At 44.0% G+C, this 258,298-nt stretch overlaps 1 protein-coding gene and 1 pseudogene across 1 annotated transcript; both read left to right on the plus strand.

Annotated features, from left to right (window-relative positions):
* The first annotated feature begins 13,880 nt into the window (after positions 1-13,880).
* COL22A1 (collagen type XXII alpha 1 chain) lies at positions 13,881-208,960 on the plus strand. The gene is made up of 65 exons (XM_077932713.1): positions 13,881-14,384; positions 35,848-36,012; positions 38,367-38,933; positions 72,351-72,425; positions 81,424-81,535; positions 83,073-83,196; positions 85,261-85,536; positions 86,335-86,415; positions 88,158-88,271; positions 89,733-89,777; positions 92,907-92,960; positions 93,559-93,597; positions 106,782-106,835; positions 108,342-108,395; positions 109,399-109,452; positions 112,115-112,168; positions 112,842-112,886; positions 114,667-114,720; positions 120,754-120,807; positions 121,857-121,892; positions 122,400-122,429; positions 124,839-124,892; positions 126,063-126,116; positions 133,180-133,233; positions 140,372-140,425; positions 141,300-141,344; positions 143,117-143,170; positions 144,780-144,833; positions 145,319-145,363; positions 145,682-145,744; positions 146,774-146,827; positions 148,910-148,951; positions 150,136-150,168; positions 152,253-152,306; positions 153,951-154,004; positions 155,895-155,948; positions 157,864-157,917; positions 158,653-158,706; positions 159,160-159,264; positions 160,991-161,035; positions 161,146-161,223; positions 163,623-163,658; positions 166,016-166,069; positions 168,584-168,628; positions 170,238-170,285; positions 170,774-170,887; positions 171,844-171,897; positions 180,945-180,998; positions 182,486-182,539; positions 185,915-185,968; positions 186,781-186,834; positions 191,322-191,375; positions 191,804-191,857; positions 193,076-193,120; positions 193,450-193,503; positions 194,622-194,675; positions 195,835-195,888; positions 197,649-197,720; positions 197,934-197,969; positions 198,480-198,524; positions 199,162-199,341; positions 201,191-201,257; positions 202,707-202,889; positions 203,096-203,173; positions 204,696-208,960. Exons 2-65 carry the CDS (start codon positions 35,922-35,924, stop codon positions 204,881-204,883), a joined length of 4,848 nt encoding a protein of 1,615 aa, XP_077788839.1. The 5' UTR covers positions 13,881-14,384; positions 35,848-35,921; the 3' UTR covers positions 204,884-208,960.
* Positions 208,961-209,050: 90 nt separating this feature from the next.
* LOC114600225 (uncharacterized) lies at positions 209,051-212,322 on the plus strand (annotated as a pseudogene).
* Positions 212,323-258,298: the final 45,976 nt, after the last annotated feature.

The following is a 258,298-nucleotide window of genomic DNA, read 5'->3' on the forward strand; positions in this document are numbered from 1 at the left end:
AGACTTCCTTTGCAGTGAATAAGTCATAGGGTTGCACAGAGAGAGATCCCCCGACAGGTCAAATATCTGAAAGGAGAGTGGTGAGGATTTGTTATTGGAAATGGAAGGGGGAAGGAACTAGAAGGTGAGGAAGAAAGAGAAAAGGAGAGAGTGTTTTTTTTTAAAAAAATAAATAATTTATTGTGAGAATAGTCAACTTCTATGCAGTCTGCAGCAAAGCAGTTCAGGGACATTGTCTGTAACATTTTGACTGCAAAGAGTCTAGCTTCTAAATGTGAAGGATTTAGCTTTGTTACCTTTGCTCTGAGCACATTCTTGGTTGTAGGAAGCAAAGGAGGAACCAGATCTCGGTTTGCATGGAGAAGGTCCCAGGTGTCATTCTTGGCATCTGCAGGTAGGACTGGGGAAATCCCTGCCTGCAACTGTGGACAGGTGCTGCCATCCAGTGCCAACCAGCATCTCCCACCTGGCATTCTCCAGATGATTTGGACTACAATTCTCATCATCCCTGACCATTAGTCATGCTGGCTGTGGATAGTGGGAGTTGGAGTTTGCAGGGTATCAGGTGGGCGAAAAGGTGTGCTAGGCACGGGGAGCCTCCAGCCAGCAGGACAAACGAGACCTCATTTTGCTGGTAAGGCTGTTTCTCCCAAACCTCATCTGCCTGTCACACACATGATATCATATGTGATATCAACTCTGGGCCATGTAAGGAATACATGACTAGAAAGGAACTATCAGGAGCTAGGTTTGGCATGTGGAGCTCACTGTCAGCTGTTTGGTACAGGCAGCGAGCCCCTTTAAAGTTGTCTCTTTGCTGGAAGGATTTGGCTGCAAACTCTGCCTTCAAATGGATGCTCCCCCTCTTTGCACACTTGCCAACCTGTCTGCAAAGAAGAAGAGTTTGGATTTGATATCCCGCTTTATCACTACCCAAAAGAGTCTCAAAGCTGCTAACATTCTCCTTTCCTTTCCTCCCCACACAACAAACACTCTGTGAGGTGAGTGGGGCTGAGAGACTTCAAAGAAGTGTGACTAGCCCAAGGTCACCCAGCAGCTGCATGTGGAGGAGCAGAGACGCAAACCCAGTTCACCAGATTACGAGTCTACTGCTCTTAACCACTACACCACACTGGCTCTCGTAGAATCATAGAATTGTAGAGCTGGAAAGCTCCATCTAGTCCAACCCTCTGCAATGCAAGAATCTTTTGCCCAACGTGGGGCTCAAACCCACGACCCTGAGATCAAGTTCTGTGCTCTGCTCGGTCTAAACAGAAGGGGGAAGAAAGCCTGTTTGCAGCACAGTCTGGATCCAAATCAGTATAATTGTATATGATATAAAGGAGATTCCTGTATCCTAATTTACTAGCTACTTGCAGGAAACCAAATTACTGCTTCAGAAGCTGCAAGTGGCTGCCCCAGAGAAAGTGGAGGCTGTTCTGTTAGGGCAAATGAGGCAATAACACACCAACCTATTTCTGTCTGCCTTTCAACTTCTTTCTCCTTAGTTGACCCTTGTAGAACTCAACAGGGAAGAGGATGGAACAGAAAACCAAAATTTGTTGACTTGGCCTGTCGTTGGTTCCGGCTCCACAAATTATTGGGCTCAATGCCCAGTGGCATGTTGGCCACTCCTGCCCAGAGGTATCCTCTTCTCACTGCATGGATAACAGAACCTAGTATCAGAGATGATCTTGTGGATCTTCTTGCCCTATCTGAATATTGGTTGGCTGGTTGTATTTATATCCCATCCTTTTGTTCTTTCTTTTTATACTGCACTCTCAATGTAAAACACACACACACACACAAGCACACCCCAAACCCCCCCAACTACAGTCACTAGCAAAAACCAAGTGTAAACAATGTAAATTCAGATATAGAAAACGTAAATACAAATAAAGTGACAAGGGATCACTTTTAAGTAAGTTTCGTTTTTTCACCAAGTGTGTGTAATATTTGGGGGGGGGGGGTGATAACCTTGTACAGTAAGTGTTCAATGGATTGAAACTGGCTGTAAGAACATTTCCCATTTATTCCTAAGTATTATTTGAAAGTTTGATCTCAGAGAGATCAGAAGAATTAAAGCAATAGGCAAATGTTTCCATCATATTTTTTTTTTTTAAAATCAATTATAAATATGCCCCATGTTGCTTCCAGTGATACAACAATAAAAGTAACCACATTGCAAAACTTAAATACAATGAGCACAGAGGGGTAAAATAATCACTATTAGAGGAGGTTAAGGGGGGAAACACAGGACTGAGAGCTACCAGGCCAGTTTTAGCCCCACTTGGCTAAGTACATTGATCTTTTTATAGCTGCTTCTGAAATAACATACTGTGCAGGGGAGAGGGAGGGGTGTTGGATGGAGAGAAAGAAGACCCTAGGATCTTGTGTGCTGCCCACTAGGTCCAAGTGGAATGGAAAGTTACATTATGGAGGGTCCAGTAGATGGCAGCATTTGCCTGTTGAAATGGCCCTTGTCACCCACTCCCCCCCCCCCCCCCGCATTTTGGCCAGCTCCTAAGCAGATGCAGGTCACTGAACTTCCCAAGATTTAAGTTTATATGGAACATGATTTTTGAACTTTGAGTCAATGCCTTTCCCATAGGACTATTGGTTCTCTACCCATCCTTTGTGATTGTGTTGCATTTTTTCCTATGACATACTTTTTGCACTTTTTGCACCTTCTACATGATTTAAGTTGCAATCCATTACCCATTTAGGCTGGAGTAAGCACCATTGAACTTAGTGAGACTTATACCTGAGTGGATGTTTGCAGGGCTGCACTGCAATGCCCATTCTATTAGGAAACCTAATTGTGTCAATCAGCTCTGCAGTTCATCTGCTGACATTTTGCTAGATCAATCAATCAGGTTTATTGCAAACCTGAAGGCATAATAAAAAAACAGATAATAAATGCAACAGCAAATCAATGTCAGTGTTCATCATAACAGTTAAGTACATTGTTGGCAGAATATAATCCTATCTTGCCATAGCAATTTACTTTTAATAAAATTTATCCTCAAAGACATTCCTAGCAACTGTTTCTATAGCTGTGGGGAACTTCCTTCTCTTAGACACTAACCAATTCCAATACAGGCCATATTCTGGTACGGCTACAAGGTTTTCCAAATAATGTTATGGCTGGCTAGATTTGAATTGCTGTTGTTGTTTTCCCACCTTTCTCCCAAGTTGGGATTCAAGACAGCTAGCAACTTTTAGAAACACATTATAAAATACAAAGCAGTAAAAACAAACTAGTTAAAAACAATAGTTGAAATACATTAAAAGATTTAAAACCAGCAATTTAGATTCAAGGATGCTTACACGCCTTAGTATGTTGAAGACCAAACCATAGGCAGTTGCTTGAAATCAGCCATATAAAATTAAAAACCAGGAAAGGGATTAGGAGAAAGCACCATAGCTCAGTGAGAGAACAACTGCCTTGCATGCAGAAGGCTCCAGGTTCAATCCTTGGCCTCTGCCTCCATTTGCCATTGACAGATTGCAAGTTCAGCCCTACCATTTGACAGAGTGAGGTGGCAGCTGCAGGTGGTGGGTGCTGGGGAGCGGGGTAGGATGTTTGAAGACAGAGTTGTGTGCATGTCATATGACATGCCTGTGCCCCTTCTGAGATCAGCTGCAGTGGGAGACATCATCCCACCACCAAATTTCTAACACATGGAATGAAAAGTGGATGTCATCTTGTCCTTCGCCTCTGGCAGCAACATCTCTTTGCCCTGCTCTGCCAGACTCTGCTATTTTTCCTGACTGCTTCAGCAACATCATTACGTTTTAAGGAAATTTATTTCCAAATGTTTTTCCAAGGGATGGTTTATACTTGGAAAGTTAATGGGAGTCCTGAATGCATGATTCTGCAGAAGGCTATATCTTGGAAATTAATACCAAGTAGGCTTTATCTTAAAGCTGGACCATAAAGAAGGCTGATCGCCGAAGAATTGATGCTTTTGAATGGTGTTGGAGGAGACTCTTGAGAGTCCCATGGACTGCAAGAAGATCAAACCTATCCATTCTGAAGGAAATCAGCCCTGAGTGCTCACTAGAAGGACAGATCGTGAAGCTGAGGCTCCAATACTTTGGCCACCTCATGAGAAGAGAAGACTCCCTGGAAAAGACCCTGATGTTGGGAAAGATGGAGGGCACAAGGAGAAGGGGACGACAGAGGACGAAATGGTGGGACAGTGTTCTCGAAGCTACCAGCATGAGTTTGACCAAACTGCGGGAGGCAGTGGAAGACAGGAGTGCCTGGCGTGCTCTGGTCCAGGGGGTCACGAAGAGTCCGACATGACTAAACGATTAAACAACAACAAGGCTTTATCTTTGTTTTAACAGGGAGTATAACTGTTCAATTGTGTCTCTGATCCTGCATTTTGGAGCGGCCCTAGTCCAACTCAGATCTGAACCCCCAAATGCCCAGTCATGAAATTGCAGGAAGGGTGGGAGAGGGGAGGAATATCTCCTCCTCTCTCCCATACATATGCTTACTTTGAACTAGCACACCTGTTGGAAGATCTTTGGAGCTCCTCATCATTCCACCAACCCCATTCTTTGATTCCAAGCTGCTATAACATATTTCATAAAGGGTATTCTTTTAATTGGGGAGAAAGGGGATAATCAAAGGACTAAGACAAGCATCATGTTGCTGTTGTCTAGCTGCTACCATCCACCTGTCCCAGGAAACAATGGAAGATTTCACCTTTGTGGGTGAAGTCAAACTGTTGGAGAGTTACAGCGCCTGCTGTGGCTGTAGAGACCAATACAGGAGAGACATGTTTTGTTGCAGTTGGGGCAGATGAAGGTATCCAGTTATGCTGCTGCAGATGTGATTCTTCTCTTTGTGCTCCTCCAAGTGGTCATTCTTCCTCTGGTCACTGCTGTGGATGCACAACCTGGCTATTTGTCTCCAGGCACTGAGGTCATCTGCAGAGAAGATGAAGAAGAAGAAGAAGAAGAAGAAGAAGAAGAAGAAGAAGAAGAAGAAGAAGAAGAAGAAGAAGAAGTAGAGGAGCAGGAGGAGGAGGAGGAGTTTGGATTTGATATCCCGCTTTATCACTACCCAAAGGAGTCTCAAAGAGGCTAACATTCTCCTTTCCCTTCCTCCCCCACAACAAACACTCTGTGAGGTGGGTGGGGCTGAGAGACTTCAGAGAAGTGGGACTAGCCCAAGGTCACCCAGCAGCTGCATGTGGAAGAGCGGAGACGCGAACCCGGTTCCCCAGATTACGAGACTACCGCTCTTAACCACTACACCACACTGGCTCTCACATGGTGGGTTTGACGTTGCCAGCCTTCGTGTCATGTTCAAAGACGAATTCAAACAAATAGCCAGCACGTGTAGACACAAAGTCAGAAAAGCTAAAGCACAAAATGAACTCAGGCTTGCTAGAGAGGTTAAAAGCAACAAAAAAGGCTTTTATGGGTATGTTCGTAGCAAAAGGAAGAACAAAGAAACCGTGGGGTCACTCAGAGGAGAAGATGGTGAAATGCAAACAGGGGACACAGAAAGGGCTGAACTCCTCAATGCCTTCTTTGCCTCAGTCTTCTCCAATAAAGAAAACAATGCCCGACCTGAAGAATTTGGAGCAAATGATTCAGCAGAGGAAACACAGCCCAGAATAACTAAGGAGATAGTACAAGAATACTTGGCTAGTCTAGATGTATTCAAGTCTCCAGGGCCAGATGAACTGCATCCAAGAGTATTAAAAGAACTGGCAGATGTGATTTCAGAACCACTGGCAGTCATCTTTGAGAATTCCTGGAGAACAGGCGAAGTCCCGGCAGACTGGAGGAGGGCAAATGTTGTCCCTATTTTCAAAAAGGGGAAAAGAGAGGACCCAAATAATTACTGCCCAGTCAGTCTGTCATCAATACCAGGGAAGATTCTGGAGAAGATCATTAAGCAAACAGTCTGTGAGCACCTAGAAAGGAATGCTGTGATCACCAATAGTCAGCATGGATTTCTGAAAAATAAGTCATGTCAGACTAACCTGATCTCGTTTTTTGACAGAATTACAAGCCTGGTAGATGAAGGGAACGCAGTGGATGTAGTCTACCTTGATTTCAGCAAGGCATTTGACAAGGTGCCCCATGATATTCTTGTAAAGAAGCTGGTAAAATGCGGTCTTGACTATGCTACCACTCAGTGGATTTGTAACTGGCTGACTGACCGAACCCAAAGGGTGCTCATCAATGGTTCCTCTTCATCCTGGAGAAGAGTGACTAGTGGGGTGCCACAGGGTTCTGTCTTGGGCCCGGTCTTATTCAACATCTTTATCAACGACTTGGATGATGGACTCAAGGGCATCCTGATCAAATTTGCAGATGATACCAAACTGGGAGGGGTGGCTAACACCCCAGAGGACAGGATCACACTTCAAAACGACCTTGACAGATTAGAGAACTGGGCCAAAACAAACAAGATGAATTTTAACAGGGAGAAATGTAAAGTATTGCACTTGGGCAAAAAAAATGAGAGGCACAAATACAAGATGGGTGACACCTGGCTTGAGAGCAGTACATGTGAAAAGGATCTAGGAGTCTTGGTTGACCACAAACTTGACATGAGCCAACAGTGTGACGCGGCAGCTAAAAAAGCCAATGCAATTCTGGGCCTCATCAATAGGAGTATAGCATCTAGATCAAGGGAAGTAATAGTGCCACTGTATTCTGCTCTGGTCAGACCTCACCTGGAGTACTGTGTCCAGTTCTGGGCACCACAGTTCAAGAAGGACACTGACAAACTGGAACGTGTCCAGAGGAGGGCAACCAAAATGGTCAAAGGCCTGGAAATGATGCCTTATGAGGAACGGCTAAGGGAGCTGGGCATGTTTAGCCTGGAGAAGAGGAGGTTAAGGGGTGATATGATAGCCATGTTCAAATATATAAAAGGATGTCACATAGAGGAGGGAGAAAGGCTGTTTTCTGCTGCTCCAGAGAAGCGGACACGGAGCAATGGATCCAAACTACAAGAAAGAAGATTCCACCTAAACATTAGGAAGAACTTCCTGACAGTAAGAGCTGTTCGACAGTGGAATTTGCTGCCAAGGAGTGTGGTGGAGTCTCCTTCTTTGGAGGTCTTTAAGCAGAGGCTTGACAACCATATGTCAGGAGTGCTCTGATGGTGTTTCCTGCTTGGCAGGGGGTTGGACTCGATGGCCCTTGTGGTCTCTTCCAACTCTATGATTCTATGATTCTATGATTCTATGTTTGCAGATATCTTTGGACTGAAGAGTTGGCCTGTCAATGGGCCAGGTGTCTGAAGCTAGCTCCCAATAGAGCACATCATTGGGGATCATGTAATACATTGGGGGGGGGGGTTGTCAAGTGAATGCCTAATAGCTAAAGTTGGGGTTCCCCTAATGCTTTTGAGTAAGGAAGGTGCTATGGAAAAGTCCTTTTTATCTTCACAAGGAAACCAGCAGCCCAGAGCAAAGGATGAGAGTGAAAGGAAAAGTAACTGAATTAAAACTTGGCGATGGGGAAGAGGAAAATGAGGCAAATCGCTGGATTCTCCAGCAGACCCCACAAGGCCAATCACATGGTCACTCACCTTGTTATAGACTTTGGGGGGGGGGGAGCACGTTGGTGGCGCTTTGGTCTAAACCACTGAGCTTCTTGGGTTTGCCAGTCAGAAGGTCAGCGGTTTGAATCCCCGCGACGGGGTGAGCTCCCGTTGCTCTGTCCCAGCTCCTGCCAACCTAGCAGCTCGAAAGCACACCAGTGCAAGTAGATAAATAGGTAGCACTGCAGCAGGAAGGTAAACAGCATTTCCATGCACTCTGGCTTCCGTCACAGTGTTCCGTTGTGGCAGAAGTGGTTTAGTCATGCTGGCCACATGACCTGTGGAGAAATGCCGGCTTCCTTGGCCTGAAAGAGAGATGAGCACCACAACTCCATAGATGCCTTTGACTGGACTTAACAGCCCAGAGGTCCTTTACCTATTTTTTTAACCTTTAGACATTGGGAATCACCAGTAGGTCTGCCATCCTCCCTCTGTATCCCACCAAATCTTACATCTAGGGTTCTTCTTAGGCCACAGGTTGTGGCCTTGGTGCTGAATGGATGGTACCCCATATGGTGGCTACCTCTGGCCTCTTGCTGAGAGGCAGAAGGTGGTTACCAGCAGCATGGAGGTGCCTCCTCCCTTGTTAGGGATGGGGGTGCCCAGTCTCACACCACAACCAACAGAGGGCCGGATCCACATTCAGGGTAAGGGGGCTGCATACTGCTGTTGACACCCCAGGGGGATTTCCTTCCCAAGTCTTGTCACCATTTAATCATGGATATGTCAATTGGTCAGCATTATATTTGAGGAGTACCTCATCCAGCCTTGGCAGCAGGTGATCATTTTTATGCATCATGTTTATGGATATTTTTTTTTTTTTCATTTTCTGTTGCATGAGATTTTTCAACTGTTCTTATATGTTCTTTCAATGCTGAATTCAAATCTGAAATCGATTTTCGTGTACATGCTATGGTTATCTTTCAATTTCTGACTTTTGCCGATATGTCATATTTACACTGGGGATAAGTGGACACTGACACATTGGTCTACCCTAACCACATGGTAATTATTGTTTTGCAAACTTAATTTTTCTTTATTTTTATAGTTTTGTAACCTAAATATTTGTATTTTTCAGATCGGACCATGGCTTCTTCAAGTAGACAAAAATGTGTAATGTGTATACTGTGTATTCCAAGGGAATACTTTTTTTGCTTACCTCCAACTGTACATAGATATACACGTCATTTTCAATGCTATACATGTCATGTTCAATGCTATATAAGTCACTTACATTTATACTCATATTGTACTACTTTGGCTATGTGTTTAATAAAATATTGGATTCTTGCATTGTGAATAACAAAGATTAGGTTGAAAAGTGAAAAACATGAACTACAAAAAAAACACAAAAAAACACTAGAGCTTACAGAACAAAACCAACTTCAGATATGAAATCAGCACATTGAAATTAGGTTAGAACAACTGCAAGTGTCAATGCAACAAAAATTTTGTTCCCCAGTGTTATTTGAGAGCATTCACATCATGGGGATTTTCCTGATTGAAGCTTCCTCTGATTTCTGAGTGCTCCACCCCATGCTTTGTCAAATCCATATATTTAAGGAGATTATGTTCCCTTCAGATCTTGAACCTACCACCTTTTCTTCTCTCTGTATCATTTAATACTGATCATAGGCTGCATGCACACCACACATTCAAAGCACATAATTTCTCTCAAAGAATCCTCCCAACTGTAGTTGTTGGAGGGTGCTGGGAACTGTGGCTCTGTGAGGGATAACTTACAGTTTCCTGAATTGTTTGGGAGAAGGCATGTGCTTGAATTGTGCATTAAATGTATGGTGGGTAGGCATCCCTAGTGGCGAGCTCTTTGGACTTAAAAGCCTTTTGCACAGATGCACACAATTTATAAATTTTACATATACAGTGGTAACTCTGGTTGTGAACGGGATCCGTTCCAGAGGCCCATTCGCAATGGGAAAAGAACAAAACCTGCAGCATCGTGTCTGCGCACGTGTGGGTTGTGATTCGCTGCTTCTGCACATGTGCATGATGTCATTTTGTGTGTCTGTGCATGCGCGAGCAGCGAAACCCGGAAGTAACCCTTTCTGGTACTTCCGGGTCGCCGCGGGACATAACCTGAAAGAACGTAACAGGAAGCGGACGTAACATGAGGTATGATTGTATACAATGTGGAGAGATAAAGAGAGGGCAAGCATGGCCAATGGCCAGGGATGATGAGAATTGTAGTTCAGCACCATATCTTAAGGACTGTCATATGGAAGATAGAGCAAGCTTGCTCTTGCTACAGAGCATAGGACTCGAACCAACGGCTTTAAGTTACCAGAAAGGAAATTCCTACTAAGCATCAGGAATAATTTTTTGATGTTAAGAACTGTTTGACAGTGGGATGGACTGCCTTGGGAGGTTCTGGACTTTCCATCACTAGGTGTTTTAAAGGAGAGGTGTGTGTGTGGGGGGGTATCTCTCATGGATGCTTTAAGCTGAGATGCCTTCATTGGACTAGATGCCTCTAAAAAGGTAAAAGTAAAGAACCCCTGACCGTTAAGTCCAGTTGCAAACGACTCTGGGGTTGCAGTGCTCATCTCACTTTACTGGCCGAGGGAGCCGGCGTTTGTCTGCAGACAGGTTTTCCGGGTCATGTGGCCAGCATGACTAAGCCGCTTCTGGTGAAACCAGAGCAGCGCACGGAAACGCTGTTTACCTTCTCGCCGAAGCGATACCTATTTATCTATTTGCACTTTGACATGCTTTCAAACTGCTAGGTTGGCAGGAACTGGGACCGAGCAACGGGAGCTCACCCCGTCATGGGGATTCAAACTGCTGACCTTCCCATCGGCAAGCCCAAGGCTCAGTGGTTTACATCACAGCACCACCCATGTCCCTTAGATGACTCGGGGGGGGGTGTCTATTGGTCTATGATTCTATGGAGGGTCAAAGGTTCCTCACTCATGTATGAAGGGGTGTATTCAACTAAATTTCAATCAGAGTAGATTTACTAAAATTAATAGACCCTAGTCAGTTGTGACCATTAATTTCAATAGGTCTACTCTGGGTAAAGGTTAATTGACTACTGCTCCAAGTAACCACACACACCAATCTGGATGGCAGATTCTTGATTGAAAGAAGCATGTTGAGAATGAGCATGAATGATTTTGTATCAATTAAAAAATGCATTTTTGTGTGTGCTATAAACAGGTAAGCCAAACTTGCATCAGGGAAAAAACTATTCAGAATCTTCCTTCTGGAAGGCAAAGGGTATTATATAGGGCCATAAAGTATCTTTAATCCTTGTTTTCTGCTTGCAGAAACATATGAGACAAAACTAGGGGGCACCAGCTGATATCTCTCTGCACCTCACAACAGATGCCTCTGATCAAAGCTGCCCCAAAAATAAGAACCTGGGAATTTTCTACAAGGGTGGAGTGGCGGCTCCAGCCATCAAGCCACAGCTGAGCTACCTCCCAAAATATTCCTGCCATGGGCCTTTTAATTTAGACCACAAGCTAGAAAGCAATTTGGTAAGAATCTTCTCATCTCAAAATAACATTCCGCCCCCCCTCCAAATCTGATAAGATGCATAGCCTGCCTCCCCATTGTTTCCCCTCTCTTCAGCTTAAACCTCAGCTCAAAATACCTGAATCTGTATTTTCAAAGGGGGAGGAGGTTTTTTTTTTTACAGACCTAGGGTCATATTTCTATCCATCCAACACCCCTCCTTCTCCCCTGCACAGTAAGTTATTTCAGAAGCAGCTATAAAAAGACCAAAATACTTAGCCAAGTGGGGCTAAAATTGGCTTGGGAGCTCTCAGTCTCGGTTTTTCTCCTTCACCTTCTCTAATAGAGAAACTTGTGCCTTTTATTCCTTCATTTTCCCTTTTCTTTTCATCCGCTTGCTGGTCTCTTCCTTCTCTTTCTAATTTCTTTTGATTCAAACCAACACCAATGAATTCTATCTCTCTCAGTTCTTTCTCACCTGGTTGATAGGTGAGACATCTGCTGGGGAAGGTGATGATCAAAGGTGGTGATCAACTCTGGATTGAGTTATGCTCCTCTTTAAGATCAAGGTTGGACTCAGGGTTCTTGGTGGACTCTTGGGGTCCTCCTAGATAGTTGATGGAGGATTAGGTATTGCAGTGGCTTGGTGGGTCTTCCACCAGTTCAGCTGGGATTCCAGGTATGGACCGCTCTTGGGCACAAGTAGCCTAGCCATTATGATTTATGCTGTAGTTAGACTACTGTTATGCCAGCATGACCAAACCTGGCCCTCCAGCTCTTTTGGGACTACAGTTCCCACCATCCCTGACCACTGGTCCTATTAGCTAGGGATGATGGGAGTTGTAGTCTCAAAACAGCTGGAGGGCCAAGTTTGGCCATGCCTGTGTTATGCATTTAACATAGGGCTATCTTAGAAGACTGGCCATCTTAAAATACAGCTACTAGCCACTGCTTTGTGGGCAGTGGTGAAGCTGCATGCTCCACTACTGAGGGCGGAGAGAAGGTGGGGGTGTGGCTGGCACCCCCGGGGGCGTGGCAGGCATCCCAGGGGCGTGACGCGCCACCTGTGGGGGCGTGGCTCCCGGCGCCCGAGGGGGTGAGTGGCGTGTGTCCGGGAGGGGGGCGCTGTGATGGCAACCTACTAGAATAGTGGTGCCGGGGGTGGTCCGCTCCCTCCGCACTCCCATTCCTCTGCCAGTGTTTGTGGGACCAGTTATTGTGAACATATCTCACCATGGTATAAACAGATTCACTGATCCTTGAGCCATTTCTTAGCACAATCCAAAGTCTTGGTGCTTACCTTCTGAAGCCGGATATAGGCTTGGTGACTGAATGAGCACAAATACTTCCATGTCATCCACCTGTGCACTCAGGTCTACACCAGAGACCTGGGTGTCCTACCATTAATGGTGATACCTGGGGGAAGGAAGGATCTTCTTAGTGGTGGCACCCAATGTATTGAAAGTGCTCTCCAGAGAGGTTCAGAAAGTGGCCCATCTCAGAACTGAGCAAAGAGCATTTTAATTTTTTTCACCCTGAAAATTTGTAGATGTGATTAATTTACCCCTCTGTGCTCATTGTATTTAAGTTTTGCAATGTGCTTGCTTTTATTGTTGTAACCACTGCAAGCAAAATAATAATAATAATAACATATTTGTACTCTGCCCATCTGGCTGGTTTCCCAGCAACTCTGGGCGGGTTCCAACAGAGACTCAAAATACATTAAAATATCAGTCATTAAAAACTTCCCTAAACATGGCACATTACACACACACACACACACAAATATATGAATGTGATGAAAACATTTAACTTTTGCTTTTATTCTACTGTTTCTCTTTTATTTAATGTGGTCCTCAGATCAAATTTTAAAATAATACTTACGACTAATTTGGGAGTGTTCTTACAACTTTAAAGGGGCTTGTTGTCTGTAAGTGAGCTCCACCTGCCAAACCTAGTTCCTGAATGTTCCTTTCTAGTCATGTATTCTTTACATGCCCCACAGTTGATATCACATATGATATCATGTGTGTGACAGGCAGATGATGTTTGGGAGAAACAGCCTTACCACAAAATTAGGTCTCGTTTGACCTGCTGGCTGGAGGCTCCCCATGCCTAGCACACCTTTTCGCCCACCTAATACCCTGCAAACTCCAACTCCCACTCTCCACAGCCAGCATGACTAATGGTCAGGGATGATGAGAATTGTAGTCCAAATCATCTGGAGAATGCCAGGTGGGAGATGCTGGTCTGCACTGACTGGCAGCACCTGTCCACCTTTTCAGGCAGGGATTTTCCCAGTCCTACCTGCAGATACCAAGAATGACACCTGGGACCTTCTCCATGCAAACCGAGAACTGGTTCCTCCTTTTCTTCCTCTAACTAAGAAGGCCCCCAGTGCAAAATGTAAGAAAACTAAATCCTCTACCTTTGGACTCTTGGCAGCCAAAATGTTACAGTTGAGGATATTGTCCCAGAACTGCTTGACTTGGGACCCTGCATAGAAGATAATGATTCCCATCCCCACAATCCAAACTCTCTCCTTTTCTCTTTCTTCCTCAGCTGCTAATTCCCTTCCCGCTCCATTCCCAGAGACAAATCCTTACCGCTTCCCTTTCTGTTCCGCATTCTACCTGTCCCGCGATCTCTCTCAGGGCAAACCTAGGACCTGCAAAGTGCAAATGAAGTCTGCATCCATTAGGCACACTCCCTAGAAAAGGGCGTTTAGGGTTGCCTAGGATTTGAGACAATCCCCGATGTCCCTTCAGGCTCTTTCTTCTCTTAAGGCTTCCTTCCTCACCCGCAAGGTCCCTTCCAGCTTCCCCTCTGCATCGGTTCGCACACACCCTTCATTCCCGCTACAGACCCCTCCCAAAAACACCACCTCCTCACTTCCCTGGCCCCCTCGCCTTCCCATCCTTCCAAACTTAGCCGCACTCTGAGCAACAAGGGCGCAGCGCTCTGTCCCGGGTGCTGCTGCTGCTGCTACTGTGGAAATTCTGGAGTTTTAACTACTACTTCATTTGTTCCCGTCTTTCATTTCTCTCCCTCTCCCTTTCTCTCTTAACTCAGTATCCGTTTTTCAAGACAGCGTCTTCAAGTCTCTGGAAAGTAGGATGGAGAGAGATTTCCCCCCTCCTCCCTTTTCATGTTAAAGTTCCCCCACAACACCCTGCTGGGTTTGGCTTGCCTTGCGTTTATTCCCCAAGCCTCCTTTAGGAGAGCAAGTTTCTGACCAGGCTACAAGTGCATCATCTCTCGGTGCTGGAAGTAACTCAGTTCAACTGGGGCTGGAGGATCTCCGCTGCCTTTTCTCCTGCAGGTAAGAGGAACGATTGTAATTACAGAAGTGAAACTCTCTGGAACAACCAGAAGACGACTGATATCTGGTGCTATCTTTTGTCCTGGGACGAGGTGGTGGTGGTGGAATAAAACAGAACCTCTGACCTTCGTGGATGTGAATGTGTGTCTTGATGATAAGAATAGGAACCACAAATTTTTAGACACTAGAAGGAAGGGGTTTTTTTTGGTTTTTTTAAAGTCTAAGGATGTAATCCAAACCCAATTTACACAGGATTGAGCCCTGTTGAAATCAATACCCCATGAATTCTGAGTAGACATGAGTGGAACCCTAATCCCACTTACTCGGGAGTAAGTTCCATTGAATTAAATAGCACTAACTTCAGAGTAGATGTGGGTGTATACCTGCTAGTCTATGTCTAGCCCTGCTTACACAGGAGTAAGCCCCATTGAATTCAATAGGACTAACTTCTGAGTAGACGTGGTAAGGGTAGCAGCCTAGGAGTGGAAACAGAAGGTAGCCAAGCTAATGTTAATCTGGAAAAGTCTAGTGAGTTTTATTGAACCAATGAGGAGAAACATCCTAGTTTAATTTTTTTTCAACAAAATTGTTTCTGGTATAAGAACACACAGGAGATGCCTAAGGATAGTGTTTTTCAGTGGATGCTTTTTGCATAATACAGATTTCTCTCCCATCCAAACAACTGCTTCTAAGACGCTAACTGATATGTGAGCATTATAACCAATGGAATAAATAAATAAGACTACATTAAGCTATACATGGGTTGCAATTTCCACCTTGGGTAATGACACCGCTTCAGCAAAGTTCCACAGTAAAGCAGGCAAAATATAGATTATTAAAGGTTCAAAAGTGGTTTTCATTTGTACTTATAACTACAATTAATTACAGTGGTACCTAGGGTTACAGATGCTTCAGGTTACAGACTCCGCTAACCCAGAAATAGTATCTCGGGCTAAGAACTTTGCTTCAGGATGAGAACAGAAATTGCGTGGCAGCAGCGGGAGGCCCCATTAGCTAAAGTGGTAGCTCAGGTTAAGAACAGTTTCAGGTTAAGAACAGGCCTCCAGAATGAATTAAGTTCTTAACCCGAGGTGCCACTGTATATGAAGCCTTCTTTGGTTTCAACGTGAATGTAAGAACAGTCTGCCAAATAGGAAAAACTCACCTCTCTGTTAGAGACAGCAAATGTGGGTGCTGTTCCCACTGTCATTGGGACAAGGGTAGCCAACATTGTGCCCTCTAAATATTGTGGACTATAACTCCCATCATCCCTGACCATTGGTCTTGCTGATTGAGGCTGATAGGAATTGTAGTCTGGCAATATCTGGTAAGGGTCACATTGTTCTAGGGATATCTTGCAGTATAGAGTTGGTTCGAATCCCCGCGACGGGGTGAGTTCCCGTTGCTCAGTCGCAGCTCCTGCCAACCTAGCAGTTTGAAAGCTCATCAAAGTGCAAGTAGATAAATAGGTACCACTCCAGCGGGAAGGTAAACAGCGTTTCCGTGCACTGCTCTGGTTTCACCAGAAGCGGCTTAGTCATGCTCACCACATGACCCGGAAAAACTGTCTGTAGACAAATGTCGGCTCCCTTGGCCAATAAAGTGAGATGAGCACCGCAACCCCAGAGTCGTTCGCAACTGGACTCAACTGTCAGGGGTCCTTTATCTTTACCTTTAGAGTTGGAAAACACCTTGAGGCCATCAAATCAAATCCTTCTTAACTTTTCATGCCCAGAACACGACACGGTACCCAGTTGGGGTCTGACCAAGACAGACTAGAGTGGGACTATGACTTCCCTTGAACTGGACACTATACTTCTGTTGACACAGCCTAGAATAGCACTGTTGACTCATGTTAAGCTTGTGGTCTACCAAGACGCCTAGATCCTGTTCACATATACTGCTAGTAAGCCAGGTGTCCCCCATCCTATATTTGTGCATCTGGTTCTTCCTGCATAAGTACAGAACCTATTGGGTGATGTCAACAATGGCAGTGGGCACCACCATGACATGCATAGGAGCATGTATGAGAAAAGGTGTCTGTTCTGCATTATGATTGTCCACTGTCAGAGGCGGTATGCCTTTGTATACTAGTTGATGGGAATTGCAAGAGGAAAGAGAACTGTGTTGCACTCGTTTCTGATTGCAGGATTCCCAAGGCATGTGGTTGGCCTCTGCAAGAACAGAGAACATGGGTCTTTAGCCTTTTCCCAAAGAGCATCTCTGTATGCTCTGAACTGGTAATTTTTGAACTATGTATGTGTATTTTTGTGTATGTGTGGGTTAATAATACTTTATAAGCAAATTCCTTTGTGACTCCTGTTGCTAGTACTGATAGTTTCAGGGCAAACATTTCTGTGCTGCATGTCAGAGCAACATTTGATGTGTGAAAGATGTAGATATTTTGAAGATAACTTGTGGCTTTATGCTGGGAACTCCTCCATAGCTATTTATTGTGGAAAGTTTTGTAGGCAAGTCCCCCTGGAACTTGTTTTTTTTTAAGTCTCATAGTCATATTTTGCCTTGAGCCATATGTTTTAATCACATTTTAAATCACTCTCAGATCTTCCCTCACATGCTTCCCTGCTAAGGAAAACATGTCTGACAGTACCTTTTTTTCAGGATGGGAAAACCCCTTCTTCCATCTCAGAGCTGACAGGGTAAATCAACGTTGTAATTTCCTGCCTCTCTTGTTATCTGCAATATCTCCTCTATCACTCTTTTTAAGCCTCCAAACACAGTGCCCAGAAGGGTCTGTCAAAAGGTTCTGCTCAACATATCAGCCAAATTAGGTATTTGCCTTCGATCCTGACTCTGACTTTACAACCTACGATTGCCTTTTGTCTGTCTATTAAGATTTTATCCTACCTTTCCTTCAATAACAACAACAACAACAATAATAATAATTTATTATTTGTACCCCGCCCATCTGGCTGGGTTTCCCCAGCCACTCTGGGCGGCTTCCAACAAAGATGAAAGATACACTAAAATGTCACATATTAAAAACTTCCCTGAACAGGGCTGCCTTCAGATGTCTTCTGAATGTCAGGTAGATGTTTATCGCTTTGACATCTGATGGGAGGGCGTTCCACAGGGCGGGCGCCACTACCGAGAAGGCCCTCTGCCTGGTTCCCTGTAACTTGGCCTCTCGCAGTGAGGGAACCGCCAGAAGGCCCTCGGAGCTGGACCTCAGTGTCCGGGCAGAACGATGGGGGAGGAGACGCTCCTTCAGATATACTGGACCAAGGCCGTTTAGGGCTTTAAAGGTCAGCACCAACACTTTGAATTGTGCTCGGAAACGTACTGGGAGCCAATGTAGGTCAAAAAAACTGAGGGCAATATACACAGGGACTATTCCATTTTTTAAAAAAATGACAACAGCCCTGTGGAGTAGGCTGATAGGAGTCTAGGGTAACTCGGTGATCATTGTGGCTAGACAGACTCAGGTTTCTGAATCATAATCTCCCTGTTTCAAGGTGGATAATCTTACCAAACCATCTCTCCCCGCGTTGCCCACCAGATGCTAGCCCACCATAATGAGATTTATAGTTCAAAACTTCTGCAAAGCACCAGGGTGGTTAAGGCTGTTCTGACCACTAGACTGGATTGAGTATCACTTTGGGTATGCTCAGGCATCTGAGAGGCAACTCTAAAAAGGCCTGTTCTTGTGATGCTACCCTCTGCACCTCCCTCAGTGAGAGCGTAAGGAGAAGGACCTCAGAAAAGGCCATCTTGTCTATGAGGTGGACTGAGGCATGTGGGAATGTTCAGGGTGGCAGGAGAGGATATATTGTTTATTAATATCCTTCCTAACTTGCACTAGCAAGTTCCTTTACTTAGCAGAGTTTACATTCCCCTTTTTACATGCATAACAGATAGCTGGTTGCAGGCTAGTGTAAGCCTCTCACTATTATACAATTCAGTTTGTTTCAGACTGAATTGTACATTCATGGTAAGTTCCCTTGGATCCCTCTTAAAAGAATAAAGACGCCACAATCTTATTCAAAGTCAATAAAATAAGTTTACTTACATCAGGCAGAACACAGTGTGATCCCTGAAGGCAGACTTAGTTACAAATATGTACATGTGGATCTACACCATATGGAGGAATGATCCTAGCTTCTGCTAGCAGTCCTAGCTAGAAGCTGATCAAATGTAAAATAATGTGAAAAAGAGAGAGGTGTGCTGTGTGACTCATCCTTTTGTTACCTGGACAAGTTAGGTCACACCCACCTTCTATCACCTGCAAAAGGAAGGATGCTCCAGCCAGGAGGAACAAGGAAGTTTCGACTGGCTGGACCAAACATCTCCTTGCATGTCTACTCTAGGAAAACAAAGAATGTTATATTTGACTGCCCCCAGTGGATTACATCCCACAAGGCTGTCACCTTGGGCAGTGGAATCCCAGGGACAGTGCCCTGCCTGGCCCACCCCTGCTGCCCAAGAAAGGAGAAGAAGCAGTTGCAGCTTTCAAGGATATCTCAGCGGCCTCACATGAGACATCACTGGAACCCAGAAGACACCCCGTTAATTAATTCTCAAGGACAGCTGCTCTCTCTCCCTCTCTTTCTCTCTCTGAGAACTTCAGATACAGCTCATTCCACTCTAGCTCAAAGTGTAGGATGCTCCCAGGAGTGTATCAGAGGAAAGCTGATGCAGAAGAACTTGGATAATTTTCCGTATAACTAAACAGACATGCAAAAAGTGACATTCTTGGCTTCGTCTTCTTTGAGGTGAATAATAATTAATTGTCACAGTAAACCGGGCTAATGGCAAAATTCTAGGATGTGTATCTCCATCTGGACAGCCCTTCATTCAGATGGAATGGATTGAAGTCAATGGGGCTTGTTGCATATCAAGACCCCATGACCACCCTGTTCCCTGAGGTGCAAATAACTAGATAATGCACAGCATATTGGTTTGGGGGATCAAATAAGGCCACAACTTTATTGCTTACAGATGTGAGGTTTGGCCATAGGCATTGTGGTAAGCAATGGCACATGTCACTCCCACTTGTGTGCTGGGGGTGATTCTGAGGGTTAGGCTGGCAAAGGGGTGTGTGTGCCTATGTCCTATGTCAAATTGGGGAGTGCCCCAAGAGGTCCCCGTTGGAGGAGTGGCTTGGCCCTAGCCCCATCTGGGCATCGGACAGGAGCCACTCCTTCTGGATGCTTTTAACAGAATACCCTAACCCATGGAGGGGCAGGCAGAGGCTACAACCTTCCCTCCAACCCAGGCTAGGCTTACCTAATGCCTACCCGCCTTACAAAGTTGTGACGATTGCTATGAGATAGGTGGAAACCCAAATGGTGGTGCCAATTAACCAAGTGGGGAAAAATCCTGCCCTGCTCCTGAAAAGTAGGCAACTGACATTGTCCATAACAAGGTCGTACCATCCAGGAAGAAACCCTAATTTGAGGGACTGTGGGTGGGAGAACAGGTGCGGCAAGAGAGTGACCAAAAGGCCCCACAGGCCAGGCATTTAAACTTCCCCTGGGCATGGTGCCAAGGACCTCAATTGGTCATTTGGTCCCGCACTCAGGAGAATGCCCCCTAACTCCTGCCGCTATTGGTCCATTTGACGGCAGGAAGACAATCTGGCCTGTGATAGGCTGATTTACTAGGGAGGCCTGGGGTCTGCCTGCAAAGCAGCTCGCCCAATAAGAGGGCGAACAGTCTTCCCAGAGCAGGGTTGGCCTGTAAGCTTGTACACAGTTATAAGGAAGGCCCATTTTTAATCACTCTTGTTATTGTGTGTGATTTCTCTCCAGCCCACTTTCTGTTCTACAGTGGTACCTCGGGTTACATACGCTTCAGGTTACATACGCTTCAGGTTACAGACTCCGCTAACCCAGAAACAGTGCTTCAGGTTAAGAACTTTGCTTCAGGATGAGAACAGAAATTGTGCTCCGGCGGCGTGGCGGCAGCAGGAGGCCCCATTAGCTAAAGTGGTGCTTCAGGTTAAGAACAGTTTCAGGTTAAGTACAGACCTCCGGAACGAATTAAGTACTTAACCCGAGGTACCACTGTATTTTCGTTTTTATTCACCTTGATGCCCCTTGGTTTTCTATTACCTTATTTTTCATTAGCAAGATTTTCATGTTATTTCCAAATGACTGTCTACAGAAGACTTCCAGGCTTCCTTATTTTAAGATGAAATCATAGCCCATGTCCTATGAGCTGCCGAAGGGAGGAGGCTGGCAGTGGTGGCCACAGAGAGGCCATGGAGAAACAACAGGATTCTCCATCGCAGCCACAGCTGCCGCTCAGGTCAAGCGCCAACTCATCCTCTTCCATGAACGCGGTGGCAGCAGCACAGGTAGAGGAAATAGGGACATTCCAGAATCAAATTGGTAGCCGAGATGGCTTTCATAATTCCAGGACTGTCCCCGGAAAACTGGGACACTTGAAGGGTATGGCCTTCCCCTCACCACTATTTTGCAAGGTTAAACTTGGATAGAGGGGATTCTGGGTAAAATCACTATTTCCCCTTGGTTTTCTGAGAACCTTCTTGCAAAAGGCTCTGAAAGGCTTCTCTGCATTCCAAAGAAGTCAAGAAGAACTCAACCACAACCAAGAAAGAGCCAGCCTGACTGCTATGTAATTCCAAGATCTCTTGTGCTCCCTCAGTTTGCACTATGTTTTTGCTCTGCCTGCTGGTCATCCCCTCTTCTTCCAGTATTACATCTTGGGGGGACTGAATTTTGTCAGTATTCAGCCTGGTGGTAGCAATAGCAATAGCAGTGTACGTGATTCTTCCTTATGGATCATTTTCATGGCTTTGCAAAGATGACGGTTGATTGTCGTTTTGGCCCAGAATTCTATTTCTGAAAGTGGGCAGCACCTGAAGCTCTTAAGCAAGTGTACATCCAGCACAACATAATGACAGAGTTTTGAACTTCCTGCTTTCCCCTCCCAGCTTTGGGCAAACTTAGCAACTGCATTGCAGACCACATAATCACAGAGACCAGACCGCTTAATGGCAGATGTTAGAGAAAAGAACACCATACCAAAATAGACTTATGTGAATTGAATTATTTCTAGGTGAAATGAAATATCTGGGGGTAGCCTCCAAGCTCTGGAGAAAACTCTTCATAGCGTGAGCTATTACAGTCGTACCACTACTTATGTATCCCTCCTGATACATAAACTTCAGGTTGTGAACGCGGCAAACCCAGAAGTGTATACTTCCGGGTTTCACTGCGCATGCATGTGTAGAAGCGGATCCCCTGGATTTGGACTTTTCAGGTTGTGGATGGACACCCTGAACAAATTAAGTTCGTATCAGGAGGGTCCACTGTATTGACCAAATGGCCAGCAGATGTCATGTGTCCCATGAATGCCCTGTTTAAATCTTTTGTCACCCAGGATGGGCAAATCCATTGATGCTAATTGATGTGTTTCTCATTTTCCCATTCTTTGTTTATCCAACCGTAAGTTTAGTCCTCCACATTCTGTGACAGTTCATGAAGTGTGTGGGTTTTTTTTTTTTTAAGTCCTCATGAAAATCCATCAGAATTGTTTTGCAGATTACACAGATTTGTGCAAGCACTTTCCCCAAATATAATCATAGAATTGTAGAGTTGGAAGGGACCCTAAGGATCATCTAGTCCAACCCTCTGCAATGCAGGAATATGTAGCTGTCCCATATGGGGATCAAACCTGCAACCTCATTGTTATTAGCACCACACTCTAACTAACTGAGCCATCCTGCACTGTGCATGTTATTGTCTCTAGTTTGTGATTACTTTTGCACACTTCCCATTAATATGCACATTTAATTTGCAAATATTATGGCTAAGGAACTGCATTGCAAAGTTCAGAGAATTGCAAATTTCAAAGGAAAAATTGTCTTTCAGTTCAAATATTGCTTTGAGATGTGTAAATTAGGGAGGTCTGCATTAAACTGCAAGTCAATCTGAATGTTTCCCCCTGTGTCCCTCACCCTCATTTCTCACCCCTCCTATTCTCTTGCAGTGCAAGAGCTAAACTTGGGACAGTTCCAATGTAAGTTTGAATTGACACCTCTACACAGTTTTGGGGAAACCACATGCAGGTGTGAGGCAGGCTTGCGTAGGATGAAAACTGAGGACTGGTGGTTTGGGGCATGTGGTGGAAATGGCACAACATGTGTTTGAGGGGAAATGCATGGGTGTATACAAGATATATTTAAAACCCTGTTTTAAACAGGGTGTGGTTTACATTTTAATTACACACGGCCACACCACTGTTACTGAACATTTCCTGCAGCCAAATTGGCCCTTCTGCAATTTCATACTGGATTGCACTGTGCTGAGCAACGTGGCTAAAACTGGCAGGATTGCGTCTTTCCCTATTAGAAGAAATCCTTACTGTACAGAGAGCAACCGTGAGGCAAATATAACAAAGAGTCTCTGAAAACCAACAAATTTATCTTGCTGTTTACGGTATTACTGTCTTCAGCCTTCTGTCTGAACTCAGTGTGAGAAGGGAGGTCTAAATATTCTGGGAAAAGATCTCTCAAAGCACCTATTGTAGAAGTTTGAGAACTGATTGAGAGTTTTGGTTTCAAATCTGGTGCCTTTCCCCCCCCCCCAGGGTGGGTGGGGGGAAAGGAGGCAAGATTCCAGGCAGGAATTTTGGGCGTTGCCCCAGTAACCCGACTGCAGCACACGCCAGGAAGAAATGTGTCACCATCAGTTGAATGGGGACGTCAAGCGTATCCCCAGAAGGGGGGATAAATGCCTTTACAAAGATTGTTTGTAGAGATCCTTAAACAAAGCAGGCAGGGTTAAGTTGCTGTGGTGATCAGTGGAGTGTGGTGAGAGATCATTTGCTTACTTCAAAGAAGCACACTTTGCATTAGTTAATAAGTTAGCAGCTTTTCTCAACTGCAGAGCCCTCATTACTTTGTAACTGGAGGCTGGTGAGACAGTATGAGCAAAATGGTAGCAGTGTTCAAAGTCTCCTGGTGGGTGGGATGGCATGAGAGGATACACAACTCCCCCCCCCCCCCATTTTCTCTGATATCTCTGTTTTGCTTAAAAACCGACTTTGGTTGTTTTGGATCATTTACTTACATAGGAGAACAAGTCAGGTTTGCAAGGACAATGTTTTCAGTTATAGATGCAGTTCTATTGGAGTTGAGTAAGTTTTGCTAACCTTCCAGGTTTGGCCTTGACAGCAGCTGTGTTAGGAGGAAACTGCCCTACTCCTGCCCTTTCTCACACATGATACTGTCACGAGATTAAGAAAACAAACCATAAGACTCCATTTACACAGTGGACTGAGATACTTGACAATGATAAAATAATAACTGGTGCTCAGCTGAAAATCTTGTTGGTGGCAAGGAAAGTATAAAATAGAGAAAGGCGAATTCCTGGATGCCAAGTATTCTTGGGAAAAGTTTGGGGTTTGGGGCAAGGACTCTTTGGTGAAAGAACACCATCGGAGATTTAAAGTCATGAAATACACAGCAGAGTAAAACCTGCTCCCTAATCCATGGGTGCAGAGTTCACATGCTCAGAGATGTACATGAAGACAACTTCTATCCCCAAAATTTGTTTTTGCTGCATAATGGCAAATCGGGAGAAGCCGTGGGCTTGCTGTGAAGCTGTCAGAGTTATGAATGGTAAAGCTCAGTCATTATATAAAAATTATCTCTGTTAATCTGTGAAGCTGCAGTAGCAAATTCTGCAGTAAACTCTGAACGTGGGGTGGTTTTGGTGCTCGGAAACTGGTGCTGTTCATCTTCAGTCTTCAGGCATGGGTAGGCAAACTAAAGCCTGGGGTCCTGATCCAGCCCAATCGCCTTCTAAATCTGGCCCGCGGACAGTCCGGGAATCAGTGTTTTTACATGAGTAGAATGTGTCCTTTTATTTGAAATGTATGTCTGAGTTATTTGTGGGGCCTGCCTGGTGTTTTCACATGAGTAGAATGTGTGTTTTTATTTAAAATGCACCTCTGGGTTATTTGGGGGGCATAGGAATCCCCTTCAAAATGTAGTCCAGCCCCCCACAAAGTCTGAGGGACAGTGGATCAGCCCCCTGCTGAAAAACTTTGCTGACCCCTGCTCTAAGGTGAGACAGACTCCAGAATTTCCTGGCTGGTGACAATGCCTTGTAATTTTCCTGCAAGGGAAGTATATCCTAAAAATCCACATTAAGCTTCTCCTCCTCCTCCCGTTGTTTTAATTGACCCTTCTGTTCATCACAAACAGGAACTGTTTAACCATGCCCTGTGTTGCTGAGATGTTTAAAGCCTATTAAAGTGATGCTGTTTCTTCCAAGCTTCGCTTTAAAAACCCTGAAAGCCCATTTCAGATTGCTTAGTTGTTTTAATGTGCCGCCTTCTGCATTGACAAATCAGCAATTCAACATGATCCCAGTTAATGATGATATGTATGTGTTTGTGTGGAGCCAGAGCAACAGAGGCTGTTGATCACATTCTATGGAATTGTAACTTATATTCTAAGAATTCTCCCAGGAAAAACTCTTCTGTAGATTTGGAATTGTTTTACTCAAGGGATGTCTATTCCCATATCACTGAGACAACTGAAAAAAGCAAAAGAAAACTGACTTCAAGGAAGATTAGGAGGAATGTTTAATAATAATAATAATAATAATAATAATAATAATAATAATAATAATATGTTTATTTGTTTTTAAGTGTTTTAACTAGTTGTACAATTTTAATTGTGTGTTTCATTGTATTGGCCTGTGACTGTAATAAATCATTCAATCAGAAGTAAAAGAATGGACAAGAGGAGAGAAGGAGGGAAATAGAAAATGGAACCATATAGCAAGATGGTTAGAATTCCTTCCAGCAAATGTCAGGACTATTGACCGGTCTTTGCGTCAACACCTGCCAGAGACAGGGGGTGGGGGCAAGACGTGGCCAAGAGCCTGTTCAGAGAATGAGTTGTGGTGACCCTCCTTTTGGCTCCTGTGCCAGAGGGGTCAGGCCTCTGCAAAGCTACCAGCATGACAGACTCTTCCATGAATGCTGTTTGTGTAGCAACAAGGGCCTTGAAATCTCAGTGTGGGCTCTTAGAAGAACTTTGTTTTCAGGGAGTCCTTTCCCTGTCTGTAACATGCTTTGCCATAGAAGCTTTCCTTCCTGCTTCCTTCATCTCGTTCTCTCCTCTATCTCCTCTCTAAATTCCAGACTATGAGAGAAACCCACCCATCTCCTGTTTAATCAAGTGAGGTAACCAGAGGAATTCATGGAGATAAACATGGAAGGTTTTTTCTTCTTCTTCCCCAGATTGGTGCCCCATTCTAAAGTATTGTTTCCCCTCTCTTTCTCTTTGCTGCCTGTTACCAGACTTTTTAAAAGACTCTTTTGTCTAACTATTACCCTTTAGAGCTTCTGAGAGCCACGGCACAAGAAACAGTCCGACATATTTGCAATGTACAGAATTATAGAACTCTGTAATTCCACAAAGCTATGAGTTGCCATTGTTATGAGGTATACGTTAATTTAACTGGAAACTTTTTTTGGGGTGGGGTGGGAGTTCTCTTCTTTTGCTTTTGGAGATGTTTTCTCTGATCAAGACCTTCAAAATAGCTTCAGTTTTTGCCAGTGTGGTGTAGTGGTTAAGAGCGATAGACTCGTAATCTGGTGAACCGGGTTCGCTTCCCCGCTCCTCCACATGCAGCTGCTGGGTGACCTTGGGTTTAGTCACACTTCTTTGAAGTCTCTCAGCCCCACTCACCTCACAGAGTGTTTGTTGTGGGGGAGGAAGGGAAAGGAGAATGTTAGCCGCTTTGATACTCCTTCAGGTAGTGATAAAGCGGGATATCAAATCCAAACTACTACTACTACTACTCTTCTTCTTCTTTGCTTTAGGTGAGATTTGGCAGCAATGCTACCTCTCTCCCTGTTTCCATGATATTTATAGTTGCCAGGCCAGTGACATTTTTTTTTGGGGGGGGGGCCTGGAAGCTTGAACAGTTATGGGAGCTCCTTTGGTGCTGACCTTTAAAGCCCTAAATGGCCTCGGCCCACTATACGTGAAGGAGCACCCCTATCGTTCTGCCCGGACACTGAGGTCCAGCTCTGAGGGCCTTCTGGTAGTTCCCTTACTGCAAGAAGTGAGGTTACAGGGAACCATGGAAAGAGGGCCTTCTCGGTAGTGGTGCCTGCCCTGTGGAACGCCCTCCCATCAGATGTCAAAGAAATAAACAACTATCCAACTTTTAGAAAACATCTGAAGGCAGCCCTGTTTAAGTGAAGTTTTTAATGTCTAATGTCCTTCATGATTGTGTTGCATTTTTTTCTATGACATTACTTTTTGTACTTAATTGACACCTTCTACACGATTTAAGATGTGATCCATTACCCATTTAGGTTGGAGTAAGCCCCATTGAACTTAGTGAGACTATCTGACTTTCCATCTGACTATCTGACAACTATCTGACTTTTAGAAGACATCTGAAGGCAGCCCTGCTTAGAGAAGTTTTTAATGTTTGATATTTTATCGTGTTTTTAATATTCTGTTGAGAGCTGCCCAGAGTGGCTGGGAAAACCCAGCCAGATGGGTGGGGTATAAATAATAAATTGTTATTGTTGTTGTTGTCACTATTATTTTATTATTATTATAGAATCCAGGACTGGGTAACGATTGTTATCTTCCTCAGTGGGCTTGGTTACAAAACCTTTACAACACCTATGCTACTAACTCTCAAACTTTGAAATATAGACAACAACAAAAAAGAATCAATTTGAATTGTGTGACACAAATCGGGTATGCTAGACTCTTTAAAAAAAAAAAAAAGGGATGTGGATCAAAGTTGCTTCTGGGACCACTCCAGGGTTAGGGCCCCTGAAGCTTAAGCTTCTTTAGTTTTATAATAGGTTTGTCCCTGACAGTGCAGGGATAATTATCACCACTACTAAGGGCTGCTGCAGCTGTATTATCCAAAGAGCTTGCTGAGCAGAGAAGCAGGTCACATACGATAGAGTCAGATTAGTATATATCTGGTCTGTGTCAATCTCACACATGTTCATTCATAAATCCATTCTGTCCTGATTCCATATTAATCTGCATTTAGAAACAAAGCAAACACTCACACAACTGCATGTAGCACACAATTCAAGAGTTGTGACCCAATTTCATCAGGGTGTAACGCTCAACTTGTGTGACTCTCAGAGGCATTTGCTGGGCACTAGGTGAAGGGTGCTCATCCAGAATTTGCTGTCGTGGTATAGTGTGCGACTACAGTTGATGGAGACACAATTGTTCTTGTTGCTGTTTGCAGTCTGACAGCCACTGAGCCACAAATGTAGCACCTAGGTCAGCGGCCAAGAAGCCAGTGTTGCATCAAGTGATGATTTGAATGAAATATTTTTTATTTATTTTTAAATCTCCATGTCAGGCTTATTTTCACATTCCCATCTTGCTTCTTGATCTTGACAAAAAGCAAGTATCCCCCCCCCCCCATTTCTGCTAAAAATACAAACAGTTGTTGTATATCATATTAGTAGTAGTAGTATACACTCCAGGTTTCCTAAAGCAACCAGCACATAAGCACATAAATATGGCAATATGCTTAACTGTATAAATGTGCTTCATATTTATAAAATTATATGGTAGAAATATAGTATAGCACAAAGCTTGTGCATTTTTATGCATTACACATGTAATACGTGCATTGTATGTATTATATTTGCACATATCACATGTAACTTTAATTAGTTTAAGACCATTTTTAATATGGAATTTTAAATTGTTGCAACATTCCCTGGGGCCTAATGATGAAGGGCGTCTGATAGCTTGAAATAATAATGCTAATGATAATTTTGTCTATAATTTTCGAGCACACTTTATTTATTTAACACATGCATATCACACCTTTTTCCTCCAAAGAGCTCCGGGGGTATACATGGTTCTCTCTCATCCTCATTTAATCCCCACAGCAGCCTTGTGAGGTAGCTTAGGCTGAGAGACGGTGACTGGCCCAAGGTCAAAATCTTCATGGCTGAGTGGGGAATTTGAACCCTGTTGTCCCAGGTCCCAGTGGGGCACTCTATCCACAACACTACACTGGCTTTTATACGAACCAAACCAAAAACCTTTGGTGATGCATAGGTAGCTCTGACCAGGGCCAGCTCAAGACATTTTGCTGCCTGAGGCAAAGGACAAGATGGCCAGATTTAGGTCTGATAAGGCCCTAAACTACTGAAGGTAGAGGGCCCTTCGTATGTCCAGCTGTCCTTTGTCAACAACAAATTGTCGCTGCTTTTTGTGTTGAATATATGTTATGTGGTAATTTATGGACCTAATAGGTATCTAAAGCCATTTGCACATATTGCATGTAACCAGCCCCTGCAGAATGCAGGCACCCTATATATAGAAATGAGCAAAACAGTGATATTTTAGGGAGCAGGTTAGCAGGCGGGGCCCATTACTTACACCATAGCAGCTTACACAACACAAAACACTGTTGCTGTATGTAGGTTTTATTTTATTTGTTTTTTATCTTATATTTTGGAAATGTACATCCAGGTTTTTTCCCCCTTTTAATGTTTTGGGGGCCCCCAAGAGAGTGGGGCCCTAAGCTATAGCTTGTTTAGCTTATACGTAAATCTGGCACTGCCTGAGGCAAAGGACAAGATGGCACCCTTCCCTAAAGCATATGCAGAGAGTCCACTTGTCCCTACAGTATCTGCCGCCTGAGGCAACTGGATAGGGCTGTCACTGGTTGTGACATGAGGGAGCAGCAGTCCACTGTTGGAAAGTTTGTTCAGATCAGAACCACCAAATTCCCTGTAGACAGATTAGATAGATAGATAGATGATATAGATATTAGTCTATTGCCCATAGGTGAGGTGCCCTCAAGCATCTCCTCATATTTTGCCCTTTATAGGGGAAACAGGCAAGTATTTCCACCCCCAAACCAGATTTAGGACTGTTGCTCCATCACTCTTCTTCAATTCCTATAAAAAGGCATGACACACTGGCTCTTTCATTAACACAATCCTGTACTGCGCTAAAAAAGAAAAGGTTAGATTTCATCCATGGAGCCAGAATAACTTCCTTGCCGATATAAAAAGCATGAAGCGATTGGCGTGTGTGAAATCTGTTTCTTTTTAAAAGCCCCTCGCTTAGGAGTTTCAGGATCTACTGAGAGACGGGAACAAAGGCTGGGGAAGCCCCCTCCCCCCGAAGAATTTAGCTTGTTCTTTTGGAAGGGTTTTTTGTTTTTGTTTTTTTGCATCCCTTAACATTCCTGAGATATGTTGCCCAAACTGGACAATATAAAGAAATCAGCTCAAAATTGCCTCTGAATTTCACCTAAAGAAGAACTATGAGGTTGCTAATAATAATAATAATAATAATAATAATAATAATAATAATAATAATAATTTACACCCCACCCATCTGGCTTGGTTTCTGCAGCCACTCTGGGCAGCTCCCAGCAGAACACTAAAAATATGATAAAACTTCAAACATTAAAAACTTTCGTAAACAGGGCTGCCTTCAGATGTCTCCTTAAAGTCTTCTAAAAGTCAGATAGTTGGTACATGACCCCAGTCAAGTTAGCTAAGATATACCATCTGTCTGATAATAAATGTTGGAAATGTAAGGAGGCAGAAGGGACATTCTTTCACCTTTGGTGGACCTGCCCAAAAGTGAAGGCCTACTGGGAAATGATTCACAATGAGTTAAAAAAGGTATTTAGGTATACCTTCCCTAAGAAACCAGAGGCATGGTGGACCAGAGGGTGTTAAAGAAGGACAGAACTTTGTTTATGTACGCTACCACAGCAGCAAGAATTCTTCTTGCAAAGCACTGGAAGACTCAAGATCTACCCACGTTGGAGGAGTGGCAGACGCAGTTGATGGACTATATGCAACTGGCTGAAATGACTGGCAGAATCCGAGATCTGGGAGAGGAAACAATGGAAGAGGACTGGAAAAAATTTAAGGACTATTTGCAAAAACATTATAAGTTGTATGAATGTTAAGAAATATGCACGATTAGGAAATTTTTGCTTTAGCAACTTGATTAGGTAAACTGAAAATTAAGACAAGAAAAAAGAGGTGGTAATATGAATCAACTTTATTATGTTAATTTTAAATGTACAAAGTTTGGGATATGAGATTGTGAAATCGGAAACATAATAACTGAAAGATACAGTAAGTTAAGAAACAAGGTAACAAATTGCTGAAACTTTTATTGCAAAGAACGCAGGGTCTGGAGGATGTGGGGAAGTCCACCTGGAATATTGAAAAAACTATTGAAAGTTGGACAGAAATAACCTTTTTTTGTTTTCTATTACTTCTTTTTGTATTTGTTTCTTGCACTTTCTTATTGTTATTTTGTGTTTATGAACCTAAGAAAAGAAACTCAATAAAAAATATTTAAAAAATAAAAATAAAAGTCAGATAGTTGTTTATTTCCTTGACATCTGATGGGAGGGTATTCCACAGGGCAGGCACCACTACCAAGAAGGCCCTCTTTCCATGGTTCCCTGTAACCTCACGTCTCACAGTGAGGGAAGAGCCAGAAGGCCCTTGGAGCTGGACCTCAATGTCCAGCAGAATGACGGGTGTGGAGACGCTCCTTCGGGTATACTGAAGTTAAGGAAAAATGTGTACTAAAATCCTGGTGAATTTTCAAGAGGGTTTTTTATTCAAAATGTAAATGTGGCAAATATTGGAGAATTTCAGATTGAATTTGAGACCGGAGAAAATGAGAAATGGCAGGAAACTGATTTTGGCACCTTTCCCACCTAAATCAAAATATCACCTTTCTACCTTGTCAATAAATACTACATATAGTGAACAGAACACTGGATAGCTCCCCATATTAAATGGTTTGGAACAACTTTTTTTTTTTAATGGACAGGTGAATGGTGATTCAGGTGTGAACATATTTGAACACTGGTAGTGGTTTGGGAACTGGTTTTGGATGCATGTTGAGGATATACTAGTGCTTTTCTAGCTCCCCAGCCAACTACTGGTGATCACGGAGATGTTAATATATATGGAGAATGAAAAGGTTGAGCTATTTTCTTTCCCTGGGGACACAAAAGCTGGGCTGAGCGCACTCCAGGGCATTTAATGTTTAGCCTTCAGACTCCATGAGTCTGTCTGCTGCAGGCAAAAATACACCTCCAAAGTCTCAGCTGGTCCTTGCTCTGGTATTTCAGGGCTGCTACTCTGTCAGGGGAGCATTTATAGCTTCTCTGAAAGCCACCACATCTACACAAGAGATCAATGTGTGTGAATTGCAACCTGAGCATAGTGCAGGGAGCAAGAGATTGATATAGGTTTTCTGGAAGGGCCAGACTGTGGGATGTGATCCACGGGTAACAGTCAAGTACAACATTCCTTGTAATGTTGGGGTGGACATGCAAGGGAATGTTTGGTCCAGCCAGTCGAAACTTCCTGTTCCTCCTGGCAGCACTTGGAATGTCCCCCATATGGCGTAAATCCACATGTTGCTATTTGTAACTTTAAGTCTTTAAGCCTGCCTTCAGGACTGACAATGTGTACTGCGTGAACGTGAGTCAACTTACTTTTGGTTGACTATGAATAGGATTGTAGTGTCTTTATTCTTTTAAGAGAGATTCAAGGGAACTTACAAGGAACGTACAATTCAGTCTGAGGCAGATTGAATTGCATAATAGTAAGAGGTTCTAATGAGCCTGCAACCAGCTTTCTGCTTTGTGTGAGAAGGGGAATGTAACTCTGCTACATAAGGAACTTGCTAGCGTAAGTTAGGAAGGATAATCAATATATCCTCTTCTGCCATTCTGAACATCCCCCCACCTACATCTACTTACAGATGGGTAGCCGTGTTGGTCTGCCATAGTCAAAACAAAACAAAATTCCTTCCAGTAGCACCTTAAAGACCAACTAAGTTAGTTCTTGGTATGAGCTTTCGTGTGCATGCACACTTCTTCAGATATCTGAAGAATCTGAAGAAGTGTGCATGCACACGAAAGCTCATACCAAGAACTAACTTAGTTGGTCTTTAAGGTGCTACTGGAAGGAATTTTGTTTTGTTTTGACCTACATCTACTGTTCAGTTTGCTACTGGATTCACCTCTCTATGGCACATAGCTGTCAACTTTTCCCTTTTCTTACGAGGAATTCTATATGGAATAAGGGAATTTCCCTTAAAAAAAGGGAAACGTTGACAGCTATGCTATGGCACCAAAACTACCTTGCTCCTTAGTCATACAGCAGCTAGACTGGTGACTGGGAGTGGCCACTGAGACCATATAACACCAGTCCTGAAAGACCTACGTTGGATCTCAGTACGTTTCTGAGCACAATTCAAAGTGTTGGTGCTGACCTTCAAAGCCCTAAACGGCCTCAGCCCAGTATACCTGAAGGAACGTTTCCACCCCCATCTTTCTGCCCGCACACTGAGGTCCAGCGCTGAGGGCCTTCTGGCAATTCCCTCACTGCGAGAAGTGAGGTTACAGGGAGCCAGGCAGAGGGCCTTCTCAGTAGTGCCTGCCCTGTGGAACGCCCTCCCATCAGATGTCAAGGAAATAAAAAACTATCTGGCACGAGGCACCGGGGCGCCAAGTTCTGGAGGGCGTCAGGGAAGAGGCGGAGGCTGGATGCGGCATCTCCCAGCATCAGCTCCCCACCCCACCGCCTCCGCCATGCCGTGCCGAAGCAGCGCCGCACCAGGAGCCTCCGTCTGCGGTGGCCACCGCAGCACAAAGTGTCCAGCTGAGCTGGGAGGCGCCACGTCCAGCCTCTGTGCCGCCTCCAGCCCCGCCAGCAGTGACATCCTCCCTAAAAAACTCGGGGGGGGGGGGGCGGCAGCGAAGGAAGCTTTGCACCACGGTGCCAGATATGGTTAAGACATCTCTATCTCTATCTCTCCCCCCCTTCGTCTATTTGTTTTGCCCCCTCTCCCACTACTTTAATCAAGATAATTCTCATTATTTTACTCCCAAGAGCATCAGAACAAGCTTGACACCGCCCCATCTTACAAAGCCTTCTGAGTTTAAACTCTCATTCTGGTTTCCGTCAGACTTTTCCTGTATCCAGTAGCAGAGGAAATATCCTGTCTGCTATGATGGGTAGTAGATCTTCTCAGTGGCTTTGCTATAAAAACGAGCATGACATGGAAACCAACCTTGTGATGTTTTTATTTGAGCCAGGATTAGGGTTTTCCAGAATATTAAACACCAGGAATTGTTCTCATGGATTATGGTGCTGCAACTCTGTTTCGGTGAGTTAGGCAGTTTACGACTAGAAAAAGAGTTTCAGATCTCATGATGCTGTTCGGACACCTTGTGGAGAATTGCTGGACTACACCCAGTTAGAGTTCCTATCTGCTAACATCCATTTAGAATGCCACTATATCATGACTAAGGACTGGGAACAAAATTGACTCCATTTCCATTTAGAGGTGAACTTACCTAATTTTCACTTTCTGAAACAAAGCCATCTTTCTGAATTGACACTTCTTTGAATTTTGCAGTTCTCAAGTAATGTGTATGAAATGAATATACTAGGGGAAATGTGCATAAAATGAATATATTAGGGGAGTCAGTGACCTTGATAATTTTGGTTTCCATTTTCTGAACCTTTCCAGACTCTACAATATCTTTTTAGATGTGAGGTGATCAGTGAATCTTTCATTCCACTGCCTCTTCTACCACCTCTGTTTTTCTCTGCTACACCCTGGGCCTTCTTGCTTTCCAGACTCTCAGATCACGGCTACACAGTGCACTCATTACAAGGTCTCTGGGCTCTGGTGTCTGGTTTATACACTGAGTAAAATGGGGTAACAGCTTCTAGAAGTACTGGAATGGGTTGCTCAAGTTCAGATGGGGAAATTACATTAAAGCAAACAAACAGTAAACAGATGCAGATAGAAGAGGTAAAGGGCATGTGGAGAAGAGGTCAGCCACTTGTAGCTGGACTACGTCATCTAATTACATGCCCTCCAACATCCTGGGAACAAAATTCGGGATGCTCCTTTTTACAGTTGTAGCTTGGTTTTCGAGCAGCCTAGTTCTCGAACATTTTGGCTCCCGAACGATTGAAACCCAGAAGTGACTGATCTGCTTTTCGAACGTTCTTTTGGAAGCCAAACATCTGGTGGGGTTCTGTGGCTTCTGATTGGCTGCAGAAGCTTCCTGCACCTAATCAGAAGCTGTGCTTTGGTTTTCGAACGCTCTGGAAGTCAAACAGACTTCCGGAATAAGAATAAGATCCACCATTTGACTATTTATTCAAAACCTCAAAATGTATTTTATACAATTGACTTTTTATATCTATTCTTTGTATATTGTATTGTTGTTTCATTGCTATGGCCGATGGCTGACGCAAATAAAGATTCATTCATTTATTCATTCATTCATTCATTTGGGAACAGATTCCGTTTGACTTCCAAGGTACGACTGTATATCCTGAGCTCTCGCACTTGCATGGGAGTGTGAGACCATATTTTTTGGTCTTGCAAGACCAAAGAGTGAGAGGCTTTCATTCCGGTGCAACCCAGTTGACTCATGCCAGAATGATCATCTTTTGGCCTTGTGCTCTGGTTCAAGCTCTGGACCAAAAAACGGGACATTCTGGGATCCAGCCAGAAGCTTATTGGCTTCTGTCATTCCAGGACGTCCTGCTTAAAAATGGGGTGGTTAAGCGGTATGTATTTGTCCACCATGTTCTGCTACACATGTAGACCCAGCATGAACCTTCAAGCCTGACTTTCATATGTCTCCGAATACCAGTTGTTGAGAATCACAAGTTGGACTTACTGCAGCTCCTGCTTGCATCTTGTTGGCCACTGGAAGAACAGGATGCTGAATTATATAGGTCTTTGGCCTAAGTCCTTATTATGTTATTAATCAGCTCCTATTCTGCCTCTTCCACTTCCCTACATCACCTCCTATTTACAGCCATACTTCGCAGAAGAAACTGTTTTTATTTTTATTTTTTATTTTGCAGGAGGCACAAAGATTTACACAGGGAGGGTGCAACTTAGGTTAAACATATACAACAGCAGCCAGGGACACTGCTGTGGGTATAATCTCACAATGTTCAATCAGTTCTGTTCAGAGGGAATGATTGTAAATAAACTTCCCAGGGAGGCACAAGTCTAACATGGAGGGGCCCAGCCCTGGGGATAATTTCCGGTCTGTTGCCTTGAGTGTACTGTCAAAGATGGACTCGTGTCAACCTAAATAATGCGCTAATCTTCTCCCTTCAGATAACTGGGCTTGTGCTTGTAACAAAGACATTTTAAGCTGCTTTTTTGCACACTGGTGAACTCTGCACTGTTGCTTTTGTCTGTGTACAGTTTGCAGCGTCTCGAGGAAAACCAGGAGAGGAAGCAGCTTCCCAATGAAAAGATGTACAGTTGGAAGACCATTTCTTATTTTCTCCTCCTCTGATATTCTTCCTTTCTCCTCCTGCCCTTGCGGGTTGGTGATTCCTTCACATAATAATTACATTTTGCTCTAATTTTTCCTGTGTCTTTTTCTCTCCCCACTCCTAGACATGGATATGTAGAATAACTACCATTGTGGAAGGAAAAAAGGGAATACTATATTGGAGAAGAAGAAGGGAGTCATGTCCTTTGCAGGAAGATACTCGATACCTTCCACCTTGATACTGCTTTTGCTCCTTTGGGGTGGAGAGAACGTTCAGGCACAGAGAGCAGGTAAGCAGGGGCACTCTTTGTAATTGAATTGTAGACAAAGGAATTATTTTGTGCTTTTTTTGTTTGTTTTTTTCACGTGTTGTAGCGTGCAGATCAAAAATCTGAAATGGATGATACATGACTTTTTTTAAAAAAAATACCATTTCTTATATAGAACTTCAGTAATCCAGACAACAACCCTATAAGGAAAGGTAAAGGTTAAGGGACCACTGACCATTAGGTCCAGTCGTGACCGACTCTGGGGTTGCGGCGCTCATCTCGCTTTATTGGTTGAGGGAGCCGGCGTACAGCTTCCGGGTCATGTGGCCAGCATGACTAAGCCGCTTTTGGCGAACCAGAGCAGTGCACGGAAACATCGTTTACCTTCCCGCTGGAGCGGTACCTATTTATCTACTTGCACTTGACGTGCTTTTGAACTGCTAGGTTGGTAGGAGCAGCGACCGAGCAATGGGAGCTCAACGCGTCGCGGGGATTCAAACTGCCGACCTTCTGATTGGCAAGCCCTAGGCTCTGTAGTTTAACCCACAGCACCACCCGCAAGATCACTTGGCTAGTTCTTGGCCAAGGTGACAGGTGAACCAAGGACTTCTCAATTGGTAGGTCAGGTTGCAATCCCACGTACATTTACTTGGAAGTGAGTTCCGTTGAACCCAGTGGGAATTGCCTTTAAAGAAAAATGCATAGCCACTACTCCATTGTAGATCTTGTAGGCAGCATGTAGGACTCTGCTAAACTTCTGGAAGAAAGAGGGGGATGCGCTGTTTTGATTAATTGTCAAATGATCTGATAAACACTTGTGATCTTAGTCATAGATGTAAGATTGAGACAAACTGGCAGTAGGAATGAAATGCATGACAAAAAATGATTTGTGGTTAGGAATGCATGTGTTTGTTGAAAAGGTTGCTTGTTTCTGGTATGGAATCCCTGCATGTTGCAACAGCTTCTGGGGCCTATTCCATACTGCACTGTCAGTTCACACAGAAGACTGTCCTGGCCTCCTAAATCTTCCTGTTGCCCTCATGACTACTGAGATCATATCCTAGAACATGCTTCTCTGGAGCTATGCATTGCAAAAGTGCATTTATTTATTTGCTGATTTATTTAATCAAATATAGCTTAAGATCAGTTAACCATAAAATTAGGAAAGCTTCCTTAAAATACCCAGTTGAAATAATAAAAAGGAAGTCTTCACTGAGGATCAAAAGGGGATTGAATCTGTCTGATCACAGCTGGGAGGAAGTTCACAGAATTGGACTCATAGTGATGAGATCCTGGTGGATATAAGATATGCAGAAGTCCTCAGTGATTGGGTAGGGATTAAAAAAATCAGATGAGCCTTATGGTATCAAGTTGCTAAGGGCCTTGAAAATTAATTCACAAAACTTGAACCTGGCCTAGTAGCATATCAGCAGCCAGTGCAAGTTTAATTAAGTCCAATGAGTCCTTCAAGGACATTATGTTGACTGAGCCTTTCTGAAGAATCTCTGATAAACCTCCGAAGAAGCTCTTTGGAACATAGTTTGAAAGTCATTGGTCTAAAACTGCATTCATTCAGTGCATGAAAGCACTGACTTGGTCAAAGTTAAAAGCTTTATTCAGGGATAATCATGTATGCTTTGAAATATGAGGTCAAGATGCCCTCATGATCTCTCAAAATGGTGTCCTGGATTTGATCCTTGACTCGCTCTTCACTGGCATGTAGCAACACTTCCTTACCAATTGAATTCTTCAGTTGTCAAAAAACTCAATCTCCAGTCCAGTGATTCACCCCCTTGTCAACGCTTAGGTTTTGTTGTTTGTATATATATAACAAACCTTGTAAAACTTCTCACCGCTGTAAAAGAAAGCATTTCTCCAGGCTGACAATAAATAAAATATAATGGTGCTTTTAAATGAGAACATGGAATGCCAACTGTTTGCTATTACTGTCTGTGAAGGCAGGTTTGAAGGCAGGCAACTCTTGATCTGCCAAAAAGTTCTTAAGCATGTTGAGTTAAAGGGGAATGGAAGGAGGGGGAACAGAGAGCAGTCTGTTAAGATTTCAAAAGAAAATAGTTGCCTCATAGACATGCAGACAGAGTAGGCGAAAGCACAGCAGCCACAACAGAGAGAGAAAAGAGAGAAAGTTTGCATAACAAAGCAAAATCTGTTTTCAGATCTTCTTTGGGCCTTACTAAACTCTAAGGACAGACTTGGTAATGGTTCTCCAAGGTGGAACATGTTCTGTGGGAGGCTGACCCGACATTCCCCCAAGCAGAAATTGCTATGATGAGCAGAAATGTCCCCAGATGTTGTGATGTTGGTGGCTGTCTTCTTCTACCATGTCTCAGGAGATACTCATTTTTCCCTTGCAGGTTGCAAGAACGTCCACTATGACCTCGTCTTCATCTTGGACACCTCCTCCAGCGTGGGGAAAGAAGACTTTGAGAAGGTCCGCCAATGGGTGGCTAATCTGGTAGACACGTTTGAGATCGGACCAGACAAAACCCGGGTTGGTGTTGTCCGCTATAGCGACAGACCAACTACTGAATTTGAGCTTGGGAAATATCGGACTCGGGAGGAGATCAAAGAAGCTGCAAGGAATATCAAATACTACGGGGGCAATACAAATACTGGTGATGCCCTACGGTACATCAACACATACAGCTTTTCCACGGAGGCTGGTGGGAGGCCAAGTGACCGCGCCATCAAAAAAGTGGCTATTCTTCTGACGGATGGCAGGAGCCAGGATTATGTCTTGGATCCAGCCACTGCAGCTCATAAAGTGGGCATAAGGATCTTTGCTGTAGGGGTTGGTGAGGCCCTCAAAGAAGAGCTTGATGAAATTGCTTCAGAGCCCAAGTCCGCCCATGTGTTCCATGTCTCAGATTACAATGCTATTGACAAGATACGTGGGAAACTGAGGAGAAGACTTTGTGAAAGTAAGTAAGAAAGCCATTTCTTTGGCACAAAGGTATTCACAGCGAATCTTCTATGGGCTTGGAGAGATATGGCTTCATTAGATGTGGTAAAATGAAGGTACTCTGAAGTCCCACCACATGTCAGGTTTAGATTAAGAATGAATAATTTTATGTAGAATGTTTTAACATGTACTCTTTTTATCTTAGCATTCTACTTGAATTTAAGTCAATGGATGTGGCCTTGGACCCATGCTCTCATGTGGACCTGATGGAATTATAATTAGCAATGTGCATAGCATGTGACTATTTAATATATGATGATGCCATCACACATGAGCTTTTCTTCACTCAATGGTTATGTGACTTGTAAGGTTGAAAGCGAGACGATGTGTTCACTTAAAGGCACCTAGGGGAGTTAAGGGATAGTAGCCTGATATCTAGAGATCTCTGTTGGGCGGAAGGCCTACAGTTTAGTGGTTGAACATCTGCACTGCATGCAGAAGGTCTCAGGTTCAATCTGTGGTATCTCCAGGTAGGACAGGGAAAACCTTTTGCTAGAAGCTCTGGAAAGCTTCTGCCAGTCAGTATTGGTAATACTGAGCTAAATGGACCAATGATCTGACTTGATAAAAAGCAGACTGCACATTATGATAAGGCCATTATGAAGACAGCCTCCAACATATGATTGAAAACAGCTTTTCACATTTAAATTTTATTTTAATTGAAAGGCTTCACACACACACACCCATTAAATAGACTACAAGAATCTCCGAAATGGTTGGATTTTGCATCTGAGGGCTTGTCCCCAGAGCAGTCTTTGGCCTTCCACATATTGTTGGACTCCAATTCCCATCAGCCCCAGCCAACATGGCCAATGGTCAGGGATGATGGGAATTGCAGTCCAGCAATGTCTGGAGGGCTAAATAGTTCCATCCCTGATGTACAGCTGTCTTCTATTGAGTTAGAACATTGGCCCATCAAGTTGAGTATTGTCTACCCTAACTGGCAGTGTCTTTCCAGAGTTTGACATCTCCAGTCCTTCCTTCAGATGCCAACCAGATGCTCTACCACTGAACTACTACCCTTCTCTGTGTGTGAGGTGTCCCTGCTGATTTAGACCTTTTTGTGTGCTCTCTTGGAAGTTTCAGAGATATGCTCCTTGGAGGTCTTCATGCAGACTAATCAGACAAGGTCTTGCTGTAGGATTCAGCAGACTTGCGGTCTTGGACAGTTGTCAGTTCTCAGAGAGCTGACAGGCTAGAAGATGTTTAAGGCAGACATAGGAAACAAACATGGCTGAGGTTCAATTTACACATTGGGCAGAATCTTACCATTCTTTCCTCTGCATTCCTGTACTCTGAGCTGCCTGGGCAGGCTGAGAATCTGACTAGAGGAAGTGTGACAGAGAGAAGTTGTTAATAGCTATTCCCCTTTTAAACCTTCCCAGCAAAATCCCCCTCACTAAGCTGATGGGGAGAAGATACAGGGGCTCCATCTCAACAATGCAGAAATCTCGGTAAACCTTTGGAATGCCGTGCAGCAATGCATTCTAAAATAGCTGGATATCGAAACCTCGTTGTGATTTACATGTGCTTAACACAAAGACGTGGTCATTAAAGTAGCTCAGATCACGCTGGCTGGCTAAGAATATTCCCACTCCTCTTGGTGGTGCAGCACACTGCTTGTTTTGGAACCAGCCGGTTATTTATTCTAGCTGAAATTGCAGGGTTAGTGTCCCAAACTCCCCTGACATCATGAAGTTACACTCAAAAGGCTGGATTTCCTGCTTTCAGCCTACAGTATGATAATCTCCAGGTTTTAATGTTGAAATGTCCTCTGGTGCAGTCGGGTTGATGCATCCAATCAGGGGCATACAATGGGAGGGCACCGCTCACATGGTGTCTGTACGGGTTGCCATGCATGCGCCACCAGGCAGTTCGCTCCGCCCCTCAGCGTCCTGCCCCAGGTGCCGGAGAGCGTTCCTCCACCACTGCATCCAATTGATGGCCGGTTCATCATGGTTCCATGGGCGTCACAAGTTACCGTATTTTTCGCTCTATAAGACGCACCAGACCACAAGACACACCTAGTTTTTGGAGGAGGAAAACAAGAAAAAATATATTCTGAATCTCAGAAGCCAGAACAGCAAGAGGGATTGCTGCTCAGTGAAAGCAACAATCCCTCTTGCTGTTTTGGCTTCTGGGAGAGCTGCGCAGCCTGCGTTCACTCCATAAGACGCACACACATTTCCCCTTACTTTTTAGGAGGGAAAAAGTGAGTCTTATAGAGCAAAAAATAAGGCACTTTTCTTTGATAAAAATTCATTTCGTCACTCCTGGTCTATGCTTGGAAATTCATACCTTGGAAGGAAGAGCTGAGATTTAACTTCTTGAGAATCTTGCCCTGTATGTCAAGAGAAGACCATTTCCTTCCAAACTGATAAGTGCATGGTCACTTGCAAACAAGTTGTTTATTGAGCATTCATCCTGAATTGTTTGCTGGGAGGTAGTATGCCATTGCATCAAGCAAGTATTATCCCACACTTCCCAGGGCATGTTTCTTTCCCTTTCCTTATTGCGAAGTCTGGTTTTTCTGTGTGAGAATATGTTTCTGTGTGAGAGCTGCAAGTCACCTTAAATTGTGAAACCTCAATTTACCTGTATGTGACTGAATACCACTGAAAACAGTGGCAGTTTGGAAGCACACTGTGAACTATAGCGAAAACTATGGCTTTCCACAAAGAATCCTGGGAACTGTAGTTCATTGAGAGGGGTGAGGATTGTTAACAACTATAATTCCCAGCACCCTGAACAAACTACAGTTCCAATGGTGCTTTGGGGGAAGCCATGAATCTTAAAGTGGTATTAGAGTGCTTTAGATGATATAATGCGGATATGAACAAGGAATGATAGTTTATGGCTTAGTGAAACCTTCAGCTCCATTCATTCATGACACCCTTCCAGAGAATGATTTCTCTCTTGGGCTGACTGGCTTCCTTCTCTTTCCATAGCTCCACTCCCAGTTTCAGAGTTCTTGCAATGTCACAAATTGTGATTCTCTCCCCCCCCCCCAGCTCTACATACTTTTCAGCCCCCTCAGTGTCACTCATGAAGCCATAAAATCCCACACAAAACCAGAATGGTCCAAAATCTTTGTCTGTCTCGCGGGTCCCAAAATGGCTTTTCCTTGACCGTATCTCATTTCAACCCTCCAGGAACTTTGCAGTTTTATGAATGCTTTCTCATTTTAGCTGAATTCCTGAGGGCTCGACAGGAATCTGGAGAGTGAATTGAGGCTCTACAGTTTCACTCTCCCAGATGTGCTCATGTACCACAGGCGATGTGGCAGAGCAAAACATGTTCTTTAGTTTGTCCTGTTCAGCTGGAATGGGACTCAGTTCAGCTGACCATGCGACCCAAGTCTCATGTTCATTTCTGGTCATCAAGCCAATGCAGCCTCTGTGATTGTTGGGAACCGATTGATGTGCTGTTCACTGCTTTCAATGGTCCGTTGGCCAAAAGGCAATATATAAATAAGCCATAGCATAATATTCAATGCCAGGATCATAGTAGCAGCGATAGCTAGAAGCAAGCTTTGTGGTGCTCCTACCAGTGGGCCAACAAAATGACAACATTTTATTCTGAGCATGGGGTTGTTCCTAGAATTGTTCCTCTGATGTTAACTTGAAAAGGGAACTAAAATCGCTGATTCTCCCGGTTTTACCTTTACGTGGCATTCTTAAAGTGTGTGCTTACTTGAAAGTACCAAACCAACAGCTGATCCCAGGCTACACCAGGCTCTTGTGAATTTTGTTTGCTCATTGCCAGAGGGCTAGTTTGCTTCCTTTTTTATAGCTCCAATGAGAGGAGGATTTATTTTTGTGTGTGCAAAATGGGATTTGTCCTTCCGCAAAATGCAAACATAACCTAGGAACTGGGGTCACGTTGGTCACCAACCCTGCTATTCATGATGGGTGGGTCAGTGAGCTACTGAGTCAAGAATTTGTCCCCATCTCAGGATGTCTTACTGCAGATGTTCAGCTTTTTTGTTAGGGAAGGGAAACAGAGGACAGCATTTGTTCTTCCCATCTCATGGGAGTGGTACCATCATCTAAGTATGTAGCTTCCAATGGAATTTTGTAGAAGCTGTACTCCAAAATGTAGCTTTCTATTAATGGGCAGAACTGGTCAACTCGTATTTGGGATGTCCTGGACGTGTAGGCTTTTTTGGGGGGGAGGAAACCTAATGCCACCTTGTATTCTGCCTCAGCTCTTTAGGGAGATAAAAACCAAATGAAACAATTATTTTCTGGTTGTAAAGCGTTTTGTTTTTTCCCCCCCATAGGATCATGCAAATGCAGCTCCCCCCCCAAAAAAAAACACACACCAGCTAACACAGCAATTGAAATAGTACAATACTCACTACCTCTGCATCCCCATTTCATTCTGCTGTATCCATAAATACATCCCAACATAGGAGCTGACTCCTGGAGGGTCCAGGTCGCTTTGGTCAAATATAAAATATTTGAGGAGGTCAGCCTCCCTCCAAGGTTTATGGGCATTTCCATTCAATTTTGTGGATGTGCTGCATCATGTGATTGATTGTGTGGGGCTGGGATGGCTTAGCCCACAATATTTTGGTCAAGTTGGCACCCCTGCACTCCAATACCAGTTGAACATCCTCTCAGATCCAACACGGCGGTATGTGGCTACTGGATTGCGTTAAGCTGGGTGAGTCACAAAGTGCAGGAGATATGCAGAAGAATATGATCCAGGTCACATTTAAATGAAAACTTACAGTGGTACCTCAGGTTACATACGCTTCAGGTTACATACGCTTCAGGTTACACACTCCGCTAACCCAGAAATAGTGCTTCAGGTCAAGAACTTTGTTTCAGGTTAAGAACGGACCTCCAGAACGAATTAAGTACTTAACCCGAGGTAGCACTGTACTTAGTTTGCACTTTCCAAAACAAAATGTGAACTGAAACATCACTATCCTTTAGAATTTACACTTCTGAGAATTTTGCAATGCAGTTTCTCAGCCAAATCATGTGTCCAAAAAGCATATACTAGGGTAAAGGGTCCGTATGAAGGAACATAGCAATGTCAATAACATGCAAAAGTGCATTGTATTAGGCAAAATCATTGTGTATATTAGGGAAAATTGCATGCAAAAATGTGTATATTAGGATTCGCCTAAGAAAGCTGATGTATCCTCAGAAGGATTTTTTTAAAAATAGTATTTTTTTATTGAATTTATATACCGCCCTGTACGCCCAGGTCTCAGGGCAGTTCACAGGAGAAAAAGAAAAAGAATTTTGCAAACTGATGTAGAGAACCAAACTTAAGATTTGGGGATGAAAAGTTAAACTGAGAGAAATCCAAATTGACAGATTTGTCTGTCCCTAGTCACAAAGCGGAACATGGCTGGCATCTGTCTGTCTCAGGAGACAATGGAAGACTGCCCCTTTGGAGATGAAAAAATGTTAGCTGATGTCATTCTGCTTTTGATGAAGCCCAGTTCCCCTTTGGACTGCAGCTTTCTAATGGAACTTTCCAATTCTACATTCTCTTTTAACCAAACATCTAACGGATGTCACTTCCCCTGAAATTTTGATTCTCACAGCTGACTTCCCTTCCCACCTTCCAGACTCTTGGTGAGGGGAGGAGGAGTACTGCTCAAGTCTAGACATGTAATTTTGTCTCTTTGATTACTTAAGCAGCTGTAGCGAATTGATGCCTCCCAGGAACAGAGGTTATAGTGGAGTAGGTGGAAGAGTGGGAACCCTAAACCTCCACTGCTGATTAGAAGGCAAGGCATAGGGCCATGGAGATGACTGGCAACAAGCTGAAAACTTTGCTTATGGCTGCAGAGGGGCAATGTAGTTTGAGAATCTGCCAAGTTGTGTTTCGTAGCAATATGTGCAGGTGAAAGCACTGAGACAGAGCAAGGGTTTTGCATATCACTCCTGGCTTCTCCAAGGGCTGAATTCAAAGATGCTCCACTAATGTAAATCCCCTGTGTGTTGTTGTTGTTGTTGTTGTTGTTGTTGTTATTATTATTATTATTATTATTATTATTATTATTATTATTATTTAGATCCTTTCTTTGCAAAGCTCCTTGGGATTTTCAAAGTGTAGTTAGGTATGTTAATGAATGGAATGCCAGCAATAGCAGGAACAATCCTGAGCAGAGAAAACTGAAAGCTGAAATATCTAAAGAACTGTCACATGGGAGGTGTGTAAACTTGTTTTCTGCTGCTCCAGAGGGTAGGACCCAAACCAATGGATTCAAATTGCAAGAAAGGAGATTATGACTAAGCATTAGGAAGGATTTTCTGACAGCAACGGCTGTTTAGCTGTGGAACGAACTCCCTTGGAAGGTCGTGGACTCTTAGGACCCAGGGAAGCTGGCTATGGAGGAAGAAGATGAACATCTTCTGTAGAAGGTCCCCAGTTTAATCCTTGTGATCTCCAGATAGGAGTGGAAGACCTCTGCCTGAAACCCTGGAGAACCATTGCCAGCCACTATATACAGTACTGATTGGACAAATGGTTTGACACAGTATGAGGCAGCTTCCTGTTTTCCTAGTGAAGAGAATCCTAGAGTTGGAGAGAACCTCCTGGAGCAGCTAGTCAAGCCCTCTGATGTAAGCAAAGTTAGAGGTTCCCAAAACTGATGGTTGTCCCCTGGGGTCTAGAGTAGGGAGAACCTACTCTAGGTGAGCATACCCTCCAACATTTCTCCAATGAAAATAGGGATGTCCCATTCCATAATGATAATTTTGCTATTTATACCCCACACATCTTACCTGGTTGCCCCAGCCAGTCTGGGCAGCTTCCAACATATATAAAAACATAATAAAATATTAAACATTAAAAAAATAACACTTCCCTATACAGGATTGCCTTCAGACGGCTCAGGGGTTGGATAACACTATACCCTCCAACATTTCTTCGTTGAAAATAGGGATGTCCCACCATACCCTCCAACATTTCTCCTATGAAAATAGGGACATCCTAAGGAAAAGTGGATCACTGCAGATGGTGACAGCAGCCACAAAATTAAAAGATGCCTGCTTCTTGGGAGAAAAGCAATGACAAACCTAGACAGCATCTTAAAAAGCAGAGACATCACCTTGCCAACAAAGGTCCGTATAGTTAAAGCTATGGTTTTCCCAGTAGTGATGTATAGCAGTGAGAGCTGGACCATAAAGAAGGCTGATCGCCGAAGAATTGATGCTTTTGAATTATGGTGCTGGAGGAGACTCTTGAGAGTCCCATGGACTGCAAGAAGATTAAACCTCTCCATTCTTAAGGAAATCAGCCCTGAGTGCTCACTGGAAGGACAGATCCTGAAGCTGAGGCTCCAAGACTTTGGCCACCTCATGAGAAGAGAAGACTCCCTGGAAAAGACCCTGATGTTGGGAAAGATGGAGGACTCAAGGAGAAGGGGACGACAGAGGACAAGATGGTTGGACAGTGTTCTCGAAGCTACCAGCATGAGTTTGACCAAACTGTGGGAGGAGGAAGAAGACAGGAGTGCCTGGCGTGCTTTGGTTCATGGGGTCACGAAGAGTTGGACACGACTAAATGACTAAACAACAACAAAAGAAAAGTGGGACATTCCAGGATCAAATCAGAAACCAGAACAGCATCTCTAAATCAGGGGCGTCCCTGGAAAATAAGGGCACTTGGAGGGTCTGGGTGAGTAGCTTAGACATCTGATGGGAACTGTTCTGAGACTAGAAGGAAACTAGGTGTGCTGGGATCATGGAATGGACAAAAGTGCCTCCTTCCCACCTAATAATCAGTTTGTTGGCACCTATCCTAGTTGTTGTTGTTGCTTTACATGACCACAATACCTCAAGGACTGCCTCTCTCCATATGAACCAACCTGGACCTTGTGATCATCTCCTGAGGCACTTCTTTGTGTGCCTCCTCCGCTAGAGATCCAGAGGGTGGCAACACAAGGACGGGCCTTATCTGTGGTGGCTCCCTTCTCTGGGAGCACTCTCCCCAGTGATGCTTGCCTGGCGCCTTCATTGCATATATTTCCCTGTCAGGCAAAAACTTTACTCTTGAATCTGGCCTTGGACTGATTAAACCTTCTATGACCTTTGAAATGTGATTATGGGAGGGGGTGGTGGTTATTGGTTTGTATTTGTATTTGTTTATTATGTATTTTTTTGTCCTTGTTTTCTATTTTTATGTTGTGAACTGACCTATGGTTTTCAGGTGAAGGGTGATATGCAAGTTTAATTAATAATAGTAATAATAATTAATGGGTATCTCCTTCCTGTAAAATGTTACCAAACTGATAAGTATCAGGGTACTTTATTCCAGGTCACTAGGGCAGACTGACAGTCTCAACAACCTGGGATACAAATGTGCACAGTTTAGTGTTTGTTTTTTTTAACATGGTTGGTTGTAGGGAATCAGAGATACAGTGGTAACTTGGTTCTCAAACTAAATTCATTCCAGGAGTCCGACTTACAAAATGATTCGAAAGCCAAGGCACAGCTTCCGATTGGCTGCAGGAGCTTACTGCAGCCAATCGGAAGCTGCAGAATCCATGTCGGATGTTCGGCTTCTGAAAAACATTCACAAACCGGAACATTCACTTCCGGGTTTGCGGTGTTCAGGAGCCGATTTGTTCAGGAGCCAAGACGTTCAGGAACCAAGTACCATTGACATGATATTGGTATGCTGTGCCACATGGGTACGTTTTCAAAAGGGTGTCCCATATAGTGAGGCTGGATGGCTTGGAGAGAAATCAAGCAAATAATTCCCATATAATTGAACAGCTGATGTTATGATGGAAAACACCCAGTTCATCAAATGGGTGCTATTCCCCTCACACCCAAGAAAATATGTTTTAACGTATAAGTAGCATGGTTGAAAAGGGACGCGGGTGGCGCTGTGGGTTAAACCACAGAGCCTAGGACTTGCCGATCAGAAGGTCGGCGGTTCGAATCCCCGTGACGGGGTGAGCTCCCGTTGCTCGGTCCCAGCTCCTGCCAACCTAGCAGTTCGAAAGCACGTCAAAGTGCAAGTAGATAAATAGATACTGCTCCAGCAGGAAGGTAAACGGCATTTCCGTGCGCTGCTCTGGTTCGCCAGCTTACTCATGCTGGCCACATGACCCGGAAGCTGTACGCTGGCTCCCTCGGCCAATAAAGCGAGATGAGCATCGCAACCCCAGAGTCGGCCACGACTGGACCTAACGGTCAGGGGTCCCTTTACCTTTACCTTTAGCATGGTTGAAAAGACACTACTTGCCCCTCTTATATTTATTCATTGTTTCTTTCTCTCTCTCTCTCTCTCTCTCTCTCTCTCTCTCTCTCTCTCTCTCTCATGTGAAACAACCCTAAGCAGGGATCTGATACAAATATGAAAGCTGAGAAATTGCATTAGTGAGCTGCAGTGACATCTGCTGGATGTTTTTTTTAAAAAAATAAAAAAATAAATTAGGATTCTTTCCGAGCGAATTCCAGTAAACAACCATGTAATGCTGCACGACAAATCAGAAGGCGTTTTCAATAAATCATCTTGATTACTTTTAATCGAGGAAGTGTATGTGCAGCCCAACTGACTGTAAAAGTCGCTCTTCTGTACCAGAACAGCTGTGCAATACTGGGCTTTGAGGCGCTCAGCCTTTTAAGACGGTAACAGGGTTTGACTGAATTAAAAAAATGAGTTGAAAGCAATTGTGCCACAAATTTGCATGGCTTTCAGCACCCTTTGAACAAGATATACTTTACATTTGGATGTGAAGGACCCAAGAAGATCAGGCCACCTATTCAAAACTGGAACCAGTGAATCAACTACCCTTTAAAAAGGTCATTGTTCCTATCTATTCTCACCACGCTAAAAGCCAAATGGCCAATTTCAGAAAGTAGACTAAAAAATAACAATTTCTACCCAGCTCCAGTGTCTGGCAAGCAGTTCATCTCTTACCATTTGCCAGAACAAAGATCAATGGGTTTAAAGTACCCCAGGGCTCTGCCTGTCCCTTCACAGACTCGCCAGGCTTTCATGGCTGGCCCTATGCCCCATCCCTTCCACCCTGGACTGGGTGCAAAGCCAATCCTAACCCCCAGCCCATCAGCACAGATCAGTCCAAGGGATAGTGCAGTCCCCATCTATCCTGCAGATGATCAGCTGACCAACATTCTCTGCATGATTTTCCAGGCTTGTTTGCAGAAGTGCTTTTATATAGTGGCTGGTTTGGGCCATGATACAGCCAAGGCTCTGCCTTGCCCCTTAAATTTGTTATTTGCCCTTCCTTTTCTGCAGTCAGCCACCGTGCCAGCCAGGCCAGGGCTAAATATCCACATTTTCTTAAGTGCTTTCCAAGGGTATTTATTTCCTTCAAAATATTTACTCAAATCCTTCTGGTGGCATTTGCTTTTTTATGTGGGTAGGGATAAAACACCCTTCCTTAAAAACCATCTGTCTCTGTAGCCTTAACAAAGAGAGAAGAACAATTGATCTTTCATGGGATTTTTGAGCAGAGACCAAGGAAGAGGAGGAGGAGGAGGAAGAGGAGGAGGAGGAAAGAGAGTCTCTACCTAGACAAATGTTGGCATCTGGCAAATGTGACAGAGTTCAGCTCGTTGCCTGGCTGTGATTTACAACCTGAGGCCATAATCGTCCCACGCAGGCGGGAGGCCATTAGGTTTAATCCTGGCATCCTTGTCCGGAGAGAGGCACAATAAAGAAGGTGATGTCTTTTATTGGACAGTTCTCGCTATGCCCACTTTGTCTTTTTCATCCTTCGGGGCCAACGGGTGACTTCAAAGCAACCCTCTTGCTAAATAGTTCTTAACTTTGACAAAGTACGGTGAAGCGTGGCAAGTGTCTGAAACTCTCGTGGATTATTTCTTTAAATGTGGCGTTGGGATAGTAGAAAAGTATGCTCCTGCTATCCTGCACTAGCCTGTTCCAGACCCCAGAACCTAAATTCTGAACTTTAGAATCCAGATCCTGAGGACCAAGAAATTAACTTTCCCCAATCGCTGCATTTCCAGGGCAGGAAAAGTTTGTCCTGCAGATATTGATGTGAGAAGGAGCACAGCTTGGAACACCCTCTTCACATGCATGAAGATTCAGGTGTAACCAGGGATGCTTGAGCTCCATTTTTTTTCAGATTTGCTATGAACTAACCAGAACTGCACTTCTCAAATGAATGTACAGATTGGAATATTTGTTGCCTTAGGATTTTGCACTGTTCTCAGTTTAACAAAGGGTCCAAAATGTATATTTGGGGGAGGAAATTAATTTCAAAATGCATTTTTGGAGAGACATCTATTTGATCCTGACCAACAGACACAGGTTCTGCTTCTTCTTCTTTGGCGATCACTCATAGCCAAGTAAGATTGTCTTCCATGAACACAGTTTTAACAGTGAGTCCATAAGTGACAGTGGAGGCCAATTCTGGATCCACATGTCCTTCCACAATGGGGACATACGTTTCCAGGTGGGAGTTGATTACAGTGAGGGTTTGCCAAATGTGCCTTCCTCTTAGCTTGCTTCTCCTTTCCATCCTGAGTTCAAATGTCTTCCAACCCATGACACCTTTGGTAAAGGCTGTTCTCCAATTGGAGCGCTCGCAGGCCAGTGTTTCCCAGTTGTCGGTGTTTATACTACATTTCTTTTAGATTTGCCTTGAGAGAGTTTTTTCTTGTTGACCACCAGTATTACGCTTTCCATTTTTAAGTTCGGAATAGAGTAGTTGCTTTGGAAGACGATAATCAAGCATCCGCAAAACATGGCCAGTCCAACAAAGTTGGTGTTGGTGTTTTATCATTGCTTTGACACTTGTGATCCTTGCTTCTTCCAGTACACTGGCATTAGTTCGCCTGTCTTCCCAAGTGATGTGTAAAAATTTTCAGAGACAACATTGATGGAATCTTTCAAAAGATTCCAACAGGTTCTGCACAGGGTTGCTGGCATCCATCTGTCTCAAGAGACAATGGATTGTGCTTCTGGGGGGTGAAGTGAAACTGCTGCATTTGCAACACTGAAGTGACCTCTCCAGGGCGCAAGCCTGGGTTGTGTGAATGGAAGTCCTGGGCTCCCAGATGACAAGACCCTCCTCTCAGTCTTGCTGATGTGGTCCAAAGAAAAGCAGAGCAGAACAAGAAGTATAATAATATGATAACATAGTATTATATACAAACAGCAGAATTTATCATTTGATGTAGTAAACCAGAAATGGAAGCTGAGGGAAGTCAACAGGGAGGGGGGAAATTGGCAAACGAATGTTTTGCAATGGTATTGGATATTTGTTATGAGAAAAGAAAATTCAATAAAAACTATTTTAAAAAGAAAAGAAGAAAAGAGAGCAATGTGTTTGGCATCAACTCGGCTACAGGAGTTGCCAGAAGGAAGCATGCAAGGCACCATCCAACTGTCTTAAGGACTCCATTCTGGATTTGTGAAGAGTTGACTCCTTAGCCACATCTTCTCCTGAAGATATCCTGCAAGGCAGCAGAGGTTTAGGGTATGAGTTTTCATTCTCCTAGAGAGACTACCTTTGCAGGTTGATGAGCAGTTGATGAGCAGTATCTGCCCCTCACTTCCCTCTACAGAACTTGCAGAACCTGCCTTCTTGACCACTGGACCTATTATTGATCTCATCTGCTCAATCCAGTGGTGACTGTTGTCACTTGTGGGGGAAACTCTTCTGCTTGTATTACAAGAGTTTCTGTCTGTTGAGAAATCCTCCTAGAATGGACCCTGTGCAATATTGTAAAGTGATGACTACATTGGTGTGGATCCATCTGGGATGAGTGCCTTCAATCTTCACTCTCTGATTTTGCTTCCACAACATTTCCCCCATTCCCATAGAAAGAAAATAAAGGCTGGGTATCGGAAGAAAAAGGCTCCTGAAATAGATGAAATTTTCCCAAAACCTCAAATTGTCCCATAAAACAACAAAAACTTCTTGTAGCCTACTTCTGGTAACCCCCCCCCCCCCCCAATTTCAAAGTTAATTCACAGAGGGCATTGGAAAACTCAACAATCTCTATCTAGGATGTAATTGTGCAAGAAAGCCCAGCTATGCTGATCGAATTTTTTTGATGTATGTTTTTTGGGACCACAAAAGGGGCATTTTGAGGAGCTGCCTTTTCCAGATACATTTTCTGGAATGGAATTCAAAATGTCAGGATCAGCTACACTTCAGGATGCAGAGTTTTGGAATTTTGCAAGTGAAAGGAAGGAGCTCAGGGAGTTTCTTGACACAGCCCAGATAACAGTGTGTTCTGTGACCGAACCCAAAGGGTGCTCACCAATGGTTCCTCTTCATCCTGGAGAAGAGTGACTAGTGGGGTGCCACAGGGTTCTGTCTTGGGCCCGGTCTTATTCAACATCTTTATCAACGACTTGGATGATGGACTCAAGGGCATTCTGATCAAATTTGCAGATGACACCAAACTGGGAGGGGTGGCTAACACCCCAGAGGACAGGATCACACTTCAAAACGACCTTGACAGATTAGAGAACTGGGCCAAAACAAAGAAGATGAACTTTAACAGGGAGAAATGTAAAGTATTGCACTTGGGCAAAAAAAAATGAGAGGCACAAATACAAGATGGGGGACACCTGGCTTGAGAGCAGTACATGTGAAAAGGATCTAGGAGTCTTGGTTGACCACAAACTTGACATGAGCCAACAGTGTGACGCGGCAGCTAAAAAAGCCAATGCAATTCTGGGCTGCATCAATAGGAGTATAGCATCTAGATCAAGGGAAGTAATAGTGCCACTGTATTCTGCTCTGCTCAGACCTCACCTGGAGTACTGTGTCCAGTTCTGGGCACCACAGTTCAAGAAGGACACTGACAAACTGGAACGTGTCCAGAGGAGGGCAACCAAAATGGTCAAAGGCCTGGAAACGATGCCTTATGAGGAACGGCTAAGGGAGCTGGGCATGTTTAGCCTGGAGAAGAGGAGGTTAAGGGGTGATATGATAGCCATGTTCAAATATATAAAAGGATGTCATATAGAGGAGGGAGAAAGGTTGTTTTCTGCTGCTCCAGAGAAGCGGACACGGAGCAATGGATCCAAACTACAAGAAAGAAGATTCCACCTAAACATTAGGAAGAACTTCCTGACAGTAAGAGCTGTTCGACAGTGGAATTTGCTGCCAAGGAGTGTGGTGGAGTCTCCTTCTTTGGAGGTCTTTAAGCAGAGGCTTGACAACCATATGTCAGGAGTGCTCTGATGGTGTTTCCTGCTTGGCAGGGGGTTGGACTTGATGGCCCTTGTGCTCTATTCCAACTCTATGATTCTATGATTCTAACAGCTTTGTCCCTTGATTCTATTGAGCATGTGGCATAGGTCTTGGGCTTTCAGAGGAGTCAGTTAGTGGCGACAGGCTTTCCTCAGCTGGTTGCAAAGAGCGCTGGACTTGTGAGTAGGCCTCCTTCCTTCCAGCATGGAGCCGAAGTGTTAATGTGCTGGGCAGGCTGGCTCCAGAATCCTCCTCTGAGGGCCTTCCCTTGATCATACACTTCCCCCCTCTGTGGACACATCATCGTCAACTTCCCCTCACACCATTGACCTGTCAAGATTCTTGCTGGGCGAACAACGCAGGGTGTTCAATCCGGCCGTGACCCCCAGGGAACTGGCAGCTGCAGAAGTCTGACCTGCTCATAGATCCCTCCGGGGTTGGCGTGCTACTGGGCTTCAGAAAGGCGATTTGTCTTTGTTTCATTTAGGGATCTGACAGAGCTTCACCGACTGCAAGGTTTCGTTGCCAAGCCAGACGAGGTCAAGCTGTGCAGAAGCAGAAGCAGCCTTGGGACTCTATACTTACTAGGGGCAGCTGTGTTCAGGGCCCATATTGGACAGAAACAGCTCTGCTGTGCGTGGTGCTGATTTACTACAGTGTGTTGTGTGACCATCTGACAATTAAACTGCTTAATGTGTGGTTGAATCATACTATGTCATTGTTGTTGTTTCTTTAAAAAATAACATACTTTTTGGTTTTTTGTTCTTCTCTGAGAATTCAGCTAAATTCAGGATATCAGAAAGTAACACCAGAGTTTTATTTAATTCATTGCAGGGGCCAGATTTGAATGTGAAGCTTCTTGGTTATAGTTATCAGTCTTGGCTATTAAGACACTCTTTGAATTGTAGTTCTGTGTGGGGAATAGGGGTCTCCTCACAGCTCTCAGCAACCTTTACAAACTACAGTTCCCAAGATTCTCTGGGGTCAATCATGACTGTTTAATGTGGCATAATACTATACCCTCCAACATTTCTCCGATGAAAATAGGGATGCTCTATTCAATACTACCGTGGTACCTCGGATTAAGTACTTAATTTTTTCCGGAGGTCCGTTCTTAACCTGAAAGTGTTCTTAACCTGAAGCACCACTTTAGCTAATGGGGCCTCCTGCAGCTGCCGCGCCGCAGGAGCACGATTTCTGTTTTCATCCTGAAGCAAGGTTATTAACCTGAAGCACTATTTCTGGGTTAGCGGAGTCTGTAACCTGAAGCATATGTAACCTGAGGTACCACTGTACTACTACTACTACTACTACTATAATAATAAGAATAATAATATTTATACCCCTCCCATCCGACTGTGTTGCCTAGCCACTGTGGATGGCTTCCAAAATATATAAAAACATAAACATTGAAAAAACTTCCCTATGCAGGGCTGCCTTAAGATGCTTTCTAAAGGTCATATAGTTACTGATCTCCTTGCATAACTCCATACCCTCCAACATTTCTCTGATGAACATAGGGATGTCCTAAGAAAAAGTGGGACATTCTGGGATCATAGCAGAAACCGGGACTGCTTCTGTAAATCTGGGACTGTCCCTGGAAAATAGGAACACTTTGGAGTACCTGTGATATTGCATTAAATGTATAGTGCAGTCAGAAGCAGGCTCACACCACACAACCAAATGAGAATGGAAGAAATGCTAACAGAAGCATGCCAAACTCAGAGAGAGGCGTTGCTTGATTATTTGACAATATAATACGCTTCCCTATGATCCACAGCTGTATAGCTATTGACCAAGTTTGTTTAGTGTGGAGGAAGGAGGAGCAATGGGACTGTGCTGGAATATGATATTCCTAATTTCCTTGGCCAGTATTTTCCCCCAAAGGACAACTATGTGTGTATGAAAAGTGTCAGGACATCTGGAAACCTGCTTGGCACTTCCTGGTCCCACTTGTTTGGTTATTTCCCAATAACGGAGCTGTCAGCTGTGCTGCTAAATTTTGCCACCATCAGGGGAAATGTGGGGAGCCTGGGCCAGGAAAGTGAATATAATTTCCATAAGATTGCCAACATTGCTCTCTAAATTGCAGCCTTATTCATCATGGGCATAAGGGTGGGTATTTATATCGCTGTAGCTGTGGTGTAATGGATGGAGCATCAAACAAGGACTAGTGGGATGGAGATACAAATCTGCCCTCTGCCCTGATGCTCACTAGATGATATTAGACCAGTCATTCCTTCTTGTTGTTGTTGTTGTCGTTTAGTCATGTCCGACTCTTCATGACCCCATGGACCAGAGCACGCCAGACACTCCTGTCTTCCACTGCCTCCCACAGTTTTGTCAAACTCACGCTGGTAGCTTCGAGAACACTATCCAACCATCTCGTCCTCTGTCGTCCCCTTCTCCTTGTGCCCTCCATCTTTCCCAACATCAGGGTCTTTTCCAGGGAGTCTTCTCTTCTCATGAGGTGCCAAAGTATTGGAGTCTCAGCTTCAGGATCTGTCCTTCCAGTGAGCACTCAGGGCTGATTTCCTTAAGAATGGAGAGGTTTGATCTTCTTGCAGTCCATGGGACTCTCAAGAGTCTCCTCCAGCACCATAATTCAAAAGCATCAATTCTTCCATTCCTTCTTACTTCCCTTACTTTGCATGGCGGTTGTGAGGATACAATGAAAAGAAGTTAACACATACATCATAGTGGGGAGGTGGAACCTTACCTTCCTACCATCATAGGCCAACTTTGGCAGGTGGGTGGGGCTGCGCACCTGTCAATCACCTGACACCAGTTGATTGGTAGTGCCTGAAGACCCAGCATGAGCTGTGCCTTTACCTGCCCTACACGGGATGTCATATATAATGTTAGTCATTCTGCTGGTGGGAGTGGCTTGCCTGAAATGGCCTGATGGGCCAAATGTGCCTGATTAGATCCTTGGGTTGAAGGTTCCCCACTACTGATGTACACCACCTTATTCTTTCATTGCAGGGGTTGGACTAGACGATCTGTGGGTCCCTTTAAGCTTCACAATTATATGATTCTAGGAGGCGAAAGGGCAGGAGAAGGAAGGAAGGAAGGAAGGAAGGAAGGAAGGAAGGAAGGAAGGAAGGAAGGAATACTTTGGGCTTCCATAGTGGATGTATAATGGTGCTATTGAAATAATAATAATAATAATAATAATAATAATAATAATAATAATAATAATATATTTATACCCCGCCCATCTGGCTGGGTTTCCCCAGCCACTCTGGGCAGCTTCCAACAGAATATTAAAATACTATAACCTATTAAACATTAAAAGCTTCCCTAAACTTGTCATGTGTAATAGACTTTTAATATTTAATAGACGTAGACAGTAGAGGCATGTGGGACTCAAACCACCTCCTGTTTTTTCTCAAAGATGGCAAAAGTTTTGTTCTTTCTTTTGTTCTGCAGAACAGATTTCTGCAAGGCACTTTGGTTGCTAAGGAAAATCAAAGCTAACGTTCAATATTATGCTGCTCATAAATGACAGTTTCCTTGTTGAGAATAAGCAGTCTTGTTTGAAAAACCTTTGTGGCTCTAATTTCCAGCCTAACTAAGTTAACACAGCAGCCCTTCATTTCTTACTGACAGAAGCATTAAAGGAATCTTACTTTTGAAAAGTGGGTTTCTGAATCTGGAGTTTGGAACTAAACAGGAAGGAGACAGTTCTTGAGTGGGTGGACAACGCCTCCCCCATTAGAAGTATGTTTTAAGTCTATAGCTGCTACCAAATTTTAGACATTCTTCCTTAAGCAAAACATCTGAGGAATTTTGAGCGAAGCCAAGAGTTCCAATAACAGCCTAACTCCAAAGCAGCTTAACTCATTAGGGATGTGTCAGAAGTGTTATGGAACTGCTATTAGCACCATCCTTGCATTGAGTCCTACCCCTCTCTGATTTGTAATAAGTTATCCTATGTCCTCACATCATTATACCAAGTCAAGTCTCCACCCTTGCGAGTTACAGCCAATTAATGTGCCCCCCCCCCACATATAGTGTGGTGACATCAAGACACAGGATGAGCTTAATTACTTTTTGCAGAAGGAGAGAACTCAACCCAAGTTTGCTTATTTTTAGGGTGGATCAGTGTGTGTTCTCTGTAAGTTCTGCTGTAAGACTTCTCCCATAGACATCTGGTTGTCCCTTGTGAGAACACAATGCTAGTCCAGGTGGACCTCTGGCCTGATCCAGCACTGCTGTCCTTGGGTTCTATTAATGTAAGGTTTCTCATGTGAGTTCTTTAACAGCTATCCTGTCTATCTGTGTTAGCTAGACTTCCACAACAAATTGATCACTGTAGACTGAATTTGACCATGTTCACATGGGCATTTTTTCCCCAGCCTTTCATTTGTTTCACTTTTCCTGATCAGATAAGCTCCTTGCCAATAGTCGGATCCTACATGTATCCAGTAACATCTGTTGGGAAAAGTGCAAGATTCCATCCCCTACCAAGGTTTGGGGCTGCACATTCCTTCTAGTAAGGAATTTGCTAACATTAGAATAGATTTTTAAAATATCACTGGCTAGAAGTGAGGGAAGTGTCTGTATTCTGGAAATAAGGTCGTTCTGAGTGGGGATGATACTGTAATTCACCAGTGGAGAATTTGTGGCCCTCTAGTTGTTGTTGCAATCCAGTTCCCATCAGCGTCAGCAAGGGAAGAGAAGCTATTTTTTGTTCACATTCTAATGCATAGGAACTGAAACACAGTTATCTTGTTAAAATTACACTTTTGTCAAGTGGTTCTTCAACCAAATGATGTGTACAAAAATGAGCATATATTGGTGAAGATAACATACAGAAATACATTATGTTGGAGGAAGTGCTGGTTTTCCGTGAACTCTTAAAAAGAAAGAAAGAAAAGGAACTGAACTAAAGACTAGACAATGGACAAGCTCCGTGAAACTGAAATTGATAGTTTCCCCCATCCCTAGCCCAAACCAGTGCAGCCAATGGTCAGGATGGTGGGAATCGTACTCCAGAAACTTCAGGAGAACTACAGATTCTCCTCCCCTTCTATGGTTTCCAGCTAAAATTATAGCTCTGATTGTTACTGCAAGTTTGCTTTTTGAGCTGATGCATTATGAATTCCTGTGAAGAGTGTGTGTTTGCAGTAGCGGGGGCGGGGGGGGGGGGCAAATGCCCATTAGCAATGTATCCATTACCCCAAGCTTCTTATATTTCTCTTGTAATCTCCTTTGGTTTATTCTGGTAAAACCTGACAGCTACACATGTCTGACATTCATTGCAGTCCAGTTCCCGAAGGAGGTTTTGGTTTTTTTGACAGATGAAGGCTTACTTACTGTTGAAAGGAAACAAAAAACAAAGCAAATCTGAAAGGAAAGTCCTAGTTAATGCAGGAGAAGGGCACTGGGTTTTGTTTGTTTGTTTTAGTAAAGATTATGGGTTTAGAGATAAAAACATTTCATACTGCCACAGGAGGAGGAAAAATATTCAGACTTTTGCAGATGAAAATAGGGACCTTTGTGTACTGCTAACACCCTAGTTTTTCACATAACTGATTCCTCTATGGGATCATCCATTTCACACTGTGGAATAATATTCTTCATCTGAACAGCTGAACAGTAATTATTTAGGGGTAGACAATGCAGTGCCCCCTAACCATCGTTTCTGACCATTGACCATGATGACTGACACTGATAGCTGAGACTGACTGATAGGAGTTGGCATTCTTTAACAATTTTTGATGGCTTTAGAATAGGATTACAGTGGTACCTCGGGTTACATACGCTTCAGGTTACATATGCTTCAGGTTACAGACTCCGCTAAGAGTCTAAGAATAAGAGCAGAAATCGTGCTCCGGCGCGATGACAGCAGGAGGCCCCATTAGCTAAAGTGGTGCTTCAGGTTAAGAACAGTTTCAGGTTAAGAACAGACCTCCGGAACAAATTAAGTACTTAACCCGAGGTACAACTGTATATAAATTTATAAAGAACAAGGCTTTCAAAGGCTGCATAGTAAAATTACTATCATTATTATAGAATAGGATGTCCCTATTTTCTTTGGAGGAATGTTGGAGGGTATGCAACAGAGTTTGGGGGGGGTGCCCTCTATATTATGGGAGGGGGCAGGTTTTGTGCGGAAAAACAATTACCGTATGTGGTTTGGAAGATACGAAGAGAGAGATGATGTGTTCATAGAATCATAGAATTGCAGAATTGCAGACCCCAAGGCTCATCTAGCAGAAAACTCAGCTAAAGCATCCATGACAGATGGATCCATGTTGATTTAGGGCGATTGAATGGTACAAGGCCTTTCTTTATGGGGGCTTTGATGTGGTAGGGTTAGTGGATTTGCTTATTTGTAGGAATGCCTGCTGTTTCTTGGGGCAGCACTCCCTACACTTGATCTTCTTATGATATCCTCACAATATTTGCCTCATTGACAAACACATAATTAGAGCATAAGCAGAAGAAAGCAACAGATAATAACAATAATGCAGTAGGAGAATTTTGGGGAGTGAAGAAAGATCATATTAATTTCACTCAAGCCTGCAAAACCCATTTGATTTCAGCTGCCAAGTTTGACTGGAGGGACCAGAAAAGGCCTTTAGATGCTCATAATCAGTGGAGCATTCTACTGATCTGGTCTTCTGCTGAAGCACTGCAACATTCTGGGCCTTTTTGTTTTGCTGCTCAGTTTTTGCCTGTGTTCTGTGCCGAAGGCAGAAGCCAAATGACAATAGCAGATGCTGGCCTGCCTTGCCTTTAATTTTGCCTCTGGAAATAGCACTTAGACTGGAGCTCCAGCTGGCACTGATTGATGTGCTGCCCGATTGGCACTCGTTCCGTACAGGCACAAGTGGCTGAGCTGTGAAACTTACAGGCTTAGATTTTATAGGAAGGCACTCAGTCACTGTAATTGTTTGTCTGTTCCCTATAATTTACAGCAGACGAAGCGGTGATAAAACACTAGCTGGTTTTAGGTGAGCATGAGTGGTTTCATACCATCTTCTGATTTCTGTTAACGTGACCTTAGCTATTCAGCTAAAAGTTACTGAAAGTTGCTTTTCTTTTCTTCCTGCTTTTGTGAGTGCAAGTGATGTTTTTTTCTGCAGTAAATAATCAGGTGTATAGTTTACACTCTTGGTGCCATGCAAGACATGCAACAATGTTTGTAAGAACAGGAACATTGCTGCCTGACGACAGCACACTTAAGATCTTGGAACAAGAGGTTTTGCACGTCGAGGTCCCCAAGACACCCCCCAAAGAAAAACACTATTGACACTTAATTTTTGTTTAAGGTTTTTGACATAATTTTGGCCACAACTTTATTCAAATTACAGCAATGTGAATGGTTGCTTAGGCATTGGTAGCACTAACTGCCCCCGCACGGGGACAGCTCTGACATTCGCACCCCCCACGAAGTCAGAAAGGGTAAGTCACCTGGGGAGAGAGACGGGACTGGGAACCATGCCTCACCTCTCCCCAGAATGCTCCCAGGGGCTCTTGCGTGGCCCTAGCCCCTTGCCAGGGGGTTTCAGACAAAAGCATGGGGAGCCCCTGGGTTCCTTTAATGGAAAACCCTTGCAGCAGCAGCATTTTGGAGGGGCAGGCACAGCCAAATCCATACCCCTCCACCAACCAATTCCCAGACCAATGCCTAACCGCAACCTTACAAGTTGTGACAATTTGCTACACAGTAGGCAAAACCAAATGGCACACACTAATCAGCCAAATGGACAAAATTCCTACCGGGCCCCTGCCCCAAAGCAGACGACAGGCATAGCAAGGTCAAGCAAACAGCCTAAAATTAGGGAAGGGCGGGCGGGTGATCCGAAGCACGCAGCGAAAAGAGGAAGTTCATCGCTGTGTGCATTGCATTTAACAAATAGGGCTGTCAATCAATAAATGGCAACATATAAATCTCCCCAGTAACAGCCCGCCCCTGCTTAAAGATGGCCAAACTCTTTTGCCCAGCAACAGTGAGGTGTCTTGTCATCCCCAACCGCAACCCATGCTCTCCATGAGGGAGAACACGCTTTATCAATATTAGCACAGAGTCACCACTTAAATTGGGCAAACCAGGTTCATAGTTCCTTCTGACTGTGGGTGCTGCATTTTTACCCTATATGTTCTAATAATACATATACAAAATGGCATGAAAGGTGAAGGTTGTATCCAACACAGTCAGCACAAGGATTCACATTTGTGCAATGAACCATTCTCTGCTTATTCTAGGGGAATCTCTTCTAGGGGTTCCCTCAACCCTCCAGAGCAAATTTGGGGAGGGTATGAGGGGGAATGAGAAGTCCTGTTGAACAAATAGAAATCCTTGTGCTGATGGGACATGGTAGTTGAATACCACCCTAAATACACAATAAGAATAGTAAAATGTACTGTACCAAAGAACCCCATCATGGTGACAACACAACAACCTGTATAGGTGTAAAATATCAATGCACAGCTGTTTTCAAGGTATTGGACTGTGAGCTTCCAGGGGGCTGCAGTATGGGGAAGAAAGTGGAGGAATCGGACAATGGCAGTGCCAATTCCCTCTTAAACATTTTGTCAAGGAGCCAAAGGTAATTCAAGCATAATGTCACAAAACAAGTCCTGAGAAATCTTCATTAGGCTGGATGTTACTCCTGTAGTGTGTTTTTAGCATGTAGACTACACTGATACCTTGGGTTAAGTACTTAATTTGTTCCGGAGGTCTGTTCTTAACCTGAAACTGTTCTTAACCTGAAGCACCACTTTAGCTAATGGGGCCTCCCGCTGCTGCTGCCGCGCTGCCGAAGCACGATTTCTTTTCTCATCCTAAAGCAAAGTTCTTAACCCAAGATACTATTTCTGGGTTAGTGGAGTCTTTAACCTGAAGCATATGTAACCTGAAGCGTATGTAACCCGAGGTACCACTGTAATGAAGAATTCTGGGAAATTCAAAGCTTGCACACTACTTTGTGGCATCTTGCTTGACCAGGTATTGCCCTAATGCATATTTTATACAGTCGTACCTTGGTTCTGGAATGCCTTGTGACCTGAATGTTTTGGCTCCCGAACACTGCAAACCCAGAAGTGAGTGTTCCAGTTTGCAAACGTTTTTTGGAAGCTGAACATCCTATGCGGCTTCCCTGGCTTCTGATTGAGTGCAGGAAGCTCCTGCAGCCAATTGGAAGCCACACCTTGGTTTTCAAACGTTTTCTGAAGTCAGACTGACTTCCGGAACAGATTCCATTTGAGAACCAACGTATGACCATACTTATACTAATGCCATAACCTTCCAACATTTCTCTGAAGAAAATAGGGGTGTCCCATTCCACAAGGATAATTTTACTATTTATACTCCACACATCTTACTGGGTTGTCCCAGCCACCCTGGTCAGCTTCCAACATATATAAAAACATAATAAAATATGAAACATTAAAAAAAACAACTTCCCTATACAGGATTGCCTTCAAACAGCTTGGGGGTCGGATAACTCCATACCCTCCAACATTTTCCCCATGAAAATAGGGACACCCTAAGGAAAAGTGGGATGTTCCAGGATCAAATCAGAAACTGGGATGGCTTCTCTAAATCAGGGATGTCCCTGGAAAATAGGGACACTTGGAGGATCTGTAATGTTGTCAAAAAGGGCCCCAGGGCATGATTTAGGTTTGATGAGGCCCTAAGCTACTGAAGGTAATGGGGCCCTTTATATGTGATATTTTAGGGAGAAGACTAGCAGGCGATGCCCATTACTTACATAATAGTACACAACACAACACAAAACACTGTTGCTGTATGTAGGTTTTATTTTATTTGTTTTTTATCTTATATTTTGGAAATGTACATCCAGGTTTTTTTTCCTTTACATTTTTTTGGGGGGGCCCAAAAGAGTGGAGCCTTAAGCTATAGCTTGTTATCTTATATGTAAATCCGGCAATGACAGGGCCCCCTTGTTGTGTGTGTGTGTGTGTGTGTGTGTGTGAGAGAGAGAGAGAGAGAGAGAGAGAGAGAGCGAGCGAGCCTTGGTTTGGAGGAGAATCATAGCATTATGTAGAAGAGAATAAAGGTAAAGGGACCCCTGACCATTAGGTCCAGTCATGGCCAACTCTGGGGTTGTGGCGCTCATCTCGCTTTACTGGCAGAGGGAGCCGGAGTACAGCTTCCTGGTCATGTGGCCAGCATGACTAAGCCGCTTCTGGCGAACCAGAGCAGCGCACGGAAACACCATTTACCTTCCCGCCGGAGCATTACCTATTTATCTACTTGCACTTTGTGCTTTCAAACTGCTAGGTTGGCAGGAGCAGGGACCGAGCAACGGGAGCTCACCCCGTCGCAGGGATTCAAACCGCCGACCTTCTGATCAGCAAGTCCTAGGCTCTGTGGTTTAACCCACAGCACCACCCGCGTCCCAAGTAGAAGAGAATACATTGTCTCAAATCTAGCTTGTAAGTCATTTAGGGAAACACATTGCCAGCTTTAAATGGCTGAGCTTCCTGAAGCTGCTTTTTTGTTTCACTCCACAAGAGCATTTTTATTAGAAGAAGTCACCAGTGAGAAACAAAAAGGAAACTGTCACTTTGCGTTGTCACGTTCTCTATAGAAATGGATTGTATGAAGTCAGTAAGTTCAGACACCTGCTAGAGATATCCAGTGACCTGTCAGAGCACAGGGTTGAAATGGCTAGTTCATTGGAAAAGGTATGAACGGATGTAGCTGCCTAATCCTGTGTCAGAACAATGGGCTGCCTAGATCAATACTGTGTATTCTGACTGGTGGTTGCTCTTCAGGGTTCCAGGGAGAAGTAGTTCCTAATACATGATGTCTGAGATTTTTCTTTAAACTGAGATGCTGAAGAATGTGGATGTAGTCTACCACTGATCTACGGCCTCTCCCCCCAAATAGCACCCCTTGCACCCCAGATGCATGACCAAAGCTGGAATCTGGAAGGAAACAATGGACTCATTATTCCTGCCCCTGATCTATGGGGAATACCGGGCAACCCAAAGCACAAAATTCCCCAGTATTGATTGGTCTCACCTAATAACCCAACCGAGCTCACTGTCAATCCTTCCAGTTAATTAAAGGCCACAAGACCTTGAGCTGAATCTTGTAAGCTTCAGTGCGTGCTGCCTCAGAGGCCCATACGTCTCCATAGCAATGACCTCATCTCTGCCTCTATCGGCGTCTGGCCTCCTGTTTCTCGTCACCCTTCATTTCCTCAGATCAATTCCAGTTCCCGCTCCTTCGATGGCCAGCTGGTAGGGACAAGGAACTTAGATCAGCGCTTGTTAGTGAGGGAGGCGGCTTGTTTCTCTTGGCACTGGCTACTTGAGCTTGCGTTGGAGGGGAGGAAACTGTCTCACGTTGAGGTGGAATGTTTGAGAGACTGAATTTTTGTCCCCCATGTCTCAGGTGCAAATGGGGAATGGGTCTGTTTTGGCTTTCTGTTCAATTTGATCCTTTCTGGTCTGAACGTTCCACCCTGAAATATACAGTGGTACCTCAGGTTACAGACGCTTCAAGTTACAGATGCTTCAGGTTACAGATGCTTCAGGTAAACAGACTCTGCTAACCCAGAAATAGTACCTCGGGTTAAGAACTTTGCTTCAGGATGAGAACAGAAATCGCATGGTGGCAGCGCGGCGACAGCAGGAGGCCCCATTAGCTAAAGTGGTACCTCAGGTTAAGAACAGTTTCAGGTTAAGAATGGACCTCCAGAACGAATTAAGTTCTTAACCTGAGGTACCACTGTACAAACTGAAACATATCTATTCTTTGAAACTCACAGTTCTCCAGATTTTATGGTGTGGTTCTCTAACCAGAAGCCATGTCCAAAGATGAGTAGATTAGGGGAAAGTATATATATATTAGTGGAAGTATATATATTAGTGAAATGAACCTACCAACATGACACTGAGGTCCAGCGCCAAGGGCCTTCTGGCGGTTCCCTCACCGTGAGACGTGAGGTTACAGGGAACCAGGCAGAGGGCCTTTTCGGTAGTGGCACCCGCCCTGTGCAACGCCCTCCCATCAGGTGTCAAGGAAATAAACAACTACCTGAATTTTAGAAGACATCTGAAGGCATCCCTGTTTTGGGAAATTTTTAATGTTTGATATTTTATTCTGTTTTTAATCTGTTGGGAGCTGCCCAGAGTGGCTGGGGAAACCCAGCCGGATGGGTGGGGTATAAACAACAACAAGAACAACGGAGGAAATTACTTGCATATATATATATATATATATATATATATATATATATATATATGCGGGCTAGGCAAAATGTTTGTAAGGACTTAAACAAAAAACAACAACAACACTGCAAACTGAAGCAGAAATGCCAAGGACTCAGTTTAACATTGGCAAAATAGAAACTGAACTAGGTTTATCCACCCCAAGTCTCAGGGGGACTGTTTATAGGCATGTCACTGGATGACACATCTGCACACCCATTAAAATGTGGCACAGGAAACCGGAGTTGTCATATAGTCCGTGCTTGTAATGCAGAATGATGGAATCTGCAGAAAGAGCTATTCTTGAACACTTACATGTGGTAAGGGCAGGGATAGAAGGGTCAGGCTGGGGAGGCAGTCTCCACCATTCCTCCTCTGACAGCGTCGAGCTTGGGGGGAAGGTTGTGTAAACGAAGCAAGCAGTCCACCTTCCATCAAATACCCACTGGACTCGTAGGGCTGAAACTTAATCCTCAGTGGGGTAAAAGCCTAGCTTCGTATGGTATATGGGAACACTAATTGCTCAGTGCACCTCTAGTAAAGAAAACTCTTCTTTTTCCAATCTCTTTTTTTAAAAAAGTTTTTTTTATTCAAAGTTAAAACAAGACATATTATCCAAAAACATATCATCCTTGTCCGTCCCCCCATTTTTCCTCCCTCCCCCCACCCTCCCACACAAACCCCACCCACCCCCACCCCCCGACTTCCCTCAGTTCCAGTCTTTGGTTTATCTGAGACTGCTGTTTTCTGCATGTTACAAAGTTGTATAGATCCCCAAACTATTTAGCTGATTATTATCAATAAAAAGTTTGTGAATGTTTATTTAAAACCTGCTAAGGAGTCCAGTTCGCTTTGTTGCATCTTCAGATACTTTGTAAAGGGTTCCCATTCATCCTTAAAGTCACAGTTCTCCTTGTCCCGTAGCTTATATGTCAGTTCTGCCAGTTCTGCATAGTCCGTCAATTTTTCTTGCCATGATTCTTTAGTTGGGGTTTCTTCAGTCTTCCATCCTTGTGCTACCAGAACTCTTGTGGCCGTTGTCACATACATGAAGATGTTTTTCAGCTTTTTGGGCAGGTCTTTCCTTACAATCCCCAACAAAAATGCTTCAGGTTTTTTAACAAATGTTAAATGGAACATTTTCTTCAATTCATTGTATATCATTTCCCAATTTTTTTTAATTACCGTACATTACAATCCCACCACATATGATAAAATGTCCCTTCCTTTTCCATATATTTGAACTAGTTTTGTACATTTTCCCTAACTGCACTGGTGTTGTGTACCATCTAAGAAAACTCTTTTTCAATGAGGAAAAGACTGGAAGGAAAAACTATGCTGGAAATAAGTGTGTTTGTGTGTGGAAAGCCTGTGCTCAGCTGGTGTTCCATTTGGGGTGTTTTATGATGCTTTCTTGCTATTTGCGATTGATATGTCGCCGCCTGTTGCTGTGCCTTCTTCCTGCCCGGGTGAGTCATCAGGCAAGCATGTTGTCTGCTTTGGTGATTGATCCCATTCTTAAGGATTGCCTTGCAGCCAAAGGAGGTCAGTGGACAGGGCTGTAAACAGTCCTATAAAATACATGGAAATTCTGAGGGTGACCTCATCTAGACATCCGAAAGGCACTTGGAAATAAGTGAAGAAGTGACCTGCCACCCTATAGAGGCAGGTCTTTCTCGTCTTATTCCACCATACCCCCTAAGGGAGCTGGGCATGTTTAGCCTGGAGAAGAGGAGGTTAAGGGGTGATATGATAGCCATATTCAAATATATAAAAGGATGTCATATAGAGGAGGGAGAAAGGTTGTTTTCTGCTGCTCCAGAGAAGCGGACACGGAGCAATGGATCCAAACTATAAGAAAGAAGATTCCACCTAAACATTAGGAAGAACTTCCTGACAGTAAGAGCTGTTCGACAGTGGAATTTGCTGCCAAGGAGTGTGGTGGAGTCTCCTTCTTTGGAGGTCTTTAAGCAGAGGCTTGACAACCATATGTCAGGAGTGCTCTGATGGTGTTTCCTGCTTGGCAGGGGGTTGGACTCGATGGCCCTTGTGGTCTCTTCCAACTCTATGATTCTATGATTCTATGATTCTGACTGCTAATGCATATTGATAAAGACTGATAAAGGACTCTTCTTCCTTGGAGGTTTTTGAACAGAGGTTGGATGGCTATCTGTCATGGATTCTTTAGCTGAGATAACTGCATTTCAGGATTAGATGACCCTCAGGGTCCTTTCCAACTCTGATTCCATGATTCTATGACTTCATGAGTTCAGGCATAGAATCATAGAATTGGAGAGTTGGAAGGGACCCTGTGAATCATCATCCAACTCCCTGCAATGCAGGAATATGCAGCTGTTGCATACAGGGATTGAACCTGCAACCTTGTTGTTATCATCACCATGCTGATGTTGGGATATAGTTCCATTCCACCTTTAGAACAGGCATGTGGAATTGTTGTATGTCACATGTCTGTTTACTTCCAGCACAGTCTGCTGGGAACTTCCATTGCATATAGCTTTGCTATGCTGCTGTTTGCTTGGACACAAAGGGAAGCAGACATGGTTTTTCCTTTGTTCCTGATGCTGGATAAACGCCTGTAAATATGCTTACACATGTCTCTGTCCGCCTCTTCCGTTATGAGAAGTTATTCACTCTGCTGATAAGAGTGTGCTCAGCTTCTGAATGTTTTGGAGACTTGAGTCGCTGACTGATGCTGTTCCAGGAACCAGAGTTCTCCCAGCTGCTGGCTGGTGGCTGGAGCCAGCTGGGGGCCTGCCAAATGCCCCCATCTTCCCAGACGCATCCCAACATCTCTATCCGACTGAGCTATCCAGGTCATGTGCAAGACATCACTACTACAGTGGTACCTTGGTTTACGAACTTAATCTGTTCCGGAAGTCCGTTCTTAAACCAAAGCATTCTTAAACCAAGGCGTGCTTTCCCATAGCAGCGGGGGACTCAATTTACAAATGGAACACACTCAACAGGAAGCGAAACTTGTTCTGCGTCCAAGGGAAAGTTCACAAACTAAAACACCTACTTCCGGGTTTGCAGCGTTCTTAATCCAAGTTGTTCATAAACTAAGCTGTTCTTAAACCAAGGCACCACTGTACTCATGCTTCAAGGCAGAACTCAACTCAGGGACAGGCATGGCTGCCAGATACTCAGGTTGCAAGTAACAGGGTTGTGATGTCCTGAGCTTGCCTTCCATCCCCTAGCATTTTCCATACATCCTGAGTGGGTGCAGGCCATTTATTTGTTCGTTTAAAACATCATCTTCTTTTTTTCTAACTCTGCTCTTCAGCCAAAAAAAGGCTCTCAGAGCTGCTTACAGATCACAAAAAAGGAAGACCGCCCAGAGACATACTATCTAAAAAAAAGACATGGCTGAAAAGGGAACTGGATTGGGAGGGAAGAGGTGTTCTGATAGTGACTATCTGGAATGGAAATATTTCCTGGAAAGGAAGAGCCAAATATTTGTGGTCTTCCAAGGCAGCTTGTGGAGAAATTGTGTTAACACCAGCCCTCTTATTTAGCCAATGAACTGAGTGGCTGATGTATCTGAATGTAGTGCTCAGCACTTGAGTTGCCCATTGACTAAAAGCTTGTCCCTTGGCAAACTTTGTGTAAGCTGTACACTTATTTTGAACCCATTTTCTGTCACACCATGACACTCGCTCTCCTGCTCCACCCTCGCTCCATGCCACAGGCACAATACATCATGCTGGACTGGAAACCCATTTGGAACTCTTTCAGAGCGTACAGCCACATTTTCCTTAATGCTCGCCTTGGCTCAGCAGTCCCCATCCTTTTCAACTGTGGCCCCAGCCTGGTGGAATGCTCTCTCACAAGAGACCAGGGCCCTGCAAGATTTGACATCCTTCTGCAGGGCCTGCAAGATGGAGCTATTCCACCAGGCCTTTGGTCAGGGTTCAGTCTGACTCATTTTTTCTTTGCATAAGAACAAGCACGAAGGAAGTTTCCCAGCCCACTCACAGGTCCTTATAATATCAGTGGAAACAGTTGGTCCTGGGGAGTATTAACTGCTTTCAATTTTAACCTGAGGGTTGTCATTTGTCCAGTTTTAACTTTAACTTATTTGAATTAATTTTGGGATGCATTTTAATCGATTGATTGCTTGTTTTATGCATATTGTATTATTTATATAATGTTAGCTGCTCTGAGCCCGGCTCTGGCCGGGGAGGGTGGGGCACAAATAAAAATTTATTATTATTATTGCCTTCTCTGTGTCAACTTTTTGATCATATGTTCCTGAGGGTAGGGGCCTTCCTTCCTTCCTGTCTTTACTCTGTAAAGGGCAATCCACATTCAGGGTATTCCTGAATTCTCCTCGAATTTGAAGATCTACTTGACGGTGTCCTCTATATGATGGCGTCCTTTATTTCAGGAGTGGGGAGCCCTTCTTGTTGCACTGTAAGTCCCATCATCATATCCGACCATAGGAGCCAATTCCTAGGGGCTGCGGGGGCTTCGGCCCCCACAATAAAATATTTGAGGGGGCCAGAGACTCGCCCTCAAAGTTGATGGGCATTCCCAATCAAATTGTGTGTGCATGCTGCATTGTATGATTATTATGTGGGTTAGGGCTTACCTGGGTCCCCACAATATTTTATTCAAGTTGGCACCTGGACCATTAGCCATACCGGTTAGGGTTGATGAGAGCTGGAGTCTCCCCACCCTAAGGTGTTTGAAGGCCAATCCAGTCTATGTTCTGTTGAAAGTACCAGAAGAGTGGAGAAGAGGCCCTTGAGTTTGTCTGTCAATAGCACCTGGACAGCAGATTGATCCAGTGCATGTCACAGTTTTCCCCCTCCACCTATAATGAGATGTCTTATATTTCTATCATATTCATTATTTTTATATTTTTATATTTTCATCTATACATGTAAATCAGCATATTCCTTGCAAATTTTGTCATCATTTTTTTGGGGATGAATTTCCTCTTTTCTCCCAATGTGTAATTGGCCAATCTGCTAATAATAATAATCAAGTGATAACCTTCACCCCATCGGGAAAAGCAGGTGAATGTCAGATCCCACTAAGCAGACGTTCTAATAAATACAGCTCTGTGTTCTGGACATTTCTTGACAATGTGGCAAAAGTGCCATTTCGCCCCTCACATTTGCGGAAATGCGGTTAAGAGCAGCCTGCTGTGCAGCCTCGAGCTGGATTCATCCACCCACGGTAACTTGGTGCAATTGGTTGATGTTTCCCATATGCTAACAAAATGCCTACAGCTGTTGGGATAATAGAAGTGATTTATCAGCAGCAGCTTCCAAAGCATCCGGCTGGCCCATTTAATAATGGCTTTCCTGGTCTAGGAGATACCTGTAGCCAGCAAATCTGTCTTGGTGCCAGGGTTTGGTTTTTTTTTAAAAAAAGTTATTTGGATAACTTTTGTGTTGAGCAAAGGCTCTTTGCAAAGACAGAGAAAAAGGAGAGAGAGAAAGATGGACCCTATTGGCAAAGAGAGCACAGGGATTATGGGAAAATGATGGTGTCACAATGGCAAGACAGGGACAGTCAATTCATAGAATCATCTAACCTGTTCCTTACATGGCTACTCATTAAAGCCTCAGGAAATAAATTGGGATCCCTGGAAATAGATGGTGTTGTTGGTTCACAACTTCCACTGTGGAGGCTGATTTTTTTAGGGAAGCAGTGGGAATGCCACACCGAACACTGTGGTCCACTTTCCTTCCTTCCTTCCTTCCTTCCTTCCTTCCTTCCTTCCTTCCTTCCTTCCTTCCTTCCTCCCTCCCTCCCTCCCTCCCTCCCTCCCTCCCTTCCTTCCTCTTTGCAACCTGTTCAGGAGGTAGCACTGCCTGTCAGCTTCCTGCTTCTTCGTCTCCGTGATTTTCACTGATTTTCCATTGTTCATTAAATAACTCTGCTTGGTCCATTTTCACCGTTATTCAGAAATTAGCCTTTGCTCTAGGGAAAAACAACTTAATGTTTCCATGCGTGCTTAGCTGGGAGGAAACAGAAAGAGTGATCAGGAGACACAATTGCAAAACGTAAAGAAAGTTGCAGCTGTTGAAAGGATATAACAGCATTAAAATCAGATCAGAGTCACTGTTGCACGTTCTCTAGCAATTAGTAACCAAGCAGAATGCACCTAAATTCTCTGACATCCATAGTAGAGGTAAAATTATTTCAAATGTAGATGGTTCCTGGCCACTGCAAACAAGCTAGCTACATGTAGGGTAACATATATAGTATGCTAGTAGTGGCAATGTCATGGACAATGGTATAGATTACTTTTTGGAACCCCATACAGTTCTAACTGCCAGGACTCCGCTATACAGCTGCAAATAAAATGTTTTAAGTGTGTTTTATGGGCAATATACAATGTGGCACTAGATGGCGATGGTGAGCCTTATGGAAAATTCAATGTCTTTTTTACAACGCTTCTTTAAAAAGTTCATTTTCAAAGCAGTTTTTATGTTTCTAGATTCCACCCCAATGAGATTTCATTTTTAAAATGATTTGGGAGAATTTTTCAATTTTAAGTTCTGAACATTTGTGATTCTGGAGCTTGATATGTTTTTATTTATTCTTGGGTTGTCTTGTTTTTATGGCGATTTATATTTTAATATCCCTTTGTTGCAAAATTTTAAATTCTGATTGCAAGAAGATGAATGAGTGTTATCGTGCAGTAATTCAGCTCCCGCAGATGGTATGCTCTGAAAACCTCCAGAATGAACCTTTTTCTCCAGAATGGGCCCCATGATGTGATTACCACTAATCTGCTGCTAATATTAGAGGCAGCAGGTTTATGAATTTCGATTGCTGGGAATCACAAGCAAGCGGAGAGGACTTTTTGGACTCCTGGCCTTGTGAGCTTCCCAAAGGCATCTGATTGGCCACTGTGATAATAGGATGCTTGACTAGATGGGTCAAAGTTTCCATTTAGAGGCCTGAATAATTACTTTATTTTTAATGTAAATCTTTTGTTCCCCCTTTTCTTCTCAGATGTGCTGTGTCCCAGTGTCCACGTAGAAGGAGACAGATTCAAGCACACCAATGGAGAAACTGACGATATTCCAGGTAATGGGGTGCTATCTGCAATATGCTTGGGGTTGGGAATATCAGTTTCCATCTTCAGTTGGCCATTGAGAAGTAACCAAATACACTATAGATCCAGTTAAGGGAGTCCAGATCCTCAGGTGGAACATTTGAAGAATTTCAAGAGAAGCTAAAAGGGTTTCAACAGGAGAAATAGCACAGTGGAAGAAGTAAGTCTGTGAATAACAAGCACACAGAAAATAGAGACTTCTGGGCCACATTACACTTGGGGCACAGGTGGTGCTGTGGTTTAAACCTCTTGGGCTTGCCAATCAGAAGGTCAGTAGTTTGAATCCCTGTGACGGAGTGAGCTCCCATTGCTCTGTCCCAGCTCCTGCCAACCTAGCAGTTTGAAGCACGCCAGTGCAAGTAGATAAATAGGTACCACTGCAGCGGGAAGGTAAATGGTGTTTCCATGAGCTCTGGTTTCTGTCACGGTGTTCTGTTGCACCAGAAGTGGTTTAGTCATGCTGGTCACATGATCTGGAAAGCTGTCTGTGGATAAATGCTGACGCCTTCAGCCTGAAAGTGAGATGAGCGCCGGAACCCCATAGTCATCTTTGACTGGACGTAACCATTCAGGGGTCCTTTACCTTTTTACACTTGGCCATGACTGCATGGTTCTGTCCTTGAGGACAGGGTCTCCCAACCCAAATTACTAACATGGGGCCCTATTTTGGAGCTTTATCCCTTTGTCTCTCAATCTAGATTGGGGACCATGAATTTACATCTGCGTTGTGATTTATTTTTTAATAAATCCACTTGATACCCCTAGGTCCATTTTTGGAATGCAAATTTCAGGTGTAGGCTTCCTATTCCAGAACCTAACTATTGTTGGAACTAATATTTAAAGACCCCTCTCCCCATGCAGTTTGTCAGATGTATGAATCCTTAGTTGTCAGATGATTGAATGCACATAGTTATGCATCAGTTATAACCCGTCTCCAGACTATATTTCCCATCATCCTTGGCAATTGACCAGGAGGCTGATGGGAGTTTGAGTTCAACAACATAAGGAAGGCCATAGGTTCCCTATCTCTGCTGTACAGGGGGGATATATATTTAAAGGCCACAAAACCAAAACAAATACAAACTTACTAATTCAAAAGGATGTCAAGTGAGGGGGTGGAGCTGTAGGGCTGTGCATTTGGCCCCACACCTAATACTATGTGGCTCCCATTGCCTTGACCCTTACTATCAAATAATTAGCCAGGATACATCAAAGACAAGGAACATGATGTGTTAGGGATTGTAGGAAAAGACCTGCCAAGGAAGCTGGAAAATATCTTTATGTATGCGACAACAGCGGCAAGAGTCTTAATAGCACAAGGATGGAAGAATGAGGAAATCCCGACTAAAGAACTATGGCAAGAGAAACTGATGGACCACGCAGAATTGGCAAAATTGACACATAAACTACGAGACAAGACAAGGAGAACTGTGATTTAAAAGATGAATGGGAACCTTTTACGAAGTACTTAAAGAAACAATAAAGTGAATTGGACTCCTTGGCAGGCTTTGAATAAACACTCACAAACTTTTTATTGACAATAACCAGTCAGACAAATTAAGGACCTATACAGTCTTGTAACATGCAGAGAATAGCATTTGCAGATAAACCAGAGATTGGAGCTGAGGGAAGTCAGTGGGGGAGGGGAGTGTGGGTTACTTTATGGGGAGGGGGGAGGGGGGATAAAGGATGACATGTTTTAAGATAAAATGTTTTGTTTAAATTCTTAATAATATTTTTTTTTAAAAAAAAAAAAAGACAAGGAACATGATGCACACAGATGTGCTTGGAACATGGAACTCCCCATCTCTTAGAGTTCCAGGTTCAATGAGCACCTAAATATGTAGGCTTTCTTGCCTCACACACCCATGCCCATGTGTAGATAATGAAGAAGACATTTGTAATCCAGATCAGGGTCAGAGGAATGGTCCCATGCCCTTTTACTATTCTGCATGCATAAGATGTGCAGGGGCTATTTTCTGCCAAGAAATGTTCACAATTCAGGCATAAGGACCATAACTCAGTGATGGAGCAACTACTTTGCATGAGAAGGTCCAAAGTTCACTTCTGCACAGGTAGGGATGGGCAGTGAGCCAGTGTGGACAACACTGAGCTAGGTGGAACAATGGCCTGCTTGGTATAAAATGTCTTCATATATTCCTGCCCTGTGTGTAGGGATTATTTGTGCTAGCCATTCACACAAGCATGCTAGTTTTGCTATGCTAGTGTAGCATCCGTAGTCAGTTTTCTTAGAGGACTTTCTTTTCTGACATAAAGTGTTACCTCAGGTTACAGACACTTCAGGTTACAGACTCCGCTAACCCAGAAATAGTACCTCGGGTTAAGACCTTTGCTTCAGGATGAGAACAGAACTACCCCCAAACTTCACACTGGCTCCTTCAAAGGGGATTGCAATCCCACTCAGAACAGGAAACTTGCCAATTTCCAAAACATGGGGAACCCCTCCCCACCCAAAGAGCCCCCATTGTCCACCAATTCAAACACAGTTGATCAGCCTTCATCCAGACCACAACTGCATCAAGACACTGGTTCACAGTTTTCACAGTCTTTCCCAATTCATATGTTATGGGAAAGGAGAGCTGTGTGTCAACATCATCACAGTGCTGACACCTTGCTCCAAAACTCCTAATGACCGCATCCAATGGCTTCATATAGATATTAAATACAGTGGTACCTCGGGTTAAAGATGCTTCAGGTTACCGACTCCACTAACCCCAAAATAGTACCTCACATTAAGAACTATGCTTCAGGATGAGAACAGAAATTGTGCAGCGGCAGCGGGAGGCCCCATTAGCTAAAGTGGTGCTTCAGGTTAAGAACAGTTTCAGGTTAAGAACGGACCTCTGGAACAAATTAAGTTCTTAACCCGAAGTACCACTCTTTTTGGTAAAAGCATTGATAGATTTTAGCCTACAGTTAAAACTGAGGATTCATTTTGCTCTGGAGAAATTAGAGGGATTTCTCAAGAGAGGTTGCTCTTCTGTACTTCAGAGTATTTTTAAAAAGCAAGAAATGGTGTGTGTGTGTGTTTTGCCAAGAGTCTAGTGGGCAGACAATGATTGGTTTACCAATATTTGGCTTTGGCTTAGTCTCAAAGGGCAGTCCCGTAGAGAGCAGTTGCAATTTTGGGGGTGGTGGTTGCGCAGCAAAGTAAGTAAGTTTGTGATTTTTACTGGAGCAGGAGGTTCTGACCTCTCCTCTCACCGCCTGTGTTTTCTGCAAAGCAGAGGAAGAATAATGAAGTTAAAGTGGAGGCAAATGGAGACACATTGTTCTCTGAAGTTTCTTTTATTAGTATTTTTTATTGCGGGCGCATAACTACAGGAGCCCACAAATAGAGAGAGAGAGAGACACACAAAGAGACAGATAGAGAGAGAGAGAGGAAAACCGGAACAAGGAGTCTGAGTCAGTGCTAATGACAAAGCATTATGCAGCAACCTCCGGGCAAATTTAACATACTCCTCATGTCTCTGATCCGATGCACAGAAACACCACTAAGGATTTAACAAGCATAGTAATAGCGAGTCGTGACTCAGGCTGAAACCCTGGCTGCAAGTCAATGCCGGGACTGGGGGAAATGGGATGGAAAATAGCTCCTGTGCATTGGTGGGTTTTGCTGTTTCGTCTTGTTATTTTCCATGCAGCATTTATTACCGATGCTCATTTTAAGCAGAAACTTCCATAGAATGTCAGAGGCTATAGAGAGAGGAGTGCTTGTGTGTGTGTGGGGGGGGGGGGTTGCATAGGGATTGTCTTTTACCCGAGTTCTGGGGTGACTCACTCAATGGGGTTAGAATTTTTGTTTTATTTTATTTCTTAAATAAAACTTGTTGCCCCCTCTTTCTTCTTCCTCTGATATATCAGAAGCAGGCATGTGCAGAAGCCCTCTGGGAAATCTTACTCTTCTCGATAGCTATTGTTTTGCCTCCCTTGAAATTTGTAAGATAGGGCCAAGGCTGTCTTAAGCATATGCGGTTCTGGGGTGCAAAGATCTGCCTGGTGCCCCCCCCCCCCCCCGGTTGCCCAGTCCCAGGCACGCAGGAGAGCGGAGCTGGCCAGCCGCCTCAGCATCTCACTTTATCAGTCGTCCCTGAACTTGCGGCACAGAGCTGCCCGCTGCAGAAGACCCCTATGTGGAGCAACAACCGACAGGTGGGCTCTTCCCCAGACTCAACTCTCAGGCCCCGAAATCACAGCCTGGCACCCCTGAGAGCCCGGTGCCTGGGTGCCCCGCACCCCTAGCGCCTATGAGTAAGACAGCCCTGGATAGGGCATCTCAGGAGGAACACCCCAATATTTCACTGGTAAGCTGTATACACCCCAGTCATCCACACAGGGATTGCCTGAGGAATGGAGCCTATGAGTGGAATCTAAGAGTTAGTCTATTGATTTCAGTATGGCGTATTCAGGTACCAGCCTATGTTTATAATCAAAACTGCTTAATCCATCTGGGATTTGCTCTCTTAGGTCTCTGTAGGACAAGCCATTCCTCCATACATAGATTGCTGGGGCTAGCAGAGTAGCTGTCAGACATCTATGGGAGGGCCAGTGGGACCTAACAACTGTTGGTTAAACTGGCTTTAAGGTTTGGCATACCCTACAACATTTCTCTAATGAAAATAAGATGCCCTATTCTATTATTATTATTATTATTATTATTATTATTATTATTATTATTATTATTATTCCCCCGCCACTCTAGGCAGCTTGCAACATATATAAAAGCATAATAAAACATCAAATATTAAAAACCTCTCTATACAGGGCTGCCTTCAGATGTCTTCTAAAGTTTGGATCATTACTTATTTTCTTGTCTTGGGGGTCGCATAACTCCATATATTTCTCTGATGAAAATAGGGGTGTCCTAAGGAAAAGCGGGTGGGTAAAAGCCTCAGCGCCTAGGGCTTGCCGATCGAAAGGTCAGCGTTTCGAATCCCCGCGGTGGGGTGCGCTCCCGTCGTTCGGTCCCAGCGCCTGCCAACCTAGCAGTTCGAAAGCATGTCAAAGTGCAAGTAGATAAATAGGGACCGCTTACTAGCGGGAAGGTAAACGGCGTTTCCGTGTGCTGCACTGGCTCACCAGATGCAGCTTTGTCACGCTGGCCACGTGACCCGGAAGTGTCTCCGGACAGCGCTGGCCCCCGGCCTCTTAAGTGAGATGGGCGCACAACCCTAGAGTCTGTCAAGACTGGCCCGTAAGGGCAGGGGTACCTTTACCTTTACCTTAAGGAAAAGCAGGACATTACAGGATCAAATCAGAAACTGGGATGGCTTCTATAAATCTAGGACTGTCCCTGGAAAATAGGGATACTTGGATGGTTTGCCAGTATAGGACGATACAGTGCAGGGCTGGAGATGGATATGGTTTGGGGAGAGAACCAGGCTAGGAAGAATTCCATGGGGCATACAGAAAGGTCCAGAGGGCTGCATTTGTCTCACATTCCTAAGGTCTCCCACCCCTGAGATATGCTGTCCCCAGATCTTCAGCTTAAAGTAGTGTAGGTCTGCTTTGAAGACTGAAGGCTTTCTTTCCCACCCGACAGATGAACAAGAAAACAATCCATCTGCCTGGGCCTCTGTGCTTATTTATAGCTTGTTGTGGGATGGCCAGGGGCCTTGCACCGAATGCTGCAGGGCCAGTGTGTAAAACCTAATAGCCTACAATTATAGCCAGGGATGGCTGCGATTGCTTGTCAGTGCCTCTCTTTCTGCTGGCCTGTGGTCAGCAGAGGAGCAGATTGGATTCCTAAGATGCCAGTGACTCACCAGCTAATTATAACGTTCTCCAAGGGGCTGTATGTGTTTTACGCTGGCAGAGAGGAGCCAGTGGCCCGCTGATCCTCAAAGAAGAGAGGCACATTAAACCAGCCCCGTGCTGCAGCAGACATCAGCTGCCCTGATGGTTGTTCGCCTGCCTCGGAACAACACTAGTTCTGCCCTTCCTTTGCACTCTCTGCACTGGGAAGCCCTCAATATTGAAGTCTCGTTAGCTAATCTCCCTCGCAAGGCTGATAATCTGCTCATGCATAGCTGCAGGCCTTTGGAATGGATCCTAGGCTGCAAAGAACACATGTTCAGGAAGAGATATTTCCTGTGAAGCCGCACACATGAAAAAAAGGATGACATCCCCGGCCGGTTAACCTCTGTGCAAGGCCCTTTGTTAATCGATAGTTTGAGATCCCCTCCAGCCAGCCCAATTATACATTGTTTGATGTGTTCTCTCTCTCTCTCTCTCTCTCTCTCTCTCTCTCTCTCTCTCTCTCTCTCTGTGTGTGTGTGTGTGTGGTTAGAGAGAGGGTCTTAGGGATGCTTGAATAGCTCCCTGACTCAGAACTCAAAATGGCTAGGGTACTTCTCCAGCAGCTTAAATTTGGTACACATAAATACTGCACCCACTGTTTGTTGCATTGCATTTTGGATTGCCTTTATTGCATTCATTTCCTCCTTTCCCCCCAGGGAGCTGAAGGTGCCCTGCATGGTTCTCCTCCATCTCATTTAACCTCTACAGTGACCCTGTGAAGTAGTTTAGGCCATCATGGTGTGGGGGGGTGCTGGGGCAATGGTCCCAGGCACATTTTTCTGGGGGGGTGCTCCTTTGCAAGGCTGGGGTGATCCCATCTTCGCAAAGGTGGCTTGAAGCTGGTTGTGCTGGGCCCGGGGGTTAACCAGAGCAATGTGGTTCAGGTCCGGTCCCGAATCCAAGGATTCCACCAGGCTAGGTCTGGCATAGGGTAACAGGCAGGTTCCAGCAATGTTGTTCCCGCAACCTGGGGTGGGGTCCGGCAGCCTTTTATCTCTGACGGGGTAACGGCCAGTCCTGATCCCCCAGTGACTCACCTCCCTGTCTCACCCAAAGGCGAGCACTCCTCCTGCGAGTACTCAGGTCTCTCCTTCTCTCAGACCTGAGTCTCTGCAGCTCAGGAGATGTCGGTGGGTTACTAGACCCAGAGGCCACCTCAGCCTCTCCTGACCCAACTGGTAGTGGAGCAGCTGCACATGATGGCCCAGCTGAGGGCAACGAGGTCATCCTCACATCTGGAGCCAGGCCAGGCTCAGGCCCCTGACTCAGCTCAGCTGGTGCTTGTTGCAGGGGAACCTGTGCAGACTGTGGATCTTCAGAATCAAGCCCCAGACTCGGTTCAGATGCCGCCTGAGGCAGAAGATCCTGTGCAGACCGAGACTCCTCCAGTTCCAAGTCTGAGCCCAAGTCACAGGCCATCACACTGGTGTCACATAAGCAGCAAGAGCTGGGCTGATGCAACATTCTTGTCTCTGGCCTGGTCAACTTTTTCCTCTGGCCCTGCACACCTTTGGCATGTGGTTCCTGGATGGCTGCCCATACTAGGATGTGGTCCTCAGGATGAAAATGACACACACACACACACACACTTTACCCAATCAGCACTTCTTCTTTTTTTGCAAGCTGAGAAACTTTTGATCCAATCACCCGTTATCATTTTCTCATGAAATGCTCCATCTTGCCTTCTACACCTGGAGGAACGAGAACGCGTAAATACAACCTGTTGATATACGCTCTCATAGAGTTTCTACAGCGAAGCCAAGCTATTATTTTATATTAGGGCCAGTTGGGAGCTCTTAGAGTCAGGGTAAGTAATATATTGGCTGCACTTTATTAGAGCAGTTGGGGGCCAGTGGCAATATGTCAGAGAATTCTCCCATTAAAGTTGTTCCCTGGGTCTTTCAAGGGGTGAAGCTGTAGGGCAAGGGATGGTAATAAATGCCTTATTTCATCTGCTGATTGAAAATGGAGCAAAGAACCAAGAAGGAAAAAAAAAGCTGCCAGAAACAAAGAAAATACCTGCAGGGCAATTACCGTAACCTGTAATATAAATGCAATTACAAGCTTGGCGAACGGCCAGAACGCACCTCCCCACTGTGCCAAACACGGTATTGATTTTGGTTCTCTACAAAGTAGTGGCCTTAGAAGGGAGCTTAAAGTTTAGTATAGGGTGCACCATCTGTGTCAGATATGGACCTGTTTACATGCGCAGTTATCCTAGGATAACAACCTCAGAACTCACTTTGATGGACTCCAACAGCTCAAGGAGAGAAGCAATAGATGAGAAAACAACCCCTGGTGAGATCAGGGGTACTTTGCTCACCTTCATTTTATGCTGCTGTAAGTTATTTTGTAAGGCTGTTGGCTCTGGTGCGGTAAGTTCACTGTTCCTCTGTAGTTCAGTACCATTGAAAGCAAGTGTTCCCCCATCTACAGATATTTTTTTTATCTGCGTCAATAGCATCATTACTGTTATTCTGTGTTTGTGTGTGCACTTAGAAAACAAACAAAAAAACGACTGAATAAGGAAATAAATGGAAATGCTCACAATTGTAAAGTTCTTATTGTTTTTCTCACATAGCCCTCTTATAGAAACAAGACTTAACGTTTTGTGAGGCTCTCCTTCCACAAAGACACACGATGAAATTCAAAATAGTGTTCCCTGTGTATCACCTTTAAAGGTAAAGGTAAAGGGACCCCTGACCATTAGGTCCAGTTGTGGCCAACTCTCGGTTTGTGGCGCTCATCTCGCTTTGTTGGCCAAGGGAGCCGGCGTTTGTCCACAGACAGCTTCCAAGTCATGTGGCCAGCAGGACTAAGCTGCTTCTGGTGAACCAGAGCAGTGCACGGAAACACCGTTTACCTTCCTGCCAGAGCGGTACCTATTTATCTACTTGCACTTTGACGTGCTTTTGAACTGCTAGGTTGGCAGGAGCTGGGACCGAGCAATGGGAGCTCACCCCGTCGCGGGGATTCGAACCACCAACCTTCTGTTCGGCAAGTCCTAGGCTCTGTGGTTTAACCCACAGCGCCACCCACGTCCCTGTGTATCACCTTTAGGAAGTGGGAAAAAAACTATCTGACTTGTTTGTCCTCACCTCAGCTTGTCCCCCACCTGTTTCCCATATTTGTATCTTTCCTTTTTGGCAGGTTTTGACCTGATGGGATTATTCAGTGTGAGGGAGATATTTGGAATGAAGGACAACGGAATCCACAGCTCTTATGTTCGGCTTGGCAGCTTCCCCATTGTCCAGAAAACAGAGTAAGATCTTTTCCTCAGTAAATAGAAGCCTTGACCAAAAGGAGACAATAAGGGATCTTTAAAGCATTTGCTACAAACAGCTGGGCCAACAGTAAATCTATAAGTAAAACCATAAATGAATATATTTGTAGGGAAGGGGGAATCTTGTTTGAAATTTGGATTGAGTACGAGCCCTTTGATTTTGGAAGCCAACAGAAACAGTGGCTCATTCCTTACAGCCAGCTGTGAACAGACTCTCCTTGCCAGAGGTTCTTTGTAGCCACTTTCATTTCCTATTTGCACAAGACACGTCCATTTAAGCTTCACCCTTTCCAGGCCAGGCTGCCAACCACCATTATAAAAGTAAAATGCCAAAACAGGGTGTTTCTGAACACCCGGTCGTTGATCTGTGCCCAGCACCAGAGGAGGTCCCAAGGTTTGGCAGCCAGTGTGGCAGTCTGCAAGCATCCAAGATTTGTGGGACTTCTATCAAGTCCTTCCACATTGTGTAAATTGAGAAGGAGCCTTCATAGACAGGAGTACGGAGAACTGTGTGGTTGTGATGGGTCATATAACCTGGTGCTCCTGGCTGCCAGATAGAATGCTCTTAAATACTGAGTTGAGCCAAAGGTTCTCAGATCAACTTTTGGCTCATTTTTTTTTTGGGGGGGGGTGTATAGATTTACTCCAAAGTGGGAGAAGGCTCAGGAAAATCCCAAGGCATTTAATAGATGAAATTGTGTGTGTGTTTATTTGTGTGGATTTAAAAAATAATAATATTGAATTGTTGTTATTGTTTATGTTTTTATTGTTAAAACACTTCGAGATTTTTTTATGGGAAGCAATGTATAAATGGAATAGACTCAAATAAATAAAACAAGCAAGCAAGCAAAAAAAACCAATCCAGTGTGTAAGTTCAGTTGGCTATGGATGTGGATTGATTCCTTGGAATAAAAATGGGAAATCCTGGATGGAAGGGGGGGCATGTAATGGAATATCCTTGAAGGGATAAGGCCAACTGGCTGGCACCTTGGGCAAAGGAAATAAGTCATGTTTCCTGTCTGGTAAGGAATGACTGGGAAAAACTTTGAAAAGGCACCATTCACACTGATGAATCTTCAACTAATCCAAATTTTGCAATCTGCCAGTTGGTTGGCAAATTGGATAGGATGGGGGAAATACCAGCTACTGCATTCTGCAGCTCTTGTTAAACTCTCTTCATTATTGAAGGTTGTGTATGGGATATTTTTTTCCAGAGGTATAAAGGTGTGATAGAGCTGCTGTTTTCCATTATACGTGCATCCCTTATTAACTGATGTGATCAATTAACTAGTTATTTACTTACTTGCAGTTCTACCATGACTTTCTGTGGTCAGATTGGTAGTGTTCCAAGGCAAGCAGAATCAGAGACCATAAAGGGAAAAGAATGAGTGGAATAAGGAAAAATATTATGATTATATCAGAAACAATGGATTTATTGTGCCACCACAGATCTTCGAACACCTTCTTGCCCAGATGTACACAGCCTAAATGCTTTCTTTCTCTTGCCCTCCCCCAGAGACGTCTTCCCACAAGGCCTTCCTGATGAATATGCCTTTGTCACCACTTTCAAGTTCCGCAAGGCTTCCAGGCGAGAAGACTGGTATATCTGGCAAATTATTGACAAATACGGCATACCTCAGGTAGGAGGTGTAACTCTTTCCAGTTTGTGGAACATGTTTTCTCCATTTACCTCCTGCTGCCCTTTCCATTTTGTTGTTGTTGCTGCTGCTGCTTTTATATTATTACTATTACTACTACTACTACAACTACTACTAATAATAGCAATAATATTTGAAACAAGGGTGTCCTGTCAGGAAGGCAGATCATGACTTACTCTTCCACGAGGCAGTGTGGACAGGTGCTTGGGGAGGGGGCAAACAATGTGTTTGGCATTCTACCTGTGTCCCCTAAGCTAGCCTGCTCTGCACCTCCTTAGCTATCTCAGGTATAGTGGATGGTATTGTCCGATTGCTAGTGTCAAAGCAAGATTCAGCTCCAGTCAAGTTGACTTCTATACATGGAATTGGGGAGGTGGCAAAATGTCTTGGCCCAGCCCTGGATTTTACCGCATTTCAAAACAAGGCATGGCCATTCAACAAGATGGAGCAACCTGTGTCAGATAGCACAGGATATATAAAAGCAGGAATTGGTGCAGCAAGGCTTAACCAAAAGTGGTGGTGGCATTAGGACTCTGTTTCAGGTAGCAAAAAATGATTTGGGTCAGAACATCACAATTTCCTAAAGCCAGCTATATTTCTGACTCCTTCACCACCACATATTGCTCAGGCAGGCCTTGGGCTGATTGACATCTGATGCCCTTTTAAACGCGTTGTGTGTGGGATGGGGTATTGTTTTGTTGTCGTTCTAACTTTATTATGTTTTTTGTATTGTAATTTTATGTTATTAACCACCCTGAGATCTACGGATGAAGGGTGGTATACAAGTTTAATAAATAATGATAATAATAAATAATAACTGATTAGGCCTTGTGGAAGACAGGAGGATGGAGTAGGTGGTGCTCAGGGCAGTCTTTACCTGGGGGTGTGGGGCACCTGGGCACTGAATTCTAGGGGGCTCCAGGCACCCACCACTGAAGCCGCCTAAGAGTATTGTATTGAGCTGCTTTGCGGCAGCGGGGTCAGTGGTACCTTTGACACAACTGATCACTCGTCGTCCACTTGCTAATGCTGCTGCAGGGAGAGCTCTCTGGAAAGTCTCGCTCACCAAAGCTGGGAGGAGGGGGAGTGACAGGAAAGAGGGAGAGACAGACAGAAAGAGAACATGCCTATTTAGCGATGGGAGCGCGCACAGGCTCTGGAAGAAGAACTCGTATATGTGCGCTTGCAACGGCCCTCCCAGCTCCTCTAGAAATAAGGTTGCTCCCACAATGAAAGGCTGCCCAAGATGGCTCTCCCACGCATGCACACAATGCCTGCCCATCTCATCTTTCAGACACGTCCCTACGACCGTAAGCGCATGCGTGGAGTCTTTACTCTGACTCCCAATGTGTTCTTTGTCTTCTTTAGAAAAGCTGGTTTTAAACAAAATGCACACACACACAAACTCCTTTTGGAGCCGCACAGGCGTGAGCACTATTTACCAAATGATAATAGTGACATAAAAAGGTAAAGGGACCCCTGACCATTAGGTCCAGTCATGGCCGACTGTGGGGTTGCGGCGCTCATCTCACTTTATTGGCGAGGGAGCCGGCGTACAGCTTCCGGGTCATGTGGCCAGCATGACTAAGCTGCTTCTGGCAAACCAGAGCAGCACACAGAAATGCTGTTTACCTTCCCGCCAGAGCGGTACCTATTTATCTACTTGCACTTTGACGTGCTTTCGAACTGCTAGGTTGGCAGGTGTGGGACCGAGCAACGGAAGCTCACCCCGTCGCGGGGATTCGAACCGCTGACCTTCTGATCGACAAGTCCTAGGCTCTGTGGTTTAACCCACAGCGCCACCTGTGACATAAGGCATAATAAAAGTTAATTTGGGGGCTAAACTAAATTTGGGGGCTCTGGGTGGATCTTTGCACCCCAGCGGTGCGTATGCTAAAGACGGCCCTGTGGTACTTTTGATCTGATCAAAATCATGGCTCTTTTTATATTCTTACAATGACCCACATCTGCCAGCCTGACATCCGTCCTGCAAACAATCTTGCGTTTTTACCATCGATTTGTGTATTCCTGCCCCCCCCCTCAAAGGTGTCTATCAGACTGGATGGTGAAAACAAAGCCTTGGAGTACAACGCTATCGGACTCACCAAGGACGCTGTGAGAGTGGTCTTTCGACATGGCCGCGTCAGTGACCTCTTTGATCGCAACTGGCATAAGATAGCGCTGAGCATCCAGTCTGACAGCGTCTCCTTGTACATCGACTGCAAGCTGGTCCAGACGCTGCCTATTGAAGACAGGGAAAATATTGACATCCAGGGGAAGACCGTGATTGGCAAGCGCCTCTATGACAGCGTGCCCATTGATGTAGGTACCAAGTATGCGGGTTTTCCAGTTAGGAAAAGGGATTGAGAGGGAACTAAAAGATCTGCCTGCTGAGCCATTCTACTGTGATGTTGTGATGACAAAATCTGTTTCTTCTTTGACATCGCTGATTTCTAGAGATGTCAGTCCATTAAATATATATACCTTGCCATTCGGTAAACAAACCAATTGCTCTTTAAAAGGAAAGGCAGTCCTTTTTATCTTTTCTGTCTGAGAATGTGAAATTTCAAATTTAGAAAGACGATATTCCAGAAAAAGTCAACGCACCAAAACCATAGTGGTTAAAATAATAATAGTCAAGTGGAAGCTTATCAGTATGTTGACATTTATTTGTTCTAAATATTTTGGCATGGATTTCAAAGGAGTCCTGTCACAGAGGGCAGGAATGGCCATTTTGAGATTCTGAGCACTGGATGATGAGAATGCCGGCCTTGCTATATTCTCCAAATTACTTTTGCACAATATACATGCCCATCCCCAGCTTCCACACCCAGTACAGTGTCAACATCCTTCACACTGATTCTAATTATCCACATACCGTCTACAGTCTACCTACATGTGTTGGACTTCCCAGCATATCTGGGCAGCATACTGTAGACATCTGTAGTTCTGTTCCCATGTTCTTTGATTTTGTGGGGATGTTGTATGTGTCCTGTATGAAGTTCTTCTCTGTTGCACATCACCCAGGTGATTGTGTGCCACAAAAACAAACCAAAAGGGAGCAAAGGCTGCTAGCTTGCTTCTTCGAGTGCTGACTTTCATGATTTCCTTTTTCCATAGTTTGACCTTCAGCGGATGGTTATTTACTGTGATTCACGTCATGCTGAACTGGAAACTTGCTGTGACATTCCCTCTGGGCCTGTAAGTTTAGATCCATTACATGTGTCTTGGTGTGTGTGTGTGTGTGTGTGTGTGTGTGTGTGTGTGTGTGTAAAAGAGTGTGCACATTCATTGAAATCTCCTATCCAGAATGAAGCTATATTCTGGAACTGTACATTAAGAACAATAATGAGGAGTAGTTTTTATAGTTTTATGGTTTTAACCTTTAAAGCCCTATACGGCCTAGGACCCTCGTACCTACAGGACCGCCTCTCCTGGTATGTCCCATGGAGGACCTTATGGTCTTCAAATAAAAACATCTTGGAGGTCCCGGGCCACAGGGAGGTTAGGCTGGCCTCAACCAGAGCCAGGGCTTTTTCGGCTGTGGCTCCAATCTGGTGGAACGCTCTGTCACAAGAGACTAGGGCCTTGCAGGACTTGACATCTTTCCACAGGGCCTGCAAGACAGAGCTGTTCCACCAGGCCTTTGGCCAAGGCACAGTCTGACCCCCTCCTTCGGTAATCCTCACAGAACTCTAGCCCAATGGTTGCCATTGATTTGATTTTGATTTGATTTTAGAATGAATTGATTTTAGAATGCATTTCAATTGATTGATTGTGATTTTATGTGAACTGTGTTGTTTTTATTGTTGTTGGCCGCTCTGAGCCCGGCTTCGGCTGGGGAGGGTGGGATATAAATAAATTATTATTATTATTATTATTATTATTATTATTATTATTATTATTATTATTATTGTCTCGTGGGGAAAAAGGAGATGGCAAATAGGTAGGATAATATTATGTTGGGGTCATGTCATTCATTATGCTTCATTATGGTCAATGGTCCTTTCAGAAGAGTTTAGAAGACTGCTGACAAGCCTTCATTTTTTTAATTGGAGGTAAAAGAGTAAGTTCTGCAGGTTGAAGTCTCTCCCCCCTCTCTCTCTCTCACACACACAAATGACTTAGATTGTGTGAAGCTTTTTCTTTAAAAACTAGCACTATCCTGTTGGGTGCCATTGATTCATTGACTTTCTCTGCTTTGCTACCATTCCCCCCCATTCTTTTATGCGTGTGTATACATTGGTCATAGTGGGACGCGGGTGGCGCTGTGGGTAAAACCTCAGCGCCTAGGACTTGCCGATCGCATGGTCGGTGGTTCGAATCCCCGCGGCGGGGTGCGCTCCCGTCGTTCGGTCCCAGCGCCTGCCAACCTAGCAGTTAGAAAGCACCTCCGGGTGCAAGTAGATAAATAGGGACCGCTTACCAGCGGGAAGGTAAACGGCATTCCGTGTGCTGCGCTGGCTCACCAGATGCAGCTTGTCACGCTGGCCACGTGACCCGGAAGTGTCTGCGGACAGCGCTGGCCCCCGGCCTCTTGAGTGAGATGGGCGCACAACCCTAGAGTCTGTCAAGACTGGCCCATACGGGCAGGGGTACCTTTACCTTTACTTTATACATTGGTCATACGGTGATCCCAGCCAATAAGAGAACATGCCGTAAACATGAGGGTGCCCGAAGACACATCATCGACCAGATTTTGCTAATGGTGATGTCATTGGGAAAAGTGAAAACCATTTAAATGGAAGGACAATATAACCTAATAAGTGAACATCTCTGTAATGCATCCTGCGAGAGGGGACAGCAAAAGGGAAGTGTTTATTTTGCGGGGTGGAGATCAAGAAAATGTGGGTAGGTTTCAGCTCAGCTGCAGTTAAACTGCAAATAATTTAACAAGAAACATGTTCCTGATATGTGTTATTCCTGACCTGTTCTGGCTACAGTGCCAAGTGACGGTTGTTACAGATGCTCCTCCGCTTGAAATAGCAACCACTGTTGGAAGCGAGCAGGTTGGCCATATCAAGACAGTCAACTGCTCCTGTCCACCTGGAGAAAAGGTATGCATTTGAATCGGAAGTGGTTTTTTCCCCTCCAAGTAAGGCTTTTATTGTAATAATCGAGATAAATATAATATTATGGCTTTATCAATGCTATTAACTCTGTACATGAGATTCTGTGCAGGTGGATTCTTCTACCAAAGGCCACCTTCCCACACATTGGAGACAGTTTTTAGATATGGGTTGTATATCAACATTGTGCTTTGTGAGGTCTATGCCTTATGACTACTGCCCTAAATATTCTCTCCTGGAAGGAAGTTGGGCATAATAAGGAGAGCAAATTTTCTGAGAATTCAAACAGAAAGAAAGAAAGAAAGAAAGAAAGAAAGAAAGAAAGAAAGAAAGAAAGAAAGAAAGAAAGAATTAGTAGGAAGTAATAGTCTCTATTGTGCAAACTTATCCTAGTCATCCTATATTAATTTATTCTCATGGTACTCATGTTAGGTAGGCAAGTGGTCATATTGAGGGATCTCAGGATGAGGGCTAGTATATTATCTAAGATAATAAAGGGGTAGTCAATCTTTTTTTGTGTGTGTGTTAAAGATTTATTGATTTTCCATCTTCAAAACAAATATCCAACATCAATACTAAACATTGGTTTTTCACACACACCCCATGTTGACTTCCCTCAGCTTCCATTTCTGGTTTATTACATCAAATGATACGTTCTGCTATTTATATACAATACTATGTTATCACAATGTTATATGCCTTGTTTTACGTAAATAAAATTGGAAATGTTTATTTAAATCCTGCCAACGAGTCCATTTTGTTTTAATGTTTCTGCAAATATATTGTAAAAGGTTCCCATTCTTTTTCAAAGTCCCTGTTGTCCTTTTCTCACAGTTTGTCCGTTAACTTTGCTAACTCTGCATAGTTCATCCATTTTTCTTGCCATTTTTCTTTAGATGTTTCATTGTTTCTCCAGTCTTCCAATATTGTGCTATTAGAATTCCTGCTGCTGTTGTAGCAAACATAAATAATGTCCGTTTTTCTTTCAGCAGCTCTTGTCCTAAAATATCTAACAAAAAAGCTTCTGGTTTTTTTTTAAAAAACAAATGTTATTTTAAACATTCTTTTCAATTCATTGTATATCATTTCCCTTTTTTTTTTTTAATATAATCTCGCAATCCCACCACATGTGATAAAATGTACCTTCTGGGGGTAGTCAACCTTTTTATACCTACCCCCCACTAATGCATCTTTCTTGATGGTAAAGGTTCCTTACTGCCCACCAGTGCTCGATGGAAGGAGGATTCAGCTTGTGCCGTAGAACCCCCTACCGCCCACCTAGAATCCCAAAACACCCATGGGGGTGGTAGGAACCAGGTTGACAACCCCTGATCTAAGGCAATGTACTTATGTATTGCATGGTTGCTAACATGAGCAATTAAGGCTATATTAATGTGATGGAAGCAATGAGAAATTATGTTGATAAATAATATTTCTCTCTCATTTCAGGGGGAAAGAGGTCTACCTGGGTTTGAAGGTCTCAGAGGCCAGAAGGTTAGTTTTGCCTGAGGGACCAACAAGACTTCTATTTTATTATTTATTTATTTTAAAAAAACTTGATCAATTCAAGTTAAGTAGCTTCTGAATCCGAAACAGAATATGGGCTCTAATTGGGCTGCAATTTTATTGTGGGAAGGAAACAGATATGTAGCTGCATTGCTGCCATGAGTTCCCGTTTTCACAACAGTTTCCTCTTAGCTTATAAAATGCCATGGCCCTGGAAATTCTCATACATGCACACTTCCATCACACTCACACTGCATGATGGGTTCCATGGGCCATTGGATTTTAAGCATATTGTGCTACCTGTTGCCTGGTTCATTGGCTTCCAGCAGACAACAAACCTCAGTAGCAGAATTCCACAACAATATACTCAAGATAATTTTTGGGCATGTATAATATCCAGGCCCTGGAAGCTTTCAGGCATGTTGTTCTTGGCATCCATTGACTTGAGAGACAATGGAGTGTGCCCCTGGTGGTGCGATAAAACAGCTGCAATCCTGGGCAGTGTGTATGGAAGTCCAAGACTGCCCATACAAGAACACCCTGCTCTCTCAGCCTCGGAGTCCTGTAGTGATTTCATGTTCTTTATTGCAGCTTGTAAAACAGTGATTGAATTGCCCCCCCAAACTTCAGGCTTTTATATACATCAATTACACAATGAGTCCCGTCTGATTGGCTGATTCTGCTTCCCTCCTGGAGCCTGACTGGTCTTTTCCTGCAGGCCAATTATTTGTTGCATTCTACGATCCTACCAGCCTAATAGGCTGATTAACTTCCTCCTGAAGCCTGATTGGTCTTCTTCTGCAAGCCAATCAGTTGTTGCATTCTAGGATCCTATTTGCCTGTTGTTCTAGAATCCAAGCTTAGTACATAACACTGATGTAGTCCAAAGGAAAGCAGAGCAATATGTTTGGCACCAGCTTGGCTGTAGGAATTGCCAGAAGGAGACGTACAAGGCACCATCCAAACCTCTTAGGGACTCCACTCCCGATTTGTGTAGGGTTTACCTTTTAGCCTTTTCTTCTCCTGGAGATATACTGCAATGCAGTGGAGGTTTAGGATCCAAGTTTTCCTTCTCCTAGATGGGCTACCTTCCCAGGTTGCCAAGCCCCATCTATCCTCCACTTCCTTCTATAGCATGTGCAGAAACAGATTTCTTGGCCGTTGGACTAAGTATCGGTGCCGTCCGCTCAGTCTGCCAGAGCCTGTCTTTGCATGCAGTGGAAGTCCCTAACTCACCAAGAACTTGAAATCCATTGGCTTCCCTCACCTTGTTTAGCCGGCCAGTCGAAGAGAGAGCTGAGTACAGGGTGGGGACCAATGGTGGATATAATATCCCAGGAGGAGCATGATGTGTCCCCCACCAGAGGTACTAGAGCCAGTGTGGTGTAGTGGTTAAGAGCGGAAGATTCGTAATCTGGTGAACTGGGTTCGCGTCTCCGCTCCTCCACATGCAGCTGCTGGGTGACCTTGGGCTAGTCACACTTCTCTGAAGTCTCTCAGCCCCACTCACCTCACAGAGTGTTTGTTGTGGGGGAGGAAGGGAAAGGAGAACGTTGGCCGCTTTGAGACTCCTTAAGGGGAGTGATAAAGCTGGATATCAAATCCAAACTCTTCTTCTTCTTCTCTAACACCCCATACGTCTCACTGGATGTCACAGAACGATAGAGAGAAAATGAAGGCTTGCTTTTCTTATAACATGAAATGCTCCAGCTAAAGAGTTAAGCATCCTCTTTTTGCTGGTTGGCAAGAGAAGAGGGAGAATGCACTTTTTAGAAGCAAGGTTATCCATTGGTTTAAAGCGGTATAGAGCTGCAGCTTTGTTTCCACCGTCCCCCATTTCCATTTAAAGCAGCCACAGGACTGGGCCTTGCATCTCTCCGGCTCTATAAATAGAAGCTTCCCATTTTAATCAGTGACAGTTTAACCGATGAGAGTCCCTTTGCACAATGACATGAGAAATTACAGTAAGAGCCGAACCAGGGGCTGGCAGCAATAGAGCAGGGTGCATTTTAAATGGCTGCCATTTCCCCAAGTGTATGGATCCAGTGATGGCCTCTAGAAATGCTAATGTATCAGTTTAATATAAGTGAAATGGAATTCTTTATCGGGGCGCCTGGGATGGAAGCGAGCCTTTCAGAAGCTGATTATATTTAGGATGCCCCATCTCTCCTCTAAAATGGTCCAAGAGATGAGTGCTGATTCCTGCTTAGCACACAGAGTGGATTATCCGCCTACATCTCTGTTTAGCGGCATTGAGTGGTTCCTCTTGACACTCATGTAAAAAGCCTTCTTTTAAAAATTGGAGAAAAAAGAGACCTTCTGACATTACTTTTTCTTTTCTATGAGCAGCCTGGAAAAAAAATTAATAATAATAGAGAGACTTGCTGTGGGTGATCGGCTTTTTTGCAAACAGTTTTGCAGGTTGCAAATGGAACAGGAAACAGAGAAATGCACTTTTATTTTCCTATTGCATCACATGCTTTCTTTGTTACATTGTTAAAGGGCCCACTTTGGAACCAATAATTTTATGCACGTGTGCTCACACTTTTGAGTATTGCACACAACATGTTGAGGAACTGCAGCTCAGTGGTAGAGCACATATTTTCATGCATAAAATCCAGGTTCTCTTCCTGACATCTGCAGTTTCAAAGATTGGATAGTAGCTCTGTGAAATACCACCATTTGAGACTCTAGAAAGCTTCTGCCAGTCAGAGTAGACAGGATTGGGTTGATATACAGACTGATACTGCTCTAAGGCAGCTTCTGTCTGACATCATAAGAACATAAGAAGATGCAAAAAAGCCCAGCCAAAGGCCCACCTGTTCCAGCATCATGTTCTCACAGTGGGGAGGATGAATGTACAAATGATATACTGACAAAAATAATGGCAGCAAATTGCAGACTGAAAAAGGATAGCAGGCAATACAGACCATATTTACCTTTCTGATTTCCATTCCTGTTTGCAGATGGAGACACAAGCTGACACAATTTCTGAGACTTTTCCCCATTCTGATGAAATTCTCAGATGTCCCTACTAATCGGTCTAATAAAAGTCAGGGGTGGGGATTCTTGCATTTTGTACACTTGGCCTAACACTTGTTCTTTTTTTTTGTCAAGGGAGAAATTGGACCAACTGGACTTCCTGGCCCAAAGGGAGAAAGAGGAGAACCAGTAAGAACATTGATCAGAGCTCAGACATTCTGGATTGTTTCCTTCCCTGTTCTAACATTACCACGTGCTAATAACAATAGGCATGTAATACTAAACTAGGGATCACAAATAACACCTGGTTGACGTGTAACTAGATTCTGGATCCAGGACTCAAAGTTTTATCTGTGAATTATCGATGCAGGACTCTGAAGAGCTAACCAACAATAAAAAGGGGGAAAACAAAGTAGACAAGGTTTGAAAATGACTGCATGCACTTGAAATAATTGTTCTGCAGTTCAACCACTGCTATGCAGCAGTAACTTTGCTTTCAAATCTCATCTACTGGATTCTTAATTTATACCTCCAGTGAAAGAAATCCCATGCTGTGACTTCTAGGGTCACTCAGCTATTAAGTCCCATCATGTTCCATCAAGGACTGCTTCTTCTATACCTTCCTTTTCCATTGGGCTACTCGTGTTTGAGATCAACTGACATTATCATTGGTTTTCCCTTAGCTGCTCTCAGAACATCCATTGGTAGTGATAGCTCACTGTGAGATTTGTGAGAATTCTTGTGCTATAGTTATTGTGTTAACTGTAGATTTATTCTCTCCATTTAGGGTGGAGGAGGAGACGGCTGGGCACAGAAAGGAGAAAAGGTATGGTCATACTCAAAGCTGGGTAAACTCTAAAAATATTAACAGTGCAATTATTATTATTATTATTATTATTATTATTATTATTATTATTATTATTATCACCCCCTTTCTCCAAGGAGCATCCATGGTGCTCCTAGTTTCATTTTCTCTCCACAACAATCTTATGAGCACCAGAATTTTTGACAGTAAATATGATTTTATGTTAGATTTCTCCCATGCGTGTATGCAGTTTTACCTAATTCACACATTTTTGCAAATGATTTCCCCTAATGCAATGCATTGTTTTTATTTGTCATTTTCATGAATAGGATTTGTATGCCCATGTTCCCTTAATATATATACTTTTGTCCTTCTCTCTCTCTCTCTCTCTGTGTGTGTGTGTGTGTGTGGTTGGAGAACTGTGTCAAAAAATTCAGAGGAGCATAAATTTTGACTGATAGCTGGCATTCAAGCTTGTGTGTTGCTTACTGGGTAACTTCATTTCAAAAGCAAACAAAATAGAATTTCTACTCCATCCGTAATTGGGTCCCTTCATATTGAAATTAACCTAGATTGAACCCTTGAGGCCTGCCTACCATGGAGCTAGGTGTAAACTGTCTTGTTTTAGAGGAAGCCTGGGTGGTAGTACAAGAGTTTCTTAGGCACCTATTGGGATCAGCTGGGAGGTTTGAAAGTCCTCTGTGTGGGCAGAGTTCCCTTATTTCTCCCGATTAGTTTAAACACACACAGTATTTCAAAACCTGGGCTGTTAAAACTGGCAAAGACTAAGTACTGTATGAGGTTTTGTCTGCTGCATCTGTACAAAATAGCATCAAATGGGCACCAAAGAGGGTGAAGGCAACAATTGATCTGATTTGCGAGCATCCAGATGTGTCGTTTTAGTCCTTTTGCGTCTAGAAAGTTCCTGGGACAGCTCTCCAGCACCCAAGGAGGTACTTCAGAAAATACGCAGCTGCTGGCCACATCTTGCCAACATCTGTCTGGCAGGTTTGGCATCAGCACACATGTGTGCTTGTGCCAAGCACAGCTACTGCTTTCTTTTTGCTTAGAAAAAGAACTGAGCGCCTCTTCAAAATGCAAAAAGGATTTTGGATCTGTGGAGCGTTCAGCTGCAGCTGTATTACAGACTCGCTCTCACGCTCTCTCTGGCTGAATTGCCACCTAATGCTATTGACCTGTTCTTTGGTTCTGACATCAGGTGTGGGTGTTTTTATTTATTTATTGCTTTGGGGGAAAAGGCTTTCTTTGACATTCTAGAGATACACAAAAGGCCCCAAGAAAAGTTGCTGGTGTTGACGGAACACTCTGTTCTTCCCTTGAAATTCCTTTGAAGTTTCTTTGAAGTAGCAGCTAAGGTTGCTGAGAAAATGAACCAGCCCACCAAAACCCTAGCTACCTGATGTAGCAAAAGATGTTTCTTGAGCTTTGGACTCCAGGGATCTGCTGTTTGTTCCCTTCCAAATACAGAGGACAGATAGCTTCTTCCTCTCAAAATCACCCCTTCCTTCACTGTTTGGATTGTGTCTTTTGTCAGCTCTGACAACTGTGGGGAAGAAGGTTCTGGATTATAGGACTTCTTCCTGAACCTAGACCCAAAAGGAGCTGTACCATCCATGGTTCTTCTTAGCCTGACAGCAGCATGAGGATGATCAGAACATTTCAGCCTTTGAAAATAAATGGGAATGCATCTATCAGAATTAGCACCAAAATTTAAAACATAGTTCTTGGCTCATTTTTTTTTAAAAAATAAGAAATGTATCTAAAATGATGTCTTTGGAGGGAAAAAAATGGAAAGGTATCTTTTTAAGAGACAATACATTCAACACTGTGCATTGAAGTATATATTTAAATGAATAGTTGTTGTTATTTAGTCGTTCAGTCATTTCCGACTCTTTGTGACCCCATGGACCAGAGCACACCAGGCACTCCTGTCTTTCACTGTCTCCCACAGTTTGGTTAAACTCATGTTGGTACCTTCGAGAACACTGTCCAACCATCTCGTCCTCTGTCGTCCCCTTCTCCTTGTGCCCTCCGTCTTTCCCAACATCAGGGTCTCTTCCAGGGAGTCTTCTCTTCTCATGAGGTGGCCAAAGTACTGGTGCCTCAGCTTCAGGATCCATCCTTCCAGTGAGCACTCAGGGCTGATTTCCTTCAAAATGGATAGGTTTGATCTTTTTGCAGTCCACGGGACTCTCAAGAGTCTCCTCCAGCACCGTAATTCAAAATAAATGTATATTCCATGTATATATTTACAGAGTCATGTGAACATGCAATGGGATAGGTTTATGAATAATGTCAGGAAGATTTGGGGCATCACGTGGCAGGACAGAGTCTCAAAGAAAGTTGTGCTCTCCCAAGCCGACATTCCCAGCATATTCAAACTGCTGTCTCAGTGACAAGTATGCTGGTTGGTCATGTCCACAGAATGGAAGATGGCAGGAACCCCTATGGGGGGCTGGCTTCAGGCACCAGGCCAATTGGCAGACCAACTCTGTGTTACAAGGTAAAGGTAAAGGGATCCCTGACCATTAGGTCCAGTCGTGGTCGACTCGGGTTGCGGCGCTCATCTCGCTTTACTGGCCGAGGGAGCCGGCGTACAGCTTCTGGGTCATGTGGCCAGCATGACTAAGCCACTTCTGGCGAACCTGAGCAGCGCACAGAAACACTGTTTACCTTCCCACCGGAGCGGTACCTATTTATCTACTTGCACTTTGACGTGCTTTCGAACTGCTAGGTTGGCAGGAGCAAGGACTGAGCAACAGGAGCTCAACCTGTTGCGGGGATTTGAACCGCCGACCTTCTGATCGGCAAGTCCTAGGCTCTGTGGTTTAACCCACAGCACCACCCACGTCATGTCCTCAAATGTGACATAGAGGCTGGCAACATCAACCTCCCCCCATGTGGGAATTGCTTGCAGATGACCACAGTGCTTGGAGACAGGCAGTCAAATCGTGCAGCCACAGCAGTGAGCAAAGAAGGAATGGCTGTGGGGAAGAACACAGAATGAAACAACACGATGTTACATCTTCAGCAGCACAACCAGATGCCTTCATCTGCCCCAGCTGCAACAAAACATGTCTCTCCCATATCAGTCTCTACAGCCACAGCGTATGTTGCAGCCTTCTAAGAGTTCACTCCCAAAAGGCACACTCCTCTATTGTCTCCTGAAACAGATGGATGCCAGCAAATATCTGTTCATTGCTTGGCGCGGCAGCACTTGTAGCATAACAACAGAGAAGGTTCTCACCTTGGAAATAGTTCTGAAAGTAGCATTGCCCTCTGAAACCTTCTTCCACCTTTGGCATTTGGGCAGCTACTACCATCAGCCTGGTAGCAAAGGGGACCCAGGAAGTTGTGATGGCTGATGTTTGAAAAGGAAACGCTTTGCTTCTCTGTCCTCACTGTTTACACTAGGAGTGGAGAACCTGGTAACCTCCAGATGTTGATGGATCCCTGACAATTGACCAACAACATCTGGAGGAGAACCGCTTTGGCTAACCGTGGCTTAAAATGACAGCAGCAATAACATGATTGTTTGAGAAGAGGGGAAGCGAGGTCCCATCTCTCTATGTCATGTTTATGAATGGTTATCATAGGCTTCCCCATGAATATATGACAGCGAATTTCTGGAATTTGTTGAATATTGACTTGTTAGAGACAAATGTGTGGGTGTCCAGATATATCCCCTTCTGCTGCTCCCCTATGCCCTCATCCAGCAAATTAAAACAGTGGGGGCACACGTATTTCAGTTCTGTTCCATTTTATCTGTTTTAGCCATAGGCCATAACAGAGTTCGAGATACAAATTAGGGCCATCAATTTCAAACATGGCAAGAATTAACATGTCAGAAATCACGGAGCTACAACAATAGTAAAACATCAGAAATCCAATTTGCAGTCTACGACGTGCACGTCATAAAATATCTTGGGCTGCCGTAGAAAAATTAGCTACATTATCCCTTATTACTATTGGCAAGTAAGTTGTTATTTCATCTTTGCAATACGCTTTTGCCTAGCATCTTCAGAAATGGGGCAGTGAGATATATAATGAGGATTTTCTTCTATTGTTTCTGTTGTATCCTCTTTTTAGATGCAATGGAGAGAGAGAGAGAGAGAGAGAGAGAGAGAGAGAGAGAGAGAGAGAGAGCATATTGTGATAGCATATATTAAGTTAATGAATCTGTGGTATTCTAAACCAGGTGGAGGCTTTCACTGGAGGAAAAATGTGGAAATAATGGATAAATATGTTTTGAACCCGTGATTAAATTAGGACCAGTCTCCTTTCATTATATTTCTGGGACCTGCCCAAATATAGAGGGCTTTTTGAGGCAATCGTTCTCCTCAACACATCATCAAGGCAAGCAACAGACTTTAGGGCCCTTCAGCTCAGATTGGCTCATGTGACCATGGGAAGAATTCTGCTTGGACAGGCCCAAGGCCCATTTCATCCAGTATCCATATACCATCACAGAGCTGCAGTCCCCAGAGTTCCCTATATTACTCTGGGAATGATAGATCTGCGAGTGGAATTGGGAAGTCTTCTAACAACCCTCAGTGCCCTTAACAAACTACAGCTCCCAGCATTCTTTGAGGGAAGCCATGACAGTTTAAAGTGGTGTCGTAGTACTAATGGATGGTGAGAATGTCACCTAAGGCAGGTGTCACAATGGCCAGGTTGGATGTATCTGCATTTCATCTTTTTTCTGAGCCAATCATGGATCTCTATCTCCCACAGCTTCCATCTTTAGACCAGGGAGTTGTATACAGGTGAATTCCTGTGTCACGACATTGCAATAAGAAAACTCTGCCCTCTCTAGCAAGTCTTCAAGTTTTCAGAAGAACTCACATACTCAGAAGTCACAGTTTCATACTTAGATAAAAGAAATGAGCTTTAGTTGATTATTTAAAAAAAAAAATGCTGTAATTACAGGGTTTTAGTTTTAGTTTTATTCACTGGCTTCTGTGACCCAGAATAATGAGCACATAATTGTTTCAAGACCGCATAATTGTGCATCTCAGCAGCCGAACTCTCAGCACTGCAGGAATCGCAGGGCTTGCTCGCCTGCAGTTTTATTTTGCTTTGCATCACTTTGGAGAACAGTGCAGCTGTCTCTATTTCTGCTTTACTGCTTCGCCGGTAAGGATGAAAATCCTTTCTGGGGCTCCACTGACACCTGCTGGCTGCTTTGGCTCTGTGAAAATCTTTTTCCTATGGACCTTTCAAGCGATTATCTGGGTGGTTTGAAATTTTGTCTAAAGTTCAGGTACATGAATCAATTTGGGAAGAACTTTCTTTTCTTTTAAGGAACTGAACCTAATCTGGAGCGAGGGTCTGACCATGAATCTCCAATATTACTAAAGAGGCGGAATGGTGAGGGTAATAAATTTAGATTCAGCATTGTTCCTCCCCTATCTAGCAGCTGGACAGGGAAGGATGATTTCTAACTCAGAAGCGAGCTTTCTTCTTTTTTCTCTTTTCTGGTCTTCTTCCTTCTATCCTCCAGGGTTTGGTGTGAGGATTTGGAAGGGGAGATAGTAAATACCATCAAGTGAAAAGGGATTCGAAGTGTAAATCTGCAGCAGTTCACAGCTCCTGTTGATGCTCAGGGTCCATTGGGAATCCTAGTTTTTTATACACAGAATTTATAGCACAGAGAAAAAGAGTGCGCTCTGGGAAGCACATAGAAAAAGAAACATATATTCCATGAGGACCTTTTCTTTAAAAAAAAAACACAAACTGAAGTGGAAATGTGGAGAGCTGGACTGAAGACTGGGGAAATAAGAAACTGAGAGAATCAAAAAAGGGAAGATCCTGTTTTATTTCACCCCCAATCACAGTTCCTCAGAGTCCTTGTTGTTCATCAGGACTCATTCCAGAATACCCCCAGGCTTCCAAAGCAGAATCTTGGGCAGCAAAGGGAGTGATCTGGGATGGAAGACAACCCAGGAATATCTAAAAAGCACTGGAAAAGGAATGCAGATAAAAGCTGCCCGAACGGTGAGAAGCTGGAAAATAATTTTGATGACATCAAGCACACAGCTCTTGTTGAGCGAGGAGCACTTTGAGAAGCAATGAGGCAGGCGACAAAGACAGGAGGGCTTATCAGATCTTCAGAAGGCCCCTATCGAAATTGGATGAAGTGGAGAGAGAGGTTTTCTTCCCGTCTTTTCATACTAGAACCCAGAACCCAATAAAGTCAAAGGATGAGAGATTCAGGAGAGACAAAAATAAAGTATTTCTTCATGGAGCACATAGTTAAGCTATGGAATTACAGTGGTACCTCGGGTTACATACGCTTCAGGTTACATACGCTTCAGGTTACATACGCTTCAGGTTACAGACTCCGCTAACCCAGAAACAGTGCTTCAGGTTAAGAACTTTGCTTCAGGATTAGAACAGAAATTGTGCTCCGGCGGCACGGCAGCAGCAGGAGGCCCCATTAGCTAAAGTGGTGCTTCAGGTTAAGAACAGTTTCAGGTTAAGTATGGACCTCCAGAACGAATTAAGTACTTAACCCAAGGTACCACTGTATTGCCTTCAAGATGGCCCGTGCCTTGGGGATATTAATGGAGGATAAAGCTATTGATGACTGCTAGCAATGAATGCCATGTACTGTATTTTAATATTTTGTTGGAAGCTGCCCAGAGTGGCTGGGGAAGCCCAGCCAGATGGGTGGGGTATAAATAATAAATTATTATTATTATTATTATTATTATTATTATTATTATTATTATTATTATTATTACTGTGACAGATCAATGGTCCATCTGACTGACAGTGGCTGTCCAGAGTTTCAGACAGGAGCTTTCCCCTGCCCTACTCAGAGAGGCCCAGGATTAAATTTGGGACCTTTTGCAAACAAAGGAGATGTTTCACTACAGAGCTCCAGCTCTTCAGCTCCAGCTCAGAGGGCTGCCTTCTAGTTCTCCTTTAAAATGTTAAAAAACTGAGCCCCTGCCAGCTGCAGGTGACTCAGTTGCTTAGGTTTTTGAAAACATAACTGAGAATGCCCTTGGGAGAAGGAAGGTGGCTCTTCTCATGAGCCTAAGGGGCAGCCATTTCAGTGCTTCGTGTACAAACACTGGACCACAGAGGGAGAAAATACACGGAAGCACTGGCAGAAGAGAACAAGAAAATGGTAGCTGTGCTATGCATTGGGACCCTGACTGCATATCGATCTGAAAAAAGCACATGCCATCCTAATAGATAACACTTTATTTTTTAGTTGTTGTTGTTTAGTTGTTTAGTCGTGTCCGACTCTTCATGACCCCATGGACCAGAGCACGCCAGGCACTCCTGTCGTCCACTGCCTCCCGCAGTTTGGTCAGACTCATGTTTGTAGATTCGAGAACACTGTCCAACCATCTCGTCCTATGTCATACCCTTCTCCTTGTGCCCTCCATCTTTCCCAACATCAGAGTCTTTTCCAGGGAGTCTTCTCTTCTCATGAGGTGCCCAAAGTATTGGAGCCTCACGATCTGTCCTTCCAGTGAGCACTCAGGGCTGATTTCCTTAAGAATGGATACGTTTGATCTTCTTGCAGTCCATGGGACTCTCAAACTTATTTATTAGTAATGAGCATTAATAGTTTCATTTTGCATTTTTTGTAACATTTATTTTTGTTTTCTGTATTTCCCTTGAGTTTCCTGTATACTGCCTGCTATCTTCTATTCTATGGACATGACTAACCAGCATATTTATATTCAGTGGTGTAGAAATGGCCTAAATAAAAATAAATAGTTGCATTCCCAGTTGCAACAATTTTAAAATGCAACATTGAAAACAGTTTGAAACTTGCAGTAAAAAATGGACCATTGCAAAATCGTTGTTGAGACAGTGGTACACATTATCTAACCAAATCCAATACTCTCCCCTTCTCCAGGTATTAAACTCAAACTCAACATTCATAATCAGTATTTTGAAAATCTGTGTTTCAGCATTCCATAAGTGGGAAAATAGAATTTCAAATCAATTTGATATAATGTTCAGTTACTGCAAGCGAATATATGTTAGAAAAAATGATTAAGAATACATATTTGTTGTTGTTTAGTCGTTTAGTCGTGTCCAACTCTTCGTGACCCCATGGACCAGAGCACGCCAGGCACTCCTGTCTTCCACTGCCTCCTGCAGTTTGGTCAAACTCATGCTGGTAGCTTCGAGAACACTATCCAACCATCTCGTCCTCTGTCGTCCCCTTCTCCTTGTGCCCTCCATGTTTCCCAACATCAGGGTCTTTTCCAGCGAGTCTTCTCTTCTCATGAGGTGGCCAAAGTACTGGAGCCTCAGCTTCACGATCTGTCCTTCCAGTGAGCACTCAGGGCTGATTTCCTTAAGAATGGATGTGTTTGATCTTCTTGCAGTCCATGGGACTCTCAAGAGTCTCCTCCAGCACCATAATTCATAAGAATACATATACACCCTACAATTATTAATGCTCTGTAAACTTGTGTATCAGCATGAATCCCAGGGTCATAAGAATTGTTCTTCTCTTTAACAATCTCTGTTTTCTATTCATCTCATTTTCTTCTACTGATTGGCCTCGCATGGAAGCTTGTATGGCATCAGTATTGCCTAATTGTTTAAATTAGAATGAAGTGCAGTTGGTAAGCTGGACTCTCCTCCTCCCATATTTTTGACAAATGTTCCAAGGCCAACAATTTGTTGTGAAGAATCACTTCACCCCTGGTAGAAAGTCAACTCTCTCTTTGGCGCTGCCTTTGCCAAGATACTAATAGCATTTTAATCTAATTAACCTAATAGGTTTCTGCACCTGGGTTTTCAAGAGGGCAATGATTTGTGCAGCTCCCGTGTAGCAGCTTTGAACATTCATCATAACTGTTTATTGCAGCGGTATCAACAAATTGTTGTTGAGTGCATAGTGCTTTTGCAAACAGGAATGCAATTAATATAGTAGAGAGAGAGAGAGAGAGATGAATTGGCTCTTTCATGAACTTGAAATCTGCAGGAAACTTTGGGATCAGTTATAAGTTAATGACTCTAATGGGTGCCATTGTTTTACTATGAAACGTTTGGCCTAATCCATAAATAGTAACCAATGGACCTGATCTGTATTTACTAGGAGAAGGTGAATAACTTTATGCATACCTTCCAATAATACTCAGATAAAAATAAAGTTGTTTATTAGATGTAATGTTAATGAAATGAATGCTATTAATGTGCAATATTTTTGCGAAGCAGATAGTTTCAGCCTCTAGACCAGACATGGCCAAACTTTGCCCTCTAGCTGTTTTGGGACTACAATTCCCATCATCCCTAGGTAACAGGACCAGTGATCAGGGATGATGGGAACTGTAGTTCCAAAACAGCCGGAGGGCAAAATTTGGCCATGCCTGCTCTAGACCATGGATGATTCCAACCAAAATGACATCTCTGAAGCTGCTACCTGCATTTAAGAATGCAAGAAAACAGCAATTTCTGCTCCAACCTACATCCCTCACAATCAGCACTGTTTCCATTCTGCTGCAGTTTGCTTTCCACCAAATACTACATTATTTGTCTCAGTATCTGCTATATATTGTAGTTAGTGCGGTTTATTTATTTAAATGAAAAGGAGACTTCAAAACAATGTAATCAACCATGTCTTGTTTGGGGAAGTGAAAACATCAACATTGTGAAGGAATAAAGTCTGTTTGGGTTTCCTTGCGACAGCTATTTATATATCCAAAACCTTGTACATTAATTGCATTCTTGCAATTAATATCATGTACAGTTTGGGCCTGTTAAGGATTACTGCCACAGCCCCTTCATACAGTCACACATTATAGAGTGCTCTGGTCCTTACCTGCAATATGCTGTAATTATTCTGCAGCTAAAGGTAAAGGTAAAGGTACCCCTGCCCGTACGGGCCAGTCGTGTCCGACTCTAGGGTTGCGTGCTCATCTCGCTCTAGAGGCCGTGAGCCGGCGCCATCCGAAGACACTTCCGGGTCACGTGGCCAGTGTGACGAAGCTGCAGCTGGTGAACCAGCACCAGCGCAGCACACGGAAACACCGTTTACCTTCCCGCTATAAAGCGGTCCCTATTTATCTACTTGCACTTAAGAGTGCTTTCGAAATGCTAGGTGGGCAGGAGCTGGGACCGAATGATGGGAGCTCACCCCGCCGCGGGGATTCGAACCGCCGACCATATGATCGGCAAGTCCTAGGCACTGAGGTTTTACCCACAGCGCCACCTGCGTCCCTATTCTGCAGCTAGTATGCCAAATTTGGCTTTTGTGGTTCAATATAGCCTAGAAACCTACCATTAACCTCCAGTAGGCTGTTGACACTTCCAAAAAAATCCTCAAGAGCTGTCATGTATGAAATGTGCACAGCCTGGGAGTCATTTTGGACTCACAGCTGTCCATGGAGGCACAGGTCAATTCTGTGTCCAGGGCAGCTGTTTACCAGCTCCATCTAGTATGCAGGCTGAGACCCTACCTGCCCGTGGACTGTCTCGCCAGAGTGGTGCATGTTCTAGTTATCTCTCGCTTGGACTGCTGCAATGCGCTCTATGTGGGGCTACCTCTGAAGGTGACCCGGAAACTACAACTAAGCCAAAATGCAGCAGCTAGACTGGTGACTGGGAGCGGCCTCGAAGACCACACAACACTGGTCTTGAAAGATCTACATTGGCTCCCAGTACGTTTCTGAGCACAATGCAAAGTGTTGGTGCTGACCTTTAAAGCCCTATATGGCCTCGGTCCAGTATACCTGAAGGAGCGTCTCCACCCCCATCGTTCTGCCCGGACACTGAGGTCCAGCGCTGAGGGCCTTCTGGTGGTTCCCTTGCTGCGAGAAGCCAAGTTACAGGGAACCAGGCAGAGGGCCTTCTCGGCAGTGGCACTCACCTTGTGCAACGCTTTCCCACCAGATTCCAGAGAAAAACAACTACCAGACTTTTAGAAGTCATCTGAAGGCAGCCCTGTTTAGGGAAGCTTTTAATGTTTAACAGACCAGTGTATTTTAATATTTTGTTGGAAGCCGCCCAGAGTGGCTGGATGTGCGTGGTATAATAATAATAATAACAATTATTATCATTATTATTAATGACCAACTGTACATAAGCCTGTAAGAAAACCCCTCCTGGATCAGACCCAAATGCCCATCTAGTCCTGTTCTCACAGCGGCCAACTGGATGCCAATGGAAAGCCCATTAACAATGGTGCTACATGGTGACTTATTGTAGGTGTTCATGCATTGACTTTTGAGATGATGCAGTCACGGTCCACTCTGAGATTTAACTTCTAGAGCAGCTGAGCTCTGAATACACATTAATAACATGTTTAAAACAAATTTATTTGATTTTTCAAAAAACAAATACAAACTCAATTGCCATTAAAAATCTTATACGGCAGTACAGCTAATGGTGATTGTTTTATCCATTGTATCTAGACATACACTTAGGTGTTCGACATTCAAACATATTACTTAATGCAACCTCTCCACTGAGACTATTCAGTGGTTGGTATATGGAGGTCTTGGTTTTGGTCATTAACATAGTTAAAGAAGACAAACTTAAGAGGGCAAAAGAGAGAGGGGACAAATAGAGGGGGGAAACGTTTGGGGAAATATTGGAACACAATGCTTTAATAACTTGTGACCCATTGGGTTGAGCACAACCTGCTCCTTGTGTATTGTGACTCCATATTTGTGGCCCCGCACAGCAAAGCAAGAAATTTATCTTGACTCTTGTGACTCTCAGTATATCGAGAGTATATTGGTTGAGCTTGATGGTCCAGAAGTTGTGAACACCTGACATAGGTAAGGTATGGAATTCATTCACATGTGATGCACTGATGGCCGCCAAATTAGAAGGCATTAAAAGAGCATTGGACACATTTATAGAAGGTAAAGCCATCAATGGCTATTAAACACAATGGCTAAGTTCTATCTCCACTGCTGAAGTCAGGATGCCTTTGAATATTGGTTGCTGTAAATCATGTGGGGAGAGTGTTCAGATTCAGCTTGTGGGCTTCCCATTGGCATCTCTTTGGTCACATTGAGAATCGGATGCTGGAATAGCTGGGCCCCTGGTCTGATCAAGCAGAGTTCTACCTATGATTTTAGTATGGCTGGTGTATCGCCACACAGCAGAGACCTATTTCTGCACTGGAATGAACTTTTCTTCCTCGTGTGAACAGGAGGGTAGCTTAGGTCGTCAAGTGATTCTGTGCAGAGGGAAGAATGTGAATGATTCAGGTTAGAGTGCAACATCTTCTGTCCTCCTAGGTCAAACAGATAATTTAGTAGAATGCCTCTTCAAATGCTCTGCCAAGGAAAATGGGGTAGGCTACAATTTTCTTCTCAGCCAGGGGACAAAGTGAAGAGGAACAGAAGCTACTCCAGAAGTGAATGGCTTCAAGCAACAGTTGATGTGGGAGAAAGCTACTGATGTTTTGCAAAAGGATAGGTCTTGCACCTTGATTTCGAGTGGAGAGACAGTATTGAAGGGAGAAGATTAACAGGTGCAATGACTCCTTCTATCATGCTGCTAGGAGCCCCTGCCAAAACTCTCACTTTGGCTCAGCTCTGAAAGGCCCAAGAGACTTTCCCTGATGCTGAAGCTGGCAACCATAAGCGAGAGCAATTACCTTCCTGTAGCCTTTAATGGCCTCAATAACAAAGCTGTGTTATCTGAGACTCCAGGGAGGTCTCCTTTGCCAGAGTGCTCTGTCACTCAGTAACTGACTCTTCCTTCGTTCCCAAGACATCCTGTGCTTTTCATGCTTCTCTTAAAGGATGAAATCACCTATGTGGCCCAAATAATGGGTTTGTTACAGAGTGGCGGACTTGACACTATTTATGTAATTAGCAGTTGTGAGAATGAGTTTCTTTTTAAAGTAAATAGTGTGAGGGTCTTGGTGGAAATTGGGATCCTGGTGGTCGGGGTAGGTTCATCAGAAAGGGATGTAAGAGAAATGCTCTTGGTCTGAATGCTCTTGGTTCACTGTATCCTCTTTGGTTCATAAGTGCAAAATTCGGTATATGCATAAAATTCACCACCCTGAGGTTTGTAGCTTTCCTTCCAGAATGGTATCCCAATTTGTAGATTCCAAGCTTTAAAACAGTCCACTCCAAACACTGCTTGTGGGTTTTGACTAGCTTATCCCTTCAGTGAATTTTAGGATTGTGTTTTATTTTTATTATGAAGCCTTTTTAACCCACTGTGTTTTATCATTCTAGGGTGAAAGAGGAGCCCAAGGATTACCTGGGCTGATGGGCGAAAGAGGAGAAAAGGTAACAATCTATTCAAAATAGGGAGAGAATAAAAAAATCTGCCAGGAATTTCCAGCTACACAAGTGGTGGACTGATACATGTGAACTAATAAAATTTGGACTTTGTGAAGGACTTTTCCTAAAGATCGTCTGCTATTCAGCTTAATGGTCAGCCATACAGTTTTTAGCAGCACAACAATCCCTAAAACACCACAAATAACATGACACAAAGCACAATGCAAAGCAACAACAGTGAATCCTAGCACACATCATCAACTTGGCATCTATCCCTTGAACCTCCAGGAGACCTTTCTAGACTTTCTGCACCTGGGCAATGAATCTTGCCCCTACTAATGTAATGGAACTTAAACCCTGAATCTTATCATTCTTATTCACTCCCCTGACCTAAGTTAACAACTTTCCAAGCAGTTTCTTCCTTGGCAAATTACAGATGGTCCAATGCAGTACACAGTGACAAAAGAACTTAAGTTCCAGCCATGCCCCCATAAATAAGTTGTGCAGTAATTATCCCCTTTTGCATTGCCCTTCTGCAAATTCAGAGGATGTAGTTTGAAGCTTCTAGAACTGAGCATGTCGTAAAGAAAAATGAACTTTCCACTCCACTCAAACATATCTTCCCCAGCCTCATCCAATATTGCAATAACTGGTGGAAGATGATTGTTATTTTTTTGTAATGTGAATTATATGCTATGGCTGCAGCATTTCTAAATACACTTCCTAACTTAAGCAGCTAATATAACCACATAGTCCAAATTGAAAGTTCTTAATGAGGCGTCACATGGACACAGCCAATTATGGTGCATAACACCACTGCCCATGCATCTTAATTTTTCCAAATAGCTGTTTAATAGAACAGCTTTGTTGCCAGAAGTTTCTCTTCTGAGGCTGTAGGCAGAAGGGCTTCAGAAGGGCTTCAGCTCAGCTTTCTTCCAACATGTCCTAAATATCGTAGTTGTTTGCATACTATATTGCTGGTTTATTTCATCTTGCTCATCAGCAAACCTGCAATAAACTAACAATATAGTTTATTGCAAAGCCAGTTAGATGAGAGTAATTTGGAGAGAAGCAATAGCGGTTTGTGGGTCTCATGTCCTCTTGTGCAGGAATGAAGAGTGGTGTTCTCCTACTCCTCTGCAATTCAATTTGCCACCTGGAATCTAGAGTGCAACAGTCCAATATGATGTGGTTTTGTCTAGACTTGGCTGTGGATGAGACAGAAAGGGGAGGGTGTCTCTTGTCTATCCAGGCCACTGGGACAGCACCCCCTTGTCATTCTGGCAGACACTTAGCTGTTAATAAATACAGTGCTTAATACCAGAAATTTGGTTTGGGGGTTGGGGTTGGGCAACGAGTCCCCTCTGAGACCTCACATTAATTTCACTTGTGTTGCAAATGATTAGACCTGCCAATGTACATTATTCATGTGCTTCTGCTTTCAGCTGGTGCTAATTTGATGCTGATGATGCTTGCCCATTAATGCATTTATGTTAATTCTTATTATTTCAGGGCTCCCTCGGCGCACCTGGCATCCCAGGGAGAGATGGTGCCAAAGGAGAGTCTGTAAGCTTTTCTCTTCCTCTCTTGTAATCTCCTTTTCTTTATATCATAAGCCAGATGCTACAAATCAATGTGCATTGAGTGGAGCATGTCTTGGGGATTAGTGTTGCCATTTTGAATGCATCCGAAACAAATGACAGCAGGTTAATAACCTCAGCAGGCCTCTCTTTGAGCCAAGGCAGCAGACAGACGTCATATGGATTAACTGCTCTTGGATGCTCCAAGGAAGAATGTGTGTTGATGTTCATTAGAGGGTTGTTAGAAATACTGGAGACATAACAAAGTGTATTGTGGGAGGTGGGGGAATCAACTATGGAAAGCTCAGGTGTTTATTTCACTCCAGGCACAAGTTTGGCAACCAACAATTTGAGGGACTTAAGCTCAGATGGCATCTACGTACGTTGTAACTGGAGCAACAAATGTGGTTTTTACTTTTGAACAGTAGGCTAGTATCTCTCTCTCTCTCTCTCTCTACACACACACACACACACACTTTATCATCATCCAGGCAAGCAAGCAATAGATCAGTGCTTCTCAAACTTGGATCTCCAGATGTTTTTGGACTACAATTCCCAACACCCCTGACCACTGGTATTGCTAACTAGGAATGATGGAAGTTGTAGTCCAAAAACAGCTAGAGACCCAAGTTTGAGAAAGAGTGCAATAGATCAAGGTCACATTCAAGCTAGGCAAAAAGATTAAAGGAGGGTGTAATGGAAGGGCAGTGGGGGGGATGTAGTCTGGCCATATGAAGGGACTCAGAGGGGTGCATTTGGCTCTATGCTTGAGGTTCCTTATCACTAAGTCAAAGGATCTTGTCACATCAAGGATTGGAAATATATCTCAGATCATTGGAGAGCTTGCAAGTCAGAGGCAGGAGACCTGAGTAGATGAACCACATTCCAGTTTCAGTAAATATTAAATCCTCATGCTTTGCTTTCAGCATTCAACAATTTATAAAATGTGTAGTTTTTTGCAACAAACATGCTATGCTTTCTCTTTTGAGGGAGAACCTGGACTTCCTGGAGCAGTTGGCCTCCCCGGACCACCAGGGCTGAAGGTGAGCAGAGGGATCAAAGAGGATCATGAATGAAATTAAGGGCACCTTTACAAATGATTGATTGAATGATTCGTTATGAGAGCCCACCCTTGTACTTAGGGTGCCTTCCAACTTCTGCAAAAGAACAAGTACCACACTTCCAGTTGGGCTCCTCTCACCCATGCCCAATATTGTCTTTTCCCTTCCTAATTTCCATTATGTATACAGACTTTTAATTAGGGGGGGAGGGAGAGATCTTACCTGCATACAAAACTCAAAGGCAATTCCTCATCTCATCTCATCCTTTTCCTTAACCTAACTTTCTAACCCTCCCCAAGCTCACCTCTTACCGAGCACTCTATGTGTGGGTACATAAAGTGTTGTTCCTGTCCCATCAAGGACTATATAACCTTTAGAGGACATCTGACGGCATCCCTGTATAGGGAAGCTTTTTAAGGTGTACTGTTTTATGTTTTTATATATGTTGGAAGCTACCCAGAGTGTCTGGGGCAACCCAGTCAGATGGTTGGGGTACAAAGAATGTTGTGGTGGTTATTGTTGTTGTTGTTGTTACTGTTTGCTCTTCCTGTTCAGTTTCTGTTTGCACTAGCTTGGTTTCACCTTAAGCATGCCCACATTTCATTGGATGCCAGGAACACTCACCCTCCTGAACAGAGGAGAGGTGCAAAGGGTTTCTCTCCACGAATGAGTGTGGTAGTGATTGATGTTTGTGCCCACCTCATTAATGACAGACATACCCACAATTTTGTGGTTTTCTCTCTTTTTCTTCTCATCTCCCCAATGACAACCATTTTGTGCTATGTCTGTTGATGGGCCTCAACCATAACTCTTGCTACCAGCTGCCAAATCAGTAAATTCCAGGACGAAGAACAGGAACAGAATTTGCTGACAAGTAATTTGATTTTTTTAGTTGTTGTTGTTTAGTCGTGTCCGACTCTTCGTGACCGCATAGACCAGAGCACGCCAGGCACTGTTGTCTTCCACTGCCTCCCACAGTTTGGTCAAACTCATGCTGGTGGCTTCGAGAACACGGTCCAACCATCTCGTCCTCTGTCGTCCCCTTCTCCTTGTGCCCTCCATCTTTCCCAACATCAGGGTCTTCTCCAGGGAGTCTTCTCTTCTCACGAGGTGGCCAAAGTATTGGAGCCTCAGCTTCATGATCTGTCCTTCCAGTGAACACTCAGGGCTGATTTCCTGAAGAATGGATAAGTTTGATCTTCTTGCAGTCCATGGGACTCTCAAGAGTCTCCTCCATTACCAGAATTCAAAAGCATCAATTCTTCGGTGATCAGCCTTCTTTATGGTCCAGCTTTCACTTCCATACATCACTACTGGGAAAACCATAGCTTTTACTATACAGACCTTTGTTGGAAAGGTGATGTCTCTACTTTTTAAGATGCTGTCTAGGTTTGTCATTGCTTTTCTCCCAAGAAGCAGGCGTCTTTTAATTTCATGGCTGCTTTCACCATCTGCAGTGATCATAGAGCCCAAGAAAGTAAAATCTCTCACTGCCTCCATTTCTTCCCCTTCTATTTGCCAGGAGGTGATGGGCCCAGTGGGCACGATCTTCGTTTTTTTGATGTTGAGTTTCAGACCATATTTTGTGCTCTCCTCTTTCACCCTCAATAAAAGGTTCTTTAATTCCTCCTCACTTTTTGCCATCAAGGCTGTGTCATCTGCATATCTGAGGTTGTTGATATTTCTTCCCGCAATCTTAATTCCGGCTAGGGATTCATCCTGCTCAGCCTTTCGCATGATGAATTCTGCATATAAGTTAAATAAGCAGGGAGACAATATACAGCCTTGTCGTACTCCTTTCCCAATTTCTTTTTTTTTTAGTTAGTTAGTTTTATTATGTACAGCAGAGTAAAGCACAGCTTTGTACAGTTACTATATACACAGATGAGATTCAAACTCGTATTCCAAACTCAACACTCTAACAACAAACTGCTGTGTCATACTGCTTATAAGGAAGAATTAACCAATCACCAGCTGTTGCTAGTCTCCAAGCAGACTTTCTCACGTACTCTGTTTAACTTGGCTTGTTGCCAACCCACTAATTGTCTACTCCCAAAGCTGCACGAACTCAAAGTCTCAACAATGGCATGTCCCCATGGCAGGTTATGTCATGTCCCCACAAAATTCATTTTGTGATATCCCCCACAGCAGCCATTTTTTGACTGGCGCCCATGACACATTCTCAGTATGTCTACTGGCCCAGAAGGCTGGCGTACCCTGCTCAGTGTGTAGTCTTACCTGTGTAAATGGCTATTTCAAGCTTAAAATTTGGACATGTGGTTGCCACAACAAAGCATACAGTCACAAGGATAAAGAAGGCAGTACTCCACTATTATGTGAACTGACCCTTACGTGTTAGGTGATGATCCAGAGATGTATTCTGAAGATGTGGGACTCATCAATGTCATTTCCCATCCTTCCTCTCCAGTCTGTTTTAAGATTCAAGCAGTTGTTTTTTACCAGGAACAGCAGAGAGATGCTTTTGCTCACTGGATTATGGAATTCCCCTTCTAATAAGTTTGACTACTGTGATCACAGTCAGAGAAGATGATGCAAATTCATTATTTTCTCCAGTACACAAGTTGCCTTAGGTTTATTCTGCGACAGTCCCGATCTTTGTTTCTTTCTATATATTTCTCGTCAGGGGTCAGATGGTCAGCCAGGCCCCCCAGGACACCAAGGATACGTTGGAGCACCAGTAAGTTGTGATTTTATTATTTAATACTTAACCTGCCCAATGTTCCATAAATAAGCCAACATCCTATGAGTGTTCGGCGTGATTTGTAAAATCCATTCATGTGGTAGATGGTTGCCTGATACTCAAATGTGGCCTTGCCAGCACATAAGGACAGTTGGCAACATTTCTGTACATAGATAGCTCTGCTTCGGCAAGGCTTAGTTATACACTCGGTTATTTTATCTTTAACAATACTTTCCACTAGTTAAAAGTTCACCGTTCACTTGTTGAAACCTTCCCTTGCTTTCCTTCAGCTACAGATGCACATTTCACTGGAGAAGGTCATTCAGTTTTCCCCGTCCTCATTATCTTGGTTATAAAGACTTCACAATCATTCCTTTTAGGTCTCAGAACAGCTCAACAATCCCAATGGATGGCTGATCAGCTCATTGAGTACTCCAAGTCCAAGGCCAATTAGCATATGCAAAGGCGGTTTGTGGGAATAACATTATTGGTATATTATAGACAACTGCTTAGTAGGCAGAGCACTAAATCAGCATTTCCCTGGCACAGGAGCTGCAGCCCGTAATGAGTCACTGGGTACAAATTGCTAGCACATCAGTGACTCATCCAAGTTTCACTCTGGGTAGTGGAGGGAACGTTACAAAATCTTTTTTCTTCCCCATTTTTTCAGGGCCTGCAGGGAGAAAGAGGCGAAAAGGGACCCCGGGGAGACAAGGTATGGATCGTGTGTGTCAGATAACTTGTCAACAATCTGAGTGGAAGTGTTGAACATTCTTCCTCAAAAATGAATGCAAAGAACTGGGAAATCGAGGGTAAATGTATGCACAGTTTAGGGCCTCAGATTATAAGGGGCCTCTAAATACAAAAAAGGTTACTCGTTAGATTGCTAGATCTGAGGGAGCAATCCAGACCTTCCTAGTGTCCCTATCATCTATGGATGTCCCTGATTTAGAGACGCCATCCCAGTTTCCGATTTGATCCTAGAATGCCCCACTTTTCCTTAGGGTGTCCCTATTTTCACTGGAGAAGTGTTGGAGGGCATGGAGTTATCCGAACCCCAAGCCATCTGGAGGCAATTCAGTATAGGGGAGATATATTTTTTTTAAAAAAAATGTGTAATATTTTATTATGTTTTTATACATGTTAGAAGTTGCCCAGAGTGGCTGGGGCAACCCAGTAAGATATGTGGGGTGTAATTGGTAAAATTACTATTATGGAATGGAACGTCCCTATTTTCATTGGATAAATGTTGAAGGGTATCGCAATCCTATGCACAAAAAGAGGGCATAAAGCAAGCCAGTGTAAGGTAAGCCACCGTAAAGTTATACCAGATCAAAACATAATTAAGCAGTAGAAGAAATACTGCTACTTTGTCTAAGCTTGAAAAGGGGAAACCAAGCCTTTCAACTAGTGTTCTACACTGGTTTGCTAGGCCATGTGACCAAGCTGAATTGGCTTGGGTTCCCACCCCTACCATGCCCTCAGAAAAGTGATGGTGAGTCCCCTTTTGCCACCTCCTACACTGCCCCACCCTGTTGCCACCGCTGGAGAAGCACCGCTGGCATTGGTGCTGATTATCGGTGAGATCTCACTGATCTCCAGCTAGATCTCTCATGCTGTGTGAGAGATCTTGCCAGAAATCAGCACCACTTCTCTGCCAGTGGTGAGGTGTTGGGCATCTGGAGGGGCACCACCTCAAGATCTTCACCCCACCTCATGGTTGGGCCAACCCAAGTTATGCCGGTGTATCACTGGCTGAGTATGGGTAGGGGACTTATCATAGACTGGTCCAGGCTGTTTCAGGCATCAGCCAGCAGAATTGGAGATCTGCTGCATCCTAAGCTCTCATCATGACCAGGTTGTGGGGTACACTGAGGTCCAGCTCTGAGGGCCTTCTGGTGGTTCCCTCACTGTGAGAAGTGAGGTTACAGGGAACCAGGCAGAGGGCCTTCTCGGTAGTGGTGCCCACCCTGTGGAAATAAACCTTTAGAAGATATCTGAAGGCAGCCCTGTTTAGGGAAGTTTTTAATGTTTGATGTTTTATCACTTTATTATTATCATTAATAATATTCTGTCGGGAGCTGCCCAAAGTGGCTGGTGAAACCCAGCCAGATGGGTGGGGTATAAATTATTATTATTATTATTATTATTATTATTATTATTATTATTATTACCACCAAGATGGGTAGATGAGAACCAAAGAGGGAGTGATATAGTCAAAGACAGGCCAGAGTTGAGGTGAGGCTGCAGGAATCTGATGTCACTATTCATAAAGGCATGTTGCACAGACTGTGAAATGCAACTTACTAACCAAGCACGTTAGTATTGGTTCCTCAAGCCACATAAACCTGACTGGACTAAAGAGTTGTGGTTCTAGATCTGACGCTGCAGCATAGCCAAGATCCAGGGTGGAAATGCTCTCAGGTTCAGAACTGATGTGATGGCCCAGGATGTATGTCCAACGCTCAAGTCTTCATTCCTATTTCTTTGCTTAGGGAGAACCAGGTCTGGATGGTTTCCCCGGAAAGCCTGGTGTGGATGGGAAGCAGGTATGTGGACAATTCAAAGTGGTACAAAACCATTTTCTAGAATTAGTTGTGAATTTAGAGAAGAACTTGCATCTTGAAATCATCTGCTCACCCCCCAAAATATAGCCCCCCTACTCTATTTTCTGTCTGCATCACAGTGCAATCCTGTAAATGTTTACACTTATCCCAACTAAATAAATAGCAGACCAGATATCTGTTTCTAGATATGTATTTGAAAACCCTCCACCCTTTTTTCTATTTGTGCACATGTTTTTCACGTCTCCAAATATATCCTCTCCCCCCCCCCCAATTTAAGTTTGTTTTATATTTCAGTTCCTCCGTTTGTTAGCTCTTCTTCATTGTAGGCTAGCCTCAATTATACCATGGAGTAGTCCCTTATTTTTACAAAATATTGGAAAGTATATGCTACCATAATTATATGCTCTATCCTTCTGTGTAACCTCTTCGTCACCTTTAGGACTCAGTTGTTGTTGTTGTTGTTTAGTCGTTTAGTCGTGTCCGACTCTTCGTGACCCCATGGACCAGAGCACGCCAGGCACTCCTGTCTTCCACCGCCTCCCGCAGTTTGGTCAGGCTCATGTTGGTAGCTTCGAGAACACTATCCAACCATCTCATCCTCTGTCGTCCCCTTCTCCTTGTGCCCTCCATCTTTCCCAACATCAGGGTCTTTTCCAGGGAGTCTTCTCTTCTCATGAGGTGGCCAAAGTATTGGAGCCTCAACTTCACGATCTGTCCTTCCAGTGAGCACTCAGGTCTGATTTCCTTAAGAATGGATGCGTTTGATCTTCTTGCAGTCCATGGGACTCTCAAGAGTCTCCTCCAGCACCATAATTCAAAAGCATCAATTCTTCGCCGATCAGCCTTCTTTATGGTCCAGCTCTCACTTCCATACATCACTACTGGGAAAACCATGGCTTTAACTATACGGACCTTTGTTGGTAAGGTGATGTCTCTACTTTTTAAGATGTTGTCTAGATTTGCCATCGCCTTTCTCCCAAGGAGCAGGCGTCTTTTAATTTCGTGACTGCTGTCACCATCTGCAGTGATCATGGAGCCCAAGAAAATAAAATCTCTCACTGCCTCCATTTCTTCCCCTTCTATTTGCCAGGAGGTGATGGGACCAGTGGCCATGATCTTCGTTTTTTTGATGTTGAGCTTCAGACCATATTTTGCGCTCTCCTCTTTCACCCTCATTAAAAGGTTCTTTAATTCCTCCTCACTTTCTGCCATCAAGGTTGTGTCATCTGCATATCTGAGGTTGTTGATATTTCTTCCGGCGATCTTAATTCCGGCTTGGGATCCATCCAGCCCAGCCTTTCGCATGATGAATTCTGCATATAAGTTAAATAAGCAGGGGGACAATATACAGCCTTGTCGTACTCCTTTCCCAATTTTGAACCAATCAGTTGTTCCATATCCAGTTCTAACTGTAGCTTCTTGTCCCACATAGAGATTTCTCAGGAGACAGATGAGGTGATCAGGCACTCCCATTTCTTTAAGAACTTGCCATAGTTTGCTGTGGTCAACACAGTCAAAGGCTTTTGCATAGTCAATGAAGCAGAAGTAGATGTCTTTCTGGAACTCTCTAGCTTTCTCCATAATCCAGCGCATGTTTGCAATTTGGTCTCTGGTTCCTCTGCCTCTTCTAAATCCAGCTTGCACTTCTGGGAGTTCTTGGTCCACATACTGCTTAAGCCTGCCTTGTAGAATTTTAAGCATAACCTTGCTAGCGTGTGAAATAAGTGCAATTGTGCGGTAGTTGGAGCATTCTTTGGCACTTCCCTTCTTTGGGATTGGGATGTAGACTGATCTTCTCCAATCTTCTGGCCACTGCTGAGTTTTCCAAATTTGCTGGCATATTGAGTGTAGCACCTTAACAGCATCATCTTTTAAAATTTTAAATAATTCAGCTGGAATATCATCACTTCCACTGGCCTTGTTATTAGCGATGCTTTCTAAGGCCCATTTGACTTCACTTTCCAGGATGTCTGGCTCAAGGTCAGCAACCACACTACCTGGGGTATACGAGACATCAATTTCTTTCTGGTATAGTTCCTCTGTGTATTCTTGCCACCTCTTCTTGATGTCTTCTGCTTCTGTTAGGTCCTTTCCACTTTTGTCTTTTATTATGGAAATCTTTGTACAAAATGTTCCTTTCATATCTCCAATTTTCTTGAACAGATCTCTGGTTCTTCCCATTCTATTGTTTTCCTCTATTTCTTTGCATTGCTCGTTTAAGAAGGCCTTCTTGTCTCTCCTTGCTATTTTTTGGAAATCTGCATTCAATTTCCTGTATCTTTCACTATCTCCCTCGCATTTTGCTTGCCTTCTCTCCCCCGCTATTTGTAAGGCCTCGTTGGACAGCCACTTTGCTTTCTTGCATTTCCTTTTCATTGGGATGGTTTTAGTTGCTGCCTCTTGTATAATGTTACGAGCCTCCATCCATAGTTCTTCAGGCACTCTGTCCACCAAATCTAAATCCTTAAACCTGTTCCTCACTTCCACTGTGTATTCATAAGGGATTTGACTTAGATTGTATCTTACCGGCCCAGTGGTTTTTCCTACTTTCTTCAGTTTAAGCTTGAATTTTGCTATAAGAAGCTGATGATCTGAGCCACAGTCAGCTCCAGGTCTTGTTTTTGCTGACTGTATAGAGCTTCTCCATCTTTGGCTGCAGAGAATATAATCAATCTGATTTCGATGCTGCCCATCTGGTGATGTCCATGTGTAGAGTCGTCTCTTGTGTTGTTGGAAAAGCGTGTTTGTGATGACCAGCTTGTTCTCTTGACAGAACTCTATTAGCCTTTGCCCTGCTTCGTTTTGAACTCCAAGGCCAAACTTGCCAGTGGTTCCTTTTATCTCTTGACTCCCTACTTTAGCATTCCAATCCCCTATTATGAGCAGAACATCCTTCTTTGGTGTCATTTCTATAAGGTCTTGTAAGTCTTCATAGAATTGGTCAATTTCAGTTTCTTCAGCACCAGTAGTTGGTGCATAAACTTGGATTACTGTGATGTTAAAAGGTCTGCCTTGGATTCGTATCGAGATCATTCTATCATTTTTGAGATTGTATCCCAGTACAGCTTTCACCACTCTTTTGTTGACTATGAGGGCCACTCCATTTCTTTTACGGGTTTCTTGTCCACAGTAGTAGATATGATAGTCATCCGAACTGAATTCGCCCATTCCCGTCCATTTTAGTTCACTGATGCCCAAGATGTCAATATTTATTCTTGCCATCTCATTTTTGACCACATCCAACTTACCCAGGTTCATGGTTCTTACATTCCAGGTTCCTATGCAATATTTTTCTTTACAGCATTGGACTTTCCTTTCGCTTCCAGGCATATCCGCAACTGAGCGTCCTTTCGGCTTTGGCCCAGCCGCTTCATCAGCTCTGGATCTACTTGTACTTGTCCTCCGCTCTTCCCCAGTAGCATGTTGGACACCTTCCGACCTGAGGGGCTCATCTTCCAGCGTCATAACTTTTATATGCCTGTTGTCTTTGTCCATGGAGTTTTCTTGGCAGGGATACTGGAGTGGCTTGCCAGTTCCTGCTCCAGGTGGATCACGTTTGGTCAAAACTCTCCACTATGACCTGTCCATCTTGGGTGGCCCTGCACGGCATAGCTCATAGCTTCTCTGAGTTATTCAAGCCCCTTCGCCACGGCAAGGCAGTGATCCATGAAGGAGAGGACTCAGTTATACAGCTGCAAATATAACATTTTAAGTGTGTTTTATGTGCATTATGCAAATGGGACACTAGATGGCGATGGTGAGCTTATGGCAAATTCATTATGTATACCCCCCCCCCCAAAAAAAAAATTATAAACAAAAAACAGGAAAAAAATTACAGCGTTTTTCTATATGTGCCTAGATTCTACATTTGTGTCAGAACTGGATCCTGTCCATTTCTAACCATAACCAATAATTCACTCCAGAAGCAGCTGGCATGGGGGGTCGGTGGCAAAAAGTACCCTCCCAACAGTGGCATTGCTGCCAATTACCTGGATTGTGTGGGGATGGTTGCGTGGCAAGTTCCCAACCCCCCAGGTAGAAATAATGAGACATGACACAATTATTAAAGTTAATGGGCTAAAAAAAGGCCACAACTTTATTGGTTACAGGTGATGAGCGGTATTGGCTTAGGCATTGGTCCTAATTGACTATATCTGACTCCAGCCCATCTGCTTGAAGTCCAGGAAGGGTTAACCACCAGTAGGGGGAGTCTTGCTGATGCACATCAACTAGGAGCTCCCCCAGGGTCACCGATCGGGAACGTGCCTTAGACCCTAACCTTCCTAGGCTTCAGACAGGGCCATGCCCCCCAGAATCCTTTAACGGACTACCCTTCAATGTGGGGGGTAGGTGATGGCGCTACCTCGCCTCTTTCCATCTACAGAACTATTCCAATGCCTAACCGCCAATACCCTGAAAGTTGTGACAATTTGCTACGAGGTAGGTGAAAACCAAGTGACTGGTGGGTGCCAATTTGCCAAGTTGAAAAATTCCTACCAGGCCCCTCAATGGCAACCAACCGAGGTCCATAGCAAGGTCAAGGAACGAAAGCCTTATAGGGCGGGGGGGGGGACCGGAGCAGCTGGCGAGTACACAAAGAGGGAGATCCCCAGCTGTGTCCTGCCTTTAAGGGGCAGGCCACACCCCCGGAACGACCCGATTGGCCGGTCAGGAGGTGACGCAGCCGGGAATCCCCCAATCGTGCAGGGCTGGCTGGCCTCCCACCCCCTGAGCACGTGGAGGGGCCGTGAAGCCCGCAACCCCACCTCGTCCCTAAGGCGGAAGTGGCTTTGCCAGCAAGGTCAGAGCACACTTGGGTGGAGTCCGTCTGACACCTGGCATTGGCACTCCCTTGCAGCACCATCACATTTTCCAGGCAAATGGCCTTTGGAAGGATGGCTCTCTGCCCCTGCTCAACATTCCAGCTCAGGGGTCAGCAAACTTTTTCAGCCCACTGTCCCTCAAACCTTGTGGGGGGCCGGACTATATATTTATTTTATTTTTTTGGTGGGGGGGAGAACGAATTCCTATGCCCCACAAATAACCCAGAGATGCATTTTAAATAAAAGCACACATTCTACTCATGTAAAAATACACTGATTCCTGGACTGTCCGTGGGCCAGATTTAGAAGGCTATTGGGCCGGATCTGGCCCCCGGGCCTTAGTTTGCCTACCCATGTGCCAGCTGCTCCATGATTTCTGTTTATCTTCCTTCTCCTTAAACTCCATTGATGCATCTTTCTCCAGCACTGTATTTCAAGTTCTTTCCTCCTCCTCTTTTTCATATCCTTCATATGTTGCATTCATACAGAGCTATGCTTGCCATGTGTGTGTGTGTGTGTGTGTGTGTGTGTGTGTGTGTGTGTGTGTGTGTTGTAAATTAGGTTCATTTTCCAATGGTAAACTGTCAACTTGTGTTTCATATCCTTTCCCCTCTTAATTTCTGCCTTAGGTCTTTCATGGCACATCGTATTGCTCTCCAAATATTTAAAATGTGTGTATTTACTCCATTTGATCAGTACCTTTATATTACAGGAGAGCTGCTGCCCTATAAATAGTTACCTGGCGCGAAGTTCCATTATGTTTGCTGGGACTTACTTCTGCATGAACATGTGTATTATTGTGGCTGTGTGTTAGCTGAAAGTGATTCATGGTTCAGTGGATCCCAGATTCAATCCCTGGAATCACAAATTCACTAAAAAACCTTGGCTTGGAACACATGCCAGTGTGGTGTAGTGGTTAAGAGCGGTAGAATCGTAATCTGGTGAACGGGGTTTGCTTCCCTGCTCCTCCACATGCAGCTGCTGGGTGACCTTGGGTCAGTCACGTTCCTCTGAAGTCTCTCAGCCTCACTCACCTCACAGAGTGTTTGTTGTGGTAGAGGAAGGGAAAGGAGAATGTTAGCCGCTTTGAGACTCCTTCGGGTAGTGATAAAGTGGGTTATCAAATCCAAACTCTTCTTCTTCTTCTTCATGCATCCGAATACCTTTTGAGTGTTGCCTCATTCGATTTCAGGGCATCCAAGGGAGTCCAGGCCAACCTGGTCTCATGGGACCCAGAGGAGAGAAGGTGAGGTGTTGTCTGTGTAAATCTTGCCTCTGAGATGTGCTTGCTTACATATCACATTCCTGTGACGTAATGTAGGACAAACTCAGAACTCCTGTCCTCAAGATGGATTTCACTATATTCCCCATGTTATAATCCTGATGCAGCCCTGGCCATACCCAATTCCTACTCACTTTCCCTGTCTCATGTAAATCAGTTGGCCAGGTTGTACAAGGCTCTGTTGTTTACATGCCAACTTACGTTATGCTCAAGAAATGTCAGGAACTGGCGTGACAGCCTCACAGGCTGCAGAATGGCACATCAGAATTTAGATGATATATCAGATGCTCCCCCTCCCCATTTCCTATTTCCAAATCTAACAGAAAGAAAGAAGAAAGGAAAAGGTAACAATAATAGTAATCGTAATAATAACAATAATATTTATTGAATTTATATACCTGGGGGTCTCAGGGCAGTTCACAGAATAAAATCAAGATATAAGACCACGAAATAGGGGGCTTCTTATACGTGGGGGCGTCTTATATGGTAAAAAGAAAAATACGGTACAGTGGTGCCTCGCAAGACGAAATTAATTCGTTCCGCGAGTTTTGTCGTCTTGCGATTTTTTTCGTCTTGCGAAGCACGGTGTTGGGAAAGTTTTGGAAAAGCTTCAAAAATCACCAAAGTCTTTAAAAACCTCAAAAAAGGCTACCACACCGCGTGCTATGAGTTGCTCCTCGAAGTCAAGTCGCAACTGTATTAACGGTGTTAAGAAAAAGGAAACAAACTTGCAAGACGTTTCCGTCTTGCGAAGCAAGCCCATAGGGAAAATCGTTTTGCGAAGCAGCTCAAAAAACAAAAAAACCCTTTCGTCTAGCGAGTTTTTTGTTTTGCGAGGCATTCGTCTTGCGAGGTACCACTGCAATTATTGCAGACTAGGAGGATGTGTAAACTGCCCTACAATCAAATCAGAGCAAATGTTCGATGAAGATCAAACAAAGCTTTGCCAGTGTCTTAACTTTGTAAACTTAACTGGATTGTTTCCCCCCCCCCTCATTTGCTTTCTCATCTAGGGTGAAATAGGACCTCCAGGGAAGCCTGGCTCAGTGGTAAGAGCTGCTAACATTTGATCTATGTTTTGTGGCAGTTGACAAAACAAGTTCTCGTGAATGGGTGCTCAGGATCTCGAGAAATGCTAATATATGTTGGGCATTAATGCCTGAGCAGATCTTAGAAATGCTTTCTCATAGAATAGTTGGTGAACGATTTTCCTGAAGTTGAAATGTGAAGGACATGCCATACTGAAGAATTTTGTGGAAAGAGGCATGAAATCCTTGCCCGCTGTGAAATTTTCAGATTGGATGGTGGAAGGAAGTACAGAGGGCCCTTGGGGAGTGAGGTAATTTTTGCAGTACTCTGTTGACTTACATTCCAATGATCTTACTGCAGCAGAGTTTTTATACTTTTTCTTGCCTGCTTGGCTGCATAACTCCAACCAGCTAGATCTCAGGGGGGATGCAGAGCTCAGCTAAGTTTCCCCACCTGTGGGATAGAGAGTAGGGCAGAAACCCAGACTCCTCTCCCTTGTGCTACATATTTATCTTCTTCTGTTTCAGGTGCAGATGGAAGGTCTGAAAGGAGAGCAGGTAAGGTCTTTCTAAATATTTTTGCACTGTCAATAAAATAATAATAACCAGAAATCCCAATTTTCAAGAATGATCGCGCTGACTAAGTCAGTATGATAAAGTCAACCCAAACCGCAGAACCAATAAATCTGGGCTCAGTGGTTCGGAACCCTTTCCACTCTGGATAAACTTTATTTTGAATCAAAGGAGATACCGGCAAGTTGTTTATCTTCCCTCTAATAGCTTTTATCCAAGGGTTGCAGTCATCCAGCCCACACAGTTGTTGCTAGTTCACGAAAACTCCGAAATGAAATTGCTTTGTCTGTTTTCATTACCCGAGGAGAGCAGAGAGTGGAGGAGGAGACACTCTTCAGTGAGGTTTGCTGTCGATGCACTATCTGGAGTTGGTTTCAATTGTTGCTGCAAAGTTTATATTCTTCTGTTCCCTCTTTTTTTGACCTACAGCGGTTCAGAGCTAGCAAAGCAAATAAAGGTGTACTCTGAAAAATAGTATAGTGGGTGAAATCTTTGGCAGGTTTACCTGGAAGTAAGACCTTTCTAAGGGAGGCAGGTGGCGCTGAGCCCCTTGGGCTTTCCGATCAGAAGGTTGGTGGTTCGAATCCCCGCGGCGGGGTGAGCTCCCGTTGCTTGACCCCAGCTCCTACCAACCTAGCAGTTCGAAAGGACGTCAAAGTGCAAGTAGATAAATAGGTACTGCTCTGGCGGGAAGGTAAACGCTGCACTGCTCTGATTTCATCAGAAGCGGCTTAGTCATGCTGGCCACATGACCCAGAAAAACTGTCTGCGGACAAACGTTGGCTCCCTCGGCCAGTAAAGCAAGATGAGCGCCACAACCCCAGAGTCGTTCACAACTGGACTTAACTGACAGGGGTCCTTTACCTTTACCTTTAAGACCCTTCTAGGATCAGATTGTATGTTATGATAACAACAACAACAACAACAACAACAACAACAACAACAACAACAACAATTTATTTATACCCCGCCCATCTCTGGGCAGCTTGAAACAAAATATTAAAATACAGTAAAACATCATACATTAAAAGCTTCCCTAAACACCTTCAAATGTGAGAGAAACAAATGCTGGTCCACCATTCTTTAGCAACTTTTCAGAAACGTGACCAATTTAAATTATGGAGAGTCACCCTTTGTTTAAACAAACAACTACTTTCCAGCATACAAATCTCTTAGTATGGCTTTAGCACAGGGATGAGGAAACTGTGGTCCTCCACTTGTGGTCAGGCTCCAATTCTCATCAGCCCCAGTCATCACAGCCAATGGTCAGGGATGATGGAGCTGCCATTCAGAGGTAGGGGTGAGCCACTATGCTAGCTTCCTGTGGCAAGTGGGTCACTGCTGCTTTCCAGGAGGGAGAGGGAAAGGAGGAGGTGTCTGGAAGGTTGGCATAGGCTAAATGCACCAGCAGCAGTGCCATATAGGCTCTGTCAGTGTGTTTGCACCGCAACAACCTCCCCATCGCTTAGTCCCTCCCCTTCTCCTTCCTGGTAAGCAAATGCCACCTACCTGTCAGGAAGGCAGCACATCAGCTCTGCCCCATCCAGTGAACCAATTATTCCATGCACCATCACAAGCAGCTGAGATGGAAGGAACGGAAAGTCTTCATGTTCGCTCAGCCTCGGGTTTTGGCAAATCTCCAAAGGCAGATAATCTGTTCCTATGGAACAGCCTCCAAAACACTGAAATGCATGTTTGCATCAAGTAGACCTCACATGTAGATTTAAACTCATAAATTGATAAGAGGATTGATAAAGGAAAAGGAGTACAGGAGAGGATGCAAAGCGGGGCGGGGAGATACATCTTGTACATATCTATCTGTATCCAGTGTGGTGTAGTGGTTAAGAGCGGTAGACTAGTAATCTGGTGAACCAGGTTTGATTCCCTGCTCCTCCACATGCAGCTGCTGGGTGACTTTGGGCTAGTCCCACTTCTCTGAAGTCTCTCAGCCCCACTCACCTCACAGAGTGTTTGTTGTGGGGGAGGAAGGGAAAGGAGACTGTTAGCCGCTTCGAGACTCCTTCGGGTAGTGATAAAGTGGGATATCAAATCCAAACTCTTCTTCTCCTCTTCCTCTTCTTCTTCTTCAGGTAGGTAGCCGTGTTCGTCTGACGCAGTTGAAATATATATAAAAATTAAAAAAATAATGTCCAGTAGCACCTTAGAGACAAACTAAGTATGTTCTTGTTATTATTATTGTTTATTTTTTTATAGCTATCTGTAGTTTGGCATCTTTATAACTTTTTGCAATAAGTTTTTAAATGTAGGCAGCTGTCCACAGTTGAGCTTCCTCAATTCCCTTGCTCAGATCAATACGATACACTGCTGAAGGAATTCATTTTAGATGCAACATAAAGTTATTTTTTTAACCTTCTAATTTTGATTTGTTTACAGGGAGCTCCTGGCCCACGAGGTTCAATAGGCCCTCCTGGAACTCCAGGTATCCCAGTAAGTAATTTGCAACCTTCCCACTCTGAGTTGCTCATTTGTTCGTATTTTTAAATGTCTTGTGCAGTGATGGATTATGCAGAGCCCTGAATATGCTCAGGTCTGGTATGTTGGTTTGATTCTCAAACTAGGGTGTGAGAGGTCTTTGGTCCAAACCATGGACAAGCCCTGGATAAGACGGCAATATCGTTAATGTGAGATGTTTGTTGACACTGAAGCATGGTTCTTGCTTCAGATGCAAAGATCAGAAGTTTCAGACAAGCCCATGCAACCGATACAAAGGACTCCAGGAGCATGGAAATTGTACTTAAATTTCAAAGGAAGATATGCTCCTTTGACTTTCAGCCCACTTGGAATGCATGCTTCAGAACTCTAACCTGAGATTCAGTGCAGGGAAAATCTCTGCATCTGCACAGAGGCAGTTTCCCTTGCCTTCAGGGACAGAGGACAACAGACAAAGCTAAATATATGAACTAGAAGAACCAAGCCATGTTCCAAAATTGTGACACCAGTTCCCGAGATACCTTGCAGATCACTAACATAGCAGTAAACACTAACACCAGTAAAAGGAGGTGGAAGGGAATGGAAAACACAAGAAGTCCCAACAGTGGAGGAATGGCAGATGAAGATGATGGTCTTTTGGGAGCTAGCTGACCTGACCGGAAGAGTCCGTGACCAGAAGGAGGAGGAGTACCAGGAAGAATGGATGAAATTTAAAGAATATTTAATTAAATATGTTAAGATAATTTAAACAGAAATACTTGCAAATGCCAGATTGGCTTAGGATTTAGACATGTGGTTTTATATAATAATATGTTTAATGTTTATATGGAAAGTAAGAAAGAAGTTAATTGACTAAGTGAATTTTATGAGAAATTAGTTTTGGAAAACTGTTACAATGATATACAGTGAAATTCAGCCAGGGGGATTTGAGGAAGTCACCTAACAATGTTAATAATAGTGGAATAATTACAGTTAGGATTTATGTGTGTTTGTTTGTTTATAAATTTGGAAAATCAATTAAAAAAAACTGAATAAAAAGGAGGTGGAAGGGAAGCACAATGAGCTGTTGAGCACATGTTGAATGTGGAAACTGGTAATTTGCTGGTGCATTTTTTCCCTCTTCAATTTGATCACTTTGTTTAAATATTTTGTTTTTGTTGTCTGTAGGGCCCTCCGGGACCAGAAGGCAAACCAGGACCTGCCGGCTTACAAGGTCAAAGGGTGGGCAATGCTTCTACTTATGCATGCTCCAACTTGTTAGCACGGGGGAAATGCCTAAATTGTTTGTTAGTGTTTAATAGACTACTGTCAATAATTCTCACTGCCCTCCCTATTTCTATTCGCCCAAAAACGGGGGGGGGGGGAGTGTGGGGGAATCAGTTATACACATGTTGTTATGTAGACTGTTGTAATCAAAAGTCCAATCTTGATGGAGAGCAAAGTCCCATTTTGAGCATTAAAGTCTTTGTTTCTGTCTGTGCAGAGAAGGTGACCAGGATGAACAAGCGTTCCTTATAAGGAACAGCTGAGGGAGTTGAGCCTATATGAAGGGCTCCCAGTGTTATTAAGTTCATGATTCCTGTTTACTTAGCTTTTACTTAGCTTTGATTTTGGAAATGTTTCAGTGGACCTGGATGCAAACTGGCAGGAGCATGGAACATGGGGGAAGAGCCTGAAATGAGTGGGGGGAAGGATCTTGCAAAAGAGAAAGCTTTGCTGATCTAAGATGTGGGCTTGAAAAGGAAATGTCTGCATCCATAAAGAGAATGAGTTTTCCCTTGATTCTCTTCTTTTATTGGCAGCTCTTAGGAAGCAGATCTTACCGCATTCAACAAATGAGCACACAGCCCTGTGATTTAGATGTCATTCCCATTAATGGCAGCTCCTCTCACAAGATTTGCAGCCTTGAGTCATTAAAGGGCAGCATTCCATCAATGGGCCTCTGACATAACAGAATTCACTTGTCTTGAGAGCCCCCTATGACTGATTTTGCCATTAAGTGTAATGTCTTCTGATCTGTGCATTATCCAACACACTGTCAGAAGAGGAGTTTCCATTGAAAGATGAGACATGGGGGAGCCAGCTTCTGTTTTAAATGCCATCAACTGTGAACAATGCTCAGCAATGCTCAGCACTGTTGTAACCAGGTACATCAATGGTACCTGCGTCTAGACCTAGTTGCTTGAGCACATTTATGGCACTGCGACATCGCACACTGGGCTTGCTGCTGGGGACTCATCACAGCCCATCACCGATGCCTATCCTGGGCCCTTACGAAACCAAATGTTTCCCAAACCTCATTCCTATTGGGAAGCTGAGTTTGAGAGGCACCATTTACAACCCCCAGAATGCCCCTGATGTAATGCTGCCCCTGGGCATTGTGGGGAATTTAAATGGTGTTCCACCCAAATGGTCCTTTCACTAAGTCCTATCGCTTTCATTTCCAACTAAGAACCTCACTGAAGCTGCCACTTTAATTGCCCACAGTTCTCAAAGGTGATGCTGCGTCAGGGCATTGTGGGAAGTTTCAATAGTGGATTGTTGCTGCCCACTACTGTTGAGTAATCCCATTAGGAAGGCAGAGTTACCACCACAGAGCTCTTTCCTGATGGCCCCCTCAAACCTACAGCTGGCCTTCCTTGAGTGAGAAGCTGGAAGAGGTGAAAGCTACAATCTGGAGTGCAGCAGGGAGAAAAACATTGCTATATTTACCACCCAAATAGAGAAGACATATGACGTGGGGAGCCACCTGCAATTATGGAAGTCCCCTGTGTACTGGAAAATCTGAGCTTCTACATGGCAGAGACTGTCATGGTTGGAGGCAGCGATTCTTCTAAATACTGGCTGATGGAAATCAAAGGAGGGGAGAGGGATCTTGGGCTCGGGTCCTACTTATGGGTTCCCCACGGGCCATCAGGCCACTTTGAGAACCAGGATGCTGAACTGATCCAACAGGCTCTTCTCACATTCTTATGAATAGAATCATTATCCCCACTTCACACAATTGTCCTCTGACTCATGGAGAGCAAGAATGTCAACAAGGGTAGCAGAGCTGGCAGGCTAATTCCCATCTCCCCAGCGTGATTATTCCAATGCACATCAGAACACCTAATTGGGGCTCTGGAGAATATAGCACATGCACTGATTTTTTTTACATGGAAATTTTCATTTCTTGTAGCAATTATCAGGGCCTGGTATAATGTTGGTTCTTTCCAAAGATCCATTCCTAGTATAATGGAAGTTTGTCAGTGCACTCATCTGTCAGATATTACTGGGAGTCATCTACCTGTTGCATCAACCCTGAGCTCTGCGCTTTGGGAATAAAACTTGGCAGAGCAGTCCATCTGGTCCTGGATGTCAATCTTCAGTATTTTCTTCATGAAGCATTCACTCTCAGAGACCTGGACATTCAAGGATGGCAATTTTCCTATTTAAATAGGAGGAACTGGCCTGTTTACAGAATGGCCCTTTGTTAGGGATCATCAGGTTCAGAATATCCCAGCTCTCCTTGCTCCTTATTCAATCACAATAGCAAAATAGGAAGCTTATCCATTTAGCTCAATATTGTCAACAGCGACCAGCAGCTCTCCAGTTCTTGAGACGGGTCTCTTCCAGTCCTAAATGGAGATGCTGAGGATCAAAGCTGAGAGATTTTGCAGGCAAAGCATATGCTGTGGATCTGATACACAGCCTTCCCCATTATAGTTTGCTAACCTACAGTACTGTGTGGTCAATGGACTAGGCTAAACCCACAAATGTTTCCCCAGGACCTTCCCAAAGCCCGGGAACCTTCTGCCTGACTTAAGGAGGGAGGCACAATGCTCATGCATGACATCAGGACATCAGAAATCATATGCATGATGTCGGACCCCCTCATCAATCACCCTCGCGGGCTGGTGCCTCTGGCCCTAACTGTTCCCCTACAGAAAATTTCACCATGTGTCACTGCTAACGTTCTGCATCTAAAGTAGATGGATTTAGACACACATGCAGACATGGCCTTAGGGCCTAGACGTGTGTCCAAAATCAGCCAGGTACAGTCTTACCCAGAAGCCACTTTTCTCTGTTTTTACAGTGAGGGCACAAGTGAGCACATAGCAAGATGGCGACCCTGATAATGGATGACTTTAGGGGACTTACTCCAGATTCTTAGAACTGTCAAAACACTATCCGATTCAGTCCAAGTTTCTGCCATCTGGTTAAGAGTTTTCCTATGTGGAATTCATCTTTGGGAGAATGCAACAGTTTGGGCCTCCCCTATATTCATAGCGCCACATAATTTATACATACCAAGCTGGACAAAAAATTTTAATTAGTGTTCCTAACTCTCTGGGATCTAAATGTAAATTCACTTTTCTCCTGGCACGATTCCATCCTGCTTTAATAATGGGAATTGTATGAGGTTACCAAGAAGGAAATAATTTAATGAACCCCAAGATAATAAATCCTCATTTAGAAATGAGATGAGACCATCCCTCATAGATTTTGAATCTATACCTGAATGATAAAGTGATTTATTTATTTTATCCCCTTTGCGGCTTCCCTCTTCCAAAGCAAAAGGATAGCAGGTAAAATGGCTTGCGAAGAGAGCGGTGCAAAATTCCTTTTCGGAAGGAATATATAATTATTTCCCAAGTTGACGCCGCTCATTTGGAAAGGTAAGCTGTGCAAAATTGCCTCAGACACAAATCCAGCAAAAGAGCACAGATGGGGACGCTCCATGGGCTTGCCAGAAAGTTATTTTCTGATCATCTAATTCCCCCAAACTGGCAATTAGATTTTGCGATGGCTGAAACATAAATCTTGAGGAATGAGCTGCTGTGAATGCACTCCCTCGGTGGGCTTTCATTAGCTGCCTTGTTCCATTAGCCGCAAGAAAACACAGAAGAACATCTCTTGGACCCAGGACTGGATTAACTGCTAAAGGCAGAAAATTCTGAAGTGCACCGCTGGTTTACTGTATCCAAGGCTCCATGCACGTCATTTTCCTATCACAGCAGGACTTCTGTTTCCTCTCCTTCACCCACATGCTTCGCTATTATTATTATTATTAGTAGTAGTAGTAGTAGTAGTGGTATTAGTATTAACAATAATTTATTTATACCCCACCAATCTGGCTGGGTTTCCCCAGCCACTCTGAGTGGCTTCCAACAAAATATGAGTGGCTTCCAACAATAGTCTATTACACATTAAAAGCTTCCCTAAACAGGGCTGCCTTCAGATGTCTTCTAAAAGTCTGGTAGTTGTTTTTCTCTTTGACATCTGGTGGGAGGGCGTTCCACAGGGCGGGTGCCACCACCGAGAAGGCCCTCTGCCTGGTTCCCTGTAGCTTTGCTTCTCGCAGTGAGGGAACCGCCAGAAGGCCCTCGGCACTGGACCTCAGTGTCCGGGCTGGATGATGGAGGTGGAGACGCTCCTTCAGGTATACTGGACCGAGGCCGTTTAGGGCTTTAAAGGTCAGCACCAACACTTTGAATTGTGCTCAGAAATGTGCTCTGGAAGGTTCCCCATCTTGAGGATGCATGGGGGGGGGGGGCTGGATAAGGCAGGGACAGGAAAAGAAGCTTCCTTGTGCGCCCAGAAGTCCCCACGTATCCTCGTCCCCTTCGTCCTTCCCATGATGCTTACTGACTTTTGGCAGGGGGAAGGGTACTTAAAATATTTCCTAACCTGCCAAGGGTATAAAATTCATTGAACAATTCAACACTCTAATGAGAGAAGCAAGCAAAAACCCTGCAACCAATAAAAGAGAGTAAGCAGCAGCAAAATCGGCAACTAATCGACTTTTGGAAGAACTGTTTTAATTGCCCCATATGAAAGTAAACATAGGTAATTATGGGATGTCTTTGAAAACTTCATGGCAACAGTCGTAAAGGGCCTGTTTATGTTTTTGTGTCATGAATGAGGAAATTTTGTTAGATTCACAATTTGATGTGAGTATTTTGTGAAAGTAGTCTCAGTTGTGATTCTTGAACTGGTCTTTGACCATAATAATAAATTTGTTGTTGTTGTTTAGTTGTTTAGTCATGTCCAGCTCTTTGTGACCCCATGGACCAGAGCACGCCAGGCATTCCTGTCTTCCACTGCCTCCCGCAGTTTGGTCAAACTCATGCTAGTAGCTTTGAGAACACTGTCCAACCATCTCGGCCTCTGTCGTCCCCTTCTCCTTGTGCCCTCCATCTTTCCCAACATCAGGGTCTTTTCCAGGGAGTCTTCTCTTCTCATGAGGTGGCCAAAGTCTTGGAGCCTCAGCTTCAGGATCTGTCCTTCCAGTGAGCACTCAGGGCTGATTTTCTTAAGAATGGATAGGTTTGATCTTCTTGCAGTCCATGGGACTCTCAAGAGTCTCCTCCAGCACCATAATTCAAAAGCATCAATTCTTCAGCGATCAGCCTTCTTTATGGTCCAGCTCTCACTTCCATACATATTATTGATGTGAGCGTACCTGATTCAAACTTCCTGAACTGAATGTACAGAAACAGCTATCCTTCATAATTCAGACGTGTCCAAATTTTGCAATGTAGTTCGGCATCTGGTTGGCCGGTGTGAGAACAGGATGTTGGTCTAGATGGGACATCAGCTCAGTTTCAGCAGGCTCCTTTTGCATTCTGTAAATGTCTGGTTGATGGTCTGAGTTTAACAAAGAGTAAAACTATAATTGCCAGGAAAGGTAAATCGTATTTGTTTCAAAAACAACATATATTTCTGACTGTCAGGTTGCCTCCTGTTTATTTAAAGGCTACATTCGCAGGCTCCGAGTAGCACGACATAATTGCCAGCTTTGTCTATCTTGCTCTCAGGCAGGATGTCATTTTGTACTGTGTTACATCTACAGGTATAATTTTTCCTGGGGAGTCTCTTCAGTTGCATTCTAGAAAGAGATCGTTTATATAATCTTGCAGATCTATGTATCTTTATTATTATTTGTTAAGCTCTCCCCAGGATTGAGATTTGTGATAGAGAGCTATTGTTGCTGCCTGCTTTTTGAGGGCAATCAGATGTTCGTTTCAGGGCATTCTCTTGTTCTTCCCCAAAATGCACAGAAGGTTAAGAAATTAAAAACATAAAAAGAGCCTGCTGAATTAGGTCAATTGGCCCATCTAGCTCAGCATAGAATCATAGAGTTGGAAGGAACATCGAGTTCAACCCCCTGTAATGCAGGAATATGCAGCTGTCCCAAACAAGGAACCGAACTTGCAATTTGGCATTATCAGCACCACGCCCTAACCCAGTGATTCACAACCTGTAGGTCCCCAGATGTTGTTGGACTACAACTCCCATCATCCCTGAGCTCTGGCCTTGCTAGCTAGGGGTGATGGGAGTTGTAGTTCAACAACATCTGGGGACCCACAGGTTGAGAAAGGCTGCCCTAACCAAATGAGCTAGCATCATCCTGTTCTCACACAGCCCAACCACATTCCTTTAGGAAGCTCCCAGGTAGGACATGAGCTCAACAGCCATCTTGCCTGGTGTGATTCCCAGCAACTGGAAGTCCCAGAATACCGGCTCTGACCATGGAAGTAGAACATAGCTATAGTATCTGCTGATAGCCTTGTCCTCCGTGAAAAGAGAAAGGTTCAGCAAGAAGAAGGTGTAGATTGGTGACAATCAAAGTTTGCTCCAGAGGGTCCTCTTAGACTTCTGCTTTGTTTATGGGACAGAAATTCCCTACCCTTTCCCCTGTGTAGCCCACACCATGGAAATTCAAAATATGTTCCAGTGCAGATTGTGAGAGTCCATGAGAAAAGGAAAGGGAAGTCCCATAGCGTTAGCAGGACTCCCCGTTTTAAATGCTTGCAATTTAAAACACAAGTATTTTGTGTGTGGACTTTTGGTGCATTCTTTCCAAAGTCCCACAGAACCTGGACAGAAATGGCATTTGACTGAGCACCAACGAGGCTGAAACAGGATGGAAACAGCTGCTCCGCCTGTCTCTGTGTTATAGATTATGTGTGTGTTCAGTGCCCGATTTTGTAGTCATTTTAACGTTGCCATTTTTGAAGTTGGTGTAATTTTTGTGTGAATCACCTCGGGGACCACCATGGGGGCAAATGGGCTCTGTCAGAGTGGCATACTATCTATGGTATATGTCTGTCTGTCTGTCTGTCCATCTGTCTCATGAACCTCAGGAACACAAGATGTCTTAGTACCATAGAAACTGAAGATGGAACAAGTTCATGCTCCCCCCCCCCCCCCGAGACAGAGTAATCAAACCAAGAACCGGGCTTGTGTGTCATCTCTTGATGTGGTTAGTAACTTTTTAAAAATTCTGTTTCATTTTCAGGGTAAGAAGGGTGATGTTGGTGTTCCAGGAGTTGACGGATTGCCTGGGCCTCCGGTAACTAAATGGCATAAATTATACACTTATTTTCAAAAGACCTGACTTTTCATTTAGTGTTCAAGGAGAGCCAGCAAAACCATGCTCTCAGGAGTTACGTTTATAATATATATCTTATAGCTAGCCTTGCTATGCTAGTTATTGGGGCAGAAAACGCTGATAAAGCATTCAATTTAGCATTCACCCATTCTAGCTTGCAATTTGCTGTTAATTCAGAGTGCACAGAACTCAAAGCCAAGGTATGGTAACTGGAAAGCTCCTTTGTTTTCCCTCCTTCCTGGCCAGCATTGGAGTATGAAAGGTATACTGACCTTTTCCTACCCCATACTTATCCTAGTTTATGCACATCTCCCTTTCCCCAAAACATTCAAAGAAATTTCAATGGAAGCCAGACCATCTAACGTGAAAATGAAATAAATTTGTAGTTGGAAAGGCGTGCATCACTGAGGTCCATTAATAAGCGATTCGACCTGGTGCGGCCTCTCAAAAGAAGATTCCGCCTAAACATTAGGAAGAACTTCCTGACAGTGAGAGCTGTTCGACAGTGGAATTTGCTGCCAAGGAGTGTGGTGGAGTCTCCTTCTTTGGAGGTCTTTAAGCAGAGGCTTGACAACCATATGTCAGGAGTGCTCTGATGGCGTTTGGCAGGGGGTTGGACTCGATGGCCCTTGTGGTCTCTTCCAACTCTATGATTCTATGATTCTATGAAATGTACTTTCCCATTCAAGCTTGCTCCTACCTGCCATGTAATATCATGTAGAAGCACCATAAAGACAAGTTCCCACTTAGTGGGGATGTTAGTGTGTTGCCGTAGCAACAACCAAGCATCCTCTGGCAGCTTAAAGATGAAGGCTGGACTCATAAGAGTACTTACCTGGAAGCAAGGCCCATGAACTGTGATTCCTGCAGGAGGTTGGACCAGAGGAAAATTTGAGTCCCTGTCCAACTCTACAATTCTATGTTTCTACGGTGTTTTGAACTCAGTGGGTCTTACTTCTGATTAGCCTCCCAGAAGATTGTACTTTAGCATGTAGGTGGTGCCATAAGGTTTCATAAGCCAGAGAATATGATGAAGTGAACTTTCTGGACCATAAGAGTTTATGCTGCCATAAAAGCATAATCTTTAAGGTTCCTCAAAAACTCTTTACTGTTTTTCCTATAAGGAGAGTTCATCAAAATAAGAACAAAAAACAAAAGGAGTGGGGGAAGCTTACAATTCGTGATGTAGAAAAATGCTTGAACATTGTCTGTGCATGTTGTTTGTGTTTAAATATGTATATATGATGATGATTTGATTCAGGTCACAGCGCTGGAAAGCAACAAAAATGAAAATAAAAGCTTTTCAGCACGAGGCGAAGAAATCAGAAACTTCTACCCTTCCATTAAGTCACAAATTTAAACAAATGGCTCCTTGCCTTTTTGCCGAAAACTTGCTCTGCTCTCCAGAGGGAACTGCTATGTAGAAATGCAGTCATGTTCCACATACTGATAGCCTCTGGGCACTTCTGGGTACTCTTGTTTTGTTTTTTGTTTAGTAGAGAAAGCTATTTATTTTCCAAAATAATGTTGGCCCACGGCTCATGAGGCCACCTCGCTTAATAATCTGGGACTTGGCTCAGTTGTGGTATTGTGAAGCAAACACTTAAGATGATTAAAAAGGCAAAAGAGTCAGCTGCACTGGGCTGTTGCTGTGTAATGGCCGAGTATTTAGCATTTTGCTGTAATTTTCCAGCTATTATATTAGTGTCCAAGGCCAGTTTTGAGCAGACAATAGCTATTGTGCTTGCCCTGGTTTCTCATTAGCATAAGCATCCAAGGACCTCACAAACTTAGCACTGTTGCTTCAGTTCAAATTCCCTTGTGAGTGTGTGTGTGTGTGTGTGTGTGTGTGTGTGTGTGTGTGTGTGTAAAGGAAGATTTGCATTTTAGGCCAACATGCTTTATGGGGCTTAAAGGGACCTTTAAAAAAAAGAAGTTTGCTGCTGATTTACCCTCTGGTCCTATGCATGTTTACTTAGAAGTAAGCTTCTGACATCTTCAGTTCTTTTTCTTCCTCTCCTCCTCCTCCTCCTCCTCCTCTTCCTCTTCCTATTATTAGTATTAATCCACAAATCTGAGGTCCCACAGCAAGTTGCAACAACTAAAATGCAATATTTCAAAGAGTTTTAAACAACTTCCAATCCCAGAAATGAGGTGTGTCCTAAAAATACACATCTCAAGTGTCAAAAGCGAGAGTCAAGAGGTTAATGGGGGGGAAAGCCCCATCTGAGTGACTAAGACTTTCTTCTGGGTGTGTATGGTTGCGCTGTAAGATTATTTTGGGACCTAATGGGACTTCCTGTCCTGTTTCCTTTTCCTTTCCCCCTATTATTCCTAGTCAAAGGTTTTGTGTAAATGGATGGCTCCTCCATAAGTGTAGCACAAATGCCTTTTGACATTTACAGCGTGCCAACATTCTGCAGGTGCAATTTAACATATTTGCTTGAGCCTCCATGGAATTGTGTGCCATCTGTCCTATATTTTATTATAATTTTCCATCAAGTTGTTCTCTTTGTCCTTTGCCTACCCTTTCCCAATGTATAACCCCATATTCCATCCAGAGTTTCTTTACTGAAGTCAGCAGACTGCTTAATACAACATGTGTTCATTTTATCAACCCTACCTATTTTGGAAACCATTCCTTTCTTTGCCTGTGTTGACAATTCTTAAAATCCAGCTTCTTTCCTTAATCTGTTTCCAGTTAGCAGTCTTTCTATGCAGACCCACAGCTGAAACTATCTTATATGACCAATTTTCTAACCAACTCCTGTCATGAACAAATGCAATTACTTTAGAACCAGGGTTATATCCAGCAGAGTTCTACTCAGAAGAGATGTACTGAAATGAATTGACCTAAGTTCATCATTCCCTTTAATGTCAAGGGCTCTAATTTGAGTACAACTAACACTGCATGCAACCCATTATGAAATATTTGCACTATTCCAAATCACTCCCATTGTTTTCATATATTAATTCCCATTGGCTTTCCTGGCAAAACCCAATACCTAAGGAGGAATTCAATACCACCCTAATTTAGAGTTGTTCAGTGGTGCACTAGTTGCACTGGCGAGATGGTTTGCACAAGGCAAGGCAGCAAAAAGCTAGCATGGTTCTTGTGGCTGGTTGCACACAACATATTTTTGCAGTCCTATTACTTCCTGCTGTACAAGCTGTTTCTCAAGAATTTTCCACTAGCACATCTGTTGCACGGGATCTCATAATTCCATCCTTACACTAGCACAACAGCTGGAGCCAGGGAACATAGGATCTGGGACCTTACATCCTAAGAGGACAGGAATTTCCCCTGTTTGATGCATATTTCTTTCAATAAGGTTTGCTCAGATGAAGAGAATTCAAATATAATGGCTTATTCCAGATTCCCATTATTGCTTATTGTTCTGTAATTTTTTTTGCAAATGTAAGGGTCTTCCCAACAGTTGGCTTAACAAATGCATAATTGCTGCTCTGGTGGCAGTAGGGAACTGGAGAAATCTTGCTAGATTGACTGAAACCAGGAGTATAACATGATGATTTAGGGAATCTCAGCTGATTAATCTAATGAGTGGTGATCAAAAGGATTTGTAGCTCAATGGTACAGCATCCATTTTCCTTGCAGAAGATCTTAGGCTCGATCCTTGGCATCTCCAGGTAGGGCCTGGAGTGGTGTAGTAGTTAAGAGATGTAGACTTGTAATCTGGTGAACCGGGTTCGCTTCCCCGCTCCTCCACATGCAGCTGCTGGGTGACCTTGGGCCAGTCACACTTCTCTGAAGTCTCTCAGCCTCACTCACCTCACAGAGTGTTTATTGTGGGGGAGGAAGGGAAAGGAGATTGTTAGCCGCTTTGAGACTCCTTAGGGTAGTGATAAAATGGGATATCAAATCCAAACTCTTCTTCTTTGAAAGGATCCTGTCTGAAACCTTGGAAAGTCACTGCCAGTCCTCAGAGGAAATAATGAACTAGACTGGACCAATGGTCTGGCTCAGGTTAAGGACTTTCCCCCCTATGTTCTAACAAATTGATTAAATCAGCACAAATTAAATTTGCATAAGACTACTAGCCCCTCCTGCATGAAAGTGAATGTTCCTGCATCTCATATTACTGGCATGCCATCAGCAGTTTTTTTAAAATATGTATATAGATTAAAAAATATTGTTAAAGTATTGCCTGGTTAACTGGAAATGCTAAAGTTTTTAGCTGATTAAAAAAAGATTTACATTTATCACTGCAGCAATGTATTAATCATGCATTGCAGCCCTAATTGAAGCTCTTTTGGCTTCCCTTGAAATTCATTGAATGTTTCTCCTTACACAGGAGCCTCCCAGTTTCGTCTGGTTTTTCTTTTTCTTTCAGTGGGAAGTGTAGTTCTAAGACGCATCAAGTCTTCACCGCCCTCAGATCCCAAACAGGGCATTCGGCTCTAGGGGGAAACAGGTGACACCATCAGTACAGTCAATGAGCAAATAGAATCAGTGCTTCCTACAGCTGCCATGGAAATGTCTAAACCCCAACATCCTGAAACCTTATTAGATAACTAAGTTCTCATTGCTTCCATGCGAGGATCCTCAAAATTCAACTTCAGATTTTAAATTCATCACATTTCACGGCAGTTCTAATGCTGACATCCTATTCCTAGCAAGTGCTTCAGTCTTAAGAATGTGTATTCTTTCTTTGGCGATCACTCGTAGCTGAGTAAGATTGTCTTCCATCAACACGGTTTTAACAATGAGTCGGTAAGTGACTGTGGAGGCCAATTCTAGATCCACATATCCTTCCACAGGATTGGAAGGATGGTTTCCGGATTGGACATTGGTTTCCGGGCGGGAGCTGATCATGGTGTGGATTTGCCAAGCGTGCCTTCCTCTTAGCACATTTCTCCCTTGTGTCCTGAGTTTGAGTGTCTTCAAAGCCCATGACACCTTTGGTAAAGGCTGTTCTCCAATTGGAGCACTCACAGGCAAGTGTTTCCCAATTGTTGGTGTTTATACTACATTTTTTTAACATTTGCCTTGAGACAGTCTTTAAACCTCTTATGTTGACCACCAGCATTATGCTTTCCATTTTTAAGTTTGGAATAGAGTAGTTGCTTTGGAAGATGATCATCAGGCATCCACACAACATGACCAGTCCAACGAAGTTGATGTTGAAGAATCATTGCTTCAACACTGGTGATCTTTACTTCTTCCAGTACACTGACATTAGTTTGCCTGTCTTCCCAAGTGATGTATAAAAGTGTACACTGAGTCAGACAATTGGTCCAATCTAGTTCATTATTATCTACATCATTTCTCATCATCCCTTACCAGTGGTCCTGCTAGCTAGTGATGATGGGAGTTGTAGTCCACAAACAGCTGGCGACCCACGTTTGGGGAACCTTGGTCTACATTGACTGGCTGTGACTTTCCATGGCTTCAGGCAGAAATTTCTACCATCCAGCTCACTATTGTATACAATGATTAGCACTTACTCTCTGGAATGTCAGAAGGCTTTCCCAACCCTACTTGGAGAAGCCAGGAATTGAACCTGGGATCTTGTGCATGCTCTGCCGCTGAGCTACAGCCCTCTTAGGCATATCACATATTTTCAGCACTCAAAACTATCACACTATTTTCATCACTGGATAACTTTCCCTCCTCCGTTATGTGTCTCTCTGTGTGTGCTAGTTACAGCTTTGTTTCCATTCCTGGTCCCTTTGCCCCCTCTAGTGACAAGATGCTCTAAAGCAACATTTGCAGTTTTCAAGTCTGTGTGAATGATACTTTCCCAAAATAGTTTGCACATCTTCTCAGTCTTCACAGTCGGCTCCTACTAATTCATCCTTCCCCTTCCTGTCACCATTTTATTTTATTCTGTCTAATTCAAGGGTAAAGGTAAAGGGACCCCTCACCATTAGGTCCAGTTGTGGCCAACTCTGGGGTTGCGGCGTTCATCTCGCTTTACTGGCCGAGGGAGCCGGCATACAGCTTCTGGGTCATGTGGCCAGCATGACTAAGCTGTTTCTGGCAAACCAGAGCAGCGCACAGAAACGCCATTTACCTTCCCGTTGGAGTGGTACCTATTTATCTACATGCACTTTGACATGCTTTCGAACTGCTAGGTTGGCAGGAGCAGGGACCGAGCAACGGGAGCTCACCCCGTCGTGGGGATTCGAACCGCTGACCTTCTGATCGGCAAGTCCTAGGCTTTGTGGTTTAACCCACGGCGCCACCCGCGTCCCAATTCAAGGGTAGGGTACCTTATGTCGTGAACCCTGGAGGGCCAAATTTGGCAGGTGGCCAAGACCCTCGACACACACATACACAAACCCAACAGGCGATGCTGTACTTTGAAGTTCCAACTATTGGGACTTCAAATCACAGTGCAGCACTCTTCGAAAGTCCTTTTACTGGTGAGTGGAGGTTACAACCTGCTGTTTGGGCTGTGCACACCAGTTCCCTCTCAGCTGATATCAACCCCCTCCATCAGAATACCATCATCTGTCTGCTGGTGGCCATGGTTTCTTCTTCCTCTTCTTAATGACCTCATAAGCCAGATTTGACACACACACCCCTGCGCAAAAATTGTCCTCTGGGGTGGAGAACCTGGGATTTGAGGCACATTCAAACCTTCTTTTTCGGTTAGACCAAGGGTGCAGAACCTCCACCCTTCGTGTAATTTCAAAAGGAGGGGGTTTGAATGTGCCCCAAACCCTGAGCCACTCAGTGCTCAATCATCTGTTAATGTTATGGAAATTATTCATCATGAATAGACTAGGTTTCTAGCGTGCTACTGAAATCATGTTAGAAAACATAAGGTGAAAATGGAATGCAATGGTTTTTAAGGTGTAGGGATATAAAACCAACTGAACAAATATTTATGCCTATATATTTCAAAGTATTATGTTGTGTTTGACTCTTTTGTAATCTAAGCTACCTTGATAGAGTTTGCTCTATGAGGTGGCTATAAGTCCTTTAAACAGGAACCATTCAAGGAAGAAATTTAAGAGTTGGGACTTTTTCTACCAAAGAGCTGTAGTGATGTTGAAAGCAGTATTTCTTGAATGTCCCTCTTGACATATGACTATTTAAGGATTTTGATGTATATTTTTTTTTTCCTCACAGGGTCCTCCAGGATCACCTGGAGTCATTGGTCCTCCTGGGATTGCCGGCCCCCCAGTAAGAAATTTTCATTCATAAAAATTAGATATCGTAAGGGCATCCTTCTGCTGCTTTAGATTCAAAAGCATCCCTCGTATGAGGCTGTCTTGAGTGGCAGATATTGGGTGTGATTATGGGTGTCATGGTAAAGAGGGAGAGATCAGCCCATTTCAATCTTCATTATATGTCCATTTCCTGCAGAGTCCCCCCCCCCCAAAGTACCAAAACTTTGCTTTTAAATTGCATGCTTTCCCCCTAAATATATGCATTTTTGCCCGCACTTTCACATAAAGCACAAATTTTAATGCCCTTCTGCCCTAAAATATGTGCTACCCACATAAGATACCCATGTTAAAATGCACATGTTGGGGGTAGACAGACTTCAGTCCATAGCTGTCAACTTTTCACTTTTCTTGCGAGGAATCCTATTTGGAATAAGGGAATTTCCCTTTAAAAAAGGGAAATGTTGACAGCTATGCTTCAGTCTTGTAGGGCCTTCTTAGTTACCCCCTCCCCCCCCCCCCCCGAGATCCACTCATTAGAACCTGGTGCAAAAGATTTATGGTTGGAATTCAATAATTCTGGATTCAGAAGTAATTTGTGATTACCATATGTGAACAATCCTTCTTTGCAAAAATCTACCCCTGGTTACCCCCAAGCTTTCTTCATTGCCATAATTTTGGTGGCAGAAGGAGTCGTTTTGTTACTGCTATTGTTACAGAGTTGCGAGCCAGAAACTTTTGCCAACCGTTTGCCAGCGCATGCAGATCTACCTTCTTTCCACCCAGCACGACTTACGCTAGCTATTTCTGCAAGGGAGGTTGGTACTGGGTGGCAAAAAGGATTGAACGACAACTAATTGATATCTTTCTTTTTGCTGTGACTGATCTAGGGGCTGCCAGGAGAAATGGGGAGAAATGGACTGCCAGGACCACCTGTAAGTGCTTGTGGGTTGTTGTTTTTCTACAGAATACGTTCTAGAAAACATGCATGCATTCAGAGTTAGATATATTGTAATTCTGGTTCTGGATCCTGTATCTTTTGAGTTTAGGAAAAGAAATGTGTGTGTTTCTGTGTGTGTGTTCAGGGAGGGGTAAAATAACCCCCCACTCACTCCCCCCCCCTTTGCTAATAGCCTTAGAACTCACCTCTGCCGGCAAATTTCATCCAGTTTTGTCAAGGGTACCTATTACCTATTGTCATCGCCTTCAAATTTATTTCCAATAACCAAATAAATAAATAAAACTATTAAGGCACCTAAGAAAGAGAGGGGAAACCCTGCAACTATTTGCCATTTTGGCAGGCTTTGTATACCTAAAAAGGTGTAGCATACCATCAAATTTCATGGAATTTTCTTGCAAGTTTAAAAAACACAAGCAATTTGTTTCCCCTTCAAATCACCAGAGAAAACCTTGGGGTTTTTTTTAATGTGAGGTTCCAAATCAGACCCTAGGTGGAGTAGATAATGCCCCCAACAGCCATTGAATCAGCTAGCTTTTTGAACTGCCAGAGTGAGGTTCAAATAGAATATTTTCTTTGGTGTACTTCCCTAGAACTTAATATAATGCAAACCTTCATGAAAGTTTTGCTTTGTATGTGTGTGTGTGTGTGTCTGTGCTTTGTTTTACTTGTACCTTTGGCATGGCTGACATCTAGTGGCCTTTCCTGCGATTACTCTGTTAAAGCTACATCATTGATGCAAAATGTGACCCTCCTAAACATGTTCAATTGTAGCTCTTTGAAAGGAGTAGGGAGTGCTTTATAATGTATGGCATGAATGTGTGGCCTTAGTCTAATCTATGGTGGTGTTTCCATGTCTTACAAAAAACACCTGCTGTCAGGGGTTCAGGGACAGAGGCACAGGTGAGGGAGGAAACGGAGAGTGAGGGGGAAGAATCCCAGGGCAGTGAGGAAGAGGATGACAATGACTCGAGGGATTCCATGAGTCTTTCAAGTGAATCGGAGGATTCCCAGAAAGGGGCGCCTGTGGTAAGGCCAAGGGTAGTCACAGGGGGGACTCGTCAGGAGCAGGGGAACCCAAAGTGGGAGCTGGGAGTCGGGACCGGCTTCTCCGCCAGAGCGCAGTGAAGGGGGTGGAGATTCCAGTGTGACAGGGGAAGCAGATCCTAAAGCAGAGAGGGAGGGAAGATCGGAGCAAGACATCCTCCCGGAAAGGGAGGGGAGTAGTGCAGGGAGTAGTGTAACTGTCAAGAGGAAGGTTGGAGGTTGCGAACGCGCGCCAAGTTCAAATGTGGAGGCGCGCGGAAGGACAGGGAGCCCGGAGGAGGAGCCAGGTCCCAAAGCACGTAGGAGGGGGGAAGAGCTGTCTGGGGATTCAGCGTCAGGGGAATCCAGGAGGGGCGAAACCCCAGGGGGCAGGAAGACCCTGCGGAAAAGGAAAGAAAGGAAGAGGTGGAGCAGCACAGCCCTCTTAAACTGGTGCAGAGGAGGGACTGACTCAGAGGGGACTTCAGCAGTCTAAGCGTAACAGACGTGGGGCTGCGCGCCTCGGCTGTGGAGCGTACAATGAACTGCAATAAGCATCTTTGTATATAAACTGGACTTGGCGTTGGTCTCTTGTGAGCTGGGACCTGAGGCAGCCCTGACACCTGCATTTCTCCATTTCTTTTATTTTGGATTTGTGGGTTTACTCTTGTTTCTCCTGGCTATGCTGCATTTATCTAAGTTTTGTTCCCTCCCTCTTTTTAGGGTTTACCTGGGAAACCTGGCCTGGATGGCTTACCTGGGCTGCCCGGCTCAAAAGTAAGTGAAGCTGGTGTAAAGTTGCTTTGCCTAACCCTGGCAGAGGGAAAACAAGCCTCTGGTGTGATGGTTAAAGTGTTGGACTATGACCTCGGAGACCAGAGTCCACATCCCCACTCTGCCATGAAGCTCACTGGGGCACGCCACCATCTCTTAGCCTAACCTACCTCAGAGGGTTGATGTGAGGATGAAATGAGGAGGAGGAGAACCATGTAGACCACCTTTAGCTCCTTGGTAGATAGAGGTGGGATATAAATATCATTAAATAAATAAAGAGATAAAATAGCATTCTTTGCTAGATTTCCAGGCTGTGTGACTAAGATGAATGGGCTTAGGATTCAGTTTAAAAGTAAAGGGACCCCTGACCATTAGGGTCCCATCGTGGCCGACTCTGGGGTTGTGGCGCTCATCTCGCTTTATTGGCCGAGGGAGCCAGCGTACAGCTTCCGGGTCATGTGGCCAGCATGACTAAGCCGCTTCTGGCAAACCAGAGCCATTTACCTTCCTGCCAGAGTGGTACCTATTTATCTACTTGCACTTTGACGTGCTTTCAAACGGCTAGGTTGGCAGGAGTAGGGACTGAGCAACGGGAGCTCACCCCATCATGGGGATTCGAATCGCTGACCTTCTGATCAGCAGGTCCTAGGCTCTGTGGTTTAACCCACAGTGCCACCTGTGTCCCAGGATTCGGTTTAGGGGCCCACTTTTTGCTTGCACCTCCAAAACACCCATTTTGGGGACTTACAGTAGCCATAACTGAACCAACTGCCCTCTCTCTGAGCCAGGATAAGCAAATTGCTCTGGTGTGTCCTTGGCTTAACATCATTGAGAATCAGCTGTGAATGAGCCAGCTGAACCGTAGATCTAAAAGGTAAAGGTAAAGGACCCCTGGATGGTTAAGTCCAGTTAAAGGTGACTATGGGGTTGCAGCATTCATCTCGCTTTTTAGACCGAGGGAGCCGGCGTTCGTCCGCAGACAGCTTTCCGGGTCATGTGGCCAGCATGACTAAACTGCTTCTGGTGCAACGGGACTTTGTGATGGAAACCAGAGCGCATGGAAATGCTGTTTCCCTTTCTGCCGCAGTGGTACCTATTTATCTACTTGCATTGGCATGCTTTCGAACTGCTAGGTTGGCAGGAGCTGGGACAGAGCAATGGGAGTGCACCCTGTCACAGGGATTCGAACCACTGACCTTCTGATCGGCAAGCCCAAGAGGCTCAGTGGTTTAGACCACAGTGGCAACCGCATCCCTCATGGTCGCCTTTGACTGGACTTAACCATCCAGGGGTCCTTTACCTTTACTTTTACCTTTTTACCATAGATCTGCTGCATCCTGACCTTCATATTCTTTTGGATCCTTCCATAGGATTACCTCTTTATTCCCCAACACCTTATTTTTTTGTTGGAATGGGTGATGGATGACTCCTCCTGCCCACCCACTCCAATAAACCTTCCCCATTCCCACAAGAAACACCGGGGGGACAGAACTCCCAGTTCTTCCATCAGTCAATAATTTTTATTCCATAGCAATGTTGGTAAGCTCTTACGCTGGATGTTTATTCAAACACATCTGTTTATTTTGCTGACTGTTGCTTGCATGGCCTACAGGGAGAACGTGGAGAAAGGGGAGAAGAAGGATTTCCCGGGAAAATTGGTCTGAAGGTAAACAACAACAACAACAAAACACACAATTTCTTGCAGCTGATGTCAGCTGCATTTATTATCATCTGCTCTGCTCTCATGATCCAGTCATAAGTAACTAACTCCAGGCTTGGGTTGACCGAAACACCTCCCTGTTCGCTGGTCCCACCCCCCAAAGGCATTTTTTTTTGGGGGGGGGGACTTAAATTTGCCTTGGCTCAGCAAGTTGACCTGGGATGAACAACTTATGTTGGCATATAGTTGGCTGAGACATCCCAAATTATTATTATTATTATTATTAGGCCTTAAAATTACTGCAGTATCTTCAACTGGTTGTTGTTGCGGGCTCTTCCGCGACAGAGAATGGAACCAAGAACAACTCATTGTTCTTATCATTCTGCAAGCTTTTGCTTAAAAGTGAAATGGAATTTTAAGAAATGGGAGAAATTGGCTGCCCTGGGTAGTCCACAGTAAACCTGTTTATTTGATTTCACTTTTCCTCTTAGGGTGAAACAGGAGAGCCTGGACGTCCTGGACTAGTGGGAGAGAGGGTAAGTAGAAAAAAATCCCTCCAAACCATGGGAACAACAAAGCCAGATTAGAGCAATTTTGTTCTAAAGCTGCAGCTATTGGAGGCAGGGCCTTCTGGAAAGTTGTTTCTGTTACTGAAGCAAGGACCCCTTCAAGGCATTTTACAGAATCCATTGTGATTTCCACAACATTTTTAACTGGATTCCCCATAGAATTTGTCCAGAAGCTCAGCATGTGGATGTCTGAAAAGAGAGTGAGGTCAGATCCTGCAAGGTGGGGTTTGGCAGAAGCAATCTCTCCATGAGCTGGTTCCAATACTCTTTTCCCCTCCATCATAGGGTGAAGCTGGCCTCCCAGGCTCACCTGGTTTACCAGGACAGAGAGGAGAGAAAGGAGATCAGGTATGTTGTGTGTGTGTGTGTGTGTGTGTGTGTGTGTGTGTGTGTGTGTGATTTTTATTAAATTTTCTCTTTTACAATTTAGAATATTTATTTGAAAAACCTTAAAAGATCAATGACTTCCCTTCTTCTCTTTCCATGGTTCATTTTGCATAACATAAACCCCTTTATATTTTTCATAAACTCAACCATTCAGTATTCCATTATCACATCCATCAAAACTTATTTACACTGTTGAATTTATCTTAATGCTGCCAACGTTTTCAAGTGAACACAATCCCCCCCCCCCCGCAATATTCAATAAACATTTTCCAATCTTCTTTAAAGGTATGTTCTTCTTGTTCTCTTATTCTATAAGTTAAATCTGCCAGCTATGCGTATTCCATCAGTTTAAGTTGCCATTCTTCTTTAGCTGGGACCTCTCTCGTTTTCCATTTGGGGGCTAATGAAACATGGGCTGCATTAGTGGCACAGAAATAGCTTTTCTAGACACCTGGGAATTTTCATCTGAATTATCCCCAACTAAAAGGACTCTGGGATTTATTTATTTTTTTGGAAAAGTGCTTTTCAACATTTTTTTCAATTCATTATGAATTGTTTCCCAATACTCTTTTACCCTTTTGCAGGTCCACCACATATGAAAGAATATTCTTTCATAGCTATGCCATTTGAGGTGTTTAGTCTGGATTGGACCTTGAAAAAAAGGAGAGCTCCATATTAAATTTATTTGGGCTATCCTTACTCTCTCCCACAACCTAGAATGCAGCAGTCGAAGCCAAGAAGATGGTGGCTTTTTAATGTTTGCTGTCTTCCTCTTGATTGACCGTCGGTGCTGCAGTTGAAGAACTTTCCATCTGAATGTTCAATTTACTGCCACCAGTTGGCCATTTATATTGCGGCAGCAAATATGTAGTGACTTTTTGTTTGTTTGTTTACTCTGACAGAAAATGTCTTTGCTACACAACACAATAAAAAATAGCGATAAAAACAACAACAACAGCAACAACTGCACTTTCTTCTGTTCCTTTGCAGGGCGAAAAGGGAAGATCTGGACTCCCTGGTTTCAAAGGTGAAAGAGGTGACAAGGTGAGTTTCAACATTCGAGGGATTTTATGTTTATGAAATATTTGTAATGTGACACTGGCCAACAATAAGGAGAAGGGTAAGATCTTGGATGAAGGAACTTGCTAGGGTATAACTGAGTAAGCTCAGGAGAGGGACAAGGAGGTTCTGGTCTTCAAACCATTGTTTGCATTCTTTGTGTTAATTCTTGTACTATTTAGTTATTTATTTATAAAAGTATTTATGTAAAAAAACCCCAAAACAACAACAACAACGCATCAGTGTGGTGTCCAATACAATAAAAACATTTTAAAGCAAAAACGTTTTAAAATGGCTGGCTACTCAGGGGACATTTTGAACAATTTCATAGACTTGCTGGAGTGTAACATAATGGGAATGTTGCTAAACAGCTCAGCCCCCTTCCATCCATCAGTTTTATCCAAAACACATACCCCAAAGATGGGTCTAATCTTCCATACCCTCCAACATTTCTCAAATGAATAGAAAAAGTGGGACATTGCGGGATCAAATCAGAAACCGGGACAGCTTCTCTAAATCCGGGACGCCCCTGGAAAATAGGGACACTTGGATGGTCTGGTCTGTTGGGAATCTGAATACGTGCAGCTACTCACACAGAGTCAATTAGGGTTTGGCAGACAGCCAAGACAATGTGGAGGAGTAAGTCTGCCTGGTGATACAGAGGCATGGAGACATCTCCATGATTGGTCAAGCTCTCTCATGGGAATAATGATTAATGGCCTACTAACTGGAATGTGTGTTAGTACGAGTTTGAGTGTAGGAGTTGTGAGTCGTGTATGAGAGAGCTAGCTAAAGATCCGTGTTCTGTTCTGTTCCTGTAAGTAGTCCATTATATATAATAAACACCTAACTACAAGTTCCTGGTTCCTGCTTCGTCCATCCTGTCTGCAGCCAAGTTGCCAATTGCTATCGTGAACTATGCGTTTACTCTGCTAGGTCTGGCTAAGGTCCTGCAACTACTCAGAAAGTTGTGAAACACCAATAGGTTTTGCCAATATGGTCTTCAAAGGACATTAACCCAACACCCTCACAAAAAAAGGACTTAAAAGCATTGGGTAAAATTGTAAGATATTAGCTCAGCATTACAAAAACAAAGCTGAGCTCAGGAATAACATAATAAAAGGGCAGAAATAAACATTTACTCCGCCTTCTTAAAGATATTCCATGTTTGGGCCCTGAGATCCTCCTTGGAGCTGGAGAATTCTTTAAGATGAAGGTAGATGAGCTTTCAATCTTGGCCCCACCGTGGTCCTAATCCAAACTGGAAGAGGGACATATTCTTTGCTCCAGGAAAAAACAACAACTTCAGTTTTCACTCCCTATTATTTTTCAAAACTATGCAATGATTTGATTAACACCATGTCCAGTTTGGCCCTAAACTGAACGAATGTCCTTTCTGATGAGCTGGACTGGAATGATTGTATCCCACAGGAATGGATTTTGAGCTGTGTGTCAGTGTGACTGTGCTCATTTGAAAGAAAACTATATGAAAATGATGTATAGATGGTATATAACACCAGTACAGATAGCAAAAATGTACAAAACTGGGTCAAACATATGTTGGAATTGTAAAGAAAAGGAAGGGACCTGTTAGCATATGTGGTGGGAATGTAGAGAAGTTTTTAAAAAAATGGGAAATGATATATAATGAATTGAAGAAAATGTTTTAAATGACATTTTAAAAAAACAAACAAACCAGAAGCATTTCTGTTAGAGATTGTAGGACAAGACCTGCCAAGGAAAACAAAGAATATATTTATGTATGCTACAACAGTGGCAAGATTCTTGATAGCACAAGGATGGAAGAATGAGGAAACCCCGAAAAAGGAACAGTGGCAAGAGAAACTGATGAATTGGCTAAATTGACATACAAACTGCAAGATAAGGACAACTGTGACTTTAAAGAAGAATAGGAACTTTTCACAAATTACTTAGAAAGACAACAAAATGAATTTGACTCCTTGGCAGGCTTTGAAGAAACATACACACATTTATCCGCAGGAATGGATTTTGAGCTGTGTGTCAGTTTCCTACTTTTACACCCTAAATCTCTGCTTACTTTTCTAGGGAGATGTCGGTCCTGCTGGTCCCCCAGGCTTACCAGGGACAGTAAGTAGCATTTTAGTTTTTTTTAAAAGAGCCCAGAAATGGCAATGAAGTGGGCTGTAAAAGGAATTAGTCTAATACCATTTTTGGCAGTTTGGAGAGGGACTGCTACCTTGTAATAGACATGCAGTGGTTTTTTGTGCTGCAGTCTCCGGAAGCGGTGGTGCTGAGGGACTGCCTAAGTGCTTATTATCTCAGCTCAATCACTGAAATAACTGCAGGAGTTGTCGATGGTTGTCCTCCAAGTTGGCGAGGCGCATTTGACATCAAAAAGGAACAAAGCTTCTGATGTAGAATATTCTGCCAGCAGACACCTTCCGGTTTCAACCTTTAAATGCTTGCTGATTTTTTCCCCTATTCCACCAGGTATATGCAGGCAATTTAGAATATATATTTCCATGGTGATTAGTTGGTAATCTGCGATTTTAAAAATGTATGTGTTTTTATTATACAGTGGTACCTCGGTTTACAAACTTAATCCGTTCCGGAAGTCCGTTCTTAAACCGAAACCATTCTTAAGCCGAGGTGAGCTTTCCCTAATGAGGCCTCCTGCCGTCGGTGCCCTTCCACCATTCAGATTCTGTTCTTAGACCGAGGTAAAGTTCGCAAACCGGGACACTACTTCTGGGTTTGCGGCGTTTGTAAACTGAATCATTCTTAAACAGGGCTGTTCTTAAACCAAGGTACCAATGTATATAGGAATTATTGTAATCCACTTTGATAGTTTTAATGATTACAGAATTTTAAATAATAGTACAGTGGTACCTTGGGTTAAGAACTTAATTTGTTCTGGAGATCCATTCTCAATCTGAAATTGTTCTTAACCTGAAGCACCGCTTTAGCTAATGGGGCCTCCCGCTGCCGCTGCGCTGCCGGAGCACAAATTCCGTTCTCATCCTGAAGCAAAGTTCTTAACCCAAGGTACTATTTCTAGGTTAGTGGAGTCTGTAACCTGAAGCGTCTGTAACCTGAAGCGTATGTAACCTGAGGTACCACTGTAATAACAAAGGTGCACGCTGATGCACAAAATCCTTACTTTGTGCTGTTTTCTTGAACCATAGGTTGATTTCCAAAGTTAGCAGAGATCACGAATCATTATCTATTTGTTACCATCAAAATGTAAGCATTGTTACAATTTTTTTTTCTTTTACAGAAATCTCATTTTGTTTTCTTTGTTCTCTTTCTAGACTTCCCTGTTTACTCCGCATCCCAGTCGCCCTGTAAGTGTCACGCCTGATTCTTCTGCCTTGTCGCTCTGATAAATTAAAGCCATTGTGCCGTTAAGGACAGGCTGCTACACAATACATCAAACATGTGGTTTAATACCACTTGCAAATAGCATCTGCTGAAGGGTGGGTGGGTAGTTGGGACCAGGACTGCAGCAAGAAAGGAGGGGTATTTAACTCTTTCCATCCCTGCCACAGTTCTATGTGTGGTCTGACCATTGCAGAATAAAGGTAATGGGGCCCCTGACCATTAGGTCCAGTCGTTGCTGACTCTGGGGTTGTGGTGCTCATCTCGCTTTATTGGCTGAAGGAGCTGGCATACAGCTTCCGGGTCATGTGGCCAGCATGACTAAACTGCTTCTGGTTCGCCAGAAATGCCGTTTACCTTCCCTCCAGAGCGGTACCTATTTATCTACTTGCACTTTGACGTGCTTCGAACTGCTAGGTTGGCAGGAGCAGGGACTGAGCAATGGGAGCTCACTCCGTCACGGGGATTCGAACCGCTGACCTTCTGATTGGCAAGTCCTAGGCTCTGTGGTTTAACCCACAGTGTAGAGTGATACTATCACTTCCATTGATCTGGACACTATACTTCTGTTGTTGCACTCAAACAGCCGGAGGGAACCAGGTTCGCAAAAGTTTCTATGCAGTGTATGGCAGAAAGGTTTGGCTTCGTACTGCACTTGGCATGCCTACTTATTTCCGGTTTTTGGGTCTTTGTTTCTTTTTTAGCAAACTGAAGCTGTGTCTTTTCCGCAGCTCTTTTCAGCCCACCTGAAAACACAGATCAAACTGTGCAATCAAACAACTAAAAGGAGAGAATATCAAACAAGCTTCCGGAGATTAATTGGCAGCCTGCGTTTCCATGGCGACAGTGGCCTGCATTTGCAGTTATTAAATAATATCCTTCCCTTTAATTTAATTAACCCTCAGCGTTGCACTTGGAGCAACTTGGTTGTTTAAGATGGGGTTGCAAGCTTGAAATGACTTTATTAATATTTTCCCAAATGAGCAATTTGAATCAGTAAACTGAAGAGAGAAGTTCATTATCATAGTCGCTTGTACTGCACTGTCATCTTTCTTTCATCCACTAGGAGGCAACAGAGAGTTTTCATGCAGAACTGAAGCTCTCTTCAAATCTAATGCTCATATCTGCCTTAAGCTTCAGTCCTATTTAATCAGCATAGGAATATAGAGAACTGCCCTGTTCTGAGTGAGACCATTGGCCCTCCAGACCACAGACATTCCCTTCCTGCCTATACATACTAGGGATGGAACCGGGGACCTTCTGAATGCGAAGCAGAGATGTGATTACCACTGAGCTGTGGCTAGTGATGGGAGAAAGATACAGTTCAATTGACATTTAAATACAAACTTGCCTAACTTGCAGTTCTGAAACAATACAAGAACCAAAACCATCACTCAAAATTCACACTTAATCTGAATTTTGCAATTTAGTTCTGCGGCCAAGTACCATGTCCAAGAATGGATATATTATGTTAAAAGCTGCATGGGAAAGAAGCAGAAATAAATAAATAACATAAAAATATACTGCAATTGGACACGGGTGACGCTGTGGTTCAAATCCCCATGACGGGGTAAGCTCCCATTGCTCAATCTCTGCTCCTGCCAACCTATCAGTTCAAAAGCATGTCACAGTGCAAGTAGATAAATAGGTACCGCTCCGGCAGGGAGGCAAACAGTGTTTCCGTGCGCTGCTCTTGTTTTTCCCAGAAGCGGCTTAGTTATGCTGGCCACATGACCTGGAAGCTGTCTGTGGACAAATGCTGGCACCCTCGGCCAGTAAAGCGAGATAAACACTGCAATCCCAGAGTCATTTGGGACTGGACTTAACTCTCAGCGGTCCTTTATCTTTACAGTGCAATTGCTTTGCAAAAAGAAAAGATGCTTATTGGGAGAAAATAAATGCATTAAGATGAATTTTCACAAACACTTGCCACACAGAAGTTGCATCGCTGTGCTGCACATGGAAGGTTGACCATTGTGCACAAAGGGATTTGCACCCACCGCTCTCTAAGTGTGGACCTCACAAACATTCTCGTACTTTTTGTTCCCAGGGAGAACAAGGGCTACCAGGTGAAAAAGGTGACCGTGGAGAAAGAGGTGAACCCGTAAGCACATTGTAATCTTCTCGCTTTGCTTGCTATAAGTACATCGAAAGGGTGAAGAGAGCTATTTCTGTTGTGGGGCTTGCTACAAATGTTTGTTCAGCGGAGGGAGAACCTGGGAGTCACCTGAACAGAAGAACTGATGGGATGTGACTTTTGTAGACATCTCCCTCCTTCTGACTCATTATGCAAGATGTCGAGCTGGGCATGTTTAGCCTGGAGAAGAGGAGGTTAAGGGGTGATATGATAGCCATGTTCAAATATATAAAAGGATGTCATATAGAGGAGGGAGAAAGGTTGTTTTCTGCTGCTCCAGAGAAGCGGACATGGAGCAATGGATCCAAACTACAAGAAAGAAGATTCCACCTAAACATTAGGAAGAACTTCCTGACAGTAAGAGCTGTTCGACAGTGGAATTTGCTGCCAAGGAGTGTGGTGGAGTCTCCTTCTTTGGAGGTCTTTAAGCAGAGGCTTGACAACCATATGTCAGGAGTGCTCTGATGGTGTTTCCTGCTTGGCAGGGGGTTGGACTCGATGGCCCTTGTGGTCTATTCCAACTCTATGATTCTATGATTTGACATTATTCCTGTCATTATGGGAGCTGTGTATATGTATGTCTACTAAAAGCTGCAAAATGTATGCAAGCGCATATCGCTTATTTCATCAACTTTAAATTTGTATATGAAGTTTCTAGTCTTCATGAGGTCTGTATACAACATCAGGTAGCTGGGAGAAAGGGACAGCTTCACAGGCAGGTTTTCCATCTCCCATTTTATTATTATTATTATTATTATTATTATTATTATTATTATTATTATTTATTTCCTGCCCCTTTGCTCTCATTGTTCCTTGATAACTAGCCTCTATTACCTCCTTTCCCCCCTATGTTCTTCTTCCCAGTATGAGCTAATAAATGACTGATTAATTCACGCTATGGATGGAGGAGGCATCGGTTTGGTTTGCTTTTTTTGAAGCAAACCTCCAAAACACTCCTGAACATGTGCACAGACAGGAACACGTCCCAGACATATTATGCACTTTTCTGGATTCTGTAATAAAGTTTCTCTGTGCACAAAAATATGTATCTTACATAAAATCTGTGTTCATGGTGCATATTTTGCAGATGAATGCATTAATAATAATAATAATACATTTTATTTATACCCCGCTCTTCCCAGCCAAGACTGGGCTCAGGGCAGCTAACACCAAGTATGAAACAATTGATTAAAATACAACTTAAAAACAAGATTAAAATACAACATTGAAAAACCTTGTGCATATTTTACATAAAAACGGGCTTTTGTGTTTACAAGAATGCATGCAAACTCTTTGCAATTTCCATGTGGACTTTTTGGGCAGACCTACAACCGAGCGCCAGGACAAAATTAGGCTGCTCAGTCCATCCCTGTGTGCAACTCGATATGTTAGAATCCTAATGAATTACTGAGCTTTTAAATGCAATTAGGAAGAATGAGGCCTTTACGTTTTTTCTAACTTGATTTGTGGCATTTAAAAAAGAGGAGGCTACTGCTTGATCTCTGTATGGTTTCCATGGGCCTAACATGATACTTAATTTCCCTTGAGAAAAATCGCATATATAACGAGGAACATTTATGGTTTTTTACCTTTCTCCTTTCCTTCCAACAGGGAGAACGTGGCATTCCTGGTAAAGTGGGGCTTCAGGGACCTGCAGGGCCGCCGGTAAGCCAGAAAAGCTGAATCTCATTAATAAGTAGCAAAGCAGCTCATGTGTGAAAGTCGTAATTCTGCTTCTTTTGATTTCGTTTTGGTTAGAGCAGTGCCGGTTCCAGGCTATTTTGCACTCTCGGCAAGGCTAACTGCTTGTGCCCACCCCCATTTATTTTTTCAATTGCTAATTTCAATTTTCAAAAACAGGTGTCTTCTATATTAAAAAGAAAAAGCACCACACTTGAAACTGTAAGAAAATGCAGGGATAAGTAACACGGCTATTTTTGATAACCTTTCTCAACTACAGCAGAAAACGTTTTAGCACACAAATCATTTTGAATAACCTTGTGAATTTTGATGTTAAAACTTAAGCCTCTTGAAAGTTTTCATTTCAGGCACATCAAAATCTCACTTTGCATGCCATTTTCTTCGCAATTGCCCTCAATTCCTTCAGGTCAAGTGCTGATGCTTGGGCATAATCAGATGATACAGTTGCCAAGCCAACTATGTCTCTTTTACAGGGTTATTGAGCTTATGTAAGTTGTTATAAATTTGAGCTTTGAGAAACTGTGTTCACCTGTTCCCACTGACATTGGAAGTGTGGGGAACATCCTTAGAGCAATAAAAAACATTAGCTACATTATCCGGGAGTTTTTGTTCTAGTATGAAGAGAAGTACTCCTTGTGGCAGTGACACGGGTGGCGCTGTGGGTTAAACCACAGAGCCTAGGACTTGCCAATCAGAAGGTTGGTGGTTCGAATCCCCACGACGGGGTGAGCTCCTGTTTCTCGGTCCCTGCTCCTGCCAACCTAGCAGTTCTAAAGCACATCAAAGTGCAAGTAGATAAATAGGTACCGCTCTGGCAGGAAGGTAAACGGCGTTTCCGTGCGCTGCTCTGGTTTGCCAGAAGCGGCTTAGTCATGCTGGCCACATGACCCGGAAGCTGTATGCCAGCTCCCTCGGCCAATAAAGCGAGATGAGCACCGCAACCCCAGAGTCGGCCACAACTGGACCTAACAGTCAGGGGTCCCTTTACCTTTACTCCTTGTGGCAACACACATTTTGTAAGTCTTTATGCTTTTTCTGTATGTTCACAGCCCAGATCTTCAGCATCAATATCTTTGCTTCCATTGTGCGCCAATGATTTTTTTCTAATTCTTGCAGCCTTAAGCATGTCTTCAGTAGATTTTTGGGTTGATACCGTATATATTACACAGAAAGCCAAATGGGGAATTACTGTATCTTGTTGTAGCTGCTGGAATCTCTCTTTAGCAGATTGTAGGGCTATGTCTAAGACAGTACAGTACTTTGAATTTCTGCTTTGAATCTTGTGGTGGTGCTTCTTGGGCCTGAAAAATCCCATTCCTTTCTCAAAGTTTGGTAGTGTTTCCAGCTCATTTACACTCTCAGTAGCACATATTGAAACTTGTTTTCAACCCTCACCACACCTGCAGCCCACAAGGCAGTTATCAGTCACTTGCAATTGGCTTGCAGCTGATTTTAAATCAGCTATCTTGTTTCGATATGGTGAGCTTCCCCATTCAAGGAGAAAGGAAGAAGGGAGACACGGTTGACACAGAATTGGGTGAGCCAATTCTGTTATTGACAGTCGGTAAAAGCTCCTTGTTGAATCTGGCACCTATAGAGGGGGACCTTGTTTCTCAGGCTCCGATGATGAGGCCTTAATCAGCTGCCTTGTGCAGCTCAGTTAGATGATCAGGGTTTATTATCTTTTCCGTGAATGGAAATGGAAACTATGTCCTTTGTTAGGGGAGCAGGTTCAGCAGCTGTCTTAGCACCTGTTTTCTGAGCCGGCTGCTTTTGTTTTGCCTGGCTCTCCGAACATCCGCAACTTGGTCCCTTCTCCCATCAGACTGAACCCTTGTTTTCTTGTATCTGTAGGGTATGAAGGGGCAGGAAGGGGCACCAGGGGGCCCTGGAGCACCAGGAGAGATTGTAAGTATTTGCTCTGCTTTAGAAACTCTTTTTCCTAGATAGTCAGAAGAGCGTTAGAAATTTATCTGTTACATATGAGCAACTTCCCTTGAGACACTCTGCTGGGGGAGAGGAGGTGTTGAGTCATCCAAACAGTAGGAGTCACCTTGCTCCAAATTCATTAATAATAATAATAATAATAATAATAATAATAATAATAATAATAATTTATTATTTATACCCCACCCATCTGGCTGAGTTTCCCCAGCCACTCTAGGCGGCTCCCAATCGAGTGTTAAAAACAATACAGCATTAAATATTAAAAATTTCCCTAAACAGGGCTGCCTTCAGATGTCTTTTAAAGATAAGATAGCTGGTTATTTCCTTCCTTCCATTTGAAGGAAGGGCGTTTCACAGGGTGGGTGCCACTACCGAGAAGGCCCTCTTTCTGTTTCCCTGTAACCTCACTTCTCACAATGAGGGAACCGCCAGAAGGCCCTCGGCGCTGGATCTCAGTGTCCGGGCTGAATGATGGGGGTGGAGACGCTCCTTCAGGTATACAGGACCGAGGCCATAGGTCTTTCAAGACCGGTGTTATGTTGTCTCGGCAGCCACTCCCAGTCACCAGTCTAGTTGCCACATTTTGGATTAATTGCAGTTTCTGGGTCACCTTCAAAGGTAGCCCCACTCAAATGAAACTCAGTTCTCAGGCAGTTCAAGCAAGTGTTTCCCCCACAGAAAAGTTGATGGGCCCAGTCTAGTGGGGATGTCCTGCCCAAATCCTGACTGAAATAAGCAGGATCTGGGTCCAGCTCCCATTCATTTCAAGAGAGTTTATCCCAGGGAAGTTTATGTTGGATTAGACGATGGGCCAATTCATATCATTTTGACATGGTGAAATCCCATCAAGTCGACTTTCTCCCAGGCTGAAGCAGTGAGCTATTGCGCATTATATCTAAATGGCTTGGGACCTGGGTACCTTAAGGACTTCCTTCTTCCATATATTCCTTCCTTCATGCTCCATTCAATGTCTAAAGCCTTCCTCAGCCTTAATGAAGTGTGGCGGAATACTGCTTGAAGCAGGGCCTCCTATGTGGTAGCCCCTATCCCATGGAATGCTTTGCCTGGTGAGATGCAGCAGGGCCCGACACTGTGGTTGTTGTTGTTGTTAAAACATGCCTGTTCAGAAAGTCATTTGGTTGAATGTTTCTCTGGCCATTGTTTTAACGCTGTTCCCTTTGCAGTTGTGTTTTAAGGTACATTGTTTGACATTTGCTAGGGTGGGGGGCTAAATAGAAATGTGATTATTTTTAGTAGTCACTTTGGAAGTGACTGGTGACTGTTATGTTTTGAACTTGTATGCCATTGTTTCTTTGAATTGTTTCTTTCTATACAGTCGTACCTTAGTTGTCGAACAGATTCCATTCCAGGAGTCCGTTTGACTCCCGAAACAATTCAAAAACCAAGGCGCGGATTGCGATTGGCTGCAGGAACTTCCTGCACTCAATAGGGAAGCTGTGGAAGCCATGCCGGTTGTTCAGCTTCCGGAAAACATTCACAAACCGGAACGCTACCTTCTGGGTTTGTGGCATGCATGAGCCAAAATGTCTGAGTACCAACATGTTCGAGAACCAAGCTACGACTGTAATGGCAAATGTTTCCCTCCATATCCCACTCCCCACCGCCCCACCCCAGACTAGAGCTGATCCAAAAGGTTCTCCCTCATTTAAGATGAACATTTTTAATTTGAAAATCAAAATTTTATTTGAAAATCAAAATTTATCCCAGTCTACATTTTCAGTGTGTTTTCAATGCATTTTCTATCTGTAGAAAATTCATTTCAAATAGCAAGTGCACTTTGTACTGAACCTGGCAATAGGACTCATTTTATACCAAATTTGGATTATAAATATTTTCCCCCCTCTTATTTCAAAAGGGTGCTCCTGGACCTGCAGGCCCCCCAGGGCTACGAGGCTTGCCTGGAAATGTGGTATGTATTGGGCATAACCATCAGCTCTGGGTATATCCTGAATAGCAAGGGGATTTGGATCATGATTAGGGATGAGGGGAAGATTCAGTTCAGGTGGCATTTAAAGGCGAATCTCCCTCATTTGCACTTCATAGAATCATAGAATTGTGGAGTTGGAAAAGACCCCAGGGGTCATGTATTCCAACCCCCTGAAGTGAAGGAAACAATGTGTGAACCGAAACACAGTCATCCTTCAAAATCTGCGCTTCTTCAGATTTTGCAATACTCCAGCCAAGTAATGTGTATAAGAATGTGCATACTCAGTCAAATACAAAAATAAAATAAAATATATTTATATGCTGCCCATCTGACTGGGTTACCCCAACCACTCTGGGCGGCTTCCAACAAATTTAATCACAGTAAGACATAAAACATTAAAAACTTCCCTATATATTACTGAAGATAGCATACAATATGTGGTATATTAGGGGTAATTGCTTTGCAGAAAGATGTGTATTAGGAGAAATTCATATTAAAATAGTAAGGAATTTTATAAGGACTTAAAAAAAATCTAACTTAGGTAGACATGTGGGGAACCAAATTTAAAATGAGAAAAATGCAAGAAATGAGAGAAAGCAAGATTGCATTCACACCATAAAGTTAAAGCAATATCATACTACATGAATTCTCTCAATGATTTCCCGTATATCTTCCTACCACAGAAGGCTAACTGGTTCATGTTATTTTTCTCTACAGGGTGTACCCGGAGATCCTGGCCGACCTGGAAATGATGGCCCCAAAGGAGAAAAGGTACAAAACTGCTTTCTTGAAAACATGCCTGTCCAAAGCGTCTCTCTTTCTCTTGTATAGAAAGAGACCACATGTTTTGGTTTACTTACAAATTCTCCAAATGTCAGGTTCATGTGTTATTCCATACAGCATTCAGAAAATGCTGCACAGACAGTAAAACTTAGTTTCATTCCAAAGTGGTGAAAGTTTCTATATTATTGGTGAAGGAACTCAAGAAAGGCTTGTGAAAGCCATGCAGTCTGAGCTTGGAACAACCAGCTGAGATTTCTTTACATGCTGAGCTTCTCAGGTAGACTGAAAGCAGAACAAAGGCTTGATTACCCAGTCCCTCGCCAAGGTGAGCTAAGCCTGGCAGGACAGCTTACTCTATGATTTTAACCCCTTCATGCATTAATTATACTTAAGCATGCTGGTTATATGAGGCTGGTTATCCCACAGTCATATCTTTTGCAGGGAGATCCTGGAAAAGAAGGGAAGCCAGGAGCACCTGGGCCTACAGGTGAGCCAGGAGGTGTTGGAGAACCTGGATTACCCGGCAAGGGTCGAGATGGCGATAGAGTAAGTCTCACTTGTAAACTGCACACGCAACCAAGTAGTTAACAATTTAGGACTGAGTGCATGTCTCTTGCTCCATTTCTTTTTGTTCTGTCGATCATCATCCTGTTCTTCTGCTTAGTATTCCATGCCTTGTCTTTAGGATGAACTGGGAAAGTTTCAAAAATCAATTTGGAAATAGATACACGTATAGTTTTCTGCAATTTTCAGTTCGCATCTCTCTCTTTTCAAAAGCACGTTATGAAACAGTACCAAAAAAAAAAAATATTGTTGATAAGTATTGTGCAATGGCATCAACATTCCTGTTTGCACAGTGATTTAATCAATGATACTTGTGCACACTGCTAACCTCTGAGGTAGGGGGCTGGGTGTGCAGATGTTGTTGGACAGCAATTCCCCACAGTCCCATTCTGGGTGGTCAGGAATGGTAGGAGCTGTAGTCCAAGATTTTCTTTTTCTTTGGTGTGTGTGATCCCATAAGGAAAGCAGAAATCAGCCCCATGAACTACAGTTTAGCAGAAGTCCAAAATTAATTATGGGGAAATGGCAGATTGCCAACTAAGTACTTTATGCAAAATAAGGTACCGGAAATTCATGATGGAATCCTATGGATGTTGACTCTGCAGTGAGATCAACTGCATTCAATGGGGCTTACTCTCTAGTATGTGTGTATAGGATTGCAGCCTATAAAAACCAGTCTGAAATTTGGAAGGAGGGGATTTATTAAGTGTCTCTAACCTCAGAACTGTGGACCTTTATAGTAGGATAATCAAAGGAAGCAGGAAAAGGCTACATGTTCACAATTGCTAAAAGGAGCCTTGAGCAGTTGAGGGACCAGAAACCTTGGATGTGCAACTCAACAAACTTTCTGCCTCCTTTCCCAAAGAGGTCAGGCAATTCCTTCCTTGGTGCAGTAATATGCACTTGAATAATTCATGGCTTTTACAGGCCATTGCCTGTTGTGTCCTCAAAATAACAAATAAAGTCAAGTGGCACCACAGAAAAGAGTTCATTAGCAAGTCCTGCTTGGTTCCAAACAGTGACTGAGCAAAATGGCCCCTTTTACGTGTATTGCAACCTTCTCCAACTGGGGCCTCGTGATCTCCCATCATCCCTGACCATTGGTCATCCTGTCTGGGTCTGATGGGAAACGCAATTGGAAACATGTGGAGCACCAGGTTGGAAAGTCCAGTATATAGTCTTTGTCAAGCAATTTTGCGTCTTAATCTGCAGCTACCTGCAAGTGACAGAGCTAAAACAATTTCCTGGGTGAAGACCTCCACACCTGAAAATTCTGTTTCTTTTATAATATACCAGCACATCTGATATTCTGAATTGCTTCCCCTAAACAATATCAGGCTTTTTTTTGATACTAATTCTCCATCTTTCTCACCCGCTAGTCCTTTTAAATTTTTGCTCACATATGAATCTTGTGATCCTCACGCACTTGAGTAATAACATTTTAGGGCAATCGTAAGTCTGCTGTTGGAATGTACTTCTGCATCCAGTTTAAATAGTCCCCCCCCCCTACACTTTGGGTTCTGGGTAAAGAATAATTATTATAATCATCATTATATAATCACCAAGGAACATAACTGAGTTTTGCTATCTCTAAGAAGAACAATGTGATAGTTGTAGGCGCCTTTTTCCTTTTCTGAAGACTGGTTTCTTAGACATTTTCATCTTTCTCAGTTGGTGACATTTACTTTATAGTTCCATCTATTTCTAGGGAGAAAGGGGACCACCGGGTTTGCCTGGACCCTTTGGGCAGAAGGTGAGTGCTCTATCTTGTCATTCTGTTGCATTTGATCATTACAATAGTGTTAGATCATCCCAAATGGACATTCTTGAGGAGGCCTAACTCTGATATTTTCTCTCTCATAGGGAGATCGAGGGGCTCCTGGACTTCCAGGTCAGCCAGGAGACAGGGGGGTACCAGGCATCGGACTTTCTGGACCACCAGTAAGTACCAAGCATGCTGCCCTCTGGCCTATGATACAACGCAAGCATTTGTCAATGGCTCCTTGGGCTGTAGGACTTGTATGATCTGAGCCACCTGCCAGAGGTGGTTTTAAGGTGTTGCAGCCATTGTGGCATGGGACGCGGGTGGCGCTGTGGGTAAAAGCCTCAGCGCCTAGGGCTTGCCGATCGAAAGGTCGGCGGTTCGAATCCCCGCGGCGGGGTGCGCTCCTGTTGCTCAGTCCCAGCGCCTGCCAACCTAGCAGTTTGAAAGCACTCCCGGGTGCAAGTAGATAAATAGGGACCGCTTACTAGCGGGAAGGTAAATGGCGTTTCCGTGTGCGGCTCAGGCTTGCCAGAGCATCGATGTCACGCTGGCCACGTGACCCGGAAGTGTCTCCGGACAGCGCTGGCCCCTGGCCTCTTGAGTGAGATGGGCGCACAACCCTAGAGTCTGTCAAGACTGGCCCATACGGCCAGGGGTACCTTTGCCTTTTAGCCATTGTGGCGGGACTGGGCACTGCATTGCAGAGGGTGTGGGAATTTTCAGGGAGGCAGGAGAGGCTATATTGTTTGATGATATCCTTCCTAACTTGCATTAGCAAGTTCTATATATTAACAGAGTTTAAACATTCCCCTTTAAACACACATCGGTTTGATTGTTGCAGGCTCGTGGGAGCCTCCCCATATAAGATTCCTGGTAAGATCCCTTCTTGCCCCTCTTAAAAAGAATAGACACGGCAATCTTATTAAAGTCTATATAAAAGTAATTTACTCACATTTATTCAGTTCACAGTTGGATCCTGAAGGCAGACTTAGGTTACAAAAGTATATATATATAAATGTGGAACTATCCCATAAGGGAGTTAGTCCCAAGTGACTGCCGGCAGTCACTTCTGCTAACACGTAGAAAAACAAAATGGAGAAGAGAGAGCAAAAGAAAGAGGTGTGCTCCTCTACCCAGATTAGGCCACCCCCACATCTAGTCACATGCAGAGGAAGTTTTGTCCCAGCTCAGGGGGAAACAGGAAGTTTTCTCCTGGCTGGTACAAAGCACCCCCTAGCACAGGCAAACTCGGCCCTCCAGATGTTTTGGGACTACAATTTCCATCATCCCTGACCACTGGTCCTGTTAGCTAGGGATCACGGAAGTTAGAGTCCCAAACATCTGGAGGGCCAAGTTTGCCTATGCCTGCCCTAGCATGTCCATTCCAGGAACGTTGTCCTTGACTGCTATGTGTTTCACATCCCACAGAGGGTACCACAACAGTGCTGCAGAATGGAGCAGGAAAGCTGAGGGCACCAAATTTGACTGTCACACAGAGTACCGCTGACATTAGAGAACCCAAAGTCTGCCTCTGCGTCGGCAGTGGGTGCAGAGCTGGCAGCAGCACCTAGTGTTGCTGGACAGCTGTTGGCATCCTGGAAGCTTGGTTCTCCCCATCTCTATTTTGCAATTTGCCAGTGGTACCTCGGGTTACATATGCTTCAGGTTACAGACGCTTCAGGTTACAGACTCCGCTAACCCATAAATAGTACCTCAGGTTAAGAACTTTGCTTCAGGATGAGAACAGAAATCGTGTGGCAGCGGGAGGCCCCATTAGCTAAAGTGGTGCTTCAGGTTAAGAACAGTTTCAGGTTAAGAACGGACCTCCGGAACGAATTAAGTACTTAACCTGAGGTACCACTGTACAACATCCCTGCAAAGTGGATTAGGCTGAGAGTTTGTGACTGGTCCAAATGTCACTCAATCAGTTTCATGACTGAGTGGAGATTTAAACCCTGGCCTTCGAGGTCTTAACCCAACATTGCACTGTCTCCACTGGGAGGGATTAAGTAAAATGGGTTTTCTTAGCGTAAGGATATTATGAAAATAAAAGGAAATGATAGTGGCGGCTTTTGTTTTTAAACCTCAATTTGTTCTTTTAAAAGACTCGAGGAACTATATCAGGAGGTAATCTGGTTATGTGTTTGCAGGTGTGATCTTAAAAGGGAACACCATCTGCTAAATAATAGTGTAGGAAAATCTGGATGGTTAATATTATGTTCAAGTTAACCAAGTTAATTCTGGTTGTTGTTTTTTTTAAATGTTATGCTCATTTTTATCCTATACCTTCAGTGCATTCAGAACCTCAGGATGATTTGCAACAAAACAAGCAAACATAGCCAAGTGCAAGATTAAAGATTAACAGAATAAAATACACTTTTACAGAATAAAAGAGTCAGAATTCACATACGTTGAGTAGGCTGAGATTGGTTAAGATCAGTCCTCCTGTGACTAATTTTCTGAGTGACTGGGAGTGTGTGTGGGGGGGGGGGGGCAAATAGCTCCCTTTATTTGAATGACAACTAATGTGATTAAAACTCACAATGCCTTTCTTTCTTTCTTGTGTTTTTTTCAGGGCCCCACAGGACCACCTGGAGATAAAGGCCCATCGGTACAGTATGTCTTTCTAAGTATGCACAGGTTGTGGTGTTGATAGGAAGGAAAGAAGGTGGTGTCCTAGAATCACAGAACTGTAGAGTTGGAAGGGACCACAAGGGTCATCTAGTCCAACCCCTTGCAATACAGGAATCTCAGCTAAAGCATCCAAGACCGAAAATTAAAATACAATAGTCTATTAAACATTAAATAGCGCGGGTGGCACTGTGGGTAAAAGCCTCAGCGCCTAGGGCTTGCCGATCGAAAGGTCGGCGGTTCGAATCCCCGCGGCGGGGTGCGCTCCCGTTGTTCGGTCCCAGCGCCTGCCAACCTAGCAGTTCGAAAGCATGTCAGAGTGCAAGTAGATAAATAGGTACCGCTTTATAGCGGGAAGGTAAACGGCGTTTCCGTGTGCGGCTCTGGCTCGCCAGAGCAGCGATGTCATGCTGGCCACGTGACCCGGAAGTGTCTCCGGACAGCGCTGGCCCCCGGCCTCTTGAGTGAGATGGGCGCACAACCCCAGAGTCTGGCAAGACTGGCCCGTACGGGCAGGGGTACCTTTACCTTTACCTTTATTAAACATTAAAAGCTTCCTTAAACAGGGCTGCCTTCAGATGTCTTCTAAAAGTCTGGTAGTTGTTATTCTCTTTGACATCTGGTGGGAGGGTGTTCCACAGGGCAGGTGCCACCACCGAAAAGGCCCTCTGCCTGGTTCCCTGTAACTTGACTTCTCGCAGTGAGGGAACCGCCAGAATGCCCTCGGAGCTGGACCTCAGTGTCTGGGCAGAACGATGGGGGTGGAGACGCTCCTTCAGGTATACTGGACCGAGGCCGTTTAGGGCTTTAAAGGTCAACACCAACACTTTGAATTGTGCTTGGAAACATACTGGGAAGAAACGGCATTTGTGCAGGTAGAAGTCTTTGCAGAGGGCTTCCTCTTTTTAGGCGAACCTCCCAATTCCAAGATCAGCAGAAGAGAGAAAATGAATTATATCATGTCAAGCACACACGGAAGATGAAGAGCTAATGTCACTTGAGGACATGGTGCAGATTATAATCAGGAAATTAGCTTGCAGCTGCCATCTTGATCAAATTGCAATAACAAGTCTGAGTTGTCCTGCAGGAACAAAGCAATGGCAACCTCACTCATTCTGAGCCCAGTTATATGATCTATACAGCTTCACAGTGAAGGAATAACTTTTGGCTCAGATTTGGGGAGGAGATAATCTCCAGGCACCCAAGGTGGAGGTGACTTTATGTTCCAGGAATACTTCACACACACAAAATTGTCATTTGACATGACATGGTGAGGTAGTCATTCCCTCTCTTTAAGAAAGAGATGCAAGTGGCGCTGTGGTCTAAACCACTGAGCCTCTTGGGCTTGCTAATCAGAAGGTTGGCGGTTCGAATCCCTGCGATGGGGTGAGCTCCTGTGGCTCTTTCCCAGCTCCTGCCAACCTAGAAGTTCGAAAGCATGTCAGTGCAGGTAGATAAATAGGTACCACACTGGTGGGAAGATCAATGGCATTTCTGTGTGTTCTGGTTTCCGTCATGGTGTCCCATTGCGTCAGAAGTGGTTTAGTCATGCCGGCCACATGACCCAGAAAGCTGTCTGTGGACAAATGCCGGCTCCCTCGGCCTTAAAAGTGCCACACCCTGTAGTCGCCTTTGACTGGACTTAACCATCCAAGGGTCCTTTACCTTTTCTTTTTTTAAAAAAATAATAAATCCTCTTTTCAAATAAGTATTTTTGTGCCCCAACCAGCATATTTCTGGAAATCCTGAAGACAGAACTAATGTCAACCTAGAAAAAAATGGTACCTGCTAGGGGCAGCCACCATCTCCCCAAACTCACACCTTAGAATGCCCTGAAATATTGCTACATCCAGGTCATCCATAGGTGGGATGTTTGTCATCAGCCATAAGCAACCAACAGCAGTTTCAGATCCTAAAATAATAGGGCAGGACTAGGGGAAAGGAATCATTGCACAATTGCAGCCACAAATCCACGTATAGTATGTACTGTCATGCAAGCAGTTCCCCAGCAGTGGAACTAGGCTACAGGCAGGTTAGTCTGTTATTTATGGGCAAATTGGCCATCAGTTATCTTGTGATAACTGTTCCTGAAATTAAATTTGTGACTCACCCTATAAATGTAAGTGGGAAATAAACAATTGGGTGGCAGTGTCTGTCTGTGTGTGTGTGTGTGTGTGTGTGTGTAGGAGATTTTATATTTTTTTAAAAAAGTTTGTTGGTGTGTTTGCATTATTTTGATGCTCTCTTTTGTAAAGCTATTAAAAACTCTTACTCTTCTGGGGAAAAGAATAAAATAGCATATTTGGAATTATTAATTTTACCTCCCTTTTTTTCTAGGGTCCCCGAGGTTTGCCAGGCATCCAAGGTCAACCAGGGCCATCTGGTCAGGATGTAAGTAGACATATCGGTGTTTGGTATGCCTATGAGAAGGGCAGTAGCTCAGTGGTAGATCACATTTGCATGCAGAAGGGCCCCGATCCAATCTCTGGCTGAAAGAGGCTGCCCCCGCCCTGCCTGAAACCCTGGATCTTTGCTGCCAAATCAGTGCACACAGCACTGAGCTGGGTGAAGCAAGGGTCTGATTAATTATAAGGCAGCTCCGTATGCTCCCTTGAAACATCCGCAGGACAAGTTGGAGTAGAGAAGTGGTGGGCAGGAAAGGATTAAGCATTTCCTCCCCTTGCTGCTGCTTTACTTATTCCAAAGGTTGTTTCATTTTGTGTACTCCCATCCTACACACACACACACACAGTGGCGTAGTGTGGGGGGGTGCCAGGGGTGCCGGCCGCACCGGGCGCAACATCTGGGGGGGGCTCCAGTCCAGAGGGAAGGGACAAGTTTCTTCCTCCGCCGGGCTGCCCGCCGCCACCGCCAGCCTTGCGCCCTAGCGCGCGCGCGCCCCCCGCCGCCGCTGCGGCTGCACTCCACTCACTGCTCGCAGGAGGAGCAGCCGCAGCAGCAGCACTGACGCCGCCACCGACGCCTGGCCGGGCACGGGCAGCCTCCACACCCCGCCACTGCCGCCGCCATCCCCTTGGCCCAGTCACAGGCGGCGGCTGCTTCTGCCGACTGGAGGGGAGGAGAGCTCCGAGGGGCCTTGACGCGCCCTGCCCTCCCCAAAACCCTCCGAGAGGAAGCCGGCGGGCGGGCGAGGGTTTCCCAGCGGAAGGGGGCGCCACTGGCTCCGGCTCTCAGCGCAAGTCTCAGCCGCGGGGGGGGGGGGGGGGCGAGGACGGAGCGTGGCTGGAAGCCCCCGGACCCGGCCGGGAGGAGGAGAAGCGCTCGCCAAGCCCGGATCTGGAGCGCCTCGGAGTGCGGGCTCCACCTACAGCCCAAGGAGAGGAGGGGGCGGGGAGGCGCCCGAGGGGAGGGGGCTTCGGCTGCCTCGGCCCGCGGGGGCTCCGCAAATAATAAATTTAATAAATTCCTGCTGAGCCTTTGGGGGGGGTCCTTGGCTCCTTCGCTCGCCCCCAGCCCCAGTGGCGTAGCATGGGGGGTGCAGGGGGGGCCCGGCCGCACCGAGTGCTAAAATTCACGGGTTAGGGGGCGCAAATTACTTGCCTTGCCCCGGGTGCTGACAACCCATGCTACGCCACTGCACACACACACACGTATTTGTGAAGGTGAAGGTCAGGTTATAAATGGTTAAGATTTTAAAAAATACTTAGGATTTTTCCCTCCCCTGTGGACCCCAAGCTGTTTTTCTTTTTAAAAAGTGGAAGAATGGGGCAAGCTGGTCTGTTTCTGATCTGCATCTCTTCCAAATGTTCACCTGTAAATCTGTCCTGCCCCCTTTCTGTAGTAATCTTTGAACCAAAAGAAGCCTGCATATCAGATGTTATGTACTGAGTTGAATAGGATCCAAAAGGCAGCAGTCTGATTGGTCCTAGAACAATAGGATTCAGAAAGCAGCAGTCTGATTGGTACTAGAACAATAGGATTCAGAATGCAGCAGTCTGATTGGTCCTAGAACAATAGGGTCCAGAATGCAGCAGTCTGATTGGTCCACAGGAGCCACCCAATCCAGCTCCAGGTGGAATTGAATCCGCAACCTGATTGGCCTACAGGTGAATCCCGGAATATGCCAATCACGTGGGGCCCATTGTGTAAATAATATATATAAAGCAGACATTCTGGGGGAACATTCCTCCTCACCACTATGAGCTGAATAAAGAGCATGAAATACACTCTCAGCTCCGAGTATATTCCACCAGAAAAAGTGGGGGGCAAGAGGAAACCACAGCTTCCCCCCTTCCTGAAATGGTATTTCTATCAAAACATTAATTTTATACATATTCGGTTGAACGGAAAACTTTGTAGGAAAGTTCAAGAAGTGCGAAAAAGCTAGTGGACGGGTCAGTTCCCATCTGCGCACGAATCCAGGAGATTTGGATCAGGACAATTTGTATCCGAATATGCAGATATTGAATTCATCAAGCATGTTTGCGCGGTGTGCCCCCCATGAAAAATGACCCTCTTCTTTCTCCCCTCTCAAATTGCTTCTGATGAGACTCTGGCTGCTTTGTGCTGCCTGGGAATTGCTCCTTCTTGTTTCAAGAAAGTGTCAAGAACATTTTCAAGGGACATATCTCATCCATACCTCATTTCCTCTGTGCTCTCGATCAGCAGAGTCGCAGCTTTCTGGAAACTCATATGTATTCCCTGGTGAGGCTTCATTATCTGAGTTTTCTGTTGAGAAAGGAGAGGGGACACTAGGGGGGGCACAGCCCATAGCAGGGAAGAATCAATGGTCTTGCCTCTTGCTCCCCACCCAGATCCTCCACTGCTATGGGACTTGGCTATCTTCCAATGTGGTGTGGCTAGAGTAGTTATCTAGCATCATGGCGTGCATTTTGCAGAATAAGAATGTAAGAACCTCACACTCCTTTTGTTCCTCACCTGTAGGGTTTACCAGGAAATCCAGGTGAACGAGGTCCTCCAGGAAAACCGGTATGTCCCCAACCTCTCTAGCCCTCCCTCTTAATATCAATCAATCAATTTCCTTTATTCGACCGATAGTCAGAAATAAAACATTACACAATAATTATAAACTATAACATCATAGGGGTACATAAATAAGGTAGGGCCACAGTACTAGACCTCTCACAGATAACCCACATCAAGAAATTCAGTTATACATTTCCGACACTTGAGTGCCAGGAAAAGGAATTTAGCCACTGACAAAGTTGTTTTCCCAGAAGACTTATTTAGCAGATATGCTGTCTGCTTTCCTCTTTGTCGGGAACTGAGCTGGGGTAAGTATGGAGTTATAAGATACTGTCTTAAATCGTTGTAGAAGGGACAGCTCAGTAAAATGTGCTCTGTGGATTCTACCTCACCCAATGCACAGTGGCATAATCTCTGGTCGTATGGGACTCCTCCATATCTTCCCTTCAGAACCGCCGAGTCAAGAACATTCAGCCTAGCCGCAGTAAATAGTCTGCGGTATTCCACGTAGTGGATATCCGCCAGGTAGCGAGCTGGAGCAGCCCGATACAACTGCTCCCCCAGAAACAACCCATGTTTCACACGGGCTATGTCCTCCTGTCTGGTAATATCCCTTAATCTTTGAGCGATCACCGCCTTTGCGTGGCTATACGTCATGGACTCTATATAAAGGGAGGACAACCCGCACTTCTGCACTTCCTCCACTATCTCCCCTTCCCATGGAGATTTAAAGTTATCCCTCAGAATCAAGGGGGCCAAACCCACCGGTCTGAAACAGAGCTTGAGCCCTCTTAATATTGGCACATTTTCATACCTATTTCGGGCCCAGAATCCTTTTTCTTCCCTGATGATGATGATGATGATGATGATAATGATAATGATAATGATAATGATAATTTATTTATACCCCACCCACACTGGGCGGCTTCCAACAAAATATTGAAATACAGTAATGCATCAAACATTAAAAGCTTCCCTAAACAGGGCTGCCATCAGATGTCTTCTAAAAGACTGGTATTTGTTGTTCTCTTTGACATCTGGTGGGAGGGCGTTCCACAGGGCGGGTGCCACTACTGAGAAGGCCCTCTGCCTGGTTCCCTGTAATTTGGCTTCTTGCAGTGAGGGAACTTCCAGAAGGCCCTCGGAGCTGGACCTCAGTGTCCGGGCAGAACGATGGGGGTGGAGATGCTCCTTCAGGTACACTGGACTGAGGCCGTTTAGGGCTTAAAAGGTCAACACCAACACTTTGAATTGTGCTCGGAAACGTACTGGGAGCCAATGTAGATCTTTCAAGACCAGTGTTATGTGGTCTTGGCGGTAGTTAATATACTAATTGATCAAAGAAATACATCAAAGGCACTGAGCAGACACTTGGACTTCATCTTCTATACAGTCCTTTCTTAGGTTGCATCAGTGCTATTGAAACGACTTTCCCTGTGTGAGAGGTGATTCAGCAATGTTGTCCCTCAAATGATGCGTATAATCAATTGAACTCTTGGCCCTGTGAGGCTAATCTCTTTCAGGAGCCGAGGGATGCTTTGATTTTGGCTTCTCTGAAATGGCTCTTCAAGGATAGCATGAAATGACAGGCGTTCTTTTTCTCTCCCCTCAGGGTGCCTCTCCTCTCCTCTCTCCTGGTGACATCAGTCTCTTAGTTAAGGTAGGGTGTTTTTTGTTTTTTCCCTGGGATGCTCCAGGATCTTGTGTTCGAAGAAAATCTCATCAAACCATTCAAAAAAAATTGTGATTCTTAAAAGTGGATACACAAAACATCTTCATTTTGGATTTTCATTTCCCCCTAGTCATCATTGCTGTCGTCACTATCATTAAATTGATTGGTCAACTTGGAGCAATTCTTTTTAAAAAAAATATACGTGATTAAGAAAGCAGTGGTTTTATTTATGTGGCAAAACATCTCAGCTTCTGTCTTCATCAGTTGCCCTGATCTGCACGCTTGTGCACATCAGAGCACAACTCCAGCATGGAATTCTGGAGAGCTGATGCCAGTCAATGTACTGAGCAACATGGACCAATGTTCTTTCTCTGTATAATAAGGCAGTTTCCAGTGCTGTTAGATACCAGTCAGAAAGAGGCCGTTTGCCACAACACTGAAGTGTTAATTCTCCTTTTTCCTCCCCCTTATTTAAGGATGTTTGCAGTGACTGCCCTCCCGGACCACCTGGACTTCCAGGAATGCCAGGATTCAAGGGTGATCGAGGCCTTCCAGGTCCACTTGGCCACGAAGGCCCAGTTGGGAAAACGGTATGAAAGAGAAGATGGGTAGCTAAACACTGTTACATGTCAATGCACTGATCAACAGTGTGGGAAAAAGATTAGAGCAGGAGTAGCTAAGCTGTGGTCTCCCAGTTGCTGTTGGACTCCCATCCGCCCCAGCCAGAATGGCCAATGGTCATGGTGATGGGGGTTGAGGTCCAGTTACATCTGGAGGGCCAAAGGTTAGTCAACCCAGGATAAACTCCCCTGATCCCAATTGGGGAATGGGGGTGATGGCTATCTTTTAAAAAAAACAAAAACGTAATGAGTGAATTACAACCATGCAATTCATGCTAACTTTCACACCAGCATCCCAACATAGACATGGTATAGGGAAAAAGCAGCTGCTGAAACTGTGCCACTGAAAAGGAAAACTTGGCACTCTGGATCATATATATATGATTCCCCATCCACTGAATATGTGGGATCTTCCTCTAGGGGAGAATGGTTATGTAAGCTTTCAGAATATTTAGAATTAGCCAAATTGACAGATATAATAAGACAAAAAGCCAAAAGTGAAGCGAAAAAGCAATGGGAGTGTCTAAATGAATACCTTAAAACTCAAAGTTTGAGGACAGAAATCTGGCTGAGTCTGGAATAACTTTGTGAAGTGAAAAGATACGAAAGAGGGTTTTATATCTAGATGCTAGGATAGAGATGATAAGGGAAGCAGGAAAACAGGAAGACACAATGAGAGGTAAATGAGGTGTTGTTGGATTGGTGGAAGTCAATGTTTGTTTTTCTTTTTAGTGTTTATATTATTAATGTGTAAGATACAGATTTGTTTTTGTATGTTGGGTTTTGTGTGTTGTTATTTTTCGATATTTTTCTAGTTGTTGTTGTGTGGAAAATACTAATAAAATTTTAAAATAAAAAAGAATATGTGGGGTCTTCTGCTACCTTCCAAAGAGAGGAAGTCCATCTGATCTTTCTTTGTTTTTCAGGGGGAGGCAGGACCCAGAGGTCACCCCGGACCACCAGGTGTAGAAGGTCCCAAGGTCAGTTCTGTCTTCTCTTTTTTTTTTTTAAATTCTTTTTATTGAATTCCTTATTACCACACAAAAAGAAAAAACAAATACATTCATACTAAAAAGAAGAAGTGAAAAAAGAAAAAAAGAAGTAAGAAAAAAGACAAAAAAGACTACAACCAAGAAACATAAAAACCACAACTTCCTTCCCTACTGATTTCGGGTATTTACTTTCAGTAGTTTCATTTTTACCGCTGGTATACAAAATTTTTTTTTTTAGTTTGCACATCGGAGATTTTAAAACAAACCTGCTGTATTTGGTAAGTTTTTAAAATTGCCTTCAAAATAAACCATAAACTTGTTCCAATCCTCTTTTAGCTTTGTATTTCTGTGATTTCTAATTCTTTGTGTCAGCCTTGCCAGTTCAATAAAGTCGTATAGTTTTAATTGCCAATCCCTCACCGTTGGAAGATTTGTGCTTTTCCAATTTTGAGCGATTAGCATCCTGGCCGCTGCTGTTGAATATTGAAATAGAATTTTATCTTTATCCTGAATTTCTTTCCCAACCATCCCTAGTAAAAAGGCCTCTGGGTTTTTGGGGAATGTGTATCTAAATATCTTTTTTAGCTCATTATATATCTGGTCCCAAAACTTTTTGATTTCCTCACATGTCCACCACATATGTATAAAATTACCCTCTTTTGTTTTACATTTCCAGCAAGCCTTGTCTGCAGTCTTGTACATTCTACTCAATTTTTCTGGTGTTAGGTACCATCTATAAATCATCTTTTCCAAATTTTCCCTAATTGCAGCGCTTGCCGTAAATTTTAATCCCTCATTCCACAATTTTGACCATTTTTCGTATTCTATAGTATGCCCCAAATCTATCGCCCACTTAACCATGACTTCTTTGATCTCTTCATCTTTAGTTTCCCATTCCAGTAGTATATTGTACATCTTAGATAATATCTTTGATTTACTTTCAATTACTTCAATCTGAAATTTGGACTTCTTTTCATTCATTCCTATTTTTTTATCTTCTGTCCATTTCGCATTAATTTGATGATACTGTAGCCAGCCCTCCAACTTCTCCTTTAATTCTTCATATGGTCTTAGCTTCCAGCTGTCTTGGGATCTTACTAATAGATCTTCATATGTCAGTTTTCGCTCTTCCATATTCATTCCTTTATTGATAAGATATCTGTTGGGGATAGCCACCAGGGTGTTCTCCATTCCAGCAATTTCTTATTTTTTTCCCAGACTTCATACAGAGGACCTCTAATAATATGGCTCGAGAACCCTTTGTGTACTTTTTCTTTATTTGACCAGAGGTAGGCATGCCAGCTAAATCTATTGTCGGCCCCTTCCAGGTCTAATAAATCCGTGTCTTCTAAGGTTATCCAGTCTTTAACCCAGCAAAGACAAGCCGCTTTGAAATATAATTTTAAATCAGGTACTGCCAGCCCTCCTCTCTCCTTTCGATCTGTTAGTAATTTGAATCTGATCCTTGGCCTTCTTCCCTGCCATATGAATCTTGAAAGGGTCTTCTGCCAGTCCTTAAATACTTTAGTCCCTCTGATAACAGGTATGTTTTGAAATAGGAACAGCATCTTAGGGAGTATGTTCATTTTTATCACTTCCATCCTACCCAACCACGAAAGATTCACTCTATTCCAAACATCCAAGTCCTTTTTCACTTTATTCCATGTTGGCGTGTAGTTGTCTTCAATTAAATTTATATTTTTGGGTGTAAGCCAGATTCCTAAATATTTTAATTTCTTAGCCACTTTGATTCCATATTGTCTCTCTAGTCTTTCCTTCGCATCATTACTCAGGTTCTTCGTCAACATTTTTGTTTTGGTTTTATTCATCTTGAAGCCCGATATTTTGCCGTACTCCTCCATGATCTCCAGTACTTTGCCCATGCTTTCTTGCGGCTCTTCTAGGGATAACATCAGGTCGTCCGCATAAGCTTTTAATTTATACTCTTTAAATCCTATTTTAATCCCTTTTATCTCCGTTTCTGACCTTATTTTATTCGCCAGGACTTCCAGAGCTAAAATGAACAAGAGCGGGGAGAGAGGGCATCCCTGCCTTGTTCCTTTCTCTATTTTAAATCTATTCGTGAGGTTGTTGTTTATTATCAATTTGGCGTGTTGGTTTGAGTATATTGCTTGTATTCCTTTCAAGTATTCACCCTCGATCCCTGCCTTTTCCATCGATTTTAGTAAAAACCTCCAGGAGACGTTGTCAAACGCCTTTTCTGCGTCTATAAAAATCAGGGACGCCGGTATGTTATTGTTAAGCTCCAAATATTCGATTAAATTAATGACGTGCCTCACATTATCTTTCAGGTATCTATTTGGGAGGAAACCCGCTTGGTCTTTGTGGATTAACTTTGTTAAACATTTTTTCAGTCTGTTGGCCATTATATCCGCATATATTTTGTAATCGTTATTTAATAGCGATATTGGCCTGTAGTTCTTCATGTTTGATTTATCCGTGTCTGGTTTGAGGATTACAGTTATAAAGGCTTCCCTCCATGAATCGGGTATTTTCCCTCCTCTTAAGATGCTGTTCATGGTGTCACAGAGTACTTGTACTAATTGACCTCCCAAAACTTTGTAATATTTGGCCGATAACCCGTCCGGACCTGGTGCTTTCCCCAATTTCATTTTTTTTACCGCATTCTCAACCTCCTCGATACTAATGGGACTATTTAATTGTATTCTTTCTTCTTCTGTAACAGTTTTCCCTGTGCAATTCTCTAAATATTTTTCTATTTGAGCTGGGTCTTCTTCTCCTTTCTTATATAACTCCTCATAAAATTTGAGGAAACTTTTTTGTATTTTTTTTGGGTCTGCTATTAATTCTTCTTCTACCATTATTTTATTTATGACATTCTGCTTCTGTCTTTTCCTCAATTGCCAGGCTAGGAGTTTTCCGGTTTTATTCGCCGATTCGAAGTATCTCTGCTTCATTAGCTTGATTTTCCATTCTATTTCTTGGTTCGTTAATATTGAGTATTGTCTTTGTAGTATTTTTATTGATTGTAAACTTTGCTCGTCTTTCGGGTGTTCTAATAATTTCTTCTCATGCTCCCTTAGCTGTTTAAGTATTTCATCTGTCTTTTGCTGCCTTATTTTTTTCTTGTGATTGTTTTGCTGGATGAAGAAACCTCTTAAAACCGCCTTACTGGCGTCCCAGACTGTTTCTATTTTTGTTCCTTTATTGAGGTTCAAATCCCAATACTCTTTTAGTGTGGCTTTAGCTTTTTCAGTGACCTCATCGTTGTCCAACAGAGAGTCATTCAGTCTCCATCTGAAGCCTCCCTTTAGTTCTCCTTTTAGTTCCAAAGTTATTGAATTATGGTCGGAGAAGGTTCTCGGTTGAATTTCACATTTTATCACTCTTAGAGTAATTTCTCTTGAGGCCCAAATTTGATCTATTCTTCCCCAGCTTTTATGTGCTTCTGAGAAGAAGGTGAACTGTTTTTCTGTTGGATGCTTGTGTCTCCATACATCCGTTAGGTCCATGTTCTCCTCCAAATCTTGAAATGATTCCGGTAACTTTCCTTGTTTTCGTTTTCTCTTTTCTGTTTGTCTGTCCATTTCTAATGTCGGCACTGCATTAAAGTCTCCCAATAATATCGTCTTGTTATTTCCTAATTCTAGTAACACTTGTTCCAATTTTTTGTAAAACTCTGACCTATTTGTATTTGGGGCATAGATGTTTACCACGTCGATCTTTTCTCCTTGAAAGCTTATTTGAACCCCCAATATCCTTCCATCTTCATCCTTATAGGTCAGTTTGGGTTCCCATTTTTCATTGACATACGTTACCACTCCCCTTTTTTTCTCTCTCCCGGAGTTTATGAATTCTATTCCCAGGTTCTTATTTACTAATACATGTTTGTGCTTTTTGGCTACATGAGTCTCTTGTATACAAATTACATCCAATTTTTTCTTCTTCAACACATTTGCAATTTTATTCCTTTTTGTTTTTTCATTCAGCCCATTTCCATTCCATGTTAAAATTTTGAGATTCATTATTGCTTTTATCTGTTAACAAGTCAGTAATTTATCGGTTTAGGTTTTAAGTTTTAGCCGATTTAGAATCGAGTGTTTTGATTCTCTACTTCCTCCTGTTCCTCCTCTGTCTCTCCCTCCTTCGCCTCCTCCTCTTTGTCCTCCTCCTCTCCCTCTCCCCCTCCTCCCTCCTCTTCCGACCCTCCCCCCGCTCCCCCCTCCCCCTCCCTCTCACGGCCCCTTCCCCCATATCTCTCCATCATCCCCCCTAGCTCTTTTTCATATCTGCGAAGGAATTTACTGACTTCCTGAATCTCTGTTATCTTGAACCTTTTTCCTTTGTAAAAAAATGAGATCCCTTCAGGGAATTCCCATCTATGCCGTATACCGTTCTTTTTCAAAGTGTTGACTATCTGTTTGTAGCCCTCTCTCTTGCGAAGGAGCCTGATTGGTATTTCCTTAAAGACAATAATTGGTTTCCCATCAATCATTAATTTCCTCTGATAGCTTTCTCTCAAAATTGTGTTTCTCATCTCTATCGATCTGAAAAACACTAGGCAGTCTCCTGGAATCCTTTTCTGTTTGTTTTGCTTCGGTCTTATTTTTATTCTAAAGGCATTTTCTATGGTTTGTGCAACTTCCTCTTCTCTCAATGCTAGCCACCTTGCCAGTTCTTTTATCATTTTTCCTTTTATATCTTCGTCCCTTACTTCCCCTATTCCTCTAAATTTCAAATTTAGCTGCTTTTGCTTCATTTCCATCATGGCTAAATTATCTAAGACTTGGTCTTGGCTTTTATTTAGTTCTTCAAAGTTCTCCTTAATTTTTTCTACTTCTCTTCTCTGATCTTTCATTTCTTTCTGTGTTCTCTTATTTGCGTCCTCTAAGGACTTTGTTCGGCCCGTTAGGTCTTTAATTTTATTTGAAAGTTCCCCTACCACCACCTCTATTTTTTTATCAAAAGATTCCTGCATCTCTTCTAACTTTTTCCCCATATGGTTTTCGTTCTGTCTAAATTCCTCTTTTATTTTCAACCATAAAGCATCCAAATCCCTTATTTCCTCTTGTCTTGACGTTTTCCTCTCTATTGGTGTTCCCACCGACTTTTTCCCGTCTCTCCCTGCCATCTGCCCGGTCTATTCCGTTCCTCTTCCCCAATCCTTAAAGATAAACAAACTTATGTTTCTTATTGCTCACCCCTAGGGGGCGCACAATCTGGAGGGGGATTCCGTTGGCCTGCTCCTTAGACAAGTCAGTACACTATTGTAAAATTCAGTAAAAAAGGAAAAAGAAAAAAGAGAGAAAAATCAGAAGAGGGAAGGGAATAGAGCGGGGAGGGGACTGAAAAAAGAGGGGGGACAAGAAAGGAGTACAGAAAATCCAACAACCATAAGGAAAAAGGAAGGGTTTAAGATTCTTTCTTCAAGTCTGGCTTCAGCCCCTTGTTTGACCTAATCCAAAGTTCGTTCCGACCTTGTATGGATTGATGTCTCCGTGGGGACCGCCAGGACTGCAAGCCAGGGATGGAGGGGGAAAGGGAAGGGGGGGTAGGCGTGGGAGGAGAGAAGGGGGGCAAAGGGTAGGGCGGTGCTGGAAGTCCTATAGGTTTCCGAGTCTTTCTACGAGGTTTAGATAGTCTGCAAAAGAAGGGAAGGTGGCTAGGTTTCACTCCTAGTTTCCAACTGGAGTGAGGCGAAGAGCAAAGCTTCCACCACCCCCAGAAAGAAGGTGTTCTTCAAATTAAACAGAACTGGGCGAAATCACGTCTTTCGTAGTTCTAGTTGAAGTTAAGTCTAAACAATAATTAAGTCCGTCGAAGTCCAGCCAAGTATCAGAGTCGCGCCAGATTTCCAAGCCAGGTTTCACAATATCTGCTTAATTGCAGCCCTAATGGAGATAAAGACTGGCGTACGTGCTCAAGCTCACACAAAGTTTTCCTCCCACATCCGGCAAGTTGCGAGAGCTATGAAAGCCGGCAAAAGCCGAAAAGTATGAAGGGAGAGAAAAACAAAAAAGGGGGGGGGGAGGACGGAGGCTCAAAGTCGGCAAAGGTTGTTTTATTTATCACCGCTGTCAAAGACCAGCGGGGCTGTTGGAGGTATTGAGGAGGGGGGCAGGGCTCGTCTCTTCCGTGTTTCAGGGCTCTTCACCTCTCCCCCTCCTTCCCCCTCCGTCTCCGTCTCCGTCTCTCACTATCGCCTCCTTACAATCTTCTTCTTCTAATACTCCTTTTAGTCTCTCTCCAAACTTGCCTCTAGCGATCTATTTAATACAAAGTCTCTAAGGTCTCCTTTCCAAATAAACTCTATCTGTCTTGGATACTTTGCCCCGTGAAACTCCCAGCGGGGACTTCTCTTCTTTGTTTCTACAGCGGGTAAGTAAGAGTTTCTTTGTTTCACTCTCCCGATTAACGTCCCAGCGCCATCTTAGCTCCGAAATACAGGTCGGGCTCCTTAGTTTAATCAGGTTAAATCCAACACGCCTTGGGCTCCATTCTTCAGATTTTCAATTTTGACATCTGTTTGACTACCCCAAAGGCGGTTATTCTTAAAGTTACGGAGATTTGTCGCCACTTTCAGCTGGGGCTCGAAGCATTACTGCATGGGGTTCGCAGGGCTTACCATAGTGCGTCTCTCGATCCGTCACTCCTGAGTCATCCCAAAATAGAGAAAGCTCAAAAGGGGTTTCGGGTCCCTCCGACGCTGCCGGTTGCGCTTCCCTCAAGGGGGCCCCCCTTGAGGTTTCGGGGGTCGCAGTGCCTTTGCGTTGCCCCCTCAGAACCCCCTATGCAGTTCGGAAAAGCTGTTCAGCAACTTCTCCGCGCACCCATACTGCAGGCGATCCAAACCGGAAGTAGTTCTGTCTTCTCTTTTGTGATGTCAGGGTTTTTGCTGGAAAGATACGGGATAGCAGGATGAAATCTCTGCCATTCTTGGGGGAGAGGGTTTCTTTGGGTTAGGGGGTACAATCACAAATATATAGAGAGATATAGAGAAAACAAACCAGCCTACCAGAATTGCTGAAGTTCTAACCTCAGTAATGTCCTCCCATTTATTAAAACATCTGACTGACTTTTGAAATGTCTTTCAGTCCATTTCTGAGAATATGGACCACATGTCATAAAAAGGCAAGTCCTGAAATTTTGAGCCCATTGACCTTTGCTTGGAGAAACTCAAGGAAATGCCAACGAGGCAAAGAAAAATGAGATTGTGGCTGATTTTTCCCTCCGGACATTTCTATAACTCCTTGGCTGGGACTGAGTGAAAATGTTTTGATCTTATACCCACTGTTGACTTACTGGTCCTAAGAGTGTGTGTGTGTGTGTGGGGGGGGTTATTTAGCTGTCAATATTTATTAATTTATTAAAATCATATCCTGCCCTTCATCTCAAGGGCAGCAAACATATACGTGATAAAACAATACAATGAAAAAATCTCATTAAACCAGATTTAAACCAGTGGCAAGCATCTAAAAAGACTCTAGAAGCTATTACACATCTAGAAACATGTAAATATGTCTTACTTGACTCACTTCGCTTACTTCAAAATGGGGTAAGCTGTCCCCAATGCATTTGGGGCTAATTCTGCTCACACCGGCATCCCCACCTATTGTTGTTGATACTTGTCCATCTCAAGAGACAATGGAGTCTGCCTCAAGGGGTGAGGTCAAACCACTGGAGAATCACAGTGCCTGCTGCAGCTGCAGAGACCAGTAACTTGTAACTGCTGCCTCCTGTGTTGCTTTTGCTGTATTAGCACCTCTCTGGGGTGCAAGCCTGGGCAGTGTGTATGGAGGCCCTTGGCTACCCAGATGTGAAGACCCCCACCTCTTGTCCTCACTAATGTGTGGTCCAAAGGAAAGCAGAGCAATACATTTGATACCAGCTTGACTACAGGAGTTGCTGGGAGGAGGCATACAAGGAGCCTTAGGGACTCCACTCCAGATTTGTGTAGGATTTAAAGGTAAAGGTACCCATGACCATTAAGTCCCGTCGTGGACGACTCTGGGGTTGCGGCGCTCATCTTGCTCTATAGGCCAAGGGAGCCGGTATTTGTCTGCAGACAGCTTCTGGATCATGTGGCCAGCATGACTAAGCCGCTTCTGGCGAAACCAGAACAGCGCACGGAAATGCCATTTACCATCCCGCCGGAGCGGTACCTTTTTATCTACTTGCACTTTGACGTGCTTTTGAACTGCTAGGTGGGCAGGAGCTGGGACTGAGCAACAGAAGCTCACCCTGTTGCGGGGATTTGAACTGCCGACCTTCCAATCGGCAAGCCCTAGGCTCAGTGGTTTAGACCACAGTGCCACCCTTTTACTCCTTAGCTTTTTCTTCTCCTGAAGATGTCCTGCAACACATTGGAGATGGGTTTTTCCTCAGGGTTTACTCCCAAGGCCTTTCTAATGAATGAGTATGGCCACAAAGCAACAGAGGTTTAGGATCAGAGCTTTCCTTCTCCTAGATGGGCTACTTCCCAGGTTGATGAGCCCCATCTGCCACTCATTTCCCTCTGCAGTAACCACCTTCTTGACTGTTGTACCCACTATTGGTCTTGTCTGCTCAATCTACTGGAGACTTGTCTTTTATATGGGGGAAAGTCTCTAACTCACTGAGGTTCTGAGACCCATCAGCTACCCTCCGCTGGACTAGTACCCCAAAGAATTGCTAGGTGGCTGAATTAAGCCACCGTTTAAATTTCCCACAATGCCTTGGAGCAATGCTGCATTTTTGATTGCAAAAAAATCAAAATGGTTGCTAGACCTAGCTGCCTGCAGTCTTCACCAGATAGTCCCACTAGGGTTCATCAATGAACAAGGTGGCCAGGATTACGTCAGACCTGGTCCTGGCCCTGATCAAGGTTTCAGGAATTTCACCCAGCAAACAGTCAGAGGAGGTTAAGCTCCTGCTATTTGAGAAAACTTTTCACTGACAACTGAAACACTGAAATGTATATGCCTCCATGTTTCTCGGGGTGGGGGGGGGAGCCAGTGCACCATGCTTAAAATGTAATTGAGGTTTGTGATTTGAATTCCTCTGTCTTTTGTTAGGGTGCCAAAGGAGACCGTGGGACGCCTGGAGAGGCTGGACTGAAGGGTGAACAGGTAAAATAAAACGAGGCAGAAAGATGCTTCTTGGAACAGTACAGTAAGCAATATGTCTAGATCACCAAATAGGACCTTTGACCTGTTCTTTAGCCACCACATCAGAACACCACTGATTAATATATCACACATGGACCAGTCTGACTTGAGGGAAGACTGTCAGTGGTTACCCTAAACTGCAAAGTGCATAAGGCATGGGTTGCCCAAGAGAGAACAGGCCCATATATAGAATCATGGAATTTGCAACCTAGTCAGATGGGCAGGGTATAAATAACAAAATTATTACTATTAGTGTGGAATCATGGAATTGCATAGTTGGAAGGGACCTTAAGGGCTCACTGGTCCCAACATGCTGTAATACAGGAATCTTTTGCCTAACATGGAGCCTGAACCCACAACCCTGAGATTAAAAACCTCATATTCTGCCAACTGAACTACAGCCATACCTTGGGTTACAGATGCTTTGGGTTGCGCAATTTTGGGTTGTGCACCATGCCGAACCCAGAAGTACCGGAACGAGTTGCTTCCGGGTTTCGACGCTTGTGCATGCACAGAAGTGCTAAATTGCACTTTGCACATGCATAGAAGTGCCAAATTGCGATCCGCGTGTGTGCACAAACGCGGGTTGTGAATGCTACAGGTTGTGAACATTCCTCCCGCACAGATCACGTTCGCAACCCGAGCGTCCACTGTACAGTGAAATATCAAATTTGTACAATTAGTAAAACTTACGGGAGGGAAATTTAGAATTAAATTAATTAATTTAGAATGAAAGGGGAATGAGTTTTCCTTTCAAGGCACAGCAGGTTCTGTATGATTATTCCTTAACACATCCTTTACTAACGGGGTCCATTGGATGCTTCCTGTTTCTGTAACCCTCAAGGGGAGGGTTAAGTACCCCTTCCGCCTTCCTGCTCAAACTTCCCCTCCACCAGCTGTCTTATTTTTAAAAAATCACCAACCACACTGATATTCACTACTGTGTTACATGTGCTTGCCCCAAACATGTGCTTAACCACTGAACCACACATTCAACATGCAAGGGGAATGTTCGTTTATTCAGAAGGGTTGCATCCATTTGTTTGCAGTGATCTGAGGAAATGGCATGCTGAATTATGTTAAATTGATTCTGTTCCCGAAGCAAAGACCTGGCACAGCTGTGGATGGGGGCGGTTGGGGTTTCTTGCTGCACGCACGACAAGTTGTTAGCCTCTTGCACCCAGCCAACCCTGTAATGTTTCCTGACAACTTCTCCGTTCCCAGAAGCTTATGTGTATTAAAAGCAGTTTGTTAAAACATGCAAGTTCACGCTCTGGAAACCTATGCATGGAATTGTGATGCCAAGTTAGCTTATGTTTTGGGCGTCTCGCTCTCCTGGTCGCTTGGTTGCTAGCAAGCTTTTGATGAGATTCCAGAGGTTCTTTGGGGACGTGGTTTGCAAATGAAGATGCTAAGTGAATGTGAAATGCTGTTGTTGTCTTCTGCAGGGACATCCTGGGATACCTGGCTTCATGGGCCCCCCTGGAAATCCAGGTCCACCTGTAAGATGCTATATCTATCTATCTATCTATCTATCTATCTATCTATCTATCATCTATCATCTATCATCTATCTATCTATCTATATATCTATCATCTATCTATCATCTATCTATCATCTATCTATCTATCATCTATCATCTATCATCTATCATCTATCTATCATCTATCTATCATCTATCTATCTATCTATCTATCTATCTATCTATCTATCTATCTATCATCTATATCTATCATCTATCTATCTCTATCAATCATCTATCTATCATCTATATCTATCTATCTATATCTATCTATCTATCTATCTATCTAATCTATCATCTATCATCTATCTATCTATCTATCATCTATCATCATCATCATCTATATATCTATCATCTATCTAATCTATCTATCTAATCTATCTATCTATCTATCATCTATCATCTATCATCTATCATCATCTATCATCTATCTATCTATCTATCATCTATCTATCTATCTATCATCTATCTATCTATCTATCTATCTATCTATCTATCTATCTATCTATCTATATCTATCATCTTACATGCACAATCACACCACCACCCTGCACAAATAAACTCCGTAGCCAAGACTCTCATCTCCAGAACCAAACGCCTGGCTGACAAAGACCACTTGACAACTGAGTTACAGAATCTCTCAAATGTGTTAATTGCCAATGGATACCAGCAAAACAGGGTTACGAAGCTAATCCAAAAAGAAACACCCCCCAAAAACCAAGACACAGAAGAAAACAATGGCATGGCCCTCCTTCCTTATATCAAGGGCACTACAGATAAAATTAGCAAAATCCTCCATAAACACAATATCAAAACAGCCTTTTGCGCCAACCAAAAGATAGCCAATATCCTCAGAAACCCCAAGGATAAAATCCAGTTGGAAAACCAAGGGGTCTATGAAATACCCTGCAAAGTCTGCCCAGCCACGTACATTGGACAAACAAACAGACGAATAAATGCACGTATTGCAGAACACAAGAATGCCGTCAAAAAAGAAGAAAAAACTTCCTCTCCTTTCCAACACATGAAAGAAACAGGACACGAAATTAATTTTGCAGATTCCAAATTGCTCTCTAACATGGAACATCACCACAAGAGAATAATCATGGAAGCCATCGAGATAGAGAAACACCCTCACAACATGAACAAGCGTGACGACACATCCCGCTTGCCAGACATCTGGAAATTAGCCCTCCCCACAAAAACTGACACCAGATCCAGAGGCACACAGAACGCCATCACCAATCAACCACACCAAACCCAAACCCAGACCCTCTCCACAGATAAATTACAGATACCATCCAGTAGCCAAACCATGGTGGCACCTCCGGATGCTGCACCCCCCTGCAATCCCTACACAGATCTGGCTGGCACAGGCCACAAAACCACAGCTCGCCCCTATACACGAAGCCAAGCCAGAGCACAACTAAGTGCAGTACAGCCATCTTCTCAGAAAAACTCTGCACAAAGTTCAAGAGGTCAAGACACAAAGGCTTTAGCAACTAATCCACACCTAATGACCCACCTAAGTGGTACTCAGGATATCACTCAAGAAATCACTCAAGATATCCCTCAAGCAATTAAGGAACAAAAGAAGAAAAGGCACACTAGCCTGGGAACTTCCTCTCTGCCCAGAACATTGGAGGCTATACACCACACCTCCTCAACAGTATTTATAGGAACTCAAACACTGAGATCCTGCTCTGTTCCAGTAACAAGAAGCCGAAAGCACCAGCCTGAAGATGACGAGTGAGACCTCGTCGAAACGTCGCCTAGACACCCCAACTTTTACACGGGAAGACACCCGAGGACACCAAAACCTGCATCTATCATCTATCTATCTATCTACCTATCTATCATCTATCATCTATCATCTATATCTATCGTCTATCTATCTATCTATCTATCTATCTATCTATCTATCTCTATCAATCATCTATCTATCATCTATATCTATCTATCATCTATCTATCTATCATCTATCTATCTATCTATCTATCTATCTATCTATCTATCTATCTATCATCTCTATCTATCTATCTATCTATCTATCTCTATCTATCATCTATCTATCTATCATCTATCTATCTATCATCTATCTATCTATCATCTAATCTATCATCTATCTATCTATCTATCTAATCTATCTATCTATCATCTATCTAATCTAATCTAATCTATCTATCATCTATCTATCATCTATCTATCATCTATCTAATCTATCTATCTATCTATCATCTATCTATCATCTATTATCTATCTATCTATCTATCTATCTATCATCTATCTATCATCTATCTATCTATCTATCTATCTATCTATCTATCTATCTCTATCTATCATCTATCATCATCTATCTCTATCATCTATCATCTATCTATCTATCTATCTATCATCTATCATCTATCTCTATCATCTATCTATCCATCACTTTTTCTTTTGCACTGCACCCATCCATCTGGTTATAGACTCAGAAGCAGCCCACAGCAATTCACTGGCCCTCTCTTGTATGTTAAGGATAGTAGGAGATGATATATTAATTAAATATTATCCTTCCTTCACTCACGTTAGTGGGTCATATAGCAGAACAGATTCCCCTCAATACAGCAGGAAGCTAGTTTGTAGATTCATTTGAATCTCTTTAGTTAAGCAGTCCAATCCGGCTTGCCCAGATGGATTATTCCTGGTGTCCCCTTTTATCCCTCTTAAAAGAAAGATGACACAAGAGTCTTTCCTTAAAAGTTACAAGACGTTTACTCACATTCAGTTCACAGTATGATCCCTGAAGACAGGCTTCAGCTAGTAGTTACATAACAAAGTGTGAGTTTATCCCATATGGGGATTGAGCTTATGTGCTGCTGGCTAAGAGCCAGCAGACAGCAAAATGCATTAAGAAAACATTATCAAGAGAACAAAATGGCCGCAGGAGAGCAGCATGGCATCAAGAGGAAGATGGCTGTGTGACTCTGCTGTGTGAGTCAGCGAGGGTCACATCCATCTGCCTGGTCACATGCAGGGGGAGGATGCTTCAGACCAGTGGGACAGGAAGTTATACTGGCTGGAGAAACATCCCCCTGCCTGTGTCCACTCTAGGGAAACAAGGAATGTTGTATTTGACTGCTTCAATGGATTACATCCCACAGTATGTTGGATTGGGGGGGGGGCATTATGGAATGCTGATCTCGAATGCATAGCAAAGTTTATGGCCCACCAATTTGGGCTGGTTGTCTTCATTTAAAGAAAGTTCAAAGGCTTGTAAGAGTTGCCTCCATGTTGTTTGAGGAGACTATTTCTGATTCAGAAGCAAGCTGCCATTTTTAATGGCCAGAAATGTTATTTTTTTCATTTTATTTAGGGGTCTGAGGGCCCCCCAGGACCTGCAGGACCACTGGGAAACCCTGGAGAAATAGTAAGTCACTATTCAATCTGTCATTATACCCCTGCCGCCTTAAAGGAAGCCATCATTTGCCTAAGTGGTCCTATAGTGGATTCTTGGAAAAATAAGTAGATGTGGAAAACATTCCATGAAACTGTAAGGTTTGAAAGCCACTGAGATACTCAGATGAAGACTAGTGGATTATAAACTCTGAGCCAAATTCTCCATTAATTTAGAAAGATGAATAAATTCAAAATGTGTCATTAGTGTGGTGGAACAGGGGGAGTACAGTCGCAACGCCGGGGGGGGGGGGAATGGCAATGGGACACACAGAGGGGGCAAAGCATATTTCTAGGTGGCAGAGTGGTGTCCCACATGTTAAGATCTCTGAAAGAAAAATAACAAGGTATGTTAATGACAGGAGTCCCGCAAGTGGGAGGTGAGTGCCATATTGAGGTGTGTATATGTGCTTTACCCACTTCCCTCTCTGGCATCGCCTATGAGCCTGACCTCCTGACAGCAGAGTCATTGCTGCTTATCTTGAGGGAGAGTGGGAGGGGCAAAGTGGAAGAGGGGTCAAGAGCCAAATTGGCACTCCTCTTCCTGGTTTATCCGTGCAGTGCTGACCTCCCATCCTCCTTGCCCCTTCCAGTCTCTCTGTGATTTCATTGCCAGGAGGTCAAGTAAGGTCTGCTCCCTGCTACACCCTCTCTCTTCCCGCCCACCAAAGGCCTAAGCAATATGGAGCATAAATTCAGAAGGCCTTGCTAATGGATTGTTCTTCTGGGGATGTCTCTGCCTGGAAAGCTTATGTGAACATCTCCACATCTGTGTCTCTTTGGCAGGGTAAAGAAGGCCCACCAGGACCTCAAGGGACACCAGGATTGCCTGGACGTCTGGTGAGTTATCCCTGCATTTGTAAACATTGACGCATCTCATATGCAGGGGACTGCAGTGTTCTTGAACCCCTGGCATATTTCTTTTTTTGTCTAATTAAAGGTAAAGGTAAAGGTACCCCTGCCCGTACGGGCCAGTCGTGTCCGACTCTAGGGTTGTGCGCCCATCTCACTCTAGAGGACGGGGGCCAGCGCTGTCTGGAGACACTTCCGGGTCACGTGGCCAGCGTGACAAGCTGCATCTGGCGAGCCAGAGCCGCACACAGAAACACCGTTTACCTTCCCGCTAGTAAGCGGTCCCTATTTATCTACTTGCACCCGGGGGTCCTTTCAAACTGCTAGGTTGGCAGGCGCTGGGACCGAGCAACGGGAGCGCACCCCGCCGCGGGGATTTGAACCGCCGACCTTTCGATCGGCAAGCCCTAGGCACTGAGGCTTTTACCCACAGCGCCACCCGCGTCCCTTTTGTCTAATTATATTTTATTAATTTTCCATCAAAAAAACCATACAATCACATCACATTACAACTTCTGTTAATTTTTCCATTTTTTGACTTCCTTCAGCCTCTCTGCCAATCATCCGAATTATAACTTCTTTAATTACACATTTCCAGATTTTACTATTGCCTTTATGCCTATCCCCCATTTCTATTTTCCCTTTTTACAATATTTCTTATGTTATTACAGAGCTTCTTTAAATGCCACTAACGTTATTTCATTATCACTTATACATTCCCAATACTCAACTAACTTTCCCCAGTCCTCGATGAACTTTTGATCTCGTAGATATCTGATCTTCCCAGTCAGTTTATCAAGTTCTGCATAGTCCATCAGCTTCATTTTCCACTCCTCCAACGTTGGTAATTGTTCTTGTTTCCATTTCTGGGCCAGTAATATTCTTGCCGCTGTTACTGCATATTGAAAGAGTTTATGATCCTTTCTATTTATTTCATTTCCAACAATTCCTAAAAGAAAGGCCTATGGTTTCTTAACAAATGTATATTTCAACATTTTTTTCAGTTCATTATATATCAACTCCCAGAAGCTTTTCATTTTCTTACATTCCCACCACATATGATAAAATGTACCATCTTTTTTTTTACATTTCCAACACTTCTTACATGTTTTATACATTTTTGCAAGTTTTACTGGTGTAATATACCATCTATATATCATTTTCATAACATTTTCCTTTAATGCAGTACATGCAGTAAATTTAATACTTTCATTCCATAGTTTTGTCCAATCATTAAATTGTATATTATAACCGATATCTCTGGCCCATTGTATCATAACTGATTTAACTTCTTCATCCTTTGTATGCCATTCCAACAATATCTTATACATTTTGGATAGAATTTTATATTCATTATTTATTATTTCTATTTGAAATTTAGAATCTTTCTCTGCATATCCATACTCTTTAAAATCTTTTTTTAAACATTTCATTTATTTGAAAATAATGCAACCAGTCATACACCAACTCTTTCACTTCTTTTGTAAACATTGATTTGTAAGCATTTGTAAACATTGATGCATCTCATATGCAGGGGACTGCAGTGTTCTTGAACCCCTGGCATATTTCAACAGTAAAAAGATTGTGTGGCATACTTTTATATGTGTCTGACCATTGGGACATCACGAAGGACAGGCCCCACCCTATGGAGCAGCCTCCCAGCAGATGTCAAACAGATAAACAGCTGTGTGATTTTTTAAAAAACAACAACAACATCTGAAGGGAAGTTTTTCATGTGCAATGTTGTATTGTGTTTTTAATATTTTTGTTGGGAGCCACCCAGAGTGGCTAGGGCAACCCAGTCAGATGGACAGCATATAAATAATACATCATAATCATTATGAACGTCTTTTGAGACATTGCCCACCCACCCTCCATACGCGGCAATACTGAGATGCTGTGTGTGCATTCTATGCTTGACTTCTCGAGAGATCTCCTGATCTGAATTGGCATGCATAAAATAAAATATAAAATCAATCAAATTTCTTCCAGCTTGAACTTTGTGGTACAATTTGTAACAAGAGAGAAAGGGAATATAGGAGAGAAAACATCAGAGGAGGGGAGGCAGGGAATAAGCCACAAGACAGAGAAAACCCCATTTTGGAAACAAGGTACAGCTGACGGTTAGTGGTAAAACCCATGCTTTGCAGGAAGAATTGTTGTTGTTGTTGTTGTTTAGTCGTTTAGTCATGTCTGACTCTTCGTGACCCCATGGACCAGAGCACGCCAGGCACTCCTGTCTTCCACTGCCTCCCGCAGTTTGGTCAAACTCATGCTGGTAGCTTCAAGAACACTGTCCAACCATCTCGTCCTCTGTCGCCCCCTTCTCCTTGTGCCCTCAATGTTTCCCAACATCAGGGTCTTTTCCAGGGAGTCTTCTCTTCTCATGAGGTGGCCAAAGTATTGGAGCCTCAGCTTCACGATCTTTCCTTCCAGTGAGCACTCAGGGCTGATTTCCTTAAGAATGGATAGGTTTGATCTTCTTGCAGTCCATGGGACTCTCAAGAGTCTCCTCCAGCACCATAATTCAAAAGCATCAATTCTTTGACGATCAGCCTTCTTTATGGTCCAGCTCTCACTTCCATACATCACCACTGGGAAAATCATAGCTTTAACTATACGGACCTTTGTTGGCAAGGTGATGTCTCTGCTTTTTAAGATGCTGTCTAGGTTTGTCATTGCTTTTCTCCCAAGAAGCAGGCGTCTTTTAAATTTGTCACTGCTGTCACCATCTGCAGTGATGATGGAGCCCAAGAAAGTAAGATCTCTCACTGCCTTCATTTCTTCCCCTTCTGTTTGCCAGGAGGTGATGGGACCAGTGGCCATGATCTTCGTTTCTTTGATGTTGAGCTTCAGACCATATTTTGTGCTCTCCTCTTTCACCCTCACTAAAAGGTTCTTTAATTCCTCCTCACTTTCTGCCATCAAGGTTGTGTCATCTGCATATCTGAGGTTGTTGATATTTCTTCCGGCAATCTTAATTCTGGCTTGGGATTCATCCAGTCCAGCCTTTCGCATGATGAATTCTGCATATAAGTCAAATAAGCAAAGAGACAATATACAGCCTTGTCATACCCCTTTCCTAATTTTGAACCAATGAGTTGCTCCATATCCAGTTCTAACTGTAGCTTCTTGTCCCACATAGAAATTTCTCAGGAGACAGATGAGGTGATCAGGCACTCCCATTTTTTTAAGAACTTGCCATAGTTTGCTGTGGGCGACACAGTCAAATGCTTTTGCGTAGTCAATGAAGGAGATGTTTTTCTGGAACTCTCTAGCCAGGGCTAATCCCCAGTAGAGGCGGTTGCCATTGTGGCACCTCCAGGTGTGCACAGAATTCTTCACTGGGGCCACGGTGAGCGCTTTCCCTCCCACCCTGCTGAAATTAGACTTGAATGAAGCATTCTGTTGCAGCCTATATGCTAGGTTGCTATGTTGACTGGCTTGCAGAGTGTTTATGTGTGTGTGTTGTGCCCATGGCAGGTTCTCTGGTTTGCTTAGGTCCCCATGGACCTATTTGCGACCCCTGGCTCGAGACGTTCTGCAATGTGACTTTGCTTGTTGTTTCACATTGCAGCTAATGAGACATTGGCTGTCTTGACTTGTTCTTTTCCTGGGTATCGTTCCGTGGAGTTTCCAGTTCAGCCAGCTGACAAGCTTGCATATTGTACCTCGTGCTGAGGCATTGTGCTATTTTTAAGGGTGCTCCTTATTTTTCTACTGTTTGCATATGTTGCTTTACAGTGCCCTGATACTTGTTGAGATGATCTATAAATTTCATTTATCAACGTGTTAGGAAACTGACTTGCAGTATTTGGGATGCTTAACCACAATTATGAATCTACAATATTTGCTCCTAAGGAAACAAACGTTGTATACATTCCTTGCATCGCAATTCCTTGCATCTTACAGGGTCAGATTTAAGGTGCTGCTTTTGACCTTTAAAGCCCTTCACGACCTAGGACCCTCGTACCTACGGGACCGCCTCTCCTGGTATGCCCCACGGAGAGCCTCAAGGTCCATAAATAGCAACACCCTAGTGGTCCCGGGCCCTAAGGAAGTTAGATTGGCTTCAACCAGAGCCAGGGCCTTTTCAACTCTGCCTCCAGCCTGGTGGAACGCTCTGCCTCATGAGACCAGGGCCCTGCAGGATCTGATTTCTTTCCGCAGGGCCTGTAAGACAGAGTTGTTCTGCCTGGCCTTTGGCTTGGAGACAATTTGATTCCCTCCCTCCCTCTCTTTCTTTTTTCTTTTCCTTCTCCTCCTGCAATGAGGCTACATTTTAATATTTTAATGTTCCATTATTTTAATGTTGTATTTTATTTTTGTTTTTAAGTTGTAATCATTCTTCTTGTTTTTATTATTGCTTGTAAGCCGCTCTGAGCCCGGCCTTGGCTGGGGAGGGCGGGGTATAAATAAAAATTATTATTATTATTATTATTAATCTTGACTACTTTCTGTTGCTTCACTCTTAGGGTATTTCTGGAAAGGATGGCAAAGATGGAAAACCAGGACCTCCTGGAGAACCAGTAAGGAGATGAGCTTTACATATTTTCCAATTTGCTATTATCTTTGCAAGACAACAAGTGTGCTGTAGTGGTCAGCGTGTTGGGTTAGGACCTGGGAGCCATGAGGCCACTATTGGCTGAGATGCTGTGATGTCATAGAATGTGTTGCACACTTCTGAATGAAGAAAGATCCTTATATAAAATGAAGTCAAACTGCATTTTAGGAAATATATGGGTGGGGGTGGATATTAAAGACCCTCTGCTCCCCCCACCCAGGGTCTAACTTTGGAACTCTGGACCCATATATATGCTATTTAAATAGCATTTACTTTTAAATGACCATTCACATAGATATGTGAATGTTATCACTTCAGGCTTGATCATGAGGCACCCACATGTTAGAGATCATTCTCTCTTGCCAGGCTATAAATCTGCTTTGTTTCTCATAGGGCAAACAAGGGGAGCCAGGGCTGCCAGGACCGGAGGGAGCAAGAGGATTGCCGGTAAGTCCAGCTGAAGGCAACCATGGTCCATTAAATATGTCCTTTTCCACCAGGAATCCTTGGAGGAGGGGGCAGGTGCATATTTCTCCATTAGGAAGCATGGAATACAATAGCTGAGAAGCTTGGTCTTCCTGCAGCAAGAATGATGCAAATGATCTTTGAAGGCTAAATTCTATTTATGGAGAAAATGAAGGTATGTTCTTGTAGAGGAGGGGTCTGTGCACATCCTCATGTGTGCACGTGAGCATACTAGGAAACATAGGTATGCATGAGATAATCATGCCTCAAAAGTAATTTATTAAGAACAGCGTGTTTCAGATAGTACACAGGTAGAAGAGTCTAAAAAGCCCTGGGCCACAAATTTTCATGGCCCTGTAGTGGCTATGGTGGCTCATTTTCCAGAAGTAATGTACCTTATTTAACATTAACTCTGGAGGTGTATACAGTCGTACCTCTGAAGTCGCAAGCCTTGCAAGTTGAACGTTTTGGCTCCCAAATGCCACAAACCCGGAAGTGAGTGTTCTGGTTTGCGAATGTTCTTTGGAACCCGAACGTCCGCCGTGACTTCCATGGCTTTCAATTGGCTGTAGGACCTTCCTGCAGCCAATCGGAATCCATGCCTTGGTTCCTGAACATTTTGGAAGTCAAACAGCCTTCTGGAATGAAGCAATGCTGGTTCAGTATACCTGAAGGAGCATCTCCAGCCCCATCGTTCTGCCCAAACACTGAGGTCCAGTACCGAGGGCCTTCTGGCGGTTCCCTCGCTGCGAGAAGCCAAGTTACAGGGAACCAGGCAGAGGGCCTTCTCAGTAGTGGTACCTGCCCTGTGGAATGCCCTCCCACCAGATGTCAAAGAGAAAAACAACTACCAGACTTTTAGGGAAGCTTTTAATGTTTAGTAGACTATTGTATTTTAATATTCTGTTGGAAGCCGCCCAGAGTGGCTGGGGAAACCCAGACAGATGGGCGGGGTATAAATAATAAATTATTATTATTATTATTATTATTATTATTAGCCATGAAAATTTGTGGCCAAGGCTTTTAAAGACTCTGTCTGAAAAGAAAGAGGCATATTGGTTGCCAGATGTGAAATATTATTTTCAGCTCTCCTACCCCATTGCCTTGAGCTCCATGGTGGAAGAAAGCTGTAACTGAGAAGGTCCTTTAAAATGCATATAAGGAATAACCTTTTACGTATCTCTCCATTTCACCTTTCAGGGTTTTAAGGGACCGAGAGGAGACGCAGGACCACCTGGCTCAAGGGTGAGCAATGCACCGGACCTTCAGTTTGACTCAAACAGTGGTTGGGATGGGCAGAGTCGCCCACAAGAAGACCTCTCCTATCACCAGTGTTGAATACGTCAGGGGTAATGGCTTCGTAGTTAACATTGATGGCTGAAGCTGCATTGTTACCAGGACTGGAATCAAGTCCTGTCAATGCCCCTATCAATGCCTGCTCATAAATTGAGTCCAGTTTTGGGACAGCCATCTGTGGAAGTTCAAATCACATATCTGAGTCATTAGGAATCTTTATGGAGCTTCCATATTGTTCTAACCTCTAATTTTCTCCCTCCCACCCTTGTCTGTTGCAGGGAGAACCAGGTCCATCAGGGCCCCCCGGCCGCGAAGGGCAACCTGGAAAAGATGTAAGTGTGCCACCTTGGCTTCAATAAGACCTCTTACAATTCTGCAAATGGTGGAGTGAGTGTTATCAGGGTCCAGGCTGAAAGGAAACACTGGCACAGCTCTGAAACACTGACTTCCATCATTCCAAGTCCTCATTTCAAAACCTGAAATGTCAAGAAGTACACGGAAGTGGTTAATGAGAATGGGTTGGCCCCACACCATTTTACAGGAGCATTCACAGAAGGTATGTGTGCTCTCTGCTAAGGGGGAGGCTGAACTTTTTCTTCTTTGGTATCTCTGGAACAAAACACAGCAGACAATGCTGCCATGAGAACATGCTTGATATAATAGGGATGAATTTCGTCTGAGAATGAGACCATCCCTGTTTTGTGTTTGTTTCGCTTTCCTCTTTGGTTCTATTACCATCTTGCTCCTTGATTTTAATAAGATTCTAGCTTTTTTATTATTATCTTGGTCGCCTTTCAGGGAAAAATGAGTCAGTCCTCGCTCACAAGTTGGACAGTATATCCAGCTTGCAACTGACTTCCTTTCTCATCTGTAAACATGTTAAAGTACACCTCATCCAGACAGGCGAGCCACTCGTTGACTATGATGATTATAGGGGCACTGGTGGTGCTGTGGTCTAAACCACTGAGCCTCTTGGGCTTGCTGATCGGAAGGTCGGCAGTTCGAATCCCCCTGACGGGATGAGCTCCCGTTGCTCTGTCCCAGCTCCTGCCAACCTAGCAGTTGAAAGCACACCAGTGCAAGTAGATAAATAGGTACCGCTGTGGTGGGAAGGTAAACGGCGTTTCCGTGCACTCTGGTTTCCATCACGGTGTTCCATTGCACCAGAAGCTGTGTAGTTCTGCTGGCTACATGACCTGGAAAGCTGTTTGTGCTCAAATGCCGGCTCCTTTGGCCTGAAAGCTAGATGTGTGCTACACCCCATAGTCACCTTTGACTGGACTTAACCATCCAGGGGTCCTTTACCTTTATTCTGGTTATAGAGTTTTGATGATCATAATGAAACAGTGTTTTCTTCCCTTTTATTGACACATCTCCATGATATTTCATATAATCAGCAATTTAGAAATGACTCTTTCTCACCCCAGCCTCTTTTACTCTTGTGTTGCAGGGGGATCCAGGCCCTGCAGGACCCCAGGGCCCACGTGGGCTCAGAGGAATTGCGGTGAGTTGTTTCTCCCTATGGCTTTTGGGTAATATGTGTGTAACATCCCACTGGGTCCCAGTGGAGTTGTCTAAGTGGTACAAGGGACTCTGGAGGGATGAGGGGAGAGGGAGGAAATGAATCTGGCATTTCTGAACATGAAAAGTGAAATTTACTGTTTGCGCCTCTTAGGGAAAACAATCCAATGTATGCACAACTTTGTGCACAAACCAGAATTGCACTCATTGTCCAAATGTATGCATAATCCAGTGTGGAAATGTTTCCAATTGTAGGTCTTTTGTCTCTTCTTCCCAAGTTTCATTTTCTTTTCTTTTCTCTCATTTCACTTTTAATTCGTATACTGCCTTCCTATATTACTATACACAAGGAAGTTTAAAGCAACAAAATAGACAAGAACACTAATAATAATAATAATAATAATAATAAATTAATTTAATAATAATAATAATAATAAATTAATTTAATAATAATAATAATAATAATAATAATAATAATAATAATAATAATAAATAATAATATAATGTATTTATACCCTGCCCATCTGGCTGGGTTTCCCCAGCCACTCTGGGCGGCTTCCAACAAAACACTAAAATACAATAATCTATTAAACATTAAAAGCTTCCCTAAACAGGGCTGCCTTTAGATGTCTTCTAAAAGTTTGGTAGTTATTTTTCTCTTTGACATCTGGTGGGAAAATGTTCCACAGGGCGGGTGGACTCAGAATGGACTCTTAGGGTGCTCGCTTCGGCAGCACATATACTAAAATTGGAACGATACAGAATGGACTCTTAGAGCAATCTGGCCCAGTACAGAAAGTCGTAATAAAACATAACTTAAAAATGGCACAACTTATATCAAATAAAGTAACATTCAATAATCTAGTAGAATATAATAGCACACAATAAAATCAACTCTCAAAACATCAGCAAATAATAATTAAACAGAGATTCACTCTAAACAATTACAATGAATAATTACTAAACTACGATCAATAAAAATAACTGCAAGAGTCACAATGCATAAAATGCCACAATGCTTACAAAGCCATGTAATTGAGAAACAAATTGAGAAATGAAAACACAAAACTTATAAAATTATTTTTTAAAGTTCTTAAAATGTTCTTAAAAAGACTACTGACTGTTTTTCCCCCTTCCGCCAGGGCAAGAGTGGACCACCAGGCCCCCCAGGGGAAGCAGGTTCTCCAGGTAACCCAGTAAGTACAACATTTGTTGTCCCTTACTCATTACAGGGATGCGGGTGGCACTGTGGGTAAAACCTCAGTGCCTAGGGCTTGCCGATCGCATGGTCGGCGGTTCGAATCCCCGCGGCGGGGTGAGCTCCCGTCTTTCGGTCCCAGCTCCTGCCCACTTAGCAGTTCGAAAGCACCCTTAAGGGCAAGTAGATAAATAGGTACCGCTTTATAGCGGGAAGGTAAATGGCGTTTCCGTGTGCTGCGCTGGTGCTGGCTCGCCAGAGCAGCTTCGTCACACTGGCCACATGACCCGGAAGTGTCTCCGGACAGCGCTGGCCCCCGGCCTCTTAAGTGAGATGGGCGCACAACCCTAGAGTCGGACACGACTGGCCCGTACGGGCAGGGGTACCTTTACCTTTTTACTCATTACAAGCAGTGTGGTGTAGTGGTTAGAGTATTGGACTAGGAGCTGGGAGACCAAGGTTCACTTGGTCATCTTACTGCCTCTCAGCCCAACTGACATCATGGGGTTGTCATGGGGATTATATGAGGATGGGGAGAACTATGTATGACATCTTAGAGAAAAAAGGTGAGATACAAATGAAATAAATGAATGAATGAAGCAGGATGAGTGGTTGTTACATGCTGTGATTTATTGCCAAATGGAGAAGAAAGAATGGTGTGCTTTATCCATGGGATATATTGAAATCAGACCAAGCTGGCAGCCTTCTAGGGAAGAAATGTGCAACTAGCTGAGAACACCAAATGCTTGGAAATGTGTCCAGTATGGATCTGGCAGGCTTCCATTTCAGGAAGTTGGAGGGCAAGCATTATCACAACTGAAATGTGGGGTTCTGGGAAATGACAGGTCATATCCAGGTGACTGAATCCAACAAGCCCCTTTTGGAATCAAGTAGTCCTTTGACAAGGCTTCAAGAAAGGTGAACCGTTTGAAGGCATGAAGAGAAACCTGTTTGTCATTCTCTCATCAATTTATTTGCGCCATATCTGCAGACCCATCAGTTTCTTATCAACAAAAGGGGCTGCATCTGAATGACCAATAAACAGGATCTTCTTCTTTGGCAATCACTCATAGCCGAGTAAGATTGTCTCCCATAAACACAGTTTTAACAATGAGTCTGTAAGTGACTGTGGAGGCCAATTCTAGATCCACACATCCTTCCACAGTGGGGACATTGGTTTCTGGGCGGGAGTAGATCACGGTGTGGATTTGCCAAGCGTGTCTTCCTCTTAGCACGATTCTCCCTTGCATCCTGAGTTCGAATATCTTCAAAGCCCATGACACCTTTGGTAAAGGCTGTTCTCCAATTGGAGCGCTCACAGGCAAGTGTTGGTGTTTATACTACATTTTTTTTAGATTTGCCTTGAGACAGCCTATAAACCTCTTTTGTTGACCACCAGTATTACACTTTCCATTTTTAAGTTGGGAATAGAGTAGTTGCTTTGGAAGACAATAATCAGGCATCCGCACAACATGACCAGTCCATCCGCACAACATGACCAGTCCAACGAAATTGATGTTGAAGAATCATTGCTTCAACATTGGGGATCTTTGCTTCTTCCATTACACTAGTATTAGTTTGCCTGTCTTTCCAAGTGATAGAGTGGAATAGTCATACTTTGTTTGTGACTATCTAGCCATCATGCAATCTGCGATTTGTCTGTAGGTCCTCCCACATCTTTAATGACACTGATCAGAATATCAACCAGCATCTGTTTCTTACTTTATTCTTTTTTCTTCTTCTTCTTCATATTCCCAGGGTCCCAAAGGAAGCAAAGGGGAAACCGGCAGTGCAGGACTCCCTGGATTCATCGGACCGCGAGGACCTCCTGTAAGCAGCAAACCAATTTTGGTCACACACTGTAGACAGAACTAATAATAGGATCTCATTTGTCTGTAATTGCTCAGTGTCACCCGCTAGAACTCTGTGAAGGAGGCTGCAGGAGCCCAAAGCCCAAAGGGAATTTCACCAAGTGTAGCTGGGTTATCAGAAGTAGCTTCTGACTGTGTGGCTCTTATCCTTTTTGTGCTTTCTATTTCACAGGGAGAACCAGGCGAAAAGGGCATCCCAGGGAAAGAGGTGTGTGTTTTGACGTCTTTGTAAGATGACATGAAACAAGAGCACAACTCCCTTTTGTTGTTCTTCCTTAATTCTCTGCGTGCACTTTCCCCAGGGGCAAAACTTCTTTAAATCTCTCCAAATTGCTTTTCCTCTTGGTTTTGGATGGGTGGGAGGTTCTATTACAACAGGGGAAGGGTCTTGGGGTTCAAATTTGGCCCTGCAGGCCTCTCCATGTGGCCTTGTCACTCTCCCCTTCCTCAACCACACCCTTACGAACCCTGCTTTTCCCCATAAAAATGCTAGTCCATATGACATGCACACTCTCCAATTTAATCTGAATTTGTTTTTGGAGGGTGAGAAGAAATTGATAAGTTAAAAAAAGTTACTAGTGATCTGTTTGCAGTATCTCAATGATCCACTTGCAAATTAAGCCCCTTCTGGAAGCACCAAAAGTAGCAACATTATATTTTCTTCTTCATTTTTTTTTAATTGCCATTTCTTATTTCAGACCTCTTTATTTCCTTGCAGGGCACTCCAGGGAAGCCAGGTGGTGTTGGAGACAAAGGTGACAGGGTAAGCTGGAGAGCTTCACGAATGTCGATGTCGAGCAACATTGGGGAAGTGCCCAGGGCAGTCTGGGTGATGCTGCCAGAAATAATTTCCTTAATGCACGAGAGATGGGCAAGACACTTGTGGCTTACATCAGGCTTGCTCAGAAATAAGTGATATCCCCTATAACTGAAGGTTAAGATTTGGCATATCTCCAAGCCAACCCAGATTCAACCAGCTTGACAGCTTGCAAATATCTCAGGTCCCTGGCCACCCAAATGTCAGCTTCTTTCTTGGTCCTGGGAAGAATTTGAGATATGCTAGCTGCCTGGACAAAAAACACTTATGGAGAAAAGCCTACTGGGACAAGATGGTCCTCTGAAGGGTAGTCTTCCCTCCCATGAACACTTCTTTTTTCAGGCATAGCCTGTTTCAATCTCCCCCTTTCAGTCTAATGGAGCAATATCACAACCTTGTCCACAGCCCATCTATCTGGCTTGCTTTGCAAAGCTCTTTACTGAAGGCTCCGTTCTTTTCTTCCAACTCTACAGTTCTCTGATTCTATTCTAGTTGAGATTCCTGCATTTCCAGGGGTTGGGCGATCCTGTCGATTGTTTCCAACTCTACCATTCTTTGATTCTATGCTGTTTTTATCCGGCAGGGGGATCCTGGCACTAAAGGTGAAAAAGGCACAGCTGGAGAGAAAGGCCCACCTGGTGATCCTGGGATTCCCGGGCGCAAGGGACACACTGGATTAATGGGTCAACCGGGACCACCAGGGGACACAGGGCAGTCTGGACCCCCTGGTCCTCCCGGACAACCTGGATTTCCTGGGCCTAGGGTGAGTCGTGTTAAAACTGGATTTTAGGAGAAGGTGTAAGACAACATTTTAGTTTTCTGTCGATTATGTCAATCGTGTTTTTAAAAAAGAGAAAGGGGCATTTACACACACATTCAAAGAAGAACAAGAGGGGGCACAGATTTGCCTATATTAATGCATATGGATGCAACCTTTAGAAATACATGCTATAATTTAAATAGGAAGTATACTGCAACAGTGGGGGGACTACCGTTGAAGGTGAATTCAGACACAATCTGAATACAACTAATCCAGATTGTGTCGGCTAGACTGGTGACTGGAAGAAGCTGCTGGGACCATATAACACCAGTCCTGAAAGACCTACATTGGATCCCAGTACGCTTCCAAACATAATTCAAAGTGTTGGTGCTGACCTTTAAAGCCCTAAATGGCATTGGCCTGATATACCCAAAGGAGCATCTCTACCTCCATTTCTCAGCCATTGCTCTGAAGTCCAGCTCCAAGGGCCTTCTGGCAGTTCCCTCACTGCAGGAAGTGTGTTACAGATAGGTAGCCGTGTTGGTCTGCCATAGTAAAAAATAATAAAAAAAATAAAATAAAAAAAAAATTCCTTCCAGTAGCACCTTAAAGACCAACTAAGTTAGTTCTTGGTATGAGCTTTCGTGTGCATGCACACTTCTTCAGAGACACTGAAACAGAAGTTGCCAGATTTTTGCAGGAAGTGTGGTTACAGGGAACCAGGCAGAGGGCCTTCTTGGCAGTGGCACCCCTCCCATGGAATCCCCTCCCACTATATGTCAAGGAGATAAGTAACTATGCAACCTTTCATAGAAATCTGAAGACAGTCCTGTATATGAAAGTTTTCAATGTTTGATGTTTTATTATGCTTTTATATTTGTTGGAAGCCACTCACAGTGGCTAGGGCAACCGAGTCAGATGGGTGGGGTACAAATAATAAAATTGTTGTTATTATTATAAGTACAGTGCATCTCAACATAGTGGGGACCCATGGGGAGGGCCAGGGGACCCATGTGCTTGCTTAGCCTATTCCCATGGCGTTTCTAATTGTTCACTGGCAACTTTGAGATCCCTATTGCTCTCTTGCAACTGGATTGAAACTGGGCAGCCCTTAAGCTAGAGGAATGTCCTCTATAAAGTGGGACACATGAGCATCCTAAAAGGGAGTTGCATCCATGTATTGTCAAGAGTCCCTCTGCCCTTAACAGTTTGCTGGTAACAGTGATGGTGACCTTAACAATAAGAAAAGAACATTTTCTGTAGACATTGACTCATGACTACTGGCCTCAGGCCCCCCTACAAAAAACAAACAAATAAAAACCCTTCTAGAATTAATTTTTCATGAGCATACATGGGTAAAAAAAATTAGTTGCACCAATGATTATGAGGTTGTTTTTTATTTTTTTAAAAAAATAACAGAGGGAGTATTTTTGGAGATCCATGTGATTGCCGCTTTTCTGCTAATTGGAAAATAAGGACATCTATTACCTTGAAAGGTTCCCGAGGCTTTCTTCAAGTTGAAAATGCAATATATGAAGATAATTTCCACACATGTTCAGTCCCAGTCCTAATATAACAGGACTTGCATTAAGCACTGTACAGCTCAGAAGGGGAGTAGAAGAATGAAAAACTCATCTATCCAAATCTGCACAGAAAAGATTACAGGCAGTTAGCATGTTATTACTTGAGATACAATTTCAAGAGGAAAATGGAGGTGTGTTCCAGGTCAGCTTCACACTGGAATTTGCAGAAAACAAATTCCTCAAGTCTCCCTATCACATAAGCCACAAATATTGTTGGAGCATTGAACTCTTCCTTCCTTCCTTCCTTCCTTCCTTCCTTCCTTCCTTAGGGGGACACTCCATCAGTGGAAACTCTACGAAGGCTCATTCAAGAAGAGCTAGGAAAACAACTTGATGGTGAGAACGATTACAAAGTGACTGAGATACCCGCTACATGTATAATATGGTTGCAAGAGACCTAGATGTGGACCTGGGAGTCCAGACAGTTAAGGAGAAACTAAAATAGTATATAGACCTGGATAGACCTGGACTGAGATGGTTCAGCCAAGATTGGGGACTAGTTTTCAGCATGTGGGTTTGTGAAATGGACCAAAAACTTCTTGCTTAAAAAAAGTATTCATCTCACTACTACTTGTGCTCCAAGACTTCCCCTTCCTTCCCTGTCCTCCACCATACCCCATTCACCCTCAAAATCTTCTCAAGGGAATTGGGGCAGCCTCCAGAGCAGATGAGGTGCTGCAGGGAATCTATAGGGCAGAAACAGAGAAAGCCAAGTTCCTGTTCTCTGAAGCTGCATGTTCACTTCGATTCAATACAGAGTTCAGCATACTGAGAATTATACTTTTTGTTGTTGTTAAAAGAATAAAGTTTCTAGTACTACCGTATTTTTCGCCCTATAGAATGCACTTTTTCCCCTTCAAAAATGAAGGGGAAATGTGTGTGCATCCTATGGGGCAAATGCAGGCTTTTGCTGAAGCATGGAGAGCGAGAGGGGTCAGTGTGCACCGACCCCTCTCACTCTCCAGGCTTCAGGAAGCTCTGTGCAACCCTAGGGAGCCCTGCGCGAAGATGCGCCGGGCTCCCAAAGGTTGCGCAGAGCTGCCTGCACTCCCGGGCTTCGCGCAGCTCTGCACTACCCTAGGGAGCCTGGCGTGAAGCTGTGCCGGGCTCCCAAAGGTTGCGCAGAGCTGCCTGCATTCTGAAGCCAGGGGCGCGCTGAAGAGTGTGCCCGGGCTTCGCGCAGCTCTCCGCAAGCCTGGGGAGACCGGTGCGGCTCCCTAGGCTTGCGGATAGCAGGCTGTTCTGGGGGCTGGGGTCGGGGGAAGCTCGAGCTTCCCCCGCACCAGCCCCGTGCCTGGGGAAAAAAATAATTCCCCCCTCTTTATTTCCCTCCCCCAAAAAAACTAGGTGCGTCCTATGGGGCGGTGCGTCCTATGGGGCGAAAAATACGGTACATTTGGACAGGTTTTCCAGTAGTTTTAGGTGAGGCTTTAGTACCTTTCATATTACTAACCTCTTGACAAGAACATCAAAATCTGAATAATGAAAAACAGGGAAACTACTGCAAATATGTACAGGTCACTGAATCACCTGGTGCACAATTTTGAAAATGAGACACAATATTAAGCTGAGTATCAAGAGCCCAATTTATAACGACTAAGGACAAGAACGTAGAATGAGGTTTTGTCCAGGAGCCCCAAGGATTTCTTAGCTAAGCATTCGGGGAACAGCTGATAGGGGTAAGGAAGGCTTGCGGGAAGTTATTTCTCTGGTCATTGGCTCCAACATTTCCCCTTCTTTTTCCAGACCCCCATGCATAATAACCTTCTCTATGTTTCCCTGCAGCCAGACTGCCCTACCTCATAAGCCAGATGCAGCCAGCCCACGTCAAAGCACCTCAGGGTAGACCAGGGCCTCCAGGAGAACCTGGTAAGGAAGGCCCTCCAGGCAGAGGAGGTCCTCCAGGAGAACCTGGAAGACCTGGACAGCCTGGTTCAGAAGGACCAGCAGGACCGATGGGCCCTAAAGGTGAGTGAGCCTTAAGTACGGTGAGCAGTGCCTGGGCTGCGATGGAGAACTCAGAATTAATATTTGCAAACAGTTGGAACAAGAAGAGAGTTTCTGCAACAGGAAATGATGCATATTGACATTCTAAAGCTAGGTCAGTCTTGGAATAACAAGGTGTTTATCTTCTGAACTCTGCTGCTCAAATTTTGTTTCATTCTCCCCACCAGGTGAGAGAGGAGACAAAGGAGAGAAAGGAGATGCTGGTGTTGGCCAGAGGGGAGAAATTGGTCCCCCAGGAATTCCAGGTGAGTGAAGGGATGAGCAGATTTGACTTGGCATGATAGAATGCAGCATTATCAGGGACTGGCAGGACTCCAAAGAGTGTGGGGTAGAGGCAGGTGCCCAGAAGAGGGAACTAGTAATTTATACCTGAAAGAGCATCTCCACCTCCATCGTTCTGCCCAGACACTGAGGTCCAGTGCTGAGGGCCTTCTGGTGGTTCCCTTGCTGAGAGAAGCCAAGTTACAGGGAACCAGGCAGAAGGCCTTCTCGGTAGTGGCACCCGCCTTGTGGAATGCCCTCCCACCAGATGTCAAAGAGAACAGCAACTACCAGCCTTTTAAAAGACAGCTGAAAGCAGCCCTGTTTAGGGAAGCTTTTACTGTTTAATAGATTATTGTATTTTGATATTCTGTTGGAAGCCACCCAGAGTGGCTGGGGTATAAAGAAATAAATATATTATTATTATTATAATTATTATTATTATGGAGCTTGACGCTGCCCGCAACGCAAGAGCTAGGGCAAGGGAACAGAGTTAGGGCAGTCTGAGACAGAGGAAGGCACAGTCAACAGATGGGTCAGTAGACTCCACATCTTCCCTTGCCCCCGCTGTCTCCTAGAACCAGGAGGGACTTAAAGTAGGAAGAGCAGCAGTGACTGCCAAGCAGGAGAAGTCTCAGGTTGCAGGAGCACAACCTGTCAAGGGAGGGTATATAAGCCAGCAGAAGGGTGGGGTTGTCCCTGTTGCTGCAGTTGCTCTGCAAGGCCCAGACTTGTGGACAGCTGCCTAGAGGCTGGAAGTGTGTCTCTGTGTTTGTCCAGAGCACTGTAGAAGCTGTTCAAATTCCTGCTCCATGATTGCAGTCATGGGATTTTTGTCTATCACATGACGGTGTATGTTTTGACTCCACAAAGTGGGAAGTGACGGAGACAGGATGTTTGTGTTATTGTGTTCTGTGAAGTGGGACTATTGTCCTTTGTTCTTTCTCTTTGCTGTCTGATGCTAGAGAGAGAGGGACCCATGTTGCAGTGCTCTGTGTGTGTTTATATGTAAATAAAGTAGATTAGCCAAAATGCTGAGTTGCTGAGGTCTGTTACGCAAGTTGCGCAAACTCTGTGGATCCCTAAGTGTGCCAGTGTCTGTTGGCATCGGTCACTGTGATGTTCGGGCTGAAGAAAGCTTTTGAGGCCAGGAGGGGGAGAGCATGCCAGTCAGGCATGTGTCTCTGCCAGGGTCCTACTCGAGTGTAGGATGAGCTCCTGACAGAAACTGTGGTGGGTGTTTCACTTGTTGGTGAAAAAGTTTACTATCACACATGTGCCCTCCTTATCTGGGACGGGTCATGAGATGAACATCAGACTTTTCACTGTGAAGATGCTACCATGTGTGGCTTTGGTCCAGCTTTGTTTTCAACCACCTTTAGACAACAGCTCATTTTGCAGGTGAAGCTGCCTTATCTTGAGCCTGACCATCCAAACACCCGCACTATTTGGTCAGACTGGCAGCAACGTGGCAGTGATGCTTACCCACAATGCTTTGTTCCCTAGGTGTCCCGGGTGAACCTGGCTATGGCAAAGATGGGATGCCAGGATCGCCAGGCCCCCAGGGCGAAGCGGGCGTTCCTGGACTGATGGGTCCCCAGGGGCCACCAGGAGCCAATGGACAATGTGACCCCTCTCAGTGTGCTTACTATGCAAGCCTGGCTGCCAGGCCCAGCAACGTCAAGGGGCCTTAGAAGGCAAGGCCCCAAAGCCCACGGACCTCCTATGGACCTACGTCTGAAACTTGAAGGAAGCAAGGAAGTTGCGAGGTCTCGCTTGTTTTCCCTGCTTCTGTTTCTTCTCAAGAGGCCTTGTAGACTATTAAAACCATCCAGTGCTGCCGGTCGGTCAAGTTTATCATAAATAAGAAGTTATAAATTGCTATTCTTTTATGAGGTGAAAAGTGTTCTTTGCTTTGCTTTTGGTTTCTCTAATATCAGGGCAAATTCAAAGTTGTTTTTAAAAGAAGGTTTTTTAAATATATGTATAAATATTGTCAGTGAAGTATAGAAAGAATCCCTTTTAGAGCTGAAAAGGAAGACATTTTGGTTGTTGATTTTAAAAAAATTCTTATTATTATCATCTCTGAAGGCCAAGCTAGGGGTGCAGTAGAGATCTGGAAGTGAACAATGTGACAGAAAGAGGCAGCATTCCGGCTGGATAAGTCATAAGTGGCTGGTGGAGATTAGGAGCAACGATGTAAATTTGTACACCCATTACAGTCAGTTTCTGGAACAGGATATTTACTTAGCTGGAGGTATACCTCCTGTCTGTCTAAAGATCACAGATGTAATTGTTCAGGGCTTTGTTTAGCCCAAGTTGTAAGGCGGAGGGACTTGCTAATATTAAACGGTATGATAGAGGGAGATCAGCCCAGGGAATATACCCACTTTACAAAGCATGGAGGCAGTGTGATAGATTATATTGTGATCTTACAATTTGCATATGAGTTTGTCATTAGGAGCCTCAGATTCTCCTTGGTCCATCTAGACAGCATTTCTTGCTCTGTCAGGGAGCAGCTCTTCAGCATTTCCATCAAGCGTCAGTCCCAGCACAATCTGGGACTGAACCTACTTCCTGCAATGCAAAACAGTAGCTCTGTCATTGAGCCCTTCCCCTAAGAATAAAATAAGACTCTAGTCTTCATGGATTTGAATATGGGATCTAATTAAATGTGGACATAGGAATCTACTTTCTGTCAAGTCTCGCCGTTGGTCCATCTTGCTTAGAATTGTCTACGGTGGCTGGTAGCAAGTCACCGTTTCAGACAGGGAGCCTGTCCCAGGAGATGTCATCACCTCAAACCTTCTACATGCAGTGCAAATGTTCTACCATCTGATCTACAGCTCTCCCCTTACAGGCCTTGTCAACTGCCCATTCACCTTCCTATACATTTCTCCCTGGCCACCTGCTTTTCTCACCCACGTCTGAAGGTTTCAGCTGCGGGGGGATGTCTAGGGTGAAGGGAAAGTGGCTGGCAGGAGAAGGGGGAGTAAAGTACCACTTCTCCCTGTGCGCTTCTTCTGTACCTCTTCCATTTTCCAGTGATTAAGCAATGGCCCATGAATCAAAGAATCAGGTCTGTAACTGAAAATCTGTCCTTGTCCTCATCATCTCCTAAATATTTCTTGCTTTATTTTCACCCGAGTGTCTCCAATATACCTGCATCCAGTCATTATTAAACAAAATGACAGAGAAAAGGTCTTTTTTTTTAACTGCCCTGAGACCTCTGGGTATATAAATTCAATAAATAACAAAATAAATAACACATAAAAGTGAGGGAATATATGTAACAAGTATTTGCTTCTTCAGCAAAATGTATCAGTCCAAACCTAATTTTTTGTCTTGATTTGGCTAAATTCCCCAAGGCTCAGGGTGAGTGGGTAACACTGTAAATTGGTTAATTTGTGAGTTGAAAAAAACATTTTAATAGTGCAATCCTTGACCTGTTTGCTCAGAAGTCCCACTGCAGTCCTACCTGTGACCCTCGAAGAATGAACTTGGGATGTTAGGACTGTGTCTTTAATATCACATACCACAGCATATTGGAAGATTTTCCTGAAGCAGTGAAATTGTTGGCACCATCTGTCTTGGGAGACAATGGAGGAGTCAAGCTGTTGGAAGGTTGCAGAGCCTGCTGTGGCTGTTGAGACTGATATAGGAGAGAGATGTTTTGTTGCAGCTGAGGAAGATGAAGGTGTTGGATTGTGCTGCTGTAGATACACCATGGCTTCTTCTCTCTGCACCCCTCCCAGTGGTCATTCCTCCTCTGGTCACTTCTATGGATATACAACCTGTCTGTCTCCAGGCACTGTGGTCTTCTGTGAGGGATTCCCACATGGTGGGGTTGAAATTGCCAGCCTCCACGTCATGTTTGCAGACATCTTTTTAATGCAGAGTTGGTCTGCCAAAGGGCCTGGTGTCTGAATCCAGGTCCTTGTGGAGCAGGCATAGGCAAACTTGGCCCTCCAGATGTTTTGGGACTACAACTCCCATCATCCCTAGCTAACAGGACCAGTGGTCAGGGATGATGGGAACTGTAGTCTCAAAACATCTAGAGGGCTGAGTTTGCCTATGCCTGTTGTAGAGCATGTAAAGCAGTGAAATAGCTGGCATTAATTTTGCTGGGTGGGTGATTGTGGTTGGTAGAGGAAACCATTCCCAGGGACGAAGTTGAATTCCAATGCTGGAATCAACCTAAGAACTGCCTGGGTGGGATCAGAGCATCCCTACGCTGGGGCACTGCAATCAGGATTGCATCCCGGATGCTGAGAGAAGCTATAGTCAATGGGAAATCTGCCAGGTCAATTCCACAGCTCTAGGAAGATGCAATCCTACTTGATTCTGAGACAGACCCTTGATCCATTAAATTCTGACTGTCTGCTCACCAGAGCCCCACTGCAGACAGATAATCATTCCCAGTTTGGGTACCTAAGATCCCTTTTGGAAAAATAAATAAGCTGGAAATACTGAATCTGAAACCTCATGCATGCAAAGCGGTTGTTCTCTAATGGAACTTTGAGCTCACATGGCTATGCCATGGCACAAATCTCACAAATACCGTTTGGCACCCATTGCCTTCTTGTTTACAAATGTTTTCTTTGCCAATATTAGCCAAGGGGCAGCCATGCGGTTGGGCTTTTGTTTTCCCCTTTGTTAAGTGAGCTGGCTTTTTTAACCTGCAGATTCTGAAGCAGCCAAGTACAATAGATACAATAGTAGTGGTGGAGGAGCGGGCAACAAGCCCATGCAATAAGTTCATCATTTCAACGGAAGAAGCTCTTAGACTGTGCTGTTGATTTAGTGTTCAGGACAAATGTTATTTATATATATTTTAAAGGTGCTATTTTTATGTGGGTTTCATGGCATCAGTGCTTTCATTTTTTTGAAAAAATGAAACAGTATAATCTGTGGAGTGTCTAAATTATTGTGATTGTAGCAATCAGGCTCTATTCCAGATAATTATGATGCCTGTGTTGTCTCTGAAGGAGAAATCTCAGAAGTATTTTGCTGGCAAATAAATATCTTAGCCAAAATGTTTTAAGGGAGTTTGATTTGCAGCTTTGTCTCTTTCTTGTTGGACTAAATATTGGGGATGGGGGTCATTTTGCTGGTGATGAGTTTTTGTTTCCTGTCCTGTGTAAATGGTTCCTTTTGCAACACTGCCTCATGGCCCTATTTGACTAAGGCAGTGGCTGCTGTTTTCAGTGGGATTATTAAACCCTTCCCCACCCACGTGCCCACTGCACTTGTGTGCTGTGCTCAATTTCTGGCACAAAAGATTGCAGGCATCTGAAACCCTTTCCTCTTGGAATAATTTCAGGCTATAATGTATATACATGTTATTTTGCATTATTTAATAAAATTAAATATTCAAAAAGCACCATTTATCTTTATGGGTAGGCTACCAGAGGCATGCATACAAAAATGTTTATTTATTTTCATGCATACTTTTTTAAAGAAAAAAAATTCACAAATGGATATGTCACTGGGCCCAATGGAACATAAGGTTTGTAAAATCAGAAGCCGATATGGATTATTTGTCCATCCTTGCTAATAAAATACCAGCCTTTGTAACTTGCGAAATTAAATATTTCATATATTGTTAAATACACATTTGGTGACACAGACATTCAACTTATCTCTCCACCTAAGTCCCAAGTTTTAATTGCTATGTTTTCAAGGAATGATTTTTATTGCATTTTTTATTATTATGAATGTTTCTATTTTAATGTATTGAGAGGATTATATTATAGAGGTTTATATTCTAATGGTTGTGTAACTGTCCTTTGTCATTGCAAACTTCTTAGAAGCCTATTTTGACATTCAGCATTATATGGTAAGCATATTATTGCATTGCGCTCAGCATGGGGCTGCCCTTGAAAATGATTCGAAAACCTCAATTGTTTCAAAATGCAGTAGCCAGATTATGTTCCACTCTCACATAAACCCTCTTTCAAAACAGCTGTATTGGTTACCATTTCATTTCTGGGCCCATTTGAAGGAGCTCACACCTCCTTCACTACAGACCCCCCCTTTCGTGTTAAAATAGGCAGAGGCAAGTCCTGTTAGTTGTTCCACCAACCTCAGAAGCTCTGGAGGTGGCAACCTAGGAAAGGGCATCTTCATCATGCAGCTTTTGACAAATGCTGAAAACACACCTCCTTTCCTGTGTGGTGTAGTGGTTAAGAGCAGTAGACTCGTAATCTGGTGAACCGGGTTCGCTTCCCCGCTCCTCCACCTGCAGCTGCTGGGTGACCTTGGGCTAGTCACACTTCTCTGAAGTCTCTCAGCCTCACTCACCTCACAAAGTGTTTGTTGTGGGGGAGGAAGGGAAAGGAGAATGTTAGCTGCTTTGAGACTCCTTAGGGCAGTGATAAAGCGGGATATCAAATCCAAACTACTACTACTACTACATTTTGGTTATCACAATCCACCATAGGAACTTAGGGTTAAAGGAACATAGGGTTAAATAACAACAACAGCAATAAAAGGATGATGTCATATCCTCCAACATTTCTCTGATGAAAATAGGGAAGTCCTAAGGAAAAGCGGGACATTCCAGATTCAAATAAAAAACTGGGACGGCTTCTGCAAATCCAAGACCGTCCCTGGAAAATAGGAATACTTGGTGGGTCTGAGAGACCACTGGAGGAAGAAGGCAGCCATCTTGCATCACCGGCACTCCCAGTGATATCAATGCCTTTTGAACTGGGTGAAAGCAACTGCAAAGCGTCAGACTGAAAAGAAAAACAGGTTGTAACAGGTGAGGACTGACAGATGGTGAAGGTAATCAATAGCACAGAACTGTAGTTTCAGTTTACATTGAAATGGAAGTTGGCTTTGCTTAAGTAAAGAAAACAGTGTGGGCTGGGCTGTGTACTTTCTGTCAGGAGCTGCACAAAAGATGAGGAAGTTTTTGCTCTCCAGAGACACAAGTGTTTACCTACCAGATGTAGCTGAGCAACCTGAAAGCTCTCTGTATTTACAAGGATCAGGAATTCAGGTGGACTGAGAGCCAGGCTGAGGGAAGTCTCAAAAGCAGCTGACAGTGGACCATGACCCCCTTCCTCCTGTTTCACCAAGAAGGAGGATGAAACTAGCCAGCAACTTCCCTCTGCCCCTACTCTACAGCAATGGAAATGGCGACAGAACATGATCCCCAGTACAAAGGTGGGAAAAAGCTCAAACTGGAAGGCAAAGAGTTGATGTCAGTGCCTCGCCAGATCTTTGCACTGCAAGGATTGCGAGTCCTGGAGATGACTCCGGAACGAGAGAGCTGCCTGAGGTACAGGATGGATCTCGTCCCTCGTGAGATTGGCCACTTGCAAAACCTGGCCTTCCTCTACCTGGACTCCAACAACCTGAAAGAGGTCCCTGCTGAGATAGGCTACTTAGGTAAGCTGGAGAGACTCACCCTCAGCAACAACAGCATAACCTCTCTCCCTGAGGAAATAGGAGGCCTCCAGAAACTTCGTAGTCTCCATTTGGCAAACAACAGCCTGGCAGAGCTCCCTGCACCTGTTTGTCAGCTGAGGAACCTGGTCTTCTTAGATGCTACCGATAACCACATCAGCACGATCCCTGATGCCATTCAGCAGCTGCAGAAACTGGAAACATTGCTGCTGCTTTTCAATTCTCTCAGGCATCTGCCACGGGGAGTCTGTTCCTTAAAGGCCTTGAAGACTCTCTGGCTAGGACAGAACAACCTCAAGGCTCTCCCATCAAACTTTGGTCAGCTGGTAAACTTGGACTGGGGTTCAAATTACTGTTCCTGCAGCTTTGAAGGGAATCCATTGGTGCAACCACCTCCTGAAGTGTGCAGTGGAGGACCTGTTGTGATCAGGGAGTATTTTGCCTCTTTAAGGGGATAGAAATCTATGTGTAGGGTAAGTAGAGCTGAGAGAGAAGTTAACACTTACAGGGAAGCATATCTGATTTGCACTTCCTCTAACAACACTTGGCAGCCATCATTCGGAATTCACACTTCTCCAGATAATGCATATGATATATATATATATTATGGATTTGAGTATGCATAGAAATGCACGCATTCATGAAAATGACATCCAAAAATGCATTATACAAGGAAATGCATTATATTGGGTGAAATTGCTTTGCAAAAAAAATGTGCATATTGGGGAAAATTGCATACAAATGTGTACTTTAGAAGAAATGAATATTAAAATGCTGGTGTGTTTTCATGTTGAATTGAAGTTCCTAAATCCACCTTTTGACGATCTCATCCAGTGGAGGGCAGGATCTATGCTAGGCAATCAGGCTCTGATGCCACCAGGATCCTATATCCGCTGGATAGATGTTTCTCATTTTCATGTGGTCCATTGCAATGTGTCCTATGCATTGGCTCTGAATTTGCATTGCATATGTTCTAATTATGGATGTATTTTTTTAATATTTTAATTAGATTGTTTTATTGTGTGTTTTAATTATTGGATGCTTATATCTTGAGGCTTGTATGATTGGTTTTTATTGTTGCAAACGACCTAAGGAGCAACCCCTTAGCAAGATCCACCAGGAGGAGCCGGTTAGGATCCAGGTGATCTCTTGCTGAGCTGAGAGGTCCATGGTGCAGCTGGGCTATGCTGGCTTAAATCCTGCATCCTTGCACCCATACAGCATGCAGCTGGCTGAGCCAAACCTGGCTGATCTGAAACTGGTGTAAGCCCTGAGAAGAGGGTATTCTGGTAGGGTTGCCATGTGGCCTCTTTTTCCAGGACACGTCCTCTTTTTCAGGGGTAAAATTTCTGTTCAGGTGGATTTTTAAAATTTGCCAAAATGTCTCTGGCTATACATTCTGTATGAAGACATAGACATAACTGCTGGCTGAAGAGTTGCTTTCCTCTTATCTTATCTTCTCCTACCCCCCTCAGCAACATATCACAGCCTCTACAGCCTACATATAGTAGGGGTATTTAAAATGAGAGTTGTCATAGCGTCCTCTTTTTTGCTCTTCAAAATATGGCGACCCAATTCTGAATACATAGGACTTGGGTTGGGGGGCAGGACTTAGGCTGAGCATGAGACTTGGCACCCCAGTGTAAACAAAGCCAGCAAAATGGATGGTGTAACTTTAGTACTATTTTAATGGGTTGTTTTCCTTTTGTCAGGCTTCCCTTTGTAGCGCCACTACTCTGGTGCAACTTTAGACCAGATTGATTTACTCTGGCTTCTTGTGAAAAGGATTGCTCTCTTAGCAGTAAGCCGTGCAATTTATTTTTTTTATGTAGACTATAATTCTGGATACCTATATCCTAATGCTTCTTGTAATTGGTTTTACACTTAGAATTCTGTTTCGGCATTAAGTGGCATTTAAGTTAAAATGTTGTTGTTGATGGTGATGATGATGAAGAGGAAGATGTAATTGTTTATTACACATTGTAAGTATAAATATTTATATTTTAATGCTTGTTTAATTGATTTTCATTCTTGTAAAAAGCATAGAAATCAATTTTACCATTAAGCGGTGTGTGTGTGTATTATAAATATATAAATATATATAATATTAAATAACAACAACAACAACTGTGTAATACTGCCATGTTTGGGGGAAGAAGATCTGCAGAGGGTGAAAGAGACTTTCTAACTTCAACATGCTTAACCCTTACTATTAGGAAGCAGGAGGCAAGTAGCCTGTGTCTGAATCTTTGGGGCAGAACGAGGTTGCAGCATCTCTATTTAGGTCACCCACGTAGGCAATGTCAGCAACTGTCCTCTGTCCCAGCAGGTTATGGCTCATGAATTTTAAAACCAAGTTTGGATCCAGCATGCTGAGTAGTGCCCAGGCAGTTAGGTCTGCCTGCTATTTTAGTTCCCCACCATGAGCAAGACGGATGCTATACAGGGCAAATGGTAAGCAGTTAAAATGTTGGCTGGGCACAGCCATTCCATTCTCTTTGCACTGCTGGTGTTGCCTGCTGCCATGTAAGCTCAGAGGGGACCACCAGTGGAGAATGGGGAGAGGGGGGAATGAGACCTTTTTGTCCCCAGTCAGGAGCTAGCATTGCTTTGTACTGAAGTAGAACTCTCTAGGCAGTCAAGGACACTGATAAAGTTGGCTTCCCGGTCACCTAGTGTCCTTCTTGCACTCAAGGAAATTGTCAGTAGAAGCCCCCTGTAGGCCTTCCCTGTAGAGCATTGGGAAGAGTAGCGGGTAGGGGGCACAGGATGGAGCATGTGGCAAATGTCCAGGATGCCCCTCTCCACAGAAACAGCATTTGAATGTTCAGGCAGAAACCTAAATGTGTCCAATATCTAGATCAGTGCTTCCCAATTGGGGGCTCTGTGGACCCCACCCAAGGGTTCCATGACACATACCTGCCACTTTGAAGGCCCATACTGTTGCAGGGTATGGTGGCATCATTCACATAATAAAGACTACCACAGAGATACCAACATTTTCAAAAGTAGGGGGTCAGTGGCTTGGAATTTGAGAAACAGGGGGTCTACAATATTGAGCGAATTGGGAGCCACTGGCATAGATAGATACACAGATAGACAGGTCTGGAATAGGGGCTGCCAATCCCTGCTTGCATTGCTCCCCTCATAGCTCCTTCGACTCCCCATCCCAGGCTACCAGCCAATCTTGTGGCCAATCCACCCTTCTCACTGTTCACCCCAAAGTCCCCTCTCCTCCACAGTTCATCCCCAACTCCCTCCCCCAATCACAGCTCATCCTAATCCCAAAAGCTGCCTGTTGCTGTTGCCACTGGTGATGGGGAGGGGAATGAAGTCTCCCTCCCCCCACTTCACACTCCTCCCCACACCACCACTGCCAGAAGGAAGCATGAGGTACAGGCCTAGCAGCAATGAAATATTTGGCTGTCCTTCCCAGGCTGCCCATTAAGCATGCTTCTTTCCACTGTTCTCTCTCCCTCCTTCCATCCTGAATGTTTGCAGAGTCCTTTTGCCTCAGGCCTACAAGCCCTGGATGTTGAAAGATGAGAACATAACCATGCCTTATATATCTTAATGGCACCATTACGCAGAGCGAACATTAACTTGAGGTGCTGCCACAACATTAAAATCTAATCTTCTCTCGGTTATCTTGTGCTTGAACTGTGGTGTTTGTTCCCTCTTGTTTATTTCAACTTTTGGTCCACGCTGGTGAAAAGTCTCAACCTGCAGCCCACTGACAATTTGAGGGAGTTGCAGAGAGCTTCCTTTAACTACTCTGGAGCGATTTACGCTGCGGGTTGCCACTTAAAGTGTCAGGCTCCCAAATCACAGAGCAGGGGTTTTAGCTCACTCCTTCGTTTATTTATTCACTCGTTCTTTCTGGCAGGGCTAATGGGCCTTTTAATGGTTATATGACAGCAAAATATCAAGGAACACACAGACCTTCTGTTATTGAGCCACTGCCTATTTCAGGAAGTGGCGGACTTTGGATTTTAAAATTTCAGTGGTGTCCTATACAATGCCAAAATTTGGTGGCACCACCTCCTGTGGTGCCCTCTTGGCTCGGCAAACCGAGTTGTGCTCCCAAACTGGTTGTGCTCCCCTAAATCCATCTCTGTTACTGGACTCTTAAAGGCATGGGGACATGAAGAGAAATGGGGGCACCTGCTGAAAGGACTCTTCTTGATAAAGCTTTGGACAATATGTTTGTGTATCCAAAACAAGAAGTTGTGCGATGAGACTACATTGATTATTTGGCATTCATCTCACATCCAGTGAGGTTTGCTTTGATGTCTCAGCCAACATATGGGAAGATGGCCAGGAAGAACCCTTTTTTCTTTGCCCTCCGATGTCCCGAATTTCACTGGCAGTGATTGTTTCTGAGTCCAGCTGTGCCGATTGGCTTACAAACTCACAAAAGCTGCTTCCTGTGTCTAGACGGCTTCATCATTCATGTTGTGATGGTAGACCAATGTATTTTGATCTAAGATATCAAACCAAACAGCTATAGGAGTAAGGAAGGAAAGAAACGTCAGGCTTAGTGTTTCGCTAAAGGTGCTTTCATAGCGGACTCCCTGCAATGCTTTCAGACTGTTGCTATTTTGGAGGGTGGGATTCAGTCGCATGCTGACAAATAAGGTTGCACACCTATAGTGGATCAGAAGGTCTTGCACAGCAAATCCACTTTCCCCAAGGATCATATGATTTGCAGTAACGAAGCTGGTGAGAAAACACACTGGAAAGTGTGCAACAGCACTCGCTTGATGCAATCTCATAAAACGTCCCTGCAAATATATATTGGTGAATGCTCAATTAGCAGGACATCTGGAAATAAGGTTGCCAGACCCTACAGGGCTGACCTGAAGTCTCCAGCTTTGGTTGACCCACTCCAGGTGGCTGGGGGGGAAGGGGAGGGAGGAGGGCTTGAATTTCCAGGTGAGTGAGAGTACACACAAAAACAAGCTTGCAAGCTTCAGCCCAGCAGAAGCCAGCTGCAAATTATTATTGCATTGACTCTCTGGGATGCGTATGACCGCCTCCCCTTCCTCTCCCTCCCAATTAACCTCTGTCTGTGCACATTATTGCACAACCTCTTTGGGGCCCATGACATCACCAGGGACTGACCCTAGGTCTTAGGTTTGGGCCCCAACATCTCAGAGTCTGGCATGTTACTGACCTTGTAACCCTATCTGGAAATGACACCAGTAGTAATGCATGGATTACACCTCTCACCATTGGCCAAACTTCTCGATTGGCCTCTACTTGATAGGACTGGAACTGACCTGGTTTTTGTTGAGTTATTCCCCCTACCCCACCCCAGTGTCCCAGATTTACTCTCTTTTCTCTCAGTTCCCTTCCAAACTTAGCCTCAAAGAGCCATCGTGCCATTTCCGCTGTTCCTTTTCACACAAGAATTATAGATATAAAAAAAACTCATCAGCATTTCATTCTTTTCCTTTCCTTTTCAGGTTCAACATACATTGCATTCCAGAAGCCCCCCCCCCACTGCCACTCATCTCCTTCCATCATATATTTGACACCCTTTTCTTCCTCCCTTGCTATTTTAAAACGTCAATGGCTTCCTTTCCTCCCCTTGAAGTGAGCCAGGAGCAAAACGATGAGACGCTCAGCAACTATCAGCGTGATGAAACGAGAGCGTCTTCTGCACAAATAGCACTTAAGAGTAGGAGCTCTTCAGCTCATCCTGTTCCACAATGGGGGGATGCTTTGAATACCATCAGGAAAGATGAATAGCCTAATAGCGTCACGTTCACGGAGATGCATGCTATATTACCAGCATTTGCAGGCCAAAGGAAGAGAAATGTTCATTAGGATCTCATCCCATAGACCAGCCTTTCTCAACCTGTGGGTCCCCAGATGTTGTTGGACTACAACTCCCATCACCCCTAGCTAGCAACATCTGGGGACCCACAGGTTGAGAACCACTGCCATAGACCAACAGCACACTCATTTTCCAAGTATGGACCAAAATGGCACCATCCCACACGAAAGGAGAGATATCCAGCCAATCACCTCCTCCAATGATTGACTCATTGCAGAGGAAAGATAGGAAGCAAAGGGATAAAGAGATACTTTCACTCCTGTCTTCCCTCTGCAGTTCCGTGTGCAGATTGGATTGCTTTTTAACACTGCCCCAGATATTAAATTTACATAGCTCACCTAGTACAAAGTCAGGGTATCACACAGCCAACTGCTGCTATGGGTCATGGGCCTGTGAAATGAGCATCATGTTTCCCACAGTGGCCAATGAGAGTTCAGCCTGGGACTTCAATATGCAGGGCATTGAGCTCCGAGAAGCTGGTATTCAGAGGAATACTGTCTTTTGTAACAGGAGAGTCATATAGTCATCGTGATGAACAGATCTTCATAGGCTCGTCCTCATAAGCTTAACATGAGTCAACGGTGTGATGCAGTAGCAAAAAAAGCTAATGCATCTAGGGACGAACTCTGCTGAACTCACAAAAGTGAGGACATTAGAGTAATCTCTAATAAATATATCCTCTCCTAGCATCTATGCACATCCCTACACCTTTAATGATGGAGAGATTTGAGGACACATTTCAGCATTTCATTTGTGCCCTGTTCAGAGTTCAGCTTTCCTTCTTTTTCTATTAGCCTTGTATCTCCAGTGGATATTTATTTGCTGAAGGAGGATGCTCCACTGTTTTCTTAATTAAGAACTTTTCAGCTTTCATAAAAGTTCACATTATTAATAAGGCTTGTTTAATCCCAGCACGGCTTGCTTACTCTGGAGGTTAATTCCCTCTGCCATGCTTCCTTAATCAATTCTCTGCAGCTTTACATTGTCTGCGGTTCCTCTCTGCTCCACTTGGTTGTTGTTCTCATCCTCCGTTAAAGTAAATGAAATCAACATTGGTTTGCATCTCAGTGCAGCCCCCGTTGTGTCAGGGATAGCCTGCAATGTTTTTCTCTGATAATAGTGGCATTTGCGTTGGGACTGCACTGCTACAAAAGTCCTCACGTGAGCTGTTTTTCAACATCACTTTGCCAGCACACCAGGGAAGACTCAGAAAGCAGAGTCATGGTGGAAAGGCCTTATTTATTCAACTATAGTATTAGAAGACCTCCCAAGCAATCATCAAATTATGTAAACACAGGAAGGTGAGCTTGCACTGACATACATGGCTGTCTAGCATTCACCAAGCAACACATGACAGGCCCACAGGGCACCCCAAGTTCCCCACCCCAAGCCAAAAGACTCTCTAAGCTGACTCAAGAATGTCCTTAAACCCTCACAATGTCTCAGGGTTCCTGTCAATTAAGTTATTACCTTTCTGAACTGAGTGCCAAACAAATACATATATCAAGAGAAAATCAAATAACCTTTCAGTGTGGAGTAGGGAAAAAAGAGGAAGGGGAAGAGGAGGAGGAGGAGGAGGAGGAGGAAGAAGAAGAAGAAGAAGAAGAAGAAGAAGAAGAAGAAGAAGAAGAAGAAGAAGAAGAAGAAGAAGGTCCCAAGAGCCAATCAAGGGCTTCCCCCAAAATTCCTAATCAGCCCCCAGAAAGGGTGACTAGCAAAAAAAAGGGAGGGGATGTTCATCCAATTTGCAGATGGCTCCAAACTGGGAGGGGTGGCCAATTCTGCAGAAACCAGAATCAGAATTGAAGATGACCTTAATAGATTGGAGAACTGGGCCAAAACTAAGAAAAAGAATTTCAGTAAGGTTAAATGTAATGTTTTGCACTTACAGTAGGCAGGGATGACCAGCTCCATTAATATAAGATGGGGGCCATATCTCACATGGTTGTTGGAGCAGGCTTGTTTTCTTTCCTGCTCTGGAGGGTAGGACCCAAACCAATGGATTCAAGTTACAAGAAATTAGATTCCGATTAAAACTCAGGAGGAACTTTCTGAAGGTAAGAGCTGTTTGACAGTGGAGCAGACTCCCATGGGAGGTGGTGGACTCTCCTTCCTTGGGGCTTTTTAAGCAGAGGTTGGGTGGACATCTGTCAAGGGTGCTTTGGCTGAGATTCTTGCATTGCAGGGGTTGGACTAGATGACCCTTGAGCAAGAGACTTACCTATGTTCACTTGCATCAGTGCCCCTGCAAGGGGAGAGGAGAAGCAGCCCAGGGGACATGTGGACAGGCATACGGTCTCCTAGCGACTTCAAGCCAGAGTGGAGAGGCACTGTTTTTCTGCCCCCCTCTGGGCTTGCTCCCTTGCACCCCTTCCAACATTTCTCTGCTGAAAATTGGGATGTCCTATTCCATACCCTCCAACATTTCTCCATTGAAAATGCGGACATTCTACAGAAATTCCAGGATCAAATCAAATCAAATTTGCTTTGTTAAAAAATAATGCATGTTAAGATAGTGCAAAGACACAAATAATGCCATGTCTAGTTTGGTCCTCAGTTATTCGACAGCAGCAAGAGAAACAATAGTCAAGAAGTGTTCAACACCACACTGAGACATTAGGGGGTGCTAAAGTATTCTAGTCCTTCCTAAAGCAGAGGGTGGTCATCTTCTATTTTTAATTACATGGTTGCAACTTCTCCCTTTCCCAAGGGGAAAGGAATTTGTATGAAGTTTGAGATTTGGTCCATGGGATAAGTGTGTTGGAGGGACTCGTAAATGACACCTTTAATCCAACCCATGCAATGATGCAATGAGCCACTTCCCCCACCAGCACCTCAGCTGACTTCTTCTCAGGGGACTCCTTGACAAGGGCAAGGGACCTGGTATGCATGTGCGTATTCAGCCCCAAGGTGTGTGTGTGTGTGTGCTTAAGTGTTTGGGTGATTAGGAACATAGGAAGCTACCCCTCTCTTCCTTCTACAGCATGTGCAGAAATCACCTTCTTGGCTGTTGGACCCACAACTGCTCTCTTCTGCTCAATCCACCAGAGCCTGTCTTCACTTGCAAAGGAAGTCCCAACTCACTGAGGGCTTGAGACCCATCTGGTTCAGCCGACCAGTCAAAGGTGTTCCCAGAAATAATAGGGGCTAGGTGTAGTGTTGGGCAGGAAAATGTCATTTGCCTGTTACCTCAGGAGTCATTGGTGGTGGAAGGGCTTTTCTGCCCACCCCCACATTAACCAAGGGACAGCCTTTTGTCCCAAGGGGAGAGAACTGTCTTGAATAAGGGAAGGGGTGGTGGAAATAGAGCATAAATCTCTAGGAAAGACTGGGGTGAGGAAAATGCCACCCAACAGCATGGGCTGTGTTACCCCAGTGAATGTGTGCTTGTTTATCCTATGGTGATGTACATCAATAAATTCCATGGTGGAGCTATAAAGCACCTAAAACTCTTGTAGTTAGGCATTTATTTATTTAAGAAATTTTATATACCACTTGATTGTAATAAAAGCTCTAAGCAGTTGTTAACTGTGGTCCTGTAAAGAATAGCAATTTTTTTAATCCTTTAGGTTATTCCCTCTCCTCATCCTTGTTCTAGAAACAAAAACTAGTTTCCAACCAGTCATCCCAATGTCCATTTCCGTGTTTACGTGACTCATTTCTGAACATGTTTTAGTATCCCTTACTTTCCACAATATCCTTCAGTGTTCGAATGCAAGCCCTTCTTTCTACTGCTACCCAGTCCCACTCTGCATAAGAGCATCTTCTCCCAGTTGCTCTCCAAGGTACTGAAAGCTCTTTGACCATCTCTGCACAAGCACCTTCAAAGCTCCTTTGTGTGACCACAAATTCCGTTTTGCTGATAATTGCATCCAATGGAATATGCGATGTGGGGAAACTGGATAGGGGAATTGGATGGAAAGGAGCTTTTTCGCCCTCTCACAAAATACCAGATACTAGAAATATTAGAGTCTGACCCTTTAAATAAGCTGAGTGATACTGAATAGTTTTATTTGTTATAAAATGTCCAATAGATTTCAATGGCAACACTAAGTTGCCAAAGTAAAGTCAACTCCCTCGAATCACAGTAACCAGAGTGTCTTCTCTTAGTTCGCTCCCTCCTGCTGCCACGACTTAATCCCTTCCCACTTCTCCCATACTACCATGAAGAAATAAGCCTTTTATCCTCCTCCTCCCTCCTCTTCCCCTTCACTGCCTTAGACGAGAACACAAAGGAGTCTGATAAGTTTCTGTTGTTGTCTGGAAAAGATCCTTCTCCATTCAGTCCCTCAAAATTTGCCCTAAATTCTAGCTGATGTAAGGATGACTCAATCTCATCCCCTGCTAAAGCTGTTTATTGCACATGACACTTGCTCTCAGTTATATATTCCAGCCTTCCCCAACCTAGTGACTTGTTCTGAGTTCCAATTCCCATCAGCCCCACCCAGGATGGCCAGTGGTCAAGGGTGATGGGAACTGTAGTGCAGCAAAATCTGGAGAGTGGCAGGTTTGTGGGTAGACAGAGATGGCTTAAAACTTGGGGCTGATGTAGAAGGTGGTTCATCATTCCACTACCACCACTGGCAGCTTAAGCTAGGCTGCCATTTTTATAAGATATAGACTAGATCTACTGACCTGTTTAATGTTATTAGGATGATATTAGATATATTGTTCTAAAATGTCACAGGGCATAGTTGCAAATTAACCTGTTTTTTTTTTTTTGTGTGTGTGTGTGTGTGTGTGTGTGTTTTACCTTGGTTTCTTTCTGTCTCCCTGCTTCCAGTTGCTGGTTTTTCTGCAGCGCCCTCTGATGTCATATTTTAATAATGCATTAAGAAAATTGTAAGCAGAACCAATCCATAAGCCTTCTTTAACGTTATAAACCATGAGTGTAGATCTGCCCATAGTTGAGACTTCATTCTGTTGAAATCCACAGCAGGACTGTGCATGGTTTCTGCTACCTAAGCTGGGCGCCTGTTCAGTCTTACCTTCACTCAGACTGACCCAGGAGACACCTGGACAGGATCTAACCCTGAATCAATTTGAGGATGGGTGAGACTAGTGTCTAATAAGGGTTTTAAAAACATGTGGCTCAACCATAATGGTTGAGAGGGAGTGGAGGCATGAGTTGTTGTGTCTCTCGCCTCCTTCTGACTGCACTGGGGTTCAATCCTGCTGGTACTGCTTCACAAGGGGCTGCCTACCTCTCTTCTCCACTAGACACCCTTGACAGCCTGCGGTTACTCCATAAGCCCAAAATCCTGAGATGTAGACTTGGGCAAACTCTGGATCCACCCTGAATTGGGCTGATTTCACTTATGATTCAGTTGGATCTGGTCCACAGCCCTCCTCAGCAGCATTTATGCAGTCCAGTTGGACCATCTACATGCTCCTTAAAGCCCAAGGTCCTGGCTTGGAGCAAGGTCCTGTTCTTGACGCAACATCTCTTTCTCCTGATGATCTATCATCTGCAAGATAGCCTGCTTTCCTCCCTTCCTTTTTCGTTCTTTAAAGCAGAGCTGCAATTCTCCCTGCAGACAAGCACAGTAGGGGTGGGGGACAGGGGGAGTGCCAGTTCTGCAAGCAGATTTGGTCCTTGTTGCCATCTGCCTCTGGCTTGTTGGCTGGGAAACATGGGGCTGGCACAGTGTGACTCCTTGTATAATGCGGTGCAGCCTGCTGAGTTGAAGATGGGCACCAAAGCTGCCAGTGTCAGCAGTTCCTTTGCCATCCTGCATATTGGAGATGCGGGAACAAAAGCACAACAAAGCCAAGAGTAGGGGGAAGGGACGTTAGCAGACGCTCCGCTTGAGTTTCAGCATTTCTGCACTGAGTTCATCTTTACCTCCTCCACCTTTGCCCTTTCCAAAATGTAATTGCCCCTTCTCCCCCATTATTGCATTATCGGGCGAGGCATTCATAATGAACTCATTTGGGAATCCTTAATGTGTCGATTAGAAGCTCTGTCCATTTAGATTCAACTTAATTGCATTTTCAATCTCGGCACTTTATTGCAAAGCGCTTTCCTAGTTAACTTTCCCCGTAGGGCATGTTCAGTGTCTGTTTAAGGATGACAAGAATCTCTGGGGCAATATCTCCCCCCACGGATCCCTTTAGGACCACTTCTGGAGTGCAATGTCCAGAATGCCAGGAGGTGGCCTAACACTGCAAAGGCTGGAGGCAGTGGGCCCAATAACTGGGCACCCATGACTTAACATCCCATTGCCTTGTGCCATTTTTAGCCCCGGTTACCTCCCAAATCTCTCTTTGCTGCATACAGCACAGTATCATCTTTGTGTCCTTTTCTTACATGCATGGGCAAAATCACCAGCCTAGAAAGCAGGAAAAGGTGGTGTTCTTTGCATTGTTCTCAATCGTCAGCTCCCAGTGTGGTTTAACAGTAAAAACCATCTTCCCATGGAACTCTGGGAAATGTAGCTCAGTGAAGGGAATAGGGGTCTTCTAACAACACTCAGGATGTGGGTGGCGCTGTGGTGTAAACCACTGAGCCTTGGGCTTGCCGAACAGAAGGTTGGTGGTTTGAATCCCCATGACAGGGTGAGCTCCCATTGCTCGGTCCCAGCTCCTGCCAACCGAGCAGTTCAAAAGGTAAAAGGTAAAGGTAGGTACAGTCCATTAGGTCCAGTCGTGACCGACTCTGGGGTTGCGGAGCTCATCTCACTTTACTGGCCAAGGGAGCCGGCGTACAGCTTCTAGGTCATGTGGCCAGCATGACTAAGCCGCTTCTGGCAAACCAGAGCAGCGCATGGAAACGCCATTTACCTTCCCGCCAGAGCGGTACCTATTTTTCTACTGGCAGTTTGACGTGCTTTCGAACTGCTAGGTTGGCAGGAGCAGGGACTGAGCAACAGGAGCTCACCCCGTCGCGGGGATTCGAACCGCCGACCTTCTGATCAGCACTCCAAAAATGCAAGTAGATAAGTAAGTACCACTCCAGCAGGAAGGTAAACAGTGTTTCCATGCACTACTCTGGTTTTGCAAGAAGTGGCTTAGTCATGCTGGTCACATGACCCAGAAAAACTATCTGCGGACAAATGTTGGCTCCCTCGGCCAGTAAAGCGAGATGAGCACCACAACCTCAAAGTCATTCAGTACTGGACTTAACTATCAGGGGTCCTTTACCTTTACCTTTTTAACAACTCTTAGCAAACTACAGCTCCCAGAATTCTTTGGTGAAAGCCATGACTGTTTAATGGGGTATCATAGTGATTTATATGAATGTGTGAATGTGGTCTGTGTGATAGCTTAGTGGGCTACTACAGACTGTGTGAGCAAGAGTGGATATCCAGGCCACAAAAGGGACAAGTGGTACAATTTAGGTTTCTTAAATACAAGTGTGGAGTGCCCAGAGCTGCCTAGGAATTTTCAGAAACCGGAAAACATTGTGATGTGACCTTTCAGTCCACCATCTTGATTCAAAATGGCAGCTGGCATCCAAATGGCAATGAAGTCTGCCACTCCCCATCTCAGGAACCCTCCCACAGAGTCTGGCGACCAATATCTCAAGAGGCAGCCAAACCTTTAGAGAACAAGGGGCAGATGTTCAGACAGGCAAAGCACTTTCCATGCAGCAGTTCAAAACAAATGCTCACAAAGCTACCAATGCAGAAAGATTGTGTGTATTCGTAAACTAATATCTGTTAATCATTGTCAGCTTTCTGTATCTGATGAACAACCATTCAAGAAATGAAGCATAATAAAATAATGACAGCATGCTCAATTTTAATATATCAAAGAGGAACAGTAGTTTCTTCAAAGCACCTGACAAACCTAGAAGGTGCACAGGGGTAATAATAATAATAATAATAATAATAATAATAATAATAATATGCCGCTCTATGCTCACAGGTCTCAGGGGTAGAGTTTTACAGGCCTAATGTAGCACAGAGAGGCACTGTGATATAGTGGTTAGACTGCTGGGCCCATGAGAGCTGGGTTCAAATTCTCACTCGGTCATAAGGTGCATTGGGTGACTTTGGGCCAGTCACAGCCTCTCAACCCAACCTACCTCACAGGGTTGTTTTGAGGACAAAGCTTGAGAAGGGGGGGGGGGGGAGCAATGCATGCCGCTTTGAGTTCCTTGGAGGAAAAAACTGGGATAAAAACAGAATAGTAGAATTTAAAAATAAAATAAATAAATAAACCCCAGTACACGCTTACTCAGAAATAAGTTCCACATTCTTCAGTGGGGCTTACACCCAGGTAATGTCTGCACAGGATTTTAGCCTCAGGCCAAGCAGTGGCCGGAGGCTATGTCTGGCTCCCAAGTTTAGTTTATCAGATTTTTTAGTGAAAACTTTTTAGAGCGGAGCATCATCTTTCTCCTTTCCCTCCTTGCTTGGATGGTTTTCAATAGTACTGAAAACAAACACAACCATATTTTACTTACCTGGTCTGTTTGGGTATGAAACTGATGGATTTTACCATCAGTGATGCCACAGACACAAATTAGAACAGGCCAGAGGCACAACTTGAGTTCTTGGTCTCAGCACGACGATGGCTGCAGCGAGAGCTGTGATTTATGAGCCCAGAGAACAATACAGCCTGTGGGCTACGCTTGTGCTGCCTTCTGGACTCTTAATCACAGCAGCAGCCATGCATAGCTGTCTCTACTAGCACAGATTTCTCATCCCCTCTCCTCGACCTTGGAATGGAACAGCAACAAAATAACCAGCAAAAGGAAGGATTCATATACCGTAAATGGACCAGTTACAGTAACCAAAATTACCAGAGTTATTTTTTTGTTTGTTTATTTTTTATTTTGTTTTAATTTTTTAGATCACATTTTTGGCAGATTTCTTTCAAACTTGTATGGTTTTTTCTTTTTTCTTTTTTTTATAATAATATTTTATTAGAATTTTCCAAAAAGTTAACAACCAAACAAAAATCACAAAAAACAAACAGAAAACAGAAAAAACAGAAAAAAGAAAAATACAGAAGAAAAAAATTTAGCATAAAAAGAACACTCTTTCATATTGATAACTTTCAAAACCTTATTCTCTTTACTTCCACCCGCCTTCCCTTCTTGTATTCTACATTAAAAATTAGTTCAGCAAGATCATTAATTATTCATTTTAAACCCTTATCCCTCCCTTTATAATCAATTTATCTTAATCGCTAGAAACCCCTTCATTTCATTTTCAGAGCCCTCAACATTCATAAATTTTACAGTATTTTTGTAGATAGACTTTAAACTTCTTCCAGTCCTCTTCCACCTGCTCTTCTCCTTGATCTCGGATTCTGCCGGTCATTTCTGCCAGTTCCATATAGTCTATTACTTGCATCTGCCATTCTTCCAAGGTGGGTAGATCTTGCGTCTTCCAATGCTTTGCAATAAGTATTCTTGCTGCTGCTGTAGCATACATACATTTTTTTGTTTGTTTAGTCATTTAGTCGTGTCTGACTCTTCATGACCCCATGGACCAGAGCACGCCAGGCATTCCTGTCTTCCACTGCCTCCCACAGTTTGGTCAGACTCATGTTGGTAGCTTCAAGAGCACTGTCCAACCATCTCATCCAGCATCATAACTTTTATATGCCTGTTGTCTTTGTCTATGAAGTTTTCTTGGCAGGGATACTGGAGTGGCTTGCCAGTTCCTGCTGCAGGTGGATCACGTTTAGTCAAAACTCTCCACTATGACCTGTCCATCTTGGGTGGCCCTGCACAGCATAGCTCAGAGCTTCTCTGAGCTATTCAAGCCCCTTCACCATGACAAGGCAGTGATCCATGAAGGAGACCAGAGTTATATATAGAAAATAGCTAGTGTGGTACTTGAGCTGGGTGTTCATCAGTATGCAGATGACACCCAGCTCTACCTCTCCTTTAAATCAGAACTAGTGAAGGTCCTGTGTGAGTGCCTGGGGGCGGTTGGAGGATGGATGGCGGCTAACAGATTGAGGCTGAATCCTGACAAAAGTACTGTTTTGGGGGGACAGGGGGGCGGGTGGGTGTGGGGGATTCCCTGGTCCTGAATGGGGTAACTGTGCCCCTGAAGGACCAGGTGCGCAGCCTGGGAGTCATTTTGGACTCACAGCTGTCCATGGAGGCGCAGGTTAATTCTGTGTCTAGGGCAGCTGTCTACCAGCTCCACCTGGTACGCAGGCTGAGACCCTACCTGCCACTTGGACTACTGCAACGCGCTCTACTTGGGGCTACCTTTGAAGGTGACCGGAAACTGCAATTAATCCAGAATGCGGAAGCTAGACTGGTGACTGGGAGTGGCCGCTGGGACCACATAACACCGGTTCTGAGAGATCTGCATTGGCTCCCGTACATTTCCGAGCACAATTCAAAGTGTTGGTGCTGACCTTTAAAGCCCTAAACAGCCTCGGTCCTGTATACCTGAAGGAGCGTCTCCACCCCCATCGTTCAGCCCGGACACTGAGATCCAGCACTGAGGGCCTTCTGGTGGTTCCCTCATTGCGAAAAGTGAGGTTACAGGGAACCAGACAGAGGGCCTTCTCAGTAGTGGCACCCAAACTGTGGAACACCCTCCCTTCAGATGTGAAGGAAATAAGCAGCTATCCTATCTTTAAAAGACATCTGAGGTTTTTAATATTTAATGCTGTACTGTTTTTAACACTTATAGAATCATAGAATCATAGAGTTGGAATAGACCACAAGGGCCATCGAGTCCAACCCCCTGCCAAGCAGGAAACACCATCAGAGCACTCCTGACATATGGTTGTCAAGCCTCTGCTTAAAGACCTCCAAAGAAGGAGACTCCACCACACTCCTTGGCAGCAAATTACACTGTCAAACAGCTCTTACTGTCAGGAAGTTCTTCCTAATGTTTAGGTGGAATCTTCTTTCTTGTAGTTTGGATCCATTGCTCCATGTCCGCTTCTCTGGAGCAACAGAAAACAACCTTTCTCCCTCCTCTATATGACATCCTTTTATATATTTGAACATGGCTATCATATCACCCCTTAACCTCCTCTTCTCCAGGCTAAACATGCCCAGCTCCCTTAGCCGTTCCTCATAAGGCATCGTTTCCAGGCCTTTGACCATTTTGGTTGCCCTCCTCTGGACACGTTCCAGTTTGTCAGTGTCCTTCTTGAACTGTGGTGCCCAGAACTGGACACAGTACTCCAAGTGAGGTCTGACCAGAGCAGAATACAGTGGCACTATTACTTCCCTTGATCTAGATGCTATACTCCTATTGATGCAGCTCAGAATTGCATTGGCTTTTTTAGCTGCCGCGTCACACTGTTGGCTCATGTCAAGTTTGTGGTCAACCAAGACTCCTAGATCCTTTTCACATGTACTGCTCTCAAGCCAGGTGTCTTGTATTTGTGCCTCTCATTTTTTTTGCCCAAGTGCAATACTTTACATTTCTCCCTGTTAAAGTTCATCTTGTTTGTTTTGGCCCAGTTCTCTAATCTGTCAAGGTCGTTTTGAAGTGTGATCCTGTCCTCTGGGGCGTTAGCCACCCCTCCCAGTTTGGTGTCATCTGCAAATTTGATCAGGATGCCCTTGAGTCCATCATCCAAGTCGTTGATAAAGATGTTGAATAAGACCGGGCCCAAGACAGAACCCTGTGGCACCCCACTAGTCACTCTTCTCCAGGATGAAGAGGAACCATTGATGAGCATCCTTTGGGTTCGGTCAGTCAGCCAGTTACAAATCCACTGAGTGGTAGCATAGTCAAGACCGCATTTTACCAGCTTCTTTACAAGAATATCATGGGGCACCTTGTCGAATGCCTTGCTGAAATCAAGGTAGGCTACATCCACTGCGTTCCCTTCATCTACCAGGCTTGTAATTCTGTCAAAAAACGAGATCAGGTTAGTCTGACATGACTTATTTTTCAGAAATCCATGCTGACTATTGGTGATCACAGCATTCCTTTCTAGGTGCTCACAGACTGTTTGCTTAATGATCTGCTCCAGAATCTTCCCTTGATTGGGAGCAACTTGATTGGGAGCCGCCCAGAGTGGCTGGGGAAACTCAGCCAGATGGGTGGGGTATAAATAATAATAATAATAATAATCACCATCATCATCATCATCATCATCATCCCAGGGGTGGCCATTGTGTTCCTTTCAGATGTCATTGGACAACAATTCCCACCATAACTGGTCTTTCACCATTCTAGCGGGGGCTGATGAAAATGTTCTCCAAAAGCAGCTGGAGGAAACTATGTTATCCACCCTTGTGTTCACCTCTCCCTCTCTTAACCCATTGTTCTTGTCTTTATTATGCATTTTGTGGGGGGTTTTCATTGTATTTTTATGCTGTGAACCACCCTGAGATCTACAGATGAAGGAATTTCTTAAATGTCACATACTGGCTGGACACAAAGGCATGGTTGGAGAATCCTGCTGGGGAACCACCAAGGGAAGAAATCTCAGAGCCCAGGGAGGAATGGTGGGACAACAATGTGTTGTCACAGGGAGAAAAGGGAGAAGCCTGGGAAGAGGAGGTGTTGGAAACTGAAGGGGTAATTGGGCTTAGTGAGTTGGGAGAGTCTGCGGCAAAGAGAAGTCCAAAATTAGAGGCAGAAGCTGAAGCAGATGAGTGGGATGAGGAAAGCCAAGAGGCAGAGATGAGTCAGGCTGGTGAAGAGTTACGGGTGTCTCCCCCTTCTGCAACTCCTTGCCCCCCAGAACCAAGAGAGGCATGAAACAGGAGGAGCAAAGGCAGGTGGCATGCAGACACAGTCTCTGATTGCTTGAAAGAAGATCAGGAGAAGAGGAGATATAGGCACCTTTGGGGAGGTGGGGATTTTAGTCTTGGCAACCTGGTTCATAGAGTAAGACCTATAGGGCTTGAGCAGCTGTGCTTACTAGGCCTGGAACTCAGCCAAGCTTGTGAAGATCACATTTAGCTAATAAAATGTTGACTCCAGCTTTGAACTGTGTGATTGACTGGCTTACTCTGTGACTAATAATAATAATAATAATAATAATAATAATAATAATAATAGGTAAAAGGTAAAGGACCCCTGGATGGCTAAGTCCAGTCAAAGGTGACTATGGGGTTGTGGTACTCATCTCACTTTCAGGCCGAGGGAGCTGGTGTTTGTCCACAGACAGCTTTCTGGGTCATGTGGCCAGCAGGAGTAAACCACTTCTGGCGCAACAGAACACCATGACGAAAGCCAGAGCGCACGGAAACACCATTTACCTTGCTGCCACAGTGGTACCTATTTATCTACTTGCACTGGCGTGCTTTTGAACAGCTAGGTTGGCAGGAGCTGGGACAGAGCAAGGGGAGCTCAACCCCTCACGTGGATTCAAACCTCCGACTTTCTGATTGGCAAGCCCCAAAGGCTCAGTGGTCTAGACCACATTGCCACCTGCATCTCAGATAACAACAAGAACAACAACAACAACAACAACAACAACAACAACAACAAATTAATAAATAAAAACAACCCATGCACACATCCTGAAAAAACCCCATTGATTGCAATTTGTGGAACACATAGCTTTCATTCATTCTGAATGAGCCCACAAGTACCCAGCGAAGTGCCTTCTTTGCCTTTACTATCTCAGCTAAATATGTAAACAGAGGTCTGCTGCATCATACCCAGGACTCATTTTGGCCTGTCTTCAAAAGCAGATGCTTCCGTAAATCACACAAGCAGGAAATGAAGACAAACATACGTTTGAAAGCCTCAGGAGTCAATGCCATTTCATACAACAGCCCACATATATCATGATGTTCTCACCTTTGTGTCTAATTTATAACCAGACTCACAGTCCTAAGAGACTTCCGGGAGCTGGCATTCCTCAAATGAAGCATCACTCCAAAAGTCAAGTCAAGTGTCCCATATTTGTGCATCTGATTATTCCTGCCTATGTGTAGAAAACCTTATATTTGAACGTGCCCACATTCATCTTGCTGGCATGGCCCACTTCTCCATTCTGTTACAGTCATTTTGAATCCTGATTCTATATTCTGAGATATTACCTACCCCTCCCAGTTTGGTGTCATCTGAAAATTATTATTATTATTTATTTCATTTCTATACTTCTTTACATTTTTCAGAGGGACACACACCTCAAAACGGTTTACAACCTACCTTAAAACATAAAATAAAAGAATCCAGAATAAAACATTACTGAAGAATGTATATATAATATAATGTGATATATAATGTATACATTTAAAGCAACATAGTTAACAGGAAACTAAAATATTTCAAAATAAAGCATTACTAAAGGAAGTCAAATATAAAACAGCGTAATTAGCAAGAGAACATAACCTCCAACATTTCTCTGATGAAAATAAGGACACCCCATTCCATACTGATAATTTATACCCCACGTATCTTATGGGGTTGCCCCAGCCACTCTGAGCAGCTTCCAACATATATAAAAACACAATAAAACATTAAACATTTTTTTAAAAAAATTCCGTGTACAGGGCTGCTTTCAGACAGCTCGGGGGTCAGATAACTCCATACCCTCCAACATTTTTCCATTGAAAATAGGGACATCCTAAGGAAAAGTCAGACATTCTGGGAGCAAATCAGAAAATGGGATGGATTCTCTAAATCAGGGACACTTGGAGGTTCTGAGAGAATAATATATTATCAGAAGAAGAAGAAGAAGAAGAAGAGGAGGAGGAGGAGGAGGAGGAGGAGGAGGAGGAGGAGTTTGGATTTGATATCCCGCTTTATCACTACCCAAAGGAGTCTCAAAGTGGCTAACATCCTCCTTTCCCTTCCTCCCCCACAACAAACACTCTGTGAGGTGAGTGGGGCTGAGAGACTTCAGAGAAGTGGGACTAGCCCAAGGTCACTCAGCAGCTGTGTGTGGAGGAGTGGAGATGCGAACCCGGTTCCCCAGATTACGAGACTACTGCTCTTAACCACTACACCACACTGGCATAGAAAAGATGCTGAACAACACTAGGCCCAGGACGTAACCCTACAACATCCCATTTCCCCCTTTTCCCCAGGAGGGCAAAGGAACCATTGGCGAGCATTCTGGGTTCTGTTAGTAAAAGGGCTACAAATCCACATAACGGTAGCATTCTCTAGCCTACATTTTGCCAGCTTCTCTGCCAGAATATCATGGGGGACTTTGTCGAAAGCTTCACTGAATTCAAGTTACAGCCACAGTTCCCGATTTCCACTCAAATACAGTGTCTTTTTCCAGCCCTAAGGCAAAGAGCAATTCGCACGGGTCCCCAAGATGTTTCCACCAGCACTGATGCATGTTAACCCAGTGCCCTGAAGCAACAGCTCAGGTTGGCTGCCTCCAAAATGCCATCTGAGTTACACACCATGCAAAGAAAGCAACAACGCTTGGACCCTTGTTACACTGTAGAGATCTTTCGCGTTATTAGTCCAGCTGTTATCCTCCCCCCCCCCCCCTGCTTTGGCACCGAGTCAGTTGCTGTGGTTATTTCTCAACCCCTGACGCCGTAACCTTTGACTGGGTCAAGTGCGCCCGTTCTGCAGCTCGCTCCGACTGCAGTGCTTGTCTGTTGACAGCTAGCAAAATGCTCAAGTCTTTGGAGCTTTTAAAAAGGAAATGGAAATGTTTGATTCTGCTGATGAAGCAGAACAACAACGCTCCTGGCTTTGCGAGTGGGAAGGCTGTTTTTTGTTTTTCAAAGCCAGTCCTTGAAACAAATGAGGCTCAGAGAACTTTAGGCTGTGGTAATAGAACCTCAGGGCATCTTCAGATTGTTGCTATTTGCAGGTGGAATTCTTCTTCTTTGTTGTTTAAATTAACAATAACAATTTTATTTAACAAGGAGGTTTGAGACACGAGTGGATAAAATTTAGGATACTTATTTCACTTCAAGGTTTTCTCAGTTGTTTCACACTTAATACTTTGGTTCTTAACTTAATGCTTTGGTTCTTAACAAGGTGGTACTTTCTGTCAGTGACACACACCTTAGACAATCCTACTCCTGCGGTACTCCAAGTAATGGACCCAAGGTTTCACTGCTCTTATTAGAAGAATCTCTTGTGGGAATGTTCAGGGATGCAGGAGAGGATATATTGTCTGATTATATCCTTATCCAACTTGTGTTAACAAGTTCCACAATTTCAGCAGAGTAACATTCCCTTTATTTTAAACTTTGCAACGGATGCGTTTGCTCAGGCTCGCTAAAGCCTCTATAATAACTGTTCTGGTATTTCCCCCTTATTCCCTCATAAAATATAAGAGACGACACAGTCTTTTACAAAAGTATAAAAAGAGTTTACTCACATTCTGTTCACAATCAGATCCCAGAAGGCAGACTTAGCTTAATGAAGTAACATACGCTTGGAATCTATCTTATAAGAAGACAGTCCCTTTGTCCTCTCTTGGCTGGACAAACATTCTTCCCCATGTGCAAACATGTTCACTCTAGGAATGTTGTACTTGACTGCTCTTGTGTTTCACATTATACATCTCTCCCCTCCTGACTGGAATGAGACCTAAGTAGACTGTCTCTTTACAGCTTCTACTTCTCCTCAGCCTCCCAGTTAATTCCTTTTTTAAAAAAAGATATTTATTAAGATTTTCAAAATATTACAAAATGAAAAAAGAAAAATACAAAATAAAAATAGTTAAAAACAATTCCATCTTTCCATTACTTATCTTTCATTTGCTTGTTTCCCGGACCTCCTCACACCTCCCTTTTTTGTATTCCAGTTCAATTTGTTAGTTCAGCAAATCCTTTCCCTCTTTGTTTATCCTAGTCTTTAATCTTAAAGTATTATAACATTAAATTTTTACCTGTTAATAATCCATTTTTTCATATTCCTTTATAGCATTACAGCTAAAAACCACTTAACTTCTTATCCAACATCATTCTAACATTCATTAATTTTACAGTATTTCTGTAAGTAGACTTTAAATTTCTTCCAGTCTTCTTCCACCGACTCTTCTCCCTGGTCTCGGATTCTGCCGGTCATTTCTGCCAATTCCATGTAGTCCATCACCTTCATCTGCCAGCCTCCCAGTTAATTCCTGGCCTAATTACTCTTACAGGACACCACACACTGTCCTTCACACCAAGCTCAGAGACTCCTTGTGATATTTTCCACAGAGTGGATGTTTCTACTCAGAACCAACTCTCACTCCCTATGTTCCTACCTATCCTCCCAACCTCAATCCCAACCCACTCCCAAACCCTCTCCCAACACTCCCTCCAAAACTCCAAATTTGCAGGTGGAATTCAATCACATACTGGCAAATCCTTGTTGCGCATTTATAATTGCTTGCGCAACAAGCCCACTTCCTCTAATTCAGGCTTTTTGTGATTGGGTAAATAATGGGGAAATGCAGAGTGACACTTGCTTAGATGCTACACCATCCAACCTGCTTGCCAACAAATCAAAACAAATGCTAATTAAATAGCCAACGTTGTCTACTCTCCCTGAAAACAAATCAGGATGAATTCTCAACCAACAGGTTGTATGGAAATGCAGATAGATTCCAAATCACCAGAAGTAATAACTACACAAGATTCTGCACTGGACAGCCCTCATCCAGAGTCCTGTTGTGGATGCCATGTATCAACAAGCCACAGTTTTATTCTAAGCTAACTAGAATGGGTCTAAGCTAACTAGTGAGGGACGTGGGTGGCGCTGTGGGTTAAACCACAGAGCCCAGGGCTTGCCGATCGAAAGGTTGGCGGTTCGAATCCCCGCAACGGGGTGAGCTCCCGTTGCTCGGTCCCTGCTCCTGCCAACATAGCAGTTCGAAAGCACATCAAAGTGCAAGTAGATAAATAGGTACCGCTCTGGCGGGAAGGTAAACGGCATTTCCGTGCGCTGCTCTGGTTCGCCAGAAGTGGCTTAGTCATGCTGGCCGCATGACCCGGAAGCTGTACGCCGGCTCCCTCAGCCAATAAAGCAAGATGAGCGCACAACGCCAGAGTCAGCCACGACTGGACCTAATGGTCAGAGGTCCATTTACCTTTACTTTAACTAGTGTGGAGTGGTTGAGGGCAGGGGCAAAAAACTTCAGCAATCACAAAGAAGTTTTTTTTTTTTTGTCCAATTCTGCCCACTGGTGCAGATGGCAAGCTGTGGAACAGAAATAAATATGGCGGCTGGAAAAAATGGGAGTGTGCAGACTCTTATGTGCTAATCACCCACACAGACAAATCAGATCTGAACAACCCGTTTGTGACATAATGTCCCAGTCTGAATGCAGGGAAAGAGGAAGATTGGCCCTGGATTACTGGGTGAGCTTCATGGTTGTGAGCTGGAATTTGAACCCTGGTCTCCCTGTTCCTGGTTTGATGGCTTGCATGCGACTACAGGTATATGTATGGTTTGGTGGTTAATAAAGATATATGCAGACTTACTCTATTATTATCAATTTCAAACAGTAGTGATTAAAGTTTCATTTTTTAATTTTTGTTTAGTCTCTTTCCCCCACTCCCTTTTCCACTTCAAAACTTATTTGTGTTCATTAAGGCTTCTGTCACTTTGCGAAAGTCCCCTGTGGCGTAATTTCTATTTTGATGTTCCAGTTCTCACCTTTCATGGATATATATATATATGCTGGTGTCAAAGCCTCAAGCAGAGACATTTGTTTCCATTAATTATCTTTCCCCGTTGGGCTGTTGCCTTGCCGTATGATGAAAATATATTTCCTCTTTTCTTGGTTCATTCCAAAGGCAATTTCAAATTCACTGTTCCCCTCCTGCCCCTCACACTTTTCACCACATAGACAAAGTCTGAGTGATGGTTGTCCTGGCTAACTATACAGAGCCATTAGCAGAGTGAACATATGTCCCCATACGTTGTTGAACAACAACAGGTGTGGAGAACTGGATCTAGTCAGCAGGCCAGATCTTTATCTCCCTTACCTCTGATAGGCCAAATGTGACAGGTGGGTGGAGCAGCCGACTTGTCAATCATCTCAATTCCTAATGGCGAAACACCTACACACCCACCCAGTGAATAAAACATTGATCTGAAACTTAAGATTATTCAAGATTATTCAAGATCTGAAAATTCCTAGACGTGCGAAGTTTGATTCCAAGTGCAAATTACAGAAGGGTCCAAAGGGTCATTCATTCTAATGCCCCTGCAATGCAGGAAGAACTTACAATATTAAACCAGACACTTTCCACGATCAAAATGTGCTACATTTGAAGGTCTTTGATAATAGGCTTCATTTCTGTTTCCTGCTGGTCTTCAGAACCATGATTTTTGTCTCAGGATGACCTAATATATTACCCAGTGGCACATCTTTCTTTCAGAAGAGTCCAGGATTTATAGTTGCTATTTTGAGTAGAACATTCACTCACTTCATGTTAGACATTTAGGATTAATGTCTTGCACACTCTGAATTACAAAATGAAAGTAACCCTACTCTAACTAAATGTGAAATGCAAAAAAAATAATTCTGTAACATTAAAGTAAAGGAAATTTCTATAACTTCTACTGGTTTGGAATCATGTATTTTCTTTTGTTGTCCATGAGGAGTATTAAGAAGATATTCAAAGCACTAAATTTCACACTAATCCCTGAAATTCTGCTCAAACCTCCTTCCCTGCAGAGTCTGAAGTCTCCCCAGACACTCCCTGCATGCAGTCAAATTTCCTTGTGCATTTGTGAGGCTAAAGGCCTGTCTGACTTAAAAACAAATGAAATATGAAACACTCAGGATGCCAAATTCTTTGCAAGATCTCCTGTTCAACACTTTTGTGCTGCAATCATGGGCAGGCATAATAGATATCTGCATGTATATCTTTTAATCGCCAACTCAGTCAAGGTTTTACATTCCTCTAAATTGCATGTGTCTGCATGTATGAATTGCCCAGCTCTCATTATGACTGCTTGCATCTATAATTAATATTTCCATCAGTTGTATTTCTCATTAAGTGCAACATAAAGTTTATAATTGTGAAGCAAAGCAGAGATTGACTGACCTCCAGGCATATGGCTGCATCAAAGTGTGGCTTTTAATTGAGTTCCATGCAGACGTATGGCCAGGGATAAGACTTGGTCTTAAAGGCTTGTTAAAGTCATCCTTACCTCTTGTTGGTTTTGCCTGGAAGTTAAGTGCATTCGCATTGATCCTGCTCAGTATTGACTGCCTGTACAAAAAGCTTCTCAATGAAAGTTCAAATCAACATAGAAAACACAGTTCACTTAACAAGCCCTATTGGCAATTGGGGGCGAACTTTCAGCGGGAAGCATATGCATCCTTTCTGCTTAGAACTGAAAGGCAGAATGCCACCCACTGTTGTATAATTAAAGGTCTTTTACCTCTGGCTCCCCCTCCTTTAGATGGTGATCCTGTGGCCAGCAATTTGCATTTTCTGCTTTTGTATAGCACCCAATGCATTATACACAAGTGATGCTCATGGTGATGGAGGCTTATTAAAAGATATAGTGCAGTCTTTCTCAACCTGATGCCCTCCAGGTGTTAAGAACGTAAGAAGAACCGGCTGGTTCAAGTCAATGGTTCACCTAGTCCAGCATTCTGTTCTCACAGTGGCCAAACTGATACGTGAGGGAAACTTGCTAGCAGGACTTTCTGACAGTAGAACAGACTCCCTTGGAAGGTTGTGGACTCTCCTTCCTTAGACGTTTTTAAGCAGAGTGTGGTGATCACACAGGGTCCCCAGACGTTTGACGGTCTATTGATCCCTGTGCCACCACTGTGCTGCCACCAACCCGTTACTCTCAGGTAAAACTCTGAGTCCAGTTGTTAAAAGTGAACCAAATAAACAAATTTATTTTATAAACATTAACAAGTTTATGGTTTCTCAGATAATATTCCTGTCAGTATCTTAACTTTAGTTTCTTTACTGGCCTATACCTTCCTAATACCTTCTGACTGGTTATCTCAACTGTTTGACTGACTCCTCTTAACAAATTCTCTCACTCTCTCACATCAGACTAGCCCAACCCACAGACTTATCCTCTCTCTCTCTTCTAACTCCAGACTGTCTTTTCAACAACTCTAACTCCTAACTCCTCCCCTTGGGTTCCCATTGGCTAGTCATTTTACCATTAGTTAACCCTTTCCTTATGAACCCAGTATGATGTCACACACCTAGGAGGGCAAACTCCACACAGAGGTTGGCTGGCCATTTGTCATGGATGCCTTAGTTGAGATTTCTGCATTGCAGTGGGTTGGATGACCCTTGGGGGTGACTTTTTCCTCCGTCTGTAGTTTCAACAAAACCTTGGTTTAAAATGTCAGCCTTTTGGGCTCTAATTCAAAATCTCAGGTTAGTGTTACATGGCCTGAACCAGCTGCCAGCCTATTCTTATGTTCTTGATGTGAATAATTTGTGAAGCGGTTGAATTCTTTCAGTTAATCATGTGTTCTTTGAAGTACTTTCTCTTGTCTCTGTTGAATCTAGCACTAATTAATTCCATTGAGTGACTCTATCCTAGTATTAGGCAAGTGGAAGAAAAAGTCACTGTCGTCCACATTCTCCATATTCTTTGTATTTTAACAAGCCTCTTATCATGTCTCTTCTTAATCGTTTCTCTTCTGAATTACAAAGCCCTGTACTGCACATTCTGCAAAGTTATCAAGTGCAGACATGTTTCTAACGCTCTCCACAACACTTGAGTTTTCCTTAGAGGTTTCTCTCCCATTTCACTCATTTTCAGGCCAGTTCACAGCACAGTGAAGATTGCTGTCCCTGTATTCCTGCAAGCCCTTTACTTGTGTTCTATGCCGTTCACTTAATTTTTAATACCAAACATGAATGCCCATGGTAGACTGCCAGTTTCCATTGTCTTCTTGATTATTTTACAGCCACTACATTAAATAAACTTGCATTTCAGAGCAAACCTGAGGGGGCATGTGCATTGTCATATATCCTTCATGCTTTCATTATTCAGTTAAAGAAGGAGTAGCCAACACAGTGACCTCCAGATATTTTTGGACCACAGCTCCCATCATTCTTGAGGAATGGCCATCCTGGCTGATGCTGATGAGAACTGTAATTCACAACATTTTTCAGGACATCCTATTAGTGGGGTAGGAGAGCTGGATATTTATTTATTTTTACATCCGGCAACGAATGTGCCTCTTTGGTTTTAGATAGTACATGGGTAAAATAAAAAAGGTAAAGGACCCCTGACAGTTAAGTCCAGCTGCGGACGACTCTGGGGTTGCAGCGCTCATCTCACTTTACAGGCCAAGGGAGCCGGCGTTTGTCCACAGACAGTTTTTCCGGGTCATGTGGCCAGCATGACTAAGCTGCTTCTGGTGCAATGGAACACTGAACTGAAACCAGCACACTGAAATGCCATTTACCTTCCCGGTGGAGTGGTACCTATTTATCTACTTGCACTTTTTTTGGCGCGCTTTCGAACTGCTAGTTTGGAAGGAGCTGGGATTGAGCAATGGGAGCTCATCCCGTTGCGGAGATTCGAACCGCCAACCTTCTGATCAGCAAGTCCAAGAGGCTCAGTGGTTTAGACCACAGTGCCACCCGTGTCCCAGTACATGGGTAGACCAAGCTAAAAAGCCCAGGGCACAAATTTTCACAGCCCTCTAGCAGCTATAGTGGCTCATTTACAAGAAGTAATGTGCCAAGTGTAAACCTGCAATTCTGACCAAAGTTAAGCCTCAATTCTGACCAAACTAAGCTCCCTAGAGCACAATAAACAACAGGTGCTGGGGACCAATGAGAGGGATGTCACCCTCAGGCCCTGCTCATGTGATTCTCAGAAGCATCTGGTTTGCCACAGCTGGAAACAAAATACTTGACCAAGACAGTAGGAGAAGCCTTCCTTTCCTATCATGAATTCTTATTCAGATGAGGCCATGTATCTGCAATGACCCCACAAAGACAGCTCTAAAACACAGCTGCCAATGCTGGCAGGACAAAATCCTCATTGAGATTGAAAATATTGCTCCTGATGTAAACATAGCCCCATATTGCTAGCCAAGGGAGTAACTCAATTGAAATCGACCTTGAGTGTCTGCCAAGGCAATGCACAAGTCAGTTCACTGGGGCTGTCCACAAGGGCCGATGCTGACTAATGATTTATCCCCCCCCCAACCCCCCCCCCCAAAAAAAAACCACACACACCACACAATGACTGAAAGAGTCTCCTCTCTGTCTGGCACAAATTTGGCTTTCACAAGACCACATTTTGTACCTGTGATGCATTGAGATCTTTAACAATGAGATCACATATTCCTTCTGAGTATTATCATATTGCAAATGGGAATGGGTCAAACAATGCTCTCCCTCCCTTAATTTTTACCTGTGCACAATGTGGGGGGGGGTGAGATTAACTCTACTGAAAGTGAGAGTAACTATTGCACTTCTAATGCCCTTGGACATCCATAGATGAACATAATGTTTGAATAATAATAATAATAATAATAATAATAATAATAATAATAATAATATGCCATGCATCTGATTGGGTTGCCCCAGCCACTCTGGGTGACTTCCAACAAATTAAACACAGTAAAACATCAGACATTAAGAACTCCCCTATACAGGACTCCTTTCAGGTGTCTTCTAAAAGTCAGATACAGTGGTACCTCGGGTTACAGACCCTTCAGGTTACAGGTGCTTCAGGTTACAGACTCCAGAAATAATACCTCGGGTTAAGAACTTTGCTGCAGGATGAGAACAGAAATTGTGTGGGGCGGCACAGTGGCAGTGGGAGGCCCCATTAGCTAAAGTGGTACCTCAGGTTAAGAACAGTTTCAGGTTAAGAACGGACCTCCAGAACGAATTAAGTTCTTAACCCGATGTACCACTGTAGTTGTTTCTTTCCTTGACTGAGAAAACTCTCTGCCTGGTTTCCTGTAGCTTCACGTCTTGCATTGAGAGAACTACCAGCAGACCCTCAGAGCTGGATCTCAGTGTCTCTCCTTCAGGTACATAGGGCCAAGGCCATTTGGGGCTTTAAAGGTCAACACCATTGAATTGTGCTTGGAAACATACTGGGAGCCAAAGCAGGTCTTTCAAGACCAGTGTTATATGGTCCCAGCAGCCACTCCCAGTCACTAGTCTAGCTGCAGCATTTTGGATTAGTTGTAGTCTCCGAGTCACTTTCAAAAATAGGCCCACTTGGGTGCATTGTCACTTAGACAGCATTGCAATCAATGGGGGTGCAAGTCAGGGGGTTACCCAACTGTTTGCATTTAATTCCGTGGGGATTCAGGTGCAACTAACTCAGGCTGAAATCGTATATACACTCACCTGGAAGGAAGTCCCACTGAACTTCACGGGATATGACTTTTGAATGACTGGAATGTAGCCCAATGTACAGAGGTCTGAGTCACATCTATGTCATCACCCATCTTAGTCTCTGGCAACCTTTAAAGCCCTATACGGCCTAGGACCCTCGTACCTACGGGACCGCCTCTCCTGGTATGTCCCACAGAGAAATTTATGGTCTGCAAATAAAAACATCCTGAAGATCCCAGGCCACAGAGAGGTTAGGCTGGCCTCAACCAGAGCCAGGGCTTTCTCGGCTGCGGCTCCAATCTGGTGGAACGCTCTGTCACAAGAGACTAGGGCCCTGCAGGACCTGACATCTTTCCGCAGGGCCTGCAAGACAGAGCTGTTCCACCAGGCCTTTGATCAGGGCACAGCCTGACCCCCTCCTCTGGCAATCTGCACAGAATGTTGCTTAATGGTTGCCATTAATTTGATTTTAATTAATTCTATAATGAATGTTTTTAGAATGTTGGATTATTTTTATTGTTGTTAGCCGCCCTGAGCCCAGGTTCGGCTGGGGAGGGCAGGATATAAATAAAAATTTATTATTATTATTATTATTATTATTATTATTATTATTATTATTATTCTTTTCACCAATTGGCATGTGGCTCCCAGAAGGTTGCCCACAAGGAAATGCATCCATTGGACTGAGAAAGGTTCCCATCACTTGGTATACCCAGACCTTCTTGTTCCGACACAGCCTGAATTAATCCTGACCCCAAAGTCCCCACAATTTAAAATAATATCTACAGAGCAGTGGAAATGCCGCCTCCTAAGTATTTGCATTAAAAAGCATTAAGCAAAAGAAAAAGGCAAAAGCCAGCATAAATAAAAACAGTGGAGCCAGCATAAGAAGTACATAACTCAGTTAAAATCAAATACCATTAAATGTCTAGGCAAAGCAACGACGACACATTTTACCTGGCTCCTACAAAATATCAATAAAGCTGGGCCTTCTGGCTCTTAATAGCAGCTGAAGTCACATGACCTGGAAATGGCCAAATGCAAAGTGATCAGAGCTCCTGCACCCTTGGAGAACTGAGCAGGGGAGCTAACCTGGGACCCAGGTTATGGGTGCCCAGTGTATATGATGTCATAATGTCACATGTGCCCCCCGGGCCTCAGAACCTGACTTCCAGTGGCACCTCGGAGGTCTCACGAGGCCTTGGACATGATTTCCAGTGCGTCTCGAGGCACCAGAAGTTGTGTTGGGGGCCCCTGTGGTGTGGGTGCTGGGCACCCACAAATTTTTTTGTGGGTTCTCAGGCACCCAGAGCCCCCTAGAGTTGGCACCCCTGGAACTGAGAATTAGCTTAATGACAGAATGGATAGGTTTGATCTTCTTGCAGTCCATGGGACTCTCAAGAGTCTCCTCCAGCACCATAATTCAAAAGCATCAATTCTTTGGCGATCAGCCTTCTTTATGGTCCAGCTCTCACTTCCATACATCACTACTGGGAAAACCATGGCTTTAACTATACGGTCCTTTGTTGGCAAGGTGATGTCTCTGCTTTTTAAGATGCTGTCTAGTTTGTCATTGCTTTTCTCCCAAGAAGCAGGCGTCTTTTAATTTTGTGGCTGCTGTCACCATCTGCAGTGATCATGGAGCCCAAGAAAGTAAAATCTCTCACTGCCTCCATTTCTTCCCTTTCTATTTGCCAGGAGGTGATGGGAAAAGTGGCCATGATCTTCGTTAGAAGATGAAACCTATCCATTCTTAAGGAAATCAGCCCTGAGTGCTCACTGGAATGACAGATCCTGAAGCTGAGGGTCCAATACTTTGGCCACCTCATGAGAAGAGAAGACTCCCTGGAAAAGACCCTGACGTTGGGAAAGATGGAGGGCACAAGGAGAAGGGGACAACAGAGGATGAGATGGTTGCATAGTGTTCTTGAAGCTACCAGCATGAGTTTGACCAAACTGCGGGAGGAAGTGGAAGACAGAAGTGCCTAGCGTGCTCTGGTCCATGGGGTCATGAAGAGTCGGAGACAACTAAACGACTAAACAACAACAACAGAACATCAGCTTCACATGCAGAAGATCCCAAGTTCATTACCCAGAATCTCCAAGAAGGACTGAGAACATCCCATGTCTGAAGAGAGTCACTCCCAGTCTGCATAAATAATACTGAGCTAGATAAACCAATGGGTCTCATTCAGTATAAGGCAGCTTTCTATGTCCTCACCTTCAGTTGCTATAGCCTGCCACCCCTTGTATTAAGGGATGTAACCATCCCCGTTTCAAACTTCAAAAGATGGGTGTTTTTTTCAGTTTGCACATTCTTTCTGAAAGTGCAAATTAGGAAGGTTTGCCTTTCAAAAGAAGAGTCTATTGCAGTGTTTTCCAAACTTGGGTCTCCAGCTGTTTTGGGACTACAGTTCCCATCATCCCTGACCACTGGTCCTGCTAGCTAGGGTTGATGGGAATTGTAGTCCAAAAACAGCTGGAGACCCAAGCTTGGGAAACACTGCTCTACTGCATCAAGCCAATGGCCCACCTAGACCAGCATCCCGTTCTCACAGTGACCAATCATTATGGTAATATGACCTGAATCAAATTGATCCCCTATTCATATCCTAGACCACAGAGGAAGCTGACCATTCCATGCAACTAACCAACCAACTAACCACCCATCCCTAAAAGAGCAGAATTTCACAAATAAATAAATGTGGTCAGCAGATTGTGATGGGCACAGTTATCAAACCAGGTAAAGGTAAAGGGACCCCTGACCATTAGGTCCAGTCGTGACCGACTCTGGGGTTGTGGCGCTCATCTCGCTTTATTGGCCGAGGGAGCTGGCGTTTGTCTGCAGACAGCTTCTGGGTCATGTGGCCAGCATGACTAAGCTGCTTCTGGTGAACCAGAACAGCGCACGAAAATGCTGTTTACCTTCCTGACGGAGCGGTACCTATTTGTCTACTTGCACTTTGACATGCTTTCGAACTGCTAGGTTGGCAGGAGCAGGGACCGAGCAACGGGAGCTCACCCCATCGCGGGGATTCGAACTGCCGACCTTCTGATCGGCAAGTCTTAGGCTCAGTGGTTTAACCCACAGCGCCACCCGCGTCTTCCAAAGTTACCACTTAATTTCCTTTGTATCCCCCGCAGGCCAACAAAGTGAAGGAGAGCAGTTCACACAGATGGACATGTCCCTTGTACTGTCCATTCCATTTCAGGCTTTGCTCAGTGGCTTGTCTTTGTGGGTGGGTGTATTTGTTTAAGTGATTGGTGGCTAAATTAAATTCTGTTTGCAGGGCTAAGTTATCCCTTTCATCAGCTCGACCTACACATGCTGTGCTGATGAGCTAGATAAGGTCTCCGCTGTCTTCACTTCATTTATTAGAGAGATAGCACCAACAGGGTGTAAGGGGGACAAGGAGAGAGAAAGAGGTCTACTTATGTTTTCTTCCAAGCTGTTTAGCCTGTCTTACGCCAAAAGCTGTTGGCTCAACAATCGCAGGCCTTTCAAAATGTGAAACATTGCTAAATCCACACAGGGTTCTTTGTGCAGGGTTTTTGGGTGGGTAGTAGACAGGCAAATTAAGCATTTCAAAGCAATTCCTTTGGAGAATTGAGACTGCCATAGCTTTTACACCTTCAGTCTACATGGAGGGCATCCAGATTAAGTTTACAGCATGGTCATCTGAAGAGGGGCTTGTCTTCCACAGCAGTGCAGCCAGCCTTCTCAAGATGGATCCCAGTCTTCCTTCTCCCTTCTTCTTCCCACAACACCCTGCTAAAAACTCTCTTTTTCTGTCATCTCACACCCAGTTACCCTGGCAACCTTCCAGATCCCCAATCTCTGCACCTTCCTTCACATCCTAAATAATCAAAATCCTACCATTTATTAATTTATAAGGTTTAGCTCGCCACCCCAAAATCTATAACAATATTATCTAGCAGACATGGGAGGGTGCTTACCTGTTATCAGGATTATAGCACATAGGATGCAAAGGCTTAAACCTTCCATCCACAGGTGCAATCTCTGTCAAATTTGACGCCCTCCATTAGCATTAGAAAGTTCTGGTCTTGACCTTCCAATTCCTTGTGTTGTTGTTGTTTAATCGTTTAGTCGTCTCCGACTCTTCGTGACCCCATGCACCAGAGCACGCCAGGCACTCCTGTCTTCCACTGCCTCCCGCAGTTTGGTCAAACTCATGCTGGTAGCTTCGAGAACACTGTCCAACCATCTCGTCCTCTGTCGTCCCCTTCTCCTTGTGCCCTCCATCTTTCCCAACATCAGGGTCTTTTCCAGGGAGTCTCCACTTCTCATGAGGTGGCCAAAGTTTTGGAGCCTCAGCTTCAGGATCTGTCCTTCCAGTGAGCACTCAGGGCTGATTTCCTTCAGAATGGATAGGTTTGATCTTCTTGCAGTCCACGGGACTTTCAAGAGTCTCCTCCAACACCATAATTCAAAAGCATCAATTCTTTGGCGATCAGCCTTCTTTATGGTCAAGCTCTCACTTCCATACATCACTAATGGGAAAACCATAGCTTTAACTATACAGACCTTTGTTGGCAAGGTGATGTCTCTGCTTTTTAATTCCTTGTATTAACCTCATATTCAAAGTGGCAAAGGTTACCATCGGCTACTAGCCATAATGGCTGTGCAGCAATGCTTCTGAATGCTTCTGGATACCAATTGCTGGAGACCACAGGAGGGGAGAGGGTTCTTGTGCTTGGATCCTGGTTCTGAGATTATTTATTTATTTATTGAATTTATATACCGCCCGATATCCAATATATAAAATAAAAATAACCCAATAACAACCTCTCCCTACCCCAAAATGAGCAACATTGACAAAAGGTATAGGATGTCAATCAGGGCAACCAAAGGCCTGGTTAAAAAGGAGCGTTTTTGCCTGGTGCCTAAAGGTGTATAATGAAGGTGCCAGGTGAACTTCCCAGGGGAGAGCATTCCACAGATGGGGAGCCACCACAGAGAAGGCCCCGTTCTTGTGTTGCCACCCTCCGGACCTCTAGAGGACGGGGCACACAAATGAGGTCCTCAGAAGATGATCTCAAGGTCCGGGTAGGTTCATATGGAGAGAGGGAGTCCTGGAGGTATAGAGGTCCTGAGCCGTTTAAGGCTTTATAGGTCAAAACCAGCACTTTGAATTGGCCCCGGAAACTAATTGGTAGCCAATGCAGTCAGACCAGGATCAGTATAATATGCTCAAACCGCCTTGCACCGGTGAGCAAACTGACCGCTGAATTCTGCACCAGCTGAAGTTTCTGAACTGTCTTCCGAGGCAGCCCTACGTATAAGCTGGCATCTGGTTGGCCACTGTGAGGGCAGAATGCTGGACTAGATGAGCCATTGGCCAAATCCAGCAAGCTCTTCTTATGTTATTAGTTTGACTCAAACCACTGATTGTCATCTTGAGATGTTTCTCTGCATGCCACCTCGGAGGCAGGTCCAGAGGGTGGCTGCAAGAGGACAGGCCTACTCTGCCCAAGACAGACAGTGAAAGCATTTTTGGTTTTCCCGGGGATTTAGGCAGCCCAAAGATACTGTATTATATTGTTGGATCTGTCTTGAAAGTATCTTTATTATTGTGTTCTTTACAGTCATCCCCCGGGTTACAGACGCTTTGGGTTATGCAACTTCGGGTTGCGCACAGCACTGAACCCGAAAGTACCGGAATGGGTTACTTCCAGGTTTTGGCGCTTGCGCATGCACAGAAGTGCTAAATCGTGCTTTGTGCATGTGCAGAAGCACCAAATCATGACCCCCGCATGTGCAGACACGGCGCTGTGGGTTGCAAATGCTGCGGGTTCTGAACGTGCTTCCCGCACGGATCACGTTTGCAACCCAAGCATCCACTGTACAGTGGTACCTCAGGTTAAGTACCAGAGGTCCATTCTTAACCTGAAACTGTTCTTAATATGAAGCACCACTTTAGCTAATGGGGCCTCCTGCTGCCCCCGCACCGCCGGAGCATGATTTCTGTTCTCATCCTGAAGCAAAGTTCTTAACCTGAGGTACTATTTCTGGGTTAGCAGAGTCTGTAACCTGAAGCGTATGTAACCCGAGGTACCACTGTACTTGTAAATCACTTTGGGACTTTGTTTTACCAATTTAATAAATTTAAACCTAACATAAAGCATTCTGCATTCTGTTGAACTGATACAAATAGACAGATATGAAATTATGCATTGTTTAGAATTTAACCAGGCAACACTATCAATTCAATTTCAGCTAGGATGAAGAGAATCAAACACAGAAAACTCCAAGCACAGTTAATTATGCGCCTGTTAAAAAATATTAATTGTTCAATTATATATGTATGAAAAGGTTGAGGATTACAGACTGGCAATTACGGTGGATGGATGGATAAATGGATGGATGGATATAAAGCTATCTATTGTTTAGTTTTTCAGCAAGTAATAACGTCAATGAGCAAACACAAATATCACAAGCTGTTAATTGCTTGGCACAGTTAGTTACTGTTGCTAGACCAGTTACACTTGCTTCCATAGCTCCTATGTCTGAGGTTGCTGGCTTCTGTTGCTGACGTTCAGTCTTCCCCAGTGGAAGGGTATCATTCTCTCCGCCTTTGCCTCCCTCCCTCTCCACACTCAACTCTGCTTCTACATTGCATCTACTCACCTTTCTGCTTAGCTGCTTGCCTCCATGCCTTGTCCTTGTCCATTGCTCCTCTCTCCTCAGCCTGCTGTCCCCAGCTAGATCCCGCCCTCACATAATGGAACATCTCTCCCCTTATGTAGGAAAAGGCTTTTGCATCAGGACAGAGAAAAACACAGCAGGGACCTCAGAAAAGGTAAGGCAAAAGAAAAATTTATCCCCCTTGACTCTCCTCCCTTGAAAAAGTTGCAGCAATCTTTTTGGGCTCGATCAGAATACAGTGGTACCTCAGGTTATATACGCTTCAGGTTACATACGCTTCAGGTTACAGACTCTGCTAACCCAGAAATAGTACTTCGGGTTAAAAACTTTGCTTCAGGATGAGAACAGAAATCATGCTCTGGCGGCACGGCATTAGCTAAAGTGGTGCTTCAGGTTAAGAACAGTTTCAGGTTTAGAACGGACCTCCAGAATGAATTGAGTACTTAACCCGAGGTACCATTGTAACTACCGGTACTTTGCAGTGCCTCTGTGTTAAAGAAGCTTGCGGTTGTTGCTATTTTCCTCATCTGTCAAGGAAACAGTGATGCGCTGGTTAAGAGTGTTGGACTAGGACCTGGGAGACCAGGGTTCAAATCTTCATGAAGGGTGACCTGCGGCCAACCTCTCAGCCTAACCTACCTCACAGGGTCGTTGTGAGTAAAAGGTATTGGGGGAGGGAACAATGCCCACCACCTAGAACTCCTTGGAAGAAAGGTGGAATATAAATGAAATAATAATAACCACAACAAATGTTGATGATACCTCATGATTACACCTTTTTAACTCAGAGAGTCTATACAAGCTAGAATCCAGTACATAACTTAAAGCATGGGTAGGCAAACTAAGGGCCGGGGCTGGATCCGGCCCAATCGCCTTCTAAATCCGGACCGCGAATGGTCCGGGAACCAGTGTGTTTTTACATGAGTAGAATGTGTCCTTTTATTTAAAATGCATCTCTGGGTTATTTGTGGGGCACAGGAATTCGTTCATTTTTTTTTCCTTTCAAAATATAGTCCGGCCCCCCACAAGGTCTGAGGGACAGTGGACCGGCCCCCTGCTGAAAAAGTTTGCTGACTCCTGATTAAAGGCTAATGACCAAGATTTCCAATAGGCTTTTCAGAGCCCAGTTCATTGTATGTTTACTGTTCCCTCTGCCCTACTCATAAATGAGGATATACATTTGCATAAATTTGTGAAATATGCAAATTTCCAACCTCTTTTTACAGCACTGGGGTGAGAAGACAATCTGCAGCAGAAATTAACTATTCCCAGCTCTTGGAGAATCAAAGGAAACTTCTACTCATCCTTCCAGAGGAGCAATTATTATATAATTGCTAAATGGTACCATAATTTAGCAGCTGGGGAGAACTGTGGTCTCTGGAGACACGTTTTCTGTTGGCATTACATCCAGATCACATGTTTCATTCAAACAGGTTTCTCCTTTCCAGTATCTCCATCTCTCTGTCTTGTTTTCAGTTTATGCTACTTTTGAAAGAGATAAATTGTGATGGTGTTTTTTCAATCCCATGTCTGAACAATGATGCCAAGCTGGCTTGTATTATGCATATTCATTCTTTACCATTTCCTGAGGAAGAATTAAAAATACTATGCATATATCCCCAGTTTCGAGAAACTGCATCCCTCATGCGGAAAGACCAGAAACTATGTCCCCCCCTTTGCCAGTTGGTGTTTGACACCTGCACATCTTTTAAAGATTATGTTTAAAGGATGTGCTATGAGGCTAGGTAGACAGATGACTATTATATGTGTGAAAATGAAAGATAACCTCCATATTCAGAGACGTTAGCTGCCCTCGAACAGTTTTCCACTTTCCTGATGTTTGCTTATTGGATAAATTTTGCATTTTATGTACATTTTGTATGATGTAAAGGCCACTTCTAGAAACCTAGCAGAATCTAGTGGAAGCTTAGTGCTCATTTCGGTGTTTTTTTGCTTCGAGAAAAAAATCCTTTCGCTACTCCGTTAACCCAGAAAGTCATTGGATGCAGTATGCTAGCATACAGAACCCCCGTGGTGTACATTGGTACCTTGGGTTAAGAACTTAATTCATTCCGGAGGTCTGTTCTTAACCTGAAACTATTCTTAACCTGAAGCACCACTTTAGCTAATGGGGCCTCCTGCTGCTGCCAGAGCACAATTTCTGTTCTCATCCTGAAGCAAAGTTCTTAACCTAAGGTACAATTTCTGGGTTAGCGGAGTCTGTAACCTGAAGCGTATGTAACCTGAAGTGTATCTAACCCGAGGTACCACTGTAGTGGTTAGAGTGCTGGACTAGAACCTTGGAGACGAGGGTTCAATGCCCCACTCAGTCATGAAGCTCAACATGTGATTTTGGGTCCTGAGCATATTCAATCTGCACTGGGCTGTTGTTTCTTTGCACTCTCACACATTGCAAAAATGATTTTGCGTGACCAGGTGGCGACAGCCCCAGCCCCCAGGGATCATAAGGAAGGAATAAAGACTCTGACAACATTATACAGTGATACCTTGGGTTAAGAACTTAATTAGTTCTGGTGGTCCGTTCTTAACCTGGAACTGTTATTAACCTGAAGTACCACTTTAGCTAAAGGCGCCTCCTGCTGCTGTTGCACCACCGCCCCATGATTTCTGTTCTCATCCTGAAGCAAAGTTCTTAACCTGAGGTACTATTTCTGGGTTAGCAGAATCTGTAACCTGAAGCGTCTGTAACCTGAACCATCTGTAATCCAAGGTACCACTGTATGGAATAAAAATTAGGCCACAACTTTATTAAACTTCCGAATGTAGGAAGACCTTGGCTTAGGCCTTGGGCGTGTATCCCTCCCAGCCCCCCAGCCAGGGGGAACTGGGATGATCAGGGTAAATGGGATATGGGGGTGCTCTGCGAGACATAAGTGTAGCAGGCAGCCCACCCCATATCCCTGCAAACAGGGTAGTTCACTGACGACCTTTCAGTGTATGGCGAGTGACACCCATATATATAACCACTTTAAGAGGGGGACTCTGGAATTGCCATCGCAGAGGAGTGAATCACCACCTCTCTCTCTCTCTCTCTCTCTCTCTCTCTCTCTCTCTCTCTCTCTCTCACACACACACACACACACACACACACACACACACGAAAGAAAAGACTAAAGAATTCCATCCAAGGCCATAACCATCAAAGTAGTGACAAATTGCTATGGGGAAGACAAAACCTGTCAATGCAGGGAATTTTCCCCCCAGTCCTTCAACACCAACCAGTCAAAGACCGCAGCAGCACCCGCTAAACAGGAAAGAAAAAGTTAACCTGCAAAAAAGAAACATTAAACGAAGGAAGGGTGAATCTCCAGAGCCGACTGCCTGGCTATTGCCGGATCCACTCCCTATATATAAATGGGGCTGGCCAGCAAGAAACTTGATTATGGAGGCTGGGCGTGAACCTCCAAAAATTTACACTGAGAGGCAAGCCAGCCCGTTTGCCAGTAAGCTCCCTGGAAACTGTAGAACCACGCGAGATCCCGCAAAGGGCCCCCACAATGTAAAGTGTGAGTGCTCATTTTTGTACTTCTGCAAACCTCAGGGTCCTTTGCATTTTATCAATACCCCCCATGCCACCATCATTTCTCAATAGTGCCCTGATAGGACCCTGAAATATACTCAGAGTCAAGAGTGGATTTCATGCTCTTTATTCAGCTCATAGTGGTGAGGAGGAATCAAAGTTCCCCCAGAATGTCTGCTTTATATACATTATTTACACAATGGGCCCCATGTGATTGGCTAATTCTGGGATTCACCTGTAGGCCAATCAGGTTGCGGATTCAATTCCACCTGGAGCTGGATTGGGTGGCTCCTGTGGACCAATCAGACTGCTGCATTCCTGACCCTATTGTTCTACGTCCAATCAGACTGCTGGATTCTGAATCCTATTGTTCTAGGACCAATCAAACTGCTGCATTCTGAATCCTATTGTTCTAGGACCAATCAGACTGCTGCCTTTTGGATCCTATTCAACTCAGTACACAACAGACCCCAACCTGTTGAACTGCAGTCATTGTTCCTTACTATGTGATGGGTATGTAGAACCAGGGTGGTGGGAAATTAGGGATGCAAATTGCTTTGCTTTGACTGCAAACTTCCATGGGTGGGAAGAACAATATAATTATACAGCGCCAACTGGTACTTTTGCATTGTCAACTCTAAAAGCAGTTAAAAACCACCAGGGAAAACAAACCCTTAAACAAACAGCCCCATCTGTCTGCTTAGCCAATTTATATGTATATTTCCTACTGCTTGGCAAATAAATAATAATTTAGGAAAGGCATCAGAGCACGTTTCCCTGCAGGACGATAAGTCAGAAGGCTAAAGAATGCTTTTAAGTGCCCACTGTAGTTACATAAAAGAATCAGCAATACGAAACACACACACACCTCCCCCAACTAGGCCGCTGGTTCAGACCAAATGCCTGTCTTGTGCAGCCTATGATCACAGCAGCCAAGCAATTTATTCTGTCAAGCTCAGAAGATGGGTGATTCCATCAGTTTCAGCTTGTCTCATTTTCTCATTTCCACTCCACCCCCTGCCCCCAGGCTTAAGCTCATCTTTAAAAAAGATGCTCACAAATATGCATAAGTTTTGAAATAATTTTTCCCTAATATAATGCATTTTATACGTTATTTTTAGTAACGTGTATTTTTTTTTTGTACATGGCTGGCGAACTGCACTGCAAAATTAGAAGTGCAAACTTCTTTTTTAAATATATATTTTTTATTAAAGATTCTTCGGTTTACAAAAGTGTGCACAGTGTCTCTTTTTTTCAAGTTACGCTTTCTGCAAGTCAGTTTCATTTGTTGAGACATTAGTGTTACATTAGGAAGAGGGGGAGAGGGATGGTGAGTGGGGGTGGGTGGGGGCGAAGTTTCTATTTTACTTAGTGTATGTGTGGGGTTTTGTGTCAGCGTTGCTTGTGCAGGTTCTCTTTGCTATTCGCTTGTGTTCCTTTGGTGGTGAGAGAAGTTGGGGTTGGCCTAGGGTGTGGATGATTGTTTGTGATTGGCTGTGGTGAACTTTGTTTTCATGTGTGAGTGGGGTGGGTGTTTGTGAATCAGGATAGCCATATTGATTTGTATGTTGCTGGTGGATTCTTGTCGTTGTTTTGTTGGGCTGTGTATGTGATAAAGGGGAGCCATACCAGGGTGAAGGCATCAAGAAATGAATCTTCAAAGGATGGACATGCTCAGGTTCGTGTTTTAGAGAGTGCAGTTTAGGAAAGCTCACTTTTAAATGCAAACTTTCTTTCGCATCCATATTTCCAAGTGACCAGTTTGTAGGAGGACACTAACTCTGTCTCTGGGATGCGGGTGGTGCTGTGGGTTAAACCACAGAGCCGAGGGCTTGCTGATCAGAAGGTTGGTGGTTCGAATCCCCACAACGGGGTGAGCCCCTGTTGCTCAGTCCCTGCTCCTGCCAACCTAGCAGTTCAAAAGCATGTCAAAGTGCAAGTAGATAAATAGGTACCGCTCAAGCGGGAAGGTAAATGGCGTATCCGTGCGCTGCTCTGGTTTACCAGAAGCGGCTTAGTCATGCTGGCCACATGACCCGGAAGCTGTATGCCGGCTCCCTCGGCCAATAAAGCGAGATGAGTGCTGCAACCCCAGAGTCGGCCACGACTGGACCTAATGGTCAGGGGTCCCTTTACCTAACTCTGTCTCTGCAGGAAGAATGCAGCCATCATAAGTAGCAGTTATTCCACCAATCCCTTTCTGGATTTAGCTCTGCAAAATTAAATCTGATTCCACTGAACCCTTGCTTTCCTGTCTAAACCATTTGTAGCTTCATCTACAAGCAGCACTGTGATATTCCATGCTAATCCAAAATCTTCCTCATTTTCAAAATTCCAGCAGAAAGCCTGTGTTGAAAAAAAGAAATGTTTTCATTGTAGCCTAATCATTCCACTTATTTTTCCTGTGTAGTTATTAGACTCCAATGTGCTTTTTGAATGGCACATTTTTTAAAAGTACATTTCTATAGGCAAAGATTTGCGGAATGGGACAGAATTTACCCAGCTGAATCCTTGGGAAAGCTGTCAAGTTCTTATTTTCTGGGACCAGCTCAGCAACAACTGTCTATACCAAACTTCTTTTTTTCCACTATGGTCATCACAATGTTCTATGAAATCCAGCCAAAGTACTTTCCTGCTGAGATAAATGGTTAGAAAAGTAATAAAGGAGTAAAGCTTTTGCACTTTGTGAATAATAATATCCCACAATTATGGGCTTTTTGGCAGATCTTCAGGTTCATATTTGGCCTGTTGAGACCTACAGTTCTTCCACTCTTATCCCCTTAATTAGTTTCCAGAATGAATTATCAGGAGAACCTGTGGACACTCCATCATAGGAGAATATAAGAAACTGTCTGCCATGACACCAAATCAAATTAAGAGGGTTTTTGTTTTGTCCAAACAGCTCGTGCCTACTGTAACTGGCAGCAGCTAATCAGTCTCACGCAGAAACGTTTCCCAGCTTATTTCATTATTTTTAATTAAAAAGCTCAGGTGCCAAACCCAGACACTTCATACAGACAAAACACTGGTTGTCCACTGAGCCATGACTGTTTGAAACTAGGAGGGGAAACAAACAATTCCAGAGATACGTTACAGAGTTTTTCTTAGGTGGCGGACCAGTTTTCACATGCATTTGCATTGTCATTACTGGAAGACTGTCTACAGCAATGAATTGCATGTGATAACTGTCATGGACTGGCTAGAGGCAGAGGAGTGATGGATGGCACCAACTGGGAAACCCCCAAGGAATGAAGGCCCAGAACCTGGAGATTGGTGGTAGGGTGACAATCAGTGGTTAGTGGGAGAAGTGGGAGAAGGTTGGGAGGAGGAGATGTTGGAACCCCAGATGTTGGAGGCCCAGAACATTGTCAGGAGCTCATCCTACACTCGAGAAGGACCCTGGCAGAGACACATGTCCGACTGGCATGTTCTCTCCTTCCTGGTCATTCATTCAGGAGCTTCCAAAGCTTTCTTTTGCCCAAACATCACAGTGACCGATGCCAACAGACACTGGCATACTTAGGCATCCTCAGAGTTCGCACAACTTGCGTAACAGACCTCAACAACTCAGCATTTTGGCTATCTATTTTATTTACATATAAACACACACGGAGCATTGCAACATGGCGCGCTCTCTCTCTCTCTAGCATCAGACAGCAAAGAGAAAAAAGGACAAAGGACAATAGTCCCACTTCACGGAACACAGTAACACAAAATCCTGTTTCCATCACTTCCCACTCTGTGGAGTCAAAACATATACTGTCTAACAGTTTTCACATGCATTTGCATTGTCATTGCTGGAAGACTGTCTACAGCAATGAATTGCATGTGATAACTGTCATGGACTGGCTAGAGGCAGAGGAGTGGTGGATGGCACCAACTGGGAAACCCCCCAAGGAATGAAGGCCCAGAACCCAGAGATTGGTGGTAGGGTGACAATCAGTGGTTAGAGAGAGAAGTGGGAGAAGATTGGGAGGAGGAGATGTTGGAAGCTGAAGAGGTAACAGGTTTTAGTGAGCAGGGGGCGTCTGTGACAGAGAGAAGTCCAGAACCAGAAGTGGAAGCTGAAGCAGGAGAGGATGGAGGCCAAGAGGCACAGATGAGGTTGGTGAAGAAGCCAGGGTTTCTCCCACCCCTGTGGCCAGCTCCCTTCCCCACTCCTCCAGTCTCCCAGAACCAGAAAAGAAGAGGAAGGAACGGAGACAGACTTGCCGGCAGAGTCTCAGATTGCTTGGGAAGGACGCAGGACAGGAGGAGGCTTAGGCAGCTGTGGGAAGGTGGGGACTGATTCAGAAATGTAGAGAGTGGATCTTAAGATTGGAGAAAGGAGAAAGGAACATTTGTATTAGACTGCAATGTGTTTGAGTGGAGTTGGTTCACACATTCAGCTGCCAATCAAGGGTACAATAATAAAGTGTAGATAAACTGAGTGACGTGCATGCACGCGTTAAATGGCCCAGTCTGCATCCTCTAAAATCTGGAAGTACAACACCAGTGCGAGTGTGAAGAAGACTCAAGGGCTGCTATTACTGATACCACTTCTGACACCACAAAGGTGAAAACAGCATAGCAGTAGTCTTGCCTATGACACTGCATGGTTAGTTGCAAAGATAGATGTTAAAATGGCCCTCCGATTTTGCATGACCTTAGATTTAAGTGATGTGTTTTACTCATAACAAAATAGAGGCATTTCCATAAGACAAAAAAGTGGATGTGCTTTTTTTTAAAGTCTTGAAGGCCATAGCTCAGTGGTAGAGTATCTGCTTTGTGTGTAGAAGGTCTCAGATTCAATACCAAGTATCTACAGGTAGGCCAGGGACAGTCCTTTGTCTGAAACCCTAGAGAGTCACTCCCAGTCAGTGCAAACAATACTGAGCTGGTTAGCTGGTCTGATTCAGTATATCAGGAACCTTTTTCTATATTCAGTTGAATACAGAAGGCCTCAGATTCAGTCCCCAGAATCTCCAGGCAGGGCTGAGAGAGACCCTTGTCTGAAACCCTGGAGAGCTGCAGCCACTGAATGTAGACAATACTGAGACAGATGGACCAAGTCAGTGTATTGGAAGCTGCCTTGGAGTCATTCCTGTGCGTCGGTATTTTTGCATGGCTTATTAAGGCGGCCCATGCTGGCAGAAGCAGAAAAGTCATGGGGAGAAAACAGTGGGGAGGTCATGTCTAATGACAAAGGGGTAAGCTCAAGGTTTGCTGGCCTGATTGAAAGTGTGAGGCTGAAGCAGTGGGAAATCTGCAGTAAGCTGTCCTGACTGCTTTTCTTTTCTTTTAAGGTAACCACCGGGGGAGGATTTATTTTGACCGTGGTGCCAGATGAGATTTAGATGTAGGGTCCTACTTGATTAACAATGTGTGCATATGCTCTGGTGCTGAGCTATGACCCCCCCCCCCAGCACTCAAATACCAGACGTCAGGGAACTGCCATCAGCTCAGAGGCGAGATAGAGGGGCAGGTGTGTCACAGGGAGCCTCCGAAAATCTTGCAAAGCAGTTCCTCTTCCGGTGAGGAGGGAAGCCCCACCTCCAGTGAGGAAGAGGTGCAAGGACCAGAGGATGCTAGTAAGAGCCTTAACACCACTCCTGGGCAAGCTGGACAGGAGGGAAACATGCCCTTGCCATCACCCATCCTGCGCAGTAGTTTGACATGCAGGGAGGGGCGGAAAAGGCTGGGGCTGAAGAAACTTTTATCTTGGGGGAGGTACAAAAAAAGACCACTCCCGTGTTCTGCTAGCGATTGAGCCAGACATGAACATGTGACGCTCTTCGTGACCCCATGGACCAGAGCACGCCAGGCACTTCTGTCTTCCACTGCCTCCTGCAGTTTAGTCAAACTCATGCTGGTAGCTTCAAGAACACCGTCCAACCATCTCGTCCTCTGCTTCACTATCTGTTCTTCCAGTGAGCACTCAGGGCTGATTTCCTTCAGAATGGATAGGTTTGATCTTCTTGCAGTCCATGGGACTCTTAAGAGTCTCCTCCAGCACCAGAATTCAAAAGCATCAATTCTTCGGTGATCAGCCTTCTTTATGGTCCAGCTTTCACTTCCATACATCACTAGTGGGAACACCATAGCTTTTACTATACGGACCTTCACTGTAAATAGTTTTCACCAAAATAAAGCCTGTAAAAGACAGGTGGGAATCGTGCCTGGTTACTCTCGAGCAACCGCAACAGCATCTGACACCACCCACTCACCTGGGCCCCATAGCTCTTTAAGCGCTTTTAGTTAAACAATAAGGTTGAGTTACTAGTTCTTCACAGCTTATGATTACCAGCTCCATGTCTCCACCTACTTCACCACGTCTCTGTTGCCACTACCATAGCCCTCCTGTCTGGCTCTGAATGTCTGCAACAGGAAGCCTGCTGTACTCATCCTCCCTGCACAATTTATAGCAGGGGTGTGGAACATCTGTCCCTCCAGATGTTGATCGCCACAACTCCCATCATCCCTGAGCATTGGCCATGCTGGTTGACAATACCTTGGTCAGGCCACACCTAGAATATTGTGGCCAGCTTTGGGCATCACGATTTAGGAAACATATTGACAAGCTGGAGTGTGTTGCAGAGGAGGGCAACCAAGATGATGTAAGGCCTGGAAACCAAGCCTTATGAGGAATGGTAGAAGGATTTAGGTATGTTTAGTGTGGAGAAGAGAAGACTGAGAGGTGTTATGACAGGAATCTTCAAATATGTAATGGGCTGCCACAGGGAAGATGGAACAAACTTGTTTTCTGCTGTTCCAGAGGACAGGACTTGAACCAGTGGATTCAACAAGAAAGGAGATTCTAACGAAACACTAGGAAGACCTGCATGACAGTAAGAGGTGTCTGAGAATGGAACAGACTCATTCCAAAGGTGGTAGGTGCTCCTTCATTGGATGCTTTTAAGCAGAGGTTGGATGGTCATCTGCCAGAGCTGCTTTAGTTGTGATTGTTCATTGCAGGGGGCTGGACCAGAAGACCTTAAGGCCCCTTCCAACTCTACAATGCTATGATGGGAGTTGGACTCCGAAGATCATCTGGAGGTCCACAGGTTCTCCATCCCTGATTGATAACATTTGAAGACAAACTTTTCTTCAGTTAAAAGCAGCCATGAGGTGGTGTTTAGGTCCCATGGTAGCATGAGAAACATTCTGAGCTCTTCACTGTGCTATGCTTAGGCTTAGATCTTCTGCATCATCCAACTGCTGTTAGCTAGGACTGAAGGTGATGGGGGAAGAAACAAGCACTATATAGGTTACTGATGTTCTCTTCTCATGTGTTCTCTCCTCCTCTTTCTAATTATTTCATACATCCCTTTTCATCCAAGGAGCTCAAAGTTCTCCTCCCGCTTTTTCCTTACAACAACCCTGTGAGGTGGGTTAGGGTGAGAGCCAAGAGCTTCATGGCTGAGTAGGGATCTGAACCAGGGTTTCCCAGGTCCTAGCCCAACACCTTACCACCATACTGGCTCTTCTCTTCACCATGGCTTTCTGTGGTTTTTTGCCTCAGCTGACCATGACCCATATAAAATAC

This window comes from Podarcis muralis, chromosome 8 (assembly GCF_964188315.1).
Source record: "Podarcis muralis chromosome 8, rPodMur119.hap1.1, whole genome shotgun sequence".
Classification (NCBI taxonomy): Eukaryota; Metazoa; Chordata; class Lepidosauria; order Squamata; family Lacertidae; genus Podarcis; species Podarcis muralis.

Excerpts from the sequence above, each read along its gene's own strand:
- COL22A1 (XM_077932713.1), top strand. The coding sequence starts at position 35,922 with ATGTCCTTTGCAGGAAGATACTCGATACCTTCCACCTTGATACTGCTT. Across the intron at positions 81,536-83,072 it reads CCCATTGTCCAGAAAACAGA|AGACGTCTTCCCACAAGGCC; the intron begins GTAAGATCTTTT and ends GCCCTCCCCCAG. Across the intron at positions 170,286-170,773 it reads ACATCAGTCTCTTAGTTAAG|GATGTTTGCAGTGACTGCCC; the intron begins GTAGGGTGTTTT and ends CCCTTATTTAAG.